Here is a 288,358-nt window from a genome sequence, read left to right as displayed (position 1 = left end):
TTGTTTTTCGGAGGATGAAAATGGGAGCTAAAATCTTATTCTGAGTTCAGAAGAATACAAGCTTATGTCGTCAATACAAACTACAGAAAATTTCTTTCGCACTTTTACCTTCACATCTCTTTTACGTTATAATTTATGGTGTGAAAGGGACTACGGCTATGTGCTTATTTATTTGTATTATGTTGTCCGCAAGTTAGCCGGCTCCCAGGTCCCTATTCCCAGAGCACAACCAGAGTGGAAACATACGTTTGTGGCCCTTCGGCTTGATGCGACTGTAAAGATCGATGTAGGTCCACGAGTATTACAAAGCATATTCACCAAACGTCTTTTGTCAAATGAATACAAATGATTTCTTGAAGCAAAAAGGATGGAAAATACATTTGAGAGGCTGTATAGGTATATAATTTTCATTTGTTGTTGCTTACGGTTTGATAGTGAAAACCATTCAGAGGACTGTGTAAACAGTGTCATCTTGATCCACCTATAATAGCAGATAATAAATAATTGTTGGATGTCGGATATGTGATATTAGGAAGTACCCATTTAGCATGATAAACCGGACATTTGGAAGCATGTTGAATTGGTAGCATAGCTTTTCCATATAAATAGGAAACACTGCAAAAATCACTGTAATGCGATCACAGGCAGGGCAGGTGATGAAACAATACAACGTCAACAGTGCTTCCCAAACTGTGCGCCGCGGCGCCCTGGTGCCCCACGAACTGGTGTGCCGCAGGATTTTGGCTTTTGTGACAAAACAGAAAAACAAACTCTTTATTTGTATTTCGGAACACCTTTAATTTTTTTTATTAGTATAACTAGTGTCGCTCACATTTTTTTTAGACTTTTCTGACTCATCGATTTATCCATAGTATTTCTGGTATCCTTTTTAAACATGTCAATTAAAACAAAGTTAAAATAATTAAAGTTTGGGAACATCTGCTATAAATTGAGAATTGGAATACAGTTGCATGTAATATTTTGTTTGTCGAAATTAACTCAGTAACATAAAACAAGTAAAATAGAGAGACGAACCAGCCAAGGGCTGAAAGTCTCTTTAATAAAGACAAATCAATCAATCAATCAAGTAAAATGTATACATCGGCCTAATGAATGATCCATAAAAGTCGTGGCTTAGTTGGACAGGAGAGCAGGGCAAAGGGGATAAAAAGCAAGCAAAGAATTAAAAAAAAATATTGAAGAAAAAAGTATTGAAACTTATCTATTTTGTCTATTTTTTTTATCAAATTTGCCAAAAAGATGGGATTGTGTTGACATATTTTTGTGTTCCTTCCTTCCATAAAACAATCAATATATTTTTCATTAGCTGGCAAATTCATTCAGATAAAAAGTATAATTAATTTAATTGAATCGTATTATAAGCTCAAGTAAACACTTCTGATTCACAAGTTCTAAAGATACTTTTGCAGTGGTGCGCAGAAAACTCCAATATAGATACACGCAAAACAAGAAAAGCTACCAAAAATTGCGATGTGCCTTTCCTACCAATTTATGTATTAAAAACGTACAGAAAATGTGATAAATCATAATCCATTCGTTGTATTAAGATGCGCTACACGGTTCCATAGCTTCCATACCACTACACACAAACACGTCCATTCAAACCCGAGAAGTTGAACCGGGTTGCGTCTAAAAATAACTTTCGCTTCGCTGCTGAGCTTCGCGTTCTATTGTCTACATGGAATTTTCCACTTGCAAACAGCAACCTGCTGGATGCGGGCTTTTCAGTGCACAATGGGTCTACAGTCGTATTTACGAAGACAAAAATGTTTCTGCCAAGTTCCGTCATTTCTTTTTTTTTTTTTTCATTATTGTGAAATGATTACGGTCAATCAAGTGTGGCTTATCCAAATATCTGCTGATTAATTATTCTCTATACAATATCAGAATGTTTTACAAAGTCATAGCAAATTTACAAAAATAAAACATTCGATTGATTTGATTGATTTGTCTTTATTAAAGAGACTTTCATTCTTGGATAAAACATTCGAATCATTAGAACTTTTCGAAAAGTTTTCAATAAATTGCAACTTTTTTGCCTTTGGTCATATTTTAGTCGAGTCCAACGATACATGAAGACCAATACATTAGTCACAAACTTTCAAAATTTAATTTTATTCGGTTCGCTTAGTCCTAAGGTACAGTAATTTGATAAACGGAAGTCAAAAACTAGATATAGATAGAAGGGCTCTAATTTCGTGTAAAGTTGAATAATCAATCAAGCCCAAATTTGCACCAATTAAATCAAACTCGTTGAGGAACAAGTAATAAAAATTTGAATAGTTTTGGTGGACTTTATAAAAGGATACAACTTGCTAAAAATGTTTTAGGCAATTTTTAAAACTTAGCATGCTTTAGTATATACCACTAGGCGGTGCTAGAGGTCAAGCAAATTTTAAATTTAATATATCTCAGAAATCTGGTGTCTTTGACAATGTTGTTTGGTAGGTCAAGGGCTTACAGTTAATAGTCCACTTGTTTCGAAATTTTGCCACAAGGAAGCGCAAGTTACACATTTGCAAAATTATGGAAATGATTTTTTTTTTTCGTAAAGCAATCAAAAAGCTGTAATTTAGTTTTCTTTGAACATATTTAAGTCAAGTCAAAGGTTTTTCAAAGAGCTATATATTAGTCATAAATGTGCAAAATTTCATTTCATTTGGTTCACTTAATCCAGAGATATAGCAGTTTAACGAAGAACACTCAAATATGAAACATTTTACTAGAGTCGCTCCAACTTCATGTAAAATTATTAAATCGAGCTCAAATTTGTACCATTTATAGCTAATTAGTTGTGCAACTAGCAGATAAAATTTGAGAATATTCCCTACACATTATAGAAAGTTACAGGTTGCTGAATATATTCGAGATAATAAGTAAAAGATACATGCTTCTACTAATTTGCAACTAGCGCCCTCCACTGGCAGAATCCTGAACCAATCAGCTAATCAACTGAAACGCCTTAATAAACCAAACAACATTGCCGAAGAAACCAACTTTCTAAGTAATCAGAGTTCTGAGATATATGGAATATAATAATTAATTTATCGTCAGCGCTACCTAGTTGTGGAATTTTAAATCAAACGGCCCATCACCAGTAAAACTTAGGCTGGCCTAACAACTTTGCCAAGTATACCGAATATTTAAGTAATCATGGTGCTAAGATGTATGGTATGGAAATTTCGCCAGTGCTACGTCTTGCTGTCTGTGATATCTGTCATACTAGAGACAAACAGACGTAACACTGATGAAATGTTTATACCAAATATCTCATCATCCTGATTACTTAGAGAGTTGGTGTATTCGGCAATATTATTTGGCTGGTCAAGAACTAACAAATGATTAGCCGTTTGATTCAAAATTCCACCACAAGGCAGCGCTAGTGAGCAAACAAATATTATATTCCATATATCTCAGGACTCAGATCACTTAGAAAGTTGATGTCTTCGGCGATGTTGTTAGATTGGTTACGGCCGCTCAGTTGATTAGCTGATTGGTTCAAGGTTCTGTCAGTAGGCGGCGCTAGTTACGAATTAATTGAAGCATGCAACTTTAATTTATTATTTCAAATATTTTCATCAAGCTTTAACTTTTTCAATAATGCACCAAATATTCTCAAATTTTTCCTGCCAGTTGCACAACTAGTAAGCTATAAACGGTACAAATTTGGGCTCGATTGGATAACTTTACATAAAATTGGAGCAACTCTAATAAAGTAGTTTATATTTGAGTGTTCTTCGTTTAATTGCTATATCTCTGGATCAAGGGGACCGAATGAAATGCGACATTGCACAATTATGACTAATACATAGCTCTTTGAAAAACCTTTGACTTGACTTAGACACGTTCAAAGAAAACAAACTCACAGCCTGTTGATTACTTCACGAAAAAATATCAATCATTTGAATGATTTTGCAAATGTGTAACTAGCGCCGCCTAGTGGACCATTAACTGTAAGCCCTTGAATCACTTAACAACGTTGTCGAAGACACCAACTTTCTAAGTGGTGAGAGTCCTGAGATATATGAAATTTAAAATTTGCCGTTTATTGGTGGAATTTCTAATTAAACGATCCATCACCATCCATCATGGCATCGCAAATAAAATTATTAGAAAGCAGATTTTTGAATCAGTTTAACCAGACGAACCACCCTAACATAACAATAATAGGGAATAGGGTTAACAATTGAAAATAAACTTTCTAAAACACAATATGTGTCTAAAAACTTAAAGCTGAAGCTTAAACAGTTTTGTCTTCGCAAATACGGCTCTGGACCCATTGTGCAGTGTGGCGGCTGTATAACTTCCATCACCAAGCCACGTTTGTGTTGATCATGATGGCTTTCAGCCTCTTGTCTATTCATGTGCAGATATAGCCGTGCTGGTTAGAGCGCAGGATACCGTGTATCACCATGATAGTGTCTCGGTTCGATTCCCGCCGCCGCTCATATTTTTTTTTAAACATGTATTGGTATTTGATGCCGTTGCTGCTGCCATGCATGATCAGTCTAAAAATAGAACAAATAATGAGAAACCAGTGCGACAGAGCACACGCACACATGCGAAATTTTCCTTTTCCAGGTTCTAGGAAGCCAATACAATTTTTGGTATACTGCCACCTACCAATTTTTGTATTTGCAAGGCCCTAATACAATATTTGTATATGTTTCATACCCAAATGTATTAGAATCTGCCAATCTCAGGTTGCGTGTACCAATAAAAGTGACAAAAAAAGAGTAAAGTGCTTCATCATTGATGTGAGATGACTGACTGGTGCTGACTTGGCCCGTAGGGTGAGTTGTCCGCTTGTGTGCAAGCATAGACAAGTGCTCGGTGGGAGTCTATATGGGATAAAAGAAACCGGAGCAAAAAGAGCCATGTGGATTGTTTGAACAAATTCTTATTTCCCGTGTGGAGTGCCGAGCCAACTGGTCAGCACGTTGCGACGAGGAACAAGATGTGGGTCTATCTGGAGTGCGTTTATCAATATTTGAAAAATGCAAACGCTAACGAAAGGGAGAAACCGGGAAAAATAGCAAAATGATAAACATTTTCGATGTCAATGTGAAGTATTTGCTCAAACATTTAATAATGGCATCGGTGGAGTACAAAATATCTATTTAATTCGGTTTGGGTGGGCAATCTCCTAGATTTATTGCGCTGATGTGGAATGATTGGAATTTATTGGTTTTGATCAACAAGGTGGAAGCCTGGGGGTAATAAGCACGTTTGACTATGAATGGCGGTTGTGGCATGCGTTCTTGTTCAAGTTGACTATTCAGTTAGACGTATTCCATTTGTCGAAATATGTTTTTATTTTCGAGTTGGAGATATAGTACCACTGCATTGTGACATTTCACAAAATCTTAACCTGGATTTGGATTCAGTCATTCTTCATGCATTTTATGGCCAAACCTCTTGTTTGTTCGATCGGTATTTGATGAACAGTTCAACTGTTCTGATGTCCTGGACAACATTTAAAAACTCCATACTCTAATGTCGTTTTCTTTTTTTGTTTACGGGAGTGTTACACCATCTTCGGCTGTTACACAAACTAAACTTTGGAGATATCAACATTCGATTTTTATTTCGAAGTTTTTTAGAACAACGACTGTGCGTAGTGCATAAAAGACAAGAAGCAATGACACAATAGTAGGAAAAAGAAAGTACTTACTTACTTTCAGTCCTGGGCACCCACGATGGTGCAGGCGATTGCCAGCCATCGCATTGACCTGTGGCCAGGTGAAATTTCGGTCGACTTGCTTGATTTCGTTATTGAGACTGCGCCGCTATGAGCCTCTGGGTCTGCCTCTGCTGCGATGTCCTGCTGGGTTCCAGTCTAACGCTTGTTTGCAGATTTCGTTTCCGCCTCTGCGTAGAGTGAGGCCGACCCACCTCTACTTTCGCTCCCGAATTTCTGTCGCTATCGGCTTTTGATGACATCAACGTTGGAGATCCAATTGTGAGGCCACTATGCACGAATTTAATACCGCAGGCATCTATTGATCTCTACAATTTGTTTATGTGTCTAATCAACAGGCTATGTTTAAGCCCCAATGATGTTACTTAATTCTAAGCTTTAAAGTACAAAATTTACAGTCACATATAAAACTTACATACTAACAATGGATAGTCAATTAATACAATACAAATTATAATCGAAAATACACATACAAAAACAAAAAGCAGCATACGAAAATAAACACTAAGTAGACCTTGAAAATAAAAACAGACTAAATCTCCGACGAAGTATTTGACGAGACAAGTTAAAATCAAACAGTGAAGAAACTCTGTTAAAATTACTCTGCAGCCCATTGACACTCCCGATCCTGAACATGCTGTAGTTCGCCTGGTTTAAAGGCAGCCGCAGCATGTAGTTGTTGCGAAGAGCACGAGGTTGGACATTGATGTCTATTTGACCTAGGAGAGCGGGACATTGGATGCGTCCCTGCAGAATATCTGATACCAGTAAAGCCCTGGCAGTATCTCTACGGGTCGACAGCGGTTCCAAGTAAATTAGCCGACAGCGGCTTTCATAACTAGGTAAACGATATGGATTGTTCCAAGGCAAACGTCGAAGAGCGTACCTCAAAAACCGTCGTTGAACGGACTCGATCCTTCCGACCCCATTATTGTAGAACGGGTTTCAAACAACCGAGCTATACTCTAGTATGGATCGAGATAGGGCACAGTACAAGGATTTAAGGCAATAGACGTCCGTTAACTCTTTAGCAGTTCTGAATATGAATCCCAGTACACTCGAAGCTTTCCCGACGACATAGCTGATATGCTGTTTAAAGGTGAGCTGTTCGTCCAAGACTACACCAAGGTCTTTGATATGACCAACACGTTCAATTTGGGTACCTGACAAATTATAATTGAACAGTATAGGCCGTTTTTTGTTCGAGAACGAGTTTGCCGAGCACTTAGATGGGTTGACTTCCATTCGATTTAAGGTACACCATTCAGCAAATGCATCCACCTGACGTTGAAGGAAATAGCAGTCTTCAATTGAGCGATAAAGACCAGCAGCCGTTGCGAGTTCTCCGCTGATACACACCAGGTTTCACTGGCGTACAGCAGCACAGATTTCAAGTTCGAGTTAAAAATTCGGATATTGGTGCGTCGACTGATCTGGTTGTTTTTCCATACATTTCTTAAACTCGCAAAAGTAGCCCTCGCCTTCTTGATCCGTGCACCTATGTCGATCTTGGTGCCGCCATCGGCCGCCATTTGGCCACCAAGATATTGGAAGCTTTCAACATTCTCCACTGGTTGCCCAGCTATCGTAATGCTGGAAGGGTTGACCGTGTTTACATCCAACGATTTGGTCTTGTTGACGTTGATGGTAAGACCTGCCGCTGAGGAGCGATTGCAAGATCATCGAGCTTGCTCTGCATATCAGAGCGCCGTTGAGCTAGAAGAGCAACGTCATCAGCCAGTTCGAAGTCATTTAGGTGCTCCATGGTAATGGGCTGCAACTGCAATCCACGATTTGGTTCACGGTCAATCGCACCAACCAGGATTTCGTCGATTACGATGAGCTACAGTAGCGACAATAGTATACATCCTTGCCTCACTCCAGCAACGACCCGGATGGGATCGGACAAAACACCGTTGTGCAGTACTCTGCATGAAAATGCTCTGTGACACATTCTATCGTGACGTTACAACGTTTTGATGCCTTCTCTGTCAGATTTTCTACTATAACTTATAAATTGAACTAATTAAACTCTTAAATATTATTGCATATTCGGATTCCTTGTAAAATTTCTAATAAATATAATCTGTTGAACAGTTAGTTTTCATCGGAAAAGTATGTTAAAATGGGAATGTGTAGCGTGACGTTACAACGTTGTAACGTCACGCCACTAATTCCCATTTTTAACATACTTTTCCAATGAAAACTAACTGTTCAACAGATTAAACTTATTGGAAATTATACAAGGAATTCGAATATGCAAAAATATTTGAGGTTTTACGGTCGAATTTACGAGTTATAGTAAAAAATCTGATCAAAAAGGCGTCAAAACGTTGTAACGTCACGGTAGAATGTGTCCTGTACTCTGTGATTCAATGAGGCTGATGATTTTCTCAGGGATACTCTTGCGCTTGAGGGCTTCCTACATGTTTCCGTGATTGAGACGGTCGAAAGCTTTTTCATAATCAATGAACACCAGGAAGAGGGCCTCTTGGAATATATTGATTTGCTATAGAATGATACGGAGCGTGACAATATGGTCCACTAGCGTGGGACACAAAAAGACATTTTACTCCTGTACACTTATTGAGTTCCATTTTGACCCCATATCAACTGTACAAAATTTCAGCTTGATCTGAGAAACTATATTTTAGCGCTAGCTGTTTTAAGTTTTCATACGATTTACTATGGGGAAAATCAGTTTTTCAAAGAAAAATCGCCACAGGTTGCCCCTTAACCCCTAAAAATATATCGATGAATGATTTCTATTGGAAATTTTACCAGGAACAAACCCTCTGAAGACCCCAAAGCGATCTAAGGCATGTGGACAAAGTTATTGACTGAAAACCGAATGGCATGCCAACGCTGTTTAACATGTAAGGAATAACAGTAAATAATAAAATCTCGTTATTTTATCGATCGGGTTAGGCTTAATAACTATTTCCACGAATGTCGCATCGCTTTGTGGTCTTCGGAGGTCTGATTCCTCGTGAAGTCATCTACAGAAATCATTCAACGACTTATTTTTAGGAATCAATGGGGTGATCTCAAGCGATTTTTCTTTGAAGAAGTAAATTTTCCCCATAGTAAATCGTATGGAAAACTAAGAATGACGGGCGCTAAAATATAGTTTCTTCGATCGATCTGAAATTTTGCACAGATGATATAGGACCAAAATGGAACTTAAAAAGTGTACAGGAGTTGGAGTTTTTCCATTTTTTATATTTTCCCATATAAACCGTGTACCAGGCTAATGGTCCACACACGATCGTCCGGCACGGCGTCGAATCCTGCTTGCTGCCGTCGGAGAGTTGCGTCACTTTGCAGAGGACATTTTGAGAACGATACACAGTAACATGCTGCCCCGGCAATTATCGCAAAACGCCTTGCATCCAATCGGCCAGAAACGGCGCGGTTTCCCATATGTTGCAGAATGCAGAATGTCGCAGAGTAGTTGTGCGGATACTACGGGATCAGCTTTGAGCATCTCAGCTGATATGCGATCAACTCCTGGAGCTCTGTTCGATTTCATGCTACGGATGGCTGTTTCTATCTCCTGCACTGATGGAACTTCGGTGTTGACATGGGTAATGCTTCGAACCCTTGGCGGATCATACTGAGGTGTCAATGGCGTGGCCGACATTTAAAAAAGGTTTCCAAAATGCTCGAACCAGCGCACAGTGGGAAAAATCGACCCAAAAACGGATCTTTTAACGCCGCTGGTTTCGGTACATGAAGTAGGCCATTTCTGACGTAAAAAAATACGAGAAATCGATTGGTGCTAAATTCATTCACCGCACGGCACGAGAAGTGGTCCATTTTGCCCCATTTTGCCCTTTTTTCATACATGAAGAGAATCAAAATGTACTTTCAAACAACAAGCACGACTGTAGATCGTTGAAAATAGCTGCAGGTGTCATTAGAGGTTCATAGCAATCATTAAAATACATTGAAGATCCTTTAAATTGCTTATTTTGCCCCATATGCCCCAACAACTGCCAAAAATTCAAACTTTTACCTAATTATGAATGGATATTTAATGTTAATGATTTGAAGTTGATTTTTTGGCATAAAAAATGCACTGAATCTATTATTACCAGAATCGTCTTGGGGAGTTGTCCAATTTGCCCCATTTTGCCCTATTTTCATAGAAAAAGGAGATTTAAAAAGCACTTATAAGAAACAGATACTGCTAAGGAACGTTGAAATTAGTTTTAGGTCCAACAGCTATCACGCGCATATATGAAAGACATTTTCCCTATTTTACCCAACATGCCCCTTAAACTGCTGGATGATCACATTTTTTGTATTGTTTTGTAACATCACCCTACAACATGGTTGCAACATGAAGTCATTGATCATTTTTGATACATACAAATACAGTTTATCGATTAGCTTTAGAATCATTCACGTGAAGGTACAAACAGATGTCCATTTTACCCTAATTTGTCCTGTTTTTTTGTCGTCTAATGAATAAATTGATTTCTCGTGTTTGCTTATGTCCGAATTAATCGACTTCTGGTACTGAAACCAATGTAATCAAAAGGACAGGTAAAATATTTTACATTTTTCTAATTCTCGCTTTTGGTGGGGAATTGAGGGCACAATAAGCATTAATCTTAATCTTTATATATGTCAAACATGCACCAAACTGATTAAATGTAGCATCTTTAATATTTACATATTGGTACTTTAAGACGGCCTATTTAATCAGTTTTCTTCATATTTCACACATTTTATCAAATGCTTATTTTACCCTTAATTCTCTATGAAAATCTGAAGTTATAGAAAAAGTCATATATGTATATATGACTATATTTTCGATTACATTGGTTTCAACACCAATAAAAATTTAATTTAATTAATTATAAATTCATTACATAACAAAAAACAATCAGAGCAAATTGGGGTAAAATGGACAGCTGTTTGTACAATTCACGGAATGATTCTACTATTAAACGGTAAACCGCATTTGTATATATCCAAAATTATCTCATTCATGTTTTGCAATCAGTGACATTACAAAACCATACAAAATATGTTATTATCCAGCAGGTTTTGGGGCATATAGGGTAAAATAGGGAAAAGATCTTTTATATACGCGCATTATTATTCTTAGCTGCCAATTGTTCCTTAACCTAATTTCAACATTCCCAACAATATCTGTTTCTTATAAATACATTTTAAATATCCTTTTTATATGAAAATAGGGCAAAATGGGGCAAACTGGACAACTCCCAAAGATGATTCTGGTGATAATAGATTTAGCGCTTTTTGTTTATGCCAAGAAAATCAACTTCAAATCAGTAACATTGAAAATCCATTCATAATTAGGTAAAAGTGTAAATTTCCAGCAGTTGTTGGGGCATATGGGGCAAAATAAGCATGTGGAGGGATTTTTCATGTATTTTTATGATTGCTATGAACCTCTAATTACACCTGCAGCTATTTTCAATGATCTACAGCCGTGCATGTTGTTTGAAAATACATTTTGATTCTCTTCATGTATGAAAAAAGGGCAAAATGGGGCAAAATGGACCACTTCCCGTGCCGTACGGTGAATGAATTTAGCACCAATCGATTTCTCGTATTTTTTTACGTCAGAAATGGTCATCTTCACGTACCGAAACCAGCGGCGTTAAAAGATCCGTTTTTTGGGTCGATTTTTCCCACTGTGCAGCGTTTCAGCTGGTCAGCCGAGGTGGTCAGTAACTGTCCAGACGTGTCTTTCACGGGCATCGTAGCATTCCTCTAGGTCTAATTAGTAAAAGAAAACTGAAACATTAAATATTAGATGAGAATCTGTAAAAAAAACTTCCTTTTGAATTTCGTCCACATTACCACCATAAAATTTTCTTTTTCAACCTTTCATGTAGTATCGAATAGCGCGGCAGCCAGTAGGTACTCGGTGAATGCAAAAGTGTCCCGGGGCTCTGTCATGCTGTACTTATTTGTTCCGAATATAAGGCGTGGTTGGTGCTCGAATATGCAGCACATTTAATTTTGAACTAATAATAATGAAAGCGAAAGTAATTGCCCTTCTGCATTCACGCAGCGCGAAACATATATGCACGTAGAGTGTCATGCACATAAAGGCGATAAAGTCCGCCATATTCACATGCAAAGAAAGAAAGAACGGGAAGCGAAAAGTAAAAGTGCTATAAATTATGCTAATTGTCTGCAGCAAATATGTCTAATGCAACGATTTATGTAGTATTTTACCAAAGTTTCTCGCTGCGCTGGTTCCACCGGGTATGAGTAATTGTCGGTAGTTTGTTAGAATCCCTTCTGCTAATCCGCAGCACCTTTTCAGAGGCGAGAATTTAAAACCACACACGGTTCCGACAAGAAACTTATTTTCAACCATGCTCTGTAATTTATTCCAACTTACTTATCATGCAGCTCAAATCAGATTCACAGCAATTTGGTGTGTTAAAACAACGAAAAGAAATTGTTTAAATACCACCCAGGTTCCCAAGTGCTTTGCATATAACTTATGGATTTCTATCTAATAAAACTGATACAGCGCACCGTCAGTTGATGACAATTTCGATTGGATACCCAAGATAATGAAGAATGTGTTAGCTAACAAAAAAGCCGCTGCTGGAAGGAACCATGAAAGCGAGAAGCTATGAGGGCATTATTTCAACGTGACTACCATTTGCTCATCGCACCGCTCCAAAAAGGTGTGAAGTATTTAAGGTCTTAGGATATCCTTTACTTTATTCGTTGAATGAATTTTAAACATCCGAAACTTTTTTGTGTCATTGGTATTTCTTCTTGTGAGTAACAAGAAATGACTCCCATTTTTCCCCATGCTGACTCGGGTACGCGTTTCTTTTGGGTTATATTTTTTGTCTGTATTGGGGATGCCAAAAATGTATAATTCAAACAAAAAATATTATTAAAATAGAATATGATAGTATTCCAGGTAATCACTAAGTATTTGAATAAGCCATAGAGTAGAGCTTTATAAGCATTTGAACTGCTTGCTGCCGAGGCGTTACGCTTCTTTCACATTTTGATACGACGTTCTTGAAAGTGCTGCACACACAGCCCGTTATTTTACCAAAACCTGCTGTCAGGTAGCACTATTGGCGCATACCCGGGTAGAGCTTAATGGCAAAAGAATGGCAAATTTTACCATTAAAACAGAATGTTTGAATGGCAAAATGTGTTATTTGTTTGTTTGAAATAAGAGTTAAAATAACAAAAATAATAACAAAATTTTAGTAGCAGAAAAACATAAAAATAACTTATTTTGCCATTGTAATAACAAAGTAATGGTAAAGCATGCGGATTAAATTGAAGAACAAAATAAGTTATTGTTGAGATATTGATAACAAAATAACACCCAAATTAACTGTTATCGGTGAATAACAAAATATGACATTCTTGAGGTATTGATAACATAATAAGAACAAATTTAGCTGTTTATGTGGCGATCAAAATAATGGTAGGTTTAGTTGTTCAAATTCAATTTTAAAATAATGGTAGATTCAGTTATTATTTCCAAGTAGCTATTTCTTTTTTCTTCAATAAAATTTAAGTTCATCAATCAATGTAAAAACAGTTTTATTTTGTGGAAATTAAAAACTCAAAACGAAACGAACTTAAAAATCAAATTCACTTTGATGAACGTAGCCACCGTTATGCTTGAAATATACAATATAATAGTTAATGGTATAATAAGAGTAAAATATGTTATGGTGCCTAATGTTTATAAATAATTTCCCACAATATCAAAATAATGGTAAATTTAGCTAGGAATGTAAATTATGTTATTGTTTTGATATTTTATACAATTCATTATAAAAAGGTGCTAAATTGCAAGTTTTACCATGATAGGAATTTTTGTTATTGATGTGTTATTTAGCATTATTCATGAATAACATATCAATGACAAGATTTGCTATGATTTTATATATTATGCTATTGATTAGCCATTTTAAGTTTTTCATAATAACAGAAGAATTGCAAAACGAGATGTGATGGCAAAACCAGTTATTATTTTGTCCTTTGTTTGCCATTAGCCCCTACCCGGGTATACTGCCAATTAGCATTAAACGGCTTGTCGTAAAGACTACTGTAATGCTGAAGAAATCCTATATCAAATGCTTACTGGTTACTTGGGAAATTTAGAATACCGATTGATTACTTTTTCGACAGCTCCAAAATTCGTACCGTAACGCGCACAGCAATAACAGCAATATCGTTAGAACACTAGAACTATAAGTGCCCTTTTGTCCAATTGTTCTAATTAAAAATACACTATTTTAGCTTTAAGTGATCAACAATCAAAAACCCGAATGACTAGATTTCATACGTTTTTGAAATTTCAGCCTTATGTAACATTTCCATTTTTCCGTGTTCAGCCTTTTGTGGATTCAGTCTTTTGATATTCAGCCTTATGTTTGCGTTCCTGATTTTCAGTGAAGACTTTTGTACAAGAAAGTACATCTCATGTGCAGAAAAATGGAAATGCTAATCATACAAAAAATATCATGAGCAACCCTACCACACCTTGCCTAATTCAAGGTGGCAAATCCAAATCCACATGGCACAGGTTTAAGTTAACAAATCGACATCGAACACTCATAAATTAGGCAGTAGCCAGCACTCATCCGCAGAGGACCATGCGAAATAAAGCGTCGAGAGCGGATGAAACAATAGATTTTCGCGCGCGATAGCGTGCGATTTTTTCTTCCTTTGAGGCAATTCGCATATCTTCGGAGACTTCTTCGGACATAGGTATCGTATTTTTTTGTGGATTCCGTTTGCGGTTGTAACAGAAGGATGACAAAAAACGCAACGGTAGAAACATTGGAGGTGCCAATGAAAACATGTCGCCACAATGGTGTGAAAAAATGTAAAATCAAACTTTGGTGGCTACTAAATTGCATCCTTTTGTTTTGGGCACTGAGTGGTGTTGTTTCTGCTTCTCCATTGAGCTTAGCGAATTTGCAATCGCTCCACACGAATAGTAGCTTGTTTGTCGATTAACGGAAGGCAAAAAATGTTGCAACATGTTTTTTGCTCGATGGAATTATTCACTTGGTGTGTGGGAATCGATTCAGATGCAGACATTGATTGATTGGGCATTGTGTGTTTTAAAGCGCAAACTTAAGAAATTGTTGTTGCTCTAAAGGAAAAGAAAAAAATCGATTTGTTGTGTAATAAGAGGTTGGAATATTACTATAACAATTTGCCAATCAATGATTTCAACTATCCTAATGTCATTGAAGTGCTGTTGCAATACCATTTGCCCCACTTGATATACACTTAAAATAATGAATTCCTTTTAGTGCTACTAAATTTTATCAAATGGTTTTCACTCACCATAATTAAGCGGTAAATGAATTTGTTACAAAATAAACCCCAAATTCTTCCCACAAAAACAACGTGAGTTTAAGGAAACAAAGCAAGACGCTAAAAAACTCTTATCCAAGCTAGGGAAAGCATGTTCAGGCTTAGCAGGAAACGAGAAGAAAGTGCGACTGAAGGCAAAGAAGAGCCAAAGAGTTAAATCCCTAGTCGTTAAACCGATAAACGAGGTAATTTTCGAAAATAGTTAAATAAACAAACCCTAAAAGCAGGAGCGGATTCTGTGGGCAAGCGACCGCAGCGAAAGATTAGGATAGGGAAGAATACGCGTGGGAAATAACCACCAGCCAAAGGCAACGACTTTCTTTCTGCCTCCCTCATGAGCGGCATAATCCTTTCTAATACAAAGTCTAATGGAATTAATTATTATGTATGCAAATAAATAATTATTACGAGGTGATTTATGCAAAGATATAATGATGCTTTCACGCAGAAGGTGATTTTATGTTAATTTGACCGAATGTCGAAAAACTGCAAACCGGAAAAGGATAATCTGCTGGCGGCGGATGCTGATTCCGGGCCAACATTTTCATGCGTAAATCAAAGTATTGAAAAGAAGATGAATTATTCATCATTTGGCTGCGTTACATGGAATAAATACCTCTAAGTTTGGTGTCAGTGGTTGGTTGCAGGATCAGGAAGTATCTTTAACAGGTAAAACAATTTTGATTTTTTGTCGCACATTCAGGTATCTGTATCGATATATAGCAAAGACGCAGCTCTATAGGGCCCGGGGACTAGGGTATTGTACCATTTAGGCAGGTGTACCTATTTTGGGCACTTGCCGTTGAAGCTAAGTCAATTTCAAACCGATTGATTTGAAATTTTGTATAGAGTCAGGCACGCACAGTATCTAACTCTGTACAAAAATTCAAATCAATCGGTTCGAAATTGACCTAGTTATAGCGGCAAGTGCCCAAAATAGGTACACCTGCCCAAATGGTACAATACCCTATTTGCAATCTTATTCTCCCAAATGTATCCTATTGGAAAGCAAGTGATTGCGGTACCGCCATTGATGATATCCCAAACGTGTTTACTTGTAAAAAAAAATCTACGACAATTTTATAAATGCATGTAGCAGGGTGAAAATAGGGTGGCCCACACTTACATAAAAAAACATAAAAATTGAGGATTCCTAAGAATATGATACATATATGAAAAACATGTGCGGCTAGACCAGCTCTACAAGAAAGTCACGGAAGAACCGATCTTTATCGAATATCTATATATATATATATATGAGTTTGAAATCCCTTTGAGGCAACAAAACTTACAAACGGTGAACTGATCAGGATGACTTATGAAGGGATTGATTCGTATTCATGGTGGCTGTGTTTATATGCAGAAAAAGTTACGAAAATCATTTAAGAAAGTATGAAAATTGTGAAAATACTGATTTGATCAAAATTAAAGCAATCTAGAGTGCGTTGCTGCGATGACCACAACAGTTGTCAAACCACCGCAGCATGGCAAGACAAAGTTTTTCATATACCATATGCTTAGGTTGAGCTTCTAAAATGAGCTGCACACTTAAAAATTCTGAAATTTGCACGAGACAGAAACATCAAAGAACGTAAACATTTTCAAGACTGAATCATAAATTGGACTCAATTTTACGCGCATCATGTAAGTACTGGTTGGTTGCGTTAGATGTCAACAAATCCACTTCACCAGAAACGTACAATCAGTATCATATTCATCTGCCGCCTTTTAACTCGGTGAAATGGCCGAGAGGTAAGAGATGTGGCTCACAATCAGCAGATGCTGAGTTCGAATCCAGGCATGTCAATATTTTACTTTTATATGTTTTACTATCAGATTGGTTCTAGCAATTGCTAGACGCTAGGAAAATATAAGTCCTGGAAGACGTAAATTTACATGTATTGACCTTTAAATTTATGTCTTTGAAGACGCTCGTATATGTCAGGTTCAGGACACTTAAAATTACATGATATTTTCTAGGTGTGTGGATGTCGTTGAGTTTAGATATGGCGAAATGACATTTTCAGCACTGATACGGATAATGTCGGTCATTCATGTTTAGGGTTTATTTTATGGAATGGTAACTGACGAAATATTGTAAGTGCTGGGGGACTGAGAATCGAACCGACGACCATTCGCTTTGAAGTGATCGTGCTACCACTGCGTCACGTGACCCGCCACATAGAGTTTATTGCTGTATAGTCTAACCGCAGAGAACAGACATCCAATTCCAATCTGAATTTTGTGTAAGGAATATTTCATCGGCAACACAAGTGGCAATGTGGTGCTGCAATCGATTAGTTTCTCATACTAATGTAATTCACCACTTGAAATGTTTTAATTCACCACTGACTGTGACAATACGGTGTTTGGCGGCGCTCGTGTTTTCACCGTGTATTGGTTTGCACCCGTACTCATGTAAGGATTCAAATCCTTGCACAACTTTCTGAATGAAATTTGTTCTAGCCCGGATGTCTGTTCTCTGTGGTCTAACAATGAATATTATCCATTACAAAAAAAAATATTGCGCAAAGCTATTCAAAAACTGTAATAGATGTGCGCGTAGCATTTAAACGCTTCGATATGTTGTGCGCGTAATTTCCGCGCTTATTATAGAAGACACATTATATTATGTATTGGACACATTCCAGCGTAACGGGACACCGCGAGGAACTAACTTTCGTGAATAAATGACGTCTGCAACCGAATATAATGTTCATGACCATATGGTTTAACAGGTTTTATAACAAGCTTAATAGATGTACTTCCTGATGCAATACTTGTCATATGGGGTTTTGGTTCCAATTTACTTTATATAACATGTTACATTTCGTAACGGGACACCATCGCAGAAAACTTCTTTTTAAAATTTTCAATCTGAAATGCGTATATCAGCTCTGTTATGAGGTTTTGAATAATAGAGTCTTCTAGACATTTCTTCTTTGGATTGATGTGAACAAGATTGCCGAAGTGAGTTTTACTGAGAAATGTATAGTTTTGGAAATATTCTTGATTTAGTTTTGGGAACGTAGCGTTACGCTCGCGTGAAAACAGTGTTTTGCAAATGGTGTCCCGTTACGGCTAAAGACATCTAGTTGTAGATCAAATGCTTTGCTAGATCGAATGTTGGTGTCTTCGGCAATGTTTTTTAGACAGATGGTAGCTGTCCTGTAGGATACAAATAGGCCTTCAAACCCGCTCTGGCCCTATGGCGGCCATCGGAATGGGCCCTGGGGAACCTGTTTCGAGGTTTATTAAACCTTCACGTACCCGACCCCCGACAACACATTTTCAAAATGCTGGCATTCCGTCAATTTTCATCTGAATTTTTTGAAGTCGCCCTCAATTGATCATAAATTGGTGTTAGTTTATTATACTCAAGTGTCCATGCAATATCCGGTACCATTCCGAAAATATTCCGGATTGTGCTGGGGTCAGCGGGTTGTCTAAATGGCTAAAAGTGATTATTTCGTGTGTTGTTGTGTTTGAACCATCGATTTTCAGCGGAATTTTTGTTGCGAACAGTAAAACACAACTGCTATAACCAGATTTGAATAAGTTGGCCCATCCGGATCCTCGTGACAAGTTCCGCGGGACCTCATTGGGGACACTTCTGATTTTCAACTTAAACATGCCGTGCTACATATCAATCTTCATGATTTCGAATGACTGAGTCAGAAACGATAGACTGAAGTATGTTTCAACTAATATGGCTACCCCGGAACATATAGCACAGGCTCCACGGGAGTGTCATCGAAGACATTTCTGGTTTGTAACCAAAACATGCCGAGTGACGTATCAATCTTCATAATTTCGAAATAATGGGATAGAAAAAATTGACTGAAGTATATATCAACTGATATGGCCGCTCCGTAACACCTGAAGCAGGTTCCGCGGGGGCCTCTAAAACACAAAAACACACACGAAATACTTTCACAATTTGGCAAACACTTTCAGCTATTTGGCAAAACAGACCCCTTCCCCACCCCCTGTCCACAGTACAATCCGGAATATCTCCGGAATGGTTTCGATACTACATGGCCACTTGAGTGTAATAAATAAGCACCAATTTATGATCGATCGAGGGCGACTTAAAAAAAATCAGATGAAAACTGACGAAATGCCGGCATATTGAAAATGAGTTATCGGAGGTCGAGTACTTGAAGTTTAATTGTATCTCCAAAACTATGGTTGGGCGACGTATCTATCTTCGCGGTTTGCCCATATTCTACATTATAATGATCCGAATAAGATTCAATGATATCTATAGTACATTCTTCCAACACAGTCTTTTCAAGCATATGTTGCATGTTGCTTTAATCCAGTTACGACGCAAACAAACGGATTTCGAGACGAAAAGAGGTTGACAATCAAAACGACAAGAGGGAGGTCGCTAGACTTTCAATCAACTACTAATTTATGTAGTCACAAAAAGTAATGTAACGCAACGCCATGTTCGTGATGCATTTTTACATTTTTTTTATTTTCAATAAGCACATAAGCTTCAAAAGGTGTCAGGCCATTCGGCCGAAGGTCATTAGGCCGAATGGTCATTAGGCCAAATGGTCATTGGGTTTTCTTCTTGCCGATACGCCCCCACTGAGACAAAGCCTGCTTTTCAGCTTAGTGTTCTATGAACACTTCCACAGTTATTAACTGAGAGCTTCCTCTGCAAATGACCATTTTGCATGTGTGTATCGTGTGACAGGCACGAAGATACTGTATTGATGCTGAACCTACTGATATTTTACCCATGAATTTTTCCTTCTTTTAAATATAGGCTGTTCTTTCTAGTATCATTGCTAAACTAGTTTTTGGCGCTGAAACTGCTGATATTCAATTCATAAATTTTTCCTTCTGTAAAACATAGGCTATTCTTTCTAATTTCATTGTTAAACTAGTTTTTGGCAAAAATTGTTGCAAAAGGTAAAAACAACGGCTAACTTTCAATTCGTCCTGATGACCATTCGGCCTAATGACCATTCGGCCTAATGGCATTCAGCCTAATGGCATTCGGCCTAATGACCCAGCATTGCTTCAAAATATATAAGTAAATTATACGGTGAATAATGGGATAAACAAGGAATGCCAACCATCACTTCGGGATCTTCAAGTTTTGAACGTTGTGAGATTCCAAAAACCTTTTTATACATCATGGTGGTAATTCATAGGACATGGTAAAAAGGCTATAGCATCTAAAGAGTATGCTGTCACCACGAAACTTAATAAACTATCACTTGTTATACTGATCCACCAGAATACCTACCCTTTGTTTACGTAGTTTTCGTAGAGCTGAGAAGCGGGTTTTGTTCCAGTAGGGGCGTTACACCAAGAAGGATAATGAAAATATATACACCCTATAATATATTTGATGAAACCAAACTTCTTTATTCACTTATGAATGTCTTCAAAATTTCCGTAACGGGACACCATGTCCACGTACCCATTGTAACGCCTAAGATAACGCGTCCATCAAGGCAACCCATGTGTTGGATGAAAGGTCTCCACAAGTACTAAGAGAATCCTGAAAATAATTTTTCTAAAGTTCGTAATAAATTCGTTATTACAACAAATGTGCTTCGTAACGGGACACCATTAAATTGCGGCTATTGCAAAAAGTGCTTAAAACATATCAAAACCCGTTTTTATGAAAAAATTCCTTTGGGTGTATAAAAAATACATTATTATACTACATTAACAAAAAAATAAATATAATGTTTTCGAACTTTAATATGCAAGCAGGCATACTTGAGAATTATCAATGAAATATTTCATTTTTATTGCATAAAATGCTATTACTTCACCTAGCTATTTAAACACGTTACCAGTCAAATTTTAAGTAAAGCAAATGGTTTTCCTAAGATTGAATCTACTCTTTTTCATATGCTGGAAAGTTTGGGGCAAAACAATCACTTTGAAATTTCACACCCTTGGCGTAGAAGTGCGTGGAATGTGTCATTGGCGAACATCTATAAGCGATTTTGCACATTTTTGCGTGAATCTACGGCAAAAAACGCAATAAAAGGCGCAATTCATGGAATAAAAATATTTGCATGACCATCACGGTTCTGTAAAAAAGCCTGCATCTACTTTATAGCAGAATGTACACAGATCTAAAAAAGAGCGTAAAATGCTGTGACATATGATGCACCTAATTGGAGCGTGGGATATCACAGAAGTTTCATGTCATGTAAACTCCCATCATATGTCATGTAATTCAGCAGGACTCTGAGAGTTGACATGACATATAACGTAAAACTACATGATATGCATATCATGTACACTAAGTTTAAATGACTAAAATGAAGTATACATGTAGTGTAAATCTAATTTTTATCTGCGAACCAAAATCTGCAATGGTAGAAGATGGCAGTGACATCCATCTTTGCAGCTTCATCTGCAATTTGTGCACGTGTTCGTGCAATGCTTATCTAGCTTAGATTGACTACTTTAGTACAACTCCATGATGGACCCGAACCAAATAATGACAAAATTGCACAATGAATTCGAGGCTCTTTTAACGGTACAATTGCAGCACTGGGCACACCCTGGCAATCAGATTGGCGAAGAGACCTCTGTTATGTGAAAGTCGGCGTTTACTGCGCGTCTCCACTGTCTCCACCAAAGGCTGATGTTGCTTCTTGGTAAGGAAAGTATCCTTGGATTAGGATTCATTTTGACATGCAATATGACCTTTTAAAATTGAATCATGTCAGGTAGGCTGTCGCGCTACTGTTCAGTTTACACGAAAAGCAAACAATTGTCCACCAGCACTACCCGAGCAGAAGGGAATAACAACAGCATAAGGAGCTGTGTTATTTGGGCAAAATAACTGAATAATAAAATCGATTATGTTCAAGTTATTACCATAACATATTGTGTTATAAACTTGTCTGTCATAAGCGGTAAAATAACAAATTCCATAACAAAAAAAATGTTCCTGGAAAACCATTTCAATAACTTGTTTTGTTAGTTTCAATAACAACTTAATAACAGCCCGAGCAGGAGAAAATAGCTGAAGAATAACTAACTCAGGTATGGAAAACCGAATACCTACAACCTGAATGAGGTATTTAGTAGCCCTGCATAAGAGGTAAAATACCTAAAATAATAACTGGTGTGTATTCTGTGCATAACGCGTAAATAATGATATCAGGTATGGCAATAGGGGGATAACAGACAAAAACTTGACATATTATCAGTTGGCCTACAACTTTAACTTGTTTCCTACGTATTTCTATCATTCACAGCTGGTAGAATGGCATTATTGAGAAGAAATAATGAATTAAAAATCGTGTGTTTTTTGGGGCTGGCAGGAAAGGTACGGGGCGAAATGAACACCCATCGGTGCATAATGGACACCTCTGCATATTTAGTGCTGTATCTTTGAGAATATCGACCTGTTAAGTAATTTGCCCACGGAGATCAATACCACAGATATAATACTCCATCTTAGACGAGTTTACATAACTTCAAAGTTAATTAAATAAATTTTAGGCTAAAATAATCGGATTGATTTTTTTAAACTCTCTAAAACGCCTAACAGTATGCAATGCGCGTACATCCATTCATAATTGCCAGTGTTCATTTCGCCCCGAATCGACTACAACATTGAAATTCCTTTTTGTGGCAAGTTCTGATCAAAAATATAATACTTCATCCATTGCTAAATCTGCGTATACATGTAGATAAGCTAACAATTCACTTGTTTGTATGGTGGACATACTCAAACACTCGTAATGCCTTATTTGCTGCTGCTTCGAAATTATAAGAAATTCACCATATGAAAAACATACTTCAATTTCAATGATATTTTGGTGATTTTGAAGGAATATAAATGGTACTTTTGAAAAATAGAACAATGACTTGTTCCTTTACACTTATGCATTAAACGTTTTACATAAAAGTCAACGGTTTCGGCAAAAACAGGGGTGTCCATTTCGCCCCGGGTGTCCATTATGCCCCTAATCCCCCTACCTAAATAATAATAGGAGATTTTTTCATACAAATAGCGATTTTTCCATAATTGAATGATACCTCAAGCAGTCCTCAACACCAAACCAATAACTCGTTGAGGTATTTTATCAATACCTACAAAATACCAAAACAAGTTATTATCAATACCTGTATAACCGACCAATACCCTGTCTTGGTATGATACCTGACTTTGGTATGCTCCAGTTATGTGGCAGTTATTCATTCCATAACCAATTTTGATATTAATATGTTATTGATAGTAATCGGAGATCAGAATTTGCTATGATATCAAACTCGTTACTAAATAAGTTATAATACTTAGGCCGATGCAAATATTATTCTTTTATGACCGAGACCTCTCATCAGGTACGAGGGGGGGACAAAAAAAATAAGGAACAAACAAAAAAAAACTATTAAAAATTTAAAAATTATAAACACTATCGAAATAGTTACTTATGTAACGAGTTGCGAAAAGTTGATTTTTTCAGCACGAGTCGTACATTTATCCAACGAGGCTTGCTGACTCTGATACCAGTAATTCATAAACTGTTCAACTTTAATTGTTTTCGGAGCACGGTTTTAAAATCAACACGTGTATTTGAAAAAGTTTGATTGTCGATAGCATAGCAATTTGTGACTTTTGTTTTTTTCTAGCGTAGAAACTGTAGAGTTTTTAGAATTCTCAACAGTTTTGAAAATTTTTGGGATATTGGAAATATTGTACAGATTAATACAACTTTTCTGGAAATTTTGTTTAAATTCCTCCGATCCTGGAATCCTGGATTCTACAAGGATTCCGCCAAAAATGTTGCTATTATTTCTTTTGAACTTCCTCTGATGATTCCTACAGGACTTTCACTAGAAATGTTTGCAATATTTTCTCAAATCCCTCTATTTATCGACAGATTTGATCATAAGCTTTTCCATAAATTACTTCAAAAATATTCCAGAAATTTATCCGAGAGTTCTTCGACGGAATCTTTCATGGATTTTCAAAGACACCTCTAGGAATTCCTCCAGAATCCTGCATAGAATCCCTTTAAGGATTTCTTCAGAATTTCCTGTGATCACTAGTCCTGAAGTTTATCTTAAAATTTCTCTGAAATTTTTTTGAGGATTTCATCAACAAACAAACAAAAATTTTAATCATGATTAATCATTGATGATTAAAATTTCAATTTTGGTGATTGTTGATTATGATTAATGATTAATTTTATTTTTAGGATGATTAAAGATTATGATTAATGATTAAAATTGGTTTTATCTGAGATTACTGATTATGATTAATGATTAAAAATGGTTCATTGATTAAAAATCATGATTAATCATGATTAATCAATAAAAAAAAAACTGGAAATGATTGTAATATATTTATCGTTTACCATGTTTTTGAAGTTTCAAAAGTAAAAGGTAACTTGTCCGGGAGATTTCTGAAAAAGAATCATAAATTATATTATTTAGAACAGCATTTGAACCAATTTAAACTGAATCATATATTTTATATGATGAATCATTTTTGATGGTGAATGATTAATGATTGATTAATATTTTTTCTTATGATTATGATTACTGATTAATGATTAGATTGCAAAAATAGTGTGATTAAGATTAATGATTAATGATTAAATGAGATTTTTTTGTGATTATGATTAATGAATTTGATTAATCTTAATCATTAATCATTAATCATGATTAAAATTATGATTAATCATTAACGCTCTGGTTGAAATATTTTCGACCTTTGCTGCTTCCCTCGTTGCTTTGGTTCTCTTGCCTACGTTTCCCGCATCGGTCATGGTGCTTATAGAAGTATTGCTTTCACCTTTCAATCACCTAACGTCCATTCGTCAAGAGGCTCCTGTCCTTATCTTTACACAGTTTAAATTACGACATGAAGCCGCTGAGAGATGCATTGAGCTTTTACTACAGCTGTTAACAGTAGTTCATCTAGATACGTGGCAGGGTTATTTTGTTTCCAAATTTTTGTACATTTTTTCGTGAGTTCGTCAAAAACGGGAATCGAGTCCAGGTCCTCGGCATGAAAGACATGCGCTTCAGCATTAACACTAACCCTAAGTTCGCGCCCGCTATGGGTTTTAAGCTGAAAAATACAGCATATGAAATAATACAACGTGGGCAAATTCTCACAAAAACAGTATGGTTAGTAATCATTAGGGTCTATGCCATCCAGAGTTCCTTTGCTTTTAAACCATTTCATTATCATACAAATCAGAAGGAGATTGTTTTCTTCACGGGTGGTCATACTTTGACAAATTAATCATAATTTATCTCATGTCGTTTCTGCAACCAACTTTGTTGTTATTAACTGGGTGATCTTATTGAAGGGTGTGTTTACCCTGAAAATTAAATCTACAACGAAAACATTTCGGCAATTATATTTATCCAGCCGTTTAATGGCTTCCCTGTTTGGAGGAAAACTATCCCAAGTTGGGATTCTCAACCAAGGTGAACCATATTCAGGACTTATAGGAAAAAGATTTTTTTTGTCTCCATGATGGCCCTGTTCGAATGGAAGGATGTTTGTTTAATGGTCGACGGTTCTTCAACTGCTGCATTGGCTGCAACCACGGGTGTGAAAACAGTCAGTCCCTCGTCCAATTGCATACAAGGCGCATAACACAGCTGACAAATGAAATCATTCGTACGGGAAGTTGCCGTCCTACTAGTGTGCGAAAAATAGATAAATACCTAAATTTATTGTCACGGCCATTTTTCAGTTTCTGTCCCTCTGCTCTATCTATGCGTCCCATATTTTGGTGTATTACCGGGCTTAATTGATAGTCGCACATGGTGCCGACACTAATGACAATCGAGTTTCTGTGAAACGCCGGAACAGATGTTCCACATTTTACATCACGTCCTTTTGGTTGTCGGGTATGCACCTTTTTCTACGGTAACATGCAATGGAAATACATATTGTCTATCGAGAGGATGAGTGTCTAATTTTACAACAAATGGAATTATTGTCAAATGATATATTACTCACGGTTAAGTGAGAGATATGTAACGCGAAGATGACAAAAAAATGGCGATATAGCTAAATGCACTATAATCACAATAACTTTAACTTTCAATGTTACATATTGCCTTTACTGGCATTTACCATGTTTGCTGGTGTGTCTGAAACATACTGGAAAAATATGTAATTAAGAAGGCACAGAATGTTGCTAATTGACAAATTGAGAAATGAATTTGTAAAAAATCGCGTTCTGATAAATGCGCAAAATTTTTGAGCAGGCGCGCTTAAGTTTACCGGGCGGCAATTGTCATTCACTTGCATGCATATTCATATTCAGCTGCACGATACTCATTTATCAACTGAATGAAAGTCAATGAATATTTGTAAACTTCTAACAAAGTGTTAAATTGCAGATAAAATATTAACGTTTCGATTACAAAAATATTCTGCGGAATAAAAAGTCAAACTGACTCCGCGTCCACACCATGAACACTCCCATTTTTCACAAACCCATCTTATACTTAATAGCTTAATCGGTTAAAGCGCCGGTCAAGCGAATATGGAGTTGTGGGTTCAAACCCCACCAAAACACGATTTTTTTCACAAATTCAACTCTCAATTTGTCAATCAGCAACATTCTGTGCCTTCTTTTTCCAGTATTTTACATTTAAATTATGTAAATATGGAGATGTAATGTTAATCTATTGGTGGTTGAATTTAGATATGACGAAATGAAATTTTCAGCACTGCTATTAACCCTCGTGTAATCGCGCTGTTGTAGTTTGTACAACACGTTGAAAAAATCTCGCTTTTTGTACTCAGCTTTTGCGAAATGTACGCGGTGGTGGACAACCGCGCGACTGACAGAAGTTTCACGATTTTGCACCATTTTCGCTCTCGATTTCTTGTAACGTAAAATACTGTTCAAGAATCTTTTTGAACGTGCTCACGTTCAGACAAATTTTGAAATTTTGGTCATAATAATAATATGAAAGTAATGGACGGAAAAGTTGCAATTGTATAAAGCTTGTATAACAATAATAATCCTTGATAAGTAAAATTTGGGCTTTTCTGCCAAAAATATGATCTTTAAAAGCTTTTAAGATGGACAACAAGGAAAGTTTTATTGCCTAAGTTTCCTTTTTATAAGACAAAAAAGACACCGCATGTAAACCGTCATTTTGAGCAATCTTGTTGTTTTCATACTTTAATAAAAATATAAAAATAAGAAGCAAAACAAACAGCGCTTCAATTTTTCATTATGAGAAGGATGAAATCGGAAGCATTATGCTTAATAAAGGATCGAATACCGTAAATGCTGAGTGAAAAAATGAATAGGAAACATCATTCGCTCTTAAATCATTAATAAGACTCCAAAATATGTACTATATCTTCCAGAATCTGCTTACTGGTTGGTTACGAAACTACAAAAATTTTCGTCGTAGGAATTTGAATTCAATGAATGTAAGAAGTATCCAAACTCTAATTAATTGAATTATTGCGAGTCAAACATCTTTTGCATGAAAAAGCATCATAAAATGGGTTGTATAAAAAGAACATATCGCTTATCATATGCAAGATCCAAAAACATCTGCATGGGACCACCTCATCGTGGGGTACCGGGCGCAATGCTCCTGAATCGGAATTCAAAGACGGACAGACGTTCACGCAAGCAGAAATTTGTTTCTCGGTCTGCGTTCGGTGGAACAGTGTTTCCGTTTTAATGTCAACTTAATGGATTTCATCAAAATTAAGGCTTAATGTGATACCTCGCTTCTCTACAGATTGGTTCAGCGTTATCTTTCATTTATAGATTTGTGCCGTCAAACGTAAAAAAGCGAATGCAACGGAATTTAATTTGCGTTGCAAATGTGAAGCTTCGAAGTGTGTACAGGAATCGTCAATTTTGTTTTTATACATCTTGCAAACACGTTCGAACAACTGTCATTAAAACATCATTACAAGTGTTTATGTTACCTTCGTTCATTATTATAAAACTCACCATGTCGTGTAGAATTTGATGAAATTTGATACTTGCTTTTTGGCACATTACAGCGAATCAAACACCTTGTAGTCGAAACAATAAAAACAAAACTTGACAAGCCTCTTATGAAAGAAAATGCCATTACCATTCGCGTGCTTTGGCTTCAGGTATTGGACTTGGGGATCATCTGTAAATAGCATCTGTAAATAACTTTGATTTAGGGTAAAGGTTATTTTTTTTTTATTTTCCATTTCTATTTATTTCATGCTACAATAAATCATATCGTTATGTTTGATAATTTGAAACATGCTTCTTTTTTTTCTTTATGGCTCTACTTCCCCATTAGGACTTGGCCTGCCTCGCTTCAACTTAGTATTCTTTGAGCACTTCCACAGTTTGCCTGCCGTAGCATGAATTTGTGTATTGTGAGGCAAGTACAATAATACACTATGCCCAGGGAGTCGAGAAAATTTTCCCGACCGGAACGGGAATTGAATCCGCTGTCTCCGTATTGGCGATCCATAGCCTGAACCACTAGGCTAACTGGAGACTCTGAAACATGCAATGAAACTAAAATTTATCCTCATAAAACGAATCACAAAATGGTAAGAATACTTTTAAATATCATCGATTTGTAGATTATGTGATCCATGAAGCTAATGCTGCGGCTGTATTGGCGATCCATAGCCTGAACCACTAGGCTAACTGGAGACTCTGAAACATGCAATGAAACTAAAATTTATCCTCATAAAACGAATCACAAAATGGTAAGAATACTTTTAAATATCATCGATTTGTAGATTATGTGATCCATGAAGCTAATGCTGCGGCTACTGCTGCAAATAATCCAATTTGATGTCTTGGTCAGTGCATTTAACAGTGTACAAGACACGATGGAAAAACAATGTTTTGTCAATAATTCCTTCTTCTTTCTTCTTGGTGAAACGTCTCTACTGAAACAAAGCCCGTTTCTCAGTTAAGCGTTCTATGTGCACTTCCACAAATGAGGGAGTTAGAAGAAAAGGGGTGTAAGTGACAAAAACCCACATTCGGGTAAATGAGGTTCAAAGTTTTCGCCAATTTTTTCATCCCATACAAAATGTATGAAGTCGCAAAATTAACCCAATTTTCTCCGATTTATTGTTATTTTTCTAATAATCGTAAAAATAATTTTAAAAAAGTTTCTGAAAGCGTGAAATCTGAAGAATTTTTTGATATGCTCAGCTCAAAATCGACAAAATGGTCACTTATACAACTTTGAATCTGGGCCCCTCAAATAATATCAAAGATTTTTAAGTACAAGATAACCCACTCTTTTATTTCCCATACTATCGATTGGCGAACAGATTTATTCGACGACAGCGCCACTTTAGGCGGAAAATCGAACCATTTGAGAAAAAATAATCGAGTTAGCTATGGTGTTTTGCTACGTAGTAGATGTCATTTGAGAGAGTCGTTGGTTGACGTAGAAGAGATTCAAAGTCCAATGGAAAAAAGCATAAAACTTGTTTTTTTCTGGCTTGCAAAGGAATTATTTGAAGTTTTTTATTTCTAAATCGTGCATCAAGGGGTAAGGGTTGGACAATTTCGCACTATGATGACCATCAGAACGCCCAATGAATTAGAAGTGCCGTGATAATTTTCGAGCTCTGTTATAACGACACTTAAAAGCGGTCTTCTCATTTCACCGGGCCAGGACCGTGCCGGGCCCCGACCGTGCCCCGGTCATCGATTTCTTTCTAACGATATCTATGGCGTGCTTCTCATTAGCCCGGCCGGGGCCCGACCGAGCCTCGGCACGGTGTGATGTGAAATACGCCATAGTAATCACATGTAAGAAATCGATGACAGGGGCACGGTCCCGGCCTGGTGTAATGGGAATAGCTCTTAAACCTTACCGTGTTATTGCTAAAGCTGGTTATTCTCGCAATATCAATCAAATCTAAAGAGTAGGGGGCCTTCACGGATCTCGGGTAGGATGTGGGTTTTCAACATGCCAGAAAGAAGTCTCTGTTAAACCAAAGCTTGGTGTCTCTTGGTGTAAGCATTTACATAAAACTAATCAGAGAGTAACACATTCAGATCTGGTCGCACTCACAACTTGATATTGTTGGAATATCTCTCGATGAAGCTGTTTCAAGGGAGAAACCCTTTAGAACATCAGCTGGAGTAGCTTTTTTCCGTTAAGGTAATATTCCTATAGGAAAAACCTTGACCTACCATGGATCATACCGGGCCGTGCAAACGTTACCCAATATAACCCAACGTTACCAACTTCCACAAAAATTGCATTCCTGCACACACTTTGGACGTGGTACTTCAGAGCACCAAGAAAATGACGTCTGGAGCTCGTTCAAAATTTTCATTGTTTATCCTTTTTTTTTCAATCATAGTCACCCGTCGGTTTGCGGCAGTAAATTAGTTCGACCGCGAGCCAACCGTGTCGCTGCTGTCGGTAAAATGCGTTCGCCAGTTCAGCGCCAGAGTGGGTCATATTCTTAATTTATTATATTTGATAATATCTAAGAGCTTCTTCTGTCAATGCTCAAGTGCAGGCACGACAATACTCTATTCACAAGGAAGTCAAAGAAAAGTTTTCCGTAACTTTCTTGCAAAACTGGTCTAGCTGCAAGTTTTTCATATACCATATTCTCAGGTTCAGCTTCTAAAATGAGCTGTAGATGGCTGAATTCACCTCTGCAATCAATCATATTATGCTTACAACAACAATATTTATTTTTGATGTTTTGGCAGCTTGCTCATTGTCATAGTGTTTGAATCCTTTTATTTTATGCTTAACGTAACCGTTAACTTGAGAGTTAAATTAACTATATCCTATGGTTACTTTAAGCATACATGAGAAACCGTTCAAATGATGTTATATTGTAGTTTTTAGAATGATTGAAAGCTTTGAATTTAGATACAAATTCGGTCAACAACGTCTCCGAAAAAAATATCGAAGATACGTTGATCAGCGTTGATTCATCGTTTGGTTTTCGTTATCGAGAGATTATCAAACAGCAATTATCGTTATCGAGTTTGCGTTGAGTCAACGTAAATAATATATCGGTTTACAACCTTGGTCAAGATATAGGCTTAGTTTAGGCAACGCTTAGACTCAAGATATATATTCCGAATATATATATATTCCGAACATCTTTCCTATACCAAATACTGCATGGTTTTGAAGGCTAAAACTCCATAAAACAGCCGCTTTTATTTTATGAATTTAGGAACGCCATCTTGACCAATTTTAAAGAGTGGAGTCTTTATGCCTAATGGGTACTCATTTCCTTCATATCTCTGTGTTGTTTGACAATGTTTCTCTGTCCTTGCCTGTTTGTGAAGTTTTCGGATAACATAGAGGGAAATTTAGACGCTTGGCTGTTGTATAGGCATCTAGCGCTTAGATTGATTTGATGGTAAGAACTTTTACTATTGAAAACAATGAAACGTTGTCTGTCATTCTTCTTCTTTATGGCTCTACATTTCCACTAAAATTTGGCCTGCCTCTCTTCAGCTTAGTGTTCTTCGAGCATTTCCACAATTATTAATTGAAGAACTTTCTTTGCCGGCCATTGAGGCAAGCACTATAATGTACTATGCCCAGGGAGTCGAGAAAATTGCGCATGTACAGTTTCCAAATCACCATAGACAAATGCTTAGACAAGCCACTAAACAAAGAACGATTTCACTGATTGTAAGTAAAACCAAAATTGTTAAAAAAAACTAACGTTCAAAAAAACCACCCCCATCCAGTTTTCCTGAGGATGCCAACAACCGTTACCGAAACGTAGTGACGAATCGTAAACGTTTTCGTCCTAGAATGTCAAGGATTGATAAGCCGAATTTCCTAACCTAGAACTTCATCGCTATGCTATCTGAAGATCCCATTTCCAATTTAATTTTCAACTTAAGAAAGATTTGAAATAAGGTTTAACACTAGGTTTGCGCTAGATGCTTAACCTTCCTTAGTCCCTAAAAAAAAGTTACAAATAAGACCCTGGGGTCATTTTTGACCCCAAACTTTGAACGGCTCTCAAAAATCAGTGGCTGGGCCGATTTTGATTTTCTTTGGCCCAAATGAAAGCCACACATGTCTAGTTTTCAAAACCACCGGAGAGTTCCGGATTTGGTCACTGTGGCCACCGGGAACCTGCTTCAACTGAAAAATGCCGCTTTAGAGACCCTAACTTTGGCAAGCTATAACTTTGCAACCAATCAAGTAATCAGGACCGTTCAAGAATCGTTGGAAAGGCATTCACGTGGACTTTGATTAAAGACATTAATATTGACTGATTCTGAAGAACCGGTTCCGGAAATCCGGAACATCCGGAAAGTAATGTTTTTCACGATAATGTGCTAGAAAGCACATTCATATTATTTACAGGATAGAAGTTTTTGCATCAAACTTCTTTAGGCCATAATACAATCTGTCGAGAACTATTTCTGTATGTTTCTGGTTATGTCCCGTCCTTCTGGAACCAGTTCCAGGGATCCCACAAGATGGCCAACGAGTGAACTGTAACGAAATTGAACGGTTTTCCGCGCTAAACACATCTGCGTTGGTTAACTCGTGATGAAATCTCAATAATTTCACATGCTCCATATTGTTGTGATATGTAAAAACATTGTTGGACATTGTGGTCCTATGTGGCCACCGGAGTGACCACCGGAGAAACCCGTATTGAGGGACTTCCATGTTTTAGCAACAAAGATAGGCATTCGACGGCTCTAACTTCATGTTTTTTCATGGCCATGTGGCTTCTGGCATTAAATAGAAGAATTGACCATTCTGGTCTGTTTTGGCCACCGGAGTGACCACCGGAGAAACCCGTATTGAGGGAGTTTCATGTTTTTGCAACAAAGATAGGCATTCGACGGCTCTAACTTCATGATTTTTCATGGTCATGTTGCTACTGGTATTAAAAAGAACAATTGACTATTCTGGTTCGCTTTGGCCACCGGAGTGACCACCGGAGAAACCCGTATTGAGGGAGTTTCATGTTTTTGCAACAAAGATAGGCATTCGACGGCTCTAACTTCATGATTTTTCATGGCCATGTTACTTCTGGTATTAAAAAGAAAAATTGACCATTCTGGTCCGTTTTGGCCACCGGAATGACCACCGGAGAAATCCGTATTGAGGGAGTTTCATGTTTTTGCAACAAAGATAGGTATTCGACGACTCTAACTCAATGGTTTTTCATGGACATGTTGCTTCTGGTATTAAAAATGACAATTAATTATTTTGGTCCACTTTGGCCATCGTAGTGACCACCGGAGAAACCCGTATTGAGGGACTTCCATGTTTTTGCAAAAAAAGATAGGCAATCGACGACTCTAACTTCATGATTTTTCATGGACATGTGGCTACTGGTATTAAAAAGAACAATTGACTATTCTAGTTCGCTTTGGCCACCGGAGTGACCACCGGAGAAATCCGTATTGAGGGAGTTTCATGTTTTAATGGCCATGTTGCTTCTGGCATAAAAAAGAAGAATCGAAATTGACATGTTGCTTCTAGTATTAAAAAGGACAATTAATTATTTTGGTCCACTTTGGCCATCGGAGTGACCACCGGAGAAACCCGTATTGAGGGACTTCCATATTTTTGCAACAAAGATAGGCATTCGACGGCTCCAACTTCATGATTTTCCATGGTCATGTAGCTTCTGGTTTTTTCAAAGTAAAAAAAATAACCATTATAGTACGCTTCGGCCATTAGAGTAACTACCGAAGAATCACCGTATGGGGGGCGTTCCATGTTATTTATTTTTGCAACAAAGGCAGGCATTCGATGATTCAAACATTAGGATGTTTCACGGCTGTGCTATTTTTGCTTTGGAAATGAACATTTGATTATATGGACATAAGATCATTGAAATGTGCAGCTGCTGTTATTGGAACCGTTGAAGAATATTATATTTTTCCAACCACTTCGCCAAAACCGTTAGTACATACAGTCAAGCCTCCTATTAGACGTGGCCATCCACTTTACTCCCACCGTTATTTCTCAGCTGTCTAGCGTCCAATCCAGCTGTTTTGTTTTTAGAGCAGTTAGTGCTTATTATAGACTTATCACATACCGTCGTTGGGGGTGAGAATGGGTCAAAAATGCATACTTGCACATTAATTGATCAATTACTTTTGCTTCTTTGCATGAAAAAGTCCTTTGATCACTGGAATGTTATCTTTGGTAATGGATGCATGAAGGGGTAGGAATGGATCAAGGGAACCGAATTTATTCCGCATTAACAACAAATCAAGTTTATAAAGTTCTGGTCCAGGTTGATACTACTTATCAATAATATTATACAATGGCTATGAGCTTGAGATTCTAAAAAGTATCAATTCCCCCAACATTGTGATGCTTCATCGAGCCTTAAAATTGACGTTTTGAAAAGGCCTTATTTTCAAGCATTTTTCGATGATTTATCAAAACCTAACTAATTGCTCTAGAAACCTAATTTTTCGACAAGAACTGCTGGCAACTACGAGGATAAATTCATCAAAATTTAGATTCGATATTCGCAATATGAAATGAGATATTGCATATAATATTTTGACCCAATCTCGCTCCTCTGACCCATTGTCACCTCCAATGACGGTACATAAAATGAACTAAATTGGTTAACAGACAGCCTGGAAAAGGTGGTGGGCGTAGGAGACCCGACTGTAATTGTTTTGCTGCAAAAATGTTTCAACTGTACCATTGATTCGTTTTAATTTCTAAAATTGTTGATCCACAATCGCTAAATTATCTTCAATATTTGAATGATGCTTATGAAACAAAGTTCATATTATATCAGTGTTCAGTGTTTGCATCAATAATGCCAAACTGATGGCTAAATCTTTATATTTTCACAGAAAAAATTGACAGTAGCCACCATGGGCGTATTCAGCTTTTTCTATTTTCTAGTTCATTCTCCTAACAAACACGAGGGGCGGTGAAAAAAAGAACCCTCCATCCTTCTCCTTCTCGTGTTTTTATGAGAGTGAGCAAGAAAAAAAAACTGGCTGCGCCCTTTTTCTTCTTCTTTTTTAGAGGCTCTACGTCCCCACTGGGACTTGGCTTGTCTTTCTTCAACTTGGTGTTGTTTGAGCACTTCCACAGTTATTAATTGAAGGGCTTTCTTTGCCTGCCATTGCATGAATTTGTGTATAGTGAGGCAAATACAATGATACACTATGCTAAGGAAGTCGAGAAAAGTTTCCCGACCGAAGCGGGAATCGAACCCGCCGTCTCCTGATTGGCGTTCCATAGCATTAACCACTCCTACCAACTAAGACAACTTTTCATTCTGAAAAAGCTGACTTCACGTATAAGAAAATAGAGCCAGCAAGAAAGGAGAAAACAGATCAAGTACTAACAAATAATGTGGACAAATCTAAAAAGATAATGAAAAGAAACGATGTGATTTTCAAGAACAGTGAACATAGACGACCAAAACGTTAAGTGATGTGAACCAAAATATACGATGGGGGCCCATATAGCCGAGGCGGTAAACGCATGGGTATTCAGCATGACCATGCTGAGGGTGACGGGTTCGATTCCCGGTCGGTCCAGGATCTTTTCGTAAAGGAAATTTCCTTGACTTCCTTGGGCATAGAGTATCTTCGTGCCTGCCACACGATATACACATGCAAAATGGTCATTGGCAGAGGAAGCTCTCAGTTAATAACTGTGGAAGTGCTCATAGAACACTAAGCTGAGAAGCAGGCTTTGTCCCAGTGAGGACGTTACGCCAAGAAGAGGAGAGAGAGGAGGACGATGAAAGGTTTGTTTGTGAACCAAAGTAAAACTATCCTCAATTCTCGAACTAACCATATTACCATTGACAGTAAAGTATCAGATTACAAGAATCGCAGTATATTTTAACATGAATTGCCTCTACTACAGAATAACCTTGTTGAACAATATGAATAACAACTGAGCATAAAGATTATATGTCGCGTGTCGAAGCATGAAAATTGAGCCGTCGAAAGACTGCTTCTGGTGATAAATCTAGATAATTTGAGCATTTAAAAATAAACATAGAAGTTTCCTAGTATGTGTTTCTCCAGGTGGTCACTCCGATGGCCAAAGCAGACCAGAATAGTCAAAATAGTACAAAATCATGAAGTTATAGCCGTCGAATGCCCATCTTTGTTGCAAAAACATGGAAGTCCCTCAATGCCATTTTTTCCGGTGGTCACTCCGGTGGCCAAAACGGACCAGAATGGTCAATTCTTCTTTTCAATGCCAGAAGCCACATGGGCATTAAAAATCATGAAGTTAGAGCCGTCGAATGCCTATCTTTGTTGCAAAAACATGAAACTCCCTCAATACGGGTTTTTCCGGTGGTCACTCCGGTGGCCAAAACAGACCAGAATGGTTAATTCTGCTTTTCAATTCCAGAAGTAACATGGCCATGAAAAATCATGAAGTTAGAGCCGTCGAATGCCTATCTTTGTCGCAAAAACTTGAAACTCCCTCAATACGGATTTCTCCGGTGGTCACTCCGGTGGCCAAAACAGACCAGAATGGTTAATTCTTCTATTTAATGCCAGAAGCCACATGGCCATGAAAAATCATGAAGTTAGAGTCGTCGAATGCTTATCTTTGTTGCAAAAACATGGAAGTCCCTCAATACGGATTTCTCCGGTGGTCATTCCGGTGGCCAAAACGGACCAGAATGGTCAATTTTTCTTTTTAATACCAGAAGTAACATGGCCATGAAAAATCATGAAGTTAGAGCCGTCGAATGCCTATCTTTGTTGCAAAAACATGAAACTCCCTCAATACGAATTTCTCCGGTGGCCACTCCGGTGGCCAAAGCGAACCAGAATATTCAATTGTTCTTTTTAATACCAGAAGCAACATGTCCATGAAAAATCATGAAGTTAGAGCCTTCGAATGCCTATCTTTGTTGCAAAAACATGAAACTCCCTCAATACGGGTTTTTCCGGTGGTCACTCCGGTGGCCAAAACAGACCAGAATGGTTAATTCTGCTTTTCAATTCCAGAAGTAACATGGCCATGAAAAATCATGAAGTTAGAGCCGTCGAATGCCTATCTTTGTCGCAAAAACTTGAAACTCCCTCAATACGGATTTCTCCGGTGGTCACTCCGGTGGCCAAAACAGACCAGAATGGTTAATTCTTCTATTTAATGCCAGAAGCCACATGGCCATGAAAAATCATGAAGTTAGAGTCGTCGAATGCTTATCTTTGTTGCAAAAACATGGAAGTCCCTCAATACGGATTTCTCCGGTGGTCATTCCGGTGGCCAAAACGGACCAGAATGGTCAATTTTTCTTTTTAATACCAGAAGTAACATGGCCATGAAAAATCATGAAGTTAGAGCCGTCGAATGCCTATCTTTGTTGCAAAAACATGAAACTCCCTCAATACGGGTTTCTCCGGTGGTCACTCCGGTGGCCACATAGGACCACAATATCCAACAATGTTTTTACATATCACAACAATACGGAGCATGTAAAATTATTGAGATTTCATCATGAGTTTACCAACGCAGATGTGTTTAGCGCGGAAAACCGTTCAATTTCGTTACAGTTAACTCGTTGGCCATCTTGTGGGATCCCTGGAACCGGTTCCAGAAGGACGGGACATAACCAGAAACATAAAGAAATAGTTCTCGACAGATTGTATTATGGCCTAAAGAAGTTTGATGGAAAAACTTCTATCCTGTAAATAATATGAATGTGCTTTCTAGCACATTATCGTGAAAAACATTACTTTCCGGATGTTCCGGATTTCCGGAACCGGTTCTTCAGAATCAGTCAATATTAATGTCTTTAATCAAAGTCCACGTGAATACCTTTCCAACGATTCTTGAACGGTCCTGATTACTTGTTTGGTTGCAAAGTTATAGCTTGTCAAAGTTAGGGTCTCTAAAGCTGCATTTTTCAGTTGAAGCAGGTTCCCGGTGGCCACAGTGACCAAATCCGGAACTCTCCGGTGGTTTTGAAAACTAGACATGTGTGGCTTTCATTTGGGCCAAAGAAAATCAAAATCGGACCAGCCACTGATTTTTGAGAGCCGTTCAAACTTTGGGGTCAAAAATGACCCCAGGGTCTTATTTGTAACTTTTTTTTTGGGAGCTCCCTTAGGGGTCGTCCAATGTTTTGGATGAATGGAAATGATAGTTTTCCACAAAAAAATTATTGTCTGAAAATTTCAGATTTCTAGGCCTTTCGAAACAAAAGCTATAGCAAATTGAAATTCGGAAAAGGTCAAAAAAGACCCCAAGACCTTACTAAGGTTAAACAAATTTGTATATTTAATTCCGGCAATCAAATTATAATGTGTGAGTTTCACCTTTCCGTGAGATAAGCAAATATATCACCTCTTGATCGTGGCTGTATTTGAATAGTGTGTAATGCTAACTCAATGAATCTATTTATCATTCCATTATCGCTTTATAATTTTATGATCAAATATTTCATCAATGATCATATTGCCGTCTCAATACTACTTCAGCCGTTTTAATATTTTGCCATATCGATTCTCTAGCCAAGATCGGCCAGGCGAATTGCTATTGGTTTATCTAATGCATCTCACCTCCAGCAAAGCATGTTTCTCTGCTCCAAATCTCCAAATAGTGATGACAGAAGGAAAATAGTCAATTATAAATGAAAATGGAAATATTCGCGTGAAATACCTCGATCGCGAGAAGATTAACTATCGGCAAAATCAAACGAACATGGCACTTATGGCAATTAAGGATTAAAGTCTGGCATCGATTTGCATATGATTGTGTTCTGTTCGCGGTCAACATCGCAAAGCACGTGGTCCTAGCGTCGAAGAGTTGTGCCGGGTAAAACAAAATACGATAACGTGGCGCCAGACCACCCGTTATTATATTCACATAAATCTTGAAAATTGTAATAATTGCTGTCGTAACTCACGTTCGAACCTGAGAACCAATGAGTAAATCGCGACTGGCAAAGGGGTAAGTACCTAGGAAACAAACCGGCGACAAGATCCATCGTGGAGGGCAAACTTGATGCTACGACGACACTCTTTTACTACTTCCAAGTACCAAACCGAACGAATGGGAAGAAACATAGCATGACAAACATTTTAAGCTTCACTCCGCGGTCTTTGCTGACTTCTTGTGTGTGCCTTTCCACTCATTTCAAGAGTATATCCGTGCCACAAATTTAATTTAAATCCGCAAAATTCATGAATACAATGTCAATTGTTTTTGTATGGACATATTTTAATACCTTTATTCGTTTTGTTTCGGTATCTGCTGTTTCAGTGCAATACATTTTAATTCCTTTCGCCACCACCATTTTCTGTAGGCGACAGCTTCGAGAGGGGTCCACGGGTACAGAGCCAGCCAGCGCGCAGCGGATGGAACGCCATGAGAGCGCCCTAAGAAGGAGGAGCAGGTCGGGAGGATGTCCTCGTTTGCACGTTCGTTGGCGGCATTCACTGCTTGCTGGCCGGTGTAGTGCATTTAATCGTATACCTCATCTAAATTACTTGGCATGGTTGTGATCCTCCAAGTGCCACTGGCTGCTTGCGCTTGAAACAAGGATGGTCACTAGAATTTTTCGCAGGGTGGGGTATTGTTTTAAAACCGTTAAGTTTTCTCGAATTCGAAACGTCGTCAAAAGTAAACAGTCTACTCAGCATATTAATGATCATATACACAACAAAAATTACAGAAGCGCCTGTAAATTGGATTAACGAAAAATAGTTTTGGACAAACATTTGTGAAATAACTGTAAATAAACTTTTCTTGTTTTCTATTGCTTAAAAATATATTGTTGGTCAGGTACAATATTGTTTATATTGTTCGGATTCATTGAAAAATATTTCTTTATTTGATCATTATCGATTTTTGAAACCTAATGCAATAAAAACATTCTTTGAAGGTAAAAGAAAATCGAACTGTTCCTTTTAGTTCCCGCTTGGTCCTGGATGTTTAGTACAGGAAGTTTCGTTGACGTTCCTTAGCAACAGTATCCTTATCAAGCCCGTGCATAGCCATTTCCGAAGTGCAATATACTAGCGCAATTCAGATCTCATTGATCACTAGCCTCGTCCCAGCAGCTTCTATCCCTAGTGTAGCTGGTAGCAGAGGCGCATGATCGATTGGTGGTCGATCGACATAAGAATGTGTAAATTGGGACTTTTAGTTCACCATCATCAACGGCCTAGTGCATGGACGGGTTTAGTGGCTACCGCTTCTGATTTGTATGAAGAAGGCCATGGGATCAATCTCTGGCCCGTCCCTTTCCTTCAATTTTGTATTTCCAATGCACTTTCTCCCTTTTCTCTACATATAACTTAAGTTCACATATTCATACACGTGAAAAATCCCTTCTGATAAACGTGAGCAAAAAAATATACACCGTGAACTGGAACTAGTTCCAACTGTCAATATGGGCGTTCTAGAGAACGTGACATCTAGTTCACGGTGTACATTTCTTATTGTTGTTATGGTTTCTATACGCATAGTTCCCGTTGCAGTGACTGGGAGTGCACGTATATAGGAACGGATTTTTTTGCGTGTATGTTCTACATATTCATATGTTCGTTCATAGCCATCGATAAAACCAGAAACGGGTTGAAAAAAATGCCGTTTCCCTTTCTTCGAGTTTTCACAACACAATGTCAATCTATCTTATAACGCCTACAAACTCTGCAACCAACATCGCACATCTTCACAGTAATTTCACAATTTATCACCTGGTGTGAAAGCTCTGCTAACCATCTCCCACCAACACTTCGACATCCGCATGAATTTGTGCAGACGCAGAGGTATATTCGGTCTGCTGTGGATACAAACGATTGCAACATCACTTCCTTCCCCTTCCTCATATTGACCTGCAACCTGCTCAAGTAACAGTTTTTTAGTGAAATAACCATCATCAAATCGAAATAAAAGGTATAAGGTTCTAAAAACTTCTACACGTCTAATTAACAACTAAAATGTGACTTGCGTGACGTAACAGACGCCATTGCGCTTTAAAATAGAAGATCACCAACCCTTACACACTGAAAATGCCTGCTTGTCCCCGGCAGATATCTCATAGGTTCCTTGTGTGAGTGTGCTGACAGGTCGGATTTATAAATGTGGGGGCCTGGGGCCACAGAGCCCTCTTTTTAGAGGATATTTTTTTCATTGTAGAAAAATCCAGAAAATATGCAAAATTCTCCCAAATTGAAGAAACTTAGCCGATACAAATATTTATTTCACTTTTTGTTTTACCACAGTTTGGCTGGACGAAGGAGTGGGGATAAAAATAATAAAGTATTTGTTTTGAACAATATTTAAAACTCATCAGATTTGTTAAAGAATTTTTGGCAGGACCCGATACTTTGATAAATATTTTTCTAACTGCCCCCTCAAAATGCAATATACTGCCAAAAATTTTCAAAGGGATGGGGGGAGACAAAAGTCAAAATGAAATTTGTATCCGCATAATAAGCGTAGCTAGAAAAAGGGCATCCACTATAAACTAAGCTTAACAGACATCCGGATATGAAAATCTAGTCTAAAGACGATTGTGAAAAAAAAATATATATCAAGTAAATAACGCTTTATCCGAGAGTGTTGATAGTTTCATTTCATTTATTTAGTATTACATCAAATTCAAGATAAAACTGAATCAACAATATTTCTCCATAATACACGGTTCATGGCTGCCGCTCTCCATCCTCGGTCGCGCCCAATGCTCGCCAAGTCACGTTCCACCTGGTCCGCCCATCGTGCTCTCTGCGCTCCACGCCTTCTTGTGCCAACCGGATCAGTTGCAAACACCAGCTTTGCAGGGTTGTTGTCCGGCATTCTTGTAACATGCCCTGCCCACCGTATCCTTCCGGCTTTGGCCACCTTCTGGATGCTGGGTTCGCTGTAAAGTGCAGCGAGCTCGTGGTTCATTCTTCTCCGCCACACACCGTTCTCCTGCACACCGCCGAAGATCGTCCTTAGCACGCGTCGCTCGAAAACTCCGAGTGCTTGCAGGTCCTCCTCGAGCATGGTCCATGTCTCGTGCCCGTAGAGGATTACCGGTCTGATTAGCGTTTTGTACATGGTGCATTTGGTGCGTGGGTGAATCTTTTTCGACCGCAGTTTCTTCTGGAGCCCGTAGTAGGCCCGACTTCCGCTGATGATGCGCCTCAGAATTTCACGGCTCACGTTGTTGTCAGCCGTCAGTAAGGATCCGAGGTAGACGAATTCCTCCACCACCTCGAAAGTATCCCCGTCTATCGTAACATTACTACCCAGACGGATCCGGTCGTTTTCAATTCCGCCTACCAGCATGTACTTTGTTTTTGAGGCATTCACCACCAGTCCGACCTTTGCTGCTTCGCGTTTCAGGCGGGTGTACAGCTCTGCCACCGTTCCAAATGTTCTTGCAATAATGTCCATGTCGTCCTCAAAGCACTCAAATTGACCGGATTTTGTGAAAATCGTTCCTCGGCTGTTGAGCCCGGCTCGTCGCATCACACCTTCCAGAGCGATGTTGAAGAGTAGGCATGAGAGTCCATCACCTTGTCTCAGTCCCCGGCGAGATTCAAATGAACTGGATAGTTCACCCGAAACCCTTACGCAGTTTTGCACACCGTCCATCGTTGCTTTAATCAGTCTAGTCAGCTTCCCAGGAAAGCCGTTTTCGTCCATGATTCTCCATAGCTCTGCGCGGTCGATACTGTCGTATGCCGCTTTGAAGTCGATGAACAGGTGATGCGTTGGGACCTGGTATTCACGGCATTTCTGGAGGATTTGCCGTACGGTAAAGATCTGGTCCGTTGTCGACCGGCCGTCGATGAAGCCGGCTTGATAACTTCCCACGAACTCATTTGTTTTAGGTGACAGGCGACGGAAGATGATCTGGGATAGCACTTTGTAGGCAGCATTCAAAATAGTGATCGCCCTGAAGTTCTCACATTCCAAATGGTCACCTTTCTTGTGAATGGGGCAGATTACCCCTTCCTTCCACTCCTCCGGTAGCTGTTCGGTTTCCCAGATCCTGACTATCAGCCGATGCAAACAGGTGGCCAACTTTTCTGGGCCCATCTTGATGAGTTCAGCTGCGATACCATCCTTACCAGCTGCTTTGTTGGTTTTGAGCTGGTGAATGGCATCCTTAACTTCCCTCAGCGTGGGAGTTGGTTCGTTTCCGTCCTCCGCTGCACTGGCGTCGTCGTTTCCTCCGTTGCCGTGGGCTCCCGCGCCTACGTTCTCCACGCCGTTCAGGTGCTGATCGAAGTGCTGCTTCCACCTTTCGATCACCTCACGTCCGTCCGTCAAGAGGCCTCCGTCTTTATCCCTGCAGATTTCGGCTCGCGGCACGAAGCCGTTGCGGGATGCGTTGAGCTTCTGATAGAACTTCCGTGTTTCTTGGGAACGGCACAGCAGTTCCATTTCTTCACACTCCGCTTCTTCCAGGCGGCGCTTTTTCTCCCGAAAGACGCGGGTCTGCTGTTTCCGCTTCTGTTTATAACGTTCCACGTTCTGTCGAGTCCCTTGCTGCAGCATTACCGCCCTCGCTGCATTCTTCTCCTCCAAAACCGTTCTGCACTCTTCGTCGAACCATTCGTTCCGTCGATTCCGTTCCACGTATCCGATGGTGCTCTCGGCTGCGTCGTTGATGGCTGCTTTCACTGTACTCCAGCAGTCCTCTAGAGGGGCCTCATCGAGCTCGCCCTCGTCTGGCAACGCGGCTTCGAGATTCTGCGCGTATGCTGAGGCGATTGCCGGTTGCTTCAGTCGCTCTAGGTTGTACCGTGGCGGTCGCCGGTACCGTACATTGTTGATGACGGAGAGTTTTGGGCACAGTTTCACCATCACCAGATAGTGGTCGGATTCGATGTTGGCGCCACGATAGGTCCTGACGTCGATAATGTCGGAGAAGTGCCGTCCGTCAATCAGAACGTGGTCGATTTGAGATTCCGTCTGCTGTGGTGATCTCCAGGTGTAACGATAAGGGAGGCTGTGTTGGAAAAAGGTGCTACGTATGGCCATATTTTTGGAGGCGGCGAAATCAATGAGTCGTATGCCGTTTTCGTTCGTCTGCTGGTGGGCGCTGAACTTACCAATCGTCGGTCTGAATTCCTCCTCCTGGCCTACCTGAGCGTTCAAATCACCTATGATGATCTTGACGTCGTGGCTTGGGTAGCGATCGTACTCACGTTCGAGCTGCGCGTAAAATGCGTCCTTGTCATCATCAGTAGTTCCGGAGTGTGGGCTGTGCACGTTTATTATGCTGAAGTTGAAGAATCGGCCTTTGATCCTCAACCTGCACATTCTTTCGTCGATCGGCCACCAACCGATCACGCGCCTCTGCATATCACCCATCACGATGAAAGCTGTTCCCAGCTCGCGTGTGTTGCCGCAGCTCTGGTAAATGGTATGATTACCTCTAAACGTTCGCACCATGGATCCTGTCCAACACACCTCCTGCAGCGCTACGATGCCGAACCCGCGGTCCTTCAGTAGATCGGCGAGTATGCGGGTGCTCTCAATGAAGTTGAGAGATCGGCAGTTCCACGTACCGAGTTTCCAATCGCAAGTCCTTTTCGTTCGCTGGGGTCGTTGCCGTTGGTCTCGGTTCGTATTATTCTGTTGCTGATTTTCCGTTGCAATGGTTTTTTACGGCTGGCTCGTAGGGCCTGACACCAACCCCCTACTTTCCGGAGGACCATAGTGCACAGTTGAGCTTAGAGTCCTTCCCTGGCACTCGGACGTAGATCAGCCGCCCCTAACATGGGGATCAGACGCTGTTGTGAGCCGCTCCTCCTGGAGAACAGACGCTCAGGTTTGCCGAAGCAAACCCCCCCTTCCCTGTCAGCCTACGACCAAAGTTCCCACCGGGGTTGGTTACCCGATCTTCCCTAAGGTTGCTCATAGTTTCCGGCCGGTACCGCGTGGAGGTAGGGATAGGAGTTGCTGGGCAGAGGCTAGTGGATCACAATGGGATCTGAATTGCGCAGCATACCCAGCCTTTACCGTGCCAGTGTTGATAGTATTAGATTCCATTGATGAAGTCGAAATTCATGAAAAGTCCTTTAAGAAATTTAAGAATAGATTTTATAGGAGACATTACTTGATTACTTGGTACATGGTAATTAGCTGGCTAGATGCGAATATCAAAACGGAACATGCCACAAAAGTTCCGCCTATTGGACGCAGTGGCTTAATTTCCCCAACAGGGGAGGAGGAAAAAGGAGACATTTTCGATAAATTTCAGATACAATTTTTAGCGCTATCTTTGGGCCGTTATTGCTGCAAAACCTCCAAATAGAATTTTCTGCGGAATCATTGATGAAATCTATAAAATTGCTGACCGATTACTAGGTTTCTTTTTTTGTGGAACTTAAGCATAAACATTCCTAACGCAGCTTCGAGAAGAGTTTCTGGTGAACGCGCAGAATAATTGTTAAGAACTCTTTGTGAAACTTCAAGAGGCAAAAAATCCATAGTGGCATTTTTAGCGGAAATTCTACTTAAAGCTGCTGAAGAAATTTCATCGGAAATTCTTAATGAGTTCCTGATGGAATTTTTCTTTTACTTTAAATAGATTATAAGTAAAATTTCATAATAATCTTTGGCAGACTAATTTTTAGCCAATTTAAACAAAAATTGTTTGGAAAACTTTAAATATTTCAGGATCTTTCAACAATTTCTCCACAAATATCTACTGCAATTTTCATTAGGTACCTATGGATTTGCTAAGAGTTCGCCTTTAATTACACATTCAAGCCAGGAAGAAAAATTCGTCATGGATTTAATCATATTGAAGAAAATCCAATCAGATCCCCACCTAAATCCGACCTAAAATTCTTGCTTGTTCCTTCAAAGAAATATTTCAACAATTCGATTTGAATAATTTATAAGTTTGGTAAGCGAAATCAAATTCTACAATTCTAGAAGCTTTTCTTTATTCTGATAGAAACACTTGCAAATCTTCAAAGAACTATGTAGGCAGTTTTTAAAAATAACACCAATAATTTTCGACAGCAATAAACACGAATTTTCAGCAGAAACTTTTCGCCTCTCTATTCCATAGCGTTGAAGGTTTTCATGTATTTCCGTTAAAATAACTTGTGCAATTCACAAGAGGGATCAATTCAAACCTTTAAAATCTTAACAACTTTCTGGAAAAGTTTAAACTTTTATTAAAAGGCAGATATCTGCTTCTTTCTAATTTGAAGCAAAATATTTCACACACATCTTGAGAGTAGAAGTACAGTGACCCCACACCGATGAATCACCTTAATTTTGTACACTATTCATGAATCACCGTGTTGATCAAATGAGTGATCCATAAACTGTGGTCATTTTTGCCGATTCATAAATTGTGGGGTCACTGTACTTGTGATAAAAATTAAAACAAGATGCTTCTATCACTACTTTTTTTCGGTCCCCATTTAAAGTAACATTTTGTGGGGGCCCGGGGCCATGGCCCCCTGGTAGCTGGTCTGTCGATACTTGGAGTATCACCTACGGGTGGTCAATCACGAACAAGCATGAACTCAAGCATAATGAACGGCATATTGCACATTCACAAAACACTGATGATGACAAGGACGCATTCTAGTTGAAGCTCGAGAAGAGATAAACACGAGTGGAACGATTTTTACGAAGTCCGTTCAGCTGCTTGGTTTCGCTGATGATATTGATATTATTGCTCGTAAATTTCAGACGATGGCGAAAACGTACATCTGACTAAAGAGTGAAGCCAGGCGAATCGGACTAGTCCTTAATGTGTCGAAGACAAAGTACATGATGGCAAAGGGTTCCAGGGAGGAATCAGCGCGCCCGCCACCCCGAATTTATATCGACGGTGATGAAATCGAGGCGGTTGAAGAATTCGTGTACTTGGGCTCACTGGTGACTGCCGACAACGACACCAGCAGAGAAATTCAGAGGCGCATTGTGGCAGGAAATCGTGCTTACTTTGAACTCCGCAGAACTCTACGATCGAATAAAGTTTTCCGTAACACGAAGTTAACCATCTACAAAACGCTGATTAGACCGGTCGTCCTCTATGGGCACGAAACATGGACACTACGTGCAGAGGACCAACGCGCCCTTGGAGTTTTCGAACGGAAGGTGTTGCGTACCATCTACGGCGGAGTGCAGATGAAAGACGGGACTTGGAGAAGGCGAATGAACCACAGCTGCTGAGAGAACCAACCACCGTCCATACCACGAAAATCGGGAGGCTACGCTGGGCGGGTCACGTCATCAGGATGTTGGATAGCAACCTGACTCACGGTGTGTCTGGTAGAAGAAATTTATTACAAAAAATAAGCATTGCTAATTTTTACGTTACGTGAAAGTTGACGCTACTAGCTTTCATTCAAGCCCAACATCGAAATATTCCATCGGGGGAACTTTTTCATACAAAAATTGGGTATGTTTGTTAAGTAGAAATAGGGATTAATTTGGAACCGTTCATTTTGTATGGGGAAAAACAGTATTCTGAAAAAGTTGTTCGAGATCCCTCGGTGGATTTTTTTGAGGGACCGTGCAAATGAAAGCTGAAAGCCTCTATTTTTGAATAGCGAAAAATTTGACGATGCCCATTTTTTTGTTATAAACCTTTCCCATACACACGCCGTGGACTGAAATGATTCTCGAGAGTCATCCGACCGGTACAAGAAGACGTGGAGCGCAGCGAGCTAGGTAGGTCGACCAATTGGAGGAAGATCTGCGGACCCTACGCAGAGTGCGGAACTGGAGACAAACAGCTGCCTATGCTGCGACGTCCAGATCATCATAGGAGTCCCAAACGTTCATGTAGGCCACGAGGAGGAATTCAGACCAACGATTGGAAAGTACAGATGACGAACGAGAACGTCCAACGACTCATCGTTTTCACCATGGCCATACGTAGCACCTTTTCCAACACAGCATCTTCTATTGATACACCTGGAGATCACCACAGCAGGCGGAATCGCAAATCGACCACGTTCTACTTGATGGACGGCACTTCTCCAATATTATCGACGTCAGTGCATATAGTGGTCTTATGTTGTTCAAACATGTTAGGCTACTTTTAAAAGATTTCAATCTTGTGCGTGCACTTTAAACTCGAAATTATTCACTGAACTATTGGAGCCAAACGTGAATAGTCACCAATAAGGATCACCGGCGTTATCGTTGGAATCTCATGGGACCGAGGTCGGTTGACAACGCACCAGATCTTCAACGCAAGGCAAATCCACCCGACATGCCTTGATTACCAGGTCCAAACGCACCATCGACATTAAGGCGGCATAAGACAGTATGGATCACACACAGCTATGAAAAAAAATGGACGCACGGCTTTCCTGGGGAGCTGACTAGACTGATGAAAGCAACGATGGAAAATTTTTGGGTGAACTGTAGTTCATTCGGATCTCGCTGGGGACGGTGACAAGGTGACGGACTCTCATGCCTACTCTTCAACATTGCTCTGGAAGATGTAATGCGGCAAGCCAGGATCAATGTTCGGGGCACGCTTTTCACGAAATTCACTCAATAAATGTGCTGCGAACGAAACAGGCATTATCATCAGCGCTGTTACGCTAAGTAGCTGAGTTTCAGGTAGGGTCAAGTGGGGTAAAATGCCATTTTTTAAACTTTCATCGTTTTCAATGATAATTAGCCTCACTTGTTAGGCTTTCAAAGTGGTAACAGCGACTTGACAATATTTGCTCGATACTTCAGCAAAAGTATTCACTAAACTATTGCATTTTCATCGATTTTTAGCGATTTTAAAAACTTTAAAACGGAAGTGGTACAAAAAGACCATCTGCCATGGGGTAAGATGCCACTTCATGAAAACATTCAAAATAAACACTTGTTTCAAAATTCTGCCACTAGGAGGCGCTAGTGAACTTGCAAATTTTAGAAATCTCATAGCTCAGAATTCTAATAACTTAGGAAGTTGGTGTCTTCGGCAAAGTTGATCAGTATGACATAAACTTACATAAAAATAAACACTTGTTTCAAAATTCTGCCACTAGGCGGCGTTTACTGCTTTTTTCGTATTTTTTTTCGACTTTTTTAGGGGGTTTTCGGCTCAGCAAAACTAGTGTCGCTCCCCCCGATAACTTAGAAATATGGTGTCTTTGGCAAAGTTGATCAGAATGACATAAACTTACATAAAAATAAACAATTGTTTCGCAATTCTTTATTTTTTTAATTCTTTTAATTCGTCTAGTAGTTTCAGCTGGCATACTCTCAAAAATTCCACGGAGGATTCCTTTCGAGTCCAACTGACATCAAGGTATACAACTAATAAAATATGCATGCTGCCCAGGTGCAGAATTTCAAACCAAGTATCTCATCAATGAAGAATACAGTCTCTCCAAGATTGCAGAATTCTGAGCTATGAAATTTTCAAAATTTGCGTGATTACTGGTGCCACCTCGAGGCAGAATTCTGACACAAGTGTCCCATTTTGTGCAAGTCTATGTCATACTGATCAACTTTACCGAAGACACCAACTTTCTAAGTTATCAGGATTCTGAGCTATGAGATTTCTAAAATTTGCATGTTCACTAGTGCCGCCTAGTGGCAGAATTGCGAAACAAGTGTTTATTTTTATGTAAATTTATGTCACTCTGATCAACTTTTCCAAAGGCACCAACTTTCTAAGTTATCGGGGGGAACGACACTAGTTTTGCCAAACCGAAAAACCGCCAAAAAAGTCGAAAAAAGACGAAAAAACCCGGTAAACGCCGCCTAGTGGCAGAATTGCGAAACAAGTGTTTATTTTTATGTAAGTTTATGTTATACTGATCAACTTTGCCGAAGACACCAACTTTGTAAGTTATCGGGATTCTGAGATATGAGGTTTTGAAAATTTACTTGCTCACTAGCGCCGCCCAGTGGAGGAATTTCGGCGTACCCAACAACTTTCACGAAGACACTATCCTTCCAAATTATCAGGGTCTTGAGCTGTCGCACATCGTAACGTTTGCTTGACAACCTGATATGGTTCCTGTAGTGCAATTTAGCATCAAATTGTTGATGGTCCCTCTAGCGGTCAAATTGCCAACTAATTATATGAACCAAAGTTCTAAATGGTAGATCTTATCAAGCCCTAAAACTTTGCCGAAGAAAGTATTGCGTTAACTCTTAACCCGAGATAATAGGCCACACCCCCAAAATGCCGAAATCCCATAAGCTCTTAGTCTCCTATTAAAGCGGATTCCTATTGCGCCCCCCGACCAGTGATCTTATAAGAGTCTCGACTGTACTCAATTAATGGAGTGTCACCCCCCTCACCGCAAAACGATGATCGTAATATTTGAATGACCCCCAACATGGAAAGCGTAGACATCATCAACCATGCTTTTCCATGTGTGCCTCAATCTCGTTGGAAACGCTTGGCTGTTAATAAAATCACCAGAAAACCTTAATTACAAGCACGAAAAACCGGAAGATGCCAATTTTCATTTGGGAAATCAATAGGTTTTTCTTGGGTTTGGTGGCCTAGCTTATAGAAGAATGTTCGATGCAAACCTTTTCACCTATAGTAATGATCAAGTTCCATTCAGGAATGATTTTATAAGTTGGGCCATTTTACCCCATCTTGGCATTTTGGGATTTTTTCCTTATATTGCAAGATAAAGGCATGTGATGAGCTTCGTGGCCGTGCGGTCAGGGGCGTCAGTCGTCTGGCCGATTGTGTGTGGGTTCGATTCCCGCTTCAGTCGGTGAAAACTTTTCGTTGAACGGAAAATTCTTCACTGGGCCACAGGGTGTTATTAGGGTACTGGTTCCCTTATTATAAGCATGTGGCTCCCATTTTCATCCCACGAAAAACAAAGGATTGCAGCGCTGTTTGCTTTGTTTCTTATTTTTGTATTTTTTGTTAGAAGTGAGCACCCATGAAAATAAAAAGAACGGAGTCAATCGGTGCCGTAATCGCTTGTTTTCGAATAGGATGAAAATGGGAACATGAGAATACTGATGGCACGCATACCCTATGTGTTGTCCATTGTCCAATGTCAGTATAACATATTCAGTCTGTAGAGGCCGCAAGGTCGAAGACGGTGTAATTGTCTCATGAAAATTTTATTTTATTTTATCTACATTACTTGGGGCCTTATCCAAACTGCGCACGTCTCTGATTGGCACTGCAGTAATCGTGTGGGTGGCTCCGACTACAGCAGCGGACGATGGGGGGCTGCAGGGTGCAAGTATATGAACATGCATACACGGCAAAGTCACGAGTTCAAAGAGGGTTCGTTCTTCCCTTGTACAACTCTTTCATTCGTTTTTCGTGAATTCATTCATGCACCAGTTCAAAACGGGAATTGGGAATCGATTGGAGCCCTCATTGTTTTGTCAGACGAGAGTGGTAGGAGATTGAGAATATGTGTGCGCTGGCCTGTTTCTTGTTTGAGGCTGGGATACACGCGCGACAGAGAATAAAATTGAAGTTATTATATGCGATTTTACTAATTGTAAACAGTGCCCTTCATGGTGGTACGAATATTATTGCAATGGGTGCAGAATTTCCGAGGCCACACCGGAAGTTTTGCATTGTTGGGCTGTATGAATACACAAACTTATCGTCGAGCGTATCGTGCTGATGCTGAATTCGCAAGTTGATTCAACTGAAGATGACGATTCATTGCGTTTTGGGCTTATTTCATTCTAGACTGAGTATGATTTAGCAAAAGGTTCAACTGCCTATCTGAATTGACACAACGGTTCCCTCCAACCGCTAGGACGCATTACAACACCGGTATGTAGTTTTTTTTTCATTTTTTGTTTGCTCTGCTTCGTGTATCACGTATTGAATTTCACCGCTCTCGGCATGAGTTTGTAAAACCAATTGTAACTCGATACCATGACAAGAACAAGCGTTCTATATGATTGTGTATGATGTCGTATTTATCCATCATTTAATATAAAGTCATGTTATTGTCATAATCTCTTTCGGTGGGTATTAAGTGCATTCTACATACAAACACATTCAAACGAAGGTTCTCGGCTCACCGAAGAGGGTAGGAGTAGATGAGAGAATGCTTGATGATGTAACGTTAGTCTGTCTTTACCGAGCCTTGGAGTTTATTTTTGAAGCACATCGCGGCACACGGTTGTGTTTCAATTATCAACTTTTTCGTAATCAACTTCAGAAAAAAATCATCCTTTATAATCCTGCTATTCGGTTACATTGTCCGTAGGTGGCTTGTAAGTGATGATTTCTTCTGGTTGGTGGCTTTGAATATGAAATTGGAGCTGGCCGAGGCGTGAGGTCAAGATCAACCATGTAAAATATCAACAGTGCAATTGAAAAGTCATCGCCTTGGGAACGTGACATTGATGCTGGTTTTGTGATTAATATTTCTGTGCTGTCTCAGGCTTAGGTGAGAGCATTTCTTACTGGACTTCATCACTAGACAGGAATGTGTAGGACATATTCTACGTTACAACGTTTTGTTATTCTGATGGTCAAGTTTAAATATTTTTTCATATACGGATTCCTTGGAAAATTTGTAATGAATAGGATCTGTTCAACAGCTTGTTCAAAATGGGAGCTAGTAGCGAGATGTTACAACGTTGTACAACCATCAAAGCGTCTAAGTATTTTAACGTCACGGTAGAATGTGTCATTGACACAAGTTGTTATCGCTATTTGAAGCGAACATTTTTTTAAATTTTTTTTTATTTTCAACGATAATGCTAATTCTTCATACAGGGCTTTAAAGAATGTGTAATATTTTTTTTTGCGATCTCGGAAATATGTCGAGTGTTCTCGGAATCCTTGAATCCCTTCAAATCAATCAACTGTAGTGGATTATGTGGCTCGGTGCGCTGATTTGAAGAAATCCCACTTCGCATCATTTTCGGTTTCTGTAACAGTTTTTGGGTTTCGAGAACAGGGCTGCCACCTTAGGTATGCCATCGTGGACCGCAAAAGTAGGAATGTTCTTCTTCTTTATGGTTCTACGTTCTCACTGGAACTTGGCCTATCTCTAATCAACTTAGTGTTCAAGGAGAATTTCCACAGTTAATAAATGAAGGGCTTTCTTTGCCTGCCATTGTACATATATTGTGTATATTGTGAGGCAAGCACAATGATACACTATGCCCAGGGAGTCGAGAATTTTTTCCCGACCGGAACGGGAATCGAACCCGTCGTCTCTGGATTGGCGACCCGTAGCCTTAACCACTAGGCTAACTGAAGACCCCAGTAGGAATGTTCTGGTACATGAATCGTGCAGATTGAACTTTAAACCCGCTGTATACGACAGAGAGAGGATTATTGTTGAAGGCTCTGCGCGAGCTTTTAATTCGAACGGATTCAATGGGTACCAGATTAGGCAACTACGTAGAAACTCAAATTCAAATTCAAAGAAACTCAAATTCAAATTCAAAATATCAATAAAACGCTTTATAGTCTGCAACAACCAAAATCTTCTTCAAGCTACTACTACTACTACTACTACTACTCACTCTACTCAACAAACAACTTTTTCACAGAATCTGATTAACTCACACTCTACTATTCTAGTGACGTCCCGAGAAACCGCGCACATTCAGTAATGCAATGTTTTGGATCGCTGGACAAGAGTTTGGCTAGTTTGATTATGGATCGTTTCGGAGGCTTAGATTCAGGCTGTGATATTTGATGGGCTTGTAGTGTTTTGCTTGTCTTACAACTTCGTCAAAGAACATAATATTCCAACCTGCGAGTAATCCCTTGGCCATCCTTAAAAGTTTCTAATCTAATCTAATCTAATCTAATCTAATCTAATCTAATCTAATCTAATCTTATCTAATCTTATCTAATCTAATACAAACGCAGCCAGTACGAGAAAGCATCCTGGAAAACAATCAGGTTAGATTAGGCCTAATTACTTTTCTTGTCAATATTGAGGCTTGTAGCATATCAAAGATATGATGCAAGCGTCAAAGCGGCCAGGCCTAATGCGTTGTATTTGCGCAGAGATGATTCATCGAATTGTCTCGAGTTTTAACTACTGTTTTCCGTCGAAGCAATTCTAGAATCTACAGGGGAGGATGGATGCGTGGACATACCGTACCAAACGCTTCAGATGTGTTTTATATGGTTAAAAAATATACGCTTGTGTAAATAATGTAATTGAATGGAATACGATGGATATTGGAAAGCTCTCACCCATTTAGGTTGTGCGGTCCGAAGTTTGAAGTCGCGGTTCCGCGAGGCAGGACACTAATAAAAATATAATTATTAAAGTATGTTCGGTCAGCGTTCTTTTTCTGAAATGATGCACACACGAGAATTATAAGGGGACGGCACTCGTACGAAACAACTACTGTTACTGTTTTCCTTCTGTTAATTCACTTATTCATTTCAAGACTTCATACAACTTTTCTAAAATGCTCCTTCTGCCGGTCCCGACCATTTGCGACGCGAATCTACTGCACACTCTGGACGGCGTATTGCCGGCTGCAACGCCACAAGCGGAACTGCAAAAAGCGCACAATTTGCAACTCCCTCCCCAATGCATTGGGGATGGTGCATCAAATGAGTAGCCCACAACTTTTCTTTTCCCAATCAAAATCTTCAATTAGCACTTTTTACTGTTTTAATTCAATGGAATCTGAATTCATAAACGACGGTATTGGTACGCGAAAAAATCTGACAAGCCCCTTGGCCATCTTTAAAAGTTTTGCAAATAACTGTACAGTTTGAAGATGTTGTATGACATACCAACTCCACACTGAAGCTGGACAGAGGAGAATGAAAGTGACGGCGGGAGTTCCACAGGGCTCCATCCTCGGGCCAATGTTGTGGAACGCTATGTACAACGGAGTGCTTACGCTACAGCTACCCACAGGCGCCGTGCTCGTGGGCTTTGCGGACGATATCGTCTTATCAGTAACAGGCGAGTCACCGGAGGAGGTAGAAATGTTGGCGGCAGAATTGATCGGTATCATCGAAAATTGGATGAATGGAGTCAAGTTGAAGATAGCCCACCACAAAACGGAGGTGCTGTTGGTGAGCAACTGCAAGGCAGTGCAGCGAGTGGTAATCTCCGTCGGAGAACACGCAGTGGCGTCGAAGCGAGAATTGAAGCACCTGGGTGTGATGATCGACGATCGGCTAAACTTTAACAGCCACGTCGACTACGCCTGTGAAAAAGCAGCGAAGGCAATCAACGCACTGTCGAGGATTATGCCAAACACCGGTGGTCCGAGAAGCAGCAAGAGGCGGTTGCTAGCGAGCGTGTCATCTTCAATACTGCGGTACGGAGTCCCAGCCTGGGGTGCGGCGCTAAAAACCAAGCGAAATCGGGGGAAGTTAAACAGCGCGTTCCGGTTCATAGCCATACGAGTAGCGAGCGCGTATAAAACAATATCGTCGGAGGCAGTTTGTGTGATTGCAGGGATGATCCCGATCTGCAACACCTTGGAGGAGGACATCGAGTGCTATGAGCGGATGAGGACCAGCCAAGTGAAAACGTTGGTGCGAGCGGCCTCAATGACAAAGTGGCAACAGGAATGGGATTTTTGTCTGGTCATGGCTGCTTCAGACAGTACCTACATCGGTTTGGCCATGCCGTTTCACCCTTCTGCCCGGAGTGCGAGGACGTGAAGGAGACACCGGAGCACGTGGTGTTCATCTGCCCCAGATTCGAGGCGGTTGATCGTTGCCGGCATTAAGCGTGGACAACGTCGTCGACGAGATGTGCCGTACTGAAGAGACGTGGAATGCGATCAGCAGGGCAGTCACAAAAATGATGACGGAGCTGCAGCGGAAGTGGAGGAGCGACCAGCAAGCTGGGATCGCTTGAAGAGGAAGTGCACAGATGAGAAGCACTGTTTATAAGCGACAAAAAGTGAAAGAGCATTGTAATAGAAGAGCGCATCAGCGCATTGCCCCCCCCCTGAAGCAGTCGCATCAGTGGTACCAGGGGGATCGAGGCATCTAGGTGTAGCAGAGTTTTTCCAACCGGTTTTCTCTGCTGGGGAGGTAGGGAGGAAAAAAATACCAATTCCACAGGTTCTTCGTCGAGTGTCACATCTTGAGATTCGGCTTCTTAACTGAGGAACTGGGCGGAAGAGTCAGACTGTTGTAAGGTGGTATGAAACATTCTTGGTGGGAAGCAGAAGGTTGTAGTTAAATTCCGGAGCTTACGCATGACCAATTGAAAGACACATTCTTATCGCATGTGTCTTGATATTTTGGAAAAAAAATTACTTAGTACTTTTTAATGAAAACCAGTACAACAATCGACGTACATTAAATAGTAATTATTGAAACATTGGACATGAAGTTTCATGAAATAAACTTAATTTCCAACCTTCAAAATATTCAAAAACTACACTTTCCAATAAAGCAACAACTAAATAACTATTATGGCAGAACAGAACAACATAAAACAAAAAAAAAACTTTACTGGAAGTTTGGAAATCCACGACAAAAAACTGACAATTTGAAAAGAATCCAACAAATTGCGTGAAAATTACTACGAATAAAAAACAATTTTCCCACTTTCTACCGTAGTTTTTCGAGTCAGTTTGCAACAGTAAATAAAAACAAATAAATGTTTACCATTAAAACTAAACTTTTCAACAAAGCAAAGCCTAAAACTGATATAACAGAACAGATTCACAACAATTGTTTCTCGCTTAAAGCAACTAAGTTAAATAACTGACAAATTGGCAAGAACCAAACAAACTCTATGGACCTTATTACAAAAACCAATTGTCAAACTTTCTAGATGTGCAAAAATACAAAGAAGGGAAACTTTTATAAAAACTATTTTTGTTCAACGCAGTGTCGGCTTGGGCCACATAAAGCTTGCTTCAGATAGAATTGGAACAAAAGTAATTGCCTGTATTTCAGTTATTTATTATTGAATTCAAGATCTTTTTTTATACAAATGAAGCGTTTTCTTTATACTTTTAAGAAAAAATACGGATAAAATTATTCGTCACGGTTTCGAAGGAATTCTCGAATATTTCCTGTAACACGGCTCATTAGGCGGCGCACACCGTTTTTTTTTTTTGCCACAGCTGCAAATGCCCTGCCAAATCATAAAATTCCGTGCAAATTTGTCGTCAAAAACAAATTTAAATTTGGCTGAAACATCCCCCGAGCTGATGCCAAGTTAAATTTTTTACCTGGGATTTGCCCGAAGTCAGCCTTGACATAGGCTTCATCGTCCATCAGAAGACACCCGTCGAACTTGGTCAGCACCTGGTCGTATAGCTTCCGAGCACGGATTTTGGCCACACTATTCTGTTTTATAGTTCGATTTGGCTGTTTGCTAGCTTCATACGACTTGATTCCTTCCCGAGTTAAGTTCTCCTCACGGTACTATGGGCAGCACCGAATTTTCTGGCCAAATCATGGTCCGACAGTTTGGGATTCCTCGTAATCGTCTTCAAAATCTAACCACGCAGTTTCCGGCCGACAGTTCCACTCCGACGATTGGCTTGAGGCTTCCGAATCGTCGTCAATTTTTCCCTATACCGTTTGATAACGCGCCATACGGAATTTCTGGGCAATTTCAGCTGTTTTGATAGCCTAGTTAAATTAAATTATCTAATGGTTGAATTATCATATCTTCTACTAATTTTTACTCTTCTAGCGGTAACCAGGTAAATGATTGATTGTATAATTGTTCTACGCTCTTTCGCCAAGGAAAGCATCCCATAAAACCCCATCCACATCCAACTCCAGATATCTATGAAGTGGGCCAAGTTCTTGGACATATTCTGAGTAGATATCTAATCAACATTTCCTCCCCATCCCCGCTGATCGTAAGGACCTGGCCAGGTGTCGAGAGTTCGTTAAATGAAAGGTTTGTCAAGTCCCAGGCAACTTTTCTGGCGCATTAAACTTCTCAATCGACAGCCACCCCAGGATGTGTACGGTCGGCTATGCTATGCTATGCTATGCTATGCTAATTTCAGCTGTTTTGATAGCCTAGATGCAGACCACAATGGACTTTCCAAATGAATGTGCACATTTTTTTCCCTTCTTACGACTTCCATGTTGATTGTTTAAAAAGTACAGTCGATTTGCGGAATGTCAAAAATACATACGTGAAGCTGACAAAATTCCCGACACGTGGGCGCCAAGAACTTCCAAATCCGTCCACCAGGAGCGCCACAATATGAGCAAGAGTTTGTTCCAATTCTAAATGAAGCAAGCTTTATGTCTACGTACTTATGTGTGTTGAAACAAAAATTGAGGCTTCTATGACGTAGGGAAAGGGTGCGATGTAGAACATCAGCACAGTGTTACTACCGGTTCTATAACATTTACCCGAAAACCATTTACCCGAAAAACATTTACCCGAATGACACTTACCCGAACGTCATTTACCCGAATGCGACAAATACCCGAATACGACAAATACCCGAATGCGACATTTACCCGAATGTGACATTTACCCGAATACGACATTTACCCGAATGCGACACTTATCCGAAAAAAAATGTGGAGTTGATCCCCATATGATTTGTCTATAATAAATATGTTATGGCCCGGTATCATATAGCAGGCTTTGGTTAGACCTAATGGTTATCAGACTGAGTGTTCATCAAGCACTGTGGTACACGACAAACTGGCGATCACAATGCTATTTTAATCAAAGAATTTATGTTAATATTCTGTTCTTTTACGGCTACATCCAATTAGCCCAAACGCCAATCCGAATCAATCAGGAGGTTGCCAAAAAAAAAAATGCTCAAAAGTTGATGAAACTTAAACAGTTAGGGTAACCCTTGGGGTAATCTGTAACAACGTTGTCTTTAATGAACAAGAATAGTTTGTGGAAACGTAAAAAACAAATGCAATGCATTTAAGAAATGACGAAGAGAGAGGTTTCAGATTCAAACAATTTCCCTAATGTGTTCTTCTAAAACTTGCTCGAACATTTGCTGTTGGCGCTGATCACAAATCATTTTTAAATAATAAATTTCCCTTCTTTTTATCATTGGCTGTTTTTTGGAACTGTAAAATGCTGTTGCTAGAGTAAGGTGGGGCAAAAGTTCGACCCTAGTTGAAAATTCGATATTTTTCAAAAAACCAAAGCAGATATAAATAAACTAATTCCATCTGGTGATTCTAACATCCATGAGCTAAACTTTGCTGCACAAAGTTACAGCAAATGTCTTTTCAATTTTCAGTTACAATACATTTTGTATGTGTGCGTCTTATTCGAACTCTTGCCCCACCACTGGGGCAAAAGTTCGAATCTAGTGTTTGTGGTATTTCGCTAACCGTAGCACACTATTTTGAAACTTTGATAATAGGAATACCTGAAACCAATTAATATTTGATGTTGGAACTGGAATACACATTAAAGTTCGATCTGGATTTTACCCAAATCAGGGTTAAATTTACTACACCAAAAAATAGTAGTTTTCCGCCAAATTCAGATAAAACAACTTTTTTTTTCAACTTTGATCAAATTTTCTCACTAATTCCATTATTTTTGGAGATAATATAGACATTTTGCAGGATTTGAGGTTTTTACCTAAAGTTGCCACAAGACTCGAACTCTTGCCCCACAATTCGAACTTTTGCCCCACTATGTGTAAAATATTATTTCCAAATCTTTTTTGCAAAAAGTTATACATGCTAAAGTATCTTCAAAATATACCTAGTTAACCCCCAAAATAAAATATCGAATTCGATTTCATTACAGTTCCATTCCATGCGTTGGAAGGACCATCGCATATAACAATTTTTTGATCAAAAACCAACATTTTGTCATAACTTTTCGAAATATTGATCAATTTTCATACTTTTTGGAGTGAAAGACTCTTTTTCAAAAAGGCTTCGAACAACCTTGACACCCGAAATAAATAAATTGAATTGAGCTGAAAAACTTCAAAAGAAACTCTTGCCCCACTCGAACTTTTGCCCCACTTTACTCTATATAGCTGTAAATTTTTATTTAGAATTCTCCTTCTCAAGATATGGCTGTACTTATAGTTATTGCTATGAATACCATAAGTATTTCAATCTGAAATGTTTCCTTCTTTCAGATGTTGGCTGTTATTTTCATCATAATTCATTTGTTATGGAATACTTGCTTGTCAACTGGCTGGCTTTTTGATGAATGAGAATGAAAAAACAAATTCGTCCAGCCATTCGGCCAAAAAATATTCAGGTCGAAAGTCATGAGGATGAATGCTAGATTGTCATTAATATATTATGGAATGTTCTTAGCAAAACTGAAGCACATCTGAATGTGATGACTTTATCAGTACCAAGCTATCACATTTTTAACACAGGCTGCTTTGAGCTACTTATCTACACTTATATACACGATCACAAACTGGCAGCCATACCGCAAGTATTATCCACTTCTTCCAAGATTTGCCTTCTTTTTAAAATAGGCTGTTCTTTCGAATTTACATTGTCCACCCGTGAACTGTTGATGAGTTGGTCGGCTGGTACTGACTAAACTGGTAATTTCTCCATAAAATTTATTCCTTCTTTTCATAAGAGGCTACTTTTTCGAGTTGGAGTTGAAATGTTATATAGTTTGTTGCTCCATAGGAGACCCGTGAATCCATCTTTCTACCTATATTCTTTAGGGAACTATTATACTTATCTATCGGGGTGATGACCCATTCGGGGAAATGGCTTTTGGAATAATGTTCTTTTCGAGGTTATGATGGCATTCGGGCCATGGCATTCGGGGTAAGGTGGTAGAGTTTCTTTTACAGACATAGTATCACTGTGTTGTTTGGTGGCAAAACTGTTACATATCCTTCGGAGATTTTCCCTTCTTCTCTTCAAAGGCTGTTCTTTCGAGTTGCACTGCTGCATATTTTGTTGGCGTTCGAACTACTAACTGCGCAACAAACATAATTACTATACAATGAAAGAATAAGTCATTCTTAAGCTTAACTTTTGAAATTTTGATTGAATAAGCTGTTATTCAGCTACCATTGTTTGTTGGGATGCATATAAGTTTTGTCCTTCTTTCGATTATATGATGTTCTTTTAAATTACACTATTACATGATTGAGTTATGGATTCCAAGTCTACATCTAAGATTTTTTCCTTCTTTTGATAATAGGATGTTCTGTTTGGTGAACAATCTGCAAACTTCTCTGGCAAATATTTGTTTCTAATGATATGTTGATTTTCCGAGGGCTGTTTTCTAATCGTTTCGAGCTAATGACCATTTGGCCTACAAACAGAGATTTCCCCTTCTTTAAATCATAAACTGTTCTTTGCTTATCAAAAGAACAGCTTATAAATCAAAGAAGGGTAAATATCTAGAGTGAACGCTAACAGCGTTAACACAACAAATGTAAGCTGCAGTGATGAGTTTTATTCAAGCATATGCCCTGTTAGTTCATATCGAGGATCATTCCAGAGAAAATTTGATAAAATGGGTTCTTGAGGAACTTGATATTCAAAATGCTTTTCTGATCCACAATACAAAATAATACATGTACTTTTTAAATTGAACAAAATAAGTGAACTTTATTCACAAAATCATAATTTATGCATAGTAATAAACTATTCGGGTAAATGTCGCATTCGGGTAAGGGTCGCATTCGGGTAAATGTCGCATTCGGGTAAATGGTTTTCGGGTAAATGTCTTTCGGGTAAATGGTTTTCGGGTAAATGTTATATAACCGTTGCTACCACCGTGTTCACTTTGAAAAAAAAAAACGTTAATACCAACTGTTTTAAAGAATTTCTCAAATTATTTTCGAAATTCAATAGTTAAGATCACTTAGAAAGCATTTTTAGGTATATATTTTAAATGAACGATAAAGTAAGTATTGCATTGAGACAGAATAGTGTCAGATGGAAACACAAATTCAAATACAAATAAACAACTTTGATTTTTTTGTCCGTATCTATGAAGAGAAATCGATCATTGTAGAATGTAGATACGCCCGTATGATACCTACTAAACGCGAGATACATATTTCTATTGTTCATTTCGTGGCTATCATTTGTATGAATTTCTTCCATATGTCTAACACCTACAGGCTAATATATTCATAAGCCAGCCTTCAAACCCTACACTATCGCCCTCTGTTTTGGCTATTGCATAATTCGATAAAATTTTGTGTTGAAATCTGACATTTATTACACCCACTTCCCTGCTTCAATGACGACAACATGAAGTGCTAGTCATCGAGCATATCTCACTATTCAGCTCTGAACGAGCCAAGGAATCTAACCCAAACTTGCCATCACCAACGTTACCACCGTCGTCGAAACATGATGGAAAGCTATTAGAGAAGGACCATTTTCGTGACAATATGACTAGCTGTCGGATAATCTTCACTTCACTATGACTGATTGCCATGTTCTTGGCTCTGTTCAGAGTGCTGTTTTCGCCAAAAGAACCAACAGGAATATGTTAATTTGCTGTTTATTTTCAGCGCTGGTTACCTCTCGGTGGTTTAGGTTCCTACATTGGATTGGACAGCTTGTTTGTCCTGCCTGAGGCAAGTATACGATGTCGTTGGGTTACTCTCCTGTGCCATTTGACTACTGGGCGAGGATGGTGCAGGAACAAATCTAGAAGCTAACTCGTTTCCTACATTTTGTGGTGGTATTCATACAATCAGAACATTATGGTGCTACCAGGCTGTCAGTCATAGGCGGCCGGCATTGGTCTCGCTGGCGAGATTACGATGAGCTTTGTAATATATATTGCTAGGGTAGCTTTCATTAGAACCACTCGTACCAAATAGCATTCCAAAAATGTCGGTTTCATTATTGTCATGTTCGTTGACAAGATTCTCTATGAATGATCTAAACTACTAGAATGATTGATTGTCGTAGGCTTCAGTCCGATTTTTTTTTTCAGATCATATCCGGTATGCTCATTTTGGACAGATTGTGGTTTTATTGCGTAAAAGAATGTTCAAAGCCAAAGGAATTTAATTTTGGTATTCCCATCAACTCCTATCTAGTGTTTGTTTCAGGTATTTTATTGTGGCAATAATAGGCGCCAACTTGTGTAGTAGGGGACAATATTCAACTTGTTTCTGCTCAATGTACTAGTTTCCACGTGAACATGCCTAAATAAGATAAACTGTGTCGAAATTTTCCGAATTTAATTGATTTCGTGAAACCTTGCCACAAGTTGACGTGTATGGTATAAAGAAAACATTAAAGAATTATACATTAAATCATCATATTTTTGAAAACAAAAATGAATTTAGAAAACTTTTGTTATTAACTCTCATTATTGGCTTCTGCATCACTACGACGATCCGTGAGATAGTCACCCCTCTATTTGGTCTAATAATTCTTAAGTTATCAAGAGCAATGCTGAACATGGTCGATCACACCCTGGTAGGTTCAGTGGTTTTTTGTTTGTGTAATTGCAGAGGATAAGCGATAACCAATTGGAGTTTATAATTTGAGCATTATTTTTTGCTATCTAGCAGATTATCGTTTTTCAGTAAAATTACAAATTACAAAATTACTAAAATCAATGTTGAGTTATTTTTGACTTCCTTCAAATGTTCGAAAACCTTCGGAGTACCAAAACACATTCGAAAACGGGACCTACAACGAAGCATTAAACAAGCGAAGTAATTTTATTACAACGCCATGAATTAATAAAAGTTAGTCAAATGGGGTTGTAAAACTCAAGCATCCAGTGAATTAAATGTTCCGCAATTTCGACGTCAGCCGCCTTCCTTCGGATGCGGCTGGTGTTCGGGACCAAAATTTGAACCAAGCCAGAGCCTGCCGTGGGTTTGCATGCACTTATACCTTTACCATGCGCGATACATACCAGGCAGAGGCTGAGCGAGTGTCAGGTCTTCCGGTCCGCAAGCGAGTGATTTGAATTATTTTCGTTTCATTTCGCTTAATTTTATATACGATTTGTGCCACGGTTGTAAGCTTTTCTCGCCTTGTTGTTTTTACGACCCCGGCAGGAAAGCATAAAAGTGTTCTGTTTTGTAGATTCTGTGGGCTGCCTTCTTGAGCGCGACCGCCATATGCTGCGACCGTTCGAGTTTCACATGGTTTGACGGTAGGTAACTGGTACCAGATTCGGAGAGCAGAATGGGGACTGCCAATCTACATCCACCGTAGTATGGTACTGTACATCCATGCATGCACGATTCGGCCATTTACATTTTCGTGAACGAATAAAACCGTGGCTCTATTATTTTGGAATTTCACTCCACCATGCTTTTTTATTGTCCTTCGTCAAATTAAATCGCTGTTATGACTGTGCAATTAATTCGGTTGTGTTTTGAACGCCATTTTCTCCTGTCGAAGCTACAGTGAGATGTGTTAGTGTGGTGTGATAAAAATACCGAATTTGCTTTATTTTGTCTGTTCATGTAAAACTATTCGTAGCTGATACTTTTGATCATTGGATTCCTACGCTTAATGTGATTTTCCATTAAAACACGCTGCTTTTGATTACACCAAATTGTGACTAATGAACCTTGAGTTGGATTCATTGTGTATGTTGGCAATCAGGGCGTGATCGTCTTACCAAAACGTAGTTATACCCTGGTGTGTCGTGAAATAGTCTGCCGAAGAGCCATAAAACGGTGCGGAATTTTATGATTTAATTTCATTAGGGAGGAGCGAAGCGGAATTTTCGTAGTTGATAGAAATACCGCCAAGCCAGTTAAGAAGCAGGAATCAGTTGCACTGATCACTCGTACATACGTGAATGGCTGACAAATTTGACAACGCATTAGCATGTACCGTGATCTAGTTCTAGAAGGTGTGTGTAGTATGAAGAAGTGAACAATATTGAGTGCATACATTACGTTCTAAGCAACTCCCAAACTTGAGTAGGCCATAACTTAGGGAGGACTTTGACTTTACAGTTGACATAATAAACAAGCGAAAAGATATTTGAATGTCCGAAAATTTTGGAGAAAAATGTCTGAAATTTTTTAATTTTTCCTTTGGTCCCCCATGGAGTAGAATTTTTCGAAAATTTTCAGTTTTTCCGTTGGTGCCCTTAGAGGTACTTATAATTTTTCGAAAATTTTCAATTTTTCCTTTGGAGTAAAATTCCCTCCTTGGAGGAAATTTGGCCGAAAATTTCCAATGTTTCCCTTTGTTTCCCCCTTGGTGGATGTATGGTCGAAAGTTTTTGGTTTTTCCCTCTGGTCCTCATTTGGACGAAATTTGGCCAAAAAATTTCAATTTTTCCTTTGGTACCCCCCTTGGAGGAAATTTTCAGTTTTTCCCTTTGGCTCCGCCTTGGAAAAAATATGGCTGAAAATTTAAAATTTTTCCCTTTGGTTCCCCGTTGGAGGAAATTTGGCCGAAAATTTCAAAATTTTTGAATTTCTTCCTTTGTTCCCCCTTTGTAAGAAATTGGTCCGAAAATTTTAAAACTTTAAAATTTTTCCCTTTGGTTCCCTCTTGGAAGAAATTGGTCCGAAAATATTGATTTTTTTGTATTTTTCCCTTTGGTACCCTTGGAAGAAATTGGTCCGGCTGTTCGGGCCCGTATGAAGCTGATCATCAATATTAACTTCTTTTCTCGATCAGCCTAGATAGCTGTGTAGTGTCGGTAGCGATTGTCTCAATTGGCTAAGAATAACACGGCTAATTCATGGTGTAATACGGCTTCATGCTTACCGTGCCTAGGAATGAATGGCTAGGGGGGTGGGTCTAATAAAAACCTAACCGCAAACGGAGCCTATGGAGTACCAGGGCGCCCTCCACAGTATTTATTTATTTATTTATTTAGTATTCAAATGCATGTAACTTAAGATAATCATCTTTTTTAATGTTACAATGTGGTTCTTCATCTGGAGTTCACGTAATTTCTTAAAACTATAATTTGTTCTCTTTTGCTAATCATACCCAATCACCGCAGATTCTGCAGAAGATCCTTCTTGAATTGTGATGTAGAATTAAGTTCTTTCAAATAAGTTGGCAAACTGTTCCAGCTAACAACACTCCTAACAAAAAACGATTGGCTATAATAACAAGAACTATGCTGCGGAACTCTGAAGCTTTTCGTCCGTGTTCCTCGTAGTGGCACGAGCTTTTCAAAGAGATAAGCGGGCGAAGAAGTTTTGATTATTCTAAACAAAGACACGCACGATCTGTATTTGTAAAAATTTACGAAGGAACAACCTATTAAGTTTTTTTGTAAGTGTGAAACGTGAGAATAGCGCGAAAGATTATACACATAACGTACACAAGCATTTAAAGCAACCCTGAGCTTATCGACTGATCCGGCCGTTGCATTAGAGTAGACAAAATCATTATATATAAAGTGAGGTAAAATCAAAGATTTAAAAAGTTTTAACTTAGTTCCAGAGTCATAATGCTTAGTTATCAAACTCAATCTTTTCAAAGACCCATAAACTTTGGAGCATTGGTTATTTATATGGGCATCCCATTTTAAATTATTTTTGAAAAGAAGTCCTAAATTTTTAGCATTATCAACAAATTCAACTACTTCACCATCAATTAAAATTAGAGGTGGTTGAGGAGGAACTTTGCGCTTCGAAATAAGCATCGCATTTGTTTTTTTCTGAATTAATGAGAAGTAAGTTTTCTTTAGACCATTTTATGACATTGCGAAGATCATGGTTTATTAAATTACCAATGGTAAACAAGTCGCTGCTACCATCGGTACAAATATAAATTTGGACATCATCAGCAAAAAGCAAAAACTCTAGAACACTTGGTAAATCGTTTATAAAAAGGGAAAAAAGTACTGGTCCCAGGACGGATCCCTGTGGAACTCCAGAAATGGTTGATGTGAAATCAGACAGCTCATCGTTACAGGACACAGCTTGAGTACGATTTTCTAAATAATTTCTTATCAATTTTGCAGCAGGATTTGAAAAATTGTACAGAGAAATCAATTTGTTTATCAATTTACTGTGTTGTGTACTACACGATCGAAAGCTTTAGCGAAGTCTATTAATAATAGAATTGTTACGCCATTTTTGTCAACTGACTGTGCGATGTCGTCATGTACTTTCAACAAAGCAGTTTCGGTACTATGTTGACTTCTGAAGCCTGATTGGAAAGGATGGATAAAATTCATTCTATTAACATATTGCAGGATTTGGCCTTTAAGCAGCTTCTCAAACACTTTAGAAACCGTAGACAGTAAACTTATTGGCCGCAAATTCGAAATAGATTTTACATTGGGTTTTTTGTAGATTGGAATGACTTTGGTACGTTTCCAATTGGTAGGAAATTTACTAGCAGATATTATTGAGTTAAAAAGGTGTTCAAAAACAGGTAAGGCATAGGAAATTATAATTCTTAGAAAACTTATGGGTATTCCATCGAAGCCAGTCGCATTAGATTTGATATTAAATATTGCATTTATTATCTCATAGTCAAACACCGGTCTAAAGCGAAATCCATTATCATTTGAAGAAAACTGGATTCTTTCATTACCTAGAGCCGAAAAGTTTGATGAAAAGTTATCATTGATTGAATTCACGGAATGCTCACAAACAACAGATGAAGAATTTTTCGGTGAAATTCCAAGATTCGTTACATTTTTCCATAGCTGCTTACTAGGAAGATTCACCCAAGCAGCACCTGCAACATCATCCAAAATGTGGCTTTCTATGCTTTGGTCTAAAAGAGTTGCAATAAAAGCACACGCAACTTCAATCTTGTCAGTTGAGTTGCATTTAAACTCCAAATATCGTTAAGTTGCAGCTTTGTTTCATAGGAATTATAAAAAAACATCGTATTTGACATCGATTTATGGAGGCGGAGCTAACATATTCTTCGCAAGTGACAATACAGTCAGCTTGCATTAAATGTGCTTTGTAACACACATGAAACATCTCACTGTGGTTTGTTTGTTCAGATTAGGTTCCAAATGTGTTACGGAAAACTTGCGCGTCTTTTCATTTTGACAGCTTTCTAACTTGTGACAAAGAAGTTACAATGAAGTAACGCGTAACTTCAGTAGCTTTTATGGTGCGTTGAGCAGCAAATCTCTCACAGAGCTTCTGGTGTAGTATGTTAGGTGAGTGGTTAATACTCCTGGTGTCCATGGTTCGAGTCTGAACATTTTTTTCTTTTTTTATCAATCCCCTAAGCTCAAGTTGTATAATGATTTAGAATTTGCGCTTTTTGCGTTTCAAAGGAGAAGCAATTATGTTCTGTTGTCCTTAATACAAACAGTGAATAAATTGCACTGATGTTGCTGGTACTGGCTTTGAAACAAGTCGTGTTGCTTGGGCAGATTTAACCTCTGGCGATCGTAGGCTGCTTTAGCATTGAAAATCATTGAATTCACAGTATTTCGCAATCTTTTGTATTGAGTTTTATTCTCAACAGTTTTTGACCGCTTCCCATTGCGATATGCTAAATCTCTTTCGATTATCGCTTTCTCAATATCGTGATTAAACCACGGATTCTTGCGAAACTTTCGAAATTTCAATGGAAAAAAATGGTCATGTAGTAAACTAAAATGATTATTCAACATATCAGTTAGAATATTCGGGTCATCAATACAAAAATAACTGTAGCAGTCAATTTCGAAAAAGGCATCGAATAGAGATGCGTTATCGAAATTGAAGTAATCACGGTACCAGTAACCGGATTGTCTATCCAGCTTTGAAAAATTCAACGATGCAAAAATGAGATCGTGTTTAGAAATTCCTGGCATTGAAATCTGGCTGAATTTCAGTACTTCATCTGGTGTATTTGTTAACAACAAGTCTAATAGCGAACTTCCCGAATTGAAGAAGAAAGTAGGCTCATAATTTACAACATTAAAAGACATACTTTCAACTACATCGTTGAAAAGTTTAGATCTTTTAGTTTCTTTAAGGAGATCGGTATTGAAATCACCAACGAAAAAGGAGGAGGAATATCTGAAAGAAAATTCATTAATATGATTCTGTAGCAAATCAGAGCAGTCAACTTCAGGGGGGTTGTAATAAACAGCTAGTAGTAAACGATTATTACCTACTTGGATTTTGTTACAAAAATAAAAGAAATTAATTATTATAAAGCATCAACATAACACGACACACCGAACTTAACAAATGCACAAATAAGAGACATCACAAATTGACTTAACACGACACATAACAGAAATATGCCCTGTTATCCAGATGGATAACATCTTCCGATCACAGGATGACGAGGTTTCATTTATTGGTTTGTGTCCATCAGTCATCCTGGAATTGTATTTTATTTGGCAGTTTGCCTTTTAGTTCACATCATTTGTTGCTGTGTTCATAGCTTGGTTTTGTCTAGGAAAACTAATCCTAATCGGGCATCCCGTTTCAGGGTTCGATACTTGAGCTCAACAGCTTGAAGTCCGTGGCAGGGAAGGCTTACATCTCTAGTACTTGACCGCTGCCCGAAATAGCCTGAAAGTTGGCAATCAATATTGGATTGCATTTCATATTTTGTCAGAACCCTATAAATGTGTAATAAACTCGGGGAATATTTACAACTTAAAATGAAACATTTAACTCAAAGAACGTACGAATATAAAATTTATGACACATTTAACAATTATTCTGTCGTATAATTGTAACAAATATTTATACCCGTAACACAATCCAACGTTTGAGCAAGAATTTTTCGTGAATCGTTCACCGATTCACGAAAAATTCAGCTCCCATATGCTTCACATCCTTCATAACAATAGTGTTAAGGCCATATACTTAACACTAAGATAAAGATAAATAAATAACTTAACCTAAACTCAAAACAAAACCAAAACGAGTTGTGCTACCCGAAAGCCACAATGCTTTCCAGAAACGTAGCGGTGAACAGGACTAACAAGTCCCCAGAACACACCTCAACTCAAAACAACTAAAATGTTACCCGAAAGCCAAACTGCTTTCCAAATCATGTAACGTATCTTACTTCAACTAAACTTTACTATTGTGGAGGTGCACTGTCCACAAAAATAAAATGGCCTTAAAACTGTAGTTATAATCCTTCCAACTAACTTTCATTTGCATACACGGGGTTTTTTAGTTGGGCGCCATGTTACAAAAATAAAAGAAAATAAATTATTTCCAAAGGATTAACACATCACGATACGTGGAACCTTATCAATGCACAAATAAGAGACATCACAAGTTGACGCAGCACAACACATAACATAAATGTGCCCTGTTATCCAGATAGATAACATCTTCCGATCACAGGATGACGAGGTTTCATGTAAGGGTTTGTGTCCATCAGTCATCCTGGAATTGTATTTTAGTTGGCAGTACGCCTTTTAGTTCACAGCATTTGTCGCTGTGTTCATAGCTTGGTTTGTCTAGGAAAACTAATCCTAATCGGGCATCCCGTTTCAGGGTTCGATACTTGAGCTCAACAACTTGAAGTCCGTGGCAGGGAAGGCTTACATCTCTAGTACTTGACCGCTGCCCGAAATAGCCTGAAAGTTGGCAATCAATATTGGATTGCATTTCATATTTTGTCAGAACCCTATAAATGTGTAATAAACTCGGGGAATATTTACAACTTAAAATGAAACATTTAACTCAAAGAACGTACGAATATAAAATTTATGACACATTTAACAATTATTCTGTCGTATAATTGTAACAAATATTTATACCCGTAACAATTTCTAAAATCAAATATTCGGTGACATAAGATGAACGACTCAAATTTACTAATGATTTCCTGATCAGTCGATAAGTCAAGTCTTTTCGCAAGTAAATACAGATTCCTCCCCCATGCCGGTTTCGATCATTCCCAATAAGATAAAACCCCTCAATATTTATCATGGCGTCACTTATTGTATTATTAAGCCAAGTTTCTATGAAACAAGCAATGTCTATCTTACAATCCGTTAGCATATTTTTAAGCTCCTCAAATTTACTAAATTTGCGCGCACACAAACTTTGCACGTTTATGTGGGCAATATTGAGCTTGTTCTTTTGCAGCACGGCGTTGACTACAGCTTTACAAATTATGTTATTGTCAGAGATATTGCCGCTGGAAACCATAGTATCATCCATTGTCAATTAAGAGTTCAAGATACTTCAAGAAGAACCCACCCACAAAACCTACAGCAAAAGAGTAATCTACAGCAAAAGAGAACCACCACTTAAAACTAAACATAAGTATGTTGCCCTTACTGCACTAACCGGAGCAATGGTGCAGTGGACCTTGTGTTTCTCCGAGACAATCGGCTGCCCTTCTTTAGTCTCACTTGAGGCTAAATAATGGCGGGATTATGAAGATGTTGTTAATTATTAGTTTAAATTTTCACCTATATGGTTTCGCATTATGCGATTTACACAGTGTATTCTGTGTATCCTCGCCTTTGGCGTTTTCCAATCGATACCGATCTGGTTTTGTTGCTGCTGTTCTTTGGTATGCTGTTGTTGTGAAGAGTTTAATCTTGCCTAGTTTGGGTAGTGACTACGGTTGGGATAGCTCAGATCAATCTACAGCATAAAAGAACAGCAACAATTAATCTTTGCAGACTTATGCAAAATGTTTCAGCCCAAGTGGCCTTGGTCCAAGAACCTTACATCCTTAAGAGGAATTTATATCTAGGAAACCTTGTGAACCCGGTTTTTGCTACTTTCAGTAAACATGAAATGGCAAACTCGCGTGTCATGCCTCGAGCCTGTGTGCTTGTCAACAACGCAATAGTTGCTACACTCATCTCTGATCTAACCACCAGAGATGTATGTGCTATCACAATTGATGTATCTGTTGGATACCTCAACAGGAAACACGTCTATTGTTCGGTTTATTTATCGCATGATGAATCATCCCCTACGGATGCTTTCAAACACGTCATCGCATACTGTACTTCAAAAGGCCTTCCGCTAATTGTTGGCAGTGATGCTAATGCTCACCATATCATCTGGGGCAGCTCAGAGATTAACTGGAGAGGCTCCAGTTTGATGGAATACTTAAGTAGTACAGATCTTGCATTACTTAACATAGACAACCGCCCAACCTTCATGGTATCTGCTAGAGAGGAAGTGTTAGACATAAAACTTTGCTCTAGTAGAATTAGTCACGAGCTGACCAATTGGCATGTGTCAGATGAAGAATCTTTATCTGACCATCGCTACATCTTGTTTGAACATTTAAATGCTACTTCGCAAACATTGCGTTTCAGGAATCCCCGGTCAACAAACTGGGATCTTTTTACTGATTTGGTTGCGGCCAAATTTTATGGATACTCACCATCCATTGACACTCCAAGTGATTTAGATGATGCCGTTGATACTACAACGACCTTCATCATGGAAGCTTTTGAAGAAGTATGGCCTCTACGGTCTGTGAAGATCACAAGAGGAATTCCTTGGTGGAACTCTGATCTGGCGAAACTCAGGAAATAATGTAGAAAGAGTTGGAACAGACGACGTCCGGTGGTTTGGAGGCTTTCAGGTCGGCTCGCAAGGCCTACTGAACGATCCGGCTGGAAAAACCTTTGTACAAATGTGTCCAGTTTGAGTGAAGTCAGTCGGTTAAATAAAACCCTTGCGAAATCTAATGATTTCCGAGTGAACGAACTTCGTTTGCCTATTGGCGATCTGACTTCCTCTGATGAGGAAGTTCTGGAATGCTTATTCAGCACACACTTCTCTGGATGTGTGGATACTACATCTTCGGATGAACCTGATGTCTTTTCTTGTAGTTACAATTCTCTGGCTTCGGCTCGGAGTATTGTAACTATAGAATCGATTGGGTGGGCACTTAATAGCTTTGCTCCTTTCAAATCTCCGGGGCAGATGGGATTTATCCTATTTTGCTTCAGTAGGGATTTGATCATTTCAAACATGTTTTGAAAAAATACTTGTTTGCAGTTTTGCTACAGGGTATATTCCCAAATCCTGGCGGGATATTACTGTGAAGTTTATTCCGAGAGTGGGTCGTACGTCGTATGAAGAAACAAAGAGTTTCAGACCTATCAGTTTGACCTCTTTTCTTCTGAAATGCTTAGAACGCATTGTGGATCATCGCATCCGTGATGTTCATCTGGCCAACGTGCCTCTTCATGTGAACCATGCCTACCAATCTGGTAAGTCCACTGTGACTCTTTTACACAAGGTTGTTTGCGATATTGAGAAAGCATTCGCTCAAAAGCAATCTTGTTTGGGTGTTTTCTTAGATATCGAGGAGGGTGCTATTGGCAATGTGCCTTTCGTTGCCATATTGGAAGCCGCACAGAGTCATGGTATATCTTCAATGATTTCCAATTGGATTTATCAAATGCTCAAAAACCGATATCTCTTCTCGACATTGCGTCTAGCAGGGATTAGGACATTGAGTGTTTGTGGATGCCCCCAAGGGGGAGTCTTGCCTCCGCTTTTGTGGAATCTCGTAGCGGATATGCTATTGAGGCAACTCAATAATAGCAGTTTTCCTACTTATGTTTTTGCCGACGACTACCTAGCACTGTTGGTTGGTATGTGTATCACCACCCTTTTCGACCTGATGCAAAGCGCCCTTCAGGTAGTTGAGGGTTGGTATCGCCAATATGGCCTTTCGGTAAATCCGGGTAAAACATGTATTGTTTTTTTTCGGAAAGGCGAAACCGTAATGGCGTTCGACCTTTGCGTCTCTTTGATTCTGAAATCGATGTGACTGAACAGGTAAAGTACGTTGAAGTCATTCTTGATTCCAAGCTTTCCTGTACACCTCACTTTTAGTTCAGAATCAAGGAAGCTTGTATGGCCTTCGGGCAATGCCGGCGATCCTTTGGTACAACTTCGGGTCTTAAACCCAAGTATATCAAATGGATCTACACAACTGTTGTTCGGATGTCTTGTGTGGTGGCAAAAGGGCGAAATGAGAACGATCCAATCATAGTTAGGCCATCTGCAAAGGATGTGCTTAATGGCGATGTCTGGAGCGTTCTCTTCAACTGCTACGGCAGCGCTCGAAGTTTTCTTTGACGTTGCTCCACTACACATTCATCTCAAACAAGAAGTACTTTCTTGCACTTACCGTCTACAGGTAATCGGTCTACTAGAGGAAACTCCTGTGAACCGCACACACCTCGTTGTTTCCACTTTTAGTGAATTAGGACAAAATTGTCCTTGCTCCAAGTGATCTTACAACGGCTTGTAATTTTCCATATAGGACATTTTCCACGAAATTCCCTTCCCGGGAAGAGTGGACATCTGGGTATCTGGTAAGAAGTATTTCAGACAGCATCGTATGTTACAATGATTCATTTGCATGTGATAGCTGTAAATCCGATAATGGAACTTCGTATCATTTGATATACAGGGGATGGCCAAAATGTTTGGGATAGGCACCTTTTTTTCTCCACCAAAAAAATTGAACATGCTGTTACTTTTCAAAGTGTGCATCAAAAAATCTCAAATACTGACTGTTTGTCAACCTATTATATGTGCATCATTGGTACAAATGTGGGCTCGATTGATTAATTTTTCGCAAAGTTAGAACCGTTCGGGTAAAACACTATTTTTTAGACAACTATGTTTTGAACTGTCATATCTCGGAAACCAGTGAACCGAATTGAATGAATTTTTTATCGTTTATCAACAATATATTGATACTTAATACGACGTTATAAAATGTAATATTTTCTCACGGCAAATTAAGTTATACCGGGTTGAAATTTTTACCCTTATAGAGGAAAATAAGTAAAATTTAGAATACCACACAAAAATTATTAAATGTGTTATTCCTTCAATCTAAATAAGCTCTAATATATCTGATTAGAGATAATTTAAGAACAAAAGTGGAAAATCTTTGGATATATCAACAATAAAATTTATTGACATTGATGTAAAAAAATTACATTTTTTCGAGAAAAATCCAAAAAGAGTCAATCCATGATAACTTTTTTCAACGTTTAAAAAGTACCTATGTTTTAATTGTTTGTGAAGCATTTACACATTTTTAGTGTACGTTCAAAATTTCATTCAATTCGATTCACTGGTTTCCGAGATATGACAGCTCAAAAATGAGTTGTCTAAAAAAAGGTGTTTTACCCGAACGGTTCTAACTTTGCGAAATATTAATCAATCGGGCCCAAATTTGTACCGATGATGCACATATAATAGGTTGACAAACAGTCAAAATTTGAGATTTTTTGATGAGCTCTATGAAAAGTTATAGCATGTTGAACTTTTTAGTGAGAGAAAAAAAAATTGCCTATCCCAAACATTTTGGCCATCCCCTGTATAACTGTCCAGTTTTTGCTCAACTGCGTTTCCGAGTATTCGGTAAACACTTTTTAAGTGAAACGGACTTCAGAGACCTGAATATTTAGGATATTCAGGATATTCTGCTGTTCTTAACCCGCTGTGGTAAAGAGCTATAGGCTCTCTTTCACTTTATGCGTTATTACAGTGCCCTTTTCAGGGCGCTGTTTGAACCCATTGTGGTACGCTTATGTGTTAGTATCCTCTTCCAGGGTACTTTTCCTATTTGTCTGCCTGTCCTTATCCCCATCCTTATCCTTGGAAGAAATTGGTCCTAAAATTTCGAAATTTTTGTTTTTTTTTTTCCTTTAGTCCTCCCTTGAAAGAAATTGGTCCGAAAATTTCAAAATTTTAAAATTTTTTCTTTCCCCCCCTTGGAAGAAATTGGTGCGAAAATTATGAAATTTTTGATTTTTTTCCCTCGGAAAAAATTGGTCTGAAAATTTCGAAAATTTTTTGAATTTTTCCCTTTGGTCCCCCCTTGGAATAAATTGGTCTGAAAATTTTGAAATTTTTGAATTTTTCCCAGAGCTATGTTGGACGCTCTTCTTTTCTACTCACCATTTTGCAACCTTTTTTGAGCCTTAATGATTTCCAATTGGATTTATCAAATGCTCAAAAACCGATATCTCTTCTCGACATTGCGTCTAGCAGGGATTAGGACATTGAGTGTTTGTGGATGCCCCCAAGGGGGAGTCTTGCCTCCGCTTTTGTGGAATCTCGTAGCGGATATGCTATTGAGGCAACTCAATAATAGCAGTTTTCCTACTTATGTTTTTGCCGACGACTACCTAGCACTGTTGGTTGGTATGTGTATCACCACCCTTTTCGACCTGATGCAAAGCGCCCTTCAGGTAGTTGAGGGTTGGTATCGCCAATATGGCCTTTCGGTAAATCCGGGTAAAACATGTATTGTTTTTTTTCGGAAAGGCGAAACCGTAATGGCGTTCGACCTTTGCGTCTCTTTGATTCTGAAATCGATGTGACTGAACAGGTAAAGTACGTTGAAGTCATTCTTGATTCCAAGCTTTCCTGTACACCTCACTTTTAGTTCAGAATCAAGGAAGCTTGTATGGCCTTCGGGCAATGCCGGCGATCCTTTGGTACAACTTCGGGTCTTAAACCCAAGTATATCAAATGGATCTACACAACTGTTGTTCGGATGTCTTGTGTGGTGGCAAAAGGGCGAAATGAGAACGATCCAATCATAGTTAGGCCATCTGCAAAGGATGTGCTTAATGGCGATGTCTGGAGCGTTCTCTTCAACTGCTACGGCAGCGCTCGAAGTTTTCTTTGACGTTGCTCCACTACACATTCATCTCAAACAAGAAGTACTTTCTTGCACTTACCGTCTACAGGTAATCGGTCTACTAGAGGAAACTCCTGTGAACCGCACACACCTCGTTGTTTCCACTTTTAGTGAATTAGGACAAAATTGTCCTTGCTCCAAGTGATCTTACAACGGCTTGTAATTTTCCATATAGGACATTTTCCACGAAATTCCCTTCCCGGGAAGAGTGGACATCTGGGTATCTGGTAAGAAGTATTTCAGACAGCATCGTATGTTACAATGATTCATTTGCATGTGATAGCTGTAAATCCGATAATGGAACTTCGTATCATTTGATATACAGGGGATGGCCAAAATGTTTGGGATAGGCACCTTTTTTTCTCCACCAAAAAAATTGAACATGCTGTTACTTTTCAAAGTGTGCATCAAAAAATCTCAAATACTGACTGTTTGTCAACCTATTATATGTGCATCATTGGTACAAATGTGGGCTCGATTGATTAATTTTTCGCAAAGTTAGAACCGTTCGGGTAAAACACTATTTTTTAGACAACTATGTTTTGAACTGTCATATCTCGGAAACCAGTGAACCGAATTGAATGAATTTTTTATCGTTTATCAACAATATATTGATACTTAATACGACGTTATAAAATGTAATATTTTCTCACGGCAAATTAAGTTATACCGGGTTGAAATTTTTACCCTTATAGAGGAAAATAAGTAAAATTTAGAATACCACACAAAAATTATTAAATGTGTTATTCCTTCAATCTAAATAAGCTCTAATATATCTGATTAGAGATAATTTAAGAACAAAAGTGGAAAATCTTTGGATATATCAACAATAAAATTTATTGACATTGATGTAAAAAAATTACATTTTTTCGAGAAAAATCCAAAAAGAGTCAATCCATGATAACTTTTTTCAACGTTTAAAAAGTACCTATGTTTTAATTGTTTGTGAAGCATTTACACATTTTTAGTGTACGTTCAAAATTTCATTCAATTCGATTCACTGGTTTCCGAGATATGACAGCTCAAAAATGAGTTGTCTAAAAAAAGGTGTTTTACCCGAACGGTTCTAACTTTGCGAAATATTAATCAATCGGGCCCAAATTTGTACCGATGATGCACATATAATAGGTTGACAAACAGTCAAAATTTGAGATTTTTTGATGAGCTCTATGAAAAGTTATAGCATGTTGAACTTTTTAGTGAGAGAAAAAAAAATTGCCTATCCCAAACATTTTGGCCATCCCCTGTATAACTGTCCAGTTTTTGCTCAACTGCGTTTCCGAGTATTCGGTAAACACTTTTTAAGTGAAACGGACTTCAGAGACCTGAATATTTAGGATATTCAGGATATTCTGCTGTTCTTAACCCGCTGTGGTAAAGAGCTATAGGCTCTCTTTCACTTTATGCGTTATTACAGTGCCCTTTTCAGGGCGCTGTTTGAACCCATTGTGGTACGCTTATGTGTTAGTATCCTCTTCCAGGGTACTTTTCCTATTTGTCTGCCTGTCCTTATCCCCATCCTTATCCTTGGAAGAAATTGGTCCTAAAATTTCGAAATTTTTGTTTTTTTTTTCCTTTAGTCCTCCCTTGAAAGAAATTGGTCCGAAAATTTCAAAATTTTAAAATTTTTTCTTTCCCCCCCTTGGAAGAAATTGGTGCGAAAATTATGAAATTTTTGATTTTTTTCCCTCGGAAAAAATTGGTCTGAAAATTTCGAAAATTTTTTGAATTTTTCCCTTTGGTCCCCCCTTGGAATAAATTGGTCTGAAAATTTTGAAATTTTTGAATTTTTCCCAGAGCTATGTTGGACGCTCTTCTTTTCTACTCACCATTTTGCAACCTTTTTTGAGCCTTAAACTCCTTTAAACAGCCGCCTGTCCTAGTTGTCGGCTGACATCTTAGATTTTAAGTCGTCATCTTGAATTTTTGGCTGACATCGTGGTTTTGTGGCTTCCATTGACGATTTCCGCATAATATTCGGCAACCATCCTAAAGTTTACATAATTCGGAGAAATTTGATGTGTCGCATCAAAAAAATCTTACGCGTTATACAAAAATAGTTTGCTTCACATACAAAAAACCTTACAAGGGGGGTGGGGGTGTCGAAAAATCGTGAAAATCCCCTCGTGAAATGCCCCTTAACAGTACACTTTGGTGTACGAGAAAGGCAAAAAGTGAGCAAACCCGTAAAACATGAAAAAAAGTTTTATTTGTCGAATATTTTTAATTTACGATTTATCTAGCTTATCAAAGTTGGAAATCGAAAGATAAAGAGTAGTTCTTCCGAATGAGGAACAACAATCGTTAATTTGTGGGAAAATCTAAGAGTTGTAGAGAGTCAAAGGCGAGCTCCATACAAATTATGGAGATTTCACTTTTTTTGCGCTCCGTCCCGAAAGGGATATAACACCTAAAATCTTTATTGTTCGTACTAACACATCGCCAAAATCTAATAAACTCTTGGTTGAATCGCGAGTAAATATTTAAATCGTAAACAGAAACCGTCAATGATTTGAACGCTTCGAACATCCCGGTGCTAAGTTCTCTTGAAGTAAGTGGCTGAAATTTGCATACAATATTACCACCAGAACAAACGAAAAGCGCGAAAAACGGTAGAAGTGAATTACTTAAAAAGCAATTTTAATCTATTTCATTCATATAACAATCTCGTTATTATACCACTTGGTTCTGTTTTTCCTCTCGCGCGCGACCAACCAACTCGGAGGCTGCCGTCTCGTTTCCTGCCTGCGATGTTCAGGCATCCATCGTCGTCGTCTCGTTCAAATTGTCGTCAAGAAACCAGCCATCATCTCCGGCGCGAAAACGGCTACTTATATACATACACTGTACCATTAGGATGTCGACAACGACCGCACTCTGCTGACGTCTCACTCTGGGTTTATGCGCGAACCACATGATTGTCATCATTGCCGACGACGTCATGAACATCATTTATTTGTGAATTTTAACTAAATTTCTTTATTTGAAATTCAAATGTGAACCAATGAGCACCAGCGAACCTGCAAACCTTTCAACTTTATTGCCACTGAAGTATAAATACAAGTCTATGGTTGCATATGTTAGCAGACACTGTACTTAGGCGCCATACAGTGGTGGGCAAAATTACAAAACCACCGATCGCTTCACATGAATAATTTTCAAGAAAGAAAGAGCAGTTTTAGTTCAGTAAATTGAAACAATGAACATGAAATTATACTTACTGAACTCAATGAATCCATTTCTCACATTTCATATGGGGGTATCTACAAGGATAGAGGACTACTCAAAAGCTTCTTCAGGAACCACTTCAAAACTAAATGTTGTTGAAAAGGCGGAAAGATAGAGCTATTTTTGCAGTTACCGTCAAGGCACCATTCACCGTGGATCTAAGAGGATTCGGGGCAAATAAGGGCTGTCTTTTGACACCAGTCTTATAAACATTGTTGGTGCCGCTTTTAGTTGCCTTCATGATAGGTTAAAATTAAAGCAATATCCACAGAAGTAGAAAATTTTTCACAAAATTTGGTGATATAGTACAATTAGTAAAGGGTAGTAGGGTCGCCTAATTCCGTGGTAGGTCACCATTCACCGTGGTAGTAGGGACCCATTCACCGTGTATGAGAAATTTTGTTCTACTTTGTTTAAAAATGATCAAAACAACCCAGCCAAGGGAATTTTTTTTCGTTTAAATTCATTTCAAGTAATAACTTGCAAGACTTTATTAGAAAAACGAATTTTCAAATTTTCGATTTTTTCTATATATATGGGACAATATGGGGCACGGTGAATAGAGACCATTGATTTTTAGGGTACCCATTTACCGTGCCTTTTTGTTTCCATTAAAAAGTACGAGTAATCGTACTTTCTTGTTAAACTTACTTCGGTAATGCAAAATACATACCTGATATGTGAATTTAATTGCTTCTTGGTGGAATAAAAACGTTACTACATTTAGTTTATCGCTTAAATCACCTTAGTGCAGTTTTCGTTTTTTCACTATGAATGCAGTGAACGAGCAGAAACCCGCTTCATGTAAACACACTTTAGTGTCAAAATGATACTTTTAAATGTTTCTAATGAGCGTTTTGACATGGTAACAATTCGTTAGTGTTGAATTGGTGAAAATGAAGGGAAATTGTCATACCATTTAATCGTAATATGGAAATAATGAAAAAATATTCGAAAGCACACGGTGAATGGAGCCCCCACGGTGAATGGCGCCTTGACGGTATAAAAAGTTGGGTCGGCCATATCGATTTCGGCCGCCATCTTCAATTTATATACCAAAACTTGTTTTTTTGTTTTTGTATGTTTTACTCAAAAATCTGTATTTGGCTCATATGAAGTGAACAATAGTGCGTCAGCTTGCATGTTCGGTCGTGTCATTTGCAGTTAAATATTTGGCGACTAGCTTCCGCGATTCGATTCGAAATATTAAGTGACCACCTGACGTGAGTGATCGATTGTTTGCTTTCCGAGTGAAGGGAATAATAGCGTGTTAGATTGCATATTTTGTCGCGTCGTTTGCAGTAAATAATAAGCGACCACGCGGGTGGTCGATTGTTTGCTTTCCGCGTAAAGCAAACAATAGCGCGGTAACCAGCATGACACGAAGGTCATATTACGTATCAAAGTGAATCCAGACCCAACGATACCTTTCCTACTAACAAACACTCCTTCCTGCAGCCTTTGGTGGAGTCGCAGCGGTAAATGCGGGCCTTCACTTAACAAAGGTTGTTACTAATACTCCTTCCCTCTTCCAACCTGACTGCAAAGACGTGGCCGGTGCCGTTATTGTACTGTTAAAGAGAGTCTCTGCAGCGTGCACAGTGAGAATATTGACCACTCCCAGTCAATTATTCAGTTGATTCATTTTGCAACTGTCATTGGTTCGGGTCAATCACGGAATAACAACCATAGATGTGTGCAATCAGTCTAAGCTAAGCTAGCTAAGCTAAGCTAAGGAAAAAATGTAATAATTTATTGCAATTATTGAATTATTCGTGGAAATTTCGACATTTTTTTGCTCGAAAATCAATTACAGTGACCCCACAATTTATGAATCGGCAAAAATGACCACAATTTATGGATCACTCATTTGATCAACATGGTGATTCATAAATAGTGTACAAAATTAAGGTGATTCATCGGTGTGGGGTCACTGTATTTCAGGCCAAACATGTCTAAAGGTCCTATCTGCAGAAGAGAGGCTCTCTTTAGTTTCCCTCTCTTTCGTTAATATCTCAGCTGTTTATTTGTATTATGATTGTCTCCTTGCATTGAACGATGGTCAAAACAATCGTCTTTTGATTTGTACTGCAAAAGTAGTTGAAAAGTGTACCATTACATTGCAATAATTGAAATAGAAAGTAAACAAAGAGAGCCTCTCAAATGCAGATAGAACCTATTGAAATGATTGGCCTGATTTATGGGAAATTTTGACTTATTTATGCAGTTTTTTTATTTGCTTATGGAAATTTTGTAGTTTATTATTGCTCCCACCCCTATTTATTTATTGGAAAATTCTGATTTTGTCATGGAAAATGATCACTTTTTTATGAGTCGTTTACTGCCGTTCTACGCATAGTTGTCCCATGTTGAAAAACTTGAAACTGAGAAAATCGCGATTGAAATTTCAAACAGGGTTTTCATGTTTTTTGGCCAAATGGTGCAACAAATCGGATTTAAGTTTTCATAGTATCGTTAGAAATCGCTTATATTTTTATGCCTGAAGTATTTCCAATCAAATATTTTTAAAAATATAGTGTTTTTAGCAAAAAAAAAAAACATTAGTGGGACTGTTATGCCTAGAAATGTGGTCCTGTTGGCTAAATTTCTACACATATCAGTCCCACGATAATTAGTCGTCTCTTTTCACGCTCGATGTGGTCTGTTCTGTACTTTTTTTGTTATATTTTTTAATAACAAACAATGTTAGCTTCTCTTATAACATTATAAGACTCTCATGCATAAGGCTCAAATGTCTCGAGGCAAAACGGAGCCGAAAGACAACATAAGAGTGACATCACATTTTAACACTTTCTTCATAATCGGGTATAAGTAGAAACTAGGTGAGTGAGTTGGTGAATAAGAAGTTGATTAGTGAATTGATGCGAGGATGAATGTGATGTACTCCAAGATTAAGTGACTTGGTGAGTGAGTCAGTTACGAATTAGGAAAGTTACAGCTTACAGAGAGTTGCCCCGTTAATTTTAATGTGTTGGTAAGAGCATTGTTAAATTGGTGAGTGTGTGGGATAGTAAGTAAATGAGTTAATGAGTCAGTGAGTGACATGGTGAGTAAGTGAGTTTGTTGGTTTATGAGTATGTGAGATCTGTTCCGTAGGAGTGAGTGCATTAGTAAGTGAATTAGTGAGTTAGTAAGTGAGTTATAAAGTATGGGTTTCGTGGCCGTGCGGTTAGCAGCGCCAGCCATTCAGGCGTATTGATATCCACGTAGTGTGACTTCGATTCTCACTCCAGTCTGAGGAAACTTTCCATCAAACGAAGAATTCTTCATTGGGCCGCTGGGTGTCGTGCACTCAAATCTCCATTAAAGAATAAGTCGGGGATATTTAAATGCATTCATTACGTAAATGGATTCATTTTTTTACTTAAATAGTTCTTCCATCTAGAGGTGTGCGCCGATTTGAAATCTGTCGGCGGCGGCGTTTTGTACTTTTTTGACCGGCGGCGGCGGCGTGATCGGCGTGACGCCGAATGAATTTTCGGCGGCGGCGTGAAACGGCGTGGCCATAATTTTTAAATTTTTGTTAATTCCGTTAATCAATACTAGTGTTTTATTTTTTAGTATCTCATCATGTTGAATATGCAATAACATGTTGATAGTTATGGTTTCTTTATTTTTATCATATGTTTTTTGAAAATTTATTGAAATAATTGTTATGGTGAATCATCAATCAGCTGCCCAAAAAATTATCCAGAATGACCTTTTATAGGAATTCCCGGAATAAATTCTAGAGAAATTTCCGAATAAATTCTTAAAGGAATTCCCGGAGGAACTGATAGAGGCATTCCTGTAGGTACACCTAGAGGAATTCTTGGATGAACTCCTAAATGAATTTCCAAAGGAAAATCTAAAAGAATTTCCTGATGAATTCTTAGAGGAACGTTTGGGGAAACTTCTGGAAGAATTCCGGAAACAAATCTCAGAAGGACTCTGGAAGAAATTGCCGGAGGAACTCTAAGAGGAATTGCCGGAGGAAATCTCAGTGGAATTCACGGAAGAGCTCCTAGAGAAATTTCCGGAGGAATTCTTTGGGGAATTATCGGAGGAACTCATAGAGCAATTCTCGGAGTAAATTCCGGCCATTCGTTGTGCAATTCCCTGAAATACTTTCAGAGAAAACAGTAAAGTAATTGCCGGAAAACCTCTTGAAGAATTTCCGGACGAACTCCTAGAGAAATTTCCGAAGAAATTCGGAAAAAAATTCAAGGAGGAACGCGTAGAAAAATTACCAGAGGTATTCCCGGAAGAATTTCTTGAGGAATTTCCAGCCGAATTTCTAGAGCAATTCCCGAAGAAATGTGTAAAGAAATTTTCTGAGGAACTCATAGAGGAATTCCCGGACGTATTCCTAAAGAAATTGCCGGATGAACTCTCACAGAAATTTCTGAGAGAAGTTCTAGACAAATACTCGATGGAACTTCTAGAAGAATTCCCAAGAAATTCGTGAAGAAATTCCCGAAAGAACTCGTAAAGGAGTTCCGGGATGAACTCAGATACTTCCAGAGAAATTCCTGGGAGAATTCCTAGAAGAACGTACGGGGAAACTTCTGGATGTTTTCCCGGAACTTTAGATGAATTTCCGGAAAAACTTCTAGAGGAACTTCCGGGGGATTTCTGAAAGGAATTTTCGAAGGAAACTCTTGGTATACCCAGTGTGACTTCTAGAAAATACTTATAGAGTAACTCGTAGTGAAATGGGTAACTTCTTCCCGGTGAAACTTGTGAAAGTGTTCCCGAAGATATTCGAATTCCAGGAAATATTCCCGGGAGGTATTCCCGGTAGAACTTCTAGAGGAATTTCCGAATAAACTCTTAAAGGAATTGACGGAGGAACTCGTAGAGGCATTCCTGTAGGTACACCTAGACGAATTCCCGGAAGAACTTTAGAGAAAGTCACGGTGATTCCCGAAAAAAACGGGAAGGAATTCCCGAAGGAACTCGTAGAGAAATTCCCGGAGGAATTCCTGGAGGAACTTCTAGAGGAATGTTCGGAGAAACTTCTAGAAGAATTTCCGGACGAATTCTTAAAGAAACTCCTGGAAGAATTCCAGGAGGAACTGCAACAGAACTTGTCGGAAGAACTTCCAGAAAAACTCCCGGAACTCTGTGCCGGAATTCTATGAACTCTTAAAGGAATTCCCGTAAAAAATCGTTAAGCAACTCCCGGATGAACTCGTGGAGAAATTCCCTGAGGTATTCCTAAAGGGATTGCCAGACGAACTCCTAAAGGAATTTCCAGGAAAAACTTCTAGAGGAATTCCCGGATGATCTCCTAAAAGAATACCCGGAGCAACTACTAGAGGAATTTCTAGAGGATGAACTACAAAAAAAAGTCCCAGTAGTGAAACTTCTGTAGCAATGCCCGGAGAAACTCCTAGAGGATGTCTCGGAGGAAACCGTCGGATTTCCCGAAGGACCTTCTAGAGTTCCCGGAGCCGGAGGAACTCTAAGCGGAATTCTTGGCGAAACTGCTGGAAGAATCTTCAAAAGAGTTGCTGGAGAAATTTCATCTCTTCTGGAGATGAACACGACAAAAACATTTTTTTCAGAATCTTAAGCATTTTCTTCAATCTTCGGAATCCCTACATTCTTTCTTCAGCCATCAGTTATTTTCAGGAACCCCCGGTATCTTTGTGAACTCGATTCAATTCAAACGACAAACTCTTTCACTTTTAAAACATCGTTGACGGGACATGCGAAATTCAGAATTTAAAACAACTACCGGTGGAACTGAGTGTAATTTGATCTATTTTAGCGTTCCTAATTTTTAGAACTAAAAAAATTAACCACTGCTAAAAACGACCTTACAAATGCTTTGTATGCAGATGACTCCAATAAATAAATTGCTTGAAATATTGTAATGAAATAAATCAAGAAATAATAAAATTTATCAATACGTTTTTGAGATCGGCGTAGAAAATTGAAGCTCGGCGGCGTAAGCGGCGGCGCGCCGAAAAATAATCGGCGGCGGCGGCGTGAACCAAAAATCGGCGGCGGCGCCGGCGTGGCGCGGCGGCGCACACCTCTACTTCCATCACAGATTACGTCGAAATATATACAGTACAGTTTCTTACCGATTTTGGCAACACCCGTTTTTGGCAACAATTTCTTACCGATTTTGGCAACACCCGATTTTGGCAACATTTTTTTACCGATTTTGGCAACAAAAAAATTTTACCAAATTTTTTAACCGAAAAATCGTTTGTATTTGTAAATGTATTTATATTTTAGCGTTACTCTTCCTCAAAATATCAAAATTCATCAAATTTTCCAAAATCAACAATTTTACAAATCATGATCTAATTTATGAACGTCACCTACAGGGATCGTTTTATAACTTGTGAATAGTCCATATTTAAAATATAAGCCAAATTGACGTATAAAAGTTGAAAATAATCCACAAAAAAAATTACCGATTTTGGCAATACCCCAATTTGGCAACATAAAATTCACCTCGTGTTGCCAAAATCGGTAAGAAACTGTATTATCGAAATAAGCGATTAGAAAAGGTCGCCAGGCCGACATTTTGTTTGGTCGGAAAAACGTCGAGTGACCGCACAATATTGTTACATCAAAGTATTTATATGGCCGAATAAGTCATTAGGCCAAAAACGTCATTAAACCGAATTGGTCATTAGGCCGAAAAGGTAATGAAGTCGAAAAGGTCTTTAGGCCAAAAAGGTATTTAGGCCGAAAGTGAATTGGGACAGAAAAGGTCTTTAGGCCGAAAAGGTCTTTAGGCCGAAAAGGCCTTTAGGCCGAAAAGGTCTTTAGGCCGAAAAGGTCTTTAGGCCGAAAAGGTCTTTAGGCCGAAAAGGTCTTTAGGCCGAAAAGGTCTTTAGGCCGAAAAGGTCTTTAGGCCGAAAAGGTCTTTAGGCCGAAAAGGTCTTTAGGCCGAAAAGGTCTTTAGGCCGAAAAGGTCTTTAGGCCGAAAAGGTCTTTAGGCCGAAAAGGTCTTTAGGCCGAAAAGGTCTTTAGGCCGAAAAGGTCTTTAGGCCGAAAAGGTCTTTAGGCCGAAAAGGTCTTTAGGCCGAAAAGGTCTTTAGGCCGAAAAGGTCTTTAGGCCAAAAAGGTCTTTAGGCCGAAAAGGTCTTTAGGCCGAAAAGGTTTTGAGGCCGAAAAGGTCTTTAGGCCGAAAAGGTCTTTAGGCCGAAAAGGTCTTTAGGCCGAAAAGGTCTTTAGGTCGAAAAGGTCTTTAGGCCGAAAAGGTATTTAGGCCGAAAAGGTATTTAGGCCAAAAAGGTCTTTAGGCCAAAAAGGTCTTTAGGCCAAAAAGGTCTTTAGGCCAAAAAGTTTTTTAGGCCAAAATGGTCTTTAGGCCAAAAAGGTCTTTAGGCCAAAAACGTCTTCAGGTCGAACAGGTCTTCAGGCCGAAATGGTATTTTGACCAGATCTTGGCGAAATGACCTTGTTCTTTACCTGAATTATTCGGCCCAAACGTCCTTTTCGGTCTAATTACACTAGTTTACAGCATTTTTGAACTCGGTAAGCTGATGATCATTTTTGGTGTAGAATCATGCCCTGAGTTCGAAAACGCGAAAGAAAAAAAATACAGTAGAGCGGAAATTCTTTCGACTTTCCATACAAGGTTGATGATGTGAAATCGATATTTGTTCTATTTTTAAGCAAAGTCGCTCACTTCATACATCTAATTCTCCGTAATCAATGCTCCGATTGAGCTGAATTTTTTACTGTAACTCGCCTGCATATGATATGTCAAATAAACGTCGAGAAAGAATTTTTCAGTTGTTTTTTTCTTATTGGAAAAAATACATTTCATCAAAAAATTTTGGAAATTTTGCTAAAATTTAAGAAGATCGTCCCTAAGACTCGCCAATATCTTGAATTTCATCAATCTGACGCAAAATCTGTATTCAGATGATCGAATGGTATTGTATTCAATTTTTAATTTATGAAAAAAGATTTAAAATTGGTTGAACAAAACGCAATATATTTGAATTTTAGTAAATTACATTTTTTTAAAAGTTGCAAAACTCGATATTGAGCTAAAAATCAAAAACTGTTCTACTTAAAATTTTTTGAAGGTCGGTTTCGAAATCAGCACTAAATTGTGCTTCAAAAATTTTGGTCGTTGACAGAAATTCACGACTTTCGTTTTATTTTGTAAACTTGTGTTACCTATTCGGCCTAATGATTTTTTTGGCCTTATGACCTTTTCGGCCTAATCGCCTATTTTGCCTAATGACCAACAAAGCATACAACTGATTAAGGTTTTGTATTAATTTTAAATGACAAGAAATATCATTGAAATAAAATATGTTTAGAAATACAACAGCAGAAGTTTTCAAAACATTCTACACCATGCCTTCCTCTGCTTGTATGTGTCATATGAATAGGAGCCCCACCAAAGATTGGGAGTTGTTTGCCATTAGAGGCTTCATGCTTCATGTATCTTTATTTGAATATGAATGGTCAGAATGCCGTTGGTAATGGTACGGTTCTACATATATTCATTCTATTCGAAAACATGCAGTTACGGTACAATGTTCACTTTCAATACAAATACAATAATAAGAATATAATGCTTTTGGGCTCTATCATTTCTTTTACAAATACACAGAAATCCGTTTATCTACGACACAACTTACTAACAACAGTTTACTCAAGAATTCCAAGTCTCTGAGCGTCTAGGTCACTTGTTTATCAAGTAATAACTCATTAACACATTCATTCAAAACAGTCACTCACTTACCCCTCAATGCATTAATAAATCAACTAACTTATCAAAGCACTCGCTTATCATCTTACTCATTTACAAATCAACCCACACACTTATAAAATCTCGCTTACCAAGTCACTCACATACTCTTCAATTCACTTACTCGGTTGATCCCTCATCAATTGATATATTAATTGCTTGTTCAGTACCTCCAGCAGTTCGTCTTCGATATGGGTTTAACCCAAAAGTGTTCTTTTTATTTTCTAAATAGGCGATAACTAAGCCACTCACTTACCGACACACTAATTCAATCAAATTATTGGGATAACATATTGAAATAAAAAAGTGAAACGCATCAACTCACTTACCAACAATATTTCAAACTTGCTTAAATTCTAAAAATTTTCACATATACCAGCCATTCAATTCAGCAACCTCTTTGTCATTATATTGGATCGGCTTCGTCATGCTTCACGACATTTGAGCCTCTTAATTAAGTTGAAATGTTTATGTTTGGTTTATGAGCTCAACGCGCATTGCAGCAATATTTGAATTTAGATTGAAGCTGCAAGTTGCAAAGAAATAACAGGTTACGTTTGACTGGAAAACAAGTTTTGTTTCAGCTGGAGCGTAATGCCAACATAAAAGAAGAGTTTATATCATGCAGTATTGAAAAAGGCATGCTATTAGGTGAAGTAAGTTACTAAAAATGCTTAATGTATCGGTTTTACGTAGAAATTTTGTAGTGGGACTGTTATGTGTAGAATTTCAGTTGTGGGACAGACATGTGTAGAGATTGAACAGTGGGACAATTTGACTTGACATGCTTTTCATTGAGTCTTCGAACAAAGTATGTTATTTTTTGATGTTATATTAAAATATACGTATAAATAGAGCGCCTGGTGCAAAAAAATCAAAATCGTCAAAAAGTGACATGGGACAACTATGCTTATAACGGCAGTATAATCGTAATTCAATAATGGTGATGCCACTTCCCACTTTAATTCAACTTTAATGGTTTATATAGAGTAATGCATGTCAATATATGTGCGTTTTTTATGCAATACGAACAGCTTCAACAGCTTGGTTACTTGGTTAGTGTAATGATAAATTTTCCTGAATTCAATGAACCTTCGCGAGTCTCTCAAAACTTCACGTTGAATACAACTTCGACACCGCTGCAAAATGTAAACTGAAATATGATCCAATTTTCACGTGTTGGTCATAATGTTGATCTAGTTGTCACTACAATCAAATATTTTTGGTTTTCTCTCCACCCACCTAACAGATGCATCGTATTTGAATATTTTTGTTTCGTTCACGGAGAAACGCTGAAAATAAATCCCACCACTTACTAGTGTTTCTCTCTGTTCAACGACGATGTGCAATTTATGTTGGTAACATAACAAATGCCTTTCATACAAGTGTCTTCCGAATACGTTTCTCGTATCAATTTCACGCATCGTACCGTAGAGGTTAAACGACTCGATGGCGTTGACGGTCGTTTACTGTGGGTATCACTTTCAAGAACATATTTTGGGTTTTATTTGATTTTAATCACCGTGACTGTTAGCAGAGTATTTTTAAGCTTCGAGTTAATTAGGTTGATTTTGTTGATTATGTCACGACAATTCTCTATTATTGGAATATTTGTAGAAGCATAGAACTTATGGATCACCTATGAAGCAAATTTTTTTTCTTCACATTTTATACATATTTTTCTCTATTTCAGCTGAATGAGATCTTATTTACAAATATAGCAAATCCATGTTGATTCCAGACTGATGGTATATTGTCTCATTTTTGGTTTCGAGCAAATGCGTTTTTCATTAAACTGTTAAATGCTCAGAGCTTCTTCGTGAATCACAGACAGGGGTGTTCTAGCGAATTTCAAGGAGTTTTATGAGCATTTCAAGGATTTCAAAGGGGTTTCAGGTGCTTTCCTGGAAATTCTAAGCATGTTCCAGTTGATCTCAGAAGCGTTTGATGAGGTTTCAAGGAATTTCAGGGAGGGTATCGCGCTACTTGGGCGATGGCTTCTATATTCGTCTGTTTTCTACTATAGCTCAGTCAATTTTGAGCCAATTGACTTGAAATGTTGTACACGGGTAGACACTATACCTATCTCACTGCATTCCAAAAATTGTGTCAATTGGTTCAAATTTGACTGAGTTATAGTGGAAAACAGACGAAAATAGAAGCCACCGCCCAAGTGGCGCGATTCCCGACTTTTAAGTGGGTTTCAGGGGGTTTTAAGGACAAACGTCTTGAAATCCCGCTTCAACAGTGCATCAAAATTTCGAATGCACAAATCTCAAGAAGCAAGCTTCAAACAATAGTGCATTTAATTATTCTGTTCTTGCTCACTTGTAATAAGATTAAAATAATAAGCTCAGGTGCGCTGGTTCTGTTTACGAAGAGATTTGTGCGCTCAAAATCGTGAGTAGGTGCCAAAGTCGGCCATTGTGGCGGCCATTTTGGGATTCTAACAAGTCTGTCCTTAAGTGCGTTCCAGGGGTTTTCTGGGGACATCAAGGGGTATTCCTGGGAGTTTCAGGGGTTTCAAGGGGTGCGATGGAGTTGCAGGGGTATTCCAAAGGAGTTCTAGGAGCGTTCCATGGGGTTCCAGGGACGTTCCAGGGTTCCCCAGCAGGTTTCAAGAGGTGTCAGTGGTGTTCTAAAGAGTTTGAGGGATGTTCCAGGGAGTTTCAGGTGCGTTCTATGAGGAATCAAGAATTTTCCATGGTGTGGGTGTTAGAGAGTTTCAGGGGTTTTCATGGAATTTCAAGCGTGTTCTAGGATTTATGATTTTTATTTTTATTGTCAGAATTTATGGAGATTTTGCCGTACGGTTCGTTGTCGACTAGTCATCGCTGGAGCTAGCTTGAAACTTCCCAAAGTTGAAGATATGACGAAGCAACATCTCGAATTTTAATGAACACAAATCTGAAGAACTGAAATTGGGTTTGTGTTCAAAAGTTGATCGATTGGTTACGAGGTGGTGACAGACGACGAAAGGTGATCTGGGATAAAACTTTGTAGGCAGTATTCAAAATGGTGGTCGCTCTGAAGTTCTTATTCCAAATGGTCGCCTTGCTTGTGAATATGGCACTCCTTCGTAGTTATTTGGTTTCTCAAATCCTGAATATTATCTGGTGCAGGCAGGTGGCTAACTTTTCCCTGGACATCTTTATAAGTTCATCTGTGATACCATCCTTACCAGCTGCTTTGTGGAGTTTAAGCTGGTGAATGGGATCCATAATTTCCCTAAGCGTGGGAGTTGGATCATTTCCGATCTCTGCTGCACTGACGTTATCAATTCCTGCATTACCTTGGTCTCTCGTGCCTACATTATCCACGCCATCCAATGCTTTTTTTTTTTATCTAGTTCATTTATTTGGGGCTCAATCGCGTATAACGCTTTACGGAGCCGAAGATCTTTCTTTGTACTTAATAGTATACACTATACATAGTAATAACTTTTTAATGATATCTGTTAGTAATGGGTGGAAGCCAGGGTACTCGTGGCAGCTCGAGGTTAGAAGGTCACATTTTGAGGGATGGACAGGGTAAGGATTGGGCCAAAGGTTTCACTGCTGCTCATCCGGGGGTAAATCGCATCTTGCTAGCGAATTCGGTGCCTTGTGGTGTTGGTACCAACTTGTTGTGGGACTTGGTCTTCCGGATGGCCAGGAGTAGCTTGGTAACACAAAGAGGACAAAACAGAGAAAAAAAAAACTGGAGAAGAAAACACAAGCGAATTAAACTTTTATACCAGCAGAGCGAAGAAAGTCGAAAATACATCCCATATATGTGACATCGCGGGTCCCCAACACATCTCTCACAAGAACAAAGGGTTGTCTACCTCGGGCCTCAAGGGTATCCAAAAGTAGTGCTCTGGAGGCGTCATTATCCGGGCATTGCCAAACTACGTGGTCGATGTCATCATAACCGGAACCGCACTTAGTACAAACATTGCTCAACGCGAGGTTAATCCTGTGTAAATGCGCGTCTAGCGAGTAATGGTTGGACATAAGTCTTGACATCACGCGAATGAAATTGCGACTTACATCCAGACCATACCACCATACTCGCAAAGAAACATTAGGAATAATGGAATGTAACCACCGTCCCAGCTGGCCATCTCGCCAATCATTTTGCCAACTTTGAAGAGAACTCTGGCGAACAAAATGGAAAAATTCATCATGTGAAATTCTTCTATCATAGATCTCACCTTCCTGTGCGCCCACCTTTGCGAGAGAGTCCGCCTTCTCATTGCCATAAATTGAGCAATGTGAGGGGACCCATACAAAGGTAATCTTGTAGGATCTTTCGACCAGTGCACCCATCTGCTCCCTTATTTTTGTAAGAAAGTAAGATGGATGTTTTACAGGTTTCATCGACCGGAGTGCCTCAATCGAACTAAGGCTATCCGAGAAGATGAAGAAATGGTCTACGGGCATGTTGGAAATCATCCCCAAAGCGAAATTGATTGCTGCCAGCTCAGCAACATAAACCGAACAAGGTTCCTGAAGTTTGCGGAAGGCGGTGAAATTTTCATTGAAGACACCGAAACCAGTGGATCCATTTATGCGAGACCCATCAGTGAAGAATCTCTTACAGGAATTGACATTTTGGTACTTTTCGTTAAAAATGCGAGGAATAGATAGACATCGAAGTTGATCTGGTATTCCATGAATAGCTTGTTTCATGGACAGATCGTATTTAACAGAGGAACTGACATTAGTGAAGTGTACACGAGGAGGATTATAACTTGGTAGGCTGATGTCAGATGACATGTAGAACAGATAGATTCTCATGAATTTTGATTGAGTGTTCAGACTGAGCATTTCTTCGAAGTTTTCAATGACAAGTGTGTTGCTCACTCCACACTTGATAAGTAACCTTAGCGAGAGCTCCCAGAATCGGTTCTGGAGAGGTTTCACCCCTGCCAGGACCTCTAGGCTCGCATTATGCGTTGAGTGCATACAGCCGAGAGCAATACGCAAACAACGGTATTGAATTCGTTCCAACTTTATTAGGTGGCAGTTTGCTGCTGAGTGGAAGCAGAAAGAGCCATACTCAATAACAGAGAGAATAGTCGTTTTGTAAAGTTTTATGAGGTCTTCCGGGTGAGCACCCCACCATGTTCCGGTAATTGTGCGTAGAAAATTGATCCTTTGTTGACATTTTTGCACCAAATACTTGATTTGGGTACCCCAAGTGCCTTTTGAATCAAACCAGACCCCAAGGTATTTCGAAGTCAAAGACTGGTCGATTTCTATTCCCAAAAGATTGAGTTTCAGTTGGGCTGGGTTCCGCTTTCTAGAAAACACAACCAATTGAGTTTTTTGCGGAGCAAACTCGATCCCCAAATCTCTTGCCCAGATTGACAGATTATTTAGAGAATTTTGCAATGGTCTTTGCAACATTTCTGCATGTGGGCCTTTTAGAGAAACCACAGCATCATCTGCAAGTTGTCTTAGCGTGCATTGTCCTTCCAAGCAACTATCAATGTCTTTCACGTAAAAATTATAAAGCAAGGGACTTAAACATGAGCCTTGGGGTAGGCCCATGTAACTAATTCTGGAAGTTGTCAGTTGTCCGAGATTGAAGCTCATATGTTTTTCTGACAACAAATTATACAAGAAATTATTTAAAATTCCTGGAAGTCCACTATTATGCAGTTTTTCTGACAATATTCCTATGGAAACTGAATCAAAGGCGCCCTTAATATCCAAGAAAACTGAAGCCAGTTGCTCCTTTTCCGCAAAGGCCAGTTGAATATCTGTTGAAAGCAACGCAAGACAATCGTTTGTTCCTTTGCCCTTGCGAAACCCGAACTGTGTATTTGAAAGCAAATCATTCGATTCAACCCAATGGTCGAGTCGTGATAGGATCATTTTTTCTAGCAATTTCCTTAAACATGATAACATAGCAATTGGGCGGTATGAATTATGATCAGACGCTGGTTTACCAGGCTTTTGAATAGCTATTACTTTGACCTGTCTCCATTCTGGCGGAACAATGTTATTCTCCATCAATGAGTTGAACAGGTCCAGTAATCGTCTTTTCGCGATATCTGGGAGATTTTTGAGAAGATTGAACTTGATCATATCGCGTCCCGGAGCGGAATTGTTTGATGAAAGAAGAGCCATAGAAAATTCCAGCATAGTGAATGGTCTGTCCAGAGAACCGTCTCCTGAGGATGTTTCCCAAGAAATCGGTTGTGCTGGGACTGAGTCTGGGCAGACCTTTTTCGCGAAGCTAAATATCCAACGGTTGGAGTATTCGTCACTCTCATTAGAAGAAGAGCGGTTTCGTATGTTGCGAGCCACTCTCCAAAGCGTTGTCATTGAAGTTTCTCTAGAGAGGCCCTCAATGAAGTGTCGCCAATAACTACGCTTCTTCGCTTTCAGCAGGTTCTTCAGCTGTCTTTCGAGCTTAGCATACTCTTGAAAAAGATCTGAAGTACCATGCCTACGAAAAGCTTTGAAAGCATCAGATTTTTTAAGATACAACTGGGTGCAATCATCATCCCAGCCTAGTGTGGCGGGTCTTCTTTTGAAAGTTGCACTTGGAACTCGTCGTTTTTGTGATTCTAATGCACTCTTGTATATCAGTTCTGATAGGAATCGATATTCATCCAAAGGTGGGAGGGGGTTGAATGATTCGATGCCAAAAGATACCGCTTCTGCATATTTTTGCCAATCGATATTCCTTGTGAGGTCAAAAGGAACCTGAATTGGTTGGTCTGACCTTTCACTATTATGCTTTATGGTGGTTATAATGGGCAAGTGATCACTACCATGAGGATCCTCGATTACCTTCCACAAGCAATCGAATGATAGTGAACTTGACCCCAGTGATAGGTCGAGACGACTTTCTTTGCCGTCAGATGCAATACGTGTCACTTCACCTGTATTTAAAATGTTCAAATTGAAATCGTCGCACAAATCATAGAAAATGGCCGCTCTATTATCGTCACATGGTTCGCCCCACCCTGTACCATGTGCGTTCATATCACCCAGAATTAAAACTGGATGTGATAGTGCAGCAACCGCATTCCAAAGATGACGGCGGTTAATTGAAATTCTTGGAGGAATGTAAACGGAAGCTACGCAAAGTTCTTTACCCTTTACGTTTATTTGGCAAGCGACGATTTCTACGCCAGGATGAGTCGCGATTGGAATTCTATAAAATGAGTAAGTCTTTTTGATCCCCAAAAGAACCCCTCCATAATGGTCATCTCGATCCTGGCGTATAATGTTAAAATCGTGGAAGTTGAGTTCATCTTCAGAAGAAAGCCATGTTTCACAAAGGGCAAATATATCACAGTCAGAGTTGTGAATCAAAAACTTAAACGGGTCTAATTTAGGTTTTAGACTATGACAGTTCCACTGTAGCACAGTGATCATATCTTGTACCTCACTTGATGAATTATCCATCGAAAGATATGATCGCAGCAAGGAGGGGCCATGATTGTGTCAGATTCCGAAGATATTCTTCTACTGTAGGTATAAACATATCAATAATGCCTCTAAATGTTTCTGGAAGGCTGAGGGCATTATATAAGCGATCCACGAGAACCCTAAAAGTAAACAGTCCTCGCTTGGGTCTAGGAGGCTTGCTTGAAGTGCGAGGAACTTTGGTAGCTTTTTTCTTGCTACCTTGTCGAATATTTGTCTTTGAAGTGTATTTAACAGGCGGAGACGGGGATGACAGATTCTTGCTACAACATGGATCTGAAGCTAAAGGAACCTGATTATTCGGAGTTTTTAAATTTACCCCGCCTCCTTTGACATTAGGCAAACTTTTGAGGGAAGACTTCAAAAAGACCTTTCGGCGCAATCCCGGGGAAGATGATGACTTCCTTTTTCCAGGTGCGTGTACCTCCGATAGAGATCCACCCTCATCAGTTTCGCCATCGTCCTGATCATCGGAAGACAACTCCTGATAGGGATTTTCAACTGGGACAGCTGATTCAGACACGGAATCTGGTGTTTTAAAAGATTTCACCATCTCCGCATATGTCTGTTTGGAGCGCCTTATGATAGAGCGACTCTCATTTCGAATGCGTCTTTTGTAAGCCGGGCAAACTTGCAAGTCATGTGGATCTCCACCACAGTAGCTACATTTTTCCGCTTCCTGTGTGCAAGAGTCCTCCAAATGAGCTTGGTTGCATTTGCCACAACGGGGCTTGTTGTCGCAAAAGCTATCACTGTGACCAAACTGCTTGCATTTGGTACAATTAAAAACCTTCGGCCTAAAAAGATGCACTGGGTAAAAACCACCATCGATTACAACAAATTCCGGGAGGACGGAACCTGGAAAAGTCACTCGAAAAAACGCTGAAGGCGAGTACACCTTTTTATTTCCTTCCATGGAAGCCTTAGATAAGCGTTTACAGTCTAGGATAGCCACATCAGGAATTGACCTATTTTTGAATCGACCAAAGCCGGTCTTGATGTCCTCACATGTCAGCATTTCGTCGAGGATCTTCCCCTCCACCTCCACTTCTCGTGCTGGCACATAGACCACGTATTCAACAGTAAACGCTTCGTGTTGAGCAATTTCATTTGCTGCTTTGTAGCTAGGTGCGGTAACACGCAGCTTGGATGCTTTCACTTGGTGAACAACGGTCCCAGGATACTTACGCGTCAGCTCTCGAGAAATCGAAAGCATATTCAATGGTTTGCATTTGCGCCGGAAATAGACAACCCAAGGCCCAGGCGAAGATGGCTGATAAAACCGCGTACGAGCAATGATATCATTGGGAGGCGTTTCGCCTCCATTGGATTCATCCATGCACAGGAGAAGAATTAATACAAAATTGGTTTATATTCTAACACACTCTGTGTGGAACGTTAGCTAATAAGAAGAAAAAAAAACCGGCAAAAAAAAAAAAAAAAATTCACAAGAAAAAATATATATATAAAGAGAAAAAAATTTTACAATTGCTCACTCTGGCCTCAGCCCACTGTTGAGCCTCAGCCCACTGTAGAGCCTCAGCCTACTGTTATTGCAAAGTGGACAAACAACTAACACGTGATGACGTGATGAGCGGAGGAATGGGACAACACAAAACGAGATCGAATATCGATTATACTTATCGAGTGTATAGATAGCTGTTTGTTGGTGATGCCTCGGATGCACAGACAAAACGCTGCTGCTGCTTTTGTATCACCCGTCACACTCGTCACCGCCGCCGCCGCGCGCCGCCGTTGATGTCGGGCCCGCTATTGATGGCGTGGGTAATTAAATTTCTGTTGCACAGTGCACTATTACAATGCCTGCTTCCTTCCCGCGATCGCGGATCGCCCAAGACAATCGTCTTCGTCCTCGGTAGGATAAATAACTCGCGATATAAAAAACCACTAGGTGGGCAAAAAAACTCCACCGGCTACAAAGCGATTGACTGCGATTCAGACACGGTACACACGACCGGCTGCTTCAAACGATCGGTAAGGAATGGATCCAATGCTCGTCGAAGTGTTGCTTCTACCTTTCAATCATCTCACATCCGTTCGTTAGCCTTCCCTTTCTTTTTCCTTGCTGGTTAAGGCTCACGGAACGAACGCGGGATACTATGAGCTTCTGGTACAACTTCCGTGTTTTTGGGAGCAGAACAGCCATTTCATTTCCTCGCTTTTCACTTCTTACATATGCGTTTCTTTTCCCGAATGAGGCAGATCTGATGTTTCCGCTTCTATCTGTAAAGTTCTACGTTCTGCCAGGTTCCTTGCTGCAGTCATACCGCCCGCGCTACGTTCTTCTCCACTAAAATCGCATTGCACTCTTCGTCGAACCATTCGTTACGTCGGCTCCGTTTTACTTACCCTACTCGATGGTGTTCTCGGTGTGCTACTCTTTTGCAGTCCAGCAGTTCTCTAGAGGGGCTACATCGAACCCGCCTTCGTCTGGTAATGGATTGAAGATATCGGACATTAAATTACACAACTCATAGTACAGAGATGAACTTAAAGATAAAATATACCTATGATTTTCACTTATTTACTGAATTCTTACAAGTCTACTATGTATTTATTTCAAAGTTAAACATACATCATCCGCAATCTTAATACAGTTGTGAGATCCAAGCTGTCTTTAAAGGAACACCAAAGAAACAAAAAAAACTATCATTGAGAGTTAAAAAATATCTGAACACACTTATACGTATATCAATAAATCAATAAAAAGAGTTCCTTTCCAGGCTGGCGCCAACCATTTGGGCTACGGTCATTATCTGCCAATAGATATCAGAAGACCGAAGCCAATTGTCAGTGAATGCATGTAAAGCAGATAGGAACGGAGCCGTCCTGTCGTCGCTTGAGCAGCTTCTGTTGTTCTAGATTGCACCTTTTCTTCCTTTATCGTTTTTTAGCCTATTTTATTGCTGTTACTTCTGGTCAAACACCGTTTGAGAGTGACTGCTATTTCTTCTTATTGCCTTCTCTTCCCACGTTTAGTTCTTATGGGCAGCCCAAATATTTGAACTTGAAAGCCTTTAATGAAAGTGTGAATTGGCTTTCTAAGCTTAAGAAGAAGCTGGAGAAGGAGAACAAAAGAAACTCTCGTGATTCTGACCTTCTTTTCATAATTTTGTTGGGATCATAAAGTTAAAGCATGTAATTTAAACTATTTCGACTTTATAGCTACCTTAAAAGATAAACAATTCCATTGTTAGTTTTGATTAGACCAACCGATCGTCATTCCATTTAGCGTCCCAGAGACAACCTGATGGATGGCTCATTGAGCCTAATGGGATTGGAGGGTTTATGACGCTCGTCGCAGCGATCAAGCAGTGGCATGTTTTTCTTCACCCAGAGGAAATTGAAATTCATCGTGTGATTGGTTATGCCGAAGCCGAAACCGCAGGCAAAGCATCAATCGATCGATATGATCTCCGATGCAGCCGACCGCCCAAGCCATGGCCGTGAGGGTCGTGAAACATGGCGCCACTGATTTGCCAATTATCGCGCGAATGAAAACGGAATAAATCCACGATCGCCCGACATTGCCTTCATTGAATGGGTGAAAAGTGATCCTTATCTTTACATCAACCTCGTTCAATTTTTGCGATCGGAAGGAAGATAAACCTATATCGTGGCGAAGCCGTGACGCGATTTCTTTGCAACCAACTGCACGTTCTCAATACGGTTCTGTTACACCTAGGGTATAGGTACCCTTCCCCAGCATATACCCTTATGTTCATTCTATTACTGTAGATTTAGTCACCAATTTTTTCCGGTTACTTTCTTCCGATAGAATGATAATGGGAGCACTTTCCTTAAGATAGGTTCCGTTCCCCTATCTATATTCGTACTATGGTACTAACATTGGTTTTGGTCAGTCTGGAAACATTCAATTTAATAAAAATAATTAACAAACTTGCAACCACATAATGAAATCTTTCAAGCTGTATTCTGTAGAAATCAATCTAATTCTTGAGTTTTGCAATAATAGTAGCACTAAGGGGTCGTCCATAAATGACGTAGCTTTTTGGGGGGGAGGGGGGTGTTTGTGATTTTGTGACGAAGTGTGACGATAGGGGGGTAGGGGTTTATGATATGCTACGTAGCTTTCTACTAGGCCTATTGAAAAAAAAAATCATAATTAATAAACTTTTTAAGAATAATTGTGAGTATGTATGTAGGATGCATGCAAAATTTGAACTAAATCCATCCATAAACAAAACAGTTGTCCATACATCAATCGGAGACATATCATATAGAACCAGAGGGGGGCTACTTTGGACATTCATAATTAAAACAAAACTGCAGTTAAAATTCCGGGTTCATTTAAAATACTACTTTGTACCAATACTGTTGTATACTATATCATACATTATTTCAATAAATATATGCGTTTTTAGGTGGTTCTGTGCTACCTTTGGTTTTATGAGCAGCGTGATATTTTAATATAGACTAAAAGGCTGTCTGGGGGCCATCATTCCATTATTTAGGTGAAACGGTCATTTATATTGTGTATCCATACAAATATTCGATTGTATATGCTACGTCGATACTTCTTGCACGAATTGAGCAACCCTTTGAAATTTATGAACTGCAGAAACAATGCTTACAGAGCAAATGTTCTGATAAGTTATGTATATTTTTATGATTCATTCGATGTTTTTTCGCCTCCTGACAATCAATAAAGAGTTTGTTTGAAAAGCAATTTCAACCAAATGAAGGGGAAAATATTGCGTCGTAATAGTCCCAAAGACATCAAACAGATTTGAACGATATTTCAAATTCAAAAAATTCATATTCTAAAGTGTCCAAAGTAGCTCCGTATTTCAAAAGTAGCCCCGCACGACGGTACTTAATGTAAGTAAATAAAAAAAAATGCATGATTTATTTTTCCATCCAAATTAATGTAAATAACAAATAATGGAAATAAATGCCGGCTTCATTTCATAAGACAAGCAGCTATCGGACGCAACAACTGTATCTGAGAAAGTGGTTTTGAAATCCTGACAAAAATCAATTTCGCTCAAATGATTCTCAAGACCAATAGTTTGCTGCTTGCTATAGAGGGCACTGCACGCCGCTAAGGTTACAAAGGAAAATTTTTCTAAGCTTTTGGCATTACGGCAAGTTTCCAGGAGTTCCTTATATAGTTTCTACAGTACTTCCACGTAGAATTCATCCAACAATTTCTTATGGAACTCCTCTAGCAACTTTGTAAGAAATTTTTCATTGTGTTCTTTATGGGTTTCCCGAACAGGAGAAGGATAACATTTCCATAGGAATTGCTGCTGGGAATCCCAGAAAAAAACTTCTGAAAACATTTCGAAAGGATCTGGAGGAATCTCAGAAGGAATCCTTAAAGGAACTTCCAGACGAATTTCAGAAGGAACTCCTTTAACAATCATGAAAGGAAAAAGAGAACTTTCAAAAGAAATTCCGTGAGGAGTACCTGGAGCAATTTAGATGAAGTTTTCGGAGAAACCTTGAATAAACTTCTGGAAGAATCTTAGGTGGAGATATTTGTAGATTGACAGAAGGAACTCCTGGTTTAATTTCTGAAGAAAGCACGAAAGAAATAATTGAAAAAATCCCGTAAGGAAATTCTGAAGCATTCCCGAAAATAACTTTTGAGGAATCACAAAAGATTATCTGGATATAACACCTGGTTAAATCTAAGAAAGAAAATCCTGGAGGAGTTCCAGTAGCAACTATGGGAGGAATCCGTGAAGGGATTCCTCGCAGAAAAAGTTACTGCAGAAGTTACTGCAGGAGTCCCGGGAAAAAAATCCCGGATAAATCCTAAAAGGAAGTCCTCGAGGAATCCCAGAAGAATCCAGGAAAGAATTCCTGAAGGAATCCAAAAAGGAACACCTGGAGGAATCCCAGAAGCAACTCCTGGGAGGGTTTTAAAAGAATACCGGAGGGGTTACCTGCCGAAATCTTGGAATGTATATCTGAGTGAATGAAGGAAGCCAAGAAGGAACTCCTGGAGGAATCCCGAAAGGAACTTTTTTAGGAAACACAGAAAGAAGTTCTGATGGAATCTCAAAAGAAATTCCGGTTAAAATCCCTGTAGAAATGCCTAAAGAAACTACTGGTGGAAGAGAGAAGAACAAAAACCTTGAAAGAACTCCTGAAGGAAACCATGGATAAACTATTAGAAAAACCTTAGAAAAAAAAACTCCTGGAGAAATCTTAGAAGGAGCTTTTGAAGGAATCTAAGAAGGAGCTCCGGAACCCCTGAAGGAATACAATAAGGAAGAATTATCTAATGGAATCCAAAAAAAAATCCATGGAGAAATCCTAGAAGGAAGTACTGGAGGAACTAAAAAGGGAGACATTCTAAAAAATGGGAATCCCAAAATAAACTTCTCTAGGAATTCCAAATCGAACTGCTGTAAGTATTTTAGAAGAAACTCCTGCAGGGTCCTTCGAATGCGGTGGTGAATTTTATTCAAATGAAATCAATTTGATATTCTTAATAGATATATTAGTGAACAAACTATATCTTCGGAAGAGCTTCTAGGCTAATATGGTATTGGGAGCATCAATTTCCGGTTCTTTGACATCAAGCAGAACGATGGGTGGTTTATTGAGTCATTAGCTTTGGTGATAATCTCCACTGGTTGCATCTATGGTGTTGATGTCGGCGATCTGAACTTGGCAGTCGGCTATGTTTTCTTGCTATTGTTGTTTTTTTCATAATATTCTATTAGCATACAACTTAAAATTGAAATCAGAGCTAAGTTCGAGTTTTTTTTACATGAAAATTTTGTTGAGGGGGGGGGGATGTTTAACAAGCTACGTCATTTATAGAGGGGGGTGTCTGAATTTGTGACGAAATGCTACGAGGGGGGAGGGGGGAATTAAAAATCGCTCAAAAAAGCTACGTCATTTATGGACGCCCCTAACCAATATAAAAGCGCACGGAATGTTTTAGTCATATTCTAAGCTTTGGTTTCTATTTTGGCCAACTGCGTGAATTTCTTATGGAAATGGCTAAATTACAAATTTGAAAGCCGACTACATACTTAACCCTCGAGCAGTCGCGTCTTCAATCACCTCCAGCGACAGCGACACCCCCACTCACGCTGTATACAACAAGCGGGCATTTTTCATGGTGCGTTGCGTGTACTCAGTACACGACGTGACCTCTCCCAGGTTAGGGATTTTTTTTGCAGTTCAGCACTATAAATTATAGAACCTATGCATTTCAGTATCATATTTTCTATTTTATAATGGGAGACGAAGGGTATTATCGGCAAGTTTGTTCTCTTCGTCATGGGGGGTTTTGTGGGCCAAATTGCCAGAAATTTGGGCATACTTGGGCCAACTTTGATATCAACAGGTTTCAATAAAAAAAACCATGACAAAGGGAACAAAACTGACGAAAATACGTAAGTTCCCCTAGCTCAATTCGGTATCATATTTATCTACTTTTCTGCACTGGTTCATTATGTTCAACTCATTTGAGTTTCACCATCAACATTATGCAACTCAAAAAGGTTGTAAAATGGAAAAATATTTGCATAAAGATTTGTATGCAACTCGCTGCCAAACTCTATTTTTTTGCACTCTTCATATTTATCCCACTTGTCAAGCCTCGTTGGATAAATGTACGACTCGTACTGAAAAAAATAACTTTTTTTCATATATTGCATAAATAACTTCTTTTGCAATTCCCTGGTGAAAAATGGTATGTACTTTTCAATGAAGTGTGATGAAACGGCCTTCTTTTCCCCACCGATACAAATGTGTCGAAAAGTACTACTTTTCAGCACTCTTATGCGTACTGATAAGTAGCACTTTTCGGCACCTTTGTCAGCATACACTTTTTATTGACTGCCCTGTCTTCCGTAGATTCAGCTGTTGCTTCTACATTCACTGACAATCTTGAATCCGAATCCGGACGGTTCTTATACCGATTCAGACTGCAGATCCGGTAAAATAGCAGCTGGTGTAGCTACTTTAGCGACTTTTGCCTTTGCCAGCGAAGAACTGTTTGACAACGCAAGCTCACCATAGCCTACCTGATCGAATAAAAAACTACGCCGGTGAGCTTGGATGAGCGCATGTGGTTCCTTCTGATGCATGTTCGTGTAGCGAGAAAAGATCATACTGAGTAGGTATTTTTTGTAATTGCAAAAAAAAAAATGTATGCAACTCGGTAAGCCTCGTTGGATAAATGTACGACTTGTGCTGAAAAAATCATCATTTTGCAATTTGTTGCAAAATATCTATTTTCTACTGGGCGTTTCGGTACCGTAACGGTTCACCCAAGCAACACTCATGTCATATAAGAGTTACGGCAGCGCAGATTTTGGTTGTAAAGATGTTAATTTGACGTTATTCTATCACAATGCTAGGAATACGTTAACCCTCGAGCAGTCGCGTCTTTGACTACCTGCAGCGACGCCGCGATCACGCTGTGTACCACAAGCGTGCATTTTTCTTGGTGCGTGTACTTAGTACACGACGCGACCGCTCCCGGGTTAAGTTAACTTCTGTAAAACCTAAACTTGCGCAGCCGTAATTCTTTATGACAGGTGAATAATAGTTCACAATGAAACTATTTCCGATTGCATTATGAATCGTAAGGCAGTTGTTTGGTCCAAAACCTGAGTTGTCAAGATAAAAACTCGATTTTAACAGCACTCGTCGTATTTAGTGCGTTTTTTGACGTTTAAAATCCGTAGCCAAGCCCATGTCCCCGTCCAAAATGTATGTAAAAACGATTTTCAAAACCTCTCAATTTATCCATGTAAGCTTCATAAACCTTCTCTGGATGAAACCTAACAGAACAAAACTAAGACGACCCTGTTCGGGACCTTCTATTCTAAAGCTATGCGCGGGACCACGTATGTCTCTCAAAACTCAAGTCAATTGGTAAGAAATTGACTGAGTTAAAGCGGAATAACTATGGGAATTTTTCGGCTTTCAGTCACGGAAAAAGCGTTGATACTTCTATATCATTGCCAACGTTTCGATCCTTGGGTTAAGATCTTCCTCAGGGCTGGATCTTAATCAACTTGTGATAATCGTATTTTGCACACGATCGTTTGTCGGATTCTAAAAGACATTGCACTTTTCTCGTTCATCACCAGCACCCTAGTGGGATGTTGGGTGGGTGGTACGAAAGGGAGACACTCGAGACAGTAAAACCCGAACGGCGATTGATAACAGCCGCAGTTTTGTGTTCCGCTGATTTCTTGTCTCGAGTGTCTCCCTTTCGTACCACCCACCTAACATCCCACTAGGGTGCTGGTGATGAACGAGAAAAGTGCAGTGTCTTTTAGAATCCGACAAACGATCGTGTGCAAAATACGATTATCACAAGTTGATTAAGATCGAGCCCTGAGGAAGATCCCAACCCAAGGATCGAAACGTTGGCAATGATATAGAAGTATCAACGCTTTTTCCGTGACTGAAAGCCGAAAAACTCCCATAGTTATCAAAAATCCTAGTCGAATCTTTCCTTAAAGCGGAATACTGCCCAGAATAGGTCCACCTGCCCAAATGCTCCATCACTTTACCCGCTTTTAGTATCCACTATATCTTCAATACAGAGGCAGCCCAATGCAATGTGTACGCCTATGGGGACTGGTTTACTACTGCAGAATTTGCAGTATGATGGTGGGCCTCGCTTTGCTGCCACTGCAAAAATATATCAACAAGCGAGAGTCTTCACGAGAGCACGGAATCTGACGAAGGGGAAAACAAGAGTTAAATAATCGAAAACGATTTTTATTTGCCGGTTGTATTGTGTGTTTGCATTAAACTTGAGACCGAATTCATTCCTTGTGCCATTCGACTCCGAGTATCCTGTGTTTGCTTTTGTTACGCTCTGTGTATAAATACAATGTCCATCGATGTTCAACCTACCGCATGGCAAAAACAGTTTCAATAAATCGTCTCACTATGGCGAGGCAACCCAACACGACACAACAGTCGGTGACGATGATGAGACCACGGGACAATCGCGTCCAACAGAGGATGTTTTGCTTTGATCTTTTTATATAAATATATCTAATCACACTGAGCGAAGGCACTCAAGTTTAAAGGCAATCTGCATGGGTGGGTTTACTAAATATTTATCGAATGATTTTTGATTAAGCAATCAAATCAAAACCACGGTTTTCTCAAGTGTGAATCGCTGTGGATAGCATTTGAAGAAGCCGATAGATGATATTTGTAGAACAAACATACGATAATCTACTGTCAAGGGTGGTCTGACCGCAAACACAAAACGTTGTGATTATGAAAGCCATCGAGCACAGCAGGATCGGACTTAGAGCATCATTGCATTTGAGATTATGTCATTAGAAGTATTAGGTCGAAATTATTATTTTTAGCTGGTTGAGTGTTCGACTGTACTATTATAGCTGTTTTGATTATCGGCAACGCAGTCTTTTAAATTTGTAAAACGAGTTTTATTATTTAACCCGACGTTTCGGCGCAGGTATGGCGCCTTCTTTAGGGGAAACTGTAATTATTATTGGTATCAATACAATATTTTAAGTATACTACACATTTTTAACTTACAATAAAGTATTCGTTTTTGGTTTGGGGTTATGACGAACTGTAACTGTCGGGGCTTTATAATGTTGCACAGTATTAAGAACCATTATGAACACAACAAGCATGACCGAATTAGACCAGAATGATGGAACTTTTCAATCAAGAGAAAGATTTCAAAAACCGCTGCAACTAACAACAGTGAGGTCCAACCAACAGAAGACTAAAAGCGCGCAAAAATAGTACAGAAACCAATTTTAAATTTTAGTTTTTCACCGCAGTTAGTGTAAGTTTAAAATAATTTCGAACAAAAATCCATAACGGAAACACTAATGATTAATAAATTACAGCCTGTACCAACATTATAAAACCCCGACAGTTACAGTTCGCCATAACCCCAAACCAAAAACGAATACTTTATTGTAAGTTAAAAATGTGTAGTATACTTGAAATATTGTATTGATACCAATAATAATTACAGTTTCCCCTGAAGAAGGCGCCATACCTGCGCCGAAACGTCGGGTTAAATAATAAAACTCGTTTTACAAATTAAAAAGACTGCGTTGCCGATAATCAAAACAGCAATTATTTTTAGCATAAGAAATATATTGTAACACTGATACGCCCATCAGCAATCCAACAACCTATCCTATCATCACTAAGTTCGACCCTGATGCATGATCACATGTGAAATAGATGCAACTCAAGGTGATTAAATGGTGACTGGTTACGCTGATATAATATCAATCTTTATATTATGACACGTAATACAAAGACAAACGTACGCAACACTTCAAACATTTTTCGACCCAAATTATAATCACGGAAACATGTTCACCCAAAACTGAGTTTGGCCAACCATGAACTATATGGCGGTAGTGGGCAAACGTCAAACTCATGGATGGGCTGTCAGCCAACTATCGACATTTTCAATATACTGTAAAATTGTTGAACGATGGAAATTATTGGAGAATTGCATCTGTTTGTCTGTGGATTTAATATAGTTTCTGATTCTAATACAACATAATGTTGAAAATAAGCCAGATCTTGAGAAAGCTCTAGCTTTGCGAACAAAAACGCATGCAAATAACAACCTTCATTTCTTCATCTTTTAATCAGTTTTGATTGCCCATTAATCCTCTAGTACATTTTTTTAAATTTTCATACAAATAAAAATTCTTGTCATCTAAAATCGATTGAAGCATCTCCGTCCATCTTTTTGATTCGAGATTTAATGAGTTTCTTGTTATGATTATTCAAATTTTCATTTTTGAACATCCTCACACGTTTATACTTTTATGTTAAGTAACATAAATCACAAATAACACTTTTAACCCTCTTATACCCAAATTAATAATCTTGATGTTCTTCTTCTTCGTCTTTATGGCTCTACGTCTGCACTGGGACTTGGCCTGCCACGCTTCAACTAAGTATTCTTAGAGCACTGCCACAGTTATTAATTGAAGGGTTTTCTTTGCCTGCCATGGCATGAATTTGTATATTGTGAGGCAAGTACAATGATACACTACGCCCAGGGAGTCGAGAAAATTTTCCCGACCGGAACGGGAATCGAACCTGCCGTCTCCGGAATGGCGATCCATAGCCTTAAACACAAGGCAAACTGGATTTTGATCTGAATATCATTTTTCGGTTCAAACAAATTTCGGAAGCTAATTCTATTGTGAATTTCAGTTTGTGATTTTTCTCATGTTTGTTTTTGAACATCCCTACACTTTTACATTTTTCCTGGAAGCCTATTTGAGATGCCGATATTTTAGAGCGAAAACATTAAGAGATTTAATGATTACATATTGTTGAAATATTTTTGATATTTTTTCAAGGAAAAATTTATTTTCTGTGTAACTTCGAGGAAAGTTATTTTATAGAGTTTTCAACTTCCCTTAACTCTTTTACCGTAATATAATGCTTCGGGAAAAATTGAAAATATATTAATTGTTGCGATTAAATACAAAAGAAACGGTGGCACCTGAAAGGTGACCAAAACATCAATTTTCCAATGCTTTTCCAAAAATGTCAATATGCTTCAAAATACACCGAAAACCATTTTGAGATGTACAGAACAATCCTAAATATCGGTAAGAAAAAAAAATAAGTTTTGATTCATCAAGAATGATGAAAAATTAAAAAAAAACTTTCTTCTGCAAAGTTGTTCATACTACTATTTTTGATATTTCTTCCGAAGACACTTATACTGTAAAAGGCATTTTAGAACTGAAAAGCTGTTTAATGACCATTATAATGCATTGAACAGTGCTTAGTGGTTACCTGGATGATGATGAAATTGTTGCATTATTGGTGTATCTTGGACTACTTGTATCATTTAACAACAATGTTTCTCGTGACGCTTTTGCGAATTACGATCTGTTTAAGAAATTATTGCCCCAGGTAACTGTCTATGGCCATGAGGATTTGAACGTGGCAGATCGGAAAGTTTTTAATGTAGTTAGTTCTGAGGATAATTCTCGTTGGGAAACAAGAAAATTATGTGTGGCGCAGAGGCATGAATAAAAAGCTATATCGAGTGGTCAAAGAAGCCAATACTGTGATACGAATAATATACTGCCAAATTCAATGGGTTACATTTCATTTTCATTTCATTTATTAAGTTCAACATCAAATTCATGATAACACTGAATCAACAATTTGCCGCCATAATACTCGATTTTCAGCTGCAGCTCTCCAACGTCGGTCACGCCCAACGCTCGCCAGATCACGCTCCACCTGGTTCGCCCATCGTGCTCTCTGCGCTCCACGACTTCTTGTACCAACCTGATGGTTAGCAAACACCAGCTTTGGAGGGTTGTTGTCCTGCATTCTTGCAACATGCCCTGCCCACCGTATCCGTCCAGCTTTAGCCACTTTCAGGATGTTGGGTTCACCGTAGAGTGCAACCAGCTCGTGGTTCATCCTTCTCCGCCGCACACCGTTCTCCTGCACGCCGGCGAAGATCGTCCTTAGCACCCGTCGCTCGAAAACTCCAAGTGCTTGCAGGTCCTCCTCGAGAATGTCTCGCTCAGTCCCGCCTACCAGCATGTACTTTGTCTTAGCCGCATTCACCACCAGTCCGACCTTTGCTTCTCACGTTTCAGGCGGGTGTACAGTTCCGCCACCGTTCCAAATGTTCTAGCAATAATATTCATATCATCCGCAAAACAGACAAATTTGCCGGATTTCGTGAAGATCGTACCCCGGCTGTTGAGCCCGGCTCGTCGCATAACACCTTGCAGGGCGATTTATCTGAAGCAGTACTTCTTGGTGGTTCCGGAGAGACGAAGGGTTTGGCGACCATAGGAATGTGTTTTAGTGGGTCGAGGAGAGAGTAGTCCTGGCTTTTACTGTAGAAGACGGCCTTAATCCCACACCAAGGTTGCGACCATTCATTTGCAAAGATTTACATTCATTTGCTATTATCTCAGTTCGGAAGCATGCTATCGAAAAACAATGTATGGATGAATTTAACCTTGTAGGGTATTGATTCCCTTATTAAGCATGTGGCTCCCATTTTCATCCTACGAAAAACAAAGGAATGAAGCGCTTTTGTTTTGTTTCTTATTTTTGTATTTTTTGTTAGAAGTGAGCACCCATGAACACAAAAAGAACGGAAACAATCGGTGCCGTAATCGCTTGTTTTCGAATAGGATGAATATGGGAGCGTGAGATTACTGATGGCACACATACCCTAGTTTTATCTGAAAGTTTGCCGAATAACTTGGGGTCACAAACGTATACCTAAGAGCAAGTTTACCGGGGGCTACTATCTGGGCGAGTAAAATGATTGCCCACAGAGTTGTCATTTTAGTATAGTTACTCATTTCCACACCGGTCGCTACTATATTTAGTTACCGAATTGCGTACCGGTCATTGCCAAATACTGTTGCGGTATAAACGAAATATTTTGGAAACATATTATGGAAGAATTTCTTCTGGGATTTCCCAGGAATTCCCTCTGAAATTCTAGCATGAATTTTTACTGAGTATCCTCGAGCAATACGTATTCCCCAGGAATCCCTTCCGGGATTTTACCTAAAATTTCTACTGGAATTTCTTTTCGGGATTCCTCCGGAAATTCCTCCGGGGATTCCTCCAAGAGTTCCTCCGGAGATTCCTCCAAGAGTTCCTCCGGAGATTCATTCAGAAATTCCTTTGGGGATTCCTCACGAAATTCTTCCGGAATTCTCAGATGATTTCTCAAGGAATTCCTCCGGGGATCATTCCAGGAATTCCGTCGGGGATTCCTCCGAGAATTCTTCCGCGAATTCCTCCGAGAATTCCTTCGAGGATTTCTCCGAGAATTCCTCCGAGGATTCCTCCGAGGATTCCTCCGGGAATTCCTCCAGGAATTCCTCCGGGAATTCCTCCAGGTATTCCTCTGGGAATTCCTCCGGGAATTCCTCCGGGAATTCCTCCGGGAATTCCTCCAGGAATTCCTCCGGGAATTCCTCCAGGAATTCCTCCGGGAATTCCTCCAGGAATTCCTCCGGGAATTCCTCCAGGAATTCCTCCGGGAATTCCTCCGGGAATTCCTCCAGGAATTCCTCCGGGAATTCCTTCAGGAGTTCCTCCGGGAATTCCTTCAGAAATTTCTCCGGGAATACCTTCAGGAATTCCTCCAGGAATTCCTCCGGGGATTCCTTCAGGAATTCCTCCGGGGATTCCTTCAGGAATTCCTCCGGGGATTCCTCTGAGAATTCCTTCAGGAATTCTTCCGAGAATTCCTTCAGGAATTCTTCCGGGAATTCCTCAAGGAATACCTCCGGGAATTCCTTCAGGAATTCCTCCGGGAATTGCTCCTAGGATTCCTCCAGGAATTTCACCGAGTACTCCTCCAAGAATTCCTCTAGGAATTCCGCCGAGGATTCCTCCGGTAATTTTTCCAATAATTTCTCCAGGAATTCCATTAGGAATTTCTCCAGAATTCAGGAATTCCTTCCGGCTATTCCCTGAGGATTGCTCCAGGCATTTCTCCAGGGAATCCTTAGTGAAATTCCTCCGGGAATTCCTAGGGAATTCACCTGAGGAATTTCCGGATGAATTTCAAGGGGAATCTTTAAAGGAATTCTAGGAGGAATCTCCACAGAAATTTTATATGAAATTTCCAGAGGAACTTCCGGATAAATTCTTGAGCAATCCTGGAGGATTTCCTGCAATAATCCCCGTAGGAATAACTGGAAGAATTGCTGGAGAAATTTCCGGAGGAATTCCTGTACGAACTCTTGCAGGAATGACAGAATAAATTACAGGAAAAATCGTAAAAGAGCTCTAAAAATATTATAAAAAGAAATTTCTGAAGAAATTTCCGGAGAAGTTCCTCAATGAATCACAGGAACAATTGCTACAGGAATCTCTGGAAGAATTCCTGGAGGAATCCCAAGAGAAATACCCGGACCAATTTCTATATTAATCTCCGGAGGGATGCCTGAAGATATTCCAGGAGTTTATTGAGGAATCAAAGGAGAAAATGCTGTAGGGTTCCCCGGAGGAATTTCTTGAGGGGGTACTCCTGGACATTTTCGCTTGTGATATTCGCAGCAGATTTTCTCTAACTGCAAGTGCTTACAAAATTTGTTGCTTACCACTGGTGCGTTTTGTTCGAAACAAACAAATAAAAAACAACACAACACTTTTGACATATATGAAATAGCAATCGTTTCCTGCGCAACGATCTAAATTTGTGCGCTCGATGTTTCCCGAAAGCCTCGCTGCTATTTTACTAGCCCGGTTAGTAGCCCCCGATAAGGTATAGCGCTATGATACTGCGCTATGTAATTTAGTTTAGTCGCGCACCGGTAAAGGTGCTCTAAGTCGTGAGCGAGCTGTGAATGTAAATTTCATTCACGCTGTGGAAACTTAAAATTTTGGCGAAAATTGGAAACTTAAAATTTTGTGCTCTAATTTTCGCCACCTATAAAAATAGCTAAAAATTGATAAGTTTTATTAATTTAGCTGAATAAATAACCTGCTGTGTATTGCTAAGACATATATGATTATCAATGTTCATTATTTTGGGTTGGAAGAGTTGATTTTGTATGTCTTCCCAGGTTCTGATTATTGCTACTGTTTGCATTAGGTTGAAAAAAAAAAAACATACATCATTGCCATGACTATTTCACAATCGCTAATTCGATAGATTAAGTTATTAGTTTTGTGGAATATCATTAGTGCTCAAGATTGATTTTTATTTGCTCTCTCAGATACGTTGAAAAGCAAACAACCATCTACCTAATTAATCACAAAAACTACGAATGTTTTATAAGGGGGGTGAAAATTAGGGAGGGGGCGAAGACTAGTGCATTTACCCTACTTCCATCAATCGAAAACTAATTTTGATCTGGGCGCTTTTTTATATTTATGCTCATTTTATATGTTTTTGAAATTGTTTGGGAGGTTTTCAGGATTGCATCTGACAATTCTTGAGCAATTTTAAAGTTATTTATAAATAATGTTGTCTTTTTTTTTTTTTTTTTTTTTTTTTTTCCTGGGCTTGGTTTATATCTTCCAGGAAGCATTGATTTTCGTCATATGACACATTCCACGCGTTACGTTTTGGGCGAAAATCAAACTTTTGCTTCCAAAAACTGTTATGTTATTAAATACATGCTAACCAGCATATCAAACGATCAGATTTGAATAGAAGATTCATTTTATGCTTTTCAATTGAAAATTGGACCTTTGTACTTCGAAAGAAATCAAGAAATACAGCGTAACGGGACACCATCGCAAAAAATGACGATTTTTGACCGAACGACAAGAAATTTGCTACTTTTTAGAAGCAGTTTTTAAAGTTTCAGGTACTTTCCGAAAAATATAAGCAATTATCTTCATTTTAATGCAAAAAAAATCAAAATCGACAGCAAGAGCTCGGAAATATCGTTCAATGAAGTTCAAAAATCGCGGTGTAGAAGTGCGTGGAATGTGTCATATGACCATTGTGCTTTGCAGTGTTGATTGGTTGAACTGAATGTAGATTCAATGGTAAATTTTAAAATCAGATAATTCAATCCTCTGATATAGTGATTCCAATTATACTACGGCATAGTGTAACGGTATGTTGTCGAAATCACTTATGTACCGGGAAAATATAATTCCAAGCTGGTGAGAATATTACCACTGAGGGGGGTTATGAGCCCAGTCAGACCCTTGATGGGACAATAATGTGGGATAGTATATGGGAATACCATTGAAGGTGGTAATAATCTCCGAGGCTTATGAAATCCGACAGGGCGCGTGCATTAGGCTGCGGATCTATGCTAAGGGAGATCAGTAGCATCTGTTTGTTATTAGTAGAACAAAATACCGTTCTATGAAAACGCAGTGTGAGTGATCTCCTATGGTGCTGTAGTACTATAAATGATCTCATTCTCTGTGAATTCTAACTTTGGCTATCTAGTCAGTAAATAGTAAAATTATTAAGATAGCTTAAGAGCTAAACCTTAAAAGCATACATTTTCTAAATATGACAAGGTTTTGAAGACAAACATGAGATGAGTATCAGATTTTAATCTTTTAATGAGTCATTAGCATAATCGTATGTGAGACATAGGGTCATGTCGAGCAATTGATTCAGTACTACAAATCCACGCGGACAATTTCATTACAAACTATTGGTTTTCGTCAGTCTTATGACGGAAAGGCTCAGCTATGCTGCAAATCCATATATTAGAGTCCGTTCATAAACATATAGACCGAACCCTCATAAAATTTTGCCCATGCAAAACCAAAATTGCATGAAGTTACAACTTTGCCTCTCCTCATGAAGTATATGTGATTTATGAACGAACTCCTAGTTGAATCAAATTAATGGATTTTTTTCTGGGGCACCCATTGGGTATCACTTCAATAATACAAATACCGCTAACTCTTCTGTAGTTACACTATCCATTTGAAGATGTATAGTAAATAGTAGTAGTTCATATAACCAATATCTATATAACTTCCTCAATCCTTATTATTCGCATGGTTAATTATTTTATGAACAATAATTTTATTGACGAAGCCGATTTAAAATATTTGAATAGTAATTTTTGTGAGGCCATATTAAAATAATCACTATCATTATCAATGAATGCTATCCACTCAAGATCTTCGCTACATTAAATTTTGAATTACTGGAGGCTTCACTTATTAACAAATTTACAACAAACACGCTATAACAGTATCTAGAGAATCGTGGAGGGTGAGAAACCTGAACTAGTAGCAGTATTCATATAGAATAACAATTATACTCTATTATTTTCAATCATTGCAACATTATACTAATATGTGCGGGCCGCCCATTTGCGGAGTTGTGCGGCCAATTATTCTCTTTCCATTCCAGAAACGACCGTTTTGAAGCAAGAAGTGTCCTAATGGCCAACACAAACGGGACTTGTCCGAAACACACAAGATAAGTACAACAATTTTATAATCAGGCACCCAACTCTTTCTATTACTTTGCTAATAGATGATGCAATATGCATACTTCAATATCAATTATTTGTTTGTTTGCGCCTTTATTTATGACACTATTGAAGCATTCGTGTCGCCGCGAAATAGTTTACAATTTATCTTATTCACATTTTTCAATTCACTTTAAAGTATCTAACACTGCTTTTACAATTGTGTATGTAAACTTGTATCTTAATTATGTTCATTATTAGTAGTAGTCTGATAATCCAAGTCTAGTGATTTTTTCCCAAGGAATAGAAAGAGTTGGTGTCATAATCAATACAATACTTGAAACTGGAAACTCCTTATTTCCCCCTATGGGTTATAGGGAGGGGCGGGACATTCGAGCCTACTCATCAGTGGAAAGGACTTGATATGCTAATCGGTTTAGCATAGGGCAGATACAAGTCTACTGGTAGACGTATCGCCCAGCGAAACAACGCAGATTGACCACGGCCCGGGGGTGCGTTGATTATAACAGAACAGAATAACAGAATTTATAAATAATGTTGTCTTTTCATATATTTTTTATTTTCTGGTCTTTGTTATTATTCTTCTTAAATTTTAATTTTCTTTATTTGTCTCTTTTGTCAATTTATCCACGAAATTCACTTGGTTCCTATATTAATCAAATAATATTTCCAAATCTAGGGAACATACATATAACTGTCTACTTAAAAATCCATTAATTTACACCTCACAGCATCGCATCCGAAACAAGTTTCCATAATATAAAAATAACATGTTTTAATCATCACACATTTTGAACTTCTGTTTGTTCTCTTCCTTCTTTTACTCTGCTAACCGAACGCGGTTCATTCATATTTTTTGAGTTGTTGGTGTTCTTTAGTTACTTTCCTCCTTCCTTCCCATCAATTCACATCCTGTACCTGTCGAAAAGGTCTTCCGTGGCGATCGTGGTGGTGCATTATTATCTTGTGGATCCCGAGCCAGAGCTTTGGTCCTTGTACAACCCATTCCGTGTTTACTTTTCGCTTTCATGAAACAACTATTGGGCTGGACGTGTGGGTGCTAGAAGGTAATCTCCGAAGGCCCTTTGTGAGCATCTTACTCCATTTCTTCTGTGTGGCAGAATGGAACATTCTCTCCGGTGATGCCACGTTTCTCTTTCACCCCACCCTCACTGGATGTTTGTACAGATGAAAAAGAAAACATTAATAATCATATGGATGATTTATTACGGTGATTTCACTCTTAATTCAAAACCAACTTGTTATTTATGTTAGGATCCCGATGGTTTAAATATCACTGAGCGTTGAGCTCTCCTCTGCTGACGTGGAGGTTTGTGCGCTACTTTTAAGTAATATACCGAGGAGATTCTACCTTTGATCGCGACCGGAGGGCTTTTTTCTTCTTTTATTGCGACACGGGAACGAATCTTGTGAACTCATTCATATTTATGACTCTTCTGCACTGAGAGTCGTACATCTCATTCAATTACGGAAGATAAGTCTTAATTACCAGTATGTCAGTTACCGACTGTCTGTGAAGGTGTGAACCGCGCAATGCTCATTTACATCTGATGTGAGGGTTTTGCCGTCATTGAAAGTGCCAAAAAAGAAAACAGACATTTTTGATGTTCTTGAATACATAAAGCTGATGGTATATGATAAATTAAAGTTTTAGGTGGTAGAGGCTCGACCACGTTTATATTGAATTGATAAATTATTTTGTGGATCTTATGCAGAATCTCCATATCTGTCCTGAGGTGCAACCAATACTATAGTTGGGGAACATGGGCTAAAATGGCTCAACACATAAAATCATATCCTGTATGTGATCTCTGGGGTCTCCAGTTGGCCTAGTGGTAAGGCTTTGGATCGCCAATCCGGAGACGGCGGGTTCGATTCCCATTCCAGTCGGGAACTTTTCTCGACTGCCCTGGGTATATAGTGAATCATTGTACTTGCCTCACAATATACAAATTCATGCAATGGAAGTGCTCAAAGAACACTAAATTGAAGTGAGGCAGGCCAAGTTCCAGCTGGAACGTCGAGCCAGAAAAACAGAAGAAGAAGATGTGATCTGATCATTTACTGTGGGTGACGGTTTAGATTTCCCCATACACGTATACCTATAGGGAAATCCAAACAATTCTTTGTCATACTACATGTCACATGCGTCAACAAAGTACGGATAAAATTACAAAAACCATCTTCATACAACACACAATTTGAAATTTCATTACAGCTTGCACATACAACTTCTACAAGAAATTGTATTCAATAGATACAACATATCTATGCACAATTACAGTACCGTTCATAATTGTTGGCATGGGCGAATATTCCCCAGCTCGTAAGTACATGCACCTGAGACCCTTAGAAACCCCCAAAAACGCCAGCGTAACGCCCCTGAAACCCACCGAAAATCTTCTGAATCTTCGTGAAATGCCTTCGAAATCCCTCTTGGACCCCATGTAACGCTCCTGTGACCTTCAGAAACCCCTTGAAGATCCCATGCAACGCCCCTGACACCCCCTCCCCTCCTGAAACTTCCTTGAAAGTCCTCTGCAACCCCGCATGGCCCACTTTAAATCTTGCCACTTGCTCTTCTTAAACTTCAAGGTTGCAAGAATGATGACCGTTCCTTCTGAGTTAATATCGGCAATAAGATATCCAGGTCATTCTGTGAGCAGACTGGTGTTCCACAGGTGTCAGTGATTGCGATGACCTTTTTCCTCATCGCAATGGACGGAGTATTTGAGTAGGGTTCAAATATTTGTATATGCGGATAACATTGTAATTATTGTATCTGGACCGACGATTGCTGCAACCCGTAGAAAGGCCCAGGCGGCCGTATCACGAGTAGCCACAGTCCTTTCTTTGCCACTGTAGGCTGTCGTATCGCAGTGAAAATCCGCCACGGAAGTAGTAGCGGGGAATGCGGACTTCTTCAACTTCCGGAAGCCTCCGGATCCAGTTGCTCCACTTCTCCGCGCACTCTTCGTTGATCTGCTGGTCCCACTCACATCCGGTACGCCACAGGTCCTGAATCAGCAGCTTCCCGTAGAACAGGGGTTCCCAACCTTTTTGAGGTGGCGACCCCCTTTAAGAATTATCAAAACATCTGCGGCCCAATAAAAATTTTTAGAAAAAAAAAATATGAATTAAATTAACGAAACCGAGTTTCTTTTTTGGGTATGTACTGTGGGAGGGATTTTCGACGATCAATGATACGTTTTTTCATTCGACACTCACATTTCGTGAACAATAATGTCATGTACGGCTCCGTGGTCGTGCGGCTAGGGTCACCAAGCTCTTAGTCGCATCGTGCTGAGGAGCGCGGGTTCGATTCCCGCCGCAGTTGTCAGGAAAAGTTTTCGGCTGTGCCACTGGGCGTTGCATGCTAGTCCGTTGTCTAGTGTCGTGCTTCCTTCAAAGAGCGAAAAGCTCACTGGAAGCATTGAACGTGTCCGTGTCTATGTACATTCAATTTGAGGGGTAGCTGAAAACAGCGGCGCAGCCGAGTTTTTTTTTCTTTTGAAAGCGTTTGATACTGAAAATTTCTTCCCGAAATTGTGGGTTTTGGACGGTATACAAAATTAAAAATTGGTATAATTTGTACAAAATAGAATAAAAATTTAACATTTTTTTGTAACATCGCGGCCCCCCTGGACTGGCTTCACGGCCCCCCAGGGGGCCGCGGACCACCGGTTGGGAACCCGTGAATGTGAAAATGGACAACAGTCCTAACGGATCGAAGAAACTCATCACGCAGCTCAACAGGATCCTTTTGGTCGGCAGCTTCTCGCCGGACAGGAACGGCTCCAGATCGTCTCTCAGTTTGGTGGAGAACGAGAATTCGTCACTTGCCGGGCTCCACACGATCCCCAGTACTCGCTCGGATCCGGACTCCTTATCCTCGCTGAACCGCACGCACTGATCCTCTTTTCGCTCTCCCATAGCATCCAGGAACTCTTCAGAGTTGGAGACCCAGTTGCGGAGCTCAAAACCGCCTCTGGAGTGGACGTATCGTACTTCCTTAGCCCGTTTGACAGCTTCCTCGATCGTGTCTACGCTGTCAAAATAATCGTCGACGTAGTGGTTTTCAACGATGGCCACCGCCGCCGCTGGGAATTGTCCCGCAAACTTCTTCACGTTTAGGTTCTTGACGTACTGCGCCGAGCATGGCGAGCTCGTCGACCCAAAGGTCGCTACGTCCATCACATACACTGTCGGCTTCCCCGACGGATCGTTTCGGAACAGAAACCTTTGAGCTCGCTTGTCCTCTTCTCGAATCCGCAGCTGGTGGTATATCTCCTTTATGTCTGCGCCGAAACCGACTTCTCGCACCCGAAACTTGCTGTTGGCGCGAGTTTTCTCCGGATCGAAACACATATCGAAAGCAACTTTTTACGGTAGCTTCAATGCTATATGAAATATAATTCATTCAATTAACTTTATATTACATTTTCACTAAAATTAACTTACATGATAGTTTCCTATTTTTCACCGGTAGAGGAACGAACTCGCCAACTCGACGTGTATCTTACTACTAAATCTTCTAGCGATCCCAGTACATTTAATTGATTCCTATTAGATAATAGCGACAAGCAGTTATTAAATATGGCCAAAAGTCAATTCTCCAGCCCTCCAGAATCCACAGACCACCCAATTGCAGCGCTTTCTATATCTGCTGCAAAATCTTTTATCACCTTCGAAAAAGGTGAAACAATTAATCAGAAGCCATCATCATCCAACAGTCATCAGCAGTCTATTAGCAACCAGAAGCAACAACAACAACCACTGCGCAAAAACAATATCCAGCAGCATCCAAGCCCGCACATGCCACAACAAACGACTGGCAATCAAAATGACTTCCACTCAACACTTTCAACTGAAAGCACAGACGGTCAATTCGAATTTGATCCAATGCGTCCACCCATTGTACGCCTGACGCAGCAATCTGTGCAAGGTGATGAGCGCTTTTTAAAGGCCAGACTGCGTGACCCAAAAATTATGAAAATTGTCCGCTTATATCTTGCCTACATGAAAGACCAGCATACAACGGTCTGTGTAGAGGGCATGACATCTACAAGCATTAGAATGCTGCTGGCATCGGAAGGCTTGCCTACGGTTCCAGAGCATCTGAATCGCATCTTCGTCGAAGTTCATCAAGAGTATGGAGTGGATGCAACTGAAGCGGCAGCTGACTTGCTATCATACGGACGATTCCTGACCAGCGAAAGGACCAACCGATTGCAGCACCTACGCGAGAGTGCCAACAAATTTTACTCACCCGTTCCACATTTTCGGAAATAACGACGCCTTCTTCGGAAGCAGAAATTCATGACGAACCATCAACGGGTAATGCTCAATCTGAATGTATTTTAAATATTTCACAAACCGACACACTTCCAACTACTTCTTCGACAAAAAACAACTCGACCGAAATTTTGATTTATTGTCAAAATTTCAATCGAATGAAAAGTCCAGCCAAAATACAAGAAATCCAAAAAAATTTATTAGGCTCATCCTTCTCGGTAGTCTTGGCAACTGAGACAAGCTGGGATGAAAGTGTTCGAAGCGAAGAAATTTTTGGAAGTGCTTTTAATGTATTTCGAAACGACCGAAATTTTCATGAGTCCCAGAGGAAATCAGGAGGAGGAGTTCTCGTGGCTATTTCGGCCAATTTTGATTCAGAAATCATGAACACATCTAAATTTAAAGAATTTGAGCATGTCTGGGTGAAATCTCACATAGCAGGTGAAACACATATTTTCGCCTCAGTGTATTTTCCACCAGACCATGCGAACAAAACTACGTACGAAAACTTTTTTCAATGTGCTGAACAAATCATGTCTGAACTTCCTCCCGAGATTAAGGTCCACATATATGGGGACTTTAATCAACGTAATGCTGATTTCATTTTGGACTCTGAAAATGAAAGTATTTTACTCCCAGTCGTTGGGGAGAATGAAACCTTGCAATTTATTTTTGACAAAACTTCAAATTTAGGTCTAAACCAAATCAATCACATAAAAAACCGCCAAAATTGCTACCTTGACTTTTTATTAACGAATATCTTTGACGACTTCTGTGTTAGCGAATCATTGTCTCCATTATGGAAAAATGAAGCTTTCCACACAGCAGTCGAATATTCTTTGTTCATACATGAGCACAAGATCCCCAACGACTGCGAATATGAGGAAGTGTTTGAATACAAATTGGCGAAGTACGAAAACATTAAATGTAAATTAAGTAGTGTAGATTGGCAAGCTATTCTTAAGAATGAAGGAAATGCCGAATCTGCCGTAGAAAAATTCTACAGAATTTTAAATGAAATTATTGGGCAAGAAACACCAATGAAAACGAAACGTCGTCATATAAATTCAAAATATCCAATATGGTATAATCAACAAATCAAAAATCTGAAAAATCGCAAACAAAAAGCACACAAAATTTACAAAAAATATGAAACTGATGAAAATTTAGCTAAATATTTGAACATATGCGACCAATTAAATTTTGAAATTAATAAAGCATTTGAAGAATATAATACGAGAACTGAACTCGAAATAAAGTCCTGCCCAAAGAACTTCTTTAATTACGTAAAAAGCAAATTAAAATCTGACAATTTTCCATCCGTAATGCATCTTGACGAAAAAGTTGGGGACAACCCGGAAAAGAATTGCAATCTATTTGCGGATTTTTTCCAGGAAATCTATACAACTTTTTCGGAAGAAGATCGTGACCGCGATTACTTTGCTTTCTACCCAGATTTTATTAGAAATGTTGGTGTGAATCAAATTCAACCAAATGAAATTTTTGAAGCACTTTTAAACTTGGACGCCTCTAAAGGACATGGTCCTGACAAAATACCTCCAATATTCCTGAAAAATTTAGCTAAGGAGCTCACTGCTCCTTTATTTTGGCTTTTTAAAATATCACTCGATACTGCACACTTCCCAAAAGTATGGAAAACCTCTTTTTTAGTGCCTATTTTTAAATCTGGTCGTAAATCAGACGTTCGTAATTATCGCGGCATAGCCATTATCTCTTGCATTCCAAAACTATTTGAGGCAATTGTCAACAAAAAGTTATTTCTACAAATCAAAAACAGAATAACTAACATGCAGCACGGCTTTTTTAAAGGCCGATCAACTTCAACAAATTTGCTTCAATTTGTTGACTATATACTGAATGCAATGGATAATGGAAATCACGTGGAAGCTCTTTATACGGACTTTAGTAAGGCATTTGATCGCATCGACATACCAATGCTGCTTTTCAAATTGCAGAAAATTGGAATTGAACCAGATCACCTGAAATGGCTTGAATCATACCTGACTGACCGCCAACAAATAATCAAATTTGATGGATACAAATCAAAACCAATTCAAGTCACTTCCGGTGTACCACAAGGTTCTCATTTGGGACCTCTTCTTTTTATCATTTACGTGAACGACATTTCCTTCATTCTCAAGAAATTAAAAGTGTTAATTTATGCCGACGACATGAAGCTCTTTTTGGAAATAAGAAATGATGAAGACATCAATGTATTCCGCAATGAAATAGACATATTCTACACATGGTGCAACAAAAGCCTATTAGAACTGAATGTTAAAAAATGCAATCTAATATCATTTAGCAGAAAAAGAACAACACCGAATGTCTCAATCGCATTAGGAAATAAGAATGTGGAAAAATGTGAAAGGGTTAGGGATTTAGGAGTAATCTTAGACTCTAAACTTACATTCGTTGACCACTACAACACAATCATTCACAGGGCTAATAATATGCTAGGGTTCATTAAGCGCTTCTGCTATAACTTTCATGACCCATATACAATTAAAACACTTTATATTGCCTATGTTAGATCTATTTTAGAATACTGCAGCACTGTATGGTCTCCTTTTTCAACCACGCACGAAGAAAGATTAGAATCAGTGCAAAAACAATTTCTACTGTTTGCTCTTCGTAAATTAGGCTGGACATCATTTCCACTTCCGTCTTACAAAGCACGCTGCATGCTTATTGACATACAAACTCTGCAAGAGCGGCGTGAAATCGCAATGATTTCATTCGTAAACGATATCGTTTCGCATCGTATAGACTCGCCTGAAATCTTATCAAAACTAAATTTTTATATACCTACTCGGCAATTAAGAAGTCGGAATATTTTCGCAAGTAACCACCACCGAACAAACTACGCCAAATTTGGGCCTATAAATCGCATGATGGTTGCTTATAATAAACATTGCGAAACGATTGACTTTACCATGTCCAAGCAAAATTTGAAAACATATTTTCGTACCATTAGAAATAGGAACACTTAAAAAACAAAACACTACTTAATTCATTTTTTTAAATATATTTTTGAATGTATTTCATAATTATAATATTAAGAAATAAGAAAAAAATATGTATATGTATAATGTACTAGTCTACGTCGGTTGACGAAATGAAATAAATAAATAAATAAATAAATAAATTGTTACCAGTTTCACCAAACACCAAATTGCCGCCGCAACACTTGCATATCACCGCCGGCAGGGCAGTCAGCATATCTGGTCCCTTCAGCAACTTGGAGTTGAGCGACACTCCTCTAACTTCCGCTCTGGCGTCCCACACCAGACGAAACTTCTTCTTTCTCGGATTGTAGACGATATTCAGCGGAACGTACCACACCTTGCTGCAATCCAACGCTAGCAGCTCCGACTCCGACGCTTCGTGTGCGTAGCCTTTCACGAGATAGTCGGCGATCATGGTACGGACTTTGACATACAGCTCGGGATCCTTCCGCAGGCGTTTCTCCAAACACATCAGCCGCTTCACCGCCATAGGGTAGCTGTCGGGAAATTCGATATTGTCGTCCTTCCACAGCAAACCCGTCTCGAAACGATCGCCGATTCTCCACGTCGTCTTCTTCAAAATCTCCTTCGCTCTTCTGTCTTCTTCCGGCTCCGGAAGCAAGGCGATGGAAATGCCGGACTCCTCCAGCGTGTAGTGACTCTTCAGGAGATCGTGAAGCTCCTGATTGGACACCGGGCTGCACGAATGATGCGCGACCATTCCGCTAGTCACGTTTCCCGGTCCCGTCGGCCCGTATACGGTCCAGCCTAGCTTCGACCTTACTGCTATCGGCTCTTCCGGTCGGCCGATTCGCGATTCTAACGGCGCGTAAAGGTGAATATCCTTCAGCCCGATCAAAATCTGTGGAGCGGCATGCTGGATGGCGGTCATCGGTAGGCCTTGGAGATGCGCATATTGCCTCACCACTTCCGAAATGGCTACCGTGTGTTGTGGAAGCTTTAAACTCTCCACTCTTTATTTGGAAACGTTGTGCGGATCCTCGAGCCGAGATGAAGAGACTCACGAACTGCGAGTCTTTTTCGATCCGGGAAACTCCTGCGGTCCAAGTTACGCGCAAGGGCTGTGTCGCGCCTCGGACTCCTAAACGGTTCACCAGTGCCCGTTCGACCAGTGTGTACGACGATCCTTCATCCAGAAACGCGATAGTGTTCACGGAGTGTTTGCCACAATGCAACGTGACGGGCATCATCCGGAAGATCACAATTTGTTTTGGCTGCGCGGCGTGAATGTTGCAGTTTAGCCCTGCGGCTGGCCTGACAAAATGGAGCAGTGGGTTGTGACGCTCCTTACAGCCTTCGACGTTGCAGCGGAAGATTAGCTTGCAGCCGGCGGTACCATGCTCGTTCAGGCACAGTTGGCATAACTTCCATCTGCGTACCGCTTCCCATCGCTCTCCGAGTTGGAGCCTTCGAAACTTCTCGCAGTTCCGGATCCGGTGATCCACTCTGCCACAAATCCGGCAGGGCTTCCTCTCCCTCCTGGGTGGACTCGAACTCCTATTCTCTTCCACGTCGTGCGAGTGCACGTAGCCGTCGTGCGCTCTGCTTCTCGATCCTTTCTTCGATCCGGATTCTCCGGAACGGGGGGTACCTTCTCCATACGCTGCTACTTCGCTAGCGTCCTTCACTATGCTTGACAGGAAGTTTGATAACGTCCTCAGCGTCACCACTTTGGTCTTCCTGCGATATCGTACCCATTCCAGCTGGGTGCCAGCCGGTAGCTTCTCAGTCAGCTGATCAGCATCGGGTTGACCAAGTGCGTCGTTAGTCCGGTCGCTTCTAGGTGATCGGCAAGCTGCTGCACTACCACTCCGAAGCTGATGAAACTCGCCAGCCGATCCGCTTTCGGTGGCGCTGCATTGCGCACCTTCGCCAACAGCATATTGAGCAGTCGCTCTGGCCTGCCGTACAGCATGCGCTGCGTCTCCACAATCTTTGGAACGGATTTCGGCAGAAGCAGTCTGCTCCTTACCGCCTCCAGGGCCTCTCCTTTCAGGCACTCCTGTAGCCGCGCCAAATTCTCCACGTCGGAAAAGCTGCACGCCTTCGTCGACGTCTCGTAGCTGCTGATAAACATCGGCCATTCTTCCATCCTGCCAGAAAACGTTGGCAACTTCCTGGACAGGAATTGCCGAGCGGACATCTGCGCCTTTGGTGCTCCGGAGGACGACCATTGGCTCGCGCGCAAGATAGACTTCTTGGTCCGGGAAACTCCTGCGGTCCAAGTTACGCGCAAGGGCTGTGTCGCGCCTCGGACTCCTAAACGGTTCACCAGTGCCCGTTCGACCAGTGTGTACGACGATCCTTCATCCAGAAACGCGATAGTGTTCACGGAGTGTTTGCCACAATGCAACGTGACGGGCATCATCCGGAAGATCACAATTTGTTTTGGCTGCGCGGCGTGAATGTTGCAGTGTTAGGAGCGAGGCTGGCGAACTCCGTCGGCGAGACGATTTCGTTGGAGGTAAAGAAGCGTTTCATGTGGTCCGACTCGAAGACCGTGCTGTCGTTGATCCACTCCGACCACCGTCGGTACAAGCAGTTTGTGGCGTACCGGATCGGCGAGATCCACAGTCTAACGAAGCTTGCAGAATGGAGATGGGTGCCGACGAAGTGCAACGTGGCCGACGCGTTAACGAAGTGGGAAAAGGCGCACAGCCTGCGACCAAGCGGACCATGGTTTCGTGGCCCAGACTTTATGTACCAGCCGGAGGATTTTTGGCCGGAGCAAGAGGCAGTGACACCGAACACTAGCGAGGAGACCCGAGCGTGTTTGCATTTCCACGAAATTGCAGTCACTGAGCCGATGGTGGACCCGCTGCGGTTTTCGAAGTGGAAGATTCTGGTTCGGACGGTAGCGTGCGTCTACCGGTTTGCATCGAACTGCAGAAGGAAGAGAGATGGGCTGGAGATCGAAGTCGTACCGGCCACTGCAAGAATCAGCAGCGTCGTGAAGAAACACGTGCGAACGAAGCTAGTGCCGCTGAAGCGGGACGAATACCGGAAAGCGGAGGCGTATCTCTGGAGGTCGGCCCAAGCCGATTGCTTCGGAGACGAGGTCTGCACATTGGTGAAGAACCAGAAGCAGCCGAACCAACAGCAGCAACCGGTGGAGAAGAGCAGTAGCCTGTACAACTTGAGCCCGTTTCTGGACGCCGAGGGTGTACTACGGATGGAAGGCAGAGCGGCGCAAGGATCGTCGCTACCATTCGAGCTGCGGTTCCCGATTATTTTGCCGAAAAAGCATCCGGTGACTGACAAGCTACTCGAGCACTACCATCAGCAAGTAGCTCACGGGAACACGGAGACCGCAGTCAACGAAATTCGGCAGCGTTTCTACGTCCAGAACCTGCGAGCGGAACTGAAGAGGATAGGAATAAAGTGCATCTGGTGCAAGGTGAAGAAGTGTCGCCCGTCGAACCCGAGGATGGCTCCGTTGCCGGAGTCGCGAGTAACGCCGCATCTGCCACCGTTTAGCCACACCGGCGTGGACTACTGTGGACCGCTGACTGTTACTGTCGGCCGCAGATCAGAGAAGAGGTACATCTGCCTGTTCACCTGCATGACGACGAGGGCTGTCCACCTTGAGGTTGCTCACAGCCTGACGACTCAAGCGTGTCTGATGGCCATACGGCGGTTCGTGTGTCGCAGAGGGAAGCCGCTAGAGTTTTACTCGGACAACGGCACAAACTTCCAAGCAGCAAGCAAGGCCATCATGCAGCGAATCGAGATCGAGTCAGAGGACGAATTCACGGATTCCAGGACCCGCTGGAATTTCAACCCGCCCAGCGCACCCCACATGGGTGGGGTTTGGGAGCGATTGGTTCGCTCCGTGAAGGCAGCACTGACCGTCACTGACAGCTGAACGACGGGCGGACGATAACGGACGAAGTGCTACTAACGACGATAGCGGAGGCCGAAGACCTCATCAACTCCCGGCCACTAACGTACGTTGGCCTGGAACCAGGAGCGGAGGGAGCGTTGACGCCGAACCACTTTGTTCGCGGCGTTGGCGCAATCAGCGAGGAGCGTTCAGTTCCACCGACGAGCGAGGCCGAAGCACTGCGGGACCGCTACAAGCGGTCACAGCGACTGGCGGACAAGCTGTGGGCTCGGTGGGTGTCCGAGTATCTGCCATCCATCAACCAGCGGACGAAGTGGCTCTCCGAGTCGCCGCCACTAGCGTGTGGTGATCTAGCGTACATCACCGATGAGGCCGTGCGGAAGAGCTGGATCCGGGGCATCGTGACGGACGTCTACCCGGGAGCGGACGGCAGAATCCGGCAGGCCATGGTCGAGACGAGCAAGGGTAAGTTTAGGAGGCCGGTGACCAGACTGGCTGTGCTCGAGGTACAGGAGGGTAAATCCGGTGCAGCCGAGGAGCCCCACCAGAGTTACGGGAGGGGGTGTGTTGGCACAGCCCCGTACCACCTTTCGACAGCGCAACCATTGCGCAGCATACGTTCCACACAGGGCAAGACAACACCGGTGGACGGATAAACGGTGTGCAGAGCATAGATGTCAGAAGGTATGTTGGGGAGAGAGAAAGTGAGAAGGCGAAATGTAAATAAAATCATAAACAATAACAGAATGAAGATTATCAAAATGGTTCAGATCTTTTTTGAAGCAAAAAGTACAGTTTGAAGTTGAGTAAGAGTTAGTGAAATAATTTGCGAATAGTGCGATTAGTGCGAGTAGTTTTTGAGGAAATTGCGATTCCAAAATAAATCTAGAGGTAAGGTTGATTTGAGGTAAACGTAGACTTGTTTCTAAGAGTATTTTGGTGATAGGTGAAATCGCCGTCGATCAGACCGTAAGCCGCCATACCCGTGGGAAAACCCAGGATTACTGAAGAATACTATAAAATGTAAGTAAAGATAATAGATATAGCTAAAAAGAACGATAAGTAATGTTGCAAAATTGTTTATTCTCCCTGTTTAAAATAAATGGTAAATATAGTTTCAAGCTGTTGCAAAGTAAATAGCCTGCTTTGAGAATTGGTTTTCATTAGGGTGGTCCATAAAGGAACAGCCACACTTTAGCAACAGCAGAAGAATACTGTTGCACGTGACAGCCGCCAACTCACTTGTCCCTAACTACAATCGGTACATCAGAACAATATCGCATCTCCTTCCGTCGACTCCGGCCGACATATCTTGCGTCGAAGCAGGATTACTTCCTTTCCGTTTTCGAATCACCGTGGCGCTTTGCTGCAAGGCCGCCACCTTTGCAAAGCGGACTGCCTCATCCTTCAGAACCCGACTCCTGGAAGAGGCAGACATTTTGCTGCAACAGACTGTTGATGATGTGCATACAGTGCCAGTGGTATGGCGACCATGACTGGCGCGATCCAAAAAACCGCACCGATAACAGGATCAAACAAAATTTTCGGGCAGGAGATAGTTCGATCTGTCTACGATGAGCCGTAGTCGAACAGCTTGAAACAGACTAAAATAGTTATCAGTTTCGATACATCGACGGATCTCTATCGACATCTAACACCGGTATGGGTATTGTCGACGATCGCCTTGCGGTTAGCATTAGCCATCCAGAACAGTGCTCGGTTTTTACTGCAGAAGCCGCAGGCATTCTTTTTGCCGTAACTGCCCCAGCCAACCGGCCAACCGTCATCATCACAGATTCGTCTAGCGTCGTCTCGGCACTTCAATCCGAGGTCCCTCATCATCCGTGGATTCAGGGCATAATCAACAAGCACCGCCTGATGTCTGCCTGATGTGGATTCCTGGACACTGTGGTCTGGTCGGCAATGAAGCAGCAGATCAGTTATCTGGAACCGGCCCATCGGGACCGCGCTATAAGACCTCAGCCGTGGTGCCGGACATTCGTCGATGGGTGAAAGCACTAGGCTACAAGCTTGGCAGGATGAGTGGACCCGGACACGAGGACGCAAAGTTTGAAGGCATGGACAGATCTCAGGTCAATAAGAGAACAGATGGTTATCTCCCAGCTACGGACCGATCACACAAGAGTTACCTATAATTTCGGTGGAGGTTCTATTGATCGAACTTGTAAAATCTACGGAATCACCACATCAGTCGAGCACATAATTTGTGTGTGTGTCCAGCATACGAGAGCCACAGGTGACTATAAGACATACTAGGAAGCATTCGCGACGCCCTAAAAGACAACCCGTCATTGCTGGCGGCATTCATGTGTTTCATCAAAGACTGTATTTCAAAATTTAAGTCTATTCAAGTTGTTCGTTGTGTATATCTTTGTACTTTGAATTTTCTTTTAAATTCAGGATATTGTCCGATCTGATCTTTGTAATTTATTGTCAGTTAGTTTATGTTTCAAATTACCTATACTCTGTGCAATACTGTGTTTCCCAACTCTGTTGACCCTTCAGGACGCGCACCGTTGTAAAAAGTACAACACTTCTAAAAAAAAACGCGTATACAGCGCGAGCGCGGTGCATATTTAGTATCCAACATATGCGCATCCTGAAAGATAAATAGGGTATGTGTGCCATCAGTAATTTCACGCTCCCATATTCATCTTATTCGAAAACAAGCGATTACGACACTGATTGATTCCGTTCTTTTTGTTTTCATGGGTGCTCTTTTAAAAAAATACAAAAATAAGAAACAAAACAACCAGCGCTTCAATCCTTTGTTTTTCGTAGAATGGAAATGGGAGCCACATGCTTAATAAGGGAGCCAATACCCTATGTAAGAATTAACATTAAGGCTTTTTACGGCATCATCAGCATCGGCAGCCATGTTGGATATGTGGCTCGAAATTTCAAAGTGATAATTCTCTGCCGCCAAAGCGAATATTATGAAAAAGTATAGTATGAAAAAGTATCATCCTATATGCTCACTCACAGTGATTACGATGATACTTTTTCAGCTGCGTTGCTGCAGAATTGACAGTTTCTTATCACTTCAAAAACGCGAGGCAAATAATCATTGAAAAGCAAAAAGTCAATGATTCGTTTGAAAACTTGATGAATCATCATGCCACCTTAAGCAGCAATTGTAGCTTTTTCAGGCTAGTCCTTCCGACTCATCCTGTTTATACACAGATCGAAAAAAGAGTGTTTTCTGCGACATATGCTGTACATAATTGAAGCGTGGGATATCACAGAAATGTACATGACATATTATGTAAAAGTCGTAAAATATCATGCAAAAGTAATAAAATATTATGTAAAAGTCATAAAATATCTTGTAAATTTCCGTTATATGTCATGTAATTCAGCATGACTCTGAGAGTTTACATGATATATAACACAAATTTACATGATATTTCATGTAAACCAACAGTAAATTTACATGACTAAAATGAGGTTTACATGACGTGTGAATTTCATCATTTTTATCTGTGTGCTTTACTTGACCCGTGATGAACCTGCCTACGACAGAAAATCCCGTAATAATAAAAAAAGAAACTTAACAAGCTACTACAAAAAAATTGTTTAAATTTTTACCCAAGAATAACTAAACAACCACAGGTTTTCCTGCAGAAATCTTATGGGATTTTCTGAAAGAATTCCAATGAATTTAAATCTTAAATAATCTAGTAATTTATCTAATCCCATGTTTCCAATATTTTTCTCCATTTTATAAAAAAAAAAATCTCACCGGACGTACAAGTATCAAGGATCGTCAAAAATCGCAACAGGCGTACTAGAAAAAGCGAAACAAAAGCTTCATCAGCCTAATGATGGAAATGATGAACTGGAAGAGATGGCACTCGGTCAAAAGATGATTTATGAAGACGACTTTTTCCCGATTTTGCTCTTTCTTGTGCATGACATGGTCCCACACAGAACCCGTTGCTATTGATCATGCCCGACCGGACCACGTAAGAGAGTTGTCTGTCGAGCGGTCAGGAAGTATGTCGATAATGTTGTATTAATTTTTTCATCCAATTTCGAGACAATAATTTTTAAATTTATTGATGCTGTAAGCGTTGCAGAGTGCACGTTAAAATAAATTTAATAAAATAGAAGCAATTTAGAGATAGAAATGACATACAGTAGTGGTTTTTATTGCTTTTATGATAGTTTTTCTACAATGCATACTTTCTTCATCTGTTTTCCTTATTTACAAGATTTTCAGCCTTGAGCTAATTTGTATTTGGACCCACGTCACATTTTTACGGTGAATTTTAGATTAGCGAAACGGTCATAATAGGGTAGAGAAAGCACGATTAATATATAATACATGACAGATCTGTGGTTAACATTCAGTTTGCCTTGATGAAAAGAGAGTAACAGGTCGGACTCGATTATCCGGGGATTCAATTAACCGAGTGCCCGATTATCTGAGGCTCGATTATCCGGCAAAACGGCTTGATTGTCCGGGGAAAAAGTTGTTTTTGCTTTGTTTACACCATTTTAGATTACAATATGTCAAAAAATGTGATACACATCAAATATAACAGCTGTAAATAGGATTTAGCCTATTTGAACATTGTTTTTATATTTTCACATTTTTCAGCATAAACTTTATTTTCAAAAAACATGGTTATAATAATACCAGACATTGAGTTTAAGTACTACAACGTCATGCATGTTAGCTTCTGTGTTTATAATTGAAGAACATCAAAAAGAAAAGAAAAAAAGCATGGCTCGGTTATCCGGGTGATTCGATTATCCGAGGTGAAATAATTTTGGAGTAACCCGGATAATCGAGTCCGCCCTGTATTTGTAAAAATTAAAACAAAATCAGCTAACGCACCAATTACAAATAAATATTATACCTTGTAGGGTAGAAATCTACTTCGTCATATGTAATATTTCCGTCCTATCAGATGAAAATAGCCAATAATTATAGATATTTCAACTCACTTTATGGAACAGAACATATGTAGACTATCTATAACCAACCCCCGTAGCACTGGAAATCGATTATTTACACAAAATTTCACGTTTCAATTTCACTCGATTTACGCGTTGGATTTTTTTATCGTTTGCGTACGACGAAGGCAACCGCATCAAAACCCGAGCAGAACCCGAGCAGAAGCGCATTCCTTACAAATACCATGCGAAGAGCAACATGTGCTCTAATACCTTAAATTGTTATTGCTGCGTTATTGTACTAAATGTTATGAGAACATCACAATAACAGTTGGAGATATTTGAGCAGAGTTTGGTATTGATGTAGTATTTGTTAGTTTAGCATTGAAAATAACCGAAGAACAAGATTTGCTATTGCATCATGAAGTCTTCGAGCATATGAAACATTTAATAACAAGAAATGTTATTAGTTTGTTATTCAATAACTTTGGAATAACAAATACAGCAATTGAAATTTTAGGTATGCATTCATTATTGAAATAACAAGACTTGTTATATTCTAGGTTTCATTTATACAAAATTTTGGTATTCGTTTTTGTTATTTTGCCTCTTATTACCACCTAATGAAGGGCATATCAAGGTATGGTAGTATTTTAGATAAATACCTTGATATGTTATTCACTTGTTATTTTCTTCTGCTCGGGAACAGCAACTAGCCGAATTGTACTTCACCGTACAATATTGTACTTCACCAGATTCACTTGTTGAAACACCCAACCCTGTGGCACTTCAAAGTTGGATTTTACTACTACAGAATGCAACAAAAAAGGGGGAGGTAGAAAGTCTGAAATGCTCGATTTTAGCGTTAAGCATAGGCGCCAACTTGTGACGTAGTTGGGGGGGCGAAGCTCTACAAAATTGGACAATGTTCAGCTTTTTTCAGTTCAATGCACTAGTTTTCACGTGAATATGCCTAAATAAGATAAACTGCATCTGTATTTTCCGAATTTCATTGATTTTGAGAGGCCTTGCCCCCCAACTACGTCCATAATTCTAAAATACATACGCATAAATTTTCATCTTTATCACATTCCATCATTACTTTTGCTTTCTTCAATTACGCGACAAACGACTCCAAAGTCATAATTACATTGAAATCGGTCCAGTTCAATTTAGTCTGCAACAAAGTCGCCGCACATTAGATGATCCAGTTTCTCGCATCGAACTCGGATGTCATCATCATCATCATCAACGGTTGTAAAACAAACTCTGTCTCATTTTTTGCTGATTCAGCAATAAAATTATCCACTGCATGACAGCCGACGTCGGCTTTGCTTTGGTTTTGATTCCACTAATAATACGTTGTAAAATAATGTAAATTGTGATTTTATTAGAGGCAACCCAGCCAGTCAGCAGTCGGTCGCTTGGCTGAGGCATATTGTTGGACACGAGAATCGACAAGAAATTAATAACGTTGTTGATGATGAAATTATGAATAAATGATCGCTGCAATATTGAATTCCATTAAAATCCTGATTTCTACTGTTCCCATTCTGATGGAGACGAAGAGGACAAGCTGAGAGATCGCTCTACCTTCACTGAACAATTGGACAGTCACCAGGGCTTCTGCAGGGAGTTTGAGCGGTAGATGGCATGAATATGAACTTGATTGAAAAATCAACCGGAACACTCGGTTAACATAAAAAAAACGATGACATCGGTTGTACCGAAATGATGAGAAAACATAAATTTTGAGTAGTTTTTGTTTGTCTTTCGAACCAGCATCACGTCCATGAATGAAAAACATGACATATGTTATGTTGGATGGATGTTTGATGGCTGCTTGTCTGTCTTAGCTTTCCAATCAGTCGTGGGACTGGAGTCTTGAAAAATTGAGATTTTAGCAATCGGTAATTTATTCATTGAATATCAATAACAATAATGACTGAACTCACCGAATGCATTCTTTGTTGATGTTTATTGTCGATGTACATTTTTTGCACCGTTATTTATTGATGTATCATTTTTGCTAGATACTTCCCGTCAGCTGGCGCCGGTTCCCGAGCAGGAATGAATAACTGCCACATAACTGGAGCATACCAAAGTCAGGTATCATACCAAGACAAGGTATTGGTCGGTTGTCCAGGTATTGAAAATAACTTATTTTGGTATTTTGTAGGTATTGATACAATACCTCAATGAGTTATTGATTTGGTGTTTAGGACTGCTTGAGGTATTATTCAAGTATGGAAAAAATGCAATGTGTATGGAAAAATTGCCGATTATTATATATCTGTAAGGAGGATCCTGATAGGGGTCCTTAAGTTCCTGGCTTTTGCGCCAGACGACAAAGTCGTCTGCCAAGATCTCCGATCAACTGTGCCCAGCTAGCTATGGTTTTGCCCAAAACAGGATCTTTCTTCTTGTATTTCCCAAAACTCCCATCAGAAACAATTCCCACGATTCTGTCCTCTATTTCCCAAATTCCCGTCCAAATAATTCCCACTATTCCGTTTCTATTCGTTCATCCAAAAGAATATCTTAGTTGTTATGTTGCATAGAGAAAAGTTTAAAATTTATTCAAAGACCCGTTTAAAAATCAAAATAGAGAAAAGTCCGCTTAAATGTTTTAAAATTTCGTATTCGTTATTTTTTTTTTAGAAGAAAAAACATACATTACCCTGCTCTATATCCTGCAAGAGCTTGCTACTTACTGACTAACCATCGAGGGTTCTCCCGGAGCAATTTGCTAGCCTACGGTACCGAATTTCTCGATGGTCACTCAGTCCCTGCTCGTGACGTCACTGTGTTGTGTTCTGTACGTGAGTCTTCCTACCCCTCTACTCTGTTTCTTCCCCTACTATTCACAATAAAAGGTCCCTACTCGTGTTGTGTGATGGTGTGTGTCAGCTTTTCGGTACTTACAGTTTGATGACGTTTCGATACCTAGCCGTAACCCTCTTGGGGTGCTCTCGTCACCGTGGGGACGGTGATGCTAGGGTTCACGATCGTCTTTGTGCTTCGACGCCGGATGATAGTTGTGGTCGCAGCACAGGGCGCCCGCAGCGACGCAAACTTCAGCAGACGAGACGGGTGGAGATCTCTCGTGACCAGATGGCTAGAGGTGGGAGGGTGGTGGCGAGACGAGTCGACCCGAGGCGAGTAGAGGCGGCGCTACATATCACGAACGGAATTTTGACAATGAAGCACGTGATCTTCATTCCATCGGCATCGTTGGGTGGTATTTTCCCCGGATAACCTCTGTTTCCGGACGTGAGTCAGAGTGATCACGCTGGCGTTGGGAAAACTTTCCCCCTTTGGATCCTCCACGATGTGGCGATCACGGGTTGGCGGGTGTGATGCACGTGGGCCGAGCACTCTTTCACGATGAACCAACGCTCTCCGAATGCACCGGTCGGTACACCCACGGTGATCACGCTAAAACCACTTTACCGAGCACTTTTTTCGGAGTCTGGAACTGCACGGTAACGCCCTCATATTCGCACCTTGCCTCACTGGTTCTGGCTTCCGGCTTCGTGGCCAGGAATCCCAAACGGATTCGACACCTGGTTGTGGCTACACAAATAAAACGTTCATCAGAACCGATCACACACTTAATAATCATTTCAGCCAAATTACCTGTTCTTCACCTTATTTTCTTTTAGTTTTCTTCTGCTACGACTCACGATATACCTCGCTTCTCTTCCATAAAATCATTAACAAAAACTATTAATCACTTTTTTTCTCCATCATTTCCATTAAGTTAAGTTTACTTTTCGTTACACTTTTGTATCGCGCGACTCACGATTTTCTTGTTCAAAATCTTTAGAAACTTTTGTTTAAAAAACTCTGGAAAAAACATTTATTTTAAATTATTTATGCTTTCTTTTCTTTTCAATTTTCTTTTCTTTAACACACTTTAATTCTACTTCGACTATTCTCACTGCACTTAAAACTTTTTACTATTTTCGGCTCGGTGGTCCAAATGGGAAAGACCTTCTCGATCTCCCAGACCAACCAAGAAACTTCTTCTATTCCCATTCTACATTGATTTCCATAATTCAAGGGCTTCCTGTTTATGTCTTGAATTCCTTTTCCATACAAAAAATTTTCCCGTAAACAATCATCAGCTGTTCCGGGTTTCCTGTTGATCGCTTTTTCTCCTCTAATATCTTCTGCTGATCTACCCACACATCTTTAAAACATTGATTCGAGCACTTCCTCATTGTTGCCTATATTCCAGGCGCAAATTGAAATATCGTTTATATTTGAAAGGACCGATCTACTCGTTTCATATCTTTCTTGAGGAATCGACTGTTGATCTTATGTTTTGAGGTTATGGCTTTCAGTCTTGGAAGAAAAACTCAAAAACGGATTGTTAAGTCTTCATCCGACGTTTCGGTCACTATATTGTGCCTTTCTCAAGGATTTAACTATGCTCAGTTCTCTCGTAACAAAGGCCGCTTCAATATATAAACTGTGATAATTATTTGATACTTGATATTTGTTGTCTTTTCAAATCGTGACAGATATCAAACCGAACCAAACATGAGAACCAACAACAACCACAACAAAATTATCCACAATAACAATATCAAGCCAATTTTGAATCATATCTCAAAACATGTATCATGCCATGTCACATAGTGCCATTTAATTTTATTTCTAAATTATTAAATATTTATCAAATATTCTATTATGTTTCAATAATTTGTGATATGTATGTATAAACTTGACAAATTCTTGAGAAAAATAAAGCATGTTTGAGTTTTTATGTTAAAATAAGATGAAAACTATTTATTTATTTTGATGCAAAATTCTTCAAAAATACTGATTTATAAGGCGCATTTATTATATCGGGATACAATAGTAAAAAATAATTGGCATTAAAGTTTATGATCACAGTATGGTAATTAGGCGTTAAAGTGGCTTGGTAGAATTATTGATGCATGTCGATTTTCGCAGTTGTCGATTTTTATTATTGACATTTTGAAACTTAATTATTTACAACACTAAAACATCTTGATTGTCAAGGCACTGTTTTCTAGAATTTGTTGAAAATATATAATGGAAAACATACTAAGATACATAATTAAGTATGCTCAGATTTATATAGAACATGAATATGACATCACAAAGATGTTGCGCAGGCTCCACCTTCTGCGCTTTTTCAATCGTACGGCAGTCTGAAAATCGGTTTTATTGCTTCAAACCAAAACTTTGTAACTGGTCATACTGGAGTCGAAATAATTTCTATAAGTCATGTTGTGTTACTTATGCCGTTTTTCTTTTTGAACCTGGGTTGGAACTGGATTGGCGGAAAATGTGTAAACAAACAACGTCAAACAAACTTTAGTACAAGCGAAACCGAAATCGGGTTGGGGTTGAAACTGTGATCTGATCCAGTTCCAACCCAGGTTGGAACTGGATAATAAAGAAAAACGGCATTAGGTCTCTGTTACCATAGCTCATAAAGCGGCACATGGCATTTCACTAACATTGAGCCATCTCTATGGGTGTATGTGTTCCATGTCGTGCAGAAGAGCTAAACTTGTTCTTATGTAGAAATTTTCAGCTGTTTCGACAAGCTTAGCTTAGCTTAGACTGACTGCACATATCTATGGTTGCTACTCCGTGATTGACTCGAACCAATGACAGTTGCACAATGAATCAACTGAATAATTGACTGGGAGTGGTCAACATTCTCACTGTGCACGCTTCAGAGGCTCTCTTTAACAGTACAATAACGGCGCCGGCCACGTCCTTGCAGTCAGGTTGGAAGAGTGAAGGATTGTTAATAGCAACCTTTGTTATGTGAAAGTTGGCGTTTACCGCACGTCTCCACCAAAGGCTGCAGGAAGGAGTGATTGTTAGTAGGGCAAGTATCGTTGGGTCAGGATTCACTTCGATAAGTAATATGACCTTTTGGTGTTGCAGTATGCCGTGCAAACTGCAGTGATGTTGTTCGCTTCACGCGGAAAGCAAACAACCAACCACTCTCGTCAGGTGGTTGCTCAATATTTACTACAAATGAAGCAACAAAGTGCTATTGTTCGCATCACGCGGAAAGCAAACAATCGACCACCCACGTCAGGTGATCGTTTAATATTTACTATTCAAGACGCGACAACACATACAAACTTAAGTGCTATTGCTCACTCCGCGCGGAAAGTAAACAATCAGCCACCCGCGTCAGGTGGACACTCAAGATTTACAACAAAAGACGTGTCAAAACATGCAATCTAATGAGCTATTGCTCGCTTCACGCGGAAAGCAAACAATTGACCACCCACGTAAGGTGATCGCTCAATATTTATTCATAAAAATACATACAACAAATATACATGGACAGATACATAGAAAAACAGTATGTCGTTAAGAGATTGCACAAAAAAATGAAATTCAATAAAAAGAAGAGATAGTTTGTAAATTGCCATCCCGAACAGTGACAAAATGGAACAAAAATCCAAGTCGACACTCATGATGACGAACTATACAAAGTCAATGAAAAAATATTTGAAAAGAGGGTATTATAAACATATGGTATAAAATTGTATTAATATAATAATTGATGTAGAATCCATAGAAAGAGAATAACAAGGAACAAACTCACCGGATAATCGCCTGCCATTAATCGAACCAAAAATGCGAAACGAAAAAAAATCGGAGCACCGAAGACAACGCGCGCGCGAATTCGGCCTCCAGTTGCCGAGCCGTCACTACACACACTGACTGAAGCCGGGTCTTCTTCCTCTGCTATCAATCGGATCAAAAAGCGTAAAAAGCAAATGAAAAAAAAACTAAATCGGGGTACCGAAGGCAACGCGCGCGCAAATCTGGCCTCCAGCTGCCGAGCCGTCACTACACACACTGTAGAAATTTTCAGCTGTTTCGACTAAAACAAAAACTGATATCATATCACTTTGAGCTATTTATGCGGTATTCATTAGATTTTTGAGCAACTCATCAAAATCACATCGAGCTTTGACAGCAAAAAATGTTCGATTTGAGATATGATTTAGATATTCTCGTCTACCCGGGTTACGTTATTTTAGGGACAATGGAAATTCGCGGCAAAATTTCTCAAACTTCGCGGGCTGCTATTGTGAATTTCGCGGACTCATATTTTTGACCGTTTTGTTGAGGGAAACTTCAATTTTGAAGACCAAATGAAAAATTCAACTGAAGTTTGTGAAGAGCAATCATAAATTCATCGAAAAAGTAATAAATTTGATGAAAATCAGATCAGAAAAGTTTTTTTCATGCAGATAAGGAACCGTAAATTACTCTAGACTGTCAAAAGCTAACAGCCAGTTTTTGCTTAAAAGTTTAAAATTAATGTAAATTTGTAGGGTGTTTTCTCAAATCTGCAAGATTTCGCGAATTTCCATTGTTCCTAGTTATTTCCTATTTGTATTATAAGCCTAGCAGAACACTTCCGTTTTCTGAAATCCGTTTGCTCCGGCACGCAAAAAAATGTTCGAAAACCTTTTCATTCTACGGTAGCTAAATGGACTCTATTTAAGGTTAAATAGGGTTGAGTATTAAATGGTTAAATGTTGAGTTTTATCCCAAGTATTGTACCAAAGAGATATACTAAGGCTAAAACAATACAATTTTAGTGATGATATTGTAAGATATTCGAAAGTAAGCTCAACTTGGGCTGATTTCCTTGAAAATAACCGTTATTTTAAAGATAAACATCATATAACGTAAATTTTTGACAAATTTAATCACAATAGGGATACAAGCATGTTTTAGAAGAAAGAATGATGTGATTAAAAAAAAATAAGATGCAACCATGCTTTTATACCACCACAAATCTCAAAAAAAAAAAAAACAGGTAAACGGACATTTTTGTTTAATTTACGTTTTATTTTGTACAACATAACACGGTTTCGTACTTCACCAATACAGAGTCTCATATTTTTTTCTCTTCTGATCATAGTTGTTACTAGCAATGATGAGGACAGGAACCTAATTCGTTTCACCTTAAAACCATTACTCGTTAAAATGAGACGATACACCAATGAAATGGCGTGCGTGTCAGCCGAAATGGACTTCCGACACATAAGCGATCAGCAGAGATGGATAAAGGACAGTTAATTCTAAAAGATATGCTGTATTTGGTCAGTGTAAGTTGGCCTTTCAATTAGACGTGTGCGCCGAAGCAGTTTTCACCGGCGGCGGCGTTTATAGTAATTTTAGGCAGCGGCGGCGGCGACGCCGGCGTCACGCCGTTCATCCTATTCGGCGGCGGCGGCGGCGGCGTAATTGGCGTGACCGTATTTTTTTATAGTGAAATGCTAAAAAGGATAATACAGAATCATTTGTTTCCTGTACTTAAGTATACCTCCATGAGTCGATGTTCCTTGACTCGATACCGACTCATGGAGGTATTTTTTTTTCATGCTGAAAAATAATTTCTGGGTTACTATGATGGTCCCCCTAAAAAACTTCCCAAAGGATTTTCGTTCCACTACTCGATATTTCCTTGAGTCGATGGTTCCTTCAATATCGACTGGAGGTTTTACGGTAATTTTCTTATATACGTATGTGAATCGAAGATTTCAATAAAAACTATCCTTGCAAGAATTATGCAATACATTTTTGAGAGAATCCTTCAGGACGATTACCAGGAAATTTATAATGGATTCCTCTCGATAGAAATTTATAACGTCACTCGTCTCTTCTCAGGATATTCTTTTATAAAAGCAGGCAAGTATAGCGCATTGAGTTCATCACTGGACTATCGCATGAGTTTTCAAGCGTGCGAAAATGTGAATAAAAGTGCGCGATTGCAACAAATCAACTCGGTGTGTTCAGAGCACATCAACTGGATTTGATGCATCCGCGCACTTTTATTAACGTTTTGGTACTTATGAAGACTAAGTGCGTAGTCCAGTGGTCAATTAAATGCGCAATATATCTTTCAATTTGTGCTCAATCAGAGAATGTTTTTTAAAAAAGTGAACAGGCCTAACATTCATGGCAAACAACATTCATGCATTGAAGTTCTGATAAAAAAGAAGCGTGTGAGGGAAGTGTGCAACACTATCCATGACAGTAGCGATGATAGCTAAAAAAAAGGTATCGATCGAGAATCTAAATGTAAGCAATGATGGGCTTTCCATTAATTACATAAGGGTTTATGGAGGGTGGGGGTCCTTAAGAAATCTTACGCACCATACAAAACTGTTTGGGTTCTCATACTCGTGTTGTTTAGTTTTTTGAACTTCTAATTGAAAACTGACGCACTAGAAATTATTGGCATGTATGCGTTGTGAATTCCGAAACTCATTTCCCTCTAACCATCAGTGGAATCAGTGGCCTACTATGGGCTCCACATGAACCTGCGGTTGAAAAAGATTCATCCCCGCGCCTAATGCATTATGTACAAAACGCTGATAAGGTCGGTGGTTCTCTACAGACACGAGACCTGAACCATGCTCGAGGAGGACATGTAAACACTTGATGTGTTCCAGCATCAGGTGTTTAGGACCATCTTTCGTGGTGTGCAAGAGAACGATGTGTGGCGTCGAATAATGAACCACGAGCATGCTGCACTACGGCGAACCTAGCATCTGAGAGGTCGAAAAAGCTGGAAGGACACCATGGGCAGGGCATTTTGTGAGAATGCTGGACAACAACCCTGCATAGCTGGTGTTTGAAAGAGATCCGGATGGTACAGGAAGACCTGAAGGGAAAACGAGTCTGGCAAATGTGGGAAGCGGCCGAGGATGAAGGACTGCAGTAACGAGCTGAGTGCTGTAGCGAGGAATTGCTGATTCAGTTTTATTGTAGTAACGACCCAGACAACCAGGAGTCGTATAAGAAACAACGCTATACATCGTATAAAGTACTATTTTAAATCACTATCGCATATATGTACGGCTGACTGACAATATTCTTCGCATATGATGTTGTTTTTTGAACTTATTACGATGTATCAGGTAAAGTCATATAAGAATACAAATCAACTTTTATAAGGTATGAGTACATCGTAGTAGATGATATTCTGATGTTTTATTGCGATGAACTTTACTTATTCGCAAAAGCGTGCGAACAAACTCGCAAACTGTTAAATGAATTCGCATAATTGCGTACTGCGATGATTATACGACCTCGCTTGGTACTTTTCTTGTTGTGTCAGTTTACCTCGCATTGATGTATGGATGAAATCGCATAAAAGTACAAATAAACTCGTTAAAGTGTGCATACAAACTCGCATAAGCTAGAGGCGTTTATGTTGATATGTGATAACAAATAAAGAGTTTCTGTTGGAGTGCCAAAAAGCTACCAGAAAACGAAAAAACCAGAATTATGGTTGTAAAGTCATCATTATTTGTTTTGTTGGCCTGATAATCAACAATGGGAGGCGCTAGCCAGAGAGGGACAGTGAAAACTGTGCGAGAAAAGGTGCTTCGTCGTTTTAGCCTACCATCCACGTACAGCGCAAGTGAACCAAGTGCATTCCAACAAACACTTTGGTGAGTTAGAATATCATGATAATTAATCAGCTTGTTTCATAAGTAGCGTTTGGTGTTGTGTGTGAAGTGCAGCTCGACAATCCAGAGGTCATTAGTTCGATATCGAGCCGACAAGAATGTTTTTTTTAATATTATTAAGTCTCATAAGAGGCTGAATTACGTCGCAATAGTGCACATGGTGCATCGCATAAGATATCGCTTCAAGTCATATAGCGTTATTACTGTTCCGTCAATGCACGTATAGCGCCTCCACTTTTGCACGCATAAGGCACTTTTGCTGCATCTTATGCGATGTAACTTTAACGCATAGAAGTACGTATAACATGAACATAAACTTCATTATACGTGCAAATTGGTTGGCTGGGGATGTAATACCTACTAAAAAAACGAATAAATGAAATGAATGAATGAATTCCCCTTTGACGAAGAATCAGGGATGCTCTTTTTTACTTACCATATCACATATGTTCTTTTGAGTAAAGTGATTGATTAGCTATGGATTTCTTTCATCAAAAGATCAACATATATACAGATTCTAATGTTCTTGACTTTTTTTTCATTTGTCGGTTTCTTTATTGCAACTAGTAACATTATGATGGTTTTCAGTTTTTTGTTCTTTTCCGTATGATAATTTACAGTTTACAATTACTTTATTTCATTACCTCAATAATATATGTATAAAGTTAAATTTTCATATATACGTTTTCCACTTTGTATTCAATTAGTCAAATTCACTTAAATGTCCTCGTTTTACACAGTTTGTATTTCTTCTGCATTTGAACGCTCCACATAATGCTTAGGTAAATTTCTCAATAAAAATAAATAGGATGGTTAAATAATTACCTAATGTAGATTTTATACAGCTCTTTACAAAGGTTGTTAATCCGAACCAGCATGTTAGGACATTCGCTTCAATTTCTGGTCGTTTGTGGCTATACATACAAGTCTTTTTTCCTGTAGTCCGCATCTTGAATGATGGTCAAATTATACAAATCACTTTGTCCGCCTCGTTTGCTTTTTCTTCACTTTTGCTCTTTTGGCGGGAAGTTAGTTACAGCAGTCCGAATTCGGGTCAAGTGGGTGGAAAACGCTATTTTTGAACTAGTGGAAATGGCTCTAGCGCGGAGTTCCCATGATATGTTCTCAGATTACACTTCAACAGAAGATTGAAACACAACAACTAGCTAGCGGGAGGTAAAGTAACTAAGTGATAATTACAAACAAGATTGACTATGGAAGAAAAGGAACGACTTCTTCTCAAATATACGTTCAATAAAAGAACGATTTGAGATAAAAAGGAAATGATAAACGTTCATTCGTCGCAAATCGGCTTGCCTTCTTATCGATTTATATTTAATACATTTTAATATCACATACACTATTTCCGTTATCTATAATTCTGTTATTTACACCACTTTTGCTTAAATATATCCATTTATTACTTATATTTTTACAAACGTTTTATTACAATGTACAAAAAAAAAACGGTTCCGCCTTCTTTATTCGACGAAAAATCCTACAACTCACTGTGCCCGATATTATTGAAAACACAATAAACTTAAGTTTGTTTGATAGGGAATTTCCAAGCTGAATCTCGCGCGTCTCTTGTTTTCGTTTAACGAAACTTTACTTTTATCCTTTTTTGTATTTTTATGACTAATTCGTTGCACGTCAGTGTTTCCTTTTGCTTGCGTTCGAAACAAACTTGGGCATGAGCAAGGCCGAGAAGAAGTAAGAAAAGAAAGAAGATGAAATGATCCTGGCCATTATATTTTCGCGCTTTAGTCGTCTTCTCATTCACAACAAGTCACCGCGCCGCGTGGGTCGAACGATTTGCCGACGGCATTTTTATCTTTCTGCCGGATACGATGGATTGGCGAACGTTTCAAATTGGCGGAAATTAAGCGCAAATGATTATTTCTCATTTTGTGTTCGATAGTCGCTCAACGGTTTTCCATACCGTCGGGTCTCATATATGATGCTGCCTCCCACTTTACGCCACTTTTGCATTTTCTTCCGATTTTTTTTAACGTTATTAGGGCCTACTATAAGCTTCTCACATGCAGAATATGAACTTAATTGGTTGGGAACCCGATTTAATTCGTATTCTGTGGGAACTACGGTTTGCGTAAAGTTGGAGGCAGATTTGTATAGGAGACCAACTGTATTTAGGACTCTTGTGAGACAGATCAATATGGTGTGGGTTATTTTTCAAAATATGTTGAAAATAAGAATCCGTGGAATTTAGGCAAAAATAGTAAAGGTGGAGCAAGCGTCTTGAAATCGATTTTTAAAGTAAAATATCGCTTTACTTTAATTCTTAAAAAAGTCAATTTTCCAATGTTTAATCATGATTCTTTATGCAAAACATCCGAATTGGCATTTCAGAGAAAAATAGAATCTGACAAAAAACATTGATGAATTTTTAACACCCTGCTTACCTATTAAATATCAAACTTACTTTGTTTGTTAAAAAAGCGGATTAGTTGCATAACGTAACAACGTTACAACGTCACGCCACTAATTTCCATTTTGAAAAAGCTTTTCCAATGAGAACCAAATCTTCAACGGATCATGTTTTTTGTATTACATATTACAAGGAATTCAAGTGTGCGGAAAAATATTTAAGGTTTACGGTCGTACACAAGGGGAGGATTGCTGTAAAGCACCATCGATTTTCGACGAACTCGTGATAAACGGAATTAGATGAAATGATGCAACAGTTTTTAGAATATGATTGTAATCTCGATTACAAAACTATGAGAATTTATGTGAAAGTCAAATTTTAATAATCAAAATTCTTATTATTTCCCTTTTTGTGTGATTTGAACTCAGAAGAGCACGTGAATTTTATATAGTTGGTGAAAAATAAGCCTCACAACACAAACAAACATAACACTCTGATAATTCCCATCGTACACCAATTGAACAGTCTATTTAAAAAGTAAAAGGTGACCAACTGCCCACCCGTAGCACTCACATATTTTTGTTCGAGTTAGACGTTTGCTCACTACCGCCACCTAGTTGATGGTTGGCCAAACTCAGTCCTTTTAACATTGGGCGAACATGTTTCCGTGACTATGATTTGAATCGAAAAATGTTCGAAGTGTTACGTCTGTTTGTATGTGCTCACACTGTGGATTGATTAAGTGCGAGCGATAAATGCGCAATACTGAACAGATGATACGAATTAAATTGTGTGTTCTAGATAAGGGCCATACAGTTCATCTATGTATCTTTTTGGTCGACTTTGAGAGCAATGGATGAAGAAAATTCCTATTTGAAAATGGTGGAAAATCTCCCGAAGCTGTGACAGTTGAGAATGGGAAAACTTATAATCACATTTATCATTATTGTCTGATTGTTTTCGTTCTAAATAGCCAATTTCATAATCTGCAGTAAAATTCCTAATTCTGCATGAGTTACAGTAAGATGGCTTACTTGATTTCTAGCTGTCATGGTTTGGAAGCATTCGTCACGGGTATTAGCTTCTCGGTAGCGGGTGAGGAAGGGGTGAGGTTTTCTGGACCGGACGAGGTGCTGGAGGCAGGAGATGCACCGGGTTGAGGCGCCGTGGGTGGATTGCTAGTGGTTAGACTGAGAGGTGCAAACGGGGGCCCACTGCCAGATGCTTTGGATATCAGTGGATTAATACCGACGGGAATCCCGTTATGGGCCAACGTTGCTCCAAAGGTTCGCTGGTAGGATTCAAGGAGCGACACTTCCGGCGAACCAGGCGTAAGATGCGGCCCGTAGAGATTGCGATAGAATTCAGGCCTCATGTACGGATGATGGTGCAGTGGGTTGATGCCTCGGCCCGCTAATGGCGCTATGATTTTACCAGGTGACGGATATCCGCCCGCCGTCGGCGATGAAGATTCTGAATCTTTGTTCTCCTTGCTGGCCATATCAGCTAACGACCATATCCTTGGTTTGCTGGGGTTTGCACTTCCGCTAGGGGTGTGGTTCACTTCAGGGGGAGTCCCTATCGTAGATCGCAAATGAGGCGGGAAATTGGAGGGGTGCAGAAGAGGGTGACCATGAATCGGACGATCGTAGATATCGGGAGAATTCGGGCCACTACCGTTGCGTGATCCGTTCCAATCACTGTTACCCGGTCGATCCAGCATATCAAGCCGTGAAGGCCGGTCACCGTCTTCGCTTGAGCCAGTTCCGGAGTCTTTGGAATCTATTAAATTGAGAATACAAAAAAAAAAAAACACACAATGTAGACCATAAGCCTATATGACTTGAACACACCCACGCGCCACATTGCGATTGGGTTAACAAACTCCGCCAATCAAGCATCCCAGTGCACTTACCTAATATTTCTTTATCATCCTTCAAGCTCTTGTTATCGTCGTCGTCATCGTCCAGGTTGACATCGTCGTCCTCCACTCGATTACGGGGCTCCCAGGTCATCTTGTTCTCCTTTTTTAGCCGCCGCCTCGCGTTCGCGAACCACGTGGACACTTGCGTGAGGGTCATTTTCGTGATTATCGCTAGCATAATCTTTTCGCCTTTGGTAGGATACGGATTCTTTTTGTGCTCGTTGAGCCACGCTTTCAGCGTGCTCGTGGTCTCCCGGGTGGCGTTTTTCCGTCGCGCTCCATTCAGATCCATTCCGTAGCTGTTTGGGTGTGTGCGCATGGGTGGGCGTGGATTGGTTGAAAAAAGTGGAAAAGAGAGAAAGGGCAAAGGAAAATGATTAATTTTCTGGCTAGAACCACTAATTGCACAATATTGTGTGAGGTGAACAGCCGACGTTAGTGTAGTGGACCAGTGAGCAGCAAAAAGGGAAAATGGCCATGTGGTGTGAAAATTCATATTCTAGTCCGTGGTCTCATCGGTTTCGGGGAGAGCGCAAAACTTTCTATAATTTCATACAGCCGCTACCAGCAGTTTTTGGTCATTCTGTGGTGTTTCAGCAGCCTGAAAAACCGTAATATTGTGGTTTTGTTTGTTCGTTCGGACTTTTTGACTTGCTGCCATTGCATTGGTGGTCCAGTCTGGCCAGCCAATCACTAACGACACGGTGCTGATAGGTGAGAAACCAAAGAATCGGTGCCACAACGAGCAATTGAAAATGTTTCATGTTGAACACGTCGATTACTTGCATCGACAAAAACCCCACTAGCTCTGGAGTTAACTCTGGGTCTAGGAGACAGAGATGAACAGTATCCATCATAAGTATAGGATCATAACGTCGTTGGGTCACAAATAGTATCGCATCCGTAATGAATCACCAAAAATGGTTAGTCCGACGTAGTGCTCTAGTGGAGCTTTTAAAACAATATCATACTCTTGTGATAAATGAAATCTTGCTGTAAAGACTTCTCATAAACCATGTAGACCAAATATTGGCAATCTCAGACCTCGTGAAAGTCTACGTCCAAACAAAAATTGATTTTTTTTTTATGCAGCGTAATTTTTTTTCAACAACCCCTCCTTCAAAAAGTCTACGTGGTTTATGCATGGTCGCTAGACGGTTTTCTGTAAATCGTTTTCCCGTAAACGATCATCCGGTGAATTGTATTGGGTTATTCGCTAATTTTTGTGAGTCTATACTTCTGACGGGTAGTGTAGAATGCAGAAACGATAACAAGTCATATTGGGAACCCTCAGTCAATCGAAAGATGAAACGGTGTCGGCCAATTCCGGCTGTAGATGCACCTCGTAGAGGTGAGATTCATATCAAGCATGCCCTGAATGAGACTTTTTTGTCCGACAATTCAACACCGCTTACTATGCTATCTGATAACTGCAGCGACCTCAGCACGGCCAACTATGATACGCGGGCCGTGTCGGTGTCACGCCTTCGGCGCCATTCTGATTCGTCGTGATACAGCGACGGATGAGAAAAAAACAACGAGCCAAAAAACATCATGTTACCTGCGAGCGTAACAAGCTTGTACTTTGTGTTTCCAACAAGCTATCGCAAAAGTTTTATCAATTTTCGTTCTCCATTTTCAGACTCCGTAAAGAAAGAAAATTCACACATTTCCATGGCAACGACATCGTCGGTCAAGAAGCGCCCTATCAAATTGACTGCGTTTTCTTTTATTACACCCCGAAAATAAGAGAAAACGGAATGTTCACCAACGGACGGTCGGGGCAGACGAGACGGCCAAGATTTGGACCTCTGACTGGCTGCCGCCGCCACCGTACAAGTGACGCCATGTTTTATGTACTTCTTTCTGCCGGGCCCTATTATCTCGATTTTAGGTTCACTTGAAACCATACACCTTCTCCAGATACCGGGACCGGGAGTAGTGTAGAAAATGTGGGAGAATGAGAGGATGAAAAAACCGCAGACTCGATTTGATTCTCAATTGAATAAACATTAAAGCAATTATCAAGCCAAGCATGAATTGGCTTGGTGAGCACAACACTACTACATACTTCTAGTAAAAAAAACCGTAAGCATGGTCAGAATGCGAAGCCAAATGAATGATGTATGAAGAAAAATCATGGAAAGAGGTATTGTGGACAGAGAACTCGCATTGCTTTTCTATGAAGATGCGCAATACTCCATTTAGCGACTTTATCAAGCAGTTGCCAAGTCTAACAATCGATCCGATTCACTAGTGATCCCATACTACCATGAAGTGACCAACGGAAAAAACAGATATGTCATAAACACAATATGAACGCGCATGCATTCACACCCCAATCATCATCTTTTCGCACTTTAAGCCCAATAATCAACGGTTTAGTGTTTTGTTATTTACCAGACATGGTGTGGCTCTCGATGCCTCCTGAATGCATAAACGGATTTTTTCGACTCCACCCCAACAACAACTTATCGGGCTTGTGGACGGAAACGACAGACCCTCTAAAGAAGTTGTTCTCGATGAGGCGTGCGACGACGATGATTGGGGCGCAACATGTGAACAGAGAGTGAACCACTTTTTCATAAATTTATAATGAATGGTAATTATAACACATAATCGTCTATCGTCGCTGAAGCGCGCCAAGCGGCCAAGTCGTTCCCTGGTTCCTCCGGTAAAAGCGTGAGGTGGTCTGAGAACTCTGTGTGAATAGGCAAACAGTTCGTTTAAAATTTAAAAGCATGACGAACAGGCGGGACCGATGAGATCTTGCAAATGAAGCGAGAAAGTGAGGCAATTTGAATGCACTGCTGCAGAAGGCGAAAATGCTGATTCGTGCTCGGTTTGTTTGTTGTTGCCAGCCAACAAAATCGATTTGGTTTAGGTCGAAGAACGTCTTCTCTCCGGAACAGTTATTGGTTCTCTACAGAATTCATGAAACAAACGACTACTAGAATAAAATGGTTTGACTGCGATTTAGACTAGATGTTGTGGTTACCACAGTAGGCATGGAAGTAATAGATTGGTAGGTCATTTCCTATGAAACGATTTGCCACAGATAAATAGACGAAACTTACTATTTTCAGTCTTATTGGTCCACAGTGGTGTTAAGGGCCAACCAAAGGACCAACGTGGAGCTGGTGGCTAGGTAAAATTCCGCTACAAAGAGTTTCTGGGCCTGTCTATTCGGTGATGTCCTGCTAAGTTCCAGTCTAAAGCTGGTTTTCAGGTTTCGTTTCTGCCCATGGGTAGAGTGTGGCCATCTCACCTTCGCTTTATCTCCTCTGTTTCTGTGGCTGTCGGCTTTTAATGACATCGACGATGGAACGCCACGTTTAAGATCCAAATGAATCAATCAAGCATGGATGATATACCGCAGGCAGCTGTGGATGAAGACCTCCAGCCTTTGCGTATTCTTCACTGATACACTCCACGTTTCGCTGACGTACAGTAGCAACAAAACATTTGCATTTTCCATTCATTTCTCAAAATAACAATGGCTAAAGAATTAGTCGATTTCCACGCTCTTTTGTCCTGTTTCAGTTTTTTCTCGAGAACGAGAATGGAATAGGGTAATTCTCGCTGAGACCGGCCCACTATTGACACCTTGTCTTCAAAAATGTTTAAGGTGCCGATTTTCTGAAAGCCCTCACTAAAAAAGTTAGAAAAATGCATTTAGTTACTCAAATTGGTGGACCCCCCGTTAGTTTGAGCCACAACCATTTTTATAGACCCCTCGATTTTGGTCAAATGGTGGCTCACCTAAACCGTTATAACTCAAAAGTTTCTCCAAAAACCACCTCAAAACAAATTGTTGTTGAAAAGAGGAAAGATAGGGCTACTATCTATATATATAAAAATGAGTTAGAAGTTTCTTTGAGGCAACAAAACTCACGAACGGATGAACCGACCAGAATGTATCTTGCATGGTTTGATTCGTATTTATGGTGGCTATGTTTATTAGTAAAAAAAGTTACGAAAAACAACTTAAAAGAAGAGCAATTGTAACATTACTGAAATTGTTATGAGCGGGGAAGAAATTCATAACGGTCGCAACAAAACCAATCTAGAGTGCGGCGCCAAAATGACCCCACAACAGTTGTCAAACAATCGCAACCAAAATGGCAGTACAACGTCTGCCGGGACAGCTAGTATACAATAATAAAAAGTTGGGTCGGCCATATTGATTTTGGCCGCCATCTTGTATTTTTATACCAAAACATTTTTTTCACTATTAGGGCAACCACCGATTTTCAAAATCTTTGCATCAATTGAAAGCTGAGATATTTATACATAACATATCAAAAAATTAGAGATGTCTTTTTCTTCTTTCAAAAGTTATCTGCCGATTTGTGAATCATTCCACTTTTGCGCACTGGGCCCAGTGCCGGCTGTTAACATTAATGCAGCGTTATTTCGCAGTGTTTACGAACACGAATATAAATTTTGAGTCCACTAATGGAAAGCTGAAGGTTTAAGCTTTTCAAAACACTATAAAAGTTATGAAAGCAATGCCCGCATCATTGAGAAACAGTCAAAAATGGGAACGAAACTCCGATTTGGCCAAATTTTGCGGCATGCGCCTTTGTGTATACATGCAGGCGTAAACTCGGAAGCTGTTGCATGTCGTTGCCGGTGCGCATGGAAATGTATGGAGAAAACGTAGCTTAATTTACAAAACTGCAGATATCTTTTGATAGGAAAAAAAAGACATCTCTTATTTTTCGATATGTTATGTATAAATGCCTCAGCTTTCAATTGACGCAAAAAATTTGAAAATCGGTGGTTGCCCTCATGGTGAAAAAACTATTTTGGTATAAAAATCCAAGATGGCGGCCAAAATCAATATGGCCGACCCAACTTTTTATTATTGTATATAGTAGCCCTATCTTTCCTCTTTTCAACAACAATTCGTTTTGAGGTGGTTTTTGGAGAAACTTTCGGGTTATAACGGTTTAAATGAGCCACCATTTGACCAAAATCGAGGGGTCTACAAAAATTGTTGTGGCTCAAACTAACGGGGGGTCCATCAATTTGAGTAACCAAATGCATTTTTCTTACTTTTTTAGCGAGGACTTTCAGAAAATCGGCACCTTAAACATTTTTGAAGACAAGGTGTAAATAGTGGGCCGGTCTCAGCGAGAGTTGCCCATAGCGTTAACAAACTGCAGCTTTGGCTTCTCGTTTTTTTGCTCGCTCCGTTGGGGCTTTGGTGTTCGCTTCTATACTTTCCTGCACGTGTCACGTGTTAACTGTGTCGCCAATTCTTCCTATACGTGAAGCGTTGTACGAATTAGACCACACAGCGTAGCCTATCGGCCAAAGGAAAGTATGTAGACTATGTTTTGGTAACAGAAAAATGGATCAATTCGAAATTTCTACTTGGAAAAATATAACAAAATAGCTGCCCATGATTGAAAAATTTGCCTATGACTTTGAAAAATATAACAAAATATATATAGATATAGATATATAACAAACTTAGAATAAGTAGTGAGAGATTTGGAGTATTTCTCATACATGGAGATTTCGACAGTTGGCTTTTAAGTATTTGAATAAGCAGTTGCCGCATCAAATACCTCTTCCCATTCCGGTTAAGGAAACGTGCCATTTCTTTTCATCGACCATAACAACCAGACGCCATAGGCTATAAAACGCACCGAAAAATAGACACACTATGACTAGTTTCTCTTGCGTGTTGTCCCAAAAACGTTCCTCGTCCCAACCGACGGACCAGCTAGAAACACGTTGTCTAAAGGGGTAATTAAACGCAGAACAATACCTAATAACCAGCAAGTAATTTAGTGACCATGATGATCAAATTATCATACTTTTATCTTTCAGTTTTATGTTCCAACCTTCTCGGCAGCGCCCCTTCGGCTCATTTACATAACCAATAAAAAGTTAAAAGGAGTTAAGTGCAATGCGGTGAAAGAGCTTAGCCCAAGAAAGGTAGCTTCCGCTTATTCTCACATTTCTCCCACCTCAAACCACGGACGGCCGAGCAAGAACGTCCTACGTACGCGCACAGGTAGAACAATATCGGACACTCTGACGTACTTCGTGTGACTCAATCTGATTTCTAGGAAAGTCACGCATCTGCAAACGAATTGTTATTCCTAGGTTTAATCGAACAAGTAAGTATCGAATGACTGCAGTTCCACGATTGGAATGCATTTGTGAAACGCCGACTCGAACTCAACCGGATGATCAGTTTTGGAATCGGTCGCGTCGCGTTTTGTCGGCGAGAATGCATCTACCTAAATTACGCTCAACATATCATTGGTGTTGTTGTCGTTTTCGAATGCATCGCTTCTAATTAGTAATCCAAGACAACACCCGCCGGATGGCCCGATTCCACCGCCTTACAAAAACGAACCACGTCACATTCCATCGAAGGTAACGGCTTTGTCTTATCGGCCAACCCAAATGCGACTTGTCAGCGTTATGTCTTACTAATAATTCGCTTGATTAACAATTAGCCAAACGCGGACAGCACAGAAAGGCAGAGGAAGTTTCAGCGGAATCGAACAAAAGCTATGCCTCAATCACGCGTCTCACTAAAAAAAGAAGCATGTCCATGTCATTTGGTTGAGAAACAAGCGAAAAAATCGATCGTGAATATCAATGAGCTCGATGGAACGCAGCAGTTGATGTCGATTTGTTAAAAAGCATAAATCAAATATGGGAACAGAATAGTCCAAAAATATCCCGATCAACGTATAGGCCGCGTTACGCATCGTGGTTGTAACAGGTGTGCAGCGTTTTCCGCACCCAATTCGTTAGTCGATCGCTGTCGAAGAGGATAGTCACAGAGGAACATTCATAAAACCAACTATTATAACAATAAAAAATCGAATAACCATAAAACACGACTTGCTCGATTTCGCTTAACATTAAAATCGAAATTCATTCCTCGCCCTTTGGAGCAAGTTTTTCGTTGTTTAGTGTTACTACCATTCGATATCCATCGCTTTCAAGAAAACAGAAATGTTTTATTTATGCATGTTTGTCAACCGATCGATACTGCACGTACGATCGTTGACGCCTGAATGTGATTCGATTTCAATCGAGAGTGATACACACCGTCTGATTAGTGGGTTACCAGTGTTTCTAGAGCAACATTCAAAAAAAGCCTCGGAGATGTGTATGGTTATTGCTAACGTTTCGTAGATACTGGCAGTGCTGCTAAATGTCATGAATATTATGTGAATTTGACAATTGAGTGTTGACGAATTTCGCGTTAACTTGACCAGCAGCACTCTCTTAAAATCGGATGAAACTTGGAAGGCATAAACAATAGGCCTTTCTAAGCAACTTTACAGACTAGGTTGTTGTGACGACCGCCATATCGGCCACCCGGCGCGCAGAGCCTTCACTGTAGACAACTAGATAATATTACAATAGTGTTGTGAACCTGACACATCTCTATGTCAGGGACAGTAAGCTATATGTAGGTAGATATAGATGTGAGTTTAGAAATTGTCAACAATCATATTTATTTTCAATTGACTTTTTTCGGTGATATTAATACTACTCGAAGTAAGAGGGAGTAAGGAAAGTAATGAAAGAATACGGTGGATAGATACGCAAGGGAGCGATAAGAGAAATTGAAATTAACAGAGGGGCATTGTTGAGCAACACAATCACAACGACGATCTTCTTGCCACACACATTGCTAAGATTTAGGTAGATTAGTCAGGAGATCGCAACCCCATTGAATGATAAAATATCTGATCGAAGGAAGTGAGAATTGATGCTCACTTCCTTCGATTAGATATTTTATTACTCAATGGCTGGTTTAGGTTCTCCAAGCATTTCCTCAAATAGGACCCCGGATCTACACACGTTACTAGATGGCTCTGTTAAGGTTCATACTCACACAGCCTCAGGTAGCTACGATCTATCAAGTTGTGAGTTCAATGTCTCTTTGAGGGTCTCCATGTGATGAGTAAAAGTCATCGAATCAACAAGCATAATCAATTTGAAACTTCTTGAAACCTTTTTGAAACTATCTGAAATGCTAATGGAACCGCCTGAAATACTCCTTAAACGTCTTGAAACTCCTTGACACCGCTCTAGTATGCTTATGGATTTTTTTCTGAAAACCTCTGAATCCCTTGAAACCACATGCCCTTGAATCTCACCTCAAAGCCTGTGAAGCCTCCTAAAACTCCAGAGATCCTCTCTGAAATCCACCGAAAAGCCCTAAAACGTAGAGCTTTACAGCGCATTACACGTCTCTGAAACGTCCTGAAACTACCCTGAACCACTAGATGGCTATAATGAGCAAACATCAAACAGTAGCAAAACCGATGTGAACGCTGCATGTGGCCAATTGACCAACTATCAAATATTTGAATTCATCGTCAAAAAGGTCATCGATAGAGTGCCAGTAGAGTGTGACGTCTGTTTCTCTATGTCTAAAGGTTAAAACCCGTTCTAAAACCGAACCTGAAATCTGAAGATCTCTTCATAAAGTCATTAGACTACGAGGGAAAAGAGAGGGTCTGAGATTGCCCGAATTGATTCTACGCATATCTGAAATTTCCTGAAGCTTTTCATAAGCGTCTTTGAATGCTCCGGAAATCCTTCTGAAACTCTCAACAAAGTCCCTGAAACTCCCCAGGCAATAGCATAGCTTCCTTAAAATTGCTTGGGAGGTGATGCTTGACTAGGATATCTTACGAAAGGCGAGTATCAGTTGGATGGACATTTTCATTTGTTAATTGTTCAACCACTGTCACCATTATAACTACTGATATGTTGTAGGCTTCTGGATGGTTTTTGTACTTCGACGGATATGAGTTGGTGAGTTCATTCCAAATTATCAGTATTTTTCTTCTTCTTCTTGGCGTAACGTCTACCTGACGAGAAACCTGCTTCTAAGCTTCTATGCTTCTATGAGCATTTCCACAGTTTTTAACTGAGAGTTTTCTCTACCAGTGGCCATTTCGCATGTATATATCGCATCGTGTGGCTGGCACGAAAATACTTTGTGCCTAAGAAAGCCAAAGAAATGCCCATGACGAAAAGATTCCGGATCGACCGGGAATCGAGCCCGTTACCCTCAGCATGGTCCTGCTGGATCACGCCTATGCAGTTGTTGTTGCTGTTGCTATATGGGCCTCAAGTCTATCTATAGACTGTTTCAGAAATTATAAATACAACTGCCGTTTCACTTTGAGCAAAATATCCAAAATAGTTTCTTCTAGTTCTTATAGTAAACATGCTAACGAAGCAAATAATATCAATTTTGTTGATGTTTTTGGTAAAAGTTGAAAAATAGGGCTCTGTAAACTAGATGATTAAAATTTGAAGTTGCACAAAGTTTTCAAAAAAATTAGCATAGTAGAAAAGAAAAAATCTCACAGATGAAATATTTAGTTGCCAAACACAATAAAAATTGCTGTATCGATAATAAAAGATATTTCTCGATTGGTAAGAGTAATTTTTACTGGAATATATGATCAAGAAACACCATTTTTAACAAACGTTAAGCAAACGAATGTGTTAATTACTGCTTACTTCATTTGTTTTTATGGTATGACAAGCTTTGCTTTGAGCTGAAAAAATAAGTTTGTTTAGATTAAATACGTCCAGGAAAGCTAGGAAACTGTGTGGTAGTTCTTATATTCCGTAGAAAACCTTAAACAATAAGAAACTTGATCTCCGAAAAAGTGTTGTGGAAATGCCTTTATCGATTTTTCCCAAATTTTGATCAAAGCATTCCTTATAACAACTTGTTGAGAAAGCGAATATGACAAACATTTAGATAATTTTTGGTATTTAGTGATAGATAATGTTGAAATCATGAAAAAAAACACCTTTGTGAAAATGCAAATTTGAAAAATTAAGTTATTTGTAAGAGAACTCGACTGTTCCTTTAAATTGATTGATTGATTGATTTGTCTTTATTAGAGAGACTTTCAGCCCTTGGCTGGTTCGTCTCTTTGTTCCTTTAAATATCAAGACAATTGAAAGGAAATATAAAAATATGGAGAACAATATGCTATGCTATGAAAGAAGTTGGTTAGTTGGTCATTAGAACAGTTCATTTAATTGAATAAACAAAGTGTATTTATAATTTCTGAAACAGTCTATGTATGGTTTAGATCATTTTTACATACAATCGGCAGGGTCGTATGAGTTGCATAAGTCTAATTTTCTGCATGATCATACAACACACCATGCACTACGCATTGCTATGCGAAAACGTTCTCCGACTAGAGTGAGAATCAAACCCACACTCCTAAACGGCTGGCCCTGCTAACCGTACGGCCACACAGGCCACATAACCTAATTTTGGAAGCTAATTTACACACTGTGTAGCTGTCAAAGGCACTCCGTCATAACACGGGTCACCTGTAATACAATCTTCCCTTTAATTTACAAATCGTGTCATACCAAATATGAACAAAATTTCGGCCGCTTTCCACCCCCATTACAGGGGACATTTGCGTTGCATTTGCGCTCATTCATCATCGTCACCGCCAGGTCGCGGAATCGTTTTCCATTATCATGAATTTTTAAGCGCAATTCCATTGGCGCGCGGTAATCCTTTTACTCGTCGTTGCCTTGTCAACATAGTGCTTTTTATGTAACTGAGCTGTTCTGAATTTCCCTCCGATTAACAACGGCCTGAGCAACGGAAAAAATACAGAATGCTTTATATAACGACTTGCTCAATTTTTTTTTCGTTACATGCCGGTAGTCAAGTTACATTACACAGCAATTACGGAATCGGTTCTGTCGGTTTCAGTGAAATCAGAAATAATCGAAATTGCAGCCACAGAACAGTAGGAAAAATACAGAAGCGTAATGTCGTTGCTGTGTTTGTTGAATAATTTAAATGTTGCTCTCTGGTTGATGCTTCATTACGCTCCTTTCAGGACAGACTGCGACGATATGGAATGACGCGTTGCCACTGACAACGACTCCATCCATCAGCTCGTCTAGCAGTCAGACTCTGCTGTGAGTCTCGTAATTGCTAGCAGTGTCTAAATTAATTTCACTTTTCCGTTTTCCGATTCGGAATCCTCCCTCGCTTTCAAACAAAGGAGCAGCACCATTCTTTTCCATCAAAAGTCAATCAAAATACAGAAAATTTGTCATGTTTGAAATTTACTGTTCAATTTCAATCAGCCATCATTTATCACTGTTTAGAAGTCATCGCTTGCTTTGTTAAGCCGCGAATAACACATAGAGCGCTGTTCATCAGATTCCCCTCCCACTCGAGCTCCTTCGCTCGTTTGCCGCGCTGTCTGTGACACACCGCACGTCTCCTTTTCCAGTCCTCCAGTCGGATGGGACGTCAGACCACGGAGCAGTCACAATCTCGATGATAGATTTGCGATTTGAGCGAATGGTTTCGTCAGAGTAAATGAATAAACTCCTGGATGTTGTTTGTGTTGGCCATAGGACGTTCGGAAACGTACGACCCAGCCGAGCGGTGCTCTAAACTCACGAAACAATAGTGTCGCTTCCTATTGAATCATGTCCCCACGGAATCCGACAAACGGCGCAAAAATCAAACCCAAGTGAATGTTTCGCACCACAGCAGCAGCGAGGCACCGGCAATAATGATCGCGAATGTCTCTGACTGTCACGATGACGACACAACGAACGCTTCCCGATGATCCAGTCCGTCAGTCAGGGAAGAACCTGCAGCTGATAGGTTCGAATTGAGAAAATCAAATTCAGATAAATCATGAAGATGATATCGCTCGGGGAAGGATTATTTATCATTTATGTGCTTTTATATTTATATATGCACTATTCAATCGGAAAACGTATGCGACTGACCATATTTTCGGGCCGACATTTGTGCCCACCAGGCGTCGTTCAATGCCCAACGTACCTTTTGTCATTCGAAGCGACCGACAACGACAAGTTAGTTGGTATCCCAAGTCCCATTTGTAAGCGACGCAAGACTCTTCATCAATGCGTTATTTACTACGAAATTAATCCAAAACCCGCAGCCTACTTTATGAGGGGACAACAAATCAAACACACCTCGCTAGCAAGCAAGCTCATATGTACGTTTACATCACATCAAAACGCTGCTTGAATGGACGACAAGACCTTTTTTGTGAACCTCCTTGATGGTGGTGTAATTTGCAACAAATTAAATTTAAATCTGGCAGAGTCAGACATCAAGGATGGTCTGCGAACGGAACTGTTGGAGATCAGCATTCTCAACGTGACCAAAGGGATTAAAAAAGTATTTAATTAATAGGAAAAAACTAACATAGGGTGGTGCAAAAATCTTATCTGTTGCCACCACTACGTGGGTTCAAGAGGATTTGGGGCGAATAACACAAAATGGTTTATATAGTACATTAAGTGGAAGATGCGCTGCGCAGGTTGCCTGAATCCATGTCACCGTAGTAGTAGTAGTCATTAACCGTGCATCAGAAGCTTCGTTCTATTTAGCTCAAAAATGATAAAAATGTTTTTATTCATTTCAAATTAAAACATGAGAAATTAATTTAAAAAAAAAATATTTATATATTTATATATATTGTTCTAGGTATATGAGGCATGATTATTGGAAGCCATTTAGGGTACACATTTACCGGGCCCTTTTGTTTTAATTGTTCATTTGTTTTAATTCCAATTAAACTTGCTTGAATAATCCATAATAAATACTTGATATGTGAAATGACACTAAAACTAAAAAAACTACTCAAAATCATACGATGAATGAAGCCCGCACAGTAAATGGCAACTTGACCGTAATTTGTTTACTTTTTGATAGTTGACTAAAATTTTCAAGAAGTGGTAAACTGGCCAGCATTTTTCCCACAGTGCGTGGCAATCGAACCGAACGTTTCACTCCAAGCACCAAACCGTCCAGGCTACTTGATGCAAGCAATAAAACTAACCAGTTGATTGGCCTATCCAGAAAAGCGAGCGTCTGACAGCGTGAAGAAAACTATTAATTTGTAATGTTTATTATCAAATATGTATTAATTTAGCAAAGTCTACATATTTGTCAAAGTACACCACTTGACCGCACTCGGGCTCGCGCAGGAAACAAGTCCGTCGAGCCGAGTCGTCGGTGGCGCTCGTCTTCCACCCACACTCCGGCCTTCGTATCCCGGTGTCCGTGCGCCGTCCGGTTTTAGCCATCGCAGCAGCCAGCGACCGGTCACGTTCCGCCAATTTGAGCCATAGACAGCGGCAAGACTCGCAAAAATGAGCCCATATGAGACCAGAGCCGCGCTAAAGAACGTGTAAATTGAGTTAAACTACAATGGTGACTAATGCAAATTGTGGACATGGCTCACCCGGACTGGTGTCTCCGACGATTTATGTATGTGTGCTCAGTTTCCAATTGAAGCGAGCGGGAAGTCTGGCCATAGCCGTTTCGCTCAGTATGGAGTGGCGTAGATCGTGGAATGTTTTATTTGCTTGTTTCCAATGTGCATCGTACATGCCGGAATACTAATTTGACTAGTACTAGACGTTAATCAATTATTTTATTTAACAGACTATTTTACACCATCGAAATGGGACGCGAAGCTATTCACTTTCAATTGTTTGCGTACGTAAGTTAGATGTTTTTATATCTATTGTGGTGGCAATTCTGTTCAAAACAATAAGGGGATTCACTGAACAGCGTAAAACGCTGATTAGTTATTATCCTGATTAAACGTGGCGATCTCCAAGGCAATCTTGGATTATTTCACTCGCAATTTCATGAAATATTTCAATGGATCACTAAAATAACTAAAACGGCCGCTATGAAATGAACAGATAGCGCCACCGTAGCCTTGTGTGTTTGACGTAACTCGACTGCTGTCACTGTGTTACAGTCCATATACGCAGAGCCGTAGCGTGGGGTTGGCCAGGTTGGCCCCCGCCAAGGGCGCCAGCCTCAAAGGGGCGCCGAAATGGCCTAAGCCAAGAAGAAAACAGCATTGTTTTCATGAATGTTATCAAGGTTTCACTATTTTCAGTATTCAACATTGGTAATATGTTTTTAGTTTTTCCGTATTGTCAAACATTTAGATTTATTTAGTTTATTCTAGGTTATTTTGAACATTTACCTCAATGTTACCTGGCAATTTATCGACTATTTTATTTTTAATAATAATAACTAGTTAAGCTTTTTTTCAGTGATTTTTTTTTACTAAAAATTCATAAACATTCTCACTGGAGAATGTCTCGAGGTTACTTTCGAGGATTTTCTTCGCATTCATACAAATATTTCTTTTATTCTTTTAGAAATTCAGGGAGTTATTTAGGACTTTTTAAAGAAATAAGTGAAAGAATTCCTCCTGATATTTCTCCAAGGATTTAATTAGACAATCTTCCAAAGCTTTTTTAAGAAATTTCGGCAAATATGGTTTTTTAAAAAATCTTTAAGGGATGAATTTGGAAATATTCTTAAAGGATACCAAAATGATCTTCGAATTCCTTCGGAAGTTCTTCAAAACTTTATTTTCCAAATCTTCTAATTCATATTTTTTTCCAGGAGTCCTCTACTATGAATTTCTAAAAAATTTTCAGAGCTTTATATAGATTTTTTTTTTATTAAATTCTAATAGAGATTCCAGCAAAAAATATCTTTAAGGATTACTTAGAAACTCTTCAAAAGATTATTATGGAAAATTCAGCAGTTATTTTAGAAAATCTTCTATAGATTTCTTAAGAAATTTGAGCAAAATTTCCTTCAGAAAGTCTTATATATATCCTTTTAGTAGAAGAAACCTCCCATTTCGCTTAGAAGATCTTCCATTGATTCCTTTCGATTTTTTTTTCCAAGTTCACTAGAGATTGATCCCTAAATTTTTGCTAAAATTCCCTGGAAAATCTTCAATGAATTTTCACATAAATCGTAAATTTGGAATTCCTTCAGGAATTTCTCTAGGTATTCCGCTGAAAAAAACATGCCATTGATTGTATGCAACATTTCTTCAAAGAGTCCCTTCAGAAGATTCTCCAGAGATTTCTTCATAAAACTTTTTAGGTATTTTTTTTCTGAAAACTTCAATGAGATTCCTTAAGGAACTTTTGCAGGGATTGATTCAATCAAAACATTATCCAAATGTTCTTTCAGAAATTCTTCCAGTGGTTTTCCACATATCTTTACGAACTAATCCAGGAATTCCTGCAAGAATTACTCCATGAATTTCATTGGAAATCCTTGCCGAAATGACTACCGAATTTTCATATGCACCGGATATTCCTGCAAGAATTCCTTCAGAGATTCCTGAATAATTTCATTCAGTTATTCCAACAGGAACTTTTCCAGAGATTTCAACATATATAAACTCATGTAGAAATTGCTACGGGAACTCCACCTGGTATTTATCCAGGATTACAGATCTCCGGAAATGTTTGATCACATTTTAGAAGGAACCTCTGGTAAAGTAATTGAAAAATTCTGGTGAAACCAATTGAACTAACTAATCACCGAAAATTGGTAAAATGGATCGTTTGAGGATTCCTGAAAACCCTTGAAATTCAAGTATTTTTGAAAACATAATTCATTGGAACAAAAAATCCAGAAAAGAAAGAAATAAAAAAAACTACTGTTATTGTTAAAAATGCATTATTCATGTTAGGAATCTGAAATGTCATTCCTAATGATTGTGCGATTATTGAAATACAAAATGTGTTCGTACTTATTCATACTCATGCAAGAGAAATAAATTTTGAAATTTTTTGGGTAACTCCCATTGAAATTCCTAAAGAAAAACACTCTAAAAGAAATAAATAAATCGGGGAAGGGATTTGTTTCTTCGAAACACCAGATTACAATTTTAAAAGAAACAAAAAAGAACACATACTTTTGCAAATGAACAATGTCCAATAGGGAACTGCATGAAATTCACTCCATCTCTCTTACTCTTACAGAAATTTTGTAAACAACAAGGCCAAGAAACGTCAAACTTCCATACAAATTCAAAACAATGCAGTGCCCTATTGTCGTATGGCGCCAATCTGGATGCTTGCCAAGGGCGCCATGGGACCACGCTACGGCTCTGCATATACGGTGGCACCTTTGTTTTGATGCGGTGAGTAGCGGAAAAGTTGGCTTCAATGATCGATTAGCAGAAAATCATGGCTTACACAGTCATTTAATCTGTTTAGTGAAACCCCTAAATGTATTATACGCGTCTATGCCATGTTTGTACTATACTACAAGTACAAGTCATAATAAAAATATTTGTTATTTTCCATTGGATTTTGACCCAGGGATAACTCCATTTTTTATATTTTTAAAAGAAATTTCAAATAACCATAAGCAAAGCAAAGTAATCTTAATTCTTAGTTTCTGCTCCAAATGAATAAGAACTACAGAAATCAAACAATAATTGAGGGGGTTAGAAGCTAAGGGGTGTTAATTCACACTTAAGTCTCATTCGACTCATGAGTCATTCTCGCGTCAGATTCTGATCAAGTTTCCCTTGCACGAAATTTTTATGCAAAAAATCACGCTCTCACCAGTCATTCGCCGGAATCTTGCTCGATTTTAAAAAGAGCCTAACCAATTTGAGCAACATTTGTTATTATTGTTAGCAATATTTGGTAATGCTCAATAATAGATTTTTTCAACGATGAGTTTGACAAGTCATGAATTGAGCTCGTAAATTCTCAAGCATGAGATTTGCGAATTTGAGTTTCAACCAGAGCGTTCATGATTAACAAAAATTTTAATCATGATTAATCATTGATGTTTAGAATTCCAATTTCGGTGATTATTGATTAAGATTAATGATTCATTTGATTTTTGGGATGATTAAAGATTATGATTAATGATTAAGTTGAAGTTTCAAAAGTAAAAGGTAATTTAATCTGAGAGATTTTTGCAAAAGGAATCATGAATTCTATTATTTAGAACAGCATTTTAACCAATACAAATTGGATCATATATTTTATATGAAGAATCATTTTTGATGATGAATGATAAACGATTGATTATTGTTTTTTCTTATGATTATGATTACTGACTAATGATGAAATTGCGAAATCAGAGTGATTAAGATTAATGATTAATGATTAAATGAGAATTTTTTGTGATTATGATTAATGAATTTTGATTAATCTTAATCATTAATCATTAATCATTAGTCATGATTAAATTTATGATTAATCATTATCATTGGTTTCAACCAATACTGTTCAAGGCCCAGTAGTGCGTTTTCGATTTTTTTCTGCGGTACTATCGGTTGCCGAGATACTCGGTAATGCATAACCGAAATTTTCTCCAAAGTTTGACAGCTATGCAGTTCAGTCGACAATTTGAACTTTTACCGAGCTCTCTGTTGGATTCTGGGCTATTTATGTGGCTGATCTCGGCGATATGTGTGAAGTGTGTGTATTAACTCATATTACTATTATTATCACTTATACTTATACTATTGAGTCAATCATTTTGCCAATCACTTTAGGATAATTGAAGATAAGGAAGGAAAGGAAAGTTCGTAGAATATTTAAAAGCATGGTCTTGCTAACAGTCCACACGGATTCTCAACAAAATAACAACATGATCACATAAGCTCTGATCTAGATTTTCCGTGTTTCAAAATCATAAATGATTGAATTTGTGCTTTCTATGATGTTTTATTCTCATTAGCTCCGAAAGAACACGATCAGAATTAATTAGATCAAAAGTTCAGAGACGCAGGTGTGAAATATATAATGACTTTACGGAACACTTCCCTTTTCATCTTGTGATGCACGTCGTCCCACCTCCCGCGTGTGCCATGGGCCGGTCCATCATGATCGTGAGCAGGCAGCGAATGAGGCAAGATCAAAACGGTGCGATAAATTTACGTTTGCGATCCGGAATAAAAGAGCACCAAACTCAGCCTGAAAGATTGATTTATTTACCTTTCCACATCCCAACAACATCGCGCGAGAATGTTGCACGCTTCCGACCGACCCAACCTGGGAACGTCGAATGTTCGTTGTCCGCAGCAAGGCGCGACAAAGTTGAGGGAGTGATCATTAGTCGCGTCCCATCGGAGCAGGCCTTGATTTGATTTATCAACACTAATGTCAATGAAATCCCGAACTGAAAGCATGTTCGATGTTCTAATGTGAAAAGCGACAGAAAAGGAGAAAATGTGGCTAAAGACACTCGGCGCGAGTATCAGGCGTTGTCTAGTCATTTCACGCCCTTATCGGAAGTGTCGGTTGACAGGTTCATGAAAAATTGAAAGGTGTTGCACGGATCATTCGCCGGGCTGACAGACTCAATCGAAGATTTTATCAAGAATCATTTTCAAATAGAAAAAAAATATCCAACTATTACCTACAACCGATCCCTAGTAGGCGATGCCTATGCATACGGTAGGCATGGTAGAAAAAGGGCTAGATAGGAAGCAAGTTGAATGCATGCCTGCTAAGATCAATCATCAAAGTCCAACAATGCCGAAAACAAAAGAAAAAAAAACATCTCGCCTTTGGTTAGGGACTGCTTTGGGGTGTTTTCAGTAGCACATTGATCGTTCAAGTTGAGTACAACAAAAACATGCATACGTGAGAGCATCTCCAGTATAAAATTTTTGGCGGTAACGAAGAGACAATTTTGGTATAAAACTGATTTAAAACCTTCATGAAACCAAAAAAAACATTTCTACCGATATTCGAATCCCCGACTAGAAAGTTATAAAAAAAATATAACATAATCATAACAAACCATGATTATTATAACTCATTGTGATATTATCATGTTTAACATCCTTGGTGTTTTTGAAATACTATAACTCAAATATATCACCTTATGTTATAAATGTTGTTTGACAACTCATTGTAATATAATTTAGTTTTAATTCTTCGCTTTTCGGACAATAATGTTACAAAATTGTATCACATTTTTATAGAAACTAGAAACCCTGAAGCTAACATTCATATCACATTCTGTTATGATTTTGATCTTATTATAACAAAATAGGTTATTATCTTGTTTAGACCTGTGTACTTTTTATTACAATTTTAGTTATTTTAACATCATCCTGCATCTAGTTTACAACACAATAAGTTATTGAAAAATATTATACATAACATCATAACACAATATGATAAAATCTTGATATAATTTTCTAGTCGGGTCGTTTATATGAGAATGCGTTTTTATTGAAAAAAAAAATACAGTTTATAACAAAAAAAAACTACCGACAAATGTAACAAACATTTTGGGCTGATGCAACGTTGTCCTTATTCATCAGTGCTGCTATAAATATATGCATAAACGGTAACAGAATTCACTCATTTTCAAGCTAAAATGGAACAACACAACACGCTAGTGCAGGGCAAAGTGTATCAACCTCATTAGTTTAAGGTAAGTCGTCTAATAATAATCTAGATAATTTCAAGAATATTATACAGGAAAGTGATTTTGTTATTCTTTTAATATTGTAAGTATTATAATGTTATCAATACACAACTATTAATATCAACTTAAACATAAACAATGTCCACGAAGTTTTTTGCTTCATGTTCAACAAAAGAATAAGATTGAAAAAAAAATAACTAATGATATGACGCGATGATAGTATTGAAAATCAATCGATTGTGTTAGCACGGTTGAAGAAACGAAGTGCGACATTACCTGGAAGTGACCCTGGATTGAATATAAAATCAAATATTAATTCCATCAATAATTCATCGCCAGCCAAAAGCAGAAGCTCCGCCACCGATATGTCGATTGTTGTCGTAGCGACAGTCCAAGCCGACGAATGTGTGTATGAATAAATATCTAAATTAAATAATACATTAGCCATATAATTAAGACACTTTTGATGCGCGACTATTCGTTTGTCACCTCGAAGCCAAATGTCAACGCGGCGAAAAGACACATGCACTGGCGTTGTTAAACCATTTTCGAACAAGCAAATGGAACAAAACGATGAACGGTGTAGAAAAAGTTAACATTTCCTGTGTTTGTAAGTATTTGGTTTCAAACACAACTACATGGCTAGGTACAAAAGGCTTTGGTTGCCATTCTAAGTTGAATTAGCATACAACAAAAATGAACAAAGTACGCCACGCAATTTACTTACCATCGAAGCGTGCTAAGGCAGGCACGGCGATGTAGCGGCAAATCGGTAAATCACTCAGCGCCTACTTTGGCTGGCGTAGTCTATCGAGAATCGAGACTGCCGTTGCCGTCGTTAGTGAAATGGTAAATATTTTGTTTTAACAAGTGTTTTCAGAGGAAAACCTGCCGCTACGTGCCACTGTGGTTGGTCGGTGATATGTCGCTAGCTCAAACAAGAGATCAATCATTACGAGAACTTATCAACCACAGGGCACCGACAGGAAGTAAAGAAGTAGCGAGGAGACGCGTTACCAGTGCGAACTGATCAAAGAGTGCCATCAAGAGTGTTTGACGTACTTGTAGAAACCTTCATTGGTTGCTACTTGAGCGTATCAACGACTTCGGAACATACTTGTATTGAAGGGGCCGAGTCGGCCCGGCCGACTGACCAAGAGCTGGTTTTAGATGAAGCTCCAGAATATTCCACAGCCGTCATAAATATGTCATCAGGTTGTTCTGTTCCAAGAGAAACAACCCGACAAAGATCACAGAGTCTCTTCGAATGTCACAACATTATTCCTCGGTCTGCGATCATGGAATGAGTGACATATATTTGAGGCCGAGGGCGACGAATTCAAAACAACTTGTCATTATTGCTAGTCTCCGGCGAGCGCGTTCTAAATTTCATTAAAAATCGACGCCGACAGCGTTTGACGAAATCCACTTCTTTCTTTGACAACCAAAACATCTTCATAAATTTGTCGTAATTTCATAATGAGAAATCGGCCCATGTCTCTCTCGCACGCTAATGAGACTACGACGAAAGGAAATTAATTAATCACAGTACATGAATCTGTGAGGAGGAAACATGTGTTCTCGATTTTTCCTGGCAGTCTTATAACTTTGGCCACTGAACAACAAAACAGAGATGCGTGGTGTAGCGCCCCTCGCGGCAACATACTTCAGGCGAATTTCCATACCACCTAAGGGAACAACAGGGAGGAAATGGACCATTAGACGGGCGCAACACGCAGAAAGAGAGAGAGAGTGAGGCGAAACTTACAATTGTCAGTCAGTCATTCAGTCAGCGGAATGGCGTAAAATATTGATAAATTTAATTAAAACTTACGAGTTGAAGGGGTAACCGAAGGCAGCGTCGTACGGGTGATAAACGGAGGGGTAAGGCCATGGTGCACCACCTGCTGCTAGATTTTCCTTCAGGTCGATACCGGCAGCCTGCAACAAAGAAGTTAGATGGATCAGTTATAGATTTTCATGGCAATAACGCGGCGTTTATGGCAATAAGCATTGGGATTAGGTAAGTATCATCTTTATATCGGTGTGGTATGGTAAAACACTTCCAACGTTGAGTATACTGTGTATGCAGCATTAGGGACAAGGTATCTGGAGTACACAGCTCAATTTTTTTCGAGCACAAATCTAGAGAACCGTTAAACGGATCTGGCTAAAAATGTAACTCAACATTTACTGTGCGGAAGCAATCACCAATTTACACTCTCAGCCAGTTGACGATTCTCCAGATTTGTGCTCGAAAAAATTGGAGCTATGTGCTTCAAATACCTTGTAAATGAGTGGTGTTGATTAAAATTCATATTGCATTATTTAGGATTAATGATATACCGGGGGTGCAACGTGCAGACATTTCTTTCAAAATTGTGCACTGTGACATATAAGGTCTAAACATCCCTAGAAGATGACAATACTTAATGCAACTCAGAGAAGACTATCTAGCATAAGGATGTGGCCTAGTGAAGCCATTGTAAGGAATCCAACCCTTCTAAAAAAATCAATCCACAAAGAAAATATTGTTGCCGGGACCTGTGGCTTATTGGTCACACGTTCACTTCATAAGTGGATGGTCATGGGTTCGATCCCAGTCCCGGCACTCGCAATTTTTCATCAGTTGCTTCTCCCCGAGAGAGCGGCTGACACCTGACCCTCTTCTGAGCAAATGCTCCAATGGAAACTTGGATATCGGCTAAAAGCAACCCGACTAGAAAATTATATCAAGATTATATCATATTGTGTTATGATGCTATAATATTTTTCAATAATTTATTGTTTTATAAACAAGATACAGAATGATGTTAAAATAACTAAAATTGTAATAAAAAGTACACAGGTCTAAACAAGATAATAACCTATTTTGTTATAATAAGATCAAAATTATAACAGAATGTGATATGAATGTTAGCTTCAGGGTTTCTAACTCATAATAGATTCCCAATCGGACTGGAAAAGGAACAAGAGCCACACATCAACATCCTCGTGCTCATCATTCTTCTGGTTCGATAATGTAGAATTCGAAAAAAAAAATCATTAAGGCGCTGTACAAAGTATAAGTGCAGCTGCCAATTGGAATCACTCACGTAGTGCCTTAGTGGACAAAAGAGCTGTGAACTAGAAAAAGTGGTTGTAGAATAAAAAAAAATATTGCAACACCCATTTCAAATTTTGAAACAAATTTGAAATTTCAGGTTATAACTTATCTGCAATTTGCTCTATTTGAATCGATCCTATTGCAACCATGTAATCAAGTTTCTCAATTTGTCAATTTCTTTGCAGTTTCTTAATCTTCCAATGCCTTAGCGCCTTAGCACATCCCATGCGACCAACCATTCTTGAAGTTCATACTGCCCATCAATCGTCGTTCCGATGATAAGGGAAAGGTCATCTGGGCCAAGAAAAAAGCGAAAAAAAATGTTTAGTGTTCTTTGCACGAGCAACGACTGATTATCCACTGCCTACCAACTGCTTCTTCACTTTGTTTGATAAGCGAGGTGGTAGCGACACGGACGTCTGTTCAGTGGAGCACATACGAGGCGTTTACATGAAATCTGACACTTAATTAATTTCAGTAATACAAATTACTAACAAGCGCTAACATTTCTGAGCAGAGTCGGACTATGCTATTATCTGCTGGCAAACGAGCAGTGCCTGCGCGTGGTAATACTTAAGTATTTATTAAGCTTGATAATGAGTGGTTTTGTTTTTATTTCGTACAAAATGTAAATTAACGTGGACGTGACACTGAAATCGGTCAGAGATTAGTAGAACAAATTTTTACAGTTGTATTTTTTTCCTCTTACCGGGGTCTGAGTTGGATTTTGCTAGAATATAAATCATCATTTGGATTTTGTTATCACCAATTGAGCGCTTGTCAAAACACAACGCTTGCCACAAGACAATGGGATTGAGGAAGCTATCATACAATTATTGGTCACGGTCCATTCAACTATCGCCAATGTTAGAATGTAGTAATTAACATTTCTGCGCTGAGCATTAAAATGAGTCGATTGATAAAACATCAGCGCTGAACAACTATGAAGACATGCTTTTTTATTGACATTCATTCCCACTGGTATTCAATGAGCACTTGCACAGTTAGTAGGTCGATGCACTAGTTATTAGCAGAGATCAATGTATCAGGGGCTGCCCATAAACTACGTAGACTCTTAGGGGGAGTGGATGTCTAGTCAACGTCAACGTTTCATACAAATTTCGAAAGTTTTGTATGGACAAAAGTTTACGAGGGGGAAGGGGGGTTCTGAAATGGCCAAAAATGAGTCTACGTAGTTTGTGGACAGCGCCTCAAGTGTACAAAGAAGCGAATGTGGAGAGACGTATAAAATACGGAATACTTTAGTAGGCTGGTTACGTAAAGCGAATGTCAAAAGACAGAATTGCGAAAACAATTGAGCAGGGAACCAGGTGTCAGCGATTTCGTGAACGACAACCATTGCGATGGCTGCGCGCGATTTAAGACAAACAAGGAACTCTAATCGTTCGGGGAAACTGGAGGAGCTTCTCTCAGGACCGACAAAGATAATGCTCTACTAAAGGCCTGGTGTTGTAGTAATGCTACGCTTAACTAGAAATCAGGTACCACTTTAAATCAAACGAGCCAATGCGGCTAAATAACTGGTGTTTGTCCAAAGTTTACACTCGGCTTTAGCATGACTTTAACACAAATGGAAACACATCAACTTCAGATTGGTGTTGGTCAACTATGGTAAATATTTGACCACGTGTAACATACTCTTTCGTGACGTTAGTTTCTCACCAAGTATACTTTCCCGCGCCTCAACACATTCTACCGTCACATGTTTGCTTGTTATAACAAATCGCCTGTCTGGCTGAATCGTGTTTATTGATAAATTGAATTCAATTTGACGACCTGGTTTGCTTATCATACGAAAACTTGCACCTAATAAAACCGCACCAAAAATGCATTCTGCAAGGTATGCAGAAATGTGTGCAATGCCCACTGTTAACAGTAGCGGCGGATGTACGTAGCGGAATCGCTTACGCACGCTTTTGCGTAATTTATGGCGATAAAAAGAAGCTCCATTCATAAAATGAAAATAAAACAGCAGCGAGCAGGCTGCGAAAATTGAAGGAAACTGCACATCGCGTACGTGACTTTCGTGCCAAAATAGGATATCCTAGCGGAGCGCACAGAGTCATGGGCGATGGAATTTTCAAAACTGATTGGCGCGTTCGAAAGGAGCATTCTGTGGTCAATCAGCAGGTCGAACGAAGCCTACCAAACACCATCACCACCACCACTATCGCATAGCTCCGAACGGGAATATAGTTTATGTTTACACCGATTTAAGCCGTGTTCGACAGACTTTATGATGTTAACGGGTTTGCTGTGTGCTGCTCAGTAAACAAACATCCGCAATCGCGTGCTTTATCAGGGTGCACGATCGCCAACTCAGGGCTCAGAGAAAAGCGTGTGGAAGATCAACATCCAGCATCACCGACGAGCTGGGGGACCTCACACACGATTGTTTAGCAAATTAGCGAATGATTTAGATTGATTTGTTGATGCTCTTTGGCTCTGAAGCGTTTCCATGTGTTTTTATAACAAGTGTCAGCGGATTTCTAGCCCTACAGCAGCGAGCTTCCCGGCGGATTGACTACTTTTTTGTATGTTGTTATGTTCTATGAGGACTTGCTGTGAGGAACCGAGTAAATATCCCACACACCGTTCCCTTGCTGATCACTTTAGAATAATCTAAGTAGCACTATACTTCTAAGAAGCAATTATCGCCTATACTAGCAGCGTCTGGCTCACTGACAAGCTCACGCACAAAACGCTTCTCTTCTGTTTCTCAAATAGAGCTGTAAAACGTTGGCTCCATCCATAAACAGGTTGTAAATGTAAGCTGTTGTATGCTTTTATCCGGAAAACGAGAGGAAGGAGATGTTGAACTGGCCGAACGAAACGAATTTCGAAAAATTTTCACTTAAAATTAATAAATTATGCATGTGCGCATTTCACAGCTCCTCTTCAGACCACCGACCAAAGGTGGAAGTTCTGTTCTAACTGCGTTACGAAGGAGATCCTTTCCCGTGAACTGCCGTCAAGAAGGTAGTTAAGATAAATTATATGTACATAAAAGTAATTTTTATTTTTATTACCCTCACATTTCTCATCTCTTTCTCCCGCTGGTAGCCGTGTGTCGTCAAAAGGCTACAGGAGCAAGCAAGAGTATCCGAGTCACGTTTATCCGGAACTGCTCCAACTGAATGCATATCATTGCGGAGTCATTCATTGTCTTGCTCCGAAAATAGCAGCCAGCAAGTGGTTTGGAGGTAATTTGGCTAAACGAAATGGATATGAGCGGGCTAAAAGAACGGGAATTCCTACAGTAGATCCCTGTTAGCAACGAAAAGGATAGGTTCGTGAATTCTATCTGTCAAACGTTTAAATGGGCTCTTGAGATGCGTATCTTTCCACCGTGTTGAACGGAGCGAGCGCTGCAGCAGAGCCAGGTTCGATGCGCTCAGCTGTTTAGAGGTTCTTCTACGTGCCTGTATCTAGCAGGCTGTGGAAACGCACATACGAGAGAACCCAGCAGGCCTGGTTGATACAGGTGCATTCTTGTGAAAGCTTTTAAGGTGATTTACATACACATATTCGAATGCGAATGAAAGGTGGTGATAATCGGTTCGAATGTGGCGTGAGCCCATACGTTCGAAGGCGTTCATGTTCATTTGACAAATTGGTCTACGACATACCAGCACAGGTGCCATCGCAGCACTAATGCCAATACATCCATCAGGTTCGGGTCAGGGATGACATTAGTTAAGTAAAATTATCAAACGGTATGCACCCTAAATTTGGTGTGTTTAGGCATGTAGAAGAACATTAAAAATGTGCATACAATAGACATCACTAAAACTCGTGCAATAAACATTAAATGAAACATTAAATGAAATTTTCACTAAGTAGAAAATTAGAAGCAATTAGGGTATGACCACCATTCTTCAGCCTATGCCCTCTTGTTCATCCTATTACAAAAACAAACGATTTCGGCACCAATAGGACACGATCGGTGAAGTACTAGAATTGTAGCAATGAGCTGAATTTTTGTATGATAAGTTTGATCAATTCTTCATTTCTGCTATAAAATGTTGCATAAGGTGTGGGTATTATAACTCCTTGCGTAAGTTGATGCTGCTTGAGCAAATTGTTCACGTGATGGGTTAATAGCAGTGTACGCAGAATATGCCACCGCAAGCGAAAAATATGCAACAAAGAAGGCACGGCAACAACGCTTTGTTTTTTCGTTAGCAGATAATGACAAAATCGCTCCCGAGTTTGTTCACAACAAAAACGGTAGGAATATTTGTCTCGATCTATTCACATCGTGATTTTTGCATTGTTTTACAACTGAAACTCAACTCTGAGGTTTGTAAGAGTCTTATTTCGTCCAAATGCTTATGAATTCGATCATGTGGGTCGAAAATTTCAGCAGAAAAGTCGGAATATCAGCACACGCACGGCAAGCGATGTTTGTTTTGTTGCTCTCATTGTCTGACATGCGTTTGTTGCGGAGCGCCTTTGTTATTAACATGCACCGCTTAGGACAAAGCGTTTGTTTTTTGGCGTGATCCGTTTTTCGTACCCTGGTTAATAGCCATAGCGCTTCCTGTGTAGCTTCCGCTAACAAAACCAATTCTGCTTCGGCAGTTGAAAGGGAAACACATTGCGACAGCTCCAACTAACAGTTCTGCCGTTAAACTTGAAGAGTTGTGCGGTGTTCTATCTGTACATCTGTACATTCCGCCCAATCTGCGAATTCCGATGGTGCGCTTCGCTCATAGGTGTTGTTTTGAGTTTTGCTTACGGAGTTGTGCTTCGTTCGACGGTATGAAATCAAGACAACCAGCGCGCGATGGAGGGATAAATGGAGGCAAATAGGGTAAACAGGTATAATATGCCCCCCCCTAAGGAAAAATGGAAATATCTCTGCACTCGTCCCCGTATTTTACTCAATCAATGCATTTATTGATTGAGCGGAGTGATAGCTTTTATCCGATAACAACCGTTTGCACGAAATAACAGCATTTATTCCGTAATAACGTGTTTTCTAAAATCAACAAAATCAAAAACTCACAAAAGCGTCGGGGCTAAACGCCCCAGCTACGGTATAATATGATCCGCAACAACGGGTTAGTATGCCCCTCTGTAGCGGGGCATTACGCTCCATAACAACGGGGTTATATGCCCCTACCGAGTGAATCCGAGCCGGACAAACGTCAAATATCGAAACTGAGATCAGCTGTTGCAGCGCATTGACTGTGAGCCATATTATCCAGCTGACGGTGGGGCATATTGCCCGTTTGAGTGTGACTATGAAAAAACTTTTTAATTACAAAATTTAATTACAATTTTCTTATTTTGATTGCAGAGGCAAGTTATTTTACTTCATAATTTAGTAGACAACAGCTAATTTCATTAGTTTTGCTTCATTGGTGCGTGCTAGCGCTTAATTCAAACTTATCGATAATTACAACAAATGTGGGCGTTTTCAATTTTTTGTTGTATATTTGTTTTAAAGGGTACAACAACCACAAAATTGACATAGTAGACTAGCCTCATGAATATGAAACCTTATACAATGATTTTATCCATTCACTATTTGAAATTCCCTGGAAATTGAAGGGGGGCGTTTTGCCCCGTGGGGGCGCATTATACCGATTTACCCTAAATGGGTGAGCTCGTTTCATACCACTTTTTACTGTAAAAATGGAAAAAGTTCATTGACAAATAACACATTAAGATAGTTTTTTTTTGGAAATAATCGTAGATGCTTTTATTGGGTAAGCGATAAATGTTTCATTTATTTTGTTTTATTTTAAATAAATTCTCCTGTATTGTTGTACAGTCCGCAACCTTATGGTGCTGGCCCAGGCCCGTGGCATCAATGAATTTTATCGTAGCCAACATCTTACTGTTTTATACTCATATTCGTGTAAATTGAAATGAGCGTGTAATCAACAAACGCTGCTTTGTTTAATGTTGTGGGCCACACACGAAATGCACCGCCACATTGCGTGTTTGTTGGGTTGCTTTATTCAATTAATCGCGTGCTCCTCTTCCCGTACATTAATATTAATGCGAATTTGAAGTGTTTTGTGATCATTTGAGGTGCAAAAATGATTTTAAAAATTGATCAAAAACCAAAATAAACGTTAAACAAAAAGTTGTTGATGCTTTCGCATTTGACAGTGGGCGCTATTTATTAGCGCCCAGGACATCCTGTCTACCATAATTCCAATGCATTGATATAGGCCGTGGCGGGGGCCTGTGCTGGCCACACTGATTTGATCCGTAATTATGCGTCAGTATTATGCCTAAGTTTGAGCGGTCCGTCGCTGTTAGTGTCGGCACATTGTTTTGTTTCAATGTATCGATTTCATGGCAAGTAGCATGCTGGTTTACTTTTGTTAATTCTATATATTTTAATGGTCTCATCATTCTTCCAAATTGTGAGGTGACACATTTGTGTGTATACTGTACGGTTACATGGATCGCATCGCTTACCAAAGTGTATCCTTGATCTAAGCAACTATCAGTCCCTCCCTACTAACAAAACTGCTTCCCGTGACAACAGTGGAGGGTCCAGTAGTACATACAACCTCTAGTAGCAACGTTTGTCGAACCGTTTCCTTCCTTCGGTATTGACCCAATAAAGTTTGAGCTCTCGAAACGTGTACGTACATTGAGGATGGTTGCAAATCCCAAGCCCCAAGCCTATTGGTTCTCTGTGCAATTTCGCTGCTCAGGTCAATCACGGAGTAGCAACTACGAAGTGTACGGTCACCAATGCTCATGCTCATACAGGCCCGGATTTACAAATGTGGGGGCCCGGGGCCACAGTGTTGTGGGGGCCCCATTTCCAGGGGTATATTTTTGCTTATATAGGATAAAAAATTGTAAAAATATTATTAAATCTTACAAATAAGAACTAATGTCGTTGTGGAAGAATTTGAAGAAATTATATAATTTTTTTTGCGATTTTGATCGTTGCGTTAGAGTTAGTCGTAATTCGTATCAGAGTCTTTAGATAAATCTTTAGAGCAATTCATAGCAGAACATTTCTAGTAAATTTTGTAACCCGACCGCTGGGGTAGTTTTTGTGAGAACGGCAAATAAAATTTCTAGCAGAATCCCTGGAGCTTGCTGGTCGACTACCATGATTTTTTTGTGGAGCTTAAGCAGAAAAAGTTCTAACGCGGCTGCCAGAGGGTTCTCTGGCGACTTCCCGAAAAAAAAACGACAAAATTCTGAAATCAACTTCTGGGGAAGCTTCATAATAGAAATTCTGTCATTTAAAAGGGGGAATTCGAATAGAGACTGTTATTTTTTTTTTTTTGCGAAAATCCAGGCGAAGTGTCTTATGTAATTTCAGCTTCATTTCTTATAGCATGTGTTATGAGATTTTGTTAGGATTTCTTTACAAATTTCTTTTGCAATGTCTTCAAGAAATCTAAGGATTTTGTCAGGAGTTCGCCATAAATTACATCCTAAGTGAAGAAATGTTTCAAGAACCCAACCATATTATTCCAATATCCAATCAACTTTCCGAATGTTTTCAAAAAAAAAAACAAAAATATTCCTGTAATTCTATTAAGAATTCTTGGAAAATTCTTTCAAAATATGTCCAAAATTTTCAACTTTTGTAAGTATACATTCTACAGAGTTTAAGAGTTAATCTAGAGTTCAAGCGAAGTTTTTCTCCAGGATTTCCAATAAAATATTTTGGTCAATTGCACAAGATTGACTAGTTCAAATAAAAAATGTTAACAAGTTTTGGAGGAGCTTCGAAAGCTGCAGTCCTTCAAATGAGAACCATGATATATCACATTCCACCAGTAGGTACACAGCTATTCCTGATTACCGACTTCGGTAATTTTTTACTGGGTTTTTGAACTACTGACCACTCGGTAACATTGGCCATTACCGAAAACTCAGAAAATTGAAAAATTGCTCATCTGTCAGAATCTACCGAATAAGTCAGTAAATCTAGAGGAGTAAGATTACTAACTTTTTCGGTATTTATTTGGATTGTTTACGTTTACTTTACTGAACTCCCCAGTTCCCGAATGCTCTCCAGTTTCCCGGATTTCTTATTGTTTTTTTTTCATTCTTTTTTATTCCGGAAGGCATGTTAACTTTTACCAAAATAAATGTCGTTGCAAATCGTCTTGCCTCACTCAATGGATGAAGAAAAAAATCAGCGAACAAAATGTATTCATGTCTGCATCTTTCCGCCAGTTTGCCATGTTTGTGCTGCTAGATCAAAACTCGTGCTCCAACAAGAATAGCTAACGGCAGAAGCTTCGGAGCCAGCGAACACTACCGGCAAAGTCGATCTACTTACAGTCAGGTTTTTTTTACGCGGGGGATACGTACCGCGTAAAAAAAAACTCAGTTCAAAATTCGAAAAACCGCGTAAAAAAAGTCTCACCATTTCTCGACGAATCATGCAAAAATAAGACGATGAAATTTTTTTTGTATGGGGTTTTCATTTACGCGGCCGCGTAAATCAAAACCGCGTAAAAAAAGACCTGACTGTATTTCCATGGCTATCGGAATGATTTCCATGGTATTGCGCACAATTTGTCCACTGATTTTTGTTACTTACCCAGATAATGGCAAATACGCTGCACTGATTCATTTTCCAGCTCGTAAAACAGCAAATATTGGTTAAATCGAGATAATTTCTGCAGCTGCTGATAAATGATGCTGGATGTTGTCTGACAGCTGCATGCAATGTTTTTGTTTTGCTATAACTGATTCTTCAGTAGCAGAAACAATTATAACTGGAAGTCGGTATTTTTTCTTACTGGCTCTTTACTATGTTCCGTGAAACATGCATTTTACTGGGAATTCAGTATTTGCAACTACTGTACTCAGTTAAATGTAAATTATTTGACTGAAGATCGGTATTTTGCAGTAAAAAATACTGAACTGTCGTAGTTTTAATAATTTACAATTTCAGTTCAGTTAAAAACATTACCGAACTCTTAAATCATTTTTAAGTGTGTAGTATACATTAGTGACCCGATATTGTCCGCCCCTTTGCAAAACCCCTTTTTTTCTCTCCCTATAAACAAAAAAATATTTTGAACATTGTATCCCTCTATCTTCTGTTTTATTTTTGGTACTCAGTCATTTTTTTTTGTTTCAAATTTTTATTCGTGAAGTAGGATTTTGTGGGGGCCCCTGAAATGTGGGGGCCCGGGGCCATGGCCCCCTGGCCTCCCCTTAAATCCGGCCCTGAGCTCATACAAAAACTCAGCTCATTACTACAATTACAGTACTTTTCCGATGGTGTCCTATTGTTTCCGCTCTTTTTGTTATCATGTGTGCTCACTCCTAACAAAAAAAAACAACACAAATAGCGCTTATGTGCTTTATATTCAATAGGATGAAAATGGGAGCACTATGCTGACGATGGATTCCGTTCCCCTACTTGTTTGAGTATGAAATGCGTATTGATACAATAATGTGACCACGTTCATGTGTGTGTGACTATGCATAGTTTTTATAAGGATTGAGATTACACCATATATAAGGTTAAGGAAGTTGCAGTTTAAAAATAAAAGTTAATAAGTTAAAAGTTAAAATCGACCTAATTACACCTCTTCTAGGGGGTGATATTGACCTACACATTAAAAATCATACAAAACTCTTCAATGTGGGAAAGTATCGCTTGCAAATCAAAACTATTGAATATATGGACGCTTGCGAACTACCAATCAGAAACTATTCACTTTAAAATAACACCACAAACAAACAAACGTGAAAGTTTGCCCACATTCATTGCAACTATCAATGATCCAATACAATACATTCGCTATCCCTTCAAAACAATTCCAACCAGCCTTCTCAAAAGACGGAAGTTTTACAGGTCGGACTCGATTATCCGGAATTCGATTATCCGGATTTTTAGACTCGATTATCCGGAGTATATTTATTGCGATATTTTTTTATTCCAATGACATAATTAAGTATTATAACATTGTGCTGACACGATTTTGGAAGCCACCGATTCCGTTTTCCTCCGATTTTGTCGGCTTTTTGACCCGATTATGTTAGCCTCTTTTAACGAGAAAATTAAAATGTTTTACACTCAGCATTAACATTTTACATTTCCAGTATTTTGCAGTGTATTTCAAATTCAGTTAATAATTTTTGGTGTCTTATACAAATTACGTAACAAAAAAAATCTCGCGTTATATTTGAAAATGACCAAACGATTTTAAATCTCTTCCCAGCAAGAAAACGTTAAATTTTGCATCAAAACATTAGGTGAATCATGCAGGAAATTTTCAAAGAATGATTGCTGGCATTTTTTCAGATAGTGTTCTTTAAATTTTCCTTCAAGGGGAAACCTTTCAGAGAATTATTCATCCAAGAATCCCACCTGAGATTCCTTTGGGCATTTCTGCTGAGATTCCTCAAGCAATCCCTGCTGGAATTCAGCCAGATTCCTGAAGAGATTTTACGAACAATTTTCCGTGCAATTCTTGTTGGGATTCCATCAGGATTTTATACTGGAATTCTTCCACGGATTTTTGTAGTTGTACTTTAAATACCCACAGGTGGATCTACAGTGACCGGCACACTTTGATAATTACATAATTTCAAAGTATTGTACGAGTGTTCAATCATAATGTTAACTTTTAACATCAAATTCCACTGTCGCTTCAATATACCCATCCTCAGAATCAAAAGTTTTCAAAAACTAAAGCGTCGGATCATCTAGCTGTCTTCTGCAATATTTTTCGTAGGAATGCAAGGAATATATGTGCTGAAGACATCAACATGATTTGACGTTAGTCTATCTTGCAACCACTCATTTCATGTGTGCGCATAATTTAACACCAGTGTGATTTTATTTTGCAAGTTAACATTATAAGTGCGCACCATGTGTACCACTTGTAATACATTGAAAATTTGTAATTATCATTATTTGTATGATAGAATATACCTCCAGCAAACTTTGGTACAAGCAGATGCAGGTGATCATTGCGATACACAAACGTGAGAGTGTTTTGAGTTATCAAATAATATTGAATAATATCAAATAATCCTTAATAACACTAGTTTACAGCATTTTTGAACTCAGTAAGCTGATGATCTTTTTTGGTGTAGAATCATGTCCTGAGTTCGAAAACGCGCAGGAAAAAAATTACAGTAGAGCAGAATTTTTTTCGACTTTCCATACAAGGTTGTTGATTTGAAATCGCCTTTTGTTCTATTTTTAAGCAAAGTCGCTCACTTCACACATCTCATTCTCCGTAATCAATGCTCCGATTCAGCTGAATTTTTTACTGTAACTCGCCTACATATGATATGTCAAATAAACGTTGAGAAAGAATTTTAAAATTGTTTTTTTCTTATTAAAAGAAAACACATTTCTTCATATATTTTTGGAAAATTTGTTAAAATTTAAGGAGATCGTCCCCAAAACTCGCCAATATCTTGAATTTCACCAATCTGACGCAAAACCTGCATTTAGATGATCGAATTGTATTATATTCAGCTTTTAATTTATGGAAAAATATTTGAATTTGGTTGAACAAAACGCAAGTTTTTTGAATTTTATTAAATTCTATATTTTAAAAAGTTGTAAAACTCGATATTGAGCTAAACTCAAAAACTGTTCTACTTTAATTTTTTTTTTAAGCACGGTTTCGAAATCAGTGCTAAATTATGCTTCAAAAATTTTGGTCGTTGACGGAAGTTCACGACTTTCGTTTTATTTCGTAAACTAGTGTAATCTTCACAACATGTGCATTTCTTTGCATTAGTCGACCAAAACTAATAAAAATTGTTCAAAAAAGTGCATTCCTGTATGTCTGCAAGTTGATTTATTCTTGTATTGTAAATAAATAGCATTTATTCTTGCTTACAGATAGCTTCTGTAGTTTATGGAAAAATTTACCTATTATATTAACCATGAAAAATAAACTCGCCATGAAAAATAAATAACACCCTAAAATTGATAAAACTCATGTCAGAGTAAATTTCACATGTCAAAAACATCGTGTGAAAATTTGGCGAAATTTTGAAGTTTCTGAATTAATTGATAAGTGGAACTTTTTTTCTGTCATACCCAATTTTCAAACAATTTTTCCAATCTCATCAGAAATCATTTTATTCCTCAAAACCCAAATATTTTTCAACACAGATACTTAAACAATGTAAAATGGATGAAGTGCATTCACTGAAAGATATATTTTATCATTTTTGTGTGTAGTTTTCATTAGAAACTTTAATCACTATATGGTGGATCTTTTTTTGTACCGGTCACTGTACGTTTTTTTCTAGAAATTATTAAATAATTTATGGGATTCTTATGGAGCTTTCTCCAGGTATTTCTTAAAGTTTCCTTCGGTATTTTCTGTTGATATTCCACCAGAAGTCCTTGAGGATTCCTTTAGGCATTCACGCAGAAATTTCTCCTAGGATTCTTTCAGGAATTTTTCCAGATATTTTTCTTCATTATTTTATATAGGATGCCTCGCATGGATTTCTTCAAAATTCTTCCGGATATTCCACAGAATTCTTTAAATCTCCAGGAAGTTTAAAATTAGGCTTGTCCACTTTTTCAAAAATGTTCTCTGATTCTCAAGTCCACCCCCATATTTTGATTGGCATCCAAAAAGAAGTGACTGGTTAAAACTTCAGCCAAATCCATTGAAATTAAGAGGTTCAAAGTATGATTGCCTCCGAAAAGCTAATTTTTAGGACACATTAGGCTTTCACGAATTTTAATAATTTTCGCTCAAATCCTACATCATTGATGCCAAAGAAGCAAATAACCAGCAAAAGCAGTTACTTCTTTTTGGATGCCAATCAAAATAGGGGGGGGGGGGGGGGGAGGTGGTCTTGAGAATCAGAGAACATTTTTTTAAATTAAACAGGCCTATTCTACTTATGTTCCTTCAGGAGTCTGACCATAATGTTTGTTGGGTTGGTATCACTGCTCCCAGTAGACACACGGAAGAGGCTGTTTCTAGCTTAGAACACTCTGAAAATTAGTTCATCATACAACAGCCCCATTCACTTCAAAAGTTTTTTTTTCTCGTCCCTCAACATTTTTCCTAATTTACACAAATCACACCCCTTTCCCTCAACCATGCCTTCCTTAGGGTACATCCATTAAGTACGTTACGTAAAAATAAGAAATTTTGATACGGGTTTTCCCGTGACGTACTTGATGGATGGCACCTTACTGTTTATGTTTTGTTTTACTTTTTATTTAGTTCAAAATTGACAGAAAAGTGCCCCGATCTTAGCAACCTAAACACAATAAGGATCTTACTAAATACAGCATACAAAGGGAATGTTTATAAATTACGTCACATGTTGAGAGGGGCGGGGATATGCAGCAAATTGTGATGACCCATTAAAACTTCTGAAAACTTATATAAAAAGTTTGACTAAGGGAAGCAGCAAAAAAAGTTTTTTTTACATCATTTATGGACGATCCCTTATTCGAATTTCTGGCTACGCCACTGCTTCATGAAAATAAAATAACAAAAAGATATATTTTCATACGTTTTTGAAATTAGATTTTATTTTTATATGCGATTCGATTATCCGGAGTGAAATAAATATCGATACTCCGGATAATCGAGTCCGACCTGTATTTCTTTGTCATCTACCTTATGTAGAAACCGAAATGCGTGCAATTTTAATTTGCATAAATCTTACATTTATTTCCAGAATATACCTATACACTATACCTATTTAAAAAAATATTTACCTTAATATTTTTTCTGCTGTGTTCCTATTGTTGCAGTAGTGTTCCTATCTTCCAAAATCCCATATGCATTCAAAGGGATACCGCAACATTAGGACCCCAAAATCAAATTTTACCTCCATAATAGGAATGTTGTGGCTAGATTTTTATTATCGAAAACACCGAAAAACGATTGTTTTCATATTTTTCCAAGCAAATTTGGAGTGAAAACTACGGATCTACGTTTTGAAACCCTTTATTAGGTGGTACGGTCAGTTTTTTTTTATTGAATTTACATAATCAGCACAAAGATGGCCACACTAACCCTAGTTAGTATTGTCAGGGAACGTAGAGCACCTCAATTTTGACAGTTCGAACTGTAAATACTTCGCCTGCATGAATGTCCATAAGTTTCTAAATGAGTTACAACACTTCCCACAAGCATCCACCCTCCAACATGTTCCCAAAAGGGATAATCAAAGAGAATTAAGACCATTTTTATTAAGTTGTGACCCTAAATGTCATCGTAAAACTCGTTCCATTTCTTGCTAATCATAATCTGGTATTCTTCCATTCATCCAAGGCCACAGGAAAAAAAAACTTATATCGTGAATAATCAGACACCAATCAATTCTCTCTCGCTCTTTTCTCTATCTGGCCGACGAAAAATTGTTGAATGAACTTGTCTGAACCATATCCATTGATCAACGCACAAACCATCCGGCAACGCTCCCCGATATCCACCTTCTCTGGTCAGCAAAAAGTGAAGGACAAGAGTAAACAAAACGTCAAATATTTATAGTAATCATGCATTTTATTAACACGATATGAAATGATGATATTGTCCAGATTTTCCTCCGTTCGCTCGTTGCGCAGTAAGCTCTCAAACGAGCGGTTGAGTTTGAATTTCAATACCAAAAGCAGAACCACAGGCAGCAGGCGAAGAAAAAAAAACTTCGAACAATAACAATCGAATCGAATCATCTGGCCTGCTGAGCCCAACTCGACAACTGTCCCTGCCATAGCTTGCTGTGATTTCTCGCCCGAAAGAAGTGTGAATGGAATGCAATACTACACTGGACTGCTGTGCCCGTTTGGTTGGTGCGTTATGAAGAATTAATGTACAAGATGTTCTCCGCTAAGAGGAAGGAGAGAAATCATGGGAATGGTCTCGGCTGGCACCGAGAATGACAAGCGAAACGATTTCCGTTAAGCAGAAAATTGTCAATTCGACAACAACAATAAACAATCGAGCGGATTGAGTTTAAACATGAACTTACGAGCAGATATTCATAAATTTCGTTTTCAGACAAGCCCCCACAAGCAAGCGAATGGCTCAAAATCAAACAACAGAACCGGGAGAGCCTTACTCAGCATAACCCATAAACAAATAAACATCATATTTTATTAAATTAAGACATTATTTATGCTAATAGATGATAATTTACTTTATTGATTCAATCACTGAATGATGATGGGTATTATATATGTGGCACGATTTTGGTTGGATTTGAATTTGAAAAAGAAGCTCCCCGAAATAGAAGAGAACACGGTAGAGAACACAAATTCATAAATTTTTATTTTAATATTTTCATTCTTCCACCATCGTCCGCGTGACCTGGTCCGTCCAGCTCCAGCTTCACATGATCGTTCAAATCCGTGGGAGGCTCAAAGTGTGCATAATAAAAATGATACCTGTTCTGATATTCGGGCCAGACCAGCCGACCCACCCTAGGCAGCAACCGCCGCCATCTAGTAGCCCGAACGAGAGCTTAAGCTGATACTTGTTCATGTTCATTTCAGATTTAATTTTTTCGATGGCTCCCTGGGCTTTTTTTTACTTGCGAGAACAGGCTCCGATGACGGTGATGATGCAAATTCTATGTCTCAGCGAAGAAAGAGCGAGATGAAAATTCGTACTTTTTTGTAGTTCAGGGCAAGGTTTTGTGTTTGGCATCGGCGTGAATAGGCCGTGGATTGTTGGAAGGGACAGATTTGGGGGGTCTTGTGCTCCTACAAAATGTAACTCACGTATGTAAATGAGAAACATAAAATGATAGCGCAACGAGATGTATATGATATGACATTCTGATGGGAGAGACTGCAGTTTTCTGTCCAACACCTTATAATTTTTGGAATTTTCTTCAAAACTTAACTTTCATTTGAAGTCAGTTTTGTGTAATTGACCAAGACATTTTGTGAGAAATTCTGTAGGAAATTACCGCTTAGGGGGGATCCCTGAACTAATTCACCACGGAATCAAAAGGTCTGTACAGATTTTGTATTTTTGTTTTTAGTTTTGAAACACCGTTTCTTATAGCACCTCCCGAAGAACGCCTATGGATGGATGGCACCGCGAAAATTAAACGCTCCCGACTGGAAACGAAAACTATCATTTTCAATTTAAAATTCATGCTACTGACGACTGACCAGCGCACTGGAAAAATTATCAGCTTCTGTGTATGACATCTATATGAACATGTTCCGTTTGTCCAGCTCCGCTGTTCGCGCAGATTCGCGTAATTTTTCTGTGGTCATCCGCGTGTGAATATGAGTTTCACATGTTATCGAGCCAAAATGGTCGAAAAGCGAGAGTTTTAGGGACCGGAAATGTGTAGCAGCAGACGTGTGTGGCACCGCTGCTCGTCGGTTGAAAGTTTTTCGGTGCTTCCTTTTTTCTGCATGACTGTTCCCGACGGCTGCCACTAGACCATATAGTGCGACCGTAGTGGTGACTGTGTGAGTGGTTAATCCTCGGGACCAAGCGAGATGTGGTCACTGCGATAGAACTGTGTTGAACCGATGTAGACACAATGTTTTCTCTTTGTCCTCGCTCCCGGCAAGACAATCCGTAGCAATGGGGCAGGGGAGAAACCCAAGCAGGGCTGACCAGTAGTGCCAACGCCGGAGCATCCGTTTTGATTCATTTACTGTGTTTCCACAATGTTAACATCCCATGTGGTATGTTACATTTTTGATAACGCACACGATGGATACAAAAAACTAGAAATTGTGGAACTGGATTATGGTGGAACTGTTGAAACATTTTTGTATCCCAGCGAGCAAGTGAATTGTGAAAAATGAAGCCCCAAAACGGCTCTATATCTCGCTTGTTTCCGGTCACAGTAAGCGTGAATGGTTTCGCACATGGGGTTTTTATTGCTGTGTGCGTTCAAGATGCAATCGGTGCCCAAATGCGCTTCAAACGCGGTAACACATGTTACCAAAGGCAACGTAGCAACCATAGCCAATATCACCGCCAACCTAGGATTCGAAAGCTCCCACTGACATCGGGTTACTTGTTAGAAAATCTTACCGCATTTGGTGCTCCCGCATTTGATATTTGCATTTTGACTGCACACAGCAATACAAGGATTGGGACAACATCAAGGACACGGACATGGAAACGGGATGCATCATGGGTTGCTTAGATTAGCTTATTTGCATACATACAGAGAATGCGACCAGTAATGACGCGATGGTTCAATTGAGTCAATACTTACGGCTGGATTTGCGTAGAAAGGCGCCTGGTCGGCTCCTATCGCCGGAAAGTACGCGGCCATCGTTTCCGGACTGTACGGCGCACTGTACATGGATAGAGGTACACCACCGGGACCAGCGATTCCCGCGCTCGCTAACCGTTGGTAGTTTATTAAATCGTACTGACAAGAACACACTGTTTGACCCGAGATCGGATCGGTGAAGATTGGTCGACCGGTATCACAGCATCGCCCACTGCCGGACGTGGGAGGGCCGGAAGTAGCGGAACACGGAGAAGTGCTACGCGCTCCTGGAGGCACTGTTGTTGTTACTGCCATGGCCACTGGAGCTGCGGGTGGTGAGGATGGCGCTGAAGGTGCTGAAGGTGTAGTACTCTGAAAGCATACCCGAGAAAGGTGGGTTGATTAGTAAAAAGTCATGAGGCAAAGTACTGTTTTTAATAACACGAAGATAGAAAACAAACTATTAAATATGGTTTGTAACACAGGTCCATATTTAAAACGAGAATAAGTAAGAGAAAAAAAAATACAATTATCAAATCACACATCCGTGAGGATATGTAAACGTCTGCAAAGATTTATATAAAACTCGCAAATGGACTGTCCTTGCGTAGCATTTTAGGGGGCAGGACTGCCGGGTGTAGCATAATTGTCCCATGTTCAGTGGGAATCCGTATATTTAGGTTTTCATTCCGGCTAAAAGATTGAAAATCGGTTCACTGCAACGCAAGATAATGTAATTTTAGTAAATTCTTTACTTTTAAATATTGAAAAGTGAAGTTAGACTGACGACTAGGGAATGTTGTATTTTGATTCTCGATGGTCTTTCAAGGTCGGAGATGATGTACGGTACCTATTTGGAAAATGAATGCAACGATTTCCAAAATGTTGGAATATACAACTCAAATGAATGAATCAGCGGCATATTTAATTGATTTTAATTTTCACTCTTGTATAGTTTATCATTTTACGCCAAGATCTGTGTTCGAAGACGTACAGTTTGCAATTGTTTCACAGATTTTTGAAAACAAAGACTATTACTAATAGACAACGTAGTTTCATGCCTTTGTGGTATTGAAACTTTTTTGTATGAAAAAATAATACCAAAAACAATAGCTTAGCGAGAGCTGTAGGGTTTCATTGAATTATGAAAGTGCTACATACATCTTCACTCAATTCATAGCCGATCTGCAGCTAAGTAATGTATTTACTGCTAAACATCCAACCGCCTTCCAATCAACTGCACGCAAAAAGCTACTTTATTATGATCTTCATTTTGTGATACCCTCGAGCGATTATGTATGACAGTTTTGTTGAACACAGTGTAGATATGGTACGAACATTTATTGCACACTTCCCACCACAACCACGCGCACATCTTTCTAGCTACTATGAAAGTCTAATCGGTAGGTACAGCGATGCGAGTTGTTGCTACAAACGCACTCTGGTGGTGGGAACAACGTACGCGCCCTCATAATCTCACTGCCGTCGAGCGTCAAAGCCTACTCGGTTGCGTTCTCCTCACTTTTATTAGCAACGCGCCAAATGTGAAGTAAATACCATAAAATCCACGCCGCGGGCTCATCGAGCCGCAGCCTGAGCTCAGAAAAAAAGGTTCAGGCTGGCTGCAATAAAACAAAAACGAATCCTAAAATAAACAAAATAAAAATCACTTGAATGTCATAATAATAAAACAATATTTTTTCTTCATTTTATTAGAAGCACCCGTTTTGTGCGAAAACCGTCGGGTGAGAAGATTTATGAGGGAAAAGTGCGAGAAACTCTAAGAAACGAGGAGGTGACGTCAGACGGGCGGGCGAATGATGAGTAAAACTGTCGACCAAACTTTTCGGGTAATGACTGGAAATCAGTGCAAATGTTATGTACATAAACAAGTTTATTGACACAGATGGTGAAACGCCGATTTTTTTTTTCGTTGCCCTCCTCATTGGTCGGGGCTTCGTCGCTTACGATGCGTATCCGAAGTTGACTCTAATGGGTCGTAAAAATCGCACATACGGATTAAAGAGGTGCTTCAAGTGGCTCTCTGTATCAATAGTGGAAGGGAGAGTTTACACACTCGCAGCAGTTTGTTTGATCAATATACGAACGTACGCACAATGGGAAATGTTTCTGTTTAACCACATATATGTAGTCCTAGGAACACCTATCCTTTGCGAACACCGGTGAAATAAAACGCTAAATCAACAAATTATGCTTACATTTACTTAGTGCTGCTCGTCACGTTAGTTCGTTACACCGAAATTCGAGAAGGTAGCTTCAGAAAACGATTCTTTTAATAGTTTCATGTTAGGGAACGTCCATAAATTACGTCACGCAAAAATTGCCCATTTTCAATCCCACTCCCCCCCCTTGGTCACACTATCTGTATGAGACAACTGATTTTTTTTGTAAGGGTCGTCACACTTTACTAAACCCCCCTCCCCCTAAAAGCGTGACGTAATTTATGGGCGTTCCCTTATCAAGTTTTACAGACGTGTAGAATATTAAAAGTTGTGATGATTACATTTCTTATATCAACTAATCAAAGTTCATGGTATTGCTCACGTCATTGCTATAATCATTTTATAGTTTAAAGAGATTCTAGTACTTATATGTATAATTTAAAATTCAAATTTAATTCAAATATCTTCTTGTATCAGTAGCAAATAGGCATAATAGTGTTTGGACGTCCAGAGAGCCAGATTCGCATATCCTTGTCTGTTTGCTGAGATGGTTACAAAATCAAAGTCATTTTAGCGCTTCGCCTCAGTTGCATCGACATCGTGGTATGCGGCACAAACGAGCACTCGTCCTTCTGTCGGCGCTTTGCTCTCTTCTCCAAAGGTCTCAACATCAAATCAATATTTATTGTATGCATAGATCGTGTTTACATATCAACATAGGTTTTTCGCTTCAACACATATTCAAGTTGCCTTTCCCAGCTGCTCGAAGGGTTGTTTCAGCTCCACCGCCATCAAACATCACTCATCAACCGCACACTTTGGCGTATGAGTGCTTCTTATCGCTTTGTACGATGTAAGTCCTTCCCTTTATGAGGTCAAGGTATCAAGATTTCAAGATTTGTGTACTCCTCTCTTCCAGTTGGTCGGTTGTTCCTTCGCTTTAGTGTCAACTTTCATCGTGAGAGACAAGCTGGTAGAAAGCGGCGAAATCTTTTTGATCTTCTTGCTTTCATCGATTCCCGAGTCTCGTTTTGATCGAGACGAAGATCATTTTGAATAAATAAAAACCAAAAACAAGATTTTTATTGGAAATAGCCATTTGTCGATTTTATTTACTCCTTCTCTGTTCTCCGGCGTTTTCACGGCGTTTCAGAAAGAAAAGATCACCACGCTTCTTGCTTCTCCGCTACACCGATGTGTGGTTCGAGGAAAGACACATAGGGTAAACGACTGATAAAATATTAACACGACACGAACTAGTGCTTTTCTTATGGGCGCTTCTTATACACCTTGGTATCCAGGGTGCCGCATCACCAGCATGCAGCTCCAAGGCAACGGGGAAGTTTTTGTGAAATTCTAGACGCCGCCACCTCCGATGTCATGCCCAAACCACGAGAAAGCCACGATGTCTATCAATTATCAAACGCGGAGGTTACTACGAAAATCAGCTGGTTAATTTTTAATGTTTCTCTTCCATTTTGCCGCAGCCATGATTCGAAATGGCATAACCGACCAGCGACAGAAGGCAGCTCCAGTTAAGCAGCAATTGAAAATTTATTGACATGAAATTGGATTAAGCTTCTCCGGTCGTAAACAATTGTCCATAATTCATGGGTTGTCGCGCGACTTGCTTTAAAGCTGTCACCACCATTGCAGTGGAAGCAGAGCACTTCTGATGGTGCCATCATTGCCTGGCGTTTTCCTGCACTCTGTCATAATCGACAGCTCGTGTCAGCCATGTTGTCGCCTGTTCTCATCAGTGTTAATTTAAACTATTAGTAGCTGTTCATAAATAAATTGATGCCCCGCTCTTGCTGTTCGACCGAGTTCATTTCTCCGAAAACTGTTGAGTTCTACGATCAGAAGCAACCATTTTGAGCGCTGCTAGTATTTTGAACCAGGCGTTTCACACAGCTGAACCCAATTAATGCCATGCTACATATTGTGCAGTTGCCTGTTTTACAAAACATGCTAATCAGCTTATGCACCCCGAAACCAACGACAACCGAAAGGCGAAATCGCGTATTTCATAAAATTATCAATTTTCACCAAACGCCATCCCTTTCCTTTTCTCTCTGCTGCTACGTTAAGCAGCCGCTGACAGAGTGTCGCTTCCTTCCCCGGCCTTGCGGCAGATCGAATCCAAGTCAACGAGTGACTGATGGCACCCAGTGTGACATCAATGCTCATGAGGATGGGTTTTAAAAGGCAACTGGACTCACCAGCACATCCACTCACACTGATCCACCGTGCTCGCTGCACAGCACAGTAGGCCTCGATTTATGTATTGTTCTACATCCCCAGACAACCGTTTTTTCCTCATTTCGCCGGTGCCGAGTTTTGATGCTCGTAATAGGCTTGCAGCCATAGTGCTGACTCGACACGTTGTATGGATTTGAAAAATTTTGTTTATACCATGAAATAATATGATAATCGGATTACGCTTTACATTTTATGTTCCGCCACTACTAGGCTTTGCCTCTTTTGCCGTTGAGCGTTGATGCTCGCCGAACCAGGTCGAACCGCCATCGTCGATGCCGCGCCACATTTCCAGGTTCTAAGCGAATGGCTCGAAATTTGGCCGTCTCTTATGAAAAAAAAAAAAAATCATCAAGGGGATTTTACATGTACATGTTTGTTAGCATGTATTTGCCGGATGGGTAATTCAATACATATCTGTGTTGAGTCAGCAAACGCAACACGCTCCTTGAGACATACCAAACAAGCTCAATCATTCCTGTTATCAGTGTCGCATTGGCCGTGTAACCGAGAAACATCGATCGTCAACAAAAGTTGGAATTTGTTACCCTCGCAGCACGGTGTTGTTCCATGTTCGCGAGGCTTGTCCAAACAACGTAGAAATACTAGGCGCAGAATACAGCACTTGAAGTATAGATGGATACAACAAGGAGCTGCGAGCTTCTCTATTTTCCACTCGTTGCCTTTTTATCAGTTGGTAGATTGTCTTCAAATTAGATAGCTGTCGGAATAGTCGAAACATGTCGGAATGATAGATCGAAACGGCAGTTGGCCAAGTGTTTGATGTGATGCGCAGTGATTTCTCACTCGATGCACGGCTAGTTGATGGCTTGGCAAATATTTGATAATCACTGATAAAAAGGAGTACAGCGCTCGTGTAAATATATAGCCGAATGCATGTTCACGGCGGTGAACCCGAGCCTGTATTGGCCATACGTATCGAAACGCGGGCATAAGCCTATTGACAAAACATTATAGAGTGCGGCCGAGCGCAACATTATAGAGCTGATAACAGAATTCTAATGATGTTTAAAATGATGATAATATTATTCTATCAACTGGTGAGCCAAGAGCGAACGTACGTAAATGCCTACGGGCCGACGGTCCACAGCCGTACTAGAACTTGTCACAAAACATGCGGTTACGTGAACGATTTTGTATGGACTAGCATCGGTTGTTGTGGACAGGGATGGTTAAGCTTGCTCGCGGTGGGTATGAAGTGTGACCCGTTAATACCGGGCGGCCGAATTCGTGTCATACACGTCGACTGCGTTATCTCTGCAAGCGGTGACATTTCCAACCCGTCGTCGGTGAAGTAATCGTGATATCAAGCTTTACGAAGCCTGTCTCTGCCAGAGCTCTGTGTTCCGTTGGAAGTAGGCTGATCAAATAATATTTTGATCAGGACTAATTTTTATAGGAAAATCTGAACAAAAGTATTTGACTTCTCCTCAATAGCACTAGTCCTAAATATTTTAAAAGTCATTTGTCTGTGAAATTTTGCCGGCGAAATGACACACCTTGAAAAAAAATGTACAACAAAATCGGGAATCTAAAACACCATCTCCGGATTGATAATCACCAACAGATCTTTGTATCTGTTTGAATAAGGACAAATCTCATATATGGGACTTAATCAACTCTTCCTTGTTCAAAAATCATGCATGATTATCATAACAGACGTAGCAGTACCGCTATACTAGTGAGACGAAGTACTTCATTTCACTGGCCCAAAACCAAATCGGAGCTCAAAATCGCTTTTACTTTTCGTAGGGTCGGGGACCATTTGGGCAGGGGTACCTATTTTGAGCATTTGCTGCTATAACTCAGTCAACTTTGAACCGATTGGCTTGAATTTTTGCCCATGGCTAGATACGGTGCGTATCTGATCGTGTCCCAAAAATCAAGTCAATCGGTTCAAAGTTGACTGAGTTATAGCATTGCTGCTATAACTGCTGCCCAAAATAGGTACCCCTGGCCAAATGGTCCCAGCACAGACAAACAGACGTAACACTCTTCAAAACGGCTTGGCACATGCATTTAACGATCAATTTAAATTTCATTTGATTTGCTCGATTGTTCCACCAGATGCGCTAGTGTTCGATCGCTTTGACGTTTGCCAGTGTACACGTTGCTGAATGATGCAAACGACAATTACAGGCAATTTGTGTAGTGGTGTGCGTGTCAGCAAAGCGTCAAATCGAAATCCATCATGGCCGACAGTGTCGCGCGCGGTTCTACCAACAGGTGGCAGTGTGCTCATGAAAATGACACAGGGCAAAAGTTTTTGATGAATTTCCTCTAAGAATTACGTCTGTTTGTCTGTGGTCCCAGGTTCTTTGGTTGATGTCAACATAAATAAGAAAAGTCCAGTGATTCTTAAAACGCGATAATAAAATATTTTCTACCGGTGTTATAGTAACCCGGTGAAAAAATCTATGAACTCATGGTTTTTATTCGTTTTTAAACGTTGGAGGGTTAATTTTACTATCCTAAAGTGAAGGTTTTTGCACTCAATCTACTGAATGTAAATAATTGTCACTGTATGATCCAATGGATCGATCGAGTAGATATGTATCTGATTTATTGAGTCAATATTGATAAGTAACGGGTTTTGTTTGCACAACAATTCCGACGAATCAATGATAAGCACTGATAATCTGTAGAGGCAAACAGAAGGAGGTCATTCAATCAGAAACGTTAAGAAAAAAGTTCGACTCCACGGATTGTCATATCGAGTCTGCAGGTCACGTACAGCCAGCTTTACCCGCTTTCGTCCTGCTGCAACTGACTCGAACCCCAGAAATGTTGGTTGATAGGTACTACACATCAGAGTTCGCTGAGTCGGAAAATATGCCCGATAACAGCGCGCGTCATGTCAGAACAAAGTGAAGCAAAACGCCACAGACGCCTGACATGATAGTGACATTTAAATGCATTTCTCGTAATTAATAAAACGCCTCGGGACCGGAGCGGGTGAAAGATAGGACAAGACGGTGGAAATATGCCAAGTACAAGACGATTGGGATTTAATAATGGTGCTTCTTTCGTGTCGCGAAACGCGCTGCAATCCGTCTCAACAGCAACTCGTTCATCATTCATTACGTGCTGCGTGTGAACGCATTTAAAAAATGCATTATTTTCCGTTTGACTATCTCCAGTACATCAGGGCGGAACATGGCATTATGACACGAAATTCATATCATTTTGTTTTGAGTAAGCGCTAGGCTATCGGCAAATCGATGTTAGAAAAAAACGGCTGTACCCCAAAATGAAAGATATTTGAAACATGTTTGCAGAACATTTCGATTTTCTAAAAAATCATTCAAAGGATTTCCAGAGCGATTTTCAAAAAAACAAACATTTTTCATGAAAATTCAAAAAAAATCGTAGTATATTTTCATCTTCTGATTTTTTCTGTGCTGTAAAAAGGACATTCTTTGAGCATAAAACTTTGCCAAAAATTCATGGAATTTGTTTTTTTTTTTCAACCATGAATGTTCTATCTGGTATTACTATTTATATGCGGCATTCCTTTGAAATAAGATATAAAATATCTTAACTAGAAGTTGAGAATCAGATTCTGCTCAAAACAACTATCACACGCAGACAAGTGAACTTCGTCAGCACAAAGATGGATGTTGAAGTGATTTCCCATTTGATTTTGCTGGATGTTCGGCACTGATGCAGATTAGAAATCCTCTACATAGAGATGAGTGGAAGTTACATACGTCGATTCGGCAACGCTGTTTGTTTTGTTTACAACAGCTGCTACAAAGCTAGATGTTCAAACTTTGTGCGTGACTTCGTTGTGGTTCAAGTTGTTTTGTTTACATTTTCTAATGGTAGAATTTTTTTTTTCAAAATTTTGTTGAAATAGCGGAGCAATCGAAGAAATCTGAAATTCATTGCAAAAGTGTTACGCTAATCATATCGGCAGAAGTGATGCAAGAAGCAGCAATGGAAGTTTTTTCGACAAGTTCAGCAACAAAAGTGTCGTCATAAGCATGAGCTTTTGAAAGCAGAATTAATATTTTTTTATCTTTTTTTTTTTTTTGATTTATTTAGTTCCGATTGCAATACCGTTCAAACGACGCCTTCCTACGAACGATAAGCATGTTCATTAGGCTCACACTTTGACAGTTCTCTCTGCACGATTGGCTCACAATGGCCGCCTCCGCAGATCTCTATAATGTAGGATTACTAATGCAGATGCAGTAAACTCGTTCAAAATCAACTTTCCGGCAGAAAATCTTAAAAGAAGTGGACGAAAACGGTTGTTTCGTTATGAATTTTGGCAATGCAGAATTTTGTTTACCTGTAGTGCCGAGAATGGGGTCAAAAACCCTATCATAAAATTGGAAATGCCCTTTTCTTCTATCAGAAGTTATCTACAGTTTTGCAGAGGGCCGGTCTCAGCGAGAGTTAAAAGCACGGACATTTCCAGTGAGCTATTGACTCTTTGAAAGAAGCACGGCATTAGACCATGGACTAGCATGCAAAAACCAGTGGCACAACCGAAAACGTTTCCTGACAGCTGCGGCGGGAATCGAACCAGCGCTCTTTAGCACGATACGAATGAATGCTTGGTGACCTAGCCGCAAGGTCACGAAGCCACACAATTTACTCAAATTCAAAAATATATATTTCAAAATATCTTTGTTAGCTCGGAGGTTCCCTCTGGGCCAGATTAACATATTAACAAGAGATCACTCTTCATTACTCAAATCTAGCGCGAATAAACTCTAGTAGCAAAACTATGATTTTCCTCCCTGTCATAACATTTTGCTCGTAGCATGAATAAAACCAGTTAGCGAGCTGAACACGTTGCGCATGTTCAACAATCAACACCCCTGCCACTACAGGCAATACAAGAAAGAGAAGAAAACGGAACAAAAATGGAAACAGAAGCAGGCTTATTAAGCATGACCACGCCCTTAAATACAACGCGTACAAGATATTTGTTAATAAAATGAGCAAGCAGAATGAATGCTCAGTCGAGTTAGGTTGCAACCTTTTAATGAAAGAATATTCCGTGGGTCTTTAGCGCTAAGAGCTTGCCTCCCCTCCCCGTGCGGCGCAGTGAGCAAGAACATGAGAGAAAACGAGAAAGACGCAAGTCTAAAAACCAGCATTAAGGCAGATACAAAGAGCATAGGTATAGAATAACAAGTCTGCGTTTTCTGTACCTAATCATTCATCATCACCATGAGCAGCAGCACGACGACCACGAACAGCGTGAATCGGGCACAGTTTTTGATATACATGTGTAACAACGACGGATTTGGAACTCTAACATTACGGATTGGGAGATACAGGGACGCACAAAACTCGGCGCAGCAAGAGTGCGAAACAGGGAACGGATCAAATTAGCATTTTAGGTGATGTACCCCCAACAGCGACTGATGACTACTCGGTAACTTTTTGAGCAATATACGGTGACAAGCAGCTAGCAGTGGCTGCGACGACGACGACGTTGTTCCCCTCTCTTATGTTCACCGGACCCCTAACACTGACGAGGGTACTTAAATATGGTCGACCATATATATTAATTTAGCGGACGCAGTCATGCATACTTGATGGCCGTGTGCAACAACGTAGAAGTAATTTGTGATAGCCTACTACGATCTTCCGTTTTTTTTTTGCTGCGCTGCGCTGTTTAGAAACATGAACAAGGTGTCTTCGATCGGTGTACGAATACGGGCCTCAATGATTTGACGAATAAGAACGTAAAACAAATCTCTAAATGGCCGTCCTAACTTTTGGAATCTAATCAGATGCGACGTTGATGAATGGGATACTTCCATAACGATACTCATGAAACAAAATAAGCGGTGTATGAACTTGATCTAATTATGTGTTTCGCGTATTGTGATTAATCATTCAAATGACATGCAAAAAGCCATCCGAATCGTGTCAGCATAGTGCAATACACGTGTATCCTCGCGTAGAAACGTGTAAAATCAACCAATCAGAAATCCACTGGAAACATGCAAACGCGCACTAAAATCTCATTATACTAGAAAATAACATAATTTATTTTAAAAAAATCCCTAGCCGACACATGTAGAATTGTACATTGTTTCTGATCCAAACGCAGTGGAAAACATTTTAATACCATCACTGACAAACCCATAGAACAGCGAAGCATCGACCAGAATTGCCATTCATTTAACCATCAAACAATACCTACAGGCTGCCACTCTACTACTAGTGCCCGACAGTCATCAGCGAGTAATAAAAATAATAATGGCAAACATAGAAAGCACTATCGGTTCAACATAAAATGAAAATCCTGTAAATTCGTTACATTACACAAACTCAACAACTGTTCGGAAACTCACATCCCTTTGCCGCAACACGTCGACGATGCCCCGACAAACCTCAGTTCAGCAGCGGCAGGGCAGAACATTATAACAACGTCAGCCGCACAGCCGGAGAGAGCCAAATTGAAAACAACCCATTCTCGTTCGTTCCCTCAATTGGTATAGTTAATAAGTTGTCAGTCAAAATTTGCGTGCCGTGCAACCGGCGGAATATATGAAACCCGTGTACAAACAATCTATTTATTGAACATATTTTTCTGATCCATTTCAGCTTGGCAGCGCGCTCAAATTGTATAGGTCTACAACAGTGCCTCCCGAAATTGTTCGACCGATACATGCAATGAGTACGGTTCAACCCTTGAAGGCGATGCCCTGTTCGTTGGATACCGCAAACAAATTGCAGTCTGGTGGCAGCAAAAAAAAAACTTCCAATAGACATATCACAGTAGACAGAGAGACATGTGCGCGAATTCAGCCTACTGCGATCGCAAACTAATGATGGGGTTAAATGGAAACGTGGCTTGGCTAGCGTGCCATTCCGATACCGAGCGGTGCGGCAAAAAATATGATTTGTGCTGTAAATAGTGTTGTTATTTAATTTCCATGTTGCGCCATTTTCGCGCACTCCTCCGGTGACTTCTTACCTGCCACCACTACGGACTGTATGAGCCGCCGCCGGATAGGCACCGGTTTTTCCATCATGCACATCGAAACATCATGTTAACAATTTTCCTGTATGTTCAAGGTATGTTCGTTTGCTCAGTGTGAAAAGTTGTAGCGATTCTCACTTTCACATGGCTGTTTTTTCGATAGTCAATTTCTGCCGAGCTGCCAGTGCTTGTCTGGATGGCAAACAATTAAGCGAAATTAATTTTGTTTTGCAAAAAATGGCTAATTTTTCGCACGTTTTCGGTATAAGAGTGTTCAAGCTTCGACTCCGTTCCGCTCAATTTCTGTTTCGGTTTCTTTCGTAGAATTCCCTATTGGCACTTTCCTTTTCGATGATCGATGAAAGCCCCGAGTGCCTATCGGCAGATTAGAGATGGATGGCTGCAAACTGGATGGGATTTCTGCAACCCTGTTTGGTCCCATTTATGTCACCCTGAAACAACATGTCAATTGGATGGCATGGTTCGTTTTTGGATTGCTAATTTTCAGTAATTGAAAGGAAACAATTTTCTCGCTTCTCGGCCAGCTTATGGACAGGCAGATGAACGTTTGACAACTCCGAGTGGAATGGACTCTGGTGGTGATGTTGCAGCTGTCTTTTGCCTGTTTTGCCGGTGCCGATGCAGTCCTATTTTGATGCCCTAAAGAAAGAAGTTTAGATTGACCGTTTCATGGCTTAGCAGCAGGATGTTTGAAAGGTGTCATAAGCTCAACTGAGCACATACACACGGTAATTGTTTGGGTGATTATCTCCCATGGTCTTGCTGTAGGAAAGGTTGGAGTCAACTTTAGTCAATAAAGATGTTTGGAAACGATAATACAACAGTTTGAAATTCAACACAGGAGATGATTTGTTGCGTTCTACAATAGCAGTGACTATTTTCAACGTTTCAATTTATTTGACCGAATGCCGTTTGGCCGAAAAGAAAGATTAGTGGGCTATACTGCCGTTCTACGCATAGTTGTCCCATGTTATATGGAATTCCCATATAACATGGGACAATCGGGCGTAGAACGGCAGTATAGTGGTCGAGTTATTATTTTTTACAACTGTATATCGATATGTGCATAATACCCCAGACAGACAAGTGATACGAGTGTGATACACGTATAAGGGTACTCACTTTCAAAAAAATTCTACCAAGACTGGCTTAAACGGAGAGAACCATCAGTGTGGCTGTGGCACTCATTTCAAGCGCAATTTTACAGTGATTCCTGTATCACATGTGTGTCATAAGTATAAAACACCACGAGTTCTAATTCCCAAACGACTAGCAGGAGTGGATTTTGTAATGATTTAAAAAAAATTCGCGAATCATAGGTAAGTACATGCTTCGCTTGCTCACGAATTGCCATATGTGAGTGTTCTTAGGTCTCTATTGCTCAGGAACAATTTTATTTTCTTTGTGCGTCTGCTCAGCAGTAATGTTCACAAAAGTTCATCGTTATGCATGAATCTAGAGTTATATCAAGTGTATAAAAATAATGCACGACAGGCTGAGATGAACTGGTCTTGTATTCCGCAGAGAACCAGAGAGAGACCGGTGACTCCGTGGCGAGCCCAGGAATGGGAAATGTAATAAAAATGTCATATGGTTATTTTCTAATTTTGCTGGCCCTAGTGAGATATGCCTAACGAAAATACCATTAATTTTCTATTACTAATTGACATTATCAATTGGTAATGTTCGGGCATTGCCCGGTGGAAATGGTGGAATTTTTTTTTTCATGAAATTCCGTGACATTTCCCATCTTTGGGCCGCGCACAAGATGGCTGTTTACAGTTCAAGAGTACCTAAATGCACTCAACGTACAGGAGGACTGGAAGCGATTAGCACTGAGCTGGGCTCAGTAGAAACAGATGCTTCATCCATCAGGCATAGAAACAACGAAGTGAATTATCGCTCACCAAGAATCCAGGTCAGCATTTTGACATTTCATGTACACAATAAAAACGTTCGGCAAACAAATTGAAATTAAGATAGCGAAAATAGATCAACGTTCTGCGGTGGGAATCAAACCCATGACACCTGATTCACAATAGGGACGTTTCTGAATCACAAGTTATAGAACCACTTAAATGTCTATTCTAAATGTGTTATACAAAATGAAGTATAATTTAAATGAATCTTTCGTTAAAACTGTTGTAATATATAATTTAAAACATGTTGTACAAGCACATTTAAAAGTATTTTTTGCAACTTGGCACTGTAATATTGTATTTTATACTTGCCGTTTTAATGTCACTATGGCCTACTTTTCCGCACTATAAAAAGCAGTTGCATTATGATTCATAATGCAACTTATTTGGGTTGCATTATGAATCATAATGCGATTGTTTGGCCAACAACCTGTGTTTCCACGTCAAGAGCTGGAAAAATTGAGACGGTTATAGCACAGCTTACTTGATTCAAGTTTTTCGTCTAGCTTTATGGAACACGTGGGTGATCCCGTTCAACCCCTAGGAAGCATTATGATACTTATGTAAATGATCATATTACAGTGATTATTTTTTCTCATTGCAAAAAATGTTGTATGCAACTCGTTGCAAAACTCGATTTTTACAGCACCCGTCATATTTATCCGTACGACTCGTGCTGTAAAAATCATCATTTTGCAACTCGTTACATGAATAACTATTATTTAACATTCCCTTCTATCGAAAATAATACCAAACGTTTTTATTTAGATATTTCAAAAACAGATGGCTCATATGGTAAATATCTCTTCATCCTTTCATTTTTTTTTTCAAACCAGTAGTGCATTATTAACCCTTCAGCGCGCGCTGTTGTAAAAAGTACAACACTACCAAAAAACCTCGCTATTCGAATACAGCGCGAGCACGGTGCAGTTTCGGTTGCTTGATGGCGCGCGTCCTGGAAGGTTAACAGCACAGCAGCAGTTGTAAACTGAATCAGACGCAGCCATGATGTATTCGCAGTGACCAAAAATCATCCATCGGAAAGACCCTAATAATCATTAGGGTGCAATCCGGCATTTGAACAAACCGAAAACTTTGTGCGCCATGTTCCAGGTATTTAAGGGAAACATTGGTAGAGTGAACGGTTGCACCGAAGGGATGATGAAAAAAATACGCAACAAGGGAAAACAAATACATACAAGTTGAATCGCGCTTCTGTCACTGTAAAGCTACATATCTATGTACTTCTAGGCCTGAGGTTAGGTGTCTTGGAGCGTGGGTAACCGGTTCTGTGTCGCATTTAGAGAAAAAGAGCGGGACAAATAGTGAGCCTGTGAACGTAATTATAAAATCATAAAACAACAACAACATCCAGCAACAATAATAATAATGTTTGTTTATGGTTTTAAATTAACCGTATTTATGTATAATAAAATATGATAATATTTGTGCGCGTCAAACGAATGTCAACACGTCAGCTACCAGAACGCCGCCGGTGGCAGTAAACATTAATCTGTAACTTCCAACTGATATGGTGATGCAGTGCATACTAGATTGAAACGTTTCTGACCTCTGTAAGAATTATCACTCGAGCTGCGCTAGCTAGAGTACTAATCATGTCAGCCTAATGAGAATCGTGGTAGGCGTTAGCAGCAAAGTAACTGGTGCTACGTTACTGAAATAATTTGATATCCCTTTGTAGCCCAGAACCGCAAGTTAAACAACAAAAATGCTCACGTTTTCGCTTCCCGACTTGTGTGGGTTTCAGAGTGAATTACGTGTTTTTTTTGCAATCTTCCCTGTCGCTACCTTGGGCGAATGCAATTTATCGTCGTTTTGTTGCAAAAATATTAGATTTCACTAGTTTCAGCTATATGGGTACTCATGTTGAATACCCATATAGCTGAAACTAGCTTAGAGGGGTATATTTTTCTTCCGTCTTTGTCCACCGGTGCACAACAGCGGAAAGACGAAAACACGATACAAGAAGAATCCAAAAGGCTTCTACTATTACAACGATTTGCTCGCTTGTTATAGAATCCCCGGTAATCCAATCCAAGGCAATCACGTGCACTGCAGTTCAGCACAGGAGCACTTGTCACCAGAACGGTATATACTGTCATATTGCTGTCAAAGGGTAGGTTCGTGCATATGTTTTTCTATCTAAACCACAAACAGCGGTAATTAATTAGACTTTGAACATCTCATCGCACATAGCCAGCAGCACCAGAGCAGCACATGTAGTGCCAGAGGTGGAAACTCGGTACGAGTCGAAATCCGTGGCAACTGGCTACTGTTATACCTACGAGACTTATGGGGACAAATTTTACGACTTTTCGCTTTTTACGACTCTAGGTGAGTGTGCAATGGAAGGTAGAGGCATCAACGCACAAATTTATTGGGGCTCTCCAGCAATTTGTTTGAGGGCAGCAGCTAATTGTTTTATGACTGACTAGATTGTAGGTAATTGTTTGTTAATAGTGCCCAAGTGATGACAATTTTTAAAGACATTGTCTATTGACCAATTTTTTGAGCTATGGCAGCAATTGAAGGTACCAAGGTCTTTCGAATGAGGACATATCGATAGAAAAGACGATAAAATTGTACCGCTACGTCACCAGTACAGGCATTCACTGCCGTTGTAAAGTAGGCATTAGGTGGTGCGCCAAACAACCCATCCAAGTAAGCTATTACTGATAAACCACGTGGAACGCAAGGCAAGTAAATGGAGGGATGGCGAGGGGAAGCTTACCGTGAACATCAATAAAATATGAGTATTAGTATTATTAATCTGCCACCCCGCCTGCTACGACGGAGTCCCTCGTCACCTCGTTTGTCACCTCGTTTTGTCCCGTAGACATGCAAACCATGCATTAAAAAGTGTGATTTGAATAAAATCTATAACCACTGTTCGGAGCTTTGTAGATATGGCTCAATGGAACCGGTTTCTTAGGCTCGTTTTCATTTTCTCTCTTTCGAATCGTCTTATGGAAGCCGATTCGAAACATATCGGAACAACGTAGCCAACGGCGGTCGTTAAACATTCAACACTGGGAGGCACATCTTAACAGCCTTGTTAGCAATGATTCATTACTATACAGCGTATCGGTTTCTAACAAAAGGATTACCGAACGCACCAGCTCGGGAAACGCTCGTAGTTGGAAGCGAGGTCAGGTCTTGCCACGGACCACGCGTGAGAGCGGCTAATCTCCCGACTTTGTTTTGGTTGGTTTTGATGGAAATTTTCTTTACCGCTCTATCAAATCAAATTCGGAAATAAAGCAACCGAAGTTCACGATGGAAAGGTATTCTAATCCTACTCGTAATGGTTGTGACGCGAGGGCTGATTCACTTTCAGACTATTAAGGAATTAGGCTACTGGATTCGGGCGATCGCTGCTAACTGACAAATAAACAATTGGAGTTTTTGAACGATACTTCGGAGAATCTACTGTGATTTTGAATAATGCTTATATTTGCTCATTATGCAGACACACGACACGTCGCGGCGTCTCCCATTTCTTGTATTCATTTTATCCGTGAATATTGACTTGATTCCTAGTTCTTCGCTATCCTCCCAGTCAAGTGCAATGGAAGTTACAAAACCCAAAAACTATCCAGATTATGCCGACGATAAATACCTCACTGAAATACAAGCAGCTACTATTTAGGAATTGTTGTTTGTGCGCGTATGAAGCACCACAACTACATCACAGATATTTCGAGGTTTCACGTTTCGTATTACAAAATCGACAAATCTCGGTCAGAACCTGACCAATATTGTTCGAGTACCTAATATCTACTCGAACAGGCCAATTGCTATTGCAATATATGTTGAGCTCTATGAGCATTTTAGTATAAGATGCATTTGGTGTTATCCATCGTTTTTACTGATTACACATTTTAACGTCCATCCATTTGGACATCACTTTCTGCTCAGCCCAACTTATCAGTTCCATTTTCACCTATTTTAAAGTTTAGAACATCGCAGAATGTTTCTGGGTCTGCAAATTGTGAATTGGAAATATTTTTTAACAAACTCGTAAGCTCGTCACCATAGCTCATTAACTAAAATTAAAATATAACATAGTTCAAACATGATTATGGTTCTACATTATTTTAGCATATCATTTGCTGCTAAATCCATACATAAGCTAATCCAAATGGCAAATGGGACATCCATTTAGTACGTCACGCTAAAAATGTGAATTGTAACCACCCCCCTCCCCCCTTCGTACTGCTTTTTATTATACCTAATACATTGCTTGTCACACTTTTCAGAACACCCATCAAGCGTGACGTACTTTATGGATGCCCCCAAACCGGCAAATCAAATGAAAAACAGGATGTAATTCAATTTCTGATTGATTTGAGCTTAAAATCTCAGGCAACCAGCAACTTAAGTGTCTCGTTGAATTTGGAAATTGTTGTTTCCCGCTATTCAAATTTGAATCAGTCTACCTACTTATCAACCTATAAAATTGCCTTGCTAAACCGGATGTTCCAGAGAACGCGAGTGTAACAAAACTCATCTTCTCTCCAGAAAGTAATCCTTGTGCATTGAATTTTCACAATGAGATTCGGGTGGCAAACTGAATGAAAACATAACCAAAGCTTGCTCTGATCTTAATCATAAACGCAACCAGCAGTTCACATGGTTCATATTCTTCATGCACCGCAGTAGGCCATCATTGTTCGCTTCCTGCCAGAGTAGGCTCCTTGTTGGGTAAATACCCGGATTCAAATCCAATTTCACGACTCAAATGCCGGACCTAACACCTAAAATAATACTCCAGTTTATCTACGGTGACGTTTCGGGTTTATTCCAGCCCGTAGTCAGATACCTGGGAGGGGATCTGTGCCTGGTGTGGTAAGTCATCCTGCGAAGGATAGCCACACAAGGAGAAACAAAATCAAGTCTCATCGGGATACCACCTAATGCTTGATCATTTATTATGATTTAATGTATTATTTACACTAAACGACGGGGGAAGAACCAAAACTTATCATCGAGTGTTGCCGTCGCACCGTTCCCATCTATTTCATTTCCAGTGTAAATATTAATATTAATAAAATATTACATTTTACGATACAAAAATTTATGCGTCTCGCTTCTCCTTGTTCCGGAAGAGGCGAGCAAGAGTCAGAGCATTGTCATCATCGTCATGATCTACGTGTACATAAGTACTGAGCGAATGCCCAGAGAGATAGATGGAGGGTAACACATTGTGTGTGATACCATTTTTATACGACTTCGGAATAAAAATGAAACGTTTTTATTGTCGTCATCGTCGTCGTCGTATGGTCGAACATCAGCTATTGGTTCCAATGGTCGCCAACCCTTCGGCAGACCAGCATCAGTTGTACAACTATATTGCGTGATGATAGAATCATTTACAGCTTCACACCGACATACGCCCCCGACTGACGATGCTGCGTTATGCAGTACCTCAATATGAAGAGATCTAGATTCGAATCTCTGGCTACCCACTTAAATACAGCCTGCCAGCTGGGGGCGACCGTCGACCAAACACTCTCCTGCTTCATCTATCGAAGGGGATGGGTTCAGTCATTACCGTCATCCTTTTGTTGATTTTTATCTTATGCTCGCACATGGCGCCCAACGGTTGTGCTGGGAGTTTTATTGTTTATTTATGGAAAATCTGTTTTCCTCCTCCGTTCCGGTTTAATGTGTTTATTAACACTATCAACACCTAATGTGATTAAGCGTAGGGAAAGGTGTTCCCGCTGAAGTTCCGGTGGGCGGGAACAATTCGAGGAAGAGCTTCTTCGCTGCTCCGAAGATGTAACACATTTTATCAAGAGGGGATCAAGAAGTCCTTCTATAAGTACAACATATGTACAGAAAGGTGCTTGGGCTACCATCTCAGTGCAACAATATTTCTCGGAAGAAGTCGACATAATCCAGTCTTTTATGCAACGAGACCCTCGTCAATCCCAGGTCAACCCTGCTCGCACAACATTTGGAGATAATCTGATTTGGTACGGTTTTTATCACCAGGCTCTGGCAATGCTTCGTTCGACGAACCTTTTCAGCTTCGTGTGTACTCCATTTGTCAAAGGGATTTTCGTCAAATCAGAAGGTTTGACTTTTATACATGCATTGTTAACAGAAAATAATAATTTCATGCTAGCTATGCGGTTTCGGAAATTCGCCGGAGGAGAACTTATTATTGTAAATGTTACTCGATTTTTTTTAATTTTTCTATGAATTGTTATTACGCCGTGCAAAAAATGATTTCGAATAGCCGAGGCAGAAACGATTGGGAATTCTGCAAGATCAAACTGAGCAACTGTAAGTGAGTTTCGTAGTTGACCCAGAATCTTTTGATTTTTTTTTATTTAATTGCAATCAATTATCCATGACACAAACAAATAATACGAACGAAATCGGTTCGGTACCATGTATCAAGACTGCGGTAATACACGCGAGTTGGAAACAGCTTTCATCATGAGGGACGATATGCAGAAACACGTGATCGTTTGATAACCGATCGATGAAAAATGTTCAGGTTGAGGATCCAGGGGCCGATTCTTCACAACTTCAATATAAATAATCAACGTTAAAAACCTATGATCTGGAAGCACTGTTGATGGCAAGGACGCATTCTACGCACAATTCTATCGCGAGTACGACCGCTGTCCAAGCTACGACGTCGAGATCATGATAAGAAATATTAAATCTAATGAAGGCCCGTAGGGTAACGTCCATAAATAACGTCACGCTAAAATTGTTCACGCGATTGACGCCCACCAGCTGACGAACAAAAACAGTCTAAGGTTCATCGATTATGCCGCCTCCAAGATCATGGCCATTAGTAGCAACTTTCTCCCACACAGCCTCTATTATCGTTAGTTACACCTGGAGATCACCACAACACACGGAATCGCCAATGGACCACATTCTGATTGATGGACGGTACGTCTCCGACATTATCGACGTCAGGACCTATCGTGGCGCCGAAATCAACTCTGACCACTACCTAGTGATGGTCAAACTACGACCAAAAATCTCTGGCATCAACAACGTGTGGTACCGGAGCTCGATGTGTCCCTTCTAGAGGATTGCTGGAATACAGTAAAAGCAGGGTTTCAGATGTACGTATTCAGTTAAGTCGAATCTCGTCGAAGACTTCGACAAGAAGACGGACTGTCAAAGAGCAGGCGTCAACATCGCGCTCTGGAAGGTGTAATAAGTCGAACCAAGCTACTTGGAACATTCACCCAATTTTCTTAATGTTACAATTAAAGAGAGTTATAGAATAATTTTCTTTTGATTGAACTGCAAAAATCGATAATAGTGTGCAGTCAGAGTGGACCATATGCTTGATGTTAAGAGAGTTGAAAAAATATGTGTTGGTTTAAATCCAATAAATAAAATAGTTTATCATCAAAATGTGATACGTTTAGAAATCGTATGACTCCCTAACGCATTTTCTGATGATTATTGATCAAGAAAGTGAATTTCATGTTATTATGGTCAAAATCATATTTTACAGATCATCGTGTTGAAGCATATTGTGGCATTTCGCGTGCAGACAGAGTGGACCATGTGTCTCTAAGAAAAATAGTTGAAATTACCTTATTCTTCGTAATCCTTTCCAAATCAAAATATGTGTGTTTAGTAGCTGTTGGACATCATATTAAAATGTACCAATACCCGTTTCATGAAGAAATTGATTTTACCAATTATTTAAGAACTGTGTACTTGGTTCACTCTGTCTGAACGAATTTTTAAAAAATGCCGGTCCTCTGAATAATTTATTATGAACTGTGTAACAACAATATTCCAAAAACGTACCGAACTATGAAAATACATTTATAAGTTGTTAGCTATTAAATGTTCAAGTTAAGAATTGTTAAATAGCTTATTAATTGACTACTCTTCATGTGATATTGAACTGTTGTACTTGGTCCACTCTGACTGAACATAAAAATTGAAAATGGTAATCAACAGTGTAATAACAGAAAAATCAAATTTCAAACTTCCTGCTCACATTATACACCACTCCTATTAACTGTTGTCCGACTTGTGCATTATTATTTCATCAAATATGTAAGAACTTGACTGTGAACTGTAGTTGGTTGAGATTTTCCAAAAACCGTTCAGTCAGAGTGGACTAAGTACAACTAATTATTTAGCAATTTCTTGGTTTTAGGCTTTATTTTACGTTTTTTTTTCGCGATCAATACAGATCGATGCTATGATGAATAGTTATTAAGATTTATGGCAAAAATTCAAGAACATTAGTTGAAAAACTCAAAACTTATAGAGTTGCAAACTTCAAAGTCGTTTTTCTAGAAATAAAGTAAAAGACACATGGAGATCAGTGAAGAAAATTGTCAGACAAAAGAGGCACAAAACAAGCAACAAAGAAGGTGCGACGATTAGTCATTATCCCAACTGGTGACAGATAATGACATGATCTCGAAATTTTTTGTTGCAGACAAAACGGCAGCTGATTTTGTTGCGTACTTTTCAACTCGTGAATAATCAATTATTACTAATCCAAAGTCGAAACTGTTTGATGATAGAGTTTCACCAGAGTTGCAGTGTTTACCGACTTGAAGCTACCGTTCGAAAATCGCAATGCAAGGCTTAAAAATCTCTAAACTCGTGGTGTACGATGTTAATCCCATTATTTTCAAGTTGGGACAAACTTATGTCGCATGGGTTGTTTTGTCGCAACAAATACAGGTTGCGACATTGTCATTATTGTTGCGCGATGGTTGAATTTTGATTCACTGGTCCTCTCTGACTTAACGCCGACCATATGGACATTATCTCCAGAACATTTGGAACGGTGGTAAAGCTATACACCCGCCTGAAACGCGAAACAGCAGATGTCGGACTTCTCCCGCACCATTTGAACCATGTACAAAACGGTTTAACGTCCTCTGCAACGGTGGTCCTTTGCAAAAACGAGACTTAGGCCATCCTCCAGGAGGACCGGCAATCACTTAGGGTTTCCGAGCGAAGTGTACTGAGAACGATGTGTGGCGGCGAAGGGTGAACAACAAGCTCGCCGGAGACAAAATCGGAAGTAAACGCAGGACAGGGCATATTGCAAGAATGACGAATAGCAACCCTGCAAAGATTGTGTTCGTAGTAAATCCAGATGAGTCAAGACGAAATAGAGCTCAATGGACTGGCCAGGTCGAGGGTTATTCAGCGAATGTAGAACGTTCTCGAAGATGTGTGTGGCGTAGTTTCGAGGACTCAGTCTTATCTATGTAAAGATGTTGAAATAATATTTCTCTGGGGATCTGGCTATCACTCACAACATGTTGCGTTGTTGTGGCTGATAGGCAGATCCTCAGAAAAATATTCAAACATCCTAGTCGAAAATCACCAATTATTGAGGGCCCATATAGCCGAGGCGGTAAACGCACGGGTATTCAGCATGACCATGCTGAGGGTGACGGGTTCGATTCCCGGTCGGTCCAGGATCTTTTCGTAAAGGAAATTTCCTTGACTTCCTTGGGCATAGAGTATCTTCGTGCCTGCCACACGATATACACATGCAAAATGGTCATTGGCAGAGGAAGCTCTCAGTTAATAACTGTGGTAGTGCTCATAGAACACTAAGCTGAGAAGCAGGCTTTGTCCCAGTGAGGACGTTACGCCAAGAAGAAGAAGAAGAAGAAGAAGTCGAAAATCACCAACTATATAAAAATGAAGACGCTGATTCTTCCAGTGACTTCTGCAATTATGAGGCACGGGCGTCAAAAGAGGCAGACAACACTTCCTTTAATGAGAATATCTTCTCACTGGAAGAATACTTTGTACTTTTTGATATAAATGAACAGAAGAGTAGTTATATGCATATGGGAGAAGAGCTTCGTGATGTCATTTTGTGGTGTTCATCCAATTAGCTTGTTCCTCGGTAGGTGTTCGCTGCTGTTGCATCCGAGTGATTGTTGAAGGAATCCCTTACTGTTAAATCCGCATTATTGTGTTTCGGTTCGTCAGATTGTGTATTCGCGTATTTGTATTTTTTCGGTTTACCCATCTTTGGACGACCGGAACATTCAATATGGTTTTAATCATTCTGTAAACGAAGCCGAAGAACGAGAGGATGAGAGAGTGAGAGCCGTTACTGGCTGTCTCGTGAGAATAAGGTACACCGGGGCAAGTTGAAACGGGTGGGGCAAGATGAAACACGAAGTTTTGAAATAGATTTCAATACAATTTTGCAATTTATCCTTCGCTAAAAGATGGTTACAATCAAACACTATGTATTATGGCGATCAAACTGTTTGTCATCATTAGAAAACATCATGGAAACCTGCTGTTTAATCTTGCCCCGCCCGTTTCACCTTGCCCCGGTGTACCTTATCATTCAACGCAGAAAGCGATGTCCACGAGCCTCTCTCAAATGAAACTCTAAGTTGTCAGGGGTGTTTAGAATATTAGGGTGACGCATATCCCACATTAGCCATTTCATGTTATATCTATTGGGCGCGCAGTAAATTGATAGTCAATTCTTCAGGATACAAGATACCTACTAAGTTTGATTTATGATTTATATCTAGCTTTATTTTGTTACATAAGAGAATTTGACTGATATGTCTGATTTAAGTTACTTACTCGGCGCTGCAGTTTTGAGAAATCTTAAGGACTGTTTTTGATTTGTCCCGACGTTTCGACTTCGATTCGAATCTTCTTCAAAGGGAGAATTCTGACTCGTCATTTTTTTACTAGTACAGTGTCATAAAAAATAATTACATTCGGGTCTCCTATAAGACTCCACACACCCACCGCGTTTTTTAGGCTGTCTTCTAACTAATTTTGTTCATTTTTTGTATGTTATGAGTCTATGATAGCATTAACTGCTCTAAAAAAATCAACTGGATTGGATGCAAGACAGCTGAGAAAATGCGTTGGGCGCAAAGTAGGTGGAAGCGTCTAACAGGAGACTCGACTGCATATTTTTATTTTTATTTTCGGATTTTCCTGCCGCACCTTGTATGTAGGCCAATGTAACCAGTTGGAAGAAAATTTTGGGTCTGTGAAAGTGACCGTTTTACAATGTCTATAAATTCAATATTTTGATGAGATGAGCTGCTGTCACATTTTTGACAAAATTTAAAGATTTTTTTAGAAGATGTGGAATTGACCCCAGACCCATACTCAGCAAGTTCTTACTGAATACTCACGCGGTTAACGTTCCCGCTAGGTAGACCCTCGTTGAAACGTAATGAAGTCTAAAAGAAGTAGTGCGCCGGAAATTCTGAATAATGTATCCCTTTTACCGCAGCCCAATGCAAAGCTTGTGTTTGTCCCTTTGAAGAGTTCGTGTTTTAGTCAGCGTTCCATCAATATCTGTCGGGGTTAGTGTCCCTGCCTCGCAGGCTTAGAATCAGTCGGCTGGATGGACCTTCCCCCGCCGCGTGTCGCATCGGCTGCTCTTTCCGTTTAGTATTTATTTAGGAAATGATGTGTGTTATTTTCACATTCATTTCTCTTTGCACTGTTTGCTCAAACAAAATCCTAACAGCAAAAATCGACACAAAACAAGACTGACGCAGGGCAGGGAATGGCAGTATGTTCAACAATAAAAGCACCGAAGAAGATAGATAGTTGTGGTTGTTTCTGGCTTTTATTGGTTTTCCACCCTCCTCGTTTGCTTTGAGGCCAGCGCAGCCCGAGGATGAGGTCCCGTGTTTGGACAAGACTTTGCGGTCCTGCTGTGGTCTAGGGTATCCTTTTTGCTATTATTAATTCAGCCTGCGACAATGTTCTCGGGATTTTTAATGTGATTATAATTCATTGTGTAAGGAAAGTGTCACAACAAATTTTATTTATAGGTTTCTAACGCTTACGGTGCAGTTTCTTCCTGTGTGGTTAAACGCATTATTCCATAAATATTAATACTTCCGGTTTGGCATGGCCTATCGGTAGTATCGATCATCCCGAAAATTGATGACAAACTGACTCGAATCCAATCGATTGCGAAAAAGTTCGCTCATGTGAAACGACCTTCTAAATACTTCGATGTCACGTGGGTTCTCGTTTCCGATTGCAATAGCTGATGGCGCGAGGTCAACCGTGCTTCGGAAAGTTGCATTTCACGAAGAACAAGCAAAAGTGCAGTTTTATAGTCGCTTTCAAATAATTTGGATTCACCCCCGGAAAAACGGAGGACTCAACGGCAGAACTGGAGGAAAAGGAATAAAAACTTAAACATCCAGTATAAATTATTCTATCCAAGTCGGAACAACCGGCCACAACTGTTCGTCGAGGCACGAGGAGGAGAACGTGGTTGGTCATCGAGCGCGCAATTTTCGGTGCAACATTTGACCTTTTTGCATTTAAAAAAGTGATATAAAAAAGATAAACAAAGGCAATAAAAATAAAACTTGCAACATGGTATGTACGGTACCCGAATAGACACCATCGAGACCATCGAATTCGGAGTTCGGAGAGCGAGCAGTGCGCGCGATGCGCTTGATGGTTGGTGATGATGGTGAAACAAATACGATACGCGGCTAAGTATCCGACACTCGCGGTGTGGCCCACGGAATTGGTATTTGAACGTTCGAATGGCCAGCAAAAATGTTGTAATGTTTTAAAAAAGATATTTTATTGCTGCAGATGGTCGTAAATTAGTGGCGGCGGCTGAATCTGCAAGACAGAATAGGTCGGAAGAATTCCAGGAGATTTCTCATTGCTACTGAAAACTCTGTTGATGTCAAATGTGCCAGCATATAAATAATAAAACAAATAATTCATTCTAAATGCGTAATCTTCGCCCTGTTGGTGTCTACGAGAGACTGATCATGAAATGCTCTTTACCCTCGAACATTCGCGTCTGCGACACCTTATGCTGTATGCCTATATGAAACTATTGCCGTAATATTTCTATTTATCCACAATAAATTCGTACAATCTGCTAGCTCAAGAGATCTCTTCAGAACATTTAGATGTTAAAGTTGGATATAGCGCAATTGATCATTACATTGAGTACTCCAATACTGCTTATAAAAAATATAAAACATGCACTACAATGATAATGTCACTTGACATTTTGAAGAAGTCAGCTTTGAAAAGCTCTGCCTAGCAGCCACACAACGCCTTGGGATGATGCCTACATAGTAGCCATGATCAAAACGAAGGACACGTCAGCATCCCCAGAACGATCCCCCGAGATGCTGCTGAAGACCGTGGAAACGTTGTCCCCGCGCTACGATACAAGACCATGGGCCCCGTCTCCTATGGCCAAATCGCTCAAAGTTAGGTCGCCCCGGTGACAAACGACGAGCTCATCGCAATAGCTAAATCGTTTAAGTTGAACAAGGCTCCGGGTCCGAACAGTATCCTGATGGTAACCATCAAGACGGCCGTCGAGGCTAGCCCTGACATGTTCAGAATGACTATGCCTGGACAGAGGCGAATTTCCGGAGAGGTGGAAAAGGCAAATACTAGCTCTATTGACAAAACCCGCGAAACCATCTGGCGACCCGTCGGGATACAGATCTGTTTGTCTTCTGGACAGCTCCGGGAAACAGATCATTCTGTCGAGGCTGATGGTCTATACTGAGAAACCTGATAAATCTAGTCTCTCGGATATCCAGTTCGGCTTCCGGAAGAGCCAATCGACGGTGGACGCTATTAGGACTTTAACCAAAACGGCCAACACAATGCTCCAAAAGAATTGGACGAGAATTGCGCGGTCTTCACGCTGGACGTAAATAATGCGTTCAACAGCGTCAGCTGGGCCACCATCGAATGCCCCATACACCACCTAGGAGTCCCGGTTTTCTTTTGTCGGAGGAGAGTTACTCCCAGAATAGAGTGCCAAACTGTGATACCAAGGAAGGCTAGAGGAGCTTTAACATCACCGCGGGGGCACCGCAGGGGTCCATCATGAGCCCAGTACTATGGAACGCGTAGTTTGAAGTCGTATTGAGGCTCAAACTTCTACCTGGCGTAAAGCTGGTCGGCTTTGCCGATGATATTACCCTCGTGGTATAGGGCGAGTGATAGAGAAAGTGGAACTGGCAGCAACGCACGCAATTGGTATAGTGGATGATTGGATGAAGGCGAGACAGTTGCCACTCGCGCACCTCTCTAGGAATCCCGAGAGGTGCGCGAGTGGCAAGGGTAGATGGACACACAGGCTCATACCGAGTGTGTCAAATGGACGAGCAGGCCCCATGGCGAGGTGAACTTTCACTTCGCACAAATTCTGTCAGGCCATGGATGCTTTAGGTGGTATCTCCCCCGCAGGCCCAGAATGTACAGACTGCGACGAGACCGTGGAGCATGTGCTCTTCGAATGCCCGCGCTTCGTGGAGCAAAGGTCGAGGTAGATATATCACTCCGGACAACATTGTTGAAAGGATGTGCACGGGGGCGGACAAGTGGGATTCCGTTACTTCCACGGTCTACTGAATCGTACTTGAACTACAGAGAAAATGGCGGGCCGACCAACAGCAAGTTGAGTTGGCCTCTCGTCTCATCCGGGAGCTTGAGTCAAATGGGTAATCTACAGTACTAGCCAGGACCCAAGCTTCCAAGGGAGAGAGGACAACTATAGACGGTATGGTCCCCCCTTCCCGAAGTCATCCTTAGCGGGCGTGCCGCGAAGGTAAGGAAGAGAGAGAATGAGTTTTAGTGGGTCGAAACCCGCATAACCCGAGGAACCATCTCTTGGGTATCTGATCAGCAGATTTTCTCATTCTATATAAAACAATGATCTATTCATGTTAATTCCCCCGAGTGCCCAGAGTATGCAGGTTTAATAAATAACTGCGGAAAACCTTTTGTTCGTGCGTCTGCCTTTTCGTACAGTGCATAACTACATCCTTGCCACATGCTGGAGGTGGGGACACGACTCCTTACAATTTTGTCCCTAGGATATGTAGGGGCGTGTTTATTTGAGCTCGTATCATCGGCGAAACTACAGAGGATGTGGTGCGTGGATTCGATTAGTGGCTTGGTCAGTCGCAACGAAAAGATAGTCTCACGATTTGTAATCGGCTACGCAGATTATACCGCAACTTAACCGCATGGTGATGGTCTTTCGTGCTTTCTGTTCAACATTGCTTTAGGGGGCATCCATTAAGTACTTCACGATAAAATGTATACTTAATACATTGCTTGTCACGCTTTCACAAACCCCCCTCCCCCAAGGACCGTGACGTACTTAATGGATGCCCCCTTATAAGGTTTAATAAGGAGAGCGGGGATAAACACGAGTAGAACGATTTTCACGAAGTCCGTTCAGCTGCTTGATTTCTGATGGAAACGTACATCCGACTAAAGAATGAAGCCTGGTAAATCGTATTAGTCATTAATGTGTCGAAGACAAAGTACACGATGCAAAGGGCTCCAGGGAGAAACACCGTGCCCGCCACCCAGAATTTCTATCGACAAAGTTCGCCGTCACACGAAGTTGATTATCTACAAAACGCTGATTAGACCAGTAGTTCTCTATGGGCACGAAACATGGACCCCACGTGCAGAGGACCAACGCCCTTGGAGTTTTCTAACGGAAGGTGCTGCGTACTATATACGGCGGAGTGCAGATGGAAGACGGTACTTGGAGAAGCCGAATGAACCACGAGCTGCATCAGCTACTGAGAGAACCAGCCATCGCCCACACCACAAAAATCGGGCTACTGTAGGCGAACCTCGTCAACAGGATGTCGGATAGCAACCCGACCGAAATGGTTCGCGAGAGCCATCCGACCAGTACAAAAAGACGTGGTGCGCAGCGAGTTAGGTGGGTCGACAAGTGGAGGACGATCCGCAGAGTGCGAAACTGGAGACTCGCAGTCATGGACCGAGCAGAATGGAAACGATTCCTATGTACAGAAGAGTCTGACCGGTAAGTTGTGAGCAGGTCAAACTGATTCCTGCAGTGCAGTGGAAACCAGGCATGATGTCGACTTTTCCCCGCCTTCCAGTGACATACGGAGTGATGAAGTCTTTTAGAAAGCTGGCTTTACCTTAGTGTCCTCCTCACGGTTCCTTAATGCAATACCTCTTAGCTGCCGCGTGCAGCATAGTTGTCCCATGCTAATAGGGATTCCAATAGAACATGGGGCAACTATGCTGCACACAGCAGTTTGTGTCCTGCTAAAATGCGAGACGCAGCTGCAAGACTAGTCAGCTAACCTCAACGGTGTGATCTTCGCGAGCCCCTTTCCGCAGCAAAACCTTCTGATTGCCCGGAGAGTTGAAGGGCTTGGTAGCAATGGGTACAATTTAGGGTGAGATCGAGAGTAGTTCCTACTCCTTGGTTGGTATCCGAGGTGATCTCGGTTTCCCAATACATGAGCTTCCGTCTCTTGAGCTTAGGCATCTGTTGACCAGTTCTCCCCCACAGCCTATTACGCGCTGTCAATAAACTACGCAGATTCATTTTGAGTCGTCTTAGATATGTAGAACCCATATGTAAAGTTTGTGATGCTGTACGTTTGTGAAACCTGGTGTGAACCAGTAGCGAGCACTTAATGACTGCAGCTCTTAATCAATAGATGGTTCTGGTATAAATACAGTTAAATCTTTAAGTCGCGTCGTCGGCGTCACCAGAAGCTAGGGAGATGACAGGCAAACAAGAATCATTACAAATTTATGAAAATATGTCACTGTATCACTTATCAGGCGTAGAAGCATGACCAATGTTTAAAGTCTTGCACATAACTTTACGCGGAAAAAAGTTACGAATGCATGCAAATATTTAATATTTGCCCTTAGGTCAATACCCGCTGTGTTCGTCTTTGCTACTGGTGTTCAGCGTTGCGTTTCGCCGATGCCAAAGCAGTCTCCAGCATCACGTGCATCGTAACGGTAAATCATCCCAGCAAAGATGCCTATCCGTACCACCTGCTCTGACGTTCTAATTGCAACCGAAAACAGCGGCAAAAAACTTCCGCATTTCCTCGACCAAATTGCATTTAAATTGATAGTAATTGATTTACCGTGCATACGTGCCCGCAGTGCAGTGCAAGGTTGCATCTGTCTGCGCAGTTGAACCGACAACTCAACGCAACGCAACGGGGTAGAGTGTTTACACGCAATATGTATGGTTTATTTTTTTGGGAACCGTGAGCGACTGCTCGACAGTCAGCGATTCCGAAAATGGATGATCGTTTGCTGTCCTTCGGCTGATGATGACTTGTCTGACGTGGAACAAGACAAGGACTTTTAATAACCGTCATTATGTGCATTTTGGGATTTTCTTCTGCCAATCTTCGTTAACACTTTTTTATGCCCTACTCAGCAGACAATTATTCAAAATACATTATGCTTTAATGCAATTACATTCATAAATAATATGGTTGTCTACTTGCGTGATAAGGAACACGAGTCATAAGCTTTGGGCAGTGCTCCGAGGGCACATACGGACATTAACACACGTGTGAAGACTTTGATCCATGATCCAAAGGATAGCCTAACATGGATGATTTGATGCTCAGCGGCTTAGACTAGAACACTGCATATTCCATATATTTCCATACGTTTTTGAAGATTTTCTAATTAATTAGGCAGTGTTTGAACTCTGCATTGGCGCAAAAAGATTAAATCTGAAATTATTCTGGCTTGCATTCTGTTTCAAAAGTAAACCCCAGTGTTTTGCATCCATCGCCAAAGCGCGTTCCCCTGCAGTTATTCGCTTTTCATTTTCTCAGCATTTTCCTGCCTAACATGATAAGATAAGTTAATTCGTCTAAAAAGCTTTTAAGCCAGCGAACCCCCTACTGTAACAGGCACTAGGGCAAACATGAATTCCAAACCATTTGTAGGAGCTCAATTAGTGAAGCAGTGCTATATTTATGCGGTCGTTGGGGCGGCTTTTGAATCGTGTGTAGTTATTAAAGAGTTGCCTCTGGCACGAATGGCTGTCTTGAGGCAAATCAGCCATAAGTAGATGGATTCCTATGCGCGAGGGTGCTACAAATGGAACAATTTCACGAAGGTTGTTACTCACAATGAAGGGCGTATTTCAAATTATGATCTTTGAATTTACAAGGTAACACGATGTAATTGTATCTCAGTTTCATTAGAAATTATGGGCGGCGCCCACAAAACGGATTGAGCTCGACTAATTTTTGCTGAGAGGCATTCAAATTGCAAATCCGTTATAGTTTGTAGGTTCGGTGAGATGTTTGTCTGCTCTTGGCCTTGATGGGAAAATTTTCCTCCCTTATGAGTCGGTGTCATCTCTCCTGGGACCAAGGAGAAACCGGGGTGGGACGACGTAACATAACGAATTACTTTCAGATATTCTTTTGACACATTCACGTGAACCGCATCGCTAGAGGTTAGCGCTTGAGTATAACATTGTTGAGAGATGCTCGCACACTCATACCGTTCTCACAGGGTCGTCATCGGAAGAAATAACTCCAGAAGCCGCAAGAGGCGTCGCTGGCATGATTGATTGTCATGAAAATGCCGAGCATATAGAACACGGCACGGTCTCTCACACTTATCGTTTTCACATTTATTAAGCCGCCGACGGTCGGGCTTCTTTCTACCGTCGCCGGTTGGTCGTCTTCCTTGTGAAGATGGTTAAATACTGCGTGAATGAGACCATAAGTCAGGGTTGAACTTGTATGTTGTGTGTATGGTAAATCGTGCACAGAAAGAAAAGAGGCACTTTTCTCGAGGGACATGGGCGACGAGAAAAAACTGTAATTATCTTATGAAGGTAACAGCAACTCAATCGATAGGGTTTTGTAGCCTATTAGACCGTCTATATTTCGCGAGTATGTAAAATCACAGGGACACACAATCGCAAAGTGATCGTTTTCGCTATACAACAAATAATGGAAAAAAATGAATCTGAATATCAATACCAGTACTGTACTATTTCATGATTGTTGATGGCCAATGACACTCACTCTGATCCTCGCTTTCAATAACGAACGCAGTTCATCAAAACAAAATCGAACCACGCCAAAACAACTCAAGCTAACGGTGGGCTGTAACGTTGATGGAGACAGAAGGTAAAGGTAACTGTAGCAACTTTTAGTGCAAAAAATGTGATGGTGCATATGACTGATAACTATTCCAAAGTTCTCCAACGTTGGAACGATTATTGCATCGAGAAGTGTAGAGATATACATATTAGGGGAGAAGAACGCAGTGCGGGTGGAGCCGAGAGCACTTGGATTCAATCAGAGTATAATTTGCAACAGATCCAGCCAATTTGTTGGGCCAGCGTTGGGCTGGAAAACGATGTGAGGCGGTGAAGGACGGACCAGCTTGCAGCATTCTACGACAAATCCAGCATCCAGATTGTAAACAAACCATGAAGGAAACGGTGGTCAGGGCATCTTGCAAGAATGCCGAACCATACAGAGAGCACGATGGGCAGACCAGCTAGAGCATGATCAGGCAAAAGGACGTGATCAAGGGTTCGGATTTTGTATGTAATTGTTGGATTAGTTCTAGGGGAATATCGTTAAAGGTACTAAATAGATGATATTACCTAGACTGAACTGTGAAAAAATAACTACAGAATTGCTGGATGGTTTTTCTGAATGCTTTTACGTTTATTTTGCTCGACCTAGATGAGTCGATGCTTCAAAAAGTAGCAGAGATGTAAATTTAAGAGCTCATTCCATATTAGGCATTTCTGCTCAGTAATGTTCTTTTCTGAGAATTTCTTTGATGCCTGAAACTTCTAACTTCAACCCTAGGGCACAAGCAATACATTTACAAATAACCAATGCCGCAATAATACTGTAAATTTATGCATGGTTTGCATGGACGAATAACAATGTTAAGTTGGTATAAGTGTATCACCTTGATTGCAACTAACATTAGGTAGGTCCATTATTTAATTAGCAAAACATGATCAACTCAAACAGTGCTCCACGAGAGGGCTCAGTATCGAAATGCGAGGTCCAACAACAACAACAACCACAAAAGCAACGGCGACGATCGCGTGTATGAAGTCATATTTCTTTGTATTTGCGTGTGCATTCGTTTGCTTGTACCGTAACTAGGGGAGATACAGTAACGACAAATTTCCATTTCCATACAAATGAAGTCATCGTGGTGAATCGATGATCCATTGTTTTCCCCCGCGCAACTACTAGTAGGTGCCCTCAAGGCAAAATTCAAGCCACTTCATCATCCGGCCATCATCGAAACACCAATTGGTTAGGAAGTCATCGAGTGGCGAACCGTACAAGTTTATTGATGTTAATTATAATTTAATTATGTAATTCTTTCGAGGAGAGTGCAAGCAGCCAAAACGAGCGTACTTTGTATACACGGAGCAAAACCTCGAGTTAATTGTATGCTTCTCCGAAACAAAACGGTTGATGGCGTGTAATTGATTTTTGCTTATATTTTTTCGCGGCCCGCGCTAAGTGCTTGTTGAAACGAAATTCCACCTCGGTTTGCGTCTGGTGGCTGTTCACTTGCTCGGGTGTATGTATACCGTGTACACCTACTATGTGGTAGTCCTCTCGCAGCAATATCGATTGAAACATTTACTTCACGATCGGTGCGCCGCAAGAGTGCGAAACCTGTTTTTGGTGCCAACGCGAAGGTTGAGTCCGTGTGATTGAGTCTGTGTATTTACAGGATGGGAATAAAAAAACAATGCAGGTAATTTTGAAAAATTCTGATAATATTTACATCGCACTCTTATTTGCACGCGTAGTTATGAATCATTCACAACCCTAGGCTTGAACAGTATTATAGATTTTAAATCAAATGGAGAAAAAATAAAAGTTTCATTAAAAAGACGGGTTTGGTGGTATAGTAGCTACCGCTTCTAATTCGTATGCAAAAAGTCCTGAGTTCAACCCCTGGCCCGTCCCTTTTCACCTACTTTGTGTCTTTCTATATACTTTCTCCCTCCTTGTATATAATGTACATGTAAACTTATGTATATTCACATGTTCATAGCCTTCACTAGGACAGAACAGAACAGAAAGCCGTACATACTCTAATCTATCACCTTACGGTCGGCATCCACGTACTAATGTGTGAACTCATTGCCAACCATATCCCTCCAATACTCCGACATCTGCATGAATTTGTGCAGATGCAGAGGTATATTCGATTGCAATCATCACTTCCTTCTCCTTCTCCACATTGACCAACAACCTTACGTGGCTGGCGCCATTGTCGCTTAAAAATATAAGATCACAAATGTTCACACACTGAAGATGCCTGCTAGTCCTCGGCAGATATCCCATTGCTTCTTTGTGTGAGTGTACCTGGTCTGGCGATACTGGAGTAGCATCTACGAGATCATTTTTTTTTTCAAAAAGCGCCATATTAGAATTACTTCTAATTTACTCCAGTCAAAATCTGCACTGCCGTAATTCCAATATGATTTATGCGATGCTTGGGTATCACCTTATGCCTGGCATGCACGCACCAACGTGCTACATGGCATACAGTCATATATTCAAAAACACTTCTTCATCCCAAAATGGACTAGCGCAGATGATCTGACGTGGGCAAGCAAATCATCCCTTCGTTCCTCATCCCTACATTGTTCTGCAATCTGACGTAGCAGGCGCCATTCTCGCCTTCACCGACACTAACATACTTAAAGATGCCTGTTAGTGCCAACCCAACAAACATTATCGCTATACAACAGATGAATAAGCCGCACTTAAGCTTGATTTTGAATATTTTGTCTGAATAAGCTGTTATTCAGCTATCATTGTTACTTGGGAAGCTTCTAGCTCTTTGGTTCCTTGTGTGAGTATAGCTTATCTGGTGATACAGGAGTAGCAACTACGGGTCGTTAAACAAGCAAAAGCTGAAGCCTAAACTTGTCAAAAACATGTTTACCATTTAAACAAAGACATTTTTATGTTTTTTTTAATTGTATCTTATTCCTAATTTTCAAGAAATATGTGTATCTGAATATGCGTATATCATTTGATAAAAATCCAGTAAAACATATAATAATGTTGCAACATGTATAAAAATTGATTTTCCTAATAGCGCATCATGTATACGGAGGAAGCTTGAAAACAGCGGCACATCACGGCAACAAGCTTGCTTAATGTGTAGACCATAACAATAATTTTCATAAGCATAATTCTCTCCGTGTTGCGATGTCACTTAAGATACAATTTCTATGGAAATGCTGCCGAGATCACAGTGGGAAACCGATCCTTGGAACCCAAATGAACCACAAAGAGGGGCCTGATCGTTCACAATGTGTGTATGTTTCTCACTGATAAGGATCAGTTCCCTGGTGGTTGTCGTCGGCCGGTCGGGTGCTTCCACTTTCAGCATGTGACTTTTTGCTGTCTTTCAGTTTTCGGGATCACCGCCATTTGACTCAGTTTTATGTGTTTTAAATTTTCTTCTCTTTGTCGTAAAGATTCGTACCCGTATCAGTAGTAGAACGATGGCCTGGCATCTCAGTGTATTAATTTCACTATTTATCGCCATTCAGTAACCGAAATTCTTCCTCAGTAGTAGATATCGCGCGTTCATCGTCGACAAAACTGCGCGGGGAAGAAATTTTACGATTCGGCGGTTCTCCCAGTCGGAGATCGATTAATCGGGTGCTATAAATTATGGTAACGAAAAAAGCCAACCGAGAAACTGTAAGCTACCCGAATTCAATAATTTATTTGGCAACAAATGACCGCGGAAGGGTGCTGCCGCTGCAAACTCGTAATCAATTTCGATGGTTTCCGCGGATGAGGTTAAGCAGTTAATCACCTTGTTGAAATCGGTTGAACGGTGCCTGTGTTGCGATCCATAGAAACTGGGAAGGTCAAGGCGTGGTGGACATACCTGAAAGCAAAATAAAGGAAAATTGGTAATAAAAAATCTAGGTAAATGATATATTTGAACCCTTTCCAATTAGTGTTTCAATAGTCTAGTGCATCACTGCATCATAGTGTACTGTTATAATGAACCTCGGTACATGCGGACATGCATGTGGCGCAACCAATACCCGGGCCGACGAGAATATCCCTATTCCCTAGTCCCTATTCTGCCCCCGGAAGAAAGATTCAATAACATATGCAAACCAACCGATCGTACTGATACTAGGCTCAGTGCACCAGTTATGGATATAGTACCTCAAATTCGCCATAGTTGATTTTCATTTTTTAACGATGCAAATAATCAAGGAAAAACATTTGAACAATAGACCACGTTCACAAAAGCATTCACATTCAAAATTTACAATTTGCTAAAATTATGAGAGAAATAAATCATTTTTCTTAAAGTTTTGGCTTCCTTGCAGCCTATTTCGCCATAGTGAACCAGTTATAGCGAATCCCATAAAAATGCATCTAAATAGTGCAAAGTTGAACCGAAATTAAAAAAGGTGTCCATAACTGGTACAGGGTTCCTATCATTGGCACACGTCATAGTACATACTGGAAGTAGATTAGGCTCTTTTATTTAATTTTCTTGTAGAATATAAAAACTAATCAACCATTTGACATATTGACTACATTCGACGGTTCGATCTTCTTCTTACTTTTGTAAAAATAATTTTCCTTTGGTAGTGCGATAGCATTGGTACAGGCACCTTTTGGTAGCAAAACTTATACAAAATTTATCAGATCAGGCGTAAAAGCTCAGAGACGCTCGAAAACTTCAAAAATAAATGATAATTATTAAGCTGATTTGGCCCTGATGAAGGCATAACCAAAATAAGCCGAAACGTTAACGTCATTAGGCAAATTTTATATGTCCCAATACTTTTTCCCAAAACAAACATCTAAAAGTCAACCACAAAAATGAATAAAAAAGATTAATCGGCCACAAAATTGGTGGCTGACGGCGACCCGGCCTCCAACGACCGACCACGAGGCAGCACAAAGCCACTGCCATTGGCGGCTCTCTTTCACCACATTTGTTAGATCATCAATTATGGGGTCTCCGGGTATTGGGTGGACCCCGAAGGAAAGAGGAGGAAATTAAAAACCAATTCGCATATTCGATGCAGCCCCGGATGAGATGATGACCGGCGGTGTAGTGATGATGACTTTCGCAGTTTCTTTCCCTGTTCGTCGCCAGCCTACCTATACAGATCTGTTGGCGGCATTCGAGCTCGACTCGCAGATTCCGATTACAACGTTAGATTGGAGATTATCATAAATTATCCGACGTTTTTCACTGGGTTGTATTTCTTCATTTACCGTTTCGAGGCGACTGAGGGTGACCGCCGCTTATCGGTCGGTAGCTGACGAGAAGTGCTTCTTTAAAAGCTTTGCGCGCCCGCCGTCAACCGCATCGCATGTTTGTACTAATGTTTTACCTAGTAAACCAATAAACAATGAGCTATTTTTTCTACTCAGTGACTCGCTCTCTTTCATACTCTTTCGCTCGCACTCGTCACACTCATTACGCCTCGATCATGTCAGTCACGCTACACCATTACTTCATGGAATTTATTACTTTACATTGTTCTGTTTTAACATTTTAATAGAATTAAAAAAAGTGTTAATTAATCCAGCAATACAATTCCAGCAAGATGATATTTTTTACATTTTATATTATTTCTGGTTCGATGCTACCACGCGAGACTGGTTAACAACTTATTCAAAATAGGCAGATGCACGGCAAAATCATAAAATGTTGCTTAAAGTTTCGCACAACCAGTGCTACCTATGTTCGTACATTCACGTGGGCCTACCTCGAAAAGAGCATCGGCTCTGTTTGCTTTGTTCTTCTCCATGGCCTACTAATTATCCCAAGAAAAACGCCTCATCAACGGCAAACCCTGGAGAGGTGATGTCGTGTAAGCGTTGACAGCACGTAAAATCATCAATCTAATTTATTGGCACCCAGAACGACAACAAACGCGGTGCGGTCGGCCGTATCCCTCACACGCAGAGCCCCAGAAGTGACCAAATTACTCACTCCTAAGGAACCCATCGGCCAACAACGACACAGCGACGACTACGGCGGGACCACCGATGATAACTCAAAGAGTCGGCGCGGTCTAAAACAAAGGTGTAAACTGGAGGAAACCATCTGTTCTTCGAGTTTCTCGCTGTTTGCCGGCCGATACGCGCGAAGAGCAGACGCAACAGCGAACGTAGCAAACATACCTACAACAGAAGTAGTCGGCATTTTTTGGTCGTTTGTATGTTATTTTTAGACCGCGTAGTTCGTTTCCTTTTGGCCGTCTAATCTTGATCTCACACGGTTGGAGCAAGGTGTTAAGGTCCACCGAAAAAAAACAGCTACAACTCCAAAACGGGCAGCCTGATCTCTTGCACCAATGTATGCGCGACAAGAGTTATGAACCCTACAGACAATCAATTTGAAGCATTTGGATCGCCTTTCAACGCCTGCTGAAACTAGATACTTCATAAATTGTACTCGCGGTGGTCCGCTTCCCAATCGAATGATATTCTGGATCAGCGAATGCCTGCTACGATTTTGGCTTACCGGAGTCGTCGAAGAGAGCTTGTTCCGAAAAATAGTCACGAAATCAGATACGCGTCAGTCAAACAAATAAAGAAGTGGGAAAAAGCTAAAATTAAACGTGTTAAAGCCGTATCTAATGGACACTAATGTGCGATACGGTTTGGAATTTATAAATTTTGGCCAAACGGCGAGCTCGCTCCCACAATATCCACTAACGTTCATATAGTTACTTTTGCATCGATCGTTTTTTTTTTTAATTTTTTGCTTGTCCCATCGGAGGCATCGATGTTCTCGGAGATATGCCCAGGAATTCAAATTAGCGAATAATTTACTCATAAAACAAGAAGATTCACCTCGACCAAATTCACACAATTCCACGGAAATTACCTAAGCCATGTGGCCATGCGATTGACTACAATCGCTCGTTCAAAAAACATAAAAAATGGGTGTGAAAATCCAACAACTCCCGATTGATTCTCATCATTCTTGCCGCGTTGTCGTGGTTTTTTTTTTTTGCGCTGTTCTTCCTCGATTGTGTACCCATTGAAAAGAAACGTGTTTCCAAAACAAGCGATTATCAGCAGGCTCTACACTCTACAGGCAGCAGTACAGGATCGACGACCGAAACGGACCGCCGCCGCCACGGTTGCCCACCACCACCTACCGGGAGGACGACATAGGTGGTGTAGGTACAAGATTTCCGTCTAGACCGTGGACTTCCCGGCGAGGTGTTCCCGATGACATTGGGTCCGTATTGTGATGTTTGTCGCAAATCAAAGATTTATTTGCGAAATATGTGTGTCACACGGTTGTGTTTGCGGGCCGGGTCTGGAGTTCTTCGTGTGAAATTTAGACCGTGCCAATTATCGGTTGTCGCTTTTGCGGGTGTTTTCTGGATCTGGAGTTGTCTTTTCAAATGCGGGCGAGGTGTGGGTTCATTGAGAAAAAATCAGTTGGGTAGTTGAACAACATACAACATAGTAAGGAAAATTTAAGGGAATGCACATTTGGTGATCTATGTACGCCTCAGGTATGGTACCGCTATATAAAGTACAGCGATCAATACCGTAGATCAGCGATGCTCTATTACCATGTGGATCTGAACATAACTTAAAGACGAGGTGATATTAAACGCAATGTGTCTGTTTCATCAAGAACATTTCGAACGGAGGCGCCACACCAAATCTGGATGATGAACTGAATACTAAGGAAGACATGTAGCGCTAATGATCCAAGGAGCAACCCGGGTAGACGTGAATATCATAATCATATCTCAAAACGATCAAATTTTGATGTCTTATCTTAAGGACAAACGTCTTTAAATCCCGCTTCAACAGTGCATCAGAACTTCAGACGCACAAATCTCAAGAAGCAAGCTTCAACCAACAGTGAATTTTATTATTCTGTTGTTGTTCACTTGTAACTAGCTTTGAATAAGAAGATCAAGCGTGCTGGTTTTGTTTACGAAGATATTTGTGCGCTCAAAATCGTGAGTAGGTGCCAAAGTCGGCCATTGTGGCGGCCATTTTGGAATTCTAACAAGTCTGTCCTTAATATGATATTGGTGAGATATTCAAAGTGTTGCCAAATATATGCTCAATATCTCATCGTGATATGATTCCAAAATTAGAACTTAATTTGAGCTTCGGAAAGCCTTGAGCAACGCGCTGTATAAATGTCGAAATTTCCCAACATTGCGCATGAAAACTATTTTCAATTTTCGTGTATATTTTTATGATGTGCCGTTCCCAAATTACGCAACGCTTCAGGGGACAGGGAACAGAGCGTTATGACTCATACAAACAAGTTGAAGTTTTTATACAAAAAACGCACTATAGATGCCCCAAGATATTAATGAACTAACCACTTCTTCTTCTTCTTGATGGCTCTTCGTTCTCACTGGATCTTGGCCTGCCTCGCTTCAACTCAGTGTTCTTTGAGCACTCCCACAGTTATTAATTGAAGGGTTTTCTTTGCCTGCCATTGCATGAATTTTTATAATGTAAGTGTTCTGGCAGCACGGACGACGTTCAGCATCGCCACCTATAGAATCCCGCTCGATGTATGAATACCTTCGGTTGAAACAATGACCTGCTATGGGACAATAGCAGAAGCCAGAAACGTGTGATACTGATTCACATGTCAGAGAAAACGCAGTGCAATGCTAATGTGATGAACAATTTGTCGAAGATTTTGATTATTCACCTAGTTAAGTGCGGGTTACTTTGTGCGATTTGTTGGTTGAATTAGTTGCCCAATTCGTTTACTTGCGAATTAGAAACGTTGGGAATAGGTAAAGAACCCGTTTTATTCCACATAGGATTGTGTATGCTATTCTTAACGCCTATTTTAAATACAGAATTGTAGCATTCCGGCGGCTTGTATTAAGGGTCGCATTAACACCGCACGTGAAGATATTTATGTGACTAGGTACATACGTTTAACGATTGAATTCGCAGATTTATTTTCTAATCATTAATGTTACTCTCAGGCAACGGCTACAGGCGATTTCTGTTGCATCGTCCAAAGGGGTTTGCGATTTGTATAGGCAAGATTAAATGTATTGTTGCGACATGACTTTTTCAAAATGAATTCTAATAAAATCCCTTTTTAGCTTTGAGCTGCACATACAAACTGCTGCTGGAAGACCCTTCGCCTATCCGAACATCCTCAAAGATTTATAGCTAGGATGCCACCCCAGGACGATGCTAGGGAATGCGGTGCGTGCGACGAACCGAATTCCGCCGACGTCGGCATGGTGGCCTGCGATGGGTGCAGTGTATGGTACCACTACACTTGTGCCAAGGTGTCCCCGGGAGTCCAACAGCGGTCGTGGAGATGCAGTAAGTGCCTGCCCGAACCGCCTTCAGAAGCCATCGGAGCCAAGAAGAAAGGAGGTAAGAAACAAACGGCTAACTTGACTGTCCTCGGTGCTACATCGAGTGAGATACCGAAGTCGAGCACCGCCAACCAGAAGAAGACTTCGGAGAAATCGAAAAACTCCGACAAATCGAAGACCTTGTTCGTTCCTGATCTTACGGCGAGTGGTAACGCCACTCCGAAGAAGCATCCAGAGGTTCCTGCCATCGATAAGTCGAGCCACGGGGAGATGAGATCTTCCAAATCCAGCACTTCTACCGCCAGGGCTCGAGCGCAATTAGCATTGCAGCGATTGGAAGACGAGCGATTGCTGGAGGAGCAGAAGTTGAGGGAAGAGCGAGCACGATTAGAGGAAGAACGGATCCGCCTGGAGAAGGAGAGGCAGCTGAAGGAACAGGAGCACGCCATTAAGGCCAAGGAGCTCGCGATGCAGGAGAAGTACCTGCGCGACAAATTCGAGCTGGAGGAACAGATTGCTGATGACGAGAGCAGCAAATCAAGCGTCTTCAGTCGCAAGGATAGGACCAAGGCTTGGTTGAAAAGCCAGCACGGTATGAGTCACCGGGACGACAAAAGCGCGACACAGTTCTCGGAGTGGCCTAATGCAGCGAACGATTTGGCGGAACCGGATCGTTTCCGGCCGCTAGCAGATGAGATAGCCGATCGACAGCAGTTAGAGCCACGATTCATCCCAGAAGCGATTCCGGATCATCAGATCCGTGCCAACAGTGAGCGGGTTAGGAATATCCCTTCGGAACCCGTCGGAAACCACTTCGGAAGTGCGGCTAGATCGAATGCCAGCCTGGCGCCGTCTTTGCGAGGGATTGAGCGCGCGGCGATAGGATCGAACCCAGGTTCCCACGGGGCGGGGCCGAACAGCGACCAAGTAGCCGCGAGACAAATCTGGCCGAAGAAGTTACCCACTTTTTCGGGCGACCCGGAAGAGTGGCCTATATTTGTCCACAGCTTCGAGACAGCCAACATTGCGTGCGGTTTCACGGACGTGGAAAATATAATTCGCTTGCGAGAGTGCTTGCGCGGGCCAGCGCGAGACGCCGTCGTTACGAAACTGATGTTTCCCCAAAGCGTTAACGCGATTATGGAAACGCTGCGACGGTTGTACGGGAGACCAGAGCTGTTAGTGAAGAATCTGCTGAGCAAGGTGCGTCGGGCCGAGGCACCGAAACCGGAACGATTGGAGTCGCTGATCAACTTTGGCCTAACGGTGCAACAGCTATGCGATCACCTGGAGGCCGCGAATCTCAGTGGCCATCTGTCCAACCCTACGCTGCTCAGCGAACTAGTGGAGAAGCTGCCAGCGTCGAACAAGCTCGAGTGGGCAAGATTCAAGCGAGGGTATGCGGAACCGACCCTAAAACATTTCGGAGTGTTCATGGAAGAACTGGTGTACGACGCCAGCGAAGTTACGTCACCGATCCAACAGAAGGCAGCGGTTGGGAGAGCCGAAAGGGACAAGCCGAAAGAGAAGGGACATGTGTATGCCCACGAAGAGGTAGCCGAGGTGCAGAGACGCGATGAAGAAAGGCAACCCTGCCCGATATGCGGTAAAACAGACCATCGTGTGCGGAACTGCGAACGTTTCCAGCAGCTGGGATTGGAAGCTCGCCTGAAAGCCGTTCATCATTGGAAGTTGTGCGAGGTTTGCCTGTTTGACCACGACCAATGGAGATGTCGTTCGAGAATTCGATGCAACGTCGGGAACTGTCGAGACCGCCACCACCCACTCCTTCATCGTTCGGATCGCGGTTCAACACAGGAACAGCGTCAACGACAATTTCGAGCGTCGGAATGCAACGCTCACGAGCGGTCGCAAAAATCCGTTTTGTTCAGGATTATACCAGTTATGTTGTTCAACGGGAACCGCAGATGCGAAACTTTCGCCTTTTTGGACGAAGGGTCCTCCTTGACGCTTATCGAAGCAAGCTTAGCACGACAGCTTGGAGCAGTCGGTGTTCCTGAACCTCTAGAGCTGAGATGGACTTCGAGCGTGAAGAGGAATGAGGAGAGCTCGCAGCGCGTAGACTTCGAAATTTCCGGAAAAGGGCTACCCCGTCGTTACGTGCTGAAGAATGCGCACACCGTCGAAGAGTTGAACCTTCCTAGTCAGAGTTTGGCCTTCAACGAAATATCCGAGCGATTCCCACATCTCCGAAATCTTCCTGTTTTTGCATACTCCGAGGCCGTGCCTAGAATTCTCCTTGGTTTGGAAAATTTGAGTCTCTTCGCGCCCCTGGATAGTTGCGTCGGCCGACCAGGTGAACCGATCGCGGTTAAATCGTTGCTAGGATGGTCAGTCTATGGCCCAGATGGAAGTGCGCTATCGAAAACCGGGTTTGTGAATCTTCACGAGTGCAACTGCGATGCTGATAGGGAGTTGAACGACCTAGTTCGCCAGCAGTTCATCCTGGAGGATTCGTTGGTTGAGATTACTTCTCCGCTGGAGTCCGCTGATGAGAAACGCGCCCGCGAAATATTGGAAAATACTACAAAGTTCGTTGATGGAAAATACGAAACCGCTCTTCTTTGGAAAGCCGACGAAATCGACCTACCTGATAGCCTTCCCATGGCGATGAAACGCTTGCGGAGCTTCGAGGCCCAACTGGCGAAGGACCCAAGTCTCCGCGAAAATGTGAACAAGCAAATCGTGGACTACGTGCAGAAAGGCTACGTCCACAAGGCTACAGAAGAGGACTTGATGGAGATCAACCGAAGGCAAGTATGGTATCTGCCTCTAGGCTTGGTTATACATCCGAAGAAGCAGAAGAAACGACTCGTGTGGGACGGGAAAGCGCAAGTGAACGGAGTGTCCCTCAACTCACAACTATTGAAAGGTCCCGACCTGCTAGTGTCGCTCCCTTCAGTGATCTGCAAATTCCGTGAGAAACGCGTTGCATTCGGGGGCGATATCCGCGAAATGTTTCTGCAGCTTCGAATGAGGACGTCGGACAGATACTTTCAGTGTTTCCTCTTCCGATTTGATTCGCAACATCCTCCTGAAGTCTACATCGCAGACGTAGCGATGTTTGGCGCCACATGCTCGCCATGCGTTGCGCAGCACGTCCTACGAGTCAACGCTGACAAGTGGGCGGACGAGTTCCCGTTAGCTGCAGCGGCAATCAAGGACAAGACCTACATGGATGACTACTACGACAGTGCTGACACCCCAGAAGAAGCAGCGGAGTTGGCTGTACAAGTTAGGACCATCCACGCCCGTGGCGGGTTCGAAATGAGGAACTGGGTGAGCAACAGTGAGGAAGTGTTGGAGAAACTCGGCGAACGCAACGATCCAGAGCCACGTCTGCTACAATCAACGACCGAGGCAAAATGGGAACGAGTTCTTGGAATGCTGTGGCACCCAGAATCGGACTCTCTAACGTTTTCAACCGAGCTTGGCGAACAACTTCTTCAGTACGAGTCCGGAGGAAAGCGGCCGACAAAACGAATCGCTCTGAGGATCATAATGAGTCTGTTTGATCCTCTTGGTCTCCTGGCACCGTACCTCATACATGGACGCACCCTCATTCAGGATCTATGGAGAAGTGGGGTGCAGTGGGACGAAGAGATGAGAGACGAAGAATTCGAGAAGTGGACACGATGGGTGGAGTTACTACCGGGTATCAGTGAGCTCAGTATTCCTCGTTGCTATTTTGGAGAAGCAGATCCTCTGTGCCGTCGGACGTTGCAGTGCCACGTGTTCACCGATGCCAGTGAGGCTGGATATGGCTGTGCGGTGTACTTCCGGATTACGGACCACCTGGAACGCGTGAGGTGCTCATTGGTTATGGCGAAAAGTAAAGTCGCCCCCCTGAAACATCTCTCGATTCCACGATTGGAATTGGAAGCGGCCGTGCTCGGGGCTAGAATGTTGACCGCTGTTTTGACGAACCATACCCTTCAACCTCGTGAGATGTACCTTTGGACGGATTCTTCCACGGTTCTCGCGTGGATTCGTTCCGACCACAGGCGCTACAAACAGTTCGTCGCCCATCGTATCGGAGAACTTCTGTCTCTGACCCAAGCAGAATGCTGGCGATGGGTACCGTCTAAGCAGAATGTAGCCGATTGTTTGACAAAGTGGGTACGCGACTCGGAGCCTGATTCCAACGGGAGGTGGTTCCAGGGTCCATCGTTTTTGTATCTCTCCGAAGACAGTTGGCCACAGCAGCGAGAGAAGCCGAACACTACTGAAGAGCTACGATCGGCCTACCTGCTCACTCACATCATGCTTCCGGTGGGAATAATAGACGTTGGTAGATTTTCCAAGTGGAGTGTACTGCTACGGACCGTGGCATGCGTTTACCGCTTCATCAGTAACTGCCGATTGCGCGTATCTGGACGCCCAATAGAAACCTTCCAAGCTACGAAAAATCAAGCGAAGCTGCTGAGATCCGAAGTGGCCGGCCGCAAGGTGCCATTGTCGCAAGAGGAGTTTCTACGAGCGGAGCAGTTTCTCTGGAGAATGACGCAGGGTGAATATTATCCGGACGAAGTTCGAACTCTGCTGAAGAACCGTGATCAACCGATAGGGAAATGGATAGCTCTAGAGAAAAGCAGTCCACTCTACAAATTTTCACCCTTCGCTGACGAATACGGCATCATTCGGATGGAAGGGAGAACTGCCGATGCCGCTTATGCTGGTTTCGACGCAAGATTTCCGATCATTCTCCCAAAAGAGAGTGAGATTACTCAACGCCTCTTGGACCACTACCATCGTCGTTACGGACATGCGAACAAAGAAACCGTCGTAAACGAAGTCCGTCAACGATTTCAAATTTCGCATCTACGATCGGCCGTAGACAACATTGCTCGCAGTTGCCAGTTCTGTAAAGTGAGCAAGTGCAAGCCCCTTCCTCCTCGTATGGCTCCTCTTCCCGAGCAACGATTGACGCCGAATGTCCGACCTTTCAGCTACGTCGGTATTGACTACATGGGGCCGCTGGAGGTAACCGTCGGCCGGCGCAAAGAGAAAAGATATGTGGTAGTATTCACGTGTCTAGTGGTACGAGCGGTTCACCTGGAAGTCTCTTACGATCTTTCAAGCGAATCCTGCATCATGGCAATTCGAAGATTCTCACGTAGACGTGGATCACCGGTTCAAATATTTTCCGACAATGGCACCAACTTTGTCGGGGCTAATCGCGAACTGCAGCAACAGATAAAGCAGATCGATCTGGAGTGCGCCGGTACCTTTACCGATGCAAGAACGAAATGGTCTTTCAATCCCCCTTCCGCGCCACACATGGGCGGAGTGTGGGAGCGCATGGTGCGGAGCGTCAAAGAGGCTATGGCTACGTTGAATGATGGTCGGAGACTGACCGACGAAATCTTATGGACTACGTTAGTTGAAGTAGAGGGACTGATCAACTCACGGCCCCTCGTGTACATGCCACAAGACTTAGATAATCCCGAAGCTCTAACACCAAATCATTTTATCCTCGGATGCTCGTCGGGTGCTCATGAACCAATGGAACCACCCGTGAATCTGGAGCAGACTCTCCGAAGCAGTTTCCTTCGCTCTCAGCAGTTAGCGAACATTGCATGGGGGCGATGGTCGAAGGAGTACTTCCCTACAATGAATAGAAGGACGAAGTGGTTGGACGAAGTGAAGTCATTGAAGGCCGGCGACGTTGTATACGTGGTAGAAGGCAAAAGAAGGTCATGGGTTCGAGGCGTCGTGGATGAAGTCATTTCCGGTAAGGACGGCAGAATACGCCAGGCGATCGTTCGCACGGCGTCCGGTAAGTTGAAGAGACCTGTGGTGAAGCTGGCAGTAATGGAGCTGGGTGAATCTACGGGAGGCCCTCCCCTCGATCCACGGGGCGGGGGATGTTCTGGCAGCACGGACGACGTTCAGCATCGCCACCTATAGAATCCCGCTCGATGTATGAATACCTTCGGTTGAAACAATGACCTGCTATGGGACAATAGCAGAAGCCAGAAACGTGTGATACTGATTCACATGTCAGAGAAAACGCAGTGCAATGCTAATGTGATGAACAATTTGTCGAAGATTTTGATTATTCACCTAGTTAAGTGCGGGTTACTTTGTGCGATTTGTTGGTTGAATTAGTTGCCCAATTCGTTTACTTGCGAATTAGAAACGTTGGGAATAGGTAAAGAACCCGTTTTATTCCACATAGGATTGTGTATGCTATTCTTAACGCCTATTTTAAATACAGAATTGTAGCATTCCGGCGGCTTGTATTAAGGGTCGCATTAACACCGCACGTGAAGATATTTATGTGACTAGGTACATACGTTTAACGATTGAATTCGCAGATTTATTTTCTAATCATTAATGTTACTCTCAGGCAACGGCTACAGGCGATTTCTGTTGCATCGTCCAAAGGGGTTTGCGATTTGTATAGGCAAGATTAAATGTATTGTTGCGACATGACTTTTTCAAAATGAATTCTAATAAAATCCCTTTTTAGCTTTGAGCTGCACATACAAACTGCTGCTGGAAGACCCTTCGCCTATCCGAACAGTAAGGCAAGTACAATGATACACTATGCCGAGGGAGTCGAGAAAATTTACCCAACCGGAACGGGAATCGAACCAGCCGTCTCCGGATTGGCGATCCATAGTCTTAGCCACTAGGCTAACTGGAGAACCGATATTGGTAAGAATAAAGACGGGAGCTCGGACGCGTGGTCATGGTCATTCAAAGGTTAAAGATGAATTTGAATCGCATAGAGAATGTAGGCACAGGAAACCAAGGCAACGACTTGGTCAGAGCAGCAAATCCAACGCCCACGCTTAGGGAAGTTAAGGTGGAATGGGATGTATTTTTGACTCGTGTTTTCAAGTGCACCGATATCGTCATCCACAAAATGCACGAGGTCGAAAATGCTACTCGATTAGGACCACACGTCAGCAAGCAACGAATAAGAAGCTATATAGGGCCCATATAGCCGAGGCGGTAAACGCACGGGTATTCAGCATGGCCATGCTGAGGGTGACGGGTTCGATTCCCGGTCGGTCCAGGATCTTTTCGTAAAGGAAATTTCCTTGATTTCCTTGGGCATAGAGTATCTTCGTGCCTGCCATACGATATACACATGCAAAATAGTCATTGGCAGAGGAAGCTCTCAGTTAATAACTGTGGAAGTGCTCATAGAACATTAAGCTGAGAAGCAGGCTTTGTCCCAGTGAGGACGTTACGCCAAGAAGAAGAAGAAGAAGAAGAAGTCAGCAAGTAACGAGTAGCAATTTCAGCTCTTTGTATTGTTTGGATGACGAGATCTGTGCTTTCGATATTTGCAAGGCAGCCATTTTAAAAGTCATCTTTGGATTCATTCAGACCCAACAAAGTGGCTGTGATGGATGATATCGGAGCTGAACTCATTAAGCTTAAAGATGGGGGCAGAAAACTAGGCATCTGTCTGCAACGGTTGATAAGCAGGATCCGGGAAACCAAACAGCAACCGGAGAAGCGGAAAGAAGGAGTAATCTGCCCCAGTCATCGTATGTTGTCTTAATTGTACCGAAGTGCAGAGCGTTCATGATTAATAAAAATTTTAATCATGATTAATCATTGATGATTAAAATTCCAATTTCGGTGATTATTGATTATGATTAATGATTAATTTGATTTTTGGGATGATTAATGATTATGATTAATGATTAAAACTAATATTAACTGTGATTATTGATTATGATTAATGATTAAAAATGGCTCATTGATTAAAAATCATGATTAATCATGATTAATCAATCACAAAAAACTGGAAATGATTAAAATATATTTGTTGTTTAAAATATTTTTGAAGTTCCAAAAGTAAAAGGTAACTCTGTCTGGGAGATTTTTATGAAAAGAATCATATAATATATTATTTGGAACAGCATTTGAACCAATTCAAATTGGATCGTGTATTTTATATGGTGAATCATTTATGGTGATGAATGATTAATGATTGATTAATGTTTTTTCTTATGATTATGATTACTGATTAATGATTAAATTGTGAAATCAGTGTGATTAAGATTAATGATTAATGATTATATGAGATTTTTTTGTGATTATGATTAATGATTTTTGATTAATCTTAATCATTAATCATTAATCATGATTAAATTTATGATTAATCATTAACGCTCTGCCGAAGTGATAGGCTAACAAATAAATACAAGCACATGCTACAGCTCACAAATTTGAATACACTATTCATTTCAAAGTGGATCGGGAACTGTTAGTAAAGAAAAGTCAACGCAATGTGTGTTTAGCAATGACGTTCATAGAAATAGCCTAAATAAACCTAAAATTTGAAATCATAAAGACACGAGCTGTTTTTCAAATGTAAGTCGTTACGTTGTAATATTTTGTATAAACTTTCGTATTAGTCACAACTTTTGTCTGAGAAATTCGAGATCTTATAACAAAACGAATTCGGTATGAATGGAAAGATCATAGCAGCAAACCCGAATAACAAAAGAAACAACTCCCAAGCACACACGCAGCCAAGTTGATAAGCTTGCTCCAAACATCACCGCAATCGTCAAAACTGTGCCGAAAACCCGTTGTTAAATATTACAACGGCTGCGAAAAAGTTGCCATTTCATGAAAACACTTCACTCCATCCGTCGTTCGTCTACACAACAACGACGTTTCATTCATATAATGCTCGAGTGCGTTGCTGTTGTCAAAACAATCCAAAAAGTAACGAAAATTGACACCAATTTTTCTTGCGTCCATTTTCGGGAAAGGATGTTTGGTCTGCATGGCCAGCCCTAGTGGTGATTGTCACTAGGTGCGTACCGCACGCCGTTTTTCCCGGCAGTATCCGATAGCACAAAGGTTAGACCCCGCTCCAACGAACCATAGAGCAGAGCCCATACCTATCAGTAAATTTCAACTCATGTAATTAATTATGCCTTTTGCGTTGTCTTTGCATTTGCGATTGGGCTTCTTGTTTTATTTTTTCGTGTTCATTCTCCGATCGGTGTTTGTTTTCGGACGATTTTTTTTAAATACACACGTTGACTGTGTTTCGCTGGCTTTGTCACTTTTTCCATTCATACAACGGTTTAACAATCGAGCGCACATATCGGTAGGCCGGAAATTATTTGGCAATTTATCGTAATTTATGAGCAATCAATATATTTTTTTCGACTCTTGTCCGCATTTGTCCGAGCCTTGTTGGAGTGAGTGTTTCGAATTTCGACGATCGTCGGCAAAACGTGCTTTATGTTTCGGAACATGCGTTTGCGATGGCAGCACAGTCAAAAGCTTAAGCATAAATTCGTTAAGTAACAGAAAAAATGCGCCTATTTAGGGTGTTTATAACATCGATATCCGGCAATCAAACAGATAACATACACATGTACCTATACGGGCGGCGATGTCGCGCGAAGTGGAACGGAAATCGGTCGAAGCTAGCGACGAGTTTTTCTGCTTTTGTGGCTATTCCTAACAAAGTAGGCATGAATTTGCTGCAATTACTTCAATTAAATAGCTTGCAATTTTTTTTTATCGAGCCTCCTCGGCCTACTCGGTACAGCTCATTATAGAAACAAATTTAATACAAGTTTTTCTGTGATGTTCGGTTGTTGTATGTATCGCTTACATTTCCATTTTCCAATACGTTGATGAATGCGTGTGTGTATATGCCCGGTACATGGAGGTGTTCCATCGAGTGCAGAAAGTGCAGTTGCAATAATGCGGACAGACAGAAACCTGACAAATGGTGAAATCTCGCATCAGCGCTTCTCTCTGCATACCGTGTCCAGTCCACGCATCGGCATCGATTGCACAGAACGCAGCAAGCCGAAGTGCATGTCAGTGCATTGCTCATGTAGGCACAGCAGGGGGGTTTTGGGGAGAAAAATTATCATGCGTTGCATATTACACACGGTTGCGAAGCGAAACTAAATCGACAACTATGGTGACTCTCTCGTAGAACCACTACTGAATGGTGGTGAATGAAAGCAACATTTTTTCGATGGAATCCCATACTAGGAGATAGGTGGCAGATATAGTAATAACATATAGTGAGCTCACCACGCGAGAATGGTTGGCGAGCTTGTTTTCCGTAGTATTAACAACATCCCTCAGGCTCACGATACTTGGCAGTATTTAGCCATAATAGGTGGCCGGTTTAATGCGGTGTGTTTATATTTTGCATGACATTGATAATTAGCTTTAGGGTCGAGCAGCAAACTGTTGAATGATCCAATTTGCCGTAAAATAGAAGCTACTAACTTTATGTATTAGGTAGGTTGCATGAGACTGAAATAGGATCATACATAATCAATCAAGGAGGAGAGAGGGGTCTGATCATAGTCTATCATAGCTCCTTACAAATTTTAAAATGTCTACATAGATAAAAGTCTATGAGGGGGAGGGGGGTAGTTGTCTGAGATGGTCAAATTTAGGTCTACGTGGCCTATGAATGGGGAACCTAACAGCTATCGGAGGACGGAAGGGGTAATCTGTCCCATTCACAAGAAAGGCGACCATTTGGATTGTAAGAACTTCAGAGCGATCACTGTTTTGAATGCTGCTTATAAAGTGCTATCCCAGATCATCTTCCGTCGTCTGTCACCTATAACGAATGAGTTCGTGGTAAGTTATCAAGCCGGCGTCATCGACGGCCGGTCGACAACGGACCAGATCTTTACTGTACGGCAAATCCTCCAAAAATGCCGTTTATACCAGGCCCCACCTGTTAATCGAATTCTAAGCGGCATACGACAGTATCAATCGCACAGAGCTATGGACAATCATGGACGAAAATGTCGGACTGGTGGTGAATGCCTCAAAACAAAAGTACATGCTAGTAGGCGGAACCGAACATGGCCGAATTCGCCTGGGTAGTAATATTACGATAGACGGGGATACCTTCGAGGTGGTGGAGGATTTCAGCAGAAGTCGGGCCTACTGGGCCGAGCTGTGGTCTAACAAGATTCACCCACGCACCAAATGCACCATGTACAAAACCCTAATAAGACCGGTGCTCCTTTACGGACACAGAAGGTGGCCAATGCCGGACGGATACGGTGGGCAGGGCATGTTGCAAGAACTCCGGACAACAACCCTGCAAATCTGGTGTTCACTACTGATCCGGTTGGCACAAGAAGGCGTGGAGCGCAGAGAGCACGATGGGCGGACCAGGTAGAGCGTGACCTGGCGAGCATTGGGCGCAACCGAGGATGAAGAGCGGCAGCCTCAAACCGAGGATTACCGTCGTTGGGGGTGACAATGAGTCAGAGGGGCGAGATTGGGTCAAAACATTATCTGAAATGTCTCATCAAATATAGCGAATATCGAATCAAAAATTGTAAGGTGTCATCCTCGTTTCTAGAGCAATTAGTGAATTTTTGATATATCGTCGAATAAACTTCAATAAAGGCTTTTTCAAAATGCCACTTTTAAGGATCGATGATACATCATACTTTTAGGTGGATTGATACTTTATAGAATTTCGAATTCATGGCCATCATATAATATATTATTGGTAAGTAGTATCAACCAGGACCAGAACTTTATTAATTTTCTTTGTTGTCAATGAGGAACAAATTTGGTTCCTTTGACCCATTCTCACCCCATTTGAAGGGGAGAGAATGGATCAATTTACATACACTTGTAGTTTTATTTTTTTATCATCTTGGGACCCACGCACAGTGGTTCCATTTGTTCAGGGAAGCGGTCATAAATAATTTTCTTCGTTTTTTGAAGGGCAGAATCATTATAAGTGACCAGAAACAGCATGTTATGGCTAAACAAGGATATTCCGATTCATTTTCATGATCATCACTTGAAAAATATGAACTTCCATTTTTATTTATGATAAATGAAAATATCATTAAAAACCTTTATTTTGCACAGCAATCAGTAATCAAATATTTTTAATTATTATGAAGGATGGGTCGAATGCTGAGGAATTTCTGCTAAGTATTGCACGTTAAAACATGTATAGCACGACTGTATCATAATAGATTCTTGTGAATAGAATCAGTATTAGCATTATAATTGTGATTTTATTAGTAGGTTCTATTTCTACTGCAATAAAATAAATATATAAAACTGAATATTTTTTTTTTCAGAAATAGTTTGCATTGTCGAAACACAGAAAAAATCATCACATATCGATTTAGTATTTATAACTACAGTACCTAATGCCCAAAAGCGATAATTCTGAAACAATAGTAATAATAGTACAATTACAGAATCCATCACTTCTGAAATTATCTCAAACAAATATTCAGGATTAATTCACAAAACGTACGTGAAAGGAATTTTTTCAACCATACAAATATTGCTTTATACAGTTATATGTCATATAATTCATGGGCCTGAGTTTTGCACAATAAAAAACATTCAAGTATCTGTCCAGTCGTATTTGTTTCTTACAATTGCATTGCAACTGTTATCCAGTAATATAGTACATGGAATTTTAATCATGTATAGCTCTAACCCAATAAAAGAAATATATACAAATACCCTTCGTCATTGCAATTTCATCAGCGCCTGCTATTTTAAAAGAAATCAATTTGTGCTCTAAGATTTAACGTTAATGAATTTATCAAATATTCCGATTTGGGAAGGGAATATGAGAAGTAAATACGCTCTTTTAGTAAATATTACTAAAAGAGCGTATTTACTCCTTTTTCTTCCAGCACTACAGTATTAGGTAGTGAATGGATTTTGAGGAATTTTTTAAATGTTGGCAGCAAATGCAAAACTTCTTATCAAATTCGACAATCACAGAGGTAAGTTTTGACGAGGCCAAATAAGAATGGTTGTTATGCAACTAATAAGGTATGAATACCTCAATACCCCCAGAAGTGTATTTTTTGTTCATAAATAAAATAAAAACATTTTCAAAGATTGTTTTCAAATAAAATATCCCTCAATTATTGTAAAAAGCTTTGAAATATCTCCTGTAAAAATTTCAGTAATTTTGGTACGCATTTCAGACAATTACAGAAAAACTAGTATATATAATTTTGTAGTTATTTTAATATGTACATATTTTTTAAAAAAATAACAGGTAACTTACAATACATCCTGCAAGCTTGTATGCAGATAATTGCAGCTACAACCTTCACAGATTGATTCTCCTACTCAAATCTGATCATTTGCAGGCGGACGATTGATTAAATGTGGTTAAGAACATGTTTGAAATGTTACATGAATTTTTATTATGTATATATTCTATTGATAAAATTATGTGCCTATTACTCACACCCCCATTGGTCCAAAAACATCTAGATCCGGTTTTTAGCGCTTCGAATTGGAAGATAAACATCTATTCTGATTCTCTGCGTTGAAAACTAATTGAAAATCTACTTGCTTTTGCTATACGAAGACGCGGAGTACACCTCAAAAGTCATGTGATTTTTCGACAAATTTAAAAAATGTATAATTGCATAACAGTACCCACGCTCTCATGCAAAATATGCAACAGAAACTTACATAAAAATGGATTTTCTGCATTCTTGGGAACATTATTGATTTTTAAAAATTATACAAACTCATAAATTAGACAATCAATTTTTCGATTTTTGGCCTATGGCGGTACCACTGTGCCACGCTTTACTTTCCTTTCGAAGGAAGAACTCATATTATGTAAATTTTTCGGGAGTGGGATTCGATCCCCGGTCCTCGGTGTGATAGTCACGTGCTTCAACCATCGTGCATCAACCAGGTCCGCTCCTTGTAGTTTTAAGAAAAATTGACTAACTCCAAAAATGTTCTTGTATCGACTTTTCGAACCCTCTAAGCAGAATACTCTCTTCCAATGAGTGTAATCAGTTTCGTACCTTTTAATTCCGCCCTAATTGCTTATCCTTTGACAGATACGCGTATTTCGACTACCACTTGTAATCTTCCTCAGTGTCAGTTATCCACTCTTCCAAAAATGTTTCAATCCTTTGTGCATGCATTACCTAAGATCACATTCCAGTGATCAATGAGCTTTTTGCAAAGAACTAAAGTTTATAGAACAATGAATATGAAAGTATGCATTTTTGACCCATTCTCACCCCCAACGATGGTATGTCTTGTCTTAAATGTGATGTTGAGCAAATAAATGTATGTATGTATGTACAGGGGATAGACAAAATGATCGGGACAGGCAAAATTTTCACTTTTCAAAAAATGTTCAACTAGCTGTAACTTTTTGAAAAGTGTATCGAATATTCTCAAAATTTTACTATAAGTTCATCAACTAGTTGTGTATCAGTGGACAAAATTTGGGAAAGATCGGGCCATTTCCCACGAAATTATAAAGATTCATGAAACAGGTAAAAATATCCGATAGCCAAATTTGAGTTGTAATATCTTCGGATTCAATGAACCGAATGCAATGAAATTTTGACCATTTATGACTTATATAATGATCTACGGAAAACCTTTGACTTAACTTAAAATTCTTAACACGGAAGAAAATTATAACGATTAGATTATTTTTCTAATAAAACACCAAACTATCTAAAACTTCAACATCGTTCCAAAATTCAAGATGCAAATTATAGTTCATTTAATTTCCCTCTAATTGACTGATATATAAATGTGTTTCGAAGGAAAGTAACAACATAGCCGCCAATAAATTGAAAAAGTAATGGAATGCATATTAGAAATAGACCAATTTGCTGAAAAACCGTGAGAAAAATAAAATCGCTATAATTTTTGCTCTTGTTAAAAATTTCAAGTTGTGTCAAATGTTTTTCAGAGTTCATCACATAAGTCATGAATGGTTAAAATTTCATTGCAATCGGTACATTAAATCCGGAGATATAATAGTTTAAAGTTGGCTATCAGATAATTTTACCTTTTTCAAGAATTTTTATAACTTCGTGGAAAATGGCCTGATATTTCCCAAATTTGGACCAATGATACACAACTAGTTGATGAACTTACAGTAAAAATTTGAGAATATTCGATAGACTTTTTGAAAAGTTACAGCTAATTGAACATTTTAGGAAAAGTGAAAATTTTACCTGTCCCGATCATTTTGTCTATCCCCTGTATGTATGATCTTTTTGGTTTACTTGGACGTACTATTGATTGAGTTTCGATACTCGTTGATTCATTACAGTATTTTTATTTGTTCAAGTGAGCTTCGTGTCTTATAAATTCAAAAATTAAGAGATAATAACATGAAACGAGCTCATGAAAAAACAACATCTTGTCCAAGTAGACCGCTAATTGAGTACCGACAAAAATAACATTTAAAAAGGATTGAACTTTCGTTACGTAAATCTTGGATATATGTATTCCTAATGAAACTAAATAAATTGTCAGCTGGTAACAACATAAGGTCTGAATTGTACTTTCCGACTCCAAATCAGTATTTCGAAAACGCTTGTTTCACATTCAAGCTTTCAAACTCGTAACATAACCAACACAAAAAAATCTTATACTTCATTTTCCATTCAATTCGTCACTTGAAGTGAACCACGCGCCAACAGTTAACCAATATGGCTGCCCAAAAACGCACCCATATCGACCCCCGGGTAAATATTTTGCCCGATCTCTTGACGCTGTCTTGTTGCAAAGCATAAAAACGCCACCACTCATACCACCCGTTGATTGTTGTTGGTTGTGTGGCTCTATTTTCTGGATCATTTACAAAAATCATTCAACGAAACCTTCGGCCTTTGGTGTGCATATTACGGATAAAAGTTTTCTTTTCCGTCTCCAGAAAGCGCCGTTTCCCAGCCAAAGATCGTGATGGCTCGTAAATTTAGTTATCATAATATATGTCTAGTTAAGTTAAACGAGTGCTTACGTCAAGTGAGTTTGTGGTTCGCGTTGAACCAGCCTACAACGTCTGTTGTCTGTTGTTGTGGGTTGCTGGAGAAGCGTTGAAAAGTGGAAAAGAGCGTCTGTTACCACGATTTTAATGAGTGAGAATTGAGTTTTATTGACACTTGAAATTTTCTTTCCAAATCGATTACTTCAACACGCTCATTTCACACTTTTGCTCTCTGTGGCCATTCGTGCGCTAGATGGCGGACGCGCGGTGACGACGAGAGGTTTCTTGTCAGTTTTTGCTGTGTCTCACCCCTTGCTGGTTGTTGTATGTCTAAAGTGTCTCCACTTCGACTGCCGAGTCCATTTCAAGTAGCTTCGAGAAAAGGAATCCTGAAAGATGGCTTCGAACATGGTTTGTGAGGCTTGTGCGATTGGCTTTGTTTGTTGTTTGGAAGCCTCGGTCTGCACTGGAATCATTTATTGCTGCGCGACATTGCTCAATTAAAATAGAGCAATGCGGATACCTACATGACGCATTCCGATGCGTTTAGACGATCGTTGCGCAGTTATGTGGATACGGTATGTAACGGTCATTACCACAAACGATCACGGCACTTGGATTCGGTATCACTCTTAGACATGTGTTAATTTCTGTTAATGTTTTAGATATATGATTTCTAAACCATTTCCCATTAGCTTCCCATAAATCCATGCATAAATTTCCTACGTCAAACGAGAGCAACATTGTATTCCTAGTAGCCACTTGAATTCCAACTAATCCCGCTAGCTCAACCACTAGCTACCTAGAAACACACTTAACTCGCTGTTTGCAGTCAAATTTCAAGAGAAAACGCCACACTCGAACTGCTTTTCGCTCTCAAACAAGAAAAACTATCAACCGTTCAGGTCGGTCTAACAGCCAGTTGGCACTTCATCCAGTACCTACACGTACGTTTGTATCGGCAAACAGCAACCAGAACATCTGCAATTGGCGTTTGGGTCGAGTTTCACCATCATTCGAACAAACTAAACTCTTTCCAGAACTCCCAGTAGCGAAACCGATCTCACGTTATTCAACCCAAGAGGCATAACAAAGCTAATATTGTTGATGGTTGTGCAAGTGTAAGACATCAGTTTCTTGCCCTACCGCAGCAGGCCGTTGCCACTTCGTAGCAAGCCATGCTCCAGTTCGACTTAACGGCGTTTTCTCGAGAACAAAGTCGATGACGACGCTACGGCACCACTCCGAAGTGAAAAAGGGTTGAACACCTACTACTTACTCGGTGCGACCACGAAAATAAAACACTCTGGAGGAAATCCTCTTGCAACAGCTCGACAAGTGTTTACGTTGTTAAATAGGAAAACTTTTCATCGAATCGTGTCCTGAACGCCTACGATTGTTACCTTCTGAGGAGTTCTGCCTCTACTCCGCCTGGTATCATATGATTAATTTGTTTGAGGATAGTGGGACCATTGGCGTAAATAGGGGGTGGCCAGGGGGGGCCTGGCCCCCTCCAGAATAATCCATTTCGGAAAAAAATCACGCAATTCAGGCGAAAAGTATCTTTTCAGTATAAAAAATCTATATCGACATGGCCTTGGCCCCCCCTAGAGCTATGACCTAGTTACGCCAATGAGTGGGACGGAAAGTTTTCCTTCGTTTAATTATGTCTTGCTACCGTGTAAAATTTATTCAGACACATTTATTCTCTCACTCTAAGTAGTAAATTTGGGGAGCATGCCAAATTCTGCCGTTGGCGTCTTTGGTGGCAGCCAAATTAAAAAGTTGTGCATCATGTAATCAGGTTCGGCTGTTCTCACAGATATACATAGAATAGTTGTCAACACTTGTGTAAGACTAACCATACTGCCGAGTAATAATGTTATTTAATTACGCTACATCGTCACATTCATCACTTGTTCAAACGGTCAGCAGCGCCATGATGAAGGTGTCTTAGTAGGCCTGTTGTTGGCCACGTTCCGCTGCCCATGCCAGTGGCTGCTCAACCGAACATGACTTTGAGTGGTAAAACCCTTTTGCCATTTTAGATCTCTCGGCCAGAAACAGGCAGGTAACAATCATAATGCAATTATACGGGCAATGGCGAACAAGCTCGCTAGGCTAATTGAATTAAAGTGGATTTAAAGCTTCCTAATGCTTGCTTTCTCCTTTCGATGCAAATGTGCAACCACGGCTGGCTGTACCGGGTGTGTGATACCGGTAAACCCAGAAGCGGCTGGCTCGAGTGCAAAGTGCACCTCTGGCAAAAATGCATTAAATAACAACACTACGACTGAACATAACAACAACAGCTCAGGAAAAACAAAATCCAAAGTAGCTGCACACGTATGCAAGAGACTCTCTACAGCACACACTGACTGCACAGAGGTGAACTGCCTGCCTACTTGGATTGGGAATGATGGACGGTTCAACTGTAGAGCAGACAGTAGACTGAGGGTGTAGAATGTTTTACATTATTGTATTCAGTCAGTCGTGTATTAGAGATTTGATGATGAGCCATTTGTACCATATCGAGTAAAAGCCGGTTTAATTATTTTCAGAACTTCATCTCAGTGAGTTTGTCGTGGAGAAGAATTAAAAACAACGAATTTTTGTGTGTTACTTTTTCCCTTGGACTATGCTAGATAAACGGTGGTAATAATCAGGATCACAGTACCAATAGGTAATGATGTGTTGTTAAACAGCAAGAGTCTCTCAAGAACATACAATATTACAAATCGACGTCACGAAGAGTAATGTTCCTCCGCCTACGAAAAAAAGTTTTTGAGATATGCCTGCAAATCCCTATGTATTTTTAAACTTTGAAGTAGTTTAAAAATTTGATATGAAACTTCGAAAAATCCATACAAAACTTCAATGAAAATTTTCTGACTGAAACAACAACATTTGCGTGGTCTACACTCCATTTGAAATCTCCAGAATATTCTTCGATGCAGAAAACTAAGTAATTAGAAATTCTGATAATTTAAAACATGATTTTTTTTCCTTGAAGAAGTAATTAACTGTTAGAAGACAATGTTTAATAAAATAAAATGTATGGAAGAACTGTTAAGGAGAATCTCATCAATAATGCGACATAATTTGTTTCGTTTGTAAATTCTTGTTTCCTAATTTATATGTCAATGTTGTCCACGTGGACATTTGACGAACCCCCACCTCCCTCTCCGTGGACAAGCGTGGACTTTTCGCTAACCCCCTCCCCCCTCCAAGCTGTCCACGTGGTATATGGACGGCCCCCTACTCGAAACGAAAATTTTGAGCAATATTTACCTTGTTCCTTTTCTATTATCATAGTTATGATAAATAAAAGACAAACCCCTAATGAATCCACCTAGCGGTGATAGCGCCATTCTCGTGCCTTCAAAAACCCGAATTACTTTCAAACGTTTAACAAATTATATTGTTTATCTGGCTTTTGATCTTATACCGACTTTTCGAACCCTCTAAGCAGAATACCCTCTTTGAATGAGTGTAATCAGTTTCGTACCTTTTAATTCCGCCCTATGTTGCTTATCCTTTGACAGATACGCGTATTTCGATTACCAATTGTAATCTTCCTCAGTGTCAGTTATCAGTGGATAACTGACACTGAGGAAGATTACGAGTGGTAGTCGAAATACGCGTATCTGTCAAAGGATAAGCAACATAGGGCGGAATTAAAAGGTACGAAACTGGCTTTTGATGTTTGAGCCTTAAACTCTCTAAAAATAACGCAATCTTGAATTAAGGATTTAAGCCGCCATCTTGGAAATTCTAGTCGTTATTTTTGGACTCCAGACTTCTTCTCTTTCCAGATATACCCATATTGAATGTTTTTATAGCCTTAAACTCCATTAAACAGCCACCATCTGGGATGTTAGACTGCGGATATTCTGGATATTCTGATCGCCATTTTTGGACTCTGGGCATCTTCCCCATACCAAATATAGCTATATTGCATGTTGGTTCATTGCCGACCGCCTTGATAATTTAAGGAACTTTTTTGCGCTATGGCAGTCTTCGGGTTTCTTTAAAAACAACCAGTTAGGTTAAAAGTCGACGTTTCGAATGTTTATTCATTCATCTTCAAGGCAAACTACGAATTTCACATTTAGTCACTGATTAACATATAACATACAAATTATACAGATTCCTTACGCAAAACAGTTATTTCTATGTCAACTGGTTTTGAAACATTTCGAAACCATATTGCATGGTTTTAGAGTGCGAAATTCAATTAAACAGCCGCCATCTTGAATTTTGAGCCGCCATCATGGAGAGCGCTATTTTGTATATTCTGGTCACAAATGTTGAACTCCGGACATCCTCCCCATACCAAATATACCCATATTACATGGTTTTAGAGCCTAAGACTTTATTAAACAGCCGCCGTCTTGAATTTGCAGTCAGCATCTTGGATTTTAGATCGCCTTTTTGTCTGTTCTGGTCGCCTTTTATTGATTCCAGATTTCTTCTCCATACCGAATATACCCATATTGCATGGTTTTAGAACCTGAATACCATTAAAGAGCCGCCATATTGAATTTGGTGCCGCCATCTTGGATTTTTGGGCCGCCATCTTAGATATTCTGGTCGCCGTTTTTGGACTCCAGACCAGTCTTGTAAACATTCGACACTTTTCACTACCTTCATTTCGTTGCCGCAGTCGTGTGACAGCTTGCTTTGTTACACTCGTGCGCTACCACCAGGATGCGATGACGTCACGTTTTCGATTCCCGCATCTTGTACCAATGTTTGGGGAACTCAAATGCATTGTCAATGAGGGAACCCAATTGATGTTGGCTGCAAACAATCCTATTGGGTGGGAATAGGGATGTCATATACGTGTGCACTACCGTTACCTCTTACACACAACACGAACGGTAGAACGAAGATCAATAAACATAACAAAGGGTCAAATCAATTTCGTCTGACACGATGACATTTTGTATAATTCTAGCTTTTCGCATAGATTTCCAGTCAATTTCGATTGTGAATGTTAATATTAGTTTATTCTTGCATGTTGCACTGAATACGACACACATATGGCCAACCGGGTCTCATTATCGAAGAAGACAGGAATAGCAAAAGCCGAACCGTCTCCCGAAGACGCTGTCGTGGTAAAGTGCATTCGTTTGACATTTTTGTTTCGTACGGTAGTTTGATTGCTTGATATGCGAATGTCGGAGACAAATCTCTAACAAGACTGCTCCAGACATCTTCTACATATCAAATACACCCATATTGCATATTTTTAGAGCCTAAACACCATTAAACAGCCACCATCTTGAACTTGGAGCCGTCATCTTGGATTTTAGACCGACATTTTGGATATTCTGGTCGCCATGTTTGGATTCCAGACAACTTCCCCATACCAAATATGCCCCATATTGCATGGTCTTAGAGCCTAAAATTGTATTAAATAACCACCATCTTTAATTTGGAGCCACCATCTTGAATATTAGTCTGCCATCTTGAATTTTGGGCCATCATCTTTGAAGTTCTGGTCACCAGTGATAATTTCCGCACAAAATTTGTCAATCAAATGGCCATAACCGATTCGGACCATTTTTACCAGCAAAGGGTCTGTCCATAAACTACGTAGACTCTTAGGGGGGACGGGGGGGGGTCTGGCAAAAGTCTACGCTCCATACAAATTTCGGATATTTTGTATGAACAAAAGTCTACGGAGGGGGAGGGGGGGTTCTGAGATTGCCCAAAATCAGTCTACGTAGTTTATGGACAGCGCCAAACAATGCGGTAAAAATTCGGTTCGATTCGAGCTATAATCCAAAAAATCCACCAATGGTAAGTGCCTTAAAAGTGAATCACCGTCTTTGAACACAGACATACTTACATACACACACATACATTTGTCGAACTGAGTTGATTGGTATATGTGATTTGACCCTCCGAGCCTTCTATCGGCCTTGTTGGAAGCAATAGCAACTGCTTATTCGAATTTGAAGTGACATATTGCCATAAAAAATCAGTTTTCAAAACAATATTGCAAATATTATGATTAGTTTGATGTCTAAACTGCAGAAAAGTAGTCGTTAAACTGGTACATAGTACAATTTTTCGATCTTGTCGAAATCATCCAGGAAATCTAGTATTGAAGAAATTCTCGTTAGATATTAATGAAATCTATTTTTTAATATCAATTATTGTTTTTGTAATTTTGAAACAATTCATAAGCGAAAATAGTAATTAGCAACCACGTAGGTTTTCCAGCTCACAACTCTGATAGGTAGGCAATCAACAGATAAAGAGTAGTTCTTCCAAATGAAGAGACGAGTGTATTGTTAGAAAGATTAAGAGTACTGGAGAGTCAAAATTGAGTCATTTCTATTGAAATTTCAGTTTTTTGTGCTCCGTCTGTGCTCCGTCCCAAAAGTATTTTTTTGTGTAATGAAGAAAACATATAAGATCGTAAATAAAGAGCACATTTCTGCTAGTTACCATTGAATTCTAGAACATTAGATGTCTTCGATACCCTTAACGAGTTCGTGGGATGTAATCAGGCCGGCTTTATTAACGGCCGGTCGACAACGGACCAGAACTTCACCTTACGGCAAATCCTCCAGAAATGCCGTGAATACCAGGTCTCAACGCGCCAAATGTTCATGAACTGCAAGGCGGCATACGACAGTATCGACCGCACCGCACAGAGCAGAGGAAAATCATGGATAAAAACGGCTTTTCTGGGAAGTTCACTAGACTGATTAAAGCATCGATGGACGGTGTGCAAAACTGCTATAAAGTTTGGGGTGAACTTTCCAGTTCATTTGAATCTCGTCGGGGACCACGTCAATGTGACGGACTCTTAAGCTTACTTTTCAACATCGCTTTGGAAGGTGTAATGCGACAAGCCGGACTCAACAGCCTGGGTACGATTTTCACAAAATCCGGTCAATTTGTGTGCTTTGCGAACGACAAGGACATCATCGCCAGAACATTTGGAACGGTGGCAGAACTGTACACCCGCCTGAAACGCGAAGCAGCAAAGATTGGACTGTTGGCGTCCAGAACAAAATACATGCTGGCATGCGGGTCCGTCTAGGCAGTAATGTGACGATAGACGAGAATACCTTCAAGGCTGACAACAATTTTAGCCGTGAAATATGAAGGAGCATCATCAGTGGAAGTCGTGCCTACTACGGGCTCCAGAAGAAGCTGCGGTCTAAAAAGGTTCACCCACGCACCAAGCGCACCATGTACAAAACGCTAATAAGACCGGTGGTCCTCTACGGACACGGAACACGCACCAAGCACTCAGAGTTTTCGAGCGACGCGTGCTAAGGACGATCTTCTGCGGTGTGCAGGAGAATGGTGTGTGGCGAAGAAGGATGAACCACGAGCTCGCTGCACTTTACAGCGGACCCAGCATCCAGAAGGTGGCCAAAGCCCAGAAGGATACGGTGGACAGGGCGTGTTGCAAGAATGCCGTGCAAAAGCCCTGCAAAGTTGGCGTTCGCGGGTGTACCAGGTGGAGTTTGACTTGGCGAGCATAGAGTGTGACCTAGGATGGAGAGCGGCATCCACAAACCGAGTAATGTGGCCTACTATTGCTGATTATGTCTTGTTTTAAATGTGATGTTGAGAAAATAAATGTATGTATGTACCCTTAAGACACGTCCATGAACTGTGTAGGCTCTTCGGAGGAGAGGGGTTCTGAGCCAAACTCCACGGTTCATTCAAATTTTCTAAATTTTGTGTGAGCAAATGTCTACGAGGAGAATCTGAGATGATTAACAATGTGTCTAGGTAGTTAATGAGCCACCCCTAAATACGGCGATCCAGAAAAATCTCTATTTGCATGTTCCCATGTGTATTGAGTTCCACCGAGAAACGTTATGAATTGATGAACCGTGTGTTCGACATATCCAAATTTGAATAGAATATTACATTCAACCGATCGGTAAGAAAACGTGTTGAAGATCGAAAAGCGACAGCTTCTTGAGGCATTTTTAGGGCATGACACATGCTAATCGACTACAACCATTCTATCAATACGTGCCTCGAACATTGAGCGTTCGAGAAAAAAAACCAACAAAATCAAACGAATCAAGAAAAAGTGAGCAAGAAAGATATTGCTCTGTGTACACAGCCATCCATCCGAAGCACAGACAGCAGGGCAAACGGATCGTATCGAGTGTAGTGAACTTTTGTGTTTTCGAACAAAAGTGTACAACTTTATTATCCGCATAGGCACTCGAATATGAATTTAATTATTATGATTGTTATTGTTCGGGAGGCCGGTTTCTCAACGCGTTGAGTGGGCACTCTCTTGAGAGTAATATCTCTATGGACCGAACATGAGGAGCAGTATGTGGATATGGATACACTTTTTTCTTGTACTGTTTCGCTTTTCAAAATTTATGTAAATTGTTGCTCCAACATCTACATCATCAACAGCGGCAGCAGCAACAGTACCAAAAGCCAAAGTTGTTAGCTCAACCACTTGGTGGAACAAGCCAGAGCAGAGTACAACAACACACCGTATCATCATCATCGTCGTCGCCAGCCTCATCAACATCATTACCATAGAAGCAAGCGTTGAGGTGGTTTTTGGTTTTGGTAGCGATTTTAACGATCCTGTTTTGCTACAGAAACCCCTCCTCGCCCATATGGTAACCAACAATATAGGCTTTCGACCGCCTGTATTGTGGATGTGTACGTGTACTTGAGCGTTATAGCTCAATTTCAGAGATAGCAGCATGCTTGGAACCACCCAACAACGCCGTGTACAGTGCGTAAAGTAACATTTATTCAATTTGTTAGCGTAAACTAGTTTTGACGGGACACTTCCCAGAGGCAGCAGTGATCACAGTGCGACGTGTTACTTGGTTTCAAAGAGCGAGCAATTTCGGCGACTCGACCCCGATTGGCAGCGCAAACTACACAAACCGCCTCCTGCCCAGCTAATTTTATCACGTACGCCGTGTGCTTCTGATGGAAGCCATGTTGAAACTCGTCAAATGGCACCATGTCATTAGAATATGGTTACTTACTAAATCTGTTGGTTTAATTGAGTCGTAAATGGGAACTGTTGACGTGTGTTTGTGCATATTGTAAACTGCGTGTCGAAGTGGGAATGAATATGTGCCTTTTGAACTATTGATACTTTTTAGTTTGATGCCATCTACCAAATAAAATTCTTATAGTTTAACAAAACTTGTTATTTTAATCTATTAAAAAACTAATTCTGATGTATAAGCTTTATATAAAACCATCCGCGAACACTAGAGTTGTATTGTAGATTCTAGGTCAAAATTGAGGACCAAAGAGAACGTATCAACGTTTTCAATAAATTTTCTTATTTGGGATGCTCTCAACGTGTGGTTTCGCAGGGGTGGGCAGCTTGGCTGCTGCTGCTGCATTCCATACAACAAAAACTATTTACCGCCGTGTTAAATCGTACACAAAAGTGAGAAAATAAGACAGAAAATTATAGGTATTTACCGAAAGGTTAAACCCTAGAAGAATGGAAATAAAAGAAGTTGGTACGAGAGAAGGGCAGCAACAATAACAGCCACAGTGATCGAACTGCGCGCTCTACTAGGAGGATCATCAATCTTTTCCGTAAACGGCTAAACCTTTTTTTCGGTGTTGCTGTTGCTCTTTTTGTCATCCGGCGAGAGAATCGAACAACTGAATCTTTAATGAATGAATTCCAAATGAATGAGATACATAAACACCAGGCCCGCCAGGCTCGTCCGTCAGGCAGGAAAAGGGGAATCGACCGAAAAGGTGGAAAAACAAACAAAAAAGGCGAGCGTACGGGAAAATAAAACATAAATCATCGGAGGATGGAAGGAAGCGAACGAGAGGTAATGCAGGAAAAAAAAAGGATCCCAACCATAAAGAGGAGAAGGAACCAAACAGATAGGTTAATGAAAAGCGTCTCAATTCAATTGTTCGAAATTGAATTTTAATGTTTTCATTACATTTTAATTACCACATCTTCAGGGAAGTTGTCAAAGCGAAGATGACCGTTGGGATCAGTGAACCGAGGGGCGGAGTGTGGACTAAGCAGAGGTGTGGCAAGAGGATGAGCTCAAAACATCTGCCCAACTGCGGGAGGGTCACTCGACAAAGGGACGGCGGCCGGTCGTTAATTAGTGTAAGTATGTATGGCAAATCAATAAGGGTAAGCTGATTCCTTTTGGCTGTCTAAATTGGAACCGGAAGCCTTCCTCAGATCCGTTTGAGATAATCTGTGTCGCTAAGCTTATAAAATATGTACATCCGATTCCTTTTTTTTGGCTATAGCTCAATCACTTTTGAACCATTTGACTTGAATTTTTGTACACGCATAATACTCCTAATAGTAATGTGTATATAATAGTTATTTATGTAACGAGTACTCTCATAGACTCTCTCTCTCTCCTCTGAAATGCTACTTCATTTATGGATGGTCCCTTATTTCTGAACACAATAAAAAAAAAACTGTCATAAGTCGTTTATGCAATTAAAAGATAATACACCCGTTTTCAACCAGAGGTTGCACAGACTGAACAATCACTAACATTAGACAACAAGCAACACACGAAACACCCAAGCCCACAATTATATCATGTCTTTGACTAAGGTTTCACAGAATCTACAATAATTATTTTCGGCAATTCATTAACAAATTTGGTTTCGGAAAGTTCTATTGTCGATGTCGAAGTATATAATGCAGTTTCGGTCAAGATTTGGTAATACTTTTTTTTTCATAACTTCAGGTCACGTTCAACTGACTCTTGAACCAGCAATTGTATATTATGTTTCCTTGCCCTTAATAATACTATATTGTAACAGAATCCCGTAACTTTGAAAATACACTATTAAACTGGAGTAATGCTAGGTGAGACCTGCCCACTATTTTTTTTTCTGTTCGGATGAGCCACTGCGACCAGTATTTAGATCTTTTGTGGCTATACCCGTATCCTTAGTATTTAGTGCATGTCGTACTACTCCATTGTCATTGAGAGGCAATGAAGCATCGATTTCTGTACAGATCTTGTTTTGTTTCCTCAGAGGTTCGAGAAATCGAATGTGATGAAAAAGTACCGTTTTCACAGGGAAATAAATCCCAGCGAAAGTGCGCCCTTAATCACACATAATCGATTCTATTTGTGAGAAAAACAAAACGGTAGAACTGATATTTGTCCATGCATCGGAACTCTGGCTTCATCCGTGTCTTGCTCCTAGTTTAGTCCCAGGACAACATTGAAAAACCCGGGGCTTTAGGCTAGTTGCAAAACGCTGTCAAATTAGAGAATGTGTTCGGTAATAAGAATTCACGTGAGTCCATTGTATCACCAGTATTTATCAGTCCTTAGTAGGTTATTACGCAATTAGATACGCAAAGCATGTTTGTTTTCCTTACATCAAGTGTAGTCTCTGCGAGGACAAACCGAGTCTTTAACTATCCGTAAGGCAGAATAAATGCAATTTTAGAAACTGTCACTAGTAACAAGGGCTTTGTACCATGAATCCTTATTACCAAAACGCATTACCCTAGCTTAACAAACTGGATGTCACCAGGGTTCAGTGTGGTAGATCTTGCTCCGTAACGCAACCCAAAAGGGAGACCTACCCACGTTACGGGCTCCGTTAAAGATCGAGCATGTTTTAAACCCCCTCAACCATTCATCCCTCAGCACGGGTCGCCTGACACCTTGGATTGGGGTTCCCTGTTTGGTGGACTTTTACCCCCGGAACAGGGGGTCCGTAGTGCTATTCTAAGCCGGCAACTACACGGGCATGCCCACTATTTACACCTTGTCTTTAAAAATGCTTAAGGTAGCGATTTTCTGAAAGACCTTGACGAAAAAGTAAGGAAAATGCATTTGGTTACTCATATTGATGAACCCCTCGTTAGGTAGGGCCAAAAAAAAAAATGAGGATTCCTCGATTTTGGTCAAATTGTGGCTCATTTAAACCATAGGAAAAAAAAAAAAACGTATAAATATATATATATATAAATGTATAAATATCTCAGCTTTCAATTGTTGCACCACGGAAAATAGTGTATAAATTTTGATTGCTTGCATCAAAATGGCTGATATTTCAATCAGCAACAGTTAATTATGTGTAAATGATGCCATCAAAATATCATCAGAATCGGTTTAGTATTGATGGAGATATCTCCGACGCGAGAAATTTAGATTTTGGGAATCTTGTACAAACAAAGAATAAAAATAACAAATATTTTACATATATGGAACGCTTGAATCAGAGTTACCGAATGAATTGTTTTCTGTAGGAGTCGTATGTATGTAGAAACACAGACAAACAGACATAACACTCTTATAATTTCCACCGTACATCGATTTCACGGTTTATTTGAAAAAAAAAAAACATAATTGGCCGACCGCCCATTCGTGGCGCTCGCATCGTTTTGTTCGAGTTTGACATTTGCCCACTACCGCCACCTAGTTGATGGTTGGCCAAACTCAGTCCTTTTGGCATTGGGTGAACATGTTTCCGTGACTATGATTTGAATCGAAAAATGTTCTAAGTGTTACGTCAAAATAGCTCAAAATAGGTTAGATAATATGTTATTATATTAGGTTAACACTGTCAAATTTTATTGAGAATCGCAGCAGTATTGGCAGTTTACGAGTTAAAATAGTGCAAACGGACTTCCCAAGCAACACACATGTTATATTAAAGTTACGACAACGCAAGTTTTGGTTGTATGGAAGTTAATTTTACGTAATTCTAACATTGTGTTAAAATAACGTCAAATAAACTTCTATACAACAAAAACTTGCGCTGTCGTAACTAATATATAACATGTGTGTTGCTTGGGTTTAAAATTGTTTTTTTATTCTTCAACCACCTCACCTAATTTGCAGCTCTTTTGTCCACTACGACACTGCGTGAGCGATTCCAGTTGCCATGAGCACGAGGATGTTGATGTACGGCTCTTGTTCCTTTTCCAGTCCGAGAATAGGGGTCCATTATGAGTTGCCGTTTCGCCGATATCCAATAATCCGGGTCCATTTGAGCTATGAGCTTAGAAGAGGGTTAAGCGCCAGCCGCTCTCGGGGGGAAATGTAACTGTCGAAGTCCGGGGCTGGGATCGAACCCATGACCATCCATTTGTGAAGTGAACGTGTAGCCACTACGCCACGGGCCCCGGTACTGTAAAATTGTTAAGCAGTGCTTAATAGTCAAATTTTTCAGACGTTTTGACATCCTTACAGTAAAGTTATAGCCTAAACCATTTTTAGAATGATTGTACAAGATTCCAAAAGTATAATATTCTCGCGTCGGAGATATCTCCGTCAATAATCAACCGATTCCGATGAAATTTGTATGGCATCATCTACAAATAATATACTGTTTCTGGTTAAAAAAAAAGGCAGTCGTTTTGATGCATGCAATCAAAAGCTATGCACTGTTTTCCGTGGTGCAATTTGATTTGGGACACCCATGTGCACATGTTATTTTCGAATAATAGAGGAATAACTTTGACAAGTGTAAGACAGGTTATGTCCACCATAAGTGGATTAAATTAGTTTTTTTTTTTTAATTTTTACTAGTATTTAAAGTATATTTTGCGTCCAAATATCTGTTTTAAATGTCAGCTCGCATAAACTCGATCAGCTGTTCAAATTATTCTATCAGTAGGCTTCCTCAAATGCAGTGAAACATAAAATAGGTTTGAATATCTTAGTTAAGGGCTACACGTTAACAATATTACGAAACGTAAAAAAAAACAAGAATTTTCTAACATCCACCACCATGCATGAGTGGATAAAGTAATTCTCACACCAACAGAACAAGGATAACCCGATCCGTCGCTAAAAATGTAGCTTGATTTGCACTTACACACACACTGTAAACATCGATCGGCATCCAAACATGTTTTCACATATTTATGCACGCACCAAAGGGTGTCTACGCAAATTTCCCTTTCTGCTGCCTACCCACCTCATCCCACCTCTCCACCCATGTTCCTGTGACGACTGAGCTTGAGCAGGCACCAAAACACGCACTCACTCACTTACTCACGCACGGCGATAGCAGCGGCGTCGATGTCCTCGCTGTAAAACCCTGGCGTCTTGCTCTATCCTCCCTGCAGTCAGCCAGTTGTTCGTGTGCGAGCCCGCTCCATATGGAAGGATATAATTTTTCGCCGGAAAAGCTGACGTCAGGAAAATTGAAAACATTTGAAAATTTCACACTGCGAGCGGAAACGCTACACACGCGCGTCGAGCATACATACTACACTCACTCACGGACTCACGGGCGGGCGCCGAGAATCGAGAACCGAAAGGGAGAAAGTCGGCGACTTTTTATGGTTGAGGTTGTCGAGTCTCGGTCGGTCGGTCGGCCTTATGTTATAAGTGAATCCTGATGCCTGGTGGGCTTGGGTCGCGAGGGAGCGCAAAATCTCTATTGAAAAGTGGCGTTCTTCGGAGCGGGAAAGTGCCCCCCAGAGGGTGGATGAGTGCGAAATAGTATCGATTTTTCGCCAAGTTCTTTAAAGAGGCGAGGAACGATGGAGTCGGGGTTGTACTTGGCGTCGATGACGAAGCGGCGGTGGCGCCTCGGGGGTGAAATAAAAATCTGTTAAGGGACTGGTTGAATCTTTTCTTGACTGAATGTCTTTTTCTTCACTTTTGCTGTGGGCTGTTGCAATGAAAGAAAAGTTTTTTTCTTTATCATTTGGCACACCGATGCGACGGTCGTCGTCGGTCGGAAAGGAAATGAAGAATTGATTTTTGTTCCGTTCTGTCCAAGGGGTTTGCCACGAATTTTTCATGTGCCTTGTCGGGTGATGAAATTTTCCGTTCTGATACGTGACTTGAATGAGTGGTTTGGAGTCGTGGGGTAGTTGCAACGCATGTATGCGCTAACGATGGTGACTACAACCAGGGCGGGTTTCTCCTGGGGATTCTGATACTATTGAGAAACGTGTAGAACTTTTTTCTTTTCTGGGGAAGACATTGCAAACAAATAAGAAAATGCGATCTTGGTTTGTGGTTGCTTGGGAATTGGTTTTTGTTGGCGACATTGTTTGCGTGACTTCTTGGACAGATTGTGACAAGCCTGTTAAGATGTAAGAGATTCTATTATGTGTATTGCATAGCGTTTTACATATTGCTTTCAAGACACCAGTGTGCTTACGTGCCAAAAAATATTGCATGATATGCAGTCCAATGAATGCTTCCATCACAACAACGGATTACTTGTATTTCACAGTCCGAACTAGAACATAGCATGGTTTATAACTTGGTGCTCTATGATTACCTTTATAGGTTTTAACTGAGTAGTTTTTTTTAACCCTTCAGCGTGCGCGCTGTTGCAAAAAAAACAACACCACCAAAAAACCTCGCTTTTCGTACACAGCGCGAGCGCGGTGCAGTTTCGGTTGCTTGATGGCGCGTGTCCTGGAAGGTTAAATATGTTTAACATGTCACAGAAACTCTATGTCTAGGAAGTTAAAGTAGTTTTCATTATTGTTCACCGAATATTATAAGGACGCGCACCTGTTTGATCCTAAAACTGCATCGCGCTCGAGCTGTATACGACAAGCGAGGTGTTTTGGTACACTGAGAATACTGTAACTCCGAAAATCATACGAATCAACTATGATTTTTTGCCACAAAAATTTCTTGCGAAAATCATAGTTACAAACTATGATTTTGGATTCAAAGCGCCAACTATTATTGTCATACTGTTACTGTATAAATTTCATAACACTCACGTACAGTGCTGAAAATTTCATTTCGTCATATCTAAATTCAACCACCTACAGCTCATTTTAGAAGCTGAATCTGAGAAAATGGTATATGAAAAAGTTGGGCGGCTAGACTAGTTCTGCAAGAAAGTCACGGAAAAATCGCAATTTTTCGAATATTCAAGGTAAATGTCACGGACTTTCTTTGAAAAATGCCAAATGATATTCATCGTGAATATCATTTGCATTTTTCAAAGGTAGGCCGTGACATTTACCTTAAATATTCAAAAAATAGTAGTTTTTCCGTGACTTTCTAGCAGAACTGGTCTAGCCGCACAAGTTTTCCATATACCATATTCACAGGTTCAGCTTCTAAAATGATCTGTAGGTGATTGAATTCAGATATGACGAAATGAATTTTTCAGCACTGCTCACGTATGAAAATCATACCGATAACTAAAACTATGTCTTATGACAATCATACATATTTTTATGAAATATTTTGCACAAATTTAAAAAAATCCCAACCTCGAATCGAACCAGCTAACCGTCAAGGTTAGCGAGTGCGTGCTTTACTCATACGCCCATCGACGCTTCGGAAGTTGAAGTGGTTAGAAGCCAATAAAAGTATTTGTTGTTTTTTTAGCAATGGTTTTTCATAACATATCTTATGATTATCATACGATGCTTCTTATGAGATTTTTCATACGATAAGTCTTAAGGATTTCGCTTTTCAATGTATGAAAAGCATACGAGAACTATGAAATGATGGAAAAAATAAAAATAACTGGTTCATAAGATGTAAACTATGAAAAACATACGAATAGTATTCTCAGTGTAGTATTGTACTTTTGCGTGCTGAAGGGTTAAAAGTGTTTTCTCCGATTCTTTGTACCCATAGCGCGAACTTTGTATTCTGCAACACATTTTATATTTCCTGTATCTTCAACAATGGGAAGAAAGGAATCGTAATCAACAATAATTCCATATTCTACTGAGTCAAATATAAAAAGCACTAAACAGTATATTTTCCTGGAAAAACCTAACACGATTGAGAATTAGATCCCTCGTCATTGAGAAAAAGAGAGCTTTATACACCATCAACTGTTAAAGTGAGCGCGCTTGTTATGTATAATAGTCAGTACGCTCATATTTGGAGCTGAGAGTGCCCAAAGCGATCCAGTTTCGTCAGCGACCTTTACTTTACATTACTTCTTATAAATCCGGATTATTTATAGAATTCTTGAACTATTATTTCAGATACTGAAATTTTTATTATTAATGTTGACTATAGAGATTTACATTATTTGTCAGCTTTTTGTTATCTACTTTTAATATTAAATACCCTAAAATGATGAACTTATTGTACCGTGCCAAAGTCATCTCATATCGTGTTAGATCATTATTCACAGTGCCTCTAGTTATCCATTGAAATTATATTGAAGATGAAAAATAAATTCAAAAAGTTACTTTCAATACTGTTACTGAATTTATAAAACTTTAATGATTCAACATCTGTGCAACATCCAGAAAATTTCTGCTTGGTTTCATAGTTAACATTCCAATGAACCAATGCAATGAAAAATGCAAATTTGTAGACGTTTTGTGCTTAAGTAAGAAAGTTGGCCTCTCTAAAGCAAAAAAAATGGAAGTTACACAAAGTGGTAAAAAACAGTGAAATACGAAAAAAATATAATTACTTCTTTCAATAATCAACAATATTTAAAAAAATGCATAGATTCTCCCTTAAATATTTGGGGAAACTTATTTTCATTTGAATTCACTGGATTGGTTGAGAACACTCATTACATGAAATTTTAAAATGTTTGTTCCAAAATTTTGAATAACTTTGTCCAAATAACCATTAGCACTTTATGTATTTCGTATTTTTGGTCTTGCAGCTTTTGCATTTGTAGAACAGCATATATTGCGGCGCTCATAATAAATCCACATTGGGCGGCGGCGATATGCCCGCGAGAAGATTCCCGCGATACAGACGCAATGTCAAAATCGAAGAGATACTGTCACCCACCCAGCAGCATCGCAGCAGCCTTCAGGCCGTTCATATCAAAACAAAAGTTAACACAATGGCATCTCAGGTGGCCAGAAATCGTATTTAATAATAAATATTTATCGCGACATTGATTCAATATACGCATACGCATCACGTCGTCGGCTTTCTGTTTAATAATCGGGATGTTATTTAGTGATGCTGCAGGGGGATGCAGCTGCATCTTTTCCATTTCTACATTGCGTCTGTATCGCGTGCATCTCCTCGCGGCTACATCGCCGCAGCCTCATGTGGATTTGATATAAGCGCCGCATGCAGATTTTCTGACCATCAGGTCGCTCATAGTGGTGCGGTCATATTTTTGCAACTTGATGGAAAAGAAGAAGACAAACGCGTTTCGCGGATTTATCTTGCAAGGCACAATATTGGGACAAGGCTGTTTTCGATCACCTGGCAATTATTTGACTCATTTATCCATACACGCTAAAACTGTTCAGCACTAAAATGTGTAAGACCTACTCATAAATGCATAATTTCCATACCACTCATAAAAATGTGTAAAAGTTACACATTCACAAAATCTGCTCGTACACTATTCCAGATGCGAAATGGCTATATTTTTTGGTTCGTCAAGGTCACTAGTAAACCTAGCTAGATTACAATACAAAAAAAAAATGCAACTTAAACGATTTTGTGGACGCAGGAGCAGATTTTATGAATGTGTAACTCTTACACATTTTATGAGTGGCATGGAAATTATGCATTTATGAGTAGGTCTTACATATTTTAGTGCTGAGCGGTTCTACTGTGTAACTCAGTTCAGAAATATTGAAATAAGATGTTCGGCAAACTTGTAGATAACTCATTTTCCTACAATTATCCCTAAGGACGCCATATCCTTACTCTCATATATGGGTCGTGAGAGCGCTAGTACCACCTACTCATACTAAACGATCGAAAAATCCGATCGTTTAGTATAAGTAGGTAGTACTAACACTTTTACGCCGTAAATATAAGAGTAAGAATATGGCGTCCTTGGTGATAATTGCAGGAAAAACAATAATCTACAAGCTTGTCGAAAATCACCTTTTAATATTAGGCTTCTGAACTGAGTTATAGACAAATGAGTCAAATGATTGCCAGATGATCGAAAATGTATTGGGATAATGAATACAATGAAGGGAGATTTTTTTTCATATTTCTTGTAAAGTAAAGAGTAAAGCCCATCTGCGAGCTAATGAAAATTTGGAATTTGAAGTAGGGCGTTGGTTCTCTTATTAAGCATGTGGCTCCTATTTTCATCCTACGAAAAACAAAGGATTGAAGCACGGTTGGTTTTGTTCCTTATTTTTGTAATTTTTGTTAGAAGTGAGCACAAAAAATGAAAACAAAAAGAACGGAATCAGTCGGTGTCGATTTCGAATAGGATGAATTTATGAGCATGAGATAACTGATGGCATCCATACCCAAAATAATTAGAGAACGCGATTATCTTGCACAATGTTTTTGCAGTTGATATGATATGATATAATGTGGAACAAATTTCTGATACAATACAGTTTTGTAACAGAAATTGGTAAAAATAATCAAAAGGTTTTAGGTATTTCATCTATTGCATGGAGTGTAATGATAGTGTTTAAAACAGTCTACTTTCATTATTTGTTTTGCAATACATATTCCTTACCTTACTTTTAAAGTGATTGTACGAAACAAAAAAAAAACCTAATTTTTCTATTTTTTTAGTTATCACTCGAAGATGGTTTGTTGGATTAAAATGAGGTTTTCAAATATGTTTGAGGATGTTTGAAGAAATTAAAAACAAATACAGGGGGTGGCCAAAATGTTTGGAATAGGCAACTTTTTTTCTCTCACAGAAAAGTTCGACATGCTGTAACTTTTTATAGAGTGCATCAAAAATTCTCAAATTTTGACTGTTTGTCAACCTATTTTATGAGCAACATTGGTACAAATTTGACCTTCTCGTAAAACGCTATTTTTTAGACAACTAGGTTTTGATCTGACATATCTCGGAAACCAGCGAACCGAATTTATTGAAATTTTGAACGTTTATTAACAATACTTAAATACTTCACAAATTATTAAAACATAGGTACTTTTTGAACGTCGAAAAAAGTTATCATGGATTGACACTATTTGGATTTTTCTCGAAAAATTGTAATTTTTTTACATTAATGCCATAAAATTTAAGTTTTGTTGTTCAAAGATTTTCTACTTCTGTTCTCGAGATGTCTCTCATAAGATATATTAGAGCCTATTTGGATTGAAGGAAAAACACATAAGGTATTTTTGTGTCGTATTGTAAATTTCACTTATTTTCCTATACATGGGTAAAAATGTCAAACCGGTATAACTTAATTCGTCGTGAGAAAATATTGCATTTTATAACATCATATCATGTATCAATATATTGTTGATAAACGTCAAAAATTTCATTCAATTCGGTTCATCAGTTTCCGAGACATGACAGTTCAAAAATATGTTGCCAAAAAATTGTGTTTTACTAGAATGGTTCTAACTTTGTGAAAGATTAACCGATCGAGCTGAAACTTGTACCAATGATGCACATATAATAGGTTGACAAACAGTCAAAATTTGAGAATTTTTGATGCACTCTATTAAAAGTTACAGCATGTTGAAATTTCCGTGAGAAAAAAAAATTGCCTATCCCAAACACTTTGGCCACCCCCTGTACATTGAGAGTAATATTCACACATTCATGATCTATTCAAGATGGCATATGATTTCAGATGTTCAAAAACCTCACCCTTTTTAGTTTTTGATCGATTTTCAAAACGAACAAAAGGAAACAATTTCTGAGGATTCTGATACCAGAAATGATTTCTTCGCACAGCTTCCAATGAAAAAAAAAAACTATGCTTACTTTTTAGCCACACCCAACCATGCTTAAGTGACAGCGAAATAAAAATAAAAAAAAGGGGAAACAATTTGACTTTATTTAATGTTACTCTAGACGGTCTGAAAATTTGGAAAATTTACATATCTGAAAAATAATGGAACATTTTTCGATAAAAACGGTATAACAATAAAAAATGGATAACAATTTACACAGTTTCATGTATTTTTCCTTATTTAGTTTGGTTTGATGGGGGTCAAACATTACTTATGAACTTAAGTATGGTTAAATGTGGACAAAAATGATTATTGGAACTTAAACGTAAAATCTATTTTCCATTCAAAAATTTCAAAAAATGTTTCATTATGCTCACTGGAAAATTGCCGAACTCCAAAAAAAAATTGCATCATTTGTGCATCCATTGCCAAAGATAATATTCCAGTCACCAAAGGACTTCTTCATGCAAAGTAGCAACAGTTATTGACCAATGGATGTGGAAGTATACATTTTTCTCATCACCAACGACGGTAAATCTTCACTTTAAAAACATACCGACGTAAATCCCAGGCTTTCAGACGCAGCCGAAAAGGTTTTGCATAAACTTTAGTGTGATAAACACGCATTTTAAGTTATTGCACGGTATGTACTGGTAATCAAGAGTTTTTGAATAAGAAACAATAGGGAAAATCGACGCCAATATAATTTCATGTTACACTTAAAACTTAAAAAGAAATGCCAAAACTCGAAAAGGATGTAAATGCAATTCAGTATCATAATTTCTATTTTTTACTACTCATTTATGTATTATGATCAGTGCTGAAAATTTCATTTCGTCATATCTAAATTCAATCACCTACAGCTCATTTTAGAAGCTGAACCTGAGAATATGATTTATGAAAAACTTGTGCGGCTAGACCAGTTCTGCAAGAAAGTCACAGAAAAACCGCTTTTTTTTTGAATATTTAAGGTAAATGTCACGGCCTACCTTTGAAAAATGCCAAATGATATTCACGGTGAATATCATTTGGCATTTTTCAAAGGTATGCCGTGACATTTACCTTAAATATTCGAAAAATAGTGGGTTTTCCGTGACTTTCTTGCAGAACTGGTCTAGCCACACAAGTTCTTCATATACCATATTCTCAGGTTCAGCTTCTAAAATGAGCTGTAGGTGGTTGAATTTAGATATGAAGAAATGAAATTTTCAACACTGATTATGATGACCTACTTTTCCGTACCGATTCATTATGCTGCAACTAAAATGAGTTGCATAACAAAAAAAGATGCATAATGTTCATAATACAACCCAAATGACTTGCATTATTTAAAAAAATATCGCATAAAATGTTGTATGCAACTCGTTGCAAAATTTGATTTTCAGCACTCTTCGTATTTATCCATGTACGACTCGTGCTGAAATACAACTTGATACATAAATAACTTCAAAGCTGTCATTGATTGCTTTGAGTTTCAAGACATAAATGTGTAGGTTTACTATAAAATTGTTCAGTTACATGTCACTAAGTGCAATAGTTTATGATTGGATGCGAGACGCTCGTGATTTGGTACTTTCTTCACACATTTACATAAAATCCGCAATTTTGTTATAATTTTTAGAAGTGCATTGAAAATGAACACTATTCATTACGTTTACTCAAATCTCAAAAGAGATTAAAGGGGCTGTCCATAAACCACGTGGTAATTTTTTTGGGAATTCTCAACACCCCCCCCCCCCCCCCCCGGGTGGTCATTAGTCCATACAAAATTTTTTATTCGTCCATACAAAATGCTGGAGGTTCGGCCTCCCCCTCCCCCCTCATGACCACGTGGTTTATGGACAGCCCCTAAAAGGCAAATGGGACTGTTATGCGACTGAAGGTAGTGTATGGTTTAGAAAATTTCTGCTTTGAAAACGCTGAAATCGTGATTTATTGTGGGATTTTAGCCTTAAAACGATTAAATTCAGATTATGGTATGGAACGTGGCCCAAAACTAAGAAGATATGCCCTTTTCAACATTTTAGACTACACATATAACACAATAACAGCTTTCGACTACAAACCTAAGAAATATTTGTTTCATAACATTCAAGGGTGTATGACATTTAGCATGAAGATGTTTCGCATGAGGACTTACACGAAGGTCGTTTGGTATAATAAATGTTTTGGTATAAAAAACGTCATTTGCAACATTTGGTTCTACAACTTTTTTTTTTCAAAAATCCACTCAAAACAATTTTGGTCTGGTGTCGATTGAAAGCAAACCAAATCTAACATGAGCAGGATTTAACTAGATTACAACCAAATTCTAACCTGGTTGTATGTTTCATCTTGCCATAACAACACATCTATTCACCTAATGTACCATAAACTTATCAAATCACTTCAAAGCTTGTGGAACCTATCACGCAACATTTACAGGAATTTGTTTTCATCATTGGAATAGTCGCAGATTTTGTGTTTCAAAATTATTAGAAATTCTGACCAACAAGGCAAATTGTTATAATTTGCAGTATTCTGATTTCAGCAATCACCCCATAGTCTAATTTTGGTAGTATTTTTATTCGATCGTTATTACTGTCGAGCTGAGAAAATTGATAACTAAACCGTGATTAGTGCAGTTGTACTTGTAAAGCACGCACAACTTAAAAAATATCAAGCGCCCCCCTAACTGATTGTTTTTGCACTTGCCATTGATACGGTCAATAACAAACCGCACGCTAATTAATCCATCATTTAATCGTCATAATCTATGCTAGACAATAGCGACGACAGCGCAAAAATAGCTTTCTGCGAATAATTATTACACTTGTATGGTATCGATAAGCTGCTTGTTATGACACGATTAAGCTCAGTATACGGTAAGGTGTTGCAGAACACACCAAAAACAGATAAAGGAACACATGTCTTCTTGGGAAACATTGTTTCACACTCCCATTGTCACGGTAATGGCCCCCGGTATAACATTGTCTCATGAGAGATGATTTTGGCTTCTCACACATCAGCAGACAGCATGGTCACTATTGAGGCTATCTCTCTGATTGCATCATTCCGGTACCGAACACCAGGCGACAGCAGTTCTATCAAACTACCTTTGAACGTTGTATCACATGTTTTTCCGGCGCTGTCGGTTGAGCCGATGAACTATGATGTATAGCAAGCGCGATTGTTCTATGGCCGCACCTCAACTACGGCAAATAACGTTGATAAAACGATATGATGGATCACTTCAAAATGGGACCAACGTGTTATCGCATACCAGCAGGCCCATTTGCACCCTTTGAGACAGTGCGACGACTTCAAACCGGACTCACCTGGGTGGTGGGCGATCCTCGGAAAGGAAAATGTGACATGGTTTTCTCTCCGCCTGGAATGCTGGACCGCCGTTCAGTACTCGTCACTGTCTCGATCATTCACTCTGCAGTGCTTCTTCTTTCCGATGGTAGCGGAAACAGGCTCTCAACTTGATTTTTCAGTATACAACACAGCACTTCGGAAATTATGATACAAATCTTCTGGTCGTTTGTAAGTTTTCACAATTTTAACATTAGTTGCCTTGATTGCTTCTGTGTTTCACTTTGAACTGCTTGCACAGCACTCTCTTCGTCACTTAGCTGAGCTCAATCGGTTGAGGCACAGACACGTTTGCCCAATGTCGTGTAACTTGTCACTCATGATTTCTAGTTACCAATCACTCACACCTCATTTTCTTTCAAGTTGCGCAATTAATAATCCATCATTTTTGTTCATAGCGAATTGGCCTGCAACGGAACTGGTGCATTGTTAGTATCACCTCGCCACCGTGAACACTCGACAACTGTTACGAGCAAATCACGCAAAACCGGCGCGAACAACCTGAACACGCTGATCGAAATCACAATCAAAAATCACGCACGTCGAACGCAGTCTGGCAGCATTAGCTCTCGATACGGTCCTGTACGGATGCGCCGAAACACCGATCCGAGATACGGTAGCCGTAACTTTACTGCCAATAGCTTGTAATGTCACCTGGTTGATAATTGCCACTACACAAAACCCCGACGAAACCGAATGAAACGACGGCTGCCTACTCTTGCTCGCTGCTACTGCCTGCTGCACTCGTTCTCGCGCACGACATACATAACAACACAACAAAACACTCTACAATCAGTATTACAACTGTCGCTACACAAAGGCTCGAGACCCGTTCCGAGCTCACAAACCGGCTGCCCGTCAAAAAGAGGAGGTAATGGTTGACACCTCCTCCTATTTTTCTCGTTTTACCAAATACTTTATTCCACTTCTTTTCCGCGCGCTCTCTCTCACTCATTCGTGCTCATCGCCCAACACTCCATTCAATTTCATCCATCCGATGAGCAAACACAACCACATCGGCATGGGCAACCATTCATAAGAAAGCTGAAATAAAAGTCAAGATCCCCAATTACCAACCCATTGAGCGAAGCGAGAGAAAAAATTGATGCACTTCTCGCACCCTTCCGCCGGGCCTAATGAGTAAGTGCACACAATCGTACTTCCGTACGACGATTGCATGCACACGAGTGCAGTCGCGGTGTGCGCGGTTTTTCTCTCGCAGCTGAGTTTTACGCGCTGAATCTTATTTTTTTTGTGGCAAAACGGTGGCGCACACACTACCGCACACTGGTCGTCTTCAAAACAGACAGAGCGAACCATTGAAAAACATCGCATGAGAAAAAATCATCGATCGGCGGTTGTGAGAGAAGAGCGCAAGTTTAGGTTAGCTCTTGCTGTGAATGTGAGGTCAGAGCTGTGAGGTGAAATTTATGCATTGCTTGCCATTGTTGCTCACTGTTTCGTTCCTGCTGGGCTTGGATGAGCCCGATGTATGTAGATGTAGTAGATGGGTGGGTAGGGTGGTTTGGCTGGCTGATGTTTGGTAGCGAATTTTTCTTGTTGGATTTTCCATACAGACATATTCATAGCATATTAGTGTTTGTGAGCAAGTTGACTTTTTCTGCCAGTGATCATGAAGTAAGTTTTTTGTAAACAGTTTATTTTCGCGACTGGATAAGTGTCAGTGTTGCTAGTAAGACGGTGGATTTGAAAACTTCGAAACGCCTTTATATGTTTGTTCCACAAAAACCATCAACTTTCGTAATAATGCCGATGTTGTACATACTTATAATGTAGGTAAAATCACTGTACTATCTGTACCATTGCACTTATAGAACTTGCAGTGCACTAGCATTGCAGTGAAAGCGTTTACACCATGCGAACGTTTGCTGTAGTTGCAGCTCATGCCGTTTTTCGAATCTTACTCTCGACATTCTCTTGAAATGTGGGTTCTAAAATTAATTATTAAATTTTGTCATTGATTTTATTTTAAATTTCGTCATTATATTGATCAAGATAACAAAAAGTTGTGGATATTTGTTTGGTCATGCGGAAAGTCTTCCCATATTGATTATAGATTAGCGATCGGGAATTCAATGGATCCCTTCAAGGAAGATGTGTTATATGTGTTCGTTGAATCGAAGTGGCTTCATAGTCGTGCGGTTAGTGTCACCAAGCATTTAGCCGCATCGTGCTAAAAAGTGCGAGTTCTATTCCCGTCGCAAATGTCAGGAGAAGTTATCGGATGTGCCTTTTGGCGATGAATGCTAGTCCTTTCTCTAGTGTCGTCCATCCTTCAAAGCAAAGCTCACTAGAAGCATTAAAAGTGGTTCCAATCTATTGTTACGCTGAGGTCGCATATTGCATGGGCACATTCTAACGGTATCGTACCGATGTAGTACTGATGTCGTACACGTTTAACAGAAACGATTCTGCATTTTTTCCGTGGCTGCTACGCATACCATTGTCGTCACATCAGTGCAGCAACACAATGATTGTCTTCTTGTAAGGTGATACAATACAAAATGAATAAGATAATCCGATAGAATTTGAAGTAATCCGCAAATGATAACTTCAGCGAAGAGAGTCTCGGACATAGGTCGTTCGCAAAGATGATGAAAATCAGAGGACATTTTTAGTACAATGAGAAAATCTGCTGATCAGATACCGAAGAGGTGGTTATGTGGGGATCGACCCACTAAAAATTCATTCTCTCTCTTCCTTGCTTTCACGGTACGCCCGTTAGGGATGAATTCAAGAAGGGGGGGATCGAACATGAGATCTCTACCCCATTTGGCATAATGCCATTTGGCATAACGCCGTTTGGCATGATGTCATTTGGCATAAAGGTCTTGTGGCATAATGGCTATTTAGCATAATACGAAGAACAGCCTTCTTGGTAAGAATGTGCATAACCCTTGTCATGCCAAATGGTCATTATGTCAAATGGACGTTATGCCAAATGACTTTTATGCCAAATGGCATAAATGCCAAACGGCATTATGCCAAATGGCATTATGCCAAATGGGGTAGAGCCATACATGAGTACTCTCTATTGGTAAGCATTCCACCAGCTGCCGCCTTAAGTTGACCTCTCTACCCTGGAAGCTTGGGTCCTGGTTAGTGTTGAACTCAAGCTCCCGCATAGGAAGGGGGTCAACTAAACTTGCTGTTGATCGGCCGGCCATTTTCTCTGTAGTTTAAGTACGATTTGGGAGGCCGTGGAGTGGCGGAACCCCAATTGTCCTGCAGATTTAAGTGGTATAGCACCCAAGGCCTGACAGAAATTGTGTCACGTGAAAATTCACCTCGCCATGGGGCCTGCTCGTCCATTTAGATACGCTCGGTATGCGCCTGCACTCTTCGTCCTCTGCCACCACTAGTGCTATGGGTATCATGCCCGCTGGTATGTGTCCTTTGAGATCGTGCAAAAGGTGTTGTATATATGTATACGGCACATCAGCCTGTGCGTACTCTCGAGTCACTTCACGTTTAGGATGACCACTAATATGGCGAGGGCCACCGTTGCAAGCAGCTTACGCTTATTTGAGACTATTGCCAAGTTATTTGACATTATCTGGTGACCAGTGACCACTGCCTGTTATTCAGACTATCGATTATTTACATCGATACCATACAATTTTTTTTATTCGTCCATACAAAATGCTCATAGGCCACCCCCCAACCCTCCCCCCGCCCCCCCGCACATGACCACGTGGTTTATGGACAGCCCCATACCGTAGTATGGAGAGCGCTACCGTTGCAAGCAGCTTACGCTTACTTGAGACTATTGCCAAGTTATTTGGCATTATCTGGTGACTGGTGACCACTGCCTTTTATTCAGACTATCGATTGTTTATCACCACCATCACCGTTTTGGGATGCACGAGTGCCAGCTGTCTTGACCTCATCCAGTCCTCCACTATGCTGACTGATTGCGCTTTTAGATTTTACCGCTGGTGGCATGTCATGACCCTCTTCTGAACCCACGATTCTAACTATGATAATGGCGAATGGAAACTCCTAATGGAACCTAATTCGGACTGCAAGGGAAACAACAGCCATATGTTTATCTTTAATATCCCTGTGCTTACCATCGATATAGTATAATAGAATACATTTAGGCGCTGTACAAAGCCGTACAGCTGTCAAGTGTGATCGCTTAGAGCACTGTAGAGCTTTTTTAATTGTTTTTCATTAACGTGTATTTGAACCTTTAGCTAATTCTACACTTTCTCTGTAGAGCTCTAGTTCAGCGGTTTATAAAAAAGCTTGGACTTAATCCCTAGCTCGAGGCTTACCAGAAAATAGCTCAACATGGCATCACTGTCCAATGAAGCTGAAAAACTCAACCAGAAAAACACCGGTGTGGGCACGTTTCGCGCTAGCTGGGAGCAAATCGCCAGCAGCTGTGTGCGACCGTGAAAGAGCGAGAGGGTGAAATTGTGTGGTTAATTTTTGTCAGTTGGTACATCAGTGTGTACGTGACGAACATGGCAGATTAGGTGCCCTGCTTTTGTTCCCCTACTCCTGAACTAAACTGCAATTGTGTGGATCCTCAGGACGCGAACTTTCGGGGTGTGGGTTTTCTCAATGTTTCGTAATGTTTTCCCTTTATAGTTCTCGGAGATCTGCGCTCTCTGTCACCCAATGTATCCATGTACCACGTACCTATGATGTTGGTGACAGATTTTTTTTTCTGGTAGCAATCCCGAGAAGCTAAGACAAGGTTCGTGATCTCTGGGAGTCGTGTATGATCGCGTATTAAAAATGGAAACCTCAGTAATCTCCGAGGGGAGGATTTCAGTAGCCGTTCAGTTCTCTGGAAAGAGAGCTGAAATCGCTTTACACACAGAACATGGCACCAAGTGTACTAATCATTGCCATGTAGTGGGTAAGATTAACGTAAATATGTGTAATATAAAAATTGCAATGGATTCTTGTTCTCTAGCATCTGGTTGTAGTGCTTGGAAGTACCGCAACATTATTTTTTTCACAGCAGTAGTGTGCGGACTTGGGCGGGAAACTCTAACTTATAATTGGATACCTCCGTGCCGTTTCATATTATCGCAATTTTCCTCTCTCTCTTCTCTATTTTCTGGTGATGTTTACCCGACGATAATTTTTAATGGAAGCTTTGTCGATTTTAACGATGGCAGATTATGTACGAACAATTTTATCGTGTATTGTGTGTGTTTACACTAACCTCGGGCGGTGTTTGTGCGGGTTTGTGTTTCAGTTTTCCACGTCCCACTTTCCACCGCTCTGATACCGCGAAATGGAAGAGGATGGAATATCATTAATTCTTGATTTATTATTTCCAGCTTTCAACAATTTTCCCATTCCAACGCTCTCGCAATTGCGCTCATGTCCCGATTGAGGCAAAAGAAAAAGTGCCATTCTTATTGTTGTTATATTTCATATCCAATTGTAATCATATTCAGTGCATGCCACCAAATTAAAGAAAGGAAAATAAGTATAACAATAATACCCAACAATGGCGCTTGGAGTTGGCTGGCGGCATGGCGCCTTTGGTCGTGTCGAAGGCGAGAGTAATACCGAAGGGCAGGGCAGAGATGGAACTGACATGGGGATGATACTTTTGCTACCGTTTGCCGACGGCGGTGACGCCTGGATAAAGACAATGGGATCATGAACACCAACCACTAACAACATCGAGCGAAGGCAGCTTGCTTGAGGGGAGCGGAAGTGCTACAAAGTTTTAGACCGTGAATCAATCTTCTTTTAATAATTTTCATTCCTCTATCCTATTCACCATTTCCTTATGATATATTCTTGAAACAACACTCGGCAAACATTAATTATCCATTGTTGGGATTTTTCTGCTGTTGTGAAATAATGTTCAACTCTTAGGAGACCCACTTTTGTTTCTAGTTTTGTTTCATTTAGTTTCCAGCAGATATAGCTGTTTGTCACGAAGTTTGAATTGCGTGGAATAATAATTTAGTTCGACACTTGCAAGTCACAAAAATGAAAACTTAAAATATGCCTATTTATTCTTATTCCTTTTAATTTAACCATTTGAAGCCGTATTTTTTTAAGCGTTATTGTAGAGGTTTTTCTACATATTTATGTAGTTTTGCTGCATTAAAAGGGGGCAATATGGTGCAGAATATTTCTTGAGTTTAGATCCTAAAGTTTACGAGTCTAACGATAACTTCTTTCCTTAAACAAAACTACGATTTGTAATCTAGGGAATCACGCCACTTGGGCGGTGGCTTCTATTTCCGTCTGTTTTCCACTATAACTCAGTCAAATTTGAACCAATTGACACAATTTTTGGAATGCAGTGAGATAGGTATAGTATTTACCCGTATACAACATTTCAAGTCAATTGGATCAAAATTGACTGAGTTATAGTGGAAAACAGACGAATATAGAAGCCACCGCCCAAGTAGCGCGATACCCTATCATGTCCAGTCTTTTTGAAGCTGAGTAGACAGTATCAGATAAGTTGGGATATCCTTGGACAGCCAAACCGTTCTGGAGATTACATACTAAAATCTACGGGTGCAACGCCAACTTCTTTCATTATACAAGGCTACGAATTGTAATCTATCATATCCAGTAATTTTTTTAAATATCCCATTGGCTGGTGTGGATTATTTCAAAACTATCTATGTATGATTATTGATTTGAACCATGTCTAGTTATATGTAGTTACATTTTTAGCTTGAGAAACTGCTGTCATAGCCATAGATTTTTAAGAACTGAGTTCCAGAGCACTTAATATAACCCAACCCGAGCAGAGGAAAAAAGCTCAATAATGGCATATTTTGATATGGAGAACAAAAAGTGATATTTGTTTGTTTGAGATAAGAGGTAAAAGTACTGAAAATAATATTTCAATTTTACTCCTGGAACATCATCATCATAGCACTTTTAGCTCTTGGTAAGTTCTAACCAATAGCAGTGAGCTATTTGATTGATTTTCAAATATCATATTTTGCTATTGGTTAGATGGTTCAAGTACAAATTTTTGCTATTATTTTCAGTACTTTTACCTCTTATCTCAAACAAACCAATATCACATTTTGATCGTCAGTACTTGAACTCTGCCCGGGAAAATACCCCATTAATTTCTAAGACTGCCTTGTGACCTTAAACTATTCAGTGAACATGATTCACTATGTAGGGTTACTCTATGTAGTGGGAGAGATTTTTGATTCAAACTTTAAAGTGAAGATATGACAATTTTTAAAAGTACAAATCTGAACAACCAAAAGACGGTTTGCGCTGAAAAGTTGATCGATTGGTTATTTCCTAGGTGACCAATCGATCAACTTTTCAGCACGAACCGTTATTTGGCTCTTCCGATTTGTGCTTTTAAAATTCGAGATGTGGCTTCGTCATATCTTCATCGTAGCTGGAAGTTCTTAGTAGTAGGGAAGTTCAGTAATCTAAAAAAATATCTCAAAAGTATTTTGGAATGTCTTTTAGATTCACAAAAGTTCACGGATCTGGGTGGTTAGATTAGATAACTTAACTTTTCATTGCACAAATAATGACTACAACGAATGCAGATATCAAAATATGAGTTTCATAAAAGTTTGAACACCCTTAAATGTTTCAAAGGTACCGTAAACCGGGGTCAAATTGATCAGCGGGGTGAAATTGATCATTCGGGTACTACATTGTAATTCCATACTAGGAACTCTTAAGCGTCGTAATGATCTTAAACTTTTTACGTTATCTGGTTCGTAGATGTCTAGAGATGAGTGTAGAATATTATTTTTTTAGAAAAAAAGCAAGTTTTGCCTAATTTTTTTAGGAATTTGCAATGTATTTCTCATTTAGCTGAAATCATTGCTACTAAACAATCGATTGCTAATAGGACTTCCCGTAAATTCTCTGTTTTAACATTTTTGTGGAGCCTTGGTTGGAAAGTTATGTAGCTAATACGAACATGAAATAGTTAAAAAAAAAAGTTCTTTTTATGTTCAAATAGTAATTTATTGTGACAGAAATCACTTATTTCAAATGAAATTGCCTACCTGTAGGCGTTTAAAGGGAAATTTCAAAATTTAATTTTGCATTTTAGTAATAAATTCACTAGTTGTAAGATTTTAAACGCGTTGTTCGGTTTTAGAAGGGCAAAATTAAGCGGACAAGGAAATTTTCCTTTCCAACCGATGCTTAATTGTATACTGATCAATTTCGCCCCAAAGTGGCATTTCCAATTTAATGATATTTGGAGTTATTTAACTTAAAGTTTAAATTTGTTGAACAAAATTCTGTCACATGGTTCCATGGAGATCCACTGGGTACTGATTTTACAGAAATTCTTTTGGCAATATTTGGAATTCCACTAATGTTATCCGCAAAAGTTGTTTTAAAGTGATCAATCTGACCCCGGATTACGGTACAAAACAATGCCGACAGTTACTAGCCTTTGAAAAATATTAGTACATACTGTTCAATATGTATGCAAGTGTAGAATAAAGTTGTACACTTCATGATAGATTGGATGAACTAAATTATCACAAAGCCATCATGAAGTGACGCTTGTGAGTTCAGAGGTTCATGGATCCTATTTGGTTGTGTAACGTTACTATCTAAAACGATACCACCTCGTGTTACGTTGGTTGTTTTAATCAACTAAACGCCGTAACAGTAAGGATTGCCCAAATTTTCTCACAAATATATAACAACGCTCGAACTACCTTGGTAAATACAGTGGGTTATGTAACACTACCTAACGCAGTCGCAAAGGCTATTATCACAAGTGTAAACCTGAAGCTATGGTCTCCGGAGTAGTTTGGTTGATCTGGAATATATCAAAACTATCATGGAGTGACTCATTAAATGCCTGGAGGATTACAGATTACAGTTGGATGTGTAATGGTCCAGTTCATTGTGTGAATAACTACTGTTACTATCAAGAGTAAAACTTCAGGACAGTTTGGACGACCCTTAATGTCCCAAAGGTTAATAGTAATAATGTATAGTAGACTTCAGGTTGGTCCAGTAATCGCGATTGATTATGCAACGTTACTCAGTATATCAGACCTGAAATTATGAACTCCAAGGTAGTTTGGCTGACCTGGAATATCACTATAGTGTCTATAAATAATATTTGAGATTTCAAGAGCTTCACGGATCCCTGTAGATTCTGCAATGCTATTATTTATGGCGAAAACACATACAATTAATCTTCATTATAGAACAGTTTGGCTGACCTGGAATATCTCTACAGTGTCTCAAAATGATATTTGAAATTTCAACAGCTTCACGCAGCTCAGAAGATTATGTAATGTTATTATTTATGGCGAAAACACATAAAGTTATTCTTGTAGATTAGAAGGACTTCATTATCTAACAGTTTGGACAACCCTGAATGTTCCAAAGCATTATAAAAAATTCTTGTATACTTCAGATTGGTTCAGTAACCCCGGTCGATTATGCAACATTACTCAGTATAGCAGATATGGCTACCACAGAGAAACAGACGTCACACTCTACTCGCTTCCCATCGATTACCTAATTAACGGTTGATTTAAATATTCTGTAGTTGGTTAATTGACCAGTCGTAGCGCTGGCATCGTTTTTGCTCCTGTTTGACGTTTGTTCACTACAGCTATCTAGTGGTGGCTTGTCCAAATACGGCATGGTTAGCATTGGGCGACTACGATTTCGTGACGATGATTTTTAATATAATTTGTTCTAAGTGTTACGTCTGTTTCTCTTGGCTACTGTTACGAGTGTAGACCTGAACTCCAAGGTAGTTTGGTTGACATGGAATATCCTTATAGTGTATATAAATAACATTTGAGATTTCAAGAGCTTCACGGATCCCAGTAGATTATGCAATGTTATTATATATGGCGAAAACACATACAATTATTCTTGTAAATTTGAAGGACTTCATTATAGGTCAGTTTGAACGACCCTGAATGTCCCGAAAGTTTATAATAATATCAAGTTTACTTCAGATTGGTCCATTAACCGCGATTGATTATGCAACACAACACAGTAATATAACAGATATGGCTACTGTTACGAGTAAAGACCTGTAGTTCTGAACTCCAAGGTAGTTTGGCAGACCTGGAATATCCCAATACTGTCTATAAATGACATCACGCTATGTCCAAAGGGAGCACGCTCCACTTATCAAAGTTCTGAATGCAGCAAACATTCATGCCGTTTGTCTATGTTACACACATGCTACTGGGAACTTGCTAGAAACAGAAAAAAATGAATCCCTGGAAATCCTGGCAGAAATCCCTGGAGGTATCTCTAGAGGAATCCCAGGAGAAAACAGTTGAGCGACTTGGTGGAATTCCTTCAGAAATCTTAGGAGGTTATAGGGAAATTCCTGAAAAAAACTAGAGGCTTGTCGTAGGCTTCATTTCAGGGTTTACTTGGAAACACACTTCCCTGGTGATATCCGAATTTCTTGGACATCGCCGGAAGTGACCAATATATCCATATCCGTCCATGCGAATGCCCCCCGTCATCAAGCGCATTCACTAAACAAACCGTCGTCTCTTCATAGATCGAGTGAATTTTCTATTCTGTCAAGGAAACGAAAGAAGAATGACTGCAGAAAAATTCGAGAAGAATGTGAATTGTAGCGCAGCACATTGAATTTATTTCCTTGTAAAATCATAATGACAATTGTTATTTGAAGACTATTTGTAAGTTGAGATATTGCGATATAGTGAATTGGCAAAAACGATAATATTCTCTTGAATTAATATCAATATGAACCAAAATTTGTCTCTTGAATTGAAAATAGGTTGGGCGAACTATATTCCCCATTGGAAGCGGCGTTTTATAGATTTTTAATTCCTTGATAGGGTGAGATTTGTAATCTATGGTAATTTATTATCGATGACTTGCTGATTTAAAAATATTTCGAGCAGGACTTCGTAATATAACCGCCAACAGAACCCCTATTTCGGGTCAGAATAAGAAGAACCATTAAACGTAAGTCGCAAGTTGAACCACACAAACGATTGCTCTTATGTTTATGTATCCATTCTCGGGAATTTCAATCGCAGTCAAATATATCGTTTAAAATTCGGAAATCTTAGTTCTTCGAGTTGTGTCAGTAACGAATCTGTTACACTTGTTGTATAAAATCATATGATATGTCGAAAAGTGGTCATTTTCCGGGAAATAACCGCGTTTCCGGGACATCCCGGAGTTTATAGATATGTCCAGATACCTCTGAAAGGTCATCCCATACACTTTCTTCGTAACATCTTACCACGTGATGCGCAATAAGTCCGATTTTAGCATTATAACATTAAGAACACAGGGGTCTGCAATATGCATGGAGCAACCTCTTAACGATTCCTTAAGATAGCCCGGAATATCCGCTATCGGAACCGGGTTATTCAAAATCACTGTAACAATGGTTCTGCAACAAGAAAAAAAATATTCATCACAATTAAAATCCCTAACATGTATTCAGTGATCATAAGAAAGTAGATCGATCCAATTTGATCCATATATAACCCCCTTTGGGTATCAATTAGTGTATTTAGTGCGTACGTAAGAACAATCACGACATTCACAAAACGCGACGCGAGACAAGACACGACACTTATGGTTCTTACAATCGTCAAAATAATTAAAAAAAAAATAACTTAATGCCGACCGGTTTCGGGCTCAATGCAGCCCATCTACGGGACAATGGCCAAGCATCACTCTTGTTTACCGCTAAATTCTCCCCAGTAAGAAGTTTAGAACCCGGGTTTTAACATTAGCAGCAATAGCATTCTAATAACACTAGTTTACAAAATAAAACGAAAGTCGTGAACTTCTGTCAACGACCAAAATTTTCGAAGCATAATTTAGTGCTGATTTCGAAACCGTGCTTCCAAAAAATTAAAGTAGAACAGTTTTTAAGTTTTAGCTGAATATCGAGATTTACAACTTTTTAAAATGTGTAATTTAATAATATTCAAATATTTTGCGTTTTGTTCAACCAATTTTAAATCTTTTTCTGTAAATTACAAGTTGAATAAAATACCATTCGATCATCTGAATGCAGGATTTGGGTCAGATTGATGAAATTCAAGATATTAGTGATTTTTGGGGACGATTTCCTTAAATTTTAGCAAAATTTCCAAAAATATATGAAGAAATTTATATTTTTCAAAAAGAAAAAATCAATTTAAAAAATCTGTTTCAACGTTTATTTGACATACCATATGTAGGCGAGTTACAGTAAAAAATTCAGCTCAATCGGAGCATTGATTAAGGAGAATGAGATGTGTGAAGTGAGCGATTTTGCTTAAAAATAGAACAAAAATCGATTTCAAATCATCAACCTTGTATGGAAAATCGGAAAAAATTCCGCTCTACTGTATTTTTTTTTCCTCCGCGTTTTCGAACTCAGGGCATCATTCTACACCAAAAACGATCATCAGCTTACCGAGTTCAAAAATGCTGTAAACTAGTGTAATGGAACATGTGTTTAGTAATAAAGATTCTAATATGTTCCTTGCGTACTAACACATTCCAATCTTCGAAGAGTAGTTCGAATAGTACGTTGTTAGTACAGTTTGTTATTACAGATCTTACGCCGTGAAGCATCCTTCCAAGTACCCACACTATCAGACAATTTAGAGGCTATGATATTTATGAATACATCTTTGTAACACGGATAGTTTTTTTTTTCAAAGATTTATTTGTAGCGAATATAAGATAAATGATATGATCTCCGATCTGGTTGATATTCAAATAAACCAAGTTTTAATTTAATTCATAGCTGTGAATGTAAGTAAGTGCTTACAAACTATATCCATGTCTTATTCTACCCGAGCATTTGCATAAAATCGGCATCAAATGTTAATTGCACTTTATATAATTACCCACCTCCTTCAGAACCGTACCATCTCGTCGTTGGCTAATTTCTCATACGTGCAAGCAATCCTACCTTCGATATTTCCACACTCTGGTTGTTACAGTCAATGGACCGCTCGCTCTGATAGTGGCGGCATACACATAAGCACTCATGGAAACAAGAAAACAAATTTCAATTTCTAATTCCTATTCATTTTATCCCTGCCACGTCCTCGTTGTCACTTCGAAATAAGTTTGAACATTTTATTTAGTAACACACAACTGCCTCCTCGTCCCTCACTCTACTTGACTCGTTCTCATCCTACTGCTCTCTTGCGCCTCAGCCATGAGCAATGGAGCGTGGTTGTGTTGTTTGAATAGGGGCAATAACATTCACATTTTATTCTAAAACGTGCAGTGTCGACTCGGTCCGACTTTGTGTCATTGCTTCAAACAAGAGTCTTGCTGTCTCGAGCTCGCTTCATCGGGGGACATTACAACACACGAACAGCGACCGGCCAACCCAAACTGCTAGAGGATGATGATAGTAACATGACAAAACTATATATTTATAAATGGAGACAATCAACTTTTCTGGCAACTTAGCATTAATAATCCACACACTCCCTGTTGGCCGGACTGCCTGTGAAGGCCAATTCGAGGCATAGGTACATATTGCTCTCGAATGCCGCCACTTTCAGACGATGCAACTATGTGCAAAAGTGACATCGGAATGAAATGTAAATGGTAATAATTTCAGCGAACGGAAGAGTCGTATGAATTTAAATGGAAACTAAACATCGGAAGTGTACAAACACACTCTAACCCGATATTTTCAAAAATTAATCATCTTGGTCTTGATGAAAGATTCTTAGTTTTTGGTTTGAGCTGAAAAGGCCTCAAACAAGTTGGTAACTTTGGCACAGGAGTTCTCAAGCTTCTTCAAGCCGTGTTTCTCTTATACATTGATTACAGTGTGATTACGCAATAAGATGCAGAATGAAGATTTTTTACAGCACGAGTCGTGCATTTATCCAATAAGGCTTGTCGAGGTGGATAATTACGACGAGTGCTGTAAAAATCGAGATCTGCATCGATTTCCGTACAACGTTTTTTTGCAGTTTCATAAACTACTGCTTGAGGATAGCTTTCAACAAAGCTTGTTCATCAAACTGCACACTGATGCTCTTAGCCACGTTTAAGAAACTCTGATCACATCTTTTTCAAAACTATACGTCCAGAAAGCATCAAGAAGTTGATCCAAACTGAAAACAGTGCTGTAATGGTTCATTACGCAACGCAAATCAGTACTGCAGTGAACCATAACATTACCTTGGAAGGCCAAATATGTTTTTTTTTCTTTATTTGGTCGAATTGTACTTTCCACATACATAATGTATTTACTAGACCTGTTCACTTTTTTTGACCTACCCGTGTCACATCAAATTATCAATCCACATGCAAAAACAAGTCTTCAGTCCAAAATTGAGCCAAATTGATAAAGGTTTAGAGGTGTATCAAATCGATTTTGTGTTTTTTTGAGCATTTTCACGAAAATGTACTCCAATATCCAGAAAATTGCACCGAAAAGGTACAGAAAACACCGTTAAAATATAGTTGGAACAATACTCTACAACTTTGCCGAAGACACTACGGTGTTTAAATTGCTTATTTCAAAGTTATTCAACAGTTTTCGTTAAAAAATCGCGAAAAAATACAATATTTTTACGGTTTTTCATGTAAAAGTAATGTAATTTTACATTGTTTTAAGTGACTAATTTAATTAGCTATTGCTCCTATGTGTTACAAACATTTGGTCCATACATCATTTTAGTGTAGGAATTCGTTTTCATTGACTAATTATCAAAAGTATGTCACGTTGATACTAAAAATCGCATAGAGTTGCCAGCACAAAATTAAACAAAGTTACCCATGATTGAAACGTCATTACATTTCTTTGTCGCATCTGCATCAGTTTTGGTTTGGTGTAGATGGTTGAGCATGAGACTGCCGATTCAAAGATTCAAGGTTCGAGCCCTGGAATAGGATTTTTTGCGTCTCGATCCAGCTATAAGTTAATAAGACTACACTCTGCATCTCATTGCAATTTGGCATCATATCATAGCATTGTTTCGAAACCGTAGAGTGCATAGTAAGAATGAAGTTTCCCTTCATCGTGTAGTTGTGCTGATTTGTGGGTAGATAGATAACAAGTAAGCTCCACCCACAGTTGTCTAATGTTGGATCCAGAAGCAGTTCCATCATCATATTGAATTGTTTTAGCTTAAATAATCGGTATCAAACAGATGTCCAATATTTCCAGCTGATCTCGCCGACACGATTTCTTGTCAACAAGTAAACTAAATATCTAGCTAGTCCTGGAATGGGCTTAATTGGCAGGTCCCGATCATCATTATTTGGGAGATTGCGTGTAAGTCATGGGCCATGGCTCATGGCAGATTCATCATCTTAACTGCTACAAAGAAAGAAAAAAAAGTTTATTATGTATTTGAGCTTGAACCTGGGACCTTCTGATCCGCAGGCTCGAGCCTTATCATCTGCGCCATTTTTGATACTTGAATCGAAAGACATTAGAATACGGTGGCATGACGTCTTAATCATGGGTAACTTTGTTTTAATTCATGCTGGCAACTCTACGCGATTTTTAGTATCAACGTGACATACTTTTGAAAATTAGTCAATGAAAACGAATTCCTACACAAAAACGATGTATGGACGAAATGTTCGTTACACAAAGGAGTAATCGCTAATTAATTTAGTCACGTAAAATAATGTAAAACTACACGACTTTTATATGTAAAATCGTAAAAATATCGTGTTTTTTCATGATTTTTTAACTAAAATTGTTGAATAACTTCGAAATACGCAATTTAAACACCGTAGTGTCTTCGGCAAAGTTGTAGAGTATTGTTCCAACTATATCCTAACGGTATCTCCGGCATCTTTTCGAAGCAATTTTGTAAATTTCTGAGTAAATTTCTGTAAAAACGGCTAAAAAAACACAAAATTGATTTGATACACCTTTAAATCTTCATCAATTTGGCTCAATTTTGGACTGAAGACTTGGTTTTGTATGTGGATTGATAATTTGATGTGTCACGGAGAATCGGAGAAAAAAAGTTTCAAAGTGAACAGGTCTAGTATTTACTGATTTTTAAAAGTATTAGATATTCATCCACGTTTTGTTCGTCAAACGCAGTTTAGGTGTTTTGATACGGTTGATTTTCCACATCCAAAATCACTAAAAAAACAAGCGAAGTGTCCATAGTTATTGAAAAGCATAATACTTCAAGCATCAGGTATCAGGTATCAGTAGGTCAGCTCCAGAGGCACTTTCTACTTCATTTGGGAAATTTGTGTCATCACCATGAACACGAACCTATTCATCATTTACCCGAGATAGAGGGAAAGAAATAAGGGATAGGATAGGGAAAAGGGAGGTAAGGAAATAGGATCGTTATAAACGCTTAAGCGTACCACAATGGGTTCAAACAGCACCCTGAAAAGAGCACTGTGATAACGCATAAAGCGTAAAGAGAGTCTATAGCTCTTTACCACAGCAGGTCAAGAACAACAAAACGTCCAGAAGATTTAAGTCAGTTTTACTTAATAAGTGTTTACCGGATAAATCAGCTTGCTGAATATTCGCCCATACAAAGTTAACCGCATTTGCTGAATTCAGCTCCTTAATGGAGATATAGCATGATACCGTGCGTCTTCCAATATGGCATCGAAAGGCACGTTGTCAAAGGCACCCTAGATATCTAATAAAACACCCAAACAAAATGACTTTTCTATGAATGCTTTTACGATATCGTAAACAACTTTGTGTAAAAAAGTCACAGTGAACTTACTAGATTGGTAAGCATGTTGGATCACATGAAGAGGCACGTTGGCCAGATGAACATCACGGATGTGATGATCGACAATGCGTTCTTACCATTTCAAAAGAAATGATGTCATACTGAAAAACCTGAAACTCTTTGCTTCTTCATAAACGCACGACCCACTTTCAGAATAAACTTTACACTATTATCCCGCCAGGATTTGGACATACAAGGGAGAGACAAAATGATCGGGACAGGCAAAATTTTCCCTTCTCCAAAAAATCTCAAATAGCTGTAACTTTTCGAAAAGTGCATCAAATATTCTCAAATTTTCACTGTAAGTTGATCAACTATTTGTGTATCAGTGGACAAAATTTGAAAAAGATCGTACTATTCTGCACAAAAAACTTGGTATTTTTCGGCTTTCAGTCACAGAAAAGCATTGATTATTTTAGATCATTGCCAACGTTTCGATCCTGTGGTTGGGACCTTCATCAGGGCTCTATGTGAATCAACTTGTTTTCGATTCGTGTTGATCACACGGCGGTATGTCGTTTTCTTCTCTGCACCGCACTTGTTTCATTGGACCCTTGCACCTCGATTGAAATGGTGGGTGGGTACACAGTTCGAGTCACGCACAACACTTGGCACTTTGGGAACACTTCTGTTCGTGCTGGCCGGGACGAAGTTATAAAGATTCTAGAAAAAGGTATAAGTATCCGATAGCCAACTTTGAGCTGTTATATCTCCGGATTCAATGAATCGAATACAATGAAATTATGACAATTTATGACTCATATAATGAGCTTTGAAAAACTTTTGACTTAGCTTCAAATTCTTAACACGGAAGAAAATTATAACGATTAGATTATTTTTCTAATAAACCACCAAATTTCCTTAAAGTTCAGCATAATTTCAAAGTTCAAGATGCTTATTATAGTTCATTAAAACTACCTCTGATTTTCTTGAATACAGATATGTTTTAAAAGAAAATAACAACATAGGCGGCAATTCATTGGAGAAGTAATGGGATGCATATTAAAAATAGATTAATTTACTAAAGAAAATATAAAATTAATGAAATCGCTACAACTTTTTCTCTCGTTAATAATTTCAAGTTGAGTCAAACGTTTTTTCAGAACATATTATATAAATCATAAATGGTAAAAATTTCGTTGCATTCGGTTCATTGAATTCGGAGATATAACAGCTCAAAGTTGGCTATCGGGTAATTCTACCTTTTTCTAGATTGCCTATAACTTCGTGCAGAATAGCCCGATCTTTTTCAAATTTTGTCCACTAATACACAACTAGTTGATGAACTTACAGTGAAAATTCGAGAACATTTGATGCACTTTTCGAAAAGTTACAGCTAATTGGACATTTTCTGAGAAGTGAAAATTTTGCCTGTCCCGATCATTTTGTCTATCCCCTGTATACCTTGCAGCACAATTGTAAACAAGTAGTTTTTTCAAGACATGATTAAAATAAACAAATCCTTCTTGAAGCAAAATAGGATATATCCCATCTGCTCCAGGATATTTTAAAGGAGCATAACTCTTTAGTGCCCACTCAATCGATTCTATAGTTACAATACTCCAAGCTGAAGCCAGCCAATCATACAAGAAAACATATCAGGTTCATCTGTAGCCGCAACCACTACACAGTGCAGTAGGGCAGTCGGTTCAGCTTGTGAAACAACCGGCTCATCTTTGCGCACCGATATAAAATTTTACACAATAACTGTTTGAGCGACACAAAGGAAGATCAATCCGTTTTGCAGAGACCTGTGCAGTCACGCAGTAAGTGATGATGGTTTATCAGTTTCCAATTCAGCTCACAGCTCTTTCAGTTGGAATCCGTTGATATATTGTTTATAGTGGAATTTTTGTAGTTATAATTTTGTAAAAGAAACTGAACTAATTTGAATAAAATTTACAGCTTTGAAGCTGCCCAGTCCAGCAACTGCAAAAGCTGTTTTCCCACCCTAAAGTTACGCCAACATCTAAAGATGTTCCACACATCCGAGGAAGTGTGTACTGAATCAGCATTTTGGTAGGCGTTCGTTGCGAGCCGATGGTTTCATATGATCCTGCCGAACGTCGTCTGTTCCAACTCTGTCTACATTGTTTCCTGAGCTTGACCAGATCAGAGTTCCACCAAGGGGTTCCTCTTGTGGTCTTCACAGACTGCAGAGGTCTAACTACTTCAAAAGCTTCCATGATGAAGGCCGTTGTAGTATCACCGGTAGTATGACCGGGGATTCCAAAAACGCAAGGTTTGCGTAGTAACATTCAAGTGTTTAAAAAAGATGTAGCAATGGTCAGAGAAAGATTCTTCATCTGACACAAGCCAATTGGTTAGATCGTAATCAATCCTACTATTTAGAACAAAGCGTTATTTTTTTTTTACTTATTCGTTTATTTGGAAGGCTCGGGCGCCACATGGGCATAACTGAGCCGAAAGCTTTTGTTTTTACAATGGTTTTACATTTTACAATTTATTACTGTACAACAAAGCGTTATGTCTAACACTTCCTCTTCCTTTTCCTTTACCATGAAAATTTGACGGTTACCCATGTTAAGTAATCCAATATCTGTACTGCTCAAGTATTGCATAAAACTGGAGCCTCTCAAGTTAATGTCTGAGCTGCCCCCAGATGAAATGGTGAGCATTAGCATCACTGCCAACAATTAGCGGAAGTGCAGTTTTCGATGACATGCGTGAAAGCATCCGTAGGGGATGGTCCATCATGCGATAAATAAACCGAACCTAACAGACTTTTTTCCTGTTAAGGTTTCCAACTGATACATCAATTGTGATAGTACATTCATCTCTGGTGGTTAGTTCAGTATTATGTGTAAATCACATAATGCGAAACCATATAGGTGAAAAATTGAAGTAATCAATGACATCTTCGTAATCTGGTATTTATTCAGCCTCAAGTTTGAGACTAAAGAAGGGCAGCTGATTGTCTCGAAGAAACACAAGGTCTACCGCGCTATTGCTCCGATTATTACAGTAAGTACTGTGGAGAGTGCCATGGTACTCCACAGGCTCCGTTAGCGGTTATATTTTTATTAGATCCCTTCTCCCCTAACTATTCATTCCTAGGCACGGTAAGCATATAGCCGCATCACACCATGAATTAGGGGTCACCTGTTAGTGAACTCTTAAGATTTGGATCACGATCAATCACACCTACCAGGATCTCGTCGATTACGATGAGGAACAGTAGCAGTGATAGTTCACATCCTTGCGTCACTCCTGCAGCGACCCGGATGGGATCGGACAAGACACCGTTGTGCAGTACTCTGCATGAAAATGCCCTGTACTGTGTACTCAAATGAGGATTCGAAAGGTTTTCCGTAATCAACGAACATCAGGTATGGAGACTCCTGGAATTCATTGATCTGCGGTTGATACGGAGTATGACAATATGGTCTCCTGGCATGGAATCCTGCTTGCTGCCGTCGGAGAGTTGCGTCAATCTTATCATGTATCCGATTAGACATCACTTGCGACTTTGGAACTTTGAGAACGATACACAGTAACATGATGCCCCGCCAATTATCGCTTACAGTCAGGTCACCCTTTTTGGGTACCTTTACTAAGACGCCATGCATCCAGTCGGCCGGAAATGTCGCGTAGTTGTCTTGTGTGGATACAACGGGGCTAGTTCTGAGCATCTCAGCTGATATACGATCGACACCTGGGGCTCTATTTGATTTCATGGTCTATGGATGGCTGTATCTATCAACTGATGCAGCTTCGTGTTAACCATACGTGAGTCTCAATACATTACCTGTACATTGACTTTAAGATGGTGCGGACAATTCCAACCGCACAAAGCTATAGAAATTCATGCTCAAGAATGGCTTTTCTGGGTAGCATACCAGATTTATCTAATTAACGATGGATGGAATGAAATTCCCCGAAGGTTTTGCGTGAATTGTCCAGATCATTTCAATCTCGCTGAGAACTGCAATATCTAGCTCACGCCTGCTGTGCAACTTCGTGGAAAATGTAATCGGCATCAAGACACCATGTTACTAACATTAATTAATATGCGTATTTTGCGAAAAATTTCGAATTCTTAAATTGCTACAAAGGCATTCTCTGAGAAAGAGATTTGAAATGTTTGGGTACCGTAAACCGGGAACAA

At 39.9% G+C, this 288,358-nt stretch overlaps 2 protein-coding genes and 1 long non-coding RNA gene across 3 annotated transcripts; 2 read left to right on the top strand and 1 right to left on the bottom strand.

Annotated features, from left to right (window-relative positions):
* Positions 1-106,513: 106,513 nt before the first annotated feature.
* LOC134287112 (uncharacterized) lies at positions 106,514-106,915 on the top strand. The gene is made up of 3 exons (XR_009997033.1): positions 106,514-106,620; positions 106,685-106,756; positions 106,816-106,915. It is a non-coding gene; the product is annotated as an uncharacterized LOC134287112 (long non-coding RNA).
* An 18,549-nt stretch (positions 106,916-125,464) lies between these two features.
* On the top strand, positions 125,465-128,080 carry LOC134288808 (uncharacterized). Its single transcript, XM_062854689.1, has 3 exons — positions 125,465-126,925; positions 126,979-127,852; positions 127,908-128,080. Exons 1-2 carry the CDS (start codon positions 125,465-125,467, stop codon positions 127,615-127,617), a joined length of 2,100 nt encoding a protein of 699 aa, XP_062710673.1. The 3' UTR covers positions 127,618-127,852; positions 127,908-128,080.
* Positions 128,081-142,907: 14,827 nt separating this feature from the next.
* LOC109417311 (homeobox protein araucan) lies at positions 142,908-268,790 on the bottom strand. Its single transcript, XM_019691410.3, has 5 exons — positions 267,490-268,790; positions 186,287-186,658; positions 167,834-167,940; positions 146,697-147,004; positions 142,908-146,563 (listed from the first exon to the last, which is right to left on the bottom strand). Exons 1-5 carry the CDS (start codon positions 267,586-267,588, stop codon positions 145,830-145,832), a joined length of 1,620 nt encoding a protein of 539 aa, XP_019546955.3. The 5' UTR covers positions 267,589-268,790; the 3' UTR covers positions 142,908-145,829.
* Positions 268,791-288,358: the final 19,568 nt, after the last annotated feature.

This window comes from Aedes albopictus, chromosome 2, assembly GCF_035046485.1.
Source record: "Aedes albopictus strain Foshan chromosome 2, AalbF5, whole genome shotgun sequence".
Lineage (NCBI taxonomy): Eukaryota > Metazoa > Arthropoda > Insecta > Diptera > Culicidae > Aedes > Aedes albopictus.
The sequence above is the reverse complement of the archived record's forward strand: the minus strand, read 5'-3'. Positions and strand labels throughout refer to the sequence as shown.

Bases quoted from the DNA above. Each gene is read 5' to 3' on its own strand.
- LOC134288808 (XM_062854689.1), top strand. From the start codon at position 125,465: ATGCAACGTGACGGGCATCATCCGGAAGATCACAATTTGTTTTGGCTG. The intron at 126,926-126,978 runs GTTTGGGAGCGA...CGTCACTGACAG, and splicing joins GCGCACCCCACATGGGTGGG to CTGAACGACGGGCGGACGAT.
- LOC109417311 (XM_019691410.3), bottom strand. From the start codon at position 267,588: ATGATCGAGACAGTGACGAGTACTGAACGGCGGTCCAGCATTCCAGGC. The intron at 167,941-186,286 runs GTAAGTATTGAC...TCTTTGTTGCAG, and splicing joins CTTTCTACGCAAATCCAGCC to GCTGCCGGTATCGACCTGAA. The intron at 146,564-146,696 runs GTAAGTGCACTG...TCAATTTAATAG, and splicing joins GGATGATAAAGAAATATTAG to ATTCCAAAGACTCCGGAACT.